Source organism: Xyrauchen texanus, chromosome 7 (genome assembly GCF_025860055.1).
Source record: "Xyrauchen texanus isolate HMW12.3.18 chromosome 7, RBS_HiC_50CHRs, whole genome shotgun sequence".
In the NCBI taxonomy this organism is placed as follows: Eukaryota; Metazoa; Chordata; class Actinopteri; order Cypriniformes; family Catostomidae; genus Xyrauchen; species Xyrauchen texanus.
The window spans coordinates 5,600,255-5,862,699 of NC_068282.1; the positions used below are offsets into that span (position 1 = coordinate 5,600,255).

At 37.6% G+C, this 262,445-nt stretch overlaps 6 protein-coding genes across 6 annotated transcripts; 4 read left to right on the top strand and 2 right to left on the bottom strand.

Annotated features, from left to right (window-relative positions):
* Positions 1 to 1,204: 1,204 nt before the first annotated feature.
* Positions 1,205 to 3,143, top strand: LOC127646547 (transmembrane protein 74B-like). Its single transcript, XM_052130301.1, has 2 exons — positions 1,205 to 1,340; positions 2,114 to 3,143. The coding sequence occupies exon 2, from the start codon at positions 2,163 to 2,165 to the stop codon at positions 2,868 to 2,870; it is 708 nt and encodes a 235-aa protein (XP_051986261.1). The 5' UTR covers positions 1,205 to 1,340; positions 2,114 to 2,162; the 3' UTR covers positions 2,871 to 3,143.
* Positions 3,144 to 9,477: 6,334 nt separating this feature from the next.
* LOC127646543 (proteasome inhibitor PI31 subunit-like) lies at positions 9,478 to 22,874 on the bottom strand. Its single transcript, XM_052130296.1, has 7 exons — positions 22,525 to 22,874; positions 20,649 to 20,801; positions 20,478 to 20,560; positions 18,468 to 18,656; positions 10,502 to 10,555; positions 10,218 to 10,376; positions 9,478 to 9,789 (listed from the first exon to the last, which is right to left on the bottom strand). The coding sequence occupies exons 1-7, from the start codon at positions 22,651 to 22,653 to the stop codon at positions 9,738 to 9,740; spliced, it is 819 nt and encodes a 272-aa protein (XP_051986256.1). The 5' UTR covers positions 22,654 to 22,874; the 3' UTR covers positions 9,478 to 9,737.
* Positions 22,875 to 34,384: 11,510 nt separating this feature from the next.
* LOC127646548 (R-spondin-2-like) lies at positions 34,385 to 61,735 on the top strand. Its single transcript, XM_052130302.1, has 5 exons — positions 34,385 to 34,487; positions 40,454 to 40,636; positions 42,822 to 42,959; positions 43,230 to 43,427; positions 61,548 to 61,735. The coding sequence occupies exons 1-5, from the start codon at positions 34,409 to 34,411 to the stop codon at positions 61,643 to 61,645; spliced, it is 696 nt and encodes a 231-aa protein (XP_051986262.1). The 5' UTR covers positions 34,385 to 34,408; the 3' UTR covers positions 61,646 to 61,735.
* A 30,957-nt stretch (positions 61,736 to 92,692) lies between these two features.
* On the top strand, positions 92,693 to 146,978 carry LOC127646539 (angiopoietin-4-like). Its single transcript, XM_052130292.1, has 9 exons — positions 92,693 to 94,160; positions 130,004 to 130,159; positions 131,642 to 131,763; positions 135,945 to 136,177; positions 138,703 to 138,815; positions 138,950 to 139,051; positions 140,924 to 141,090; positions 141,215 to 141,345; positions 144,971 to 146,978. Exons 1-9 carry the CDS (start codon positions 93,849 to 93,851, stop codon positions 145,129 to 145,131), a joined length of 1,497 nt encoding a protein of 498 aa, XP_051986252.1. The 5' UTR covers positions 92,693 to 93,848; the 3' UTR covers positions 145,132 to 146,978.
* A 16,661-nt stretch (positions 146,979 to 163,639) lies between these two features.
* On the top strand, positions 163,640 to 169,160 carry LOC127646541 (actin-binding Rho-activating protein-like). The gene is made up of 2 exons (XM_052130293.1): positions 163,640 to 164,431; positions 166,177 to 169,160. The coding sequence occupies exons 1-2, from the start codon at positions 163,829 to 163,831 to the stop codon at positions 166,612 to 166,614; spliced, it is 1,041 nt and encodes a 346-aa protein (XP_051986253.1). The 5' UTR covers positions 163,640 to 163,828; the 3' UTR covers positions 166,615 to 169,160.
* A 6,035-nt stretch (positions 169,161 to 175,195) lies between these two features.
* On the bottom strand, positions 175,196 to 231,367 carry LOC127646544 (regulating synaptic membrane exocytosis protein 4-like). The gene is made up of 6 exons (XM_052130298.1): positions 230,689 to 231,367; positions 189,265 to 189,403; positions 179,100 to 179,212; positions 176,936 to 177,037; positions 176,483 to 176,622; positions 175,196 to 176,171 (listed from the first exon to the last, which is right to left on the bottom strand). The coding sequence occupies exons 1-6, from the start codon at positions 230,783 to 230,785 to the stop codon at positions 175,953 to 175,955; spliced, it is 810 nt and encodes a 269-aa protein (XP_051986258.1). The 5' UTR covers positions 230,786 to 231,367; the 3' UTR covers positions 175,196 to 175,952.
* Positions 231,368 to 262,445: the final 31,078 nt, after the last annotated feature.

Sequence of the window (262,445 nt, forward strand, 5' to 3'; positions counted from 1 at the left end):
GATGGGTACATGGTGGCCATAAAGGGATGGACATGGTCAGAAACAATGCTCAGGTAGGCCGTGGCATTTAAACGATGCCCAATTGGCACTAAGGGGCCTAAAGTGTGCCATGAAAACATCCCCCACACCATTACACCACCACCAGCAGCCTGCACAGTGGTAACAAGGCATGATGGATCCATGTTCTCATTCTGTTTACGCCAAATTCTGACTCTACCATCTGAATGTCTCAACAGAAATCGAGACTCATCAGACCAGGCAACATTTTTCCAGTCTTCAACTGTCCAATTTTGGTGAGCTCTTGCAAATAGTAGCCTCTTTTTCCTATTTGTAGTGGAGATGAGTGGTACCCGGTGGGGTCTTCTGCTGTTGTAGCCCATCCGCCTCAAGGTTGTGCGTGTTGTGGCTTCACAAATGCTTTGCTGCATACCTTGGTTGTAACAAGTGGTTATTTCAGGCAAAGTTGCTCTTCTATCAACTTGAATCAGTCGGCCCATTCTCCTCTGACCTCTAGCATCAACAAGGCATTTTCAGCCCACAGGACTGCCGCATACTGGATGTTTTTCCTTTTCACACCATTCTTTGTAAACCCTAGAAATGGTTGTGTGTGAAAATCCCAGTAACTGAGCAGATTGTGAAATACTCAGACCGGCCCGTCTGGCACCAACAACCATGCCACACTCAAAATTGCTTAAATCACCTTTCTTTCCCATTCTGACATTCAGTTTGGAGTTCAGGAGATTGTCTTGACCAGGACCACACCCCTAAATGCATTGAAGCAACTGCCATGTGATTGGTTGATTAGATAATTGCATTAATGAGAAATTGAACAGGTGTTCCTAATAATCCTTTAGGTGAGTGTATATATATAATTAATACATATTTGTAATTACACACACAAATTACGTACAATTTGTATATGCATGCATTATATTGTATATATGCCGATATGCCATGCAATTGAAAAAATAATGAAGGTTAACCTGTTTTAATTTGTTTGAGGCTTTTAATAATCTGCACATTGATTGGAAAACTGACTGACATGTTGAATTAATATATATTAAACATAACCTCATCGAGGACAGACACCAGTGAAGCCGATACAGGAGAGGGACATAATAGGACGTAAGGTGCAACTATAAACAATAGCCTAGGCTATACATTGAATCGTATACCCGTATGGCGAATTTGTTCAACATGCAGCTTTTGTTTTTCCTCTGAAAACTGAACGCCTTTTTTTCCGCGCATGGCTAAATCTTCCCCCAAGATCTCCGTGGAAAAGGTCTTCCTCTCAGCATCTCACCGTCACCATGATATATGTGGAGCGATCGCGCCAGAAGGTAGGAAGGTACTATACAGTTACCAATAACACGGTATAACCGACACCGATGAAGCTATAAAGTGAGAATCGATTAAAGCGTTATCGCACACTAGATATGTTTTTAAACGTTGGTTATTTATATACCAGCCTATTCTAAGAAGAAGAAGAAGAGGAAGAAAAAAAAACGTTTGATGTGTTGCAAGGTCATTTCGAGAATAGCCTAATAAACAGGCATATTATAATGCATAGTATAAGCGTGCACGCGTAAATATAGCTTATTATCGATAATATAGTAGCGAAAGCGCACGAGACAATTGATTTTACGCGCACGCTTACAGCTGCCATGGTGTTTTGGTTTATTGACCATGTTCCCTTTCAGTTTGACGAGCAATTAGGCATTACGTTAGTCACATTTTACACGAATTTAATGCACAGCTGGTTGTATTTGACGTTGAGAAACTGTTAATTCATAATGCCAACGAACGTCAAGCGGGCTCATTTGATGAGTTGATGTTGCATTGGTGAATGGTGTTGAAACATTTCATATTTTACTTTAGGCTGTAGTATGTCTCCATGCTCTAAAACGTAAACAAAATACGATTTTTGTAAAAACTAGCCACTGATATTTAAATCAGCCAATTGGTGAAACCACTACATCGCCATTAGAAAAAAAAACGGCATATGCTGATAATATGATGGTGTGAATGTTGATTGGTGTTAAACCTCTCAGACACATTTATTTCACGCTTTTATGGCACAAAACATCTATTATTGCTATTTTGTTCTTTTCAGGTGAAACAAGAGGGATTTGATTCAACATGAGTGCAAGCGCTCGGTGTCGATGGAGTCTCTGAACGCACTGGAGCTCCGTGAACTGGGGAATGGGAGCAGGCGGGATCCTCATCAGGCCTCGTCAGGACCGCGGACAGCGGCCACCGGCATCGAAAACGCCTCGTTCGAAGATGAGGAATCGGGAACGAGAATTCGAATTACCTCCAGAACGTCTCGACCCGCATCGTTGCTTACTCATAGGGAAGTGCCGTCACCGCGTTCCGACGACGAACATGGGCTCGAGTATCACGACCATTCCGTGGATTACGGGTTCATATTCGCGCTGGTGTTCCTCGTGAGCGGAATCGTGTTAGTGGTAATCGCCTATACAATTCCCAGAGAGGCTAAAGTCAATCCGGACCAAGTGACAGCGCGCCAAATGGAGAAACTGGAGATGTACTATGCACAACTCGGTTCTCACCTCGACAAATGCATTATTGCCGGACTTGGTTTGCTTACTATGGGAGGAATGTTGTTATCTATTTTGTTAATGGTCTCTATATGCAAAGGTGAACTGTACCGACGGAGGACTTTCGCCAGAAGACCCATGAAATCGTATGGATCTATTAATATGAGAATGAAGCAGTTGGCTGAGGGGGAAGGGCGGGAAACGCTCGTGGAATGTGAACCAAACGTCACCGCGGACGCTGCCAACGGTAATCGAGTTCCTGCTGGAACGCAAAACACGAAGCAGAACCGAACCACAAATGTCAACTAAAGCTGCATTGCTATGGAGTTATACTTGTGCCACAATTCTGCACACACAAAATTATATTTTGACCGTACGAAATCTTTTCTGCGTGCACAAGATTATATTTTGAGCATGCAAAAAGGTATTTTGCACGCAGAGTGGGAAGGAGGAGAAAGCAAAATCTAAGAATCCTGAGCAAATTCACATTCAAATAAATTTTATTCAAGTGCAAAATTGCAAAAATACAATTTTGTTTGCTCAAAATGAATTCATCGTTGCAAGAAGATACATTGCTTTACAAACCTGAAGATACATTGCTTTACAAAACTGCAAAATAACTTTTTGTGTGCTCAAAATATAATTTAATGCAGAATTGTGGCACATATGTAACTCCATACATTTCATGAAGGAAACACCGGTGCTTGCAGGTAGTATAATGTTTTAAAGATCAGATTTGGAGTTGTGTGGATTTTAGCCAAGGCTACTCTTAAAAGTTAACAACATTGCTTTTCGCCGATATAAACATTTAAATTCGACAGTCTTTATCTTCCTGGAAAACTGACTAAAATATTGATGACATCATCTTGCACTCGTGGGCGTAGCCAAATTTCGTCCAATAAAGTAATCAGTATATTGAGAATCGACAACAGAAATAGGTTTGAATGGAGTCTTTATGTCTGGCTAAAAAAAAATCCTGCTCAATTAGTTGCAGAAAATTGTAGAGAAAAAAACACCCCCCAAAAAAACATTTCAGTCGGTTTTTAGGTGTGATACATTTACATCAAACCGAATTGAGTAATCTTTAACAAAATGTACATATTATGAATGAAGCATAAAGTTAAAGGTGTTGTAAGCAATTTATTCTTTGAAAGTTATGCAAAAAAATGTCCTACGCCCTGAGAGATTTTAATAAAATTAGTGTCCTGAGATATCTCACCGGTCTCTGTGACTGCTCTAGAGTCTGTAAACAACAAACAAAAATGTGTCCGAGGGCTGCAGTCTCTGATGCTTTCGACCTGTCAAACATTTAGCTCGTTCTCACAGTATTGGAGTTGCAACGAATTATTGAGTCTTACTGCCATTTTTATGGCATGTTACTCATAACAGTTGTCAGTTGAGGGCGCTGAGGGTGTTGTTTTTAACAACCGTTTCTGCATGATGTTAGCCTCCATAAAGCTAATTTGGTATCTTTGGAGTGCGGAGATTTGGAAAGAGGGGGCGTGGCTAATTCAACGGCAAAGTCTGGTGGAAATACAATGTCTAAAATTGCTTACTGCACCTTTAAGTTAATAAACTGAAATACTTCAAATTCATGCTTAATTTACTAAAATGCAGAATATTTAATCTATAATACAATTCAGTTTGATAGAAATTTGTCATACAAAAAAAAGGCATACATCTTAATAATAGACTGATGCCACATCCACACTAATACATTTTAATTCGAAAACTCAGTTTTCAGTTTACTAAGGCCATTGTTTTCCAGTCTGCGGTAATTGAGAGCGTTTTCGATGGCGCAAAATGCATTAAAACGTTTTAGTGTGGATGTAGCCTGAAATTGTTTTTTAAGTAAAATAAAAATAGAATATTTTAAGAATGTCAATACAGTGCTGCCTCACAAGTACTAATCGTCAAGCTGTTGGAAATTGCTCGAAACACAAAATGTGATAGTTGGTGCTGAAAGCCAATTGAACGCAGGCCTTTGTATGAAAGCACAATGGCCAACGGTCATAAAGGCATATTATAACTCAACATGCTGCAATATAAACCACCATCAGCTACTTTACATAACTTGAACTAAATGTCTTTATAATCTAACATCACTTAAAGGTACTATGAGTGTAATATATACAAGCAAGCTGTTATTATCCAAGGATGCAATATGCCTTAAAACGTTACAAATGTTCTTTGTATACCGTGAACACATTTAGGTCTGTTTGTATTTGTATGCTGTTAGTGTTTTGCGTAGGTCTTTGATGTTTATGTGGTCATACACTTGTCAAACACTCACTTTCATCACCTCACATTGCTGGAGTAGAGGACAATGTCTATTGCAACCAAGGGACAGACATATGAATGCTTAACATTTTAAACAAAATATCTATTTTACAATATCTGCCATATATGGTAATTTAGTAGATTTGTGCTGAATAATAAAAATGTGAACTTTTACTGTAATGGTGCAAAATGCCTAGATTTCAGTAGAAAATATATATATTGCCATATCAATGTTCAGGTTAAAAATGATCTTTGGTGGTTGTTTTCTCAATGGACAACTGATAAAACACCTATACTGTATGATTTATTAATATGCTGCTCACCCCTTTAAAGACAACGTTTTTGTAACATAAGCAGAGGACATCACGACCATATTTGACATTCATGTGTATTTGATTATAAAGCTGTCTGCACCTATAGCTTCATTTTCCAGCTGAGGTTGTCATTTTTTAAAGAATACTGTTAAAAATACAGCATGATTGTAATCAAACAAAGCGTAATCCTAAGAACGGCAGATGTGTTACCCATCTTAAATGTAAAGATTTACCTGAATGTTAGATTTACAGATATGTGGTATATATCAAAAATGTGTACAGTCACAGAATATTTCTCTGTGCAGTACAGCTTTATACGGGCAATTGATTAAACAAATACAAATGTGAACTAATAGAGTTTAAAGCCAAGCAATGATCAAAAGCATTTTCAAAAGTGCACTTGATTAAGTTCATGGAACATTATTTCAAGAATCAGTTAGCAAGAATTTGTATTTAAGCTCAGTGTAGAATTAAGGTGGTTATGATTTATTATTTTTTTTATTTATTTTTTTTGTGCGTGTGTGTGTGTGTTTGTAAACATTTTAAATAAATTATAATTTAGCTCAATCAACAGCATTTGTGCTGTGATGTTGATTACCACAAATATATATTTTTAGCTTGTCAATCCTTTTCTTCATTTTTATTTTATAATAATCGAGGTTTCAGTTTGGCACTTACAATGGAAGTGAATGGGGCCAATTTTTGGAGGGTTTAAAGACAGAAATGTGACGTTTATAATTTTATAAAAGCACTTACATTAATTCTCCTGTTAAAACTTGTCTATTATTTGAGCTGTAAAGATGTTGTGGTCATTTTTGTGGTCGTTTAAGTTATTTTAGGGTTTACAGCATTTCGTCACCATGGCGAAAAAGTTGTAAAATTGGAAATAACTTATCATAACAAAGGTTAGTATGCGATTTTATATAAACACACATATTAATATTAACACATATATTGTCTACGTTTTATGGCTATACTTTTGAAACAGTGAAAAAGCTATAGTTTTTAACGTTTACGGATTGGCCCCATTCACTTCCATTGTAAGTGCCTCACTGGAACCCAGATTTTTCAAAATAATTTTTTTGGGTAATCAACATAATACCACAAATGCTGTCGATTGAGCTTAAACTTGAACTTGTATTAAAACTGTTCCATTCCTTGAAACAAACAAGACAGGGTAACATTTTGAGAAAAGAAAAAACAATGTATTTGTCACTGTTAAACTGAAATGAAAGGCAGTTGGCATCCAGTGGTTGATGTGAGCACATAGTATCCAAAGCAGATCCCTCCAATAGCATTATGAATAAAATATCAACGGTTAAATCATTGTTCATTTACTTTCCATGAAAAAGTAAATGACATTCCAGGTTTTAAAAATGAGTCTTTACATAATACATTTACTATGACAATGAAAGTCTAATCATTGTTTGAAGATGACTATATATTGTCCTTTTGAAACATTTGGTGGTGTATAAAGTGTGATGCTAAACTCTGTTTAGAATATTATGTCAAAACCGACATTCATGTGCTGTGTTAAATGCTGATGAAAGTGTAATGGATTTGCTGTACTATTTTTTGATATCCAATCTTTTTTTTTTTCATTGCATCACAAAATTATAGTCAATATATTTCATTTATAAACTTTAAGATGTTGGTTGGTTATAGCATGATGTGAAAAGATACCTGGAGAGCGGGAAATGGTAAATTGCTTTTATTTCTTAAATTAAAATATAATCTTGTAAGCACAGGGGCATTAGTATTGAGCACACAAAGCATTTATCTGGCCATTACACCAAGTCTGTTGTACACAAACATACTGTTGGTCTTTTAACACAATCGCATTGCTCGTGCACAAGCCACTATATGAATGTTTTTTACTCACAGTTGAAGTGGCATTGTTTTACTGTCTCAACAGCTACAACCCCAAGGGTCAATTTATAGATGGGTGTTTTAAACTGAACATGAAATAGAAAGTCACATTGGCTATGTTGGGAATGGAAAACTAGCATACTGCACAGTATATACTATATACTTTGCTTACTTTAAAATATTTATTTTTTTCCATTCTAGGCACAATATATATACTACATACTGCAGAAACAGTAAGAGTAGTATGGTAGTATGCCATTACAATCATAGCCAGAGAACAAACTATAATACATCTGGGGCCCTGACAGCTTGTAGTTGTTTGGGATAATCTGATGCAGCTGCTCATCTTTTCTTACCAAATTAACATAATTGTAAACTCTGTGAAGATTAACAATGGCAGCAAGCGAAATAATTCCAAGAGAGCTCATACTGCAGAGGTTAAACAGTGTGTACAGTACTTGTGTGGGCCATATTGACTGTTATTTCTTTTTTAAATTGAATGCAGTGCCATGGTACTTTTGGGTCAATCACTCTTTTTCTCTGCCTTTGAATGTAGAAAGCAGGGGTATTTGAATTTGCATGTGTCAAGGCTGTACGTTTTCCTATATGTTAAAAGCAAATGTTTCATCTTTTTTATATTGTTACATATGTGAAATAAACCTTTTTGTTGCTATACCGTTCAATTGAATTGATTGATTTATTACTGTAGTGGTACAATGGTACAATAATGGTGTGAAATAGCACTTTCACCATGACACTAAATGATTACCATATTCCTAAACTATGGTACTAAAATAGGGATTATAGCATTACACAAATAATTTATTCTAGTGTCCAAAAACATCTCCAAACAAATAAAATATAATTGTACATACGAACTAAATAGACATGCAAATACAATAACTAAAAGTATGCTCTCTCTCTCTCTCTCTCTCTCTCTCTCTCTCTCTCTCTCTCCAAAACATGCAGGCATGAGTTCCAAGATCTCATTCAGTTCCATTCTGTGACATCTGAGCCATCATTGAGTCTGTGTTATGTACAAGGCGCAATCTCCTGGTGATTATATGTAATAAGAGTGAATGATCCTCTCTGCCCATATTTGGATGACTTCCACCTCTGGTTGCAGCAATCTTAATCCTATTATGATTGGTTTCCATGATGCTGAACAACCTATTACATCATTTCCGATGAAGTCATCTGATTCAGGAAATCTAACGTGCTTTTAGCCAGATAGCACATTATGTGCTGTCAGCACACTGTGCCATGTGTGGATTATCTAATGATCTATGCATCTGATTACATTGTCATCATTTTAAAAGATAATCGCCTCCTAATGTTATATGATATTTTATGTTCCGTTTATGTTTTGTGAACTTATAAGCAAAGTCGCTGCATATAAGCATCACCTGTTTACATGTAACACGTGTGTTAAAGACATACAGCCATTGCTTGCTATATTTTTTGTCTGTGAGTGAAACAAATAGGCTGGTTGTATTCTACTCTTTGAGAGCTTTCTAAAGACAAATGGACATGGCTATTTGATCAGTTTGATGTTTTTACAGATTACATTAAACTGTCCAGTGCAAAATTTCTGATTTGTCTGCTAATTTCAAAGCACTTGTTCAGTACTGGTCATAATGACTGCATGCACAAGTACAGCTTCAAAGCTTTAAAACAATACCTATTGTCATGTAAAAATGTTTAATATCATCTGATCATCCGAGCTTAAAGGGTTAATCAGTATGCCATAATTTGATGCTCTATAAACTTAAGTAAAAGTTAGAATGACTGTGATTATTGTATTTTTGTAATTAAGGCCCATACATCTCAGTTCAATGCAATTGCAGTAAATTTCTAACTTATCACATATTTTGTAATTAAATGTGAAGCTAAAGAAGATTGAGACAGAACTTTTTCTTTATCACGACTACCAGCTCTATCTTCCAAGTACACTAAACACAACTAAACCAATTGGCACTTTATTCTTATAGTGATATACAGTACTTTAGCCCAGTCATTGTTTAAGGACACTCAGTGCGTGAGTCACAGTGAGCCTGCCATGTCAATCCAACTGTCCTCTGTGACTCACAGTGGCCATTACAGACATTGATTTCTTCCACATCTGCTGCAGCTTTCACCATGTCCCTCTCACTTAAGTGACCATCTCCAGCAGCTACAGTTTCATCTATTGATAATGTGAAGTGGAAAGAGACTAGATAACAAGACAAACTGCGAATTTAACAAGTTATAATAAAGTTACAGGCACTTTTCTTTTATTATCTGTTTAAAATGTATGAGGCTTATCTGTGTCTTTTTCATTTAATCAATGACAACAACTATTACCGTTTCACTTAGCAGGTATGTGACCTACCTGTTTGTTTTATGTTGTTTTTTTTTTTTTATATATATATCTTTAATGAAAGATCTATCAGAACAAAGAAACAGTTTTGCTGGACAAAAAGCAGTTTATTTCACCATTTCACTATTAATAAAAGAACAAACAGGAAAAATGCAAATCAATTATTAAAAAAATAATAATTATCTGTACTTGCTTTGTCAAAACAATACAGATTTTGTGTTAATTTCATCACAACCTTTTTAAGTAGGCTTAATCAAATGTAAAGTGCATGTCCCTGTGGGGCAGGGAGTAGTCTGGAAAGTTATGGAAAAAGCTTTTTTCCCTACAACAGAAAAGTGGTGCATCTTCTTTATTCTACATGAACATGTCATCATAACCTGGCGGGGGCATGTGATCGGGGTCTGGCCTGAAACAAATGACATAAGAGATAAGTAAGTGATTTGATCACACTAATATCACATTAACATGTATAATGTATTAAATCTTGTGGCTATACTTTTGAAACAGTGAGTATTTTAATGTTTACAGATTGTCCCCATTCACTTCCATTGTAAGTGCCTCACTGTAACCCAGATTTGTGCTTTTTTTAAAGAAAATAAGGGACGAGTCGAAATTACTTTTCAAGGTAGTCAATATTATGCCACAAATGCTGTCGATTGAGCTTAACTTGTATTGAATCCGGAACATTCCTTTAAAGGTAAAGTGTGTAATTAAAATGTAAAAATTATTTGTCCCATCACAGGTTCATGTGCAGAGATAGCTATGAGTGAGCCATTCATAGGTTAATTAATTTCCCTGAAAAGTGTTAATACTTTGGCACTATCTGGCTCTTACCCAGGTCTGTGACGTCCAACTGGACCAAAGGGGTCAAAGCGGGCACCAGGGGGCACAGCGCCTGGCGGGAGGACTCCAGGAATCCCAGATGAGGGGTCAAACCCTGATCGAGGAAACCCGGCACGTAATGGGTCAACAATCATTCCTCCAGCCCTTCCTCTGGAAAGGATGAGGATGAGATATTTTTCATTTTTGGGTGAACTATTCATTTAAGAAACTTAAATCACATGTATGTACATGCGGATATACAGATGCTTGTATAGGCAAATGAATGAACTGCTCACCCAAAGGGGTCAAGGTCAGCACCTCCTGCAGCAAATGGAGCCATCGGGTCAGGCCTTAAACAAACAACACACAAAGAACAGAATTAAAAGTGTTCTGTTTTACTGTAGTGACAACAAAGTGTTTGATTTTAACAGATATTTTATTGTTTTAGCACTATGTAACTGTTGTGATGTTTATGTTTCATTGACTTTCATTCATCTTCCAAAGCAACCAATATGACAAGGTTAGCCTCTCTACTGCCCCAACCATGGGCTGGTCATGTGATCTTAATATGGCAGCCACCGTTAGGGGGCAACCCGCCTTGTCTTTTTCAAGACCACTGATATGTGTAAATTAGAGCTGGCGATTTAACGTGTTCAATCAGTGCAATGAATTACACTGGCGGCCAAAAGTTTGGAATAATATACAGATTTAGCTGTTTCAAAAGGAAATTGGTACTTTAATTCACCAAAGTGGCATTCAACTGATCACAAAGTATAGTCAGGACATTACTGCAAAAAACATCAACATCACTATTTGAAAAAAGTCATTTTTGATCAAATCTAAAGACAGGCCCATTTCCAGCAGCCATCACTGCAACACCTTATCCTTAAGTAATCATGCTAAATTGATCATTTGTTACTAGAAAATCACTCGCCATTATATCAAACAAAGTTGAAAGATATTTGGTTCATTAAATTAAGCTTATCATTGTCTTTGTGTTTGTTTTTGAGTTGCCACAGTATGCAATAGTGTGTCTTAAGGTCAATATTAGGTCAAAAATGGCAAAAAAGAAACAACTTTCTCTAGAAACTCATCATTCAATCATTGTTTGGAGGAATGAAGGACTATACAATGCTTGAAATTGACCAAAAAACTGAAGATTTCATACAAAGGTGTACACTACAGTCTTCAAAGACAAAGGACAACTGTCTCTAACAAGGACAGAAAGAGATGTGGAAGACCAGATGTACAACTAAACGAGGATAAGTACATCAGAGTCTCTAGTTTGAGAACTAGACGCCTCACATGTCCTCCGCTGACAGCTTCATTGAATTCTACCCGCTCAACACCAGTTTCATGTACAATAGTAAAGAGAAGACTCAGGGGTGCAGGACTTATGGGAAGAATTGCAAAGGAAAAGACACTTTTTCAATATGACAACGAAACACAGATAACGGACAACAGATCATTGGAAAAGAGTGTTATGGATTTTAAACCCATTGAGCTTTTGTGGGATCAGCTAGACTGTAAGGTGCTGACTCTAAGGTGAGAAGTACCCGATAAGACAGCCACATCTATGGCAAGTGCTACAGGAAGTGTGGGGTGAAATGTCACCTGAGTATCTGGACAAACTGACAGCTAGAATGCAAAGGATATCATTGCTGTCATTGCTGCACGTGGAGGATTTTTTGATGAGAAATCTTTGAAGTAGTTTAAGTTCTGATAAAAATATTTTTCAAATTATCATAGTTTTTCCACATTATTAATGTACTGACTATACATTGTGATCAGTTGAATGCCACTTTGGTGAATAAAAGTACAAATTACTTTCCATAAGAGCAAAATCTTTACATTATTCCAAACTTTTGGTCGCCAGTGTATATCAAAAATATTGCGTTAAAATTTATGCAATTAATCATGTCCCCAGACCTTAATAAGAAAGATTCCGGAGCAATTCAAGCTTGAGGAAATCGAAACTCCAGCTGTATAGGCAATGCGCATCTTATACAGTGAACAAACCACACACACATCGACAGCAGAGAGCACAACGTTCTTGTGTTTAAACACTTGATGGAGTGCAAATCCGAAGGCAGGGATCCCAAGATGTGTTTTTCTTAGTTTCAAACTAAGTTAAACTTGACATAGCGACCTCCAAAAAAGCAAAAGAGCATCCGTCTGACGCAGGTGTACATTGATGCATCCTTAGACAAGCCCTTATAATAAATCTCGGACTGATTGATGAATTCAATTGCAAAATGGATTGCTGTGAACTGTAGGCCATTGACTGGCTTATGTTCAATAATATGAAAATAAACAATACATTGGACTTTTTGTATTGACTTTTAGGTAACACTTTACAATAAGGTTCCATTCGTTAACATTAGTTAATTAATTAGGTATCATGAATAAACAAATAACAGTAGGTTTTTATAGCATTTATTCATCTTTGTTAATGTAAGTCAATAAAAATTAATTGTTCATTGTGTATTATTATTTTGTATAACATATATACATATTATGGAGTGGTGGTGGCGTAGTGGCTAAAGCACAGGGCTGTTAATCAGAAGGTTGCTGGTTCAAACCTCACGGCCACCACCATTGTGTCCTTGAGCAAGGCACTTAACTCCAGGTTGTTCCGGGGGGAATGTAATAAGTGCACTGTAAGTCGCTTTGGATAAAAGAGTCTGCCAAATGCGTAAATGTAAATATTATTTAAATATAACTATTTAATAACTATATATTGAATTATTGTTATTTGAGGGGCTTTTTCAGCAAATACTTATATATGCGATAAACTGTTATTAATCGTCAAACCATATAATTCATTTGATAAAATCTTTTAAATCGATTGACAGCCCCAGTGTGAATGTTAACCATTTCAAACATTATTGTTAAAAGCACTATTATTTGCTTTAGATGTAAAATGTTGACGGAAATTTCTGGGTTCAATCCAAGTTAAGCTCAATCAACAGCATTTATGGCATAATGTTGATGACCACAAAAAACATTTTGACTCTTCCCTCATTTATAAAAAAGAAAAAAGAATAACCAAAAAACCCAGTTACAGTAAGGCACTTACAATGGAAGTGAATGGGGTCAATCCATAAACACTGAAATACAGACTGTTTCAAAAGTATAGCCACAAGACATAAACAATATGATTTTAGTGTGATACAATTTGGGATTTACTGTTTTTTACCAGCATTATGTCACAATATTGGATATACCTTTACACAGAAAAGGTTAGTAAGCGATTTTATCACACTAAAATCATGTTAACACATACAGTACAATGTTTGTGTTGTGGCAATAATGTGAAACAATGTTTAATTTAATGTGAGTGCCTCAATGTAATGATTTTAGTTTTTTTTGCTCTTTTTAAAAAGAAATGTGGGATGAGTCGAAATTATTATTTGAGGCAATCAATATTATGCCACAAATGCCGTCAATAGAGTTTAACTTGTACTGAACCCGGAATATTCCTTTAAGTGAAAAAATGTACTTAATGTGCATTTAAATCAATAACTGAATAATTAATCAAAAACAACATATTTAACAAAAACAAGGTTTATCCTTACTTTTTGAAGTATGTACTATACATCCTTATTTGGATTATTAATTAGGAAGCTTATAGTTCTGACCTAATTTTTGAATCTCCATATATTATTTGTAGTGTCGCAACATAACCAAATTTCCCAGAGTGACTCAGCTAAATGTTTTTAAAGGCCACGGGGTCTTTCACTTTAAATTGAGACACTTTCTGTGTGGCTGGCAGCAGACTGAATTACCATCCTGCCCACAGCAACAGCCAAGTCAATAAATCACTGCCATCATAAAGAATCTGATAGGGGTCACCACGAACAAAGAAAGACAAACAACTAAATCCATCTCTGGGTTTCTGCCATGTCCTTAAAGGAACATTCTGGAATCAATACAAGTTACACTCACTCGGTAGCATTTGTTGCATAATGTTGATTACCACAAAAATTAGTTTCGACTCGTCCCTCCTTTTCGTTGAAAAAAGTACGAATCTGGGTTACAGTGAGACACTTACAATGGAAGTGAAAGGGGCCAATCTTTGTAAACGTTAAAATACTCACGGTTTACAAAGTATAGCCAAAAACGTAAACAATATGTGTTTACATGATTTTATTGTGTTAAAATCACTTACTAACCTTTTCTGTGCCATTATCACTGTAATCTGGTAGCAGTCCGTTACAAAACTGATATTTTAAACAACTTTACAGCTCAAATAATAGATGAGTTTGAACAGAAGAATTAATGTAAGAGCTTTTATAAAATAATAAGCTTAATATTTCTGCCTTTAAACCCTCCAAAAATTGGCCCCAATCACTTCCATTGTAAGTGTCTCACTGTGACCTTGAGTTTTGCATTTTTTAAAGAAAAGAAGGGACGAGTCAAAACAAATTTTTGTCGTAATCGATATTATGCCACAAATGCTGTCGATTAAGCTTATATTGGACCCAGAAAATGCCTTTAAGGACACAAATACGTGTCTCTCCTCTAATTTCTTGCTTTAAAATTTTCATTTTATTTTGCAGACATTTTTACTGAGAGACAATAGAGGCATCAGCTGAGGTTGAAATGTACGGGTGGATTTGAACTGTGAACTAATTCTCAGTGCATCTCCTATATTGGCTCACACTGCTTTGCTCTGTTCCACAGTTTGCCCTGCCAGACACACAACCCCCCACAACCCTCAGACTTAGTGCAGAAGTGAGTGCTCTCTCAGGACCCGTGCTTTAAATATTAAATAAGACAGAGGACATGAGCTGACACCAAGACAACCCACACTCACATAACTCGCTCTCAAAACACCCCATAATGACCTTCACACACATACATACCCAGTTCTGCCTTTATTTACGAATGGGCTTTAACTTACACATTCACACGACTTGAAAATACAACACAGTGTCATTTCCAGCACATCTCATATTCTGCATTGTGTTTAATAGAATTCTGTGTTTGAAATGACGCTTATATAAGTGACATTCTTTTAGGTTTTTGAAATAAAACGACTGAATCCTTTGTCTTGCTATGGCCAACTTCATAGCTAACATTTCATGTATCCTAAATACAAACAATTAAATCGTATTTTCACAGTATTTGCATAATGTCTTGCCCAAAAGTGATTATTATTTAGATTTTTCTTTGTTTTCTTTTCATATTTCATGCTCTACATTGACACTTTTGTCCACTTGGTTAACAAGTACACTAACCTTTGAAAACAAAATAATTTTCACACAAATATTGAACTGACTTACGTTTACAAACTCTTTGTTTATAGACATGTAATAATTAGTATTTTACAAATGGGTTTTTTAATTCTAAAAAGTCTGGGTCGGGACAAGGCTAAAACAATAAAATCTGTACATAAAAGGCATTTGAAAAGCATCATAAATAAATGATGAAGGCCTGGTAAAAGGTTAGTGGCCTTGATATAACAAAAGAAAAGTAGAATTTTGTTAGTTTTAATACAAATCAACCCATGGGACATGAAATTGCCTGATGTTGAGAAACACCCATGTTATGTTTTTCTGATTAAGCTTTAAGGGTGTTTATTTTAACCTTAACATTATTTGCATTTACAATTACATATACTATTAATTCACGAGTGTTAGACAGTTGTTAGACAGACTTGGAAGTAGGTATTAAGCCCATTCACACATGCAGCCACTATACAGCTTGAAGTCACTAGTCTCTTTACTGTAAAGTCACTAGTGAGTGTTCGTACTGATGTCACTCTAATGTTATTGGTGGAATCCAAGTATGGCCATGTCTTTTGAAAATATAAATCACAGCTGAGATATATTGCTGGTACAACAATATTCCATTCTAATTTGAAAGGAATTTGTTTTCTTGTCACAAAAAATGAACATTCTGCCGTGGAGTTTAATAGAAACTACAGCAGTGCAAAATCATTAACCAAATGCATTACCTCTAAATGTATAAAATCTACTAATCAATCTCACTCGACAAAACATCATTCTAATTCGACAAATAAACATAAGAGTTGATGGTGTGAGTCTACAGCACCCCTTTAACATGTGAAAATGCTCGTGAGGCATTTTGCGGTCACTGTACAATAATTTTTTTTCCACACTTACGGAGGTAAACTGGACCTGGCATATCACAATCAGACAGCTACGACACACTGCACCTTTTCATAATACAAGCGTTTAATTGTTATTTGTGTAATTCTGCTTAATTTTTAGGTTTGAACTGGTTAATAATTTGTGTTAAAATGTGTAGTTGACATGAAATTTCAAACAAAGTCAGGTTCGCATTATTTTGCATGCAAGTTCATAGCATTAAAGAAAATTATATTTGTACTTTTTCAAATTAATTTGTCATCCTACATTTTTTAGAGGCTTAAATGTGATTAAAATTGTTGTAAACGGAATATAAAATAAAACAGCCACTTTCACGGTGTGTGTGTGTGTGTGTGTGTATATATATATATATATATATATATAAATATAAATGTAGTGTCACCCCTCCCTCCATCCCTGTTTAATGGTCAAAAAATCTACTCACCTTAACTATAACACAATGAGTGAATGATATGAGAAGATGGCCAGAGGTGTCTTACAGAGATGTTTTTAAAGGGTTAGTTCACCCAAAAATTATCTCATAATTTACATCCTAGGTGTACATGACTTTCTTCGTTCAGCCAAACACAATCAGAGTTATATCAAAAATATCCTGGCTCTTCCAAGCTTCAAAAAAGTAATCCATACAGCTCCAGGGGGTTAATAAAGGCTTAAATGTGATTAAAATGGTTGTAAACGGAATATAAAATAAAACATCCACTTTCACATGTGTATGTTTGTCTATGTATGTATATATATATATATATATATATATATATATATATATATATATATATATATATATATATCCATCCATCCATCCATCCATCCATCATCAACCGCTATCCTGTGTACAGGGTCTGGGGCTGAGCCTATATATATATATATTATTTTTTTTTTATTTATTTTTTTTTTTAAAGTAATCCATACGGCTCCAGGGGGTTAATAAAGGCCTTCTGAAGCGAAGCAATGCGTTTTTGTAAGGAAAAATATCCACATTTATAACTTTAGAAACTATAATCACTGGCTTCCTCTATTCTCTGCACTTCCACATTCGTCACTTCTCACCGGAGCTTACACTACGCCTACGTTATACACCGGAACTCGACTCTCTCACGAAAGTGCAGACGGCTGTTACCGGATGCCAGTGATTATAGTTTATAAAGTTATAAATATGGATATTTTTCTTACAAAAGTCCAAGAGACAAGATTTTCAAGATGGCTGCGCACTAGTTTCTCTGGCGCATAAGGTGAAATAATAGTGAAATCGCTGTCTTGCCTGCACTCCATGCCATTATCACACAGGAGATGGATGACGTGAGCTCCACTGACACCGTCGTTACTCCTATTGGTTGTCAATGCCGAAAGTTACTCATTATTTGCATAAAGTTAAACTTTTCCCACATCTAGTCACCAGAGGTCACTCATGTCACCGGCTCTATTTGAAAATAAATGTTATCAGGTCGCTTTGCCATTAGAAGTCACTACGTGTGTGAACGGGAGAGACAACTAGAAGTAAGCCATTCGTGGTTTATTATTATAGCACTGCTCTTTTTGTTTGAGTGGTCTGGTACATCAAATTCTGGCTCAACCAATGGCGTAAGTTTAAGGCGGATCTATCTGATTGGAAACCATTATTTCTGCAATACAGTTTGGTAGCACAGAATGTTATATTTAAAGGAATCTTGTTGTAACCCACTGTCAGCTCATTGAAAAGTTATGGTGTAATAGGAATAATAGGATTGAACTTGTAATAACAACTTTAAATTATGGTCACTGGGATTCTGGAAGTCAAAATAGAAGGTTATGGCATAAGAATATACAGTACATATTACATGAATGTTTCAACTGTGTTTTAAAAAATAGCGTAGACAAGTTAAATTACAAGTTATTCAGTGTGTGCATTAACGCATATTGCCAAACAGATGCTCGTGAACACAACTGGGGCCCACTGGAGGCAGTAACCATAGCAACATGCTGCTAATGTACTTTCTGTTAGGATCAGTAATTTGGCTAAATATGCTACACCAAATCCATAAAATTAGCACCAGAAAATTAGAAAGAGATTTCTTTGAAAAACTGACCCCTTCGGAGTCATTGTGTAATTTTAATAAATTAAAGAATGAGAGAATTAATGCATGTTTACCAGTTTGGTGGATGTCTGGTCGGGGGAACTCTGGGCTGGATCAGGAGAGGATCGCTGTTTGAGTCTCTTGAATTTGCGGCTCTTTCACTCTCTCTCTTCTTCTCTATCTTTCTTTGACGCTCGTCCTTTTCAGTTGGCAACAGTGAGGACTTCAGCTTCTTGGTCAACTCATCTAGGTTCTTAAACACACTGAGAGAAAGACATTAAAAACCATAAATGGTTACATTATTTTTAAATGACTTCTTAAAGAAAAATATGAATTATGTGACCATTTAATCGCTCTCATATTGTTCCAAAAGCTTTCTTTCTTTTGTGGAACACAAATGATGTTAGACAGAATGTTAGCCTAGTCAGCATTCACTTTGGAAAAAAGCAAAAAGGACAGAAGGAAAAGGACAAGCTTGACAGAAAGAAGTACCCTGATGCCCATGGTTTCACAAAGCCATTTACCACGAAGGAGTTGGAAGCTAGAATAGCCAGTTTAACGCCAGGGAAAGCCATAGGTCTAGACAAGATTGCAAGAAATAAAACATCTTGGCCCAGAGGCAAAAAAAATGGCTTCTAGAACTGTTCAACCACTGCCTGTCAAAAATTATTTCCCTAAATTCTATCAGTGTGACTAACATCTCCATTTGTGTCCCATGGAAGTAAATGATGACACAATGTTCATTTTTGGGTGAACTATCCCTATTTGAATAGTTCAGGTTCAGATCAAAATCACTTTCTGTGACATACTGTACATTTAGACATCTTTAAGACACATTGTTTATAAAGTGGCTTTTTAATACAGAGTGAAATGGCATAGATTTAGTGTCTTAAAGTAATATTCTGGGTAAAATACCAGCATTTGTGGCATAACTTTGATTACCATTCAATTTGTTCATCCTTTAAATAAAAGCAAACATTTTTAGATAATTTTAACACAGAAATGTTGAAGAAAATGAAAATGGTAATGTCTGCACTTATAGAGCGCTTTTTAACCTTAGCGGTTTTCAAAGTGCTTTACACTGTGAACTCATTCACCCATTCACAGACACACTCACACACCAATGACGGCAGAGCTGCCATGCAAGGTGCTAGCCAACCATTGGGAGCAACTTGGGGTCCAGTGTCTTACCCAAGGACACTTCGGCATGCGGAGTCATGTGGGGAATCGAACCACCAATCCTGCGATTAGTGGACAATCTGCTCTTCCACCTTCATCCCAGATTTGTATGACTTTCCTTCTTCAGCAGAAATGAGCGAAGATTTTTATAAGCACATTTCAGCTCTTTTTTGTCCATACAATGGAACTATACAGGTGCCATCAGACTGCTGGCCATTTGACGGTCCAAAAGTCACATTAAGGCAGCACAAAAATAATCCAAGCGACTCCAGTCGATCAATTAATGTCTTCTGAAGAAAATCAATAGGTTTGTGTAACCCTTTATTAACTTTAATAAATCGCTTCCATCCAGCAGTCGATGCATCACTGACATAAGAGCAATGGCGCGTTCACGCAAAAAGTTGGAAGCGTGCACTTTGTATACAGCATCTAATAAATTATGCATTGCGTTTTCATCTCATCTTTAACTAATTCGTTTCAAAATCAAAAAGAGAAAAAAATCTATCCATGTTATAGTATAATTCTATTATAAGCAATTCCCAAAATCTCCAATTTCCAAAATCATTATCCCTCAGTCTTTCAGATTGTGGGAGTTCTTGTACAAGTTTTAGTGATCTGTTTTAAGGCTGCATTACAAATTAATCTACATGTGCAGTATATTGTTCTGTTTCGTTCCTTAAAGCCAAAGTGAGTCTATCCAAAATAAGGTTTTCTGAATGGACTTCAATTGTGCAGTTAAATATTAAGTTAATCTGTCTAATCATGTCATTCCAATATATTTTTTATATAGGGCACACATATAGAATATGACTATAATGAGCCTTATTATCCAAACAATTTCGCCAACAAGGCTCTTTTTGCCTTTTACTTTTAACCAGATAGGTTAATGTCAAATTTTCACCAACCTTTCAAAAGTCTGTAGATTAGCCTCATCTATGTAGTCGCTGACGTTAACTGTGAGATCTGTTACTTTTTCTGTTGTTGAGTCCTGCAATAACAAAATGAATAATTAACTGTGGAAAGCAATTCATCTAGCGTTACCCATGATGACATGCATTACAGTAATGACTGATTACCATTAAATTGAAGATGAGGGTTGAATCCACTGTGAAGGCTTTGAGCAGTATGCTTGACTTGTCATCTTTTGATCTGTATCTGAGTGTGTAGAGCTCCTTGCTCTCATTCCAGCCGGAGGGAAGCAGTTCAGATTTCTTTTCTCCATCTCGAGGCTGCGTGAAAGATTTGTGATTAATAAAGAAACAGGCAAATGTTTGTGCTAACTTGCAACAAAATTATTAACGTATTACTAGGTAACTTTCATTAGCCAAGGAGTGATTATTTAAAAATGTGCTTATGGCATTGCAAAGTTAATGTAACAATGTGGACTTATTTTACAAAGTAAGTATTTATTAAACAAAGAAGAGTGGCCCCAAAAATTATTCAGACACTAAAGATACTTAAATAAATGTAGTTGCAATATACAGTATAAAAAAAATGTCAAACCAAGTGGTATTTATTTTAAAGAATGATAGCAAAAGCACTCTTTTCAAGTATCAACTATCTCCATTTGTTTACAGATGTGGCTTGATTTAGTATGCAAATATAAGTGTGCCTTAAGAGTTGACATTTTTTGTGGGGTTACTGTATGTACACTGGCGGCCAAAGGTTTGGAATAATAAGATTTTGCTACTTTTATTCACCAAAGTGGCATTCAACAGATCACAATGTATAGTCAAGACATTAATACCTTGAAACATTACAATTACAATTTGACAAAATAATGTTCAGAACTTCTTAAAACTACTTCAAAAAATCCTCCATGTGCAGCAACGACAGCTTTGCAGATCCTTGGCATTTTAGCTGTCAGTTTGTCAAGATACTCAGGTGACATTTCACCCCACACTTCCTGTAGCACTTGCCATAGATGTGGCTGTCTTGTCGGGCACTTCTCACACACCGTACAGTCTAGCTGATCCCACAAAAGCTCAATGGGGTTAAAATCCATAACACTCTTTTCCAATTATCTTTTGTCTGATATCTGTGTTTCTTTGCCCACTCAAACCTTTTCTTTTTGTTTTTCTGTTTTAAAAGAGGGGTTTTCTTTGCAATTCTTCCCATAAGGCTGCACCCCTGAGTCTTCTCTTTACTGTTGTACATGAAACTGGTGTTGAGCGGGTAGAATTCAATGAAGCTGTCAGCTGAGGACATGTGAGGTTTCTTTTTCTCATACTAGATACTCTGATGTATTTATCTTTTTGTTTAGTTGTACATCTGGCCTTCCACATCTTTTAATGTCCTTGTTATAGCCGGTTACAGTCCTTGATGACTTTAGTGTACACCTTTGTATGAAATCTTCAGTTTTTGGCAATTTCAAGCATTGTATAGCAATGACTGACTGATGAGTTTCCAGAGAAAGAGAGTTTCTTTTTTTGTTGTTGCCATTTTTTACCTAATATTGACCTTAAGACATGCCAGTCGCATACTGTGACAACTCAAAAACAAACACAAAGACAATGTTAAGCTTCATCTAATGAACCAAATAGCTTGCAACAGTTATAATGGAACAGATATAATGGAAAGTAATTTTATAGTACCAAATGATCAATTTAGCATGATTACTCAAGGATAAGGTGTTGGAGTGATGGCTGCTGGAAATGGGGCCTGACAGGATTTGATCAAAAATATTTTTTTTCAAATAGTGATGGTGCAGTTTTTTTTTACATCAGTAATGTCCTGACTTTGTGATCAGTTGAATGCCACTTTGATGAACTAAAATACAAATTTCCTTCCGAAACACCAAAACCTGTACATTATTCCAAAACTTTTGGCCGTCCGTGTGTATAAAACGCTGTATGGTATTTCAGAAACGAAACTCACATCCCACATAGATAGATGACGGCTAGTTTTGTAACAGACTATCATAAACAAACCGTTAAATCATCATTCACTCACCTCATCTCCAGTCCCCAGACATTTATAGCCGTTTTTCACTATTTCCCAGTGTACAAAACAAATTAAAGCATCTTGAGAGGTGGTTATAGAGTTTGACACGCAGTTAAAGAGCAGCTCTAGTCCTGCCATCTTTAAAAACACACTTATGTTTACAAGAAATGAAACCTAAACAAACCAGCCGCGTGACACATAAAACGCGACCTTATTCTGTGTACATGGCATATGTATTCATGCAGCTGTGACACTGTTATTCAGTCTGAACTCAATTATGTTCTGAAAGAAATGTACGTTTATTAAAAGGTAAAATCCACAAATGTTCATTTCTAATTGTGTTGGTCATGCTGTAGAGGTCCGATGAGATAAAACGTCCGGAGTGAAACAACTGAGCGAATGTTCATTCTGCTGAAATAAATCATTTAAATGTTATTTAAAAAATAATATTTAAAATATTTAATATTTTACATGAATTTAGGAATAGTTTTTCGAAGTGTTTGTTAGACTAAAAAAATGCTGTTTTCTTTGTGGAGATCATACAGTGTGAAATGCTATAATTGTTTTGTTCACTTTTTAAAGACTTGATTCATATTGTATTATTAGAAGGCTTCTTTTATGATTTTATGTATAAAATATGTTCACGGGTGAAAATGAAATGACTGTAAATTAGTTTGTGTATATGATGGGGCATTGTTTGAAAATAAATATTAAAATGAATGTATTGTATTATTTTATAATATATTCATTACTGTTTTGTTGTATGTTTACAATATTATATTAAGAGAGTTATAAGACCAAAGAGTTACCTTATAGTTAGTTAGTTAGAGTTAGTACTTTTTATGAAAAGAAAATGAAGCATGTTTGTGTAAATGATGGGGCACTGATAGAAAATAAATTAATGTTTTAATTTAGAATAGAAAATTATTTTATTTAATTATATTATTTGTATTTTTTTATTTGATAATTTATATATTTCTATTTTGTTTTTGTTTTTACAGTTTGTAATTTTATTTTTAAATAAGAGAGATTATTAAAATCATGTAGTAAAGATGAAAGAGGTATAACTAATAACACTAGTTTATTATTAAGTGAATAAGATAAATATCGAAAAAAGAAAATTCTCCCCATAGTGAAAAGAATTAGTATATATATATATATATATATATATATATATATATATATATATATATATATATATATATATATATATATACTATATACTGTATGTGTGTGTGTGTGTGTGTGTGTATATATATACATATATGTTTGTGTGTGTGTGTCTGTGTGTGTGTTTGTACTGTATAATATGTATGATCATTGCACATTATATCAGCACAGAATATGTGCACTATGTACCTTACATATAGCTTTACATATATGCAACACATATTTTTTACAAATACACATCTATATTTACAAGAATTCCCACAAAGTCACATATGGATACTAGATTGTTTAATTGAAAAAACAAAAAACAAAAAAAACCAAACAAACACTTCATGTTTGCACATGCTTCGGAATATATGTCACAAACAGTCGAATTGGTAATATTTTTATATATATGCTCACGCACATTAACTATATTTGTACTGTACGTAAATTTCCAATTTCAGTACGGGCCTTTTTGTGCCCCAGAAATCATGGAAGAATGAAAGAAACCTTCACGTTTGTGGCTTTGCCTGACATTCTCAAGCTTTAGAGAAATGATAACATCAGCATCTGGTTTAACTCAGCGCATTGAAAACACATTGCACAGAAGCTTATGTCAGAGAGCAGGTCTACCATCTAACCAATACCCCATTGTTGCATATATTAATTTACAGCACTTACAAGATGCCTGTGAACATTTGCCTGCCACAATCTTGTGCACAACCTGTAACCCGTTTCTTCAAAGACTTCTTACAAACATAGAGAGCCTTTGAGTTACTCTTTGACATAAAAGCCACAGAGAACAAAACAGCACCGGATTACTGATTAAGTGTAATGAGATCATTGGTGAAAAGGGTCTGAAAACTTTTAAAAGAATCTGCAAATGTATTCAGGCTGTTGTCTCTAAACATTATCAGCAGGCCCACATGGAATCTATGCAATTTTTATATTCATTTATAACATTATTCGATGTGTTGTAATACACTGGCATAGATTTAAAAAACTAGTCAACACTGCTGTGATGGAGTTTCATACAGCTGCTGAAGAAACGACAGTAAAAAAAATCTCTCTTCTAACTGCTGTAATTTATCTATCCCTGCTTTTTTCCTCTTTTGGAAAGTCATGGAAAGTAATAGTGGATTTGATTTGTTTTACGTAAATAATTGCACATCAACATAGTGGGAAAATATTGTAATCCATCCAAAGTAACAAGTACAGATTATTTTCATACATAACTCTAGCAGACAAAACTATAGCAGAATATATAATTTTGCCTAATGGAAATCTTGTTTACTCCAAACATATGTCTTAAATTTCACGTTGTAACTCATCCCACAGCGTTTGTGCAATAAGAAAACAAATGATATATCAGATCATGCTGCTGGTTGATGAGAGATGTGATATTACTTTTCTAAGTAATCAGACTTACAATTTTCAAATGGTGTACAACACAAACAGGGAAAAAAAATAATCGATTTTTAAAGGAAGCATGATTAAATTGTGGACAGTGGTTCCACATGTTTGAAATTAGTTTTCTTAATTTAAAATTACTATGCAATCTAGTTAAATTAGGTAAACCTAACAAAATTAGTCATGTCGATGTAACTCAGATAAACTCTTTTAAATCATTATGTACTAACTAGTGAAAGTGAATGTTAGCATGTTAAATAACTGCAGGTTGAAAGCACCACACTGTAGTTTAGCAACAGCAATTGCTCAATGAATCGAGCAACACATTTAATGTGTGACATTTACCTGTCCTTTTCTTTAGATCAAACTCCACCCTTCACCATAATGGGAACCCCCAAAACTCCAGCATAACATAAACTCTTTTAAATCTCAACAATATAAAAACATTACACCCTAACCAGAATCCTATTTTATATTCATCTTGCACAAAAACACATAATTACATACATTTTAACATGTTCTCTCTTTAGCGAGTCCCATATTGAGCATGCTGGGAAATGGAGTTTCATCCCTTCTCATTCCTTAAGCATCCAATTTTTACGCTTATGTAGAAGGTAGTTCAGCGAGTATTGATGCTGACTACCACCCCTGGAGTCACGAGTTTAAATCCAGGGTGTGCTGAGTGACTCCAGCCAGGTCTCCTAAGCAACCAAATTGGCCCAGTTTCTAGGGAGGGTAGAGTCAAGTGGGGTAACCTCCTCGTGGTTGCTATAATGTGGTTCTCGCTCTTGGTGGGGCACATGGTAGGCTGTGGTGAGTGTGGATGCCGCAGAGAATAGCGTGAAGCCTGTGCATGCGCTGTGTCTCCATGGTAACGCACTCAACAAGCCACGTGATAAAATGCGTGGATTGACAGTCTCAGATGTGGAGGCAACTGAGATTCATTCTCCAGTCACTACTCCACCACGAGTACTCAGAGTGCATTGGGAATTGGGCATTCCAAATTGGGGAGATAAAGGGAGAAAAATTGACAAGTCATAACATGCAGATAAAGAACAGTCACGATCATTTATTTTTAAAAATGCACTATAATAATATTCAAAATTTACGATGCCATTGTATGAGTAGCAGAGTGAAACTGAAGGTTTTAATCTGTGAAAATATTCCCCCTCCATAAGTCATCCTGATTCTACCGGCACGTCTCATTCAAAAAATGAATACAACCGAACTTGAGCTAGTCACAACCGGTCACAAATTAAAATGGATAGAACGCCATGAATTCAGGTTATGACAAAATGTTCCAGAATTATGTTGCTTTAGGTCATTTTTATTAAGTAAACTGAATAAGCAGCAATATTATAATTTTTTTTTATTATGACTGACATCTCAGGACCATAATAAGGGGAGACTTGGGCTCTTTTGACTTGGGCTAGTAAGTAACCCCCTAGAAACCACCCACAATACGTTAGCAATAGTCAGTTGTATTTCCTCTAGCAAACAGACATACTGGAAAACCTGAAACAGGTGTTTGCATTTCCAGTTTCCATCATGATGAGACCATGGCACCCATATTAAAGACAGTAGATCTTCAGCTTGAAAGATGAGATTAATTCTGTTATGAAGGTCTTGCATATTTAACCTGATAGCAATGAAGATATCTAGAGCCAGCTGCCTTGAGAACATATGCTGACTTCAGATCACATACTGTACTCATACGGAACATAAGGTCTCATAATAGGTTTGTCCACACAGGTTCAGAATTCTCTGTGAATGGGGCCACCATGTGTGGAGGTTTTCAGATTGTTTCCTAATGAGGTCCAGTCATGATGTGTCATTATCGTGAAAATGAGCTATTCACTTGCACACCAAAGCCAGAACAACTTTTTACAACACAGTGTAGTAACAAGCAACTAAAAGCCACTGATCTGTCTTTAAAAATAATGAAAAGGTTGGATTTTTTTTTTGGTACAACAATTTATGCTTCACTTATACTGTATATATAGTTTTAGGCACTTGTGAAAATGTTGCTGTAAAGGGATCAATGGAAAGGAGGAGGCGAGAACCGGCTTGACAATATAAATAATAGTTTAATAATAAACTGAAACAAAGGACAAACACACACATGATGGACATGTCCGTAAACGATCTCTCTCTCCCGCACAATCCTCTGCAGTCGAACTTTATCCCTCTTGAAGGCTTGATTAGGATCAAGTGTAGGATCACGACCCGGCCCCGCCCCGCCCTCCGCCCTGCCACAGTTGCATAGTCAGAATTTCTTAAAAAAAAAAAACAACGCCATAAATAGATTTAATTGAGCAATTAACATCATAAAAAGTCCTATAAACATAAAAAAGCTAATCCAATATTTTGTCTTCAAAACACCACCAATCCTCTGGTACACCTGTACAATGTTATTCTTGGTTGTTAGCAGATAGGATTTTCCAAGCTTCTTGGAGAATTTGCCACCGTTTATCTATTTAGGCTGTCTCGTTTGCTTCTGTCTCTTCATGTCATTCCAGACTGACTCGATGTTTCTCGATGGGGCTCTGTAGGTGTCATTGCAACTGTTGCAGTGCTCCCTGTTCTTCTATTCTGCTTTATTCTATTTTAAAAAGGAATATGTGGGAATCTAAAATGTATATATGCTCTTGACACACTTAAGCTGAAGATATAATAACCATCTTAAGACAAATGCTTTTGTGAAACATCTTTTGCACAGTACTGTATATACACTACACTAATACTGGGTAGGGCCTCACTTTGCTCTCAAAACAGCATGGCATGGATTCTACAAGATGTTGGAAACATTCCTTTGAGATTCTGGTCCATGTTGACATGATTGCATCACGCAGTTTCTGCAAATTTGTCTGCTGCACAATCATACTGCAAATCTCCCGCTCTACCAAATCCCAAAGGTTTTCTATTGGATACAGATCTGGGAAGGATACCGAAGAACAGAGAACTCATTGTCATGTTCATGAAACCAGTTTAAGGTTACTTTTGCTTTGTGACATGGTGCATTATCATGCTGGAAGTGGCCATTAGAAGATTTGTAAATTGTGGCCATGAAGGGATGCACATGGTCAGCAACAATTCTCAAAAAGGCTATTGGTATTCAAGCTATGATTGAATGGTGATTACAGGCCCAAAGTGTGCCAAAAATACATTCCCCACACTGTTACACCACCATCACCAGCCTGGACTGTTGACACAAGGGATGTTGGGTCCATGGATTCATGCTGTTGGTGCCAAATTCTGAACCTACCATCTGTGTGCCTCAGCAGAAATTGAGATTCATCAGACCAGGCTATGTATTTCCAGTCTTCAACTGTCCAGTTTTGGTGAGCCAGTGCTCACTGCAGCCTCAGCTTTCTGTTCTTGGTTGACAGAAGTGGAACACGACGTGGTTTTCTTCTGTTGTTGTAGCCCATCCACCACAAGGTTCGACATGTTGTGCATTCTGAGATGCAATTCTGTTATCTACAACTGCATAGAGCATTTATCTGAATTTCTGTAGCCTTTCTGTCAGCTCGAAACAGTATGGCAATTCTCCATTGACCTCTCTCATCAACAAGGCGTTTCCATCCACAGAACTGTCCATTCTGAGTAAACTCTAGAGACTGTTGTGTGTGAAAATCCCAGAAGATCAGCAGTAACAGAAATACTCAAACCAGCTCGTCTTGCAATCATGCCACGGTCGAAATCACTGAGATTTGAAAATTAACTGAAGCTCCTGACCCTTATGTGCATGATTTTATTAATTGCACTGCTTCAATTGGATGATTCGATAATCACATGAATAAGTAGGTATATGGGTGTTCCTAATAAAGTGTTCAGTGAGAGTACACTGTATATATATTTCACTCATAAATTGCACCTATTTTTGTGATGAAACATGCCAAACAGCAAGTATGCTGTTTTCTTTTTTTTCCTACCACTTTGACATACATCTGCAGAAGTTTAGATACTGGTCACATACAAATAAGAAGTTGTGTTTATTGAGAAAGGTTTTCACTGCATGACAAATCTGTAATAACGGGGTTGCTAGTAGCATTGCAGGGAAATCAAATTTTACCAAGAATGCATGAAGTCTTTAAAGCAATGTCCTGCAATACACAGGCAACAAACCCACCAAATTCAACAATGCTTCCATAATTCTTAAAGACATGAAACTGAAAGGGATTCCAGCTCTTTTATTAAAGCTGATGTCTTTCCCATTGTAGACAGACAGACAGACAGACAGAGGGATAGATACTGGATTGCACAGATATTATTGAACTGCACACTATACAAAATGTATGATATTCCATAATAGAACTGTGAATAGGGCCAGGGACAGTGTGAGATGCCGGCTGACTCACTGGCTTGATGAGGTGATGCCTCTTTATTCTGATAGCGTGCTTCGGCTGCCCTTGTCCTGTTGAGCACATTACACATCACAGTACACATTCATACACAGCCCAGGTGCAGCATATGGTCCTCGTTTTAGGAAGCCCTGCTGCCTAATTTATTTCCGAGCTAAGGTCTGACTTAAACGCTTGAACTTCTTTAGTTTGCACCTGAGAGTAAGACTTTCTTCACTTCTTTTTTTTCTCTAAAATGTCAGCCTGATTGAAATGATTATTTTACTGTATGTTAAAAATCATTAGAGACAGATTGGTGAGTCATACAGACTTTTACATAGGACCTGAGAGACCATTATTTCAAACTGACTATTTAACTAACACAGCTGAAATATCCACCATACGTTTGAAAATGTCTGCTAGGAGTTTAAAATGACCCTTGCTTTTTTTATGAATCAAAACTATTAAGAGAAAATTGGAGTACATCAAAATAAATTCATGATTCTCTATGTGGAATCTTGAGCGAATTTCTGTTTCATTCCACATTCTACAAGAACTGATGACTTTAAATAGAGTGTCAATCAACAGGCTAGTTGTATGTTGTAAGGTAAAGTGATGAATGTGGTTCAGGTTAATGCGACTTACAGTGCACTTATTACAGGGACAATCCCCCGGATTTAAGTGTCTTGCTCAAGGACACAATGGTGGTGGCTGTGGGGATCGAACCAGCAACCTTCTGATTACAAGTTATGTGCTTTAGTCGACTACACCACCACCACTCCTTTGAAAACACAAAAAACACAAAAGGAGATGTTAACTAGAATGTTAGCCTTAGTCACTTTTCACTTACATTGCACCTTTTGGCTTCATGCAATGAAAGTGAATGGTGATTGAGATTGTCATTCTGCCTATCATCCCCTTTTTGGATCAACATGATTTGGTTTTTGGAACAACATGAGGGTGAGTAAATTATGGCAGAATTAAAATGGCTTTGGATAACCTATCAATTTAAAGTGTGTAGCGATTGTTTTTAAATTTAAAGTAGGACTATCAATCAATCAATTAAATATTGTAATTAAATTAATTACATGATATGTTTATTAATTAATTAAGCTAAACACAATTAATCATGTCAATATTTGCTGAGAAAGCCCCCAAAATAAAGATAAGTCATTATATAAAATTTTATATGTAATATAATGCATATAATAAATAGGCTTTGATTTATATAATTTAAAGACAGTACATTACTGTGGCAAACAAGTAAAGCATTTTTTACACAATAAAAAAGTCCCTTTAGAAGTAAATATATTGTTTGTTTTATTTCCATAATATTCCACATCACTGAACGACATAATTAAAGGGATAGTTCACCCAAAAATAAAAATTATCTCCCTCATGCCATTCTGGATGTGTATGACTTTCTTGGTTCTGCTGAACACAAACAAAGATTGTTCTAAAAATATCCCAGCTCTGTTGGTCCACACAGTGCAAATCAATGGTGGCCAAAAAGCATAAAAATGTAGCATCAAAGTAATCCAAACGGCTCCAGTGGATAAATCCATATCTTCCAAATCCAAAATAAATCATCCAAAATCATATTCAAGTCCTTTTTTTTTACTAGAAATTCTCCTTCCTGCCCAGTAGGTGGTGATATGCATGGAGAATGTGAATTGCCCAAAACAAAAGAAGAAGATTGTGAAAGTGGAGATTTAAAAGAGTTAAAATGTATTTAAATATTGATCTGTATCTGACCCACAAAATATCATATTGCTCCTGAAGACATGGATTTAAACTCTGGAGACATATGGCTACATTTGATGCTGCCTTTATATGCTTTTTGGACCTTCAACGTTCTGAGGGTGAGTAAATGATGAGGGAATTGTACATTTTCGGGTGAACTATCCCTTTAACTGTGCTTTAAAAAAACAAACAAATAATAATTTGCACTCAATTAACACAATAAGACAGCCTTGCTTCAAATATAAATTAAGTTATCATGAAAACTCCAGTAAACAAATCTGTTATCTCTCTGTTATCATTACCTCCAATTATGCCATAATTGGAGGTAATGCGTTTGGCCAAAACTACATGATATATCTGCTATCTATATGTTAAGTCTGTCTTTATCTTCTGTTGAGACTGAGTATCAAAAAAACAGTAGATGCAAGCTGCCCCTTTACATTCATAACATCCTCAAAGGAATCCAAAGAGAGACGATCCAACAAATGAGAACCAGCCAGGGAGGGGCTCCTTGACATCACCACAGACCTTGGGCTGAATCGAATGGAGTAACACTGATTGAAATAGAGTGTAACAGAGATGGGTAGTGTCGCTGGCTCATGGCGTGCCTCTGAATAGCCAGTATCTTACCCGGTGCATCTGGAACGCATTTAGCGGGATGTCATAAGCGCAGCGGCGCCTATCCCCCCTCCATGCACTTAAAGCCTGGTTTTCAGACACAGAGCCAATTCAAGAGTTCACAACCTTCCTCAAATCAGCTGTACACCTCATAGCAGTGTTTGTGATATAAAGCTGTTTGAGCAGTTGCTAGGCACGGTCACATTTACCTTTGCACTGTGAAATTCTGTGGGCAAAATCATGTCACTAGCCCCTTTCCCACAAAACATGGTACTGTTGACTCTCTTTCTCATTGGATAGTGTGTCATATGCGTAGAATATTCACAATGGCTGAGGAAATCAATGGAAATTGGACTCAGTTACCTTTGCACAGCAAAAAAATTGGTGGAGTGAAATGTACTGCCACGGGAAGTCCATTGGTTGAAATTCCTAAATGCGCGGATTCCCATAGAAATCACTATATTTCACAAACAACGTTTTGCCATGTAAAGATTAATGTGACCGTGCCTTAATAACTAATAACTTAATAACATTTGATGCAAACAAAATATACATCTTTACTTCTGGTTCAGGATTTATTCCTTGAGCTACTTCAGCATTTAATATCGGTGGACAAAACAGCTTTCTGTGTTTTAGCACCACCAATTGCGCTGGTAGGCAAAAGCTCCTGGCATGTGATCCAAAGGCATTTCATCGCTGGGCGAGAAAACTAAAATCAGACACACTCGCCATAAAAAAACTAAACTTTGCTTTGTGGGCAGAAGAATGTTTGCTCCCGGTGAGAAAGACTCCACAGGAATCAATTGTTTCCATTCAAAATGTTCATTGCGGCGAGAAATTGCAGCGAAAATTCACGTTTTGTATGAAAGGACCGTTAAGGAACTTTTTTTTCCTGATCAGATCATTAAAATGTACTTCCATTGGTTTTACTAATTGTTATCAAGTTGATAATATACGTCATTATTAGTGCTGATTATATTTTAATCGCAATGAATTGCATAATTTTTGCATTTAATCGCGATTAATCTCAGATTTTGAAAGTGTTGGAATATGACTCTAAATATACTTCTTTTCAAAATGCATTTATTTCCTTGTTAGGAAAGAAAACAAAACAATATGCAACAACATAATGCTTTATTAACATTTTCCAAACAAATCATTTCACAGTATAAAGATAGAAATACACAAAAATAGCACCAATTCAAGTAACATTAAACGTGTCCCAACGTCTAAGTGGGAGTTTGACAAATTAAAAGAACCAGTACCCATAGGTTGCATATTGATTGCAATATGCATTAAATCTCTTAAACTCTCATCCTCAACAATATTAATTTGCCGGTAGACTGTGGTTATTTGTTTTGTTTGCTCATGATTTACGTCAGGGTGTCAGCGCCACTTTAAACTCCTCATGATAAGTGCTGGCAGACAAAAACATCTCATTCTGCATTATGGTAATAGTTAAGACTAGTGTGTTAAGTAAGTGTGCAAGTGGTAATGTAGCATCAAATGTCTTAATAAGATCACTGACCATGGAGTGGTGGTGGTGTAGTGGTCTAAGCACATAACTGGTAATCTGGTAATCAGAAGGATGCTGGTTCAAGCCCCACAGTCACCACCGTTGTGTCCTTGAGCAAGGCACTTAACTCCAGGTTGCTCCGGGGGGGATTGTCCCTGTAACAAATGCACTGTGAGTCGCTTTGGATAAAAGCGTCTGCCAAATGCGTGTAAGATTGTTGTGTGCATTTGTGATGTGTGCATCAGTGTAATGACTCTGGGCAAACTCATGCTCAAGAGCTGACAATGTTTATTCTGCATTATACATTTATCTAAAGGAAGCTATTTTAAAAATTTTGAAAGCTCAAGTCATTATTAAATAATATTTTTGACTTAAAAAAAATTTATGTGAAGTACTTTCTACGACACTAGTGCAACAGAGCGGAATTGCAAAAGTAAACAATGTTTTCAAAACAGCTGACAAACCCATGAAAAAATACAGATGTGCAGATACCAGTTACAAGGTGTATTTTCATATGTGTAGTCGCTCTATTCCTCAGATCTTTAATGATACCCTAAACTTTATATGCTAAAATAAATAAACCTAACCTCAAAGCTCTGGATAACATACAAAAATTATGCACAATTTAGGGCACCGCAACCACAGCAAACACATCTCTAACTGCAATCTGCATTCCCAAAGTCCACTGTGTTTGAAAAATAAAATAAACATCGATTTAAAAAACATCTAAATAAAGATCGATGAAATAGTTCGGCTAACTATTATGGTCTGTTCAAAATGGTCAAAAGTTCAGATATGCAGTTGTGCCATATCAATGCAACCTCAAGTATGCAATGCATAAAAGGTGGAATATACACAAAATAACATTGTGAAAGCAGCACAATTACTCAACAGCTCAAAAGTGAACCGGACTGATGTTTCTAAAGATCAGGTGACATGGGCATTGTGAGCATCAAGTCGTTAACAGTGAGTTTCCATGAGGCGGAGGCAGTCTCTCTATCTCATCTCTCTCTCTCTCTCTCTCTCTCTCTCTCTCTCTCTCTCTCTCAGAGGCAGTCTTTGAGAGACTCTGTGAGGCAGACAGATGTCGCGCAACCTGTTGCTTGTCCAGATGCATTGGCAACTCTTGGCTCTCCTCTCCCTGTTTTGTCAGATGCTTATATTGACGTTAGATGCGAGAAAACAAAGTGGTAAGAACATTTTAATTAATTGACAGCAGTGTAAACTGCAATGGAAAAATTATTGGATTTTGTTTACTTAAAAAAATCTAGAAAACAATTTTCACACAGATCGCTAGTAAATTTGACAGGTCATATTTTTAAGTAAATGCACAATTCTTGGTGCTTTTAATTACAAATTCTAAAGTAAAGTTAATTTTGCATTACTCTTTTCCTAGCAAATTTGACTTACTCTTTGTTTGTACATTTTACTCATGTAATTTAGCACTGATTTATGCCTTGCTTTTAAAGATGAAATGTACTTGATGTACTTGGTTATGTACCACATGACACTCGGAAGCCTTCCACAGGTTACATCAGCTAACAATCATCAGATTTTTTTTTTTATCATGAAAAAGATGTGGAAGACCAGATATACAACTAAACAAGAGGATAAGTACATCAGAGTCTCTAGTTTGAGAAATAGATGCCTCACATGTCCTCCGCTGACAGCTTCATTGAATTCTACCCGCACAACACCAGTTTCATGTACAACAGTAAAGAGAAGACTCAGGGGTGCAGGACTAATGGGAAGAACTGCAAAGAAAAAGACACTTTTGAAACAGAAAATCAAAAAGAAAATGTTCGAGTGGGAAAAGAAACAGACATTGGACAACAGATAATTGGAAAAGAGTGTTACGGATCTTAAACCCGTTGAGCTTTTGTGGGATCAGCTAGAATGTAAGGTGCGTCAAAAGTGCCCGACAAGACAGCGACATCTATGGCAAGTGCTACAGGAAGTGTGGGGTGAAAGGTCACCTGAGTATCTGGACAAACTGACAGCTAGAATGTCAAGGATCTGCAAAGCTGTCATTGCTGCTTATGGAAGATTTTTTGATGAGAACTCTTTGAAGTAGTTTAAGTTAGTAGATTTTTTTCAAATTGTAATTGTAATTGTTCACATTACTAATGTCCTGACTATACATGGTGATCAGTTGAATGCCACTTTGGAGAATAAAAGTACCAATTTCTTTCCATAAGAGCAAAATATGTACATTATTCCAAACTTTTGGCCGCCAGTGTATTTTTGAGTAGAAAAATGAACGTCAGACTGCACAAAACAAGAAGTTACCAAATATAACGACAAAATTACATGCACACTGGGAACACTAGATTTGAAAAGTCAAGTAAAATGTACCTTTTTTATTTACCTATTAAATTTACTCAAATTAGCAAATTAATCTGACAAGGTTATCTACATTAGGATTAACACATGATGACACATTGTAAACATTTTAAACAATCATTAATTATATTTACTAATAAGCTAAAGCATACATATGATTGAATCGAGTACTAATGTAGAATTTACTTAATATTTTCAAGTTCATGCTTAAACTAAATTATTCAATGTAGAAAGTACTTAATCTTTTCTGCTATATTAATTTCGACACAAAATATAATTTTTTAGTGTAGAGTCAATTAATTAATTAAGTGTTATGTCGGGAATTTGTACTTTACTCGAGTACTATTGAAATTGAACACTTGTACTGTTAATCAACTGCATTTTGACATACTCGTTTTACTCCTTACTGTTACGTTTTGACCTTTAAAGTACAAAGTACACATTTTTCAGGACGTCATCACTTAATTTTGTTTTCTTGGTCCACCTTTAATTAAATTACTTTTAACAATGAATCCATTTTAATGTCAAATGTAATTTTCCACCATGTTATTGCTTTAGAAAAAGGTGCATCAAAGTTACTTTAATGAGAAACGCAAAAGCTAAAGGAAGAAAAAGGAAGAAATTAATTTAGACTTTTAAATGTGGAATTAAATGTGATTTATTTATTTCTTGTTTTTGACAAGATATTTGAGCATTTAATTGAGTAAACCTTTGTCACAGCACCCATGCTTTAACTTGAGTACAGTTTCTCTGCAATATTACACCTCTGTTAATTGATAAATCATGTTTTGTATATAATATGAAATATCTGTGTAGTATGCACAGGAGCACATAAGAGGGTAACAATTACAAAACCGATAGTTCTGACTCTCAGATCTGATTGAGGCTGCAAAAATGTTTAAATGGCAGATAACACACCTGTGACTGAACATCAATTCTATGTTAATATACCATGTTTCTATATTGCTTAAGAATCATAACCAGCCTACAGTTAGACTAATGAACTACCGTAAATTACTTGGCAACAGAACTGTTTATTCTTCTTTTTAAAATGAATCACAAACTTAGTTATTTATATAAAATAGGTGGCTTTTATCATGTTGCTGTTGTCTGTTTTATAAAAGCAATAAGCCACTGAAGGCTGTTTTACTGTGATTTTATTACAGCCACTTGTAGCTTTTTGCCTTAATATAGCTCTTTACTGTATATTTAAGGAGGTCTAGTAGTGTTAAGTTGCTTTGATTGCCTGTTGAAATAAGTAAATTATTAAAGTGTCAACATTTAGCCCGTCAAAGGACAAATAAGTACATTTTCATAAAAAAAGAAAAGAAAATCACTTTAAAGATACTTAAAAATTTTTATCAAATTACAAAAACGAAAATAATAATAATAAAAAGCTTTGTGAGCTTTATTCTCACAAAGCACGTGATATTGCATAATTTTAGCTTGTAAAGAAATGTTTGGCCTGTATATGATTTTGGAAGAAGAGTAACAATTAAATAATTAAATTTAAACAATTTTATTAGAGATGGCAAATATAGCGAGTAGGAAAGTAAACTAAACATAACAACATCGTTATAGATTTTCTTGCAATTATTTTAGAGGTTAAAGGAATATTCTGGGTTCAATACAAGTTAAGCTCAATGAAAAGCATTTGTGGCATAAAGTTGATCACACACACACACACACACACACACACACACACACACACACACACACACACACACACACACACACACACAGTTGTGTTTCCATGTTTTATGGGGACTTTCCACAGACATAATGGTTTTTATACTGTACAAACGTTATATTCTATCCCCTAAACCTAACCCTACCCCTAAACCTAACCCTCACAGAAAACATTCTGCATTTTTACATTTTCAAAAAACATAATTTAGTATGATTTATAAGCTGTTTTCCTCATGGGGACCGACAAAATGTCCCCACAAGGTCAAAAATTTCGGGTTTTACTATCCTTATGGGGACATTTGGTACCCACAAAGTGATAAATACACGCTCACACACACACACACACACACACACACACACACACACACACACACACACACACACACACACACAGACACACACACACACACACACACACAAGAAAAAATCTGTGTTCCAGTGAGGCACTTATAATGGAAGTGAATGGGGCCAATCCATAAACGTTAAAATACTGTTTCAAAATTATAGCCACAAAAGCCAAAAAGTAAACAATATGTGAGTTAACAAGATTTAAGAGCGATAAAAAGTTATAGCCAATTTTACAACTTCGTTGCCATGACGATGCAATGCCAACAGAACCCTAAACCCCCACAACGACAGTAAAAATGAAGATTTAAACAACTTTACAGCTCAAATTATACAAGAGAATTAATGTATTTCACATGCAAATGAGCTTTTGATTTGCCGCAAATGTTTGCCAGACATTTGCAGCTCTGCGCCAGTAGTGGTGAACCTCTGGCAAACCTTTGGCAACAATGGAAAGCAAAGCTCATTTGCATGTGAAAATTATCAGTGGTTTGTGGCAAATCTGCCCTGAACTCTAAATTTCTGTAAGGGTCATTCACTTCCATTGTAAGCTTTTTATAGAAAGAAAAGGAAGGATGAGTCAAAATTATTTTTTGTGGTAATCAACATTATGCCTCAAATGCTGTCGATTGAGCTTTACTTGTATTGAACCTGGAATATTCCTTTAATATCATATTTTTGTTATTATTTTGTAAACAGCAATTACTTCCAAGTAAAGTCCATGTCAAAATTTGTTAAGCTTTAAACCTGAGCTATAATAGGATCATATACAGTATGTACTCATATTTAAATCAGATCAGAGTCAGATAATGTTTTTATGCAGCAAAGATTACATAAAGACTATATATAGAACAAACACAGATGACGTTGTGACTGCTTTCTTATTTGTTCATGCACATATACCGTGATTGGTTTAGGAAGATTGTTACCTTTATGGGCAGGAAGGTCACATCAAGGCCAGATGTTCACAAAACCCAGCCAGATTAACTAATATGTGTTCTGTTCCATGTCAAAACAGAGGGTTTTTTGGTTGGTTGTTTAAGTTGTTTTTCCTGTGGTTTAAGTTTAGTTCTGTTATTTTGACCGCTTGTACAGGCCCAGAACTTGATTATGTATTTTGTATTATGTTATAATTTTTTGGGGGGATAAAATATAACCCTGTTTTCTCAAAACCTACCTGCATTCCCTCTTGCTTACCAGTTTGGTCCCTCACAGAGCGTATAGCAGACATTTATGTAAGTGCATATTTTCTGCAGGACTAGAATGAAATATAGACACCTGGTAATAAATCTTGGTGGATGTTGGCAAGATCAGTACATTTCTATACCACTGTCTTTCCAGAATAGTCACGAAGCATTAGCATGAATCTATGATTGCAGATTTCATCAAATAGTTTTACCTTTAAGTCAGTACACATTGCTTTAGAGACAGGCTTCAGATAACGCCTAATGTTGTTCCTCAAGACGTTTAAAGCTGATGATTGCATTGCAAAACACTTTCTTCTATTAGAGGTAAATATGCAGAGACAACTACAAGTAAACCTTTTGTTGGTTTATTCCCCCCAAAAAGTGTAACACTGTGCCTCTGTTGCATTATCAAAACATTGCTCTGCTTGTTTGAGCATCCTGATGAGCCAGCAACAATTGGAGTGAGTTTGGGGCAGGGCTATCTGCTTTTAAAACCAATTTAAGACAAGGACAGTGGTTGGGAAACCTATTTGAAAACAGGGATAATATATGCAATTCTGATTGGTGATGCCAGTTGTGCAGAAATTATTCACTTCACCTTTGAAGTGGCTAAAATCCTCATGTTTACTTCTTCAATCAAGTTAGAGACCACTCTGCTAAACTTGATTAATGGCCATTACTAGATAAAGATTTAAAGAGATAGTTTACCCAAAGGTGAAGATTCTATCATCACTGATTCACCCTTATATTGTTCCAAACCAGAAAACGCTACATCAAAGGGCACATTTACTCCACCATATACACATTGTAGAAGTGTCTGGTCCTCATTTCTTATATATCATTATTTTCCCCATATTTTCTGAATTTCATATGATTGGCATCCATGTCCAAATCTGAAGAATGTAATATTGAGAATGCCATGGCTTTATCTCCAATGGTCTTGTCAAGTAGACAGTGGTGTCTGTCTTTATTTCTGTAATGAAAGAAATGAAGATCAGAACCATGTGTCAGTTTCCTCATATCTCCCTCTGTAACCCCTCTGCAGAGGCAGACTGACAGAAGACAGGAAAAAAGGGTCTTCTTTGCCTGTCTTTGGCTTTGGCATCAGTCGGACATAAACAAGCATGAACTTTGTACATTAGGAACACATTTCAGGGAGTTTTTGGCATGCTTACAGGGGGCTTTATGGCACGTTTTGCTGTAAAGCTGCTTTGAAACGATATCTGTTGTAAAAAGTTCTATACAAATAAAACTGACTTGACATGACATTTTGCTGAAAGAGAGAGAGAGAGAGAGAGAGAGAGAGAGAGAGAGAGAGAGAGAGAGAGAGAGAGAGATGAACTCCTTCCTTGAATGCAGCTTTAATGGAAAATTGTAAATCCGATCACCTGGAAGTAATAGCTCACTTTTCCTTATTAAGTTGCATGATTTTGGCTATCAATCATGCCCACTGTGGTGTGGAACAAACAGAAGCAAGTTATATGCTGTAAATCCCTACACACAATCTTGAATAGAGTTCCCAGTGTTGCATGTACCTGCAATGCTGTATTCCCTGTTTTCCGCTAATCATTGTAAATCTTCAACCACCACAGAGAGCTGGCAACAGGACTGCAGGAGCTGTCTGGAGTGTTCGAAGGAAAACGGTTGTCTGCGCTGCACTGAACGGCTCTTCCTTTTCCTCAACAGAGATGGCATGAGTCACCATGGCTCTTGCCTTCACTCCTGTCCCTCTGGACACTTCGGCCTCCGAGGGAAAGACATCAGCCGCTGCATAAGTGAGTTCATCGTAGATGTTAATTACAGTAACATATTGTAAGAATGTTTCATATCAAATCAATTTATTATCATTTTAACCTCTTAAAGAGGTCCAAACCTCTTGCTAAATTTATAAATTAGATCTATAAAAGGATACTTGCGGTCTTAGATGCTCCAGGTCAACATAGTGCCATCCTAACATTCACAATATAGAAACATATTTGATGCAAAATACATGTTTAACTTGCTATTGTGTATATAACACAGCAAAACATTCATAAACGTGTCAATGATGTGACGTGCTTATATTTGGTCTGGATCGGTTTTTCAGAAATACATTAACTCAACACACTCAAAACAATGACATGAAAACAATTCTTTAATAATGAACATTTATTTGGGAATTTTATTATTTTTGGAATTTAATAAAAAGTTCAAAGATATTTTGACATTTTTCTGAGGGTTAAATTCTGGACTGTCCTAAATTCTGGACTGTCCTAAGACAGTAGAATAAATAAATAATTAAATAAAAATCAAATGAAAAGCTGAAAGTTTAGAAATTATTTTAGCATGAGTAGTGCATAGTAATATTTCTAAAGTATTTATTTAAAAAAATAAAAAGGGAAACAAATGTATTTAAAAATCGTATTATTTGTAAAAAATAAAAAATAAAAAAAAAATTGTCCACCAAATCAAAGTCAGGTGGTGTAACCAACATGCAGGAAGCCATTCTTTTTTTATGTGATGAAAACACACACACACACACACACACACACACACACACACACACACACACACACACACACACACACGGAATAATAAAAAAAAAAAATCCAATATTTAGATTTTTTTATAAAAAGGTAAAATGTCAAATTGAGTAACCCTGCTATTATTCCACTTCTTCATATACTCTAAAATGCATGATATATATAAAAAAATTTAATAAAATAACAACAAAAAAAAACATTAAAAATATGTTTGAAGCTTTTTCCACATTAATGATTAAGTTGTGCACACTCATGTGTATTCAAGGAGCGAGGAAAGTATTTTAATAAATTATACTTGATAGTTAAACCATTTTATATTCTTAAAGTCATTAAATACATTTATTTATTTTGTATCTAGAATTCTTTTTCAATATGAACATTTCTACTACATATGTTTAAAATTAGATTTTTAAAAGATTTCTCGATAACACTTTATACTGACTTTCATTAATAAATCATTAACAAACATTATATAATGCTTAACAGATCATAAGTTAATGTGTATTCAAAAAGTTAGAAGTACGAGATAATGTGCTTGTTAAAGTTTACTAATAAATTGAAATAACATTAACTAATGATCTGTTAAGCATTACATAATGTGAATTTAAATACTTACAAATGTTATTAAACTTTCATTCATATATGGCCTTGCACTCTTTAACATCTACAAATGATTTTTTCAAATTGTATATAATAATTAACAGATTATTACAATACATTTTATTGCTAAAATATGAATACACATTTTCATAAATGATTAATTAATGAGCTCATGCACTTTTTTACATTTACAAATGTTTTCAGAAATGATTAGTATTTTACTATTTGAATATACTGTACACTAACTAATGATCTGTTAAGCATTATGTAATGTTTGTTAATGATTTATTAATTATAGTTATTTTAAAGTGTTACCTGTTTCTCATTTAAGATAACATTATTTGTCAACAATGCAAACGACATCTATTTACTACAACCAAATTTCACAGATTCTATTCACATTTTCGGCACTGATTTTGAGGAAAAATTTGTGGAACAGATATGTGGGCTATAATGCCCTTCAGCTATGACTATATTAACAAATAAAGCATGATCTCTTGTAATTTATTGCAACTCATATTTCAGAGCCAATGTTGACATTTAAATAGTGTTAATAACTAAGCTCAAAAGAGTATCCCCACATTTTTTCTTTATTATTTGGAACATTATATTAGAGTTCGCTCTCATATTATTGCCTCCTTGAGATGTTTTGCCTATGCTATATTCCTCATTTGCAATGTAAGTGGCTTTGAATAAATAAAAAAGTCTGCTAAATTAATACATGTAAAATTCAAATATTTCTTTAGAATAGTCGCTGAAGTTCTTTTTTAGGGCCATATGTCTCTTTAGAACTTACCATATTTTATATACATTCTATCATGAGACATATTTCTTCCAGAATGCAAAGCTCCAGAGTGTGAGATGTGCTTCGACAAAGACTTTTGCACCAAGTGCAAAGAGGGCAATCTGCTCTTCAAAGGCAAATGCTTCAAAAGCTGCCCCGAAGGCACATTTCGCCAGTCCACAGACTGTGTTGGTGAGCACTTTATTTTTTTCGAGGCTTTCTTTATTGATAGATGTAATTAAACTCTCATTACCATGCTGAAAAAAGCTGTCATGTTGCCATTGGAGCAATTAAATCAAGAGGTTTCCTCAAGTGTGGCAATAAAGAGCAACAAGGTATGATCTTGAAAATTCCTGCTTACATTTATCAGGTTGTTTACATGACAGAATTCAACATGACAAATTGCAAATAAAAAGAACCAGCTAATATAAGAGTTTAGAAGTTTATCTCTCTGTACTTCAGAAGGATGTGTGTTCAGTCCCACTGGTTTCTGGGGTGAATGGAGCTCTTGTCAACACAATGGTCTGAGCTGTGGTGTCAGATGGGGTCAACAGATTAGGAACCGTGAGCTGTCCGGTAACATGCCGGAAGAGACAGAGAGGCTGTGTCCACCTCAGACTGAGAGCAGGAAGTGCCGTATGAGGAAGAGGTGCCTGAAAGGTGAGGATTGTTTTTAAAATGACAGTGAGTCAAGTCTATGCTTTCAACTTTCAAGTTAACCAGTGATGCTGACCAATGAGTTGTCACTTACAAAGTTTTGTGGCTGTACCATGGTAAATTGATGGTATCAGATGGTAATACCATCATATTTTTTTATGTATACCATGGTACTGAATGATTACCATATTTATATACCATGGTAGGTATGTCCCAAAAGCATGGTGTTGCAATAATAGAGGTCTATAAAAGCATGGTTTTACTATGGTACAAAATCCAAAAATCATGGTAGTATATGGCAATTTGACATGTGCTGTACTCCTCAATAATAACAATATTCATGTATCATGGTATTTACAAGGCACTGCAAGGTATTTTAAAGAATACAATTGTATTACCATGGTACATGGTATTACTGTTGTGAAATGTCCAAGAACAATAGTACTTCCAATGTACTTGTTATATATCAAAGGATATCATGGGATTACTATGGTACATGTCCAAAAATAATAGTAGTACTATAGTACTTAGTCATATATAAAAGAATAACATGGGATTACCATAGTACATTTTCAAAAACATGGTATTACTATTATGAAATATTGAAAAACCATAGTACTACCATGGTACTTGGTTTTCTATCAAAGGACAACATAGTATTACCATGGTTCATTTACAAACATGTGGTATTACTATTTTGTAATATCAAAAAGCAACAGTAGTACCTTTGTACTTGCTTGTAAATCAAAGAACAACATGGTATTACCATGGTAAATTTCCAAAAACATGGTATTATTACTATTGTGCAATATCCAAAAAAATATTATTACCATGGTACTTGGATATATATATCAAAGGATATCCTGTTATTACCATGGTACAATTCCAAAAACATGGTATTACTATTGTGCAATATCCAAAAACCATAGTGGTACTATGGTACTTGGTTGTATATGAAAAATAACAAAGTAAAACCATGATACATGTCCAAAAATATGATATTACTGTCGTGCAATATCCAAAAACCACAGCAGTACCATGGTACTTGATTTAATGTAATAGGATATCATGTTATTACCCTGGTACATGTCCAAAAACATGGTATTACTATTGTGCAATGTTCAAAAACTACAGTAGTGCAATGGCTCTTGGTTTTATGCAATAGGATATTATATTATTACCATGGTACATGTCCAAAAACATGGCATTACTATTGTGCAATGTTCAAAAACTACAGTAGTGCCATGGCACTTGGTTTTATGCAATAGGATATTATATTATTACCATGGTACATGTCCAAAAACATGGCATTACTATTGTGCAATGTTAAAAAAAACACAGGAGTACCATGGTACTTGCAAATATATCAAAGAATATCATGGCATTTCCATGGTAGATTTCCAAAAACATGGCATTACTATTGTGCAATGTTTAGAATCCACAATTGTACCTTGGTACTTGGTTATAAATCAAATAATAACTTGGTAAAACTATGGTGGATTTCAAAAACATGGTATTACTATTGCACAATGTCCAAAAACCAAAGTAGTACCATGGTACTTGGTTGTATTTCAAAGGATATCATGGGATTACCATAGTACATTTTCAAAAAACATGGTATTACAAGTGTGCAATGTCAAAATAACATAGTAGTACCATGGTACTTGGTTGTATATCAAAAAATAAAATGGTTAAACCATGGTACATTTCCAAAAACATGGTATTACTACAGTGCAATGTCCAAAAACCAAAGTAGTACCATGGTACTTTTCCAAAACCTTGGTATTTGTCTGGATTTCCTGTTGATCTGGTGGTGAGTCACTCTGGCGGAGGATTAATCTCAGTTGCCTCCGTGTCTGAGACTCAATCCGCGCATTTTATCACATGGCTTGTTGAGCACGTTACTGCGGAGACATAGCGCATGTTGTTCTCCACCAACCAGGTTCTCGAAGCTATGGCTCATCAACTGACCAAACTTACAGAGCAGATACGGCAGCTGCGGAGCATGGCCAAATCCATCTCTTCTGCTGCGTCCCCTCCATCTGCGCCTCCACCTCCTGCCATCCCCTTGTCTAACAAAGATCTGAACCACGACTCAACTTACCTCCTTCCTATGATGGCATTTTGGCTGTGATGTTTTTTTGGCACCCTCATTGGAGCCTCCTGAAGCTGAGCCTAGATTCAAATTAGTCTATCCGTGTAGGAGAGGTGACGTCAAAATACGCAAGGGCTCTGTCTGTACTGTGCTAAACCCAGACGCTTCCCCAATGCATATCTGATAAAAGCCACTGCTCATTAGTAAATGGGGGCATTCTGGTGAGCGCAATGTCTGTTGATTCTGCCCTTGTCCGTCACACTCTTCTCCCTGCCATGCTCCGCTGGAAGAAGGGCCAACATCACTGCTTGGTTCAGTCTTTTCACAACAGTCTCCTTCGGATGGTTTGACTCACCCCTGTGCTTTTTTCTCCCACCGTCTCTCGCAGGCTGAACGGAACTATGACTTCTGCAATAGGGAGCTCTTAGCTGTTAAGCTGGCCTTTGAGGAGTGGCGGCACTGGTTGGAAGGAGCCAAGGAGCTGTTTGTGGTCTTGACCAACCACAAAATCTTGGAATACATCCAATCGGTTAAGAGGCTGAATTCCTGGCTGGCCCGTTGGGCATTCTTCTTTGGGTGGTTTGACTTTACTATCGCATACCAACCGAGCTCCAAAAATACTAAGCCAGATACACTCTCTCGAGTGTTTCCTGGACCCGAGCCCCCGGTCTGTCCTGGCCCCATCGTCCCCTCCAGTCAGATGGTTGTGGTGGTCTCGTGGGAGATCAAGGCTCGGGTCAAGAGCGTACTCAGGATGGTACCCTCTCAGAGGGGGTGTCTAGGGGGCCGTCATTTTGTTCCCAAGTCAGTCCAGTTTCCTGTCTTCCAGTGGTGCCATGCTTTCAATGTTGTCTGTCATCCGGGAGTAAGGCGCACATTGGCGCTGGTGTGTCAAAGGTTCTGGTGGCCAACAATGTCTAGTGACGTCCGTCGATTCGTGGTGGTCTGTCTGGTCTGTGCTCAAAACAATACCTCCCACTGGCCATCTGCTGCCGTCCTCCAGCCCCTTCCCATTCCCTCCCAGCCTTCGTCCCATATTGCCCTGGACTTTGTTACTGGTCTTCCCCTGTCCCTGGGTAATACCTTGGTGTTAACGGTGGTGGACCATTTCTCCAAGGGTTCCCATTTCATTCCCCTCCCATAGCTTCCCCCTGCCCGGGAGATGGCGACCACTGTCATAGACCTCGTCTTCAGTATCCATGGCCTCCTGATTTATGTGGTCTCTGACAGAAGCCTGCAGTTTGTCTCCCATTTTTGGAGAGAGCTTTTCTGGCATTTAGGGGCCACTGTTAGTCTGTCATCAGTTTCCATCCTCAGACTAACGGCCAAACCGAGTGGGCCAACCAGGACTTGGAATGGATGCTCCATTGTCTGGCCTCCCAGAACCCTGCCTCTTGGAGTCGGCCAAATTGTGCAGTATACAACAAGAGTCCTATGCGTGGAATACTATATCCCCTAATGCAATGCACTTCACCTTCCATTTTTAGTGTAACGAATGAATTGGAAGTAATAGACTGTGATTTTTAACATCTCTTTTTTTAAACTAGGTATTTAACCACACTGACATTTTTGCACAAAAATTGGATCAATAATGAAAAATAACTTTTATTTCTGAAATAACTACTCAATTTGCTGAGTTTCTGTTACGAATGGAGGCAGCGAAGCAGACGAGGAGATGCGGATCCAATCGCAGTTCAACTTTATTAAGTAAATAAACAGGCAAAACACAAAACACGGGAACAAAGGAAAAACCCTCAATGGGGAAATAAAACATAAAACTAGAAAACACGGGCAGGGAACACATACCAGGCTAACAACAACATTCAACGAAAGACAAGGACTGAACCAAAAACCAGGATATAAATACACAAGGACAGGATGATTACAAATGATACACAGGGAGAACAATGAACAAAATGGCAGTGATGATGACAGGTGGATACTGGGAAGTGTAGTTCTTTTAAACAATAGACTAGTGAGACAGTGGAGCTAAACAAGGGACAAAAGTGAAAACTACGGAAAACAAAAGGGACAAAAATGGAAACCAAAGGGGTAACGGTAAAACAAGACAAGGTAACCCTAACATAGCCCCCCCTCTAAGGATCGGATCCCAGACGATCCTAAAAGAAAAAACACCAAAAGACAAAAAGGAACCCACAGAAAACAAAATGATGGCACCGGGGGCACAGAGGGCAGGCAGGAAATCCAATGGGGCACAGAGGGCAGGCAGGAAGTCCTAGGGGGCACAGAGGGCAGGCAGGAAGTCCAGGGGGCAACGAGGGGCAGACAGGCAGTCCAGGGGGGCACAGAGGGCAGGCAGGAAGTCCAATGGGGCACAGAGGGCAGGCAGGAAGTCCTGGGGGGCACAAAGGGCAGGCAGGAAGTCCAAGGGGGCACGGGAGGCGGAGCTGTAGGAGGCTCGGGAGGCTCAGCTGAGGGAGGCTCTGGAGGCGGAGCTGAGGGAGGCTCTGGAGGCTCAGAGGCCTCAGGGGGCGGAGCCATGGGAGGCTCAGGAGGCAGAGCCGAGGAAGGAGGAACCATGGAAAGCTCGGGAGGCTCAGGGGGCAGAGCCGTGGGAGGCTCAGGAGGCAGAGCAGAGGGAGGCTCGAGAGGCGGAGCCCTGGGAATCTCGGGAGGAGGAGCCCTGGCAGACTCGAGAGACTTGAGAGATGGAGCCCTGGGAGGCGGAGCCCTAGGAGGCTTGGGAGGAGGAGCCCTGGGTGGCTCGGGAGACTTGAGAGGCGGAGCCCTGGAAGGCTCGAGAGGCTTGAGAGGCGGAGCCCTGGGAGGCTCAAGAGACTTGAGGGGTGGAGCCCTGGGAGGCTCGAGAGGCTTGAGAGGCGGAGCACTGGGAGGTTTGAGAGGAGCCCTGGGAGGCTCGGGAGACTTGAGAGGCGGAGCCCTGGGAAGCTCGGGAGACTTGAGAGGCGGAGCCCTGGAAGGCTCAAGAGGAGCCCTGGAAGACTCGTGAGGCGGAGCCCTGGGAGGCTCGAGAGGCTTGAGAGGCAGAGCCCTGGGAGGCTCGAGAGGTGGAGCTCTGGAAAGCTCGGGAGGCGGAGCTCTGGAAAGCTCGGGAGGTGGAGCTCTGGAAAGCTCGGGAGGCGGAGCTCTGGAAATCTCGGGAGGCTCGGAAGGCGGAGCTCTAGGAAGCTCGGGAGGCGGAGCTCTGGAAAGCTCGGGAGGCGGAGCTCTGGAAAGCTCAGGAAGCTCAGAAGGCGGAGCTCTGGAAAGCTCAGGAAGCTCAGAAGGCGGAGCTCTGGAAAGCTCGGGGGCGGAGCTCTGGAAAGCTCGGGAGGCGGAGCTCTGGAAAGCTCGGGAGGCTTGGAAGGCGGAGCTCTGGAAAGCTCGGGAGGCTCGGAAGGCGGAGCTCTGGAAAGCTCGGGAGGTGGAGCTCTGGGAAGCTCGGGAGGCGGAGCTCTGGGAAGCTCGGGAGGCAGAGCTCTGGGAAGCTCGGGAGGCTCGAGGGGCGCAGGCTCTAGGACGGGCATGACCATTGGCGCTGGCTTTTGGTCAGTCCAGGCTATTGGCATTAGCCCGGGAACGGTCGAGGCTACAGGCGCTGGCTCAGGGACGGTCGAGCCTACAGGCGCTGGCTCAGGGATGGTCGAGGCTACAGGCGCTGGCTCAGGGACGGTCGAGGCTACAGGCGCTGGCTCAGGGACGGTCGAGCCTACAGGCGCTGGCTCAGGGACGGTCGAGGCTACAGGCGCTGGCTCAGGGACGGTCGAGGCTACAGGCGCTGGCTCAGGGACGGTCGAGGCTACAGGCGCTGGCTCAGGGACGGTCGAGGCTACAGGCACTGGCTCAGGGACGGTCGAGGCTACAGGCGCTGGCTCAAGGACGACCAAGGCGACAGGCACTGGCTCACTGACCTCTGAGGTGACAGGCACTGGCTCACTGACTGGTATGCGCTGGCTCACTGACTTCTGAGGTGACAGGTACTGGCTCACTGACTTCTGAGGCGACAGGTACTGGCTCACTGACTTCTGAGGTGACAGGTACTGGCTCACTGACCTCTGAGGTGACAGGTACTGGCTCACTGACCTCTGAGGTGACAGGTACTGGCTCACTGACCTCTGAGGCGACAGGTACTGGCTCACTGACCTCTGAGGCTACAGGTACTGGCTCACTGACCTCTGAGGCGACAGGCTCTGGCTGGGTGACTGTGGTATGCACTGGCTTGGGTTCGCTGACCGTGGCTGACGAGGGCTCTGGCTCGCAGACCGGGGCAGGCGAGGGTTCTGGCTCGCAGACCGGGGCAGGCGAGGGCTCTGGCTCGCAGACCGGGGCAGGCGAGGGCTCTGGCTCGCAGACCGGGGCAGGCGAGGGCTCTGGCTCACTGACTGGGGCAGGCGAGGGCTCTGGCTCGCTGACCGTAGCTGACGAGGGCTCTGGCTCGCAGACCGGGGCAGGCGTGGGCTCTGGCTCGCTGACCGTGGCAGGCGGAGACTGGGGAGCAGAAGCCTTTCCTCTTCTCCTCCTCCGCCGGGCGGACGAAGCTGGCAACGCTGGCTCGTTGGCCGTGGTAGGCGTGAATGGACGAACCACGGGAGAAGGGAGAGTTACCACTGTGGGAGGAGTGGCAGGGTTCTCCTCGATGACGCCCACAGTAAACGGTGAACCGCAGGCCAGCAGAGTCTCCTCCACGAACGCGTGGATCGTCCAGCCGCGCATTGCCTGTGGCAACCGCTCCTTGAGCGCACTGTTCAGGCTCGTCCGGAAAAACCCCACCAGGTCGGAGTCAGGGAATTCGGTGGCACTCGCAATCGCGAGGAAATCGCGGATGTGGTCCTCCACCGGACGATTTCCCTGACTAAGGCTGAGCAGCTGACAGCTCGCTTTTCGAACCGCTGGATCCATGTTTGGTCGTTCGTTCTGTTACGAATGGAGGCAGCGAAGCAGACGAGGAGATGCGGATCCAATCGCAGTTCAACTTTATTAAGTAAATAAACAGGCAAAACACAAAACACGGGAACAAAGGAAAAACCCTCAATGGGGAAATAAAACATAAAACTAGAAAACACGGGCAGGGAACACATACCAGGCTAACAACAACATTCAACGAAAGACAAGGACTGAACCAAAAACCAGGATATAAATACACAAGGACAGGATGATTACAAATGATACACAGGGAGAACAATGAACAAAATGGCAGTGATGATGACAGGTGGATACTGGGAAGTGTAGTTCTTTTAAACAATAGACTAGTGAGACAGTGGAACTAAACAAGGGACAAAAGTGAAAACTACGGAAAACAAAAGGGACAAAAATGGAAACCAAAGGGGCAACGGTAAAACAAGACAAGGTAACCCTTACAGTTTCACATATGCCTAGTTTTTTTTTTTTTTTAGACTTGTGTGTGAAGCCAATTTGTTCGCTTCATCATACTGTGCATCAATGTAAAGTGTGTGAGTGACATTCAGTTTAAAGATGCTTAAAACAAATGTTTATTTTTGGCAGTAGGTTAGCTTTCTGGCTTACATTAAAATATAAAAACCCAGAGACTCCTGCATATTAGACTTCACTTCTGCTCCAAATTTCTGCAAATTATCAAAAGATATATCATAGTCATATCACAGTCTGATTGCGCAAATAAGGCTATTTTCCTTGGCCTTAGTAAGTGAATGGAAAGGACCCTTTGTCAGTGTTTGTTGACAGATTTGTCCCAGATTATGAAAGTGTTTTGATAAGATTACAACTCAGATTAACTTCACTTTGATTTATTAATAGGTTAAAGACTTTATTCAAGTTTATTACTGTATGTAAATATATGCACACAGAACCAACCTATTATCTTTTGCTACCCTTTGCCTAATTTCTCAATGAAGATGTTCCATCAAGGATAGCAATGGAAGTATAGACCATAGGCAATAAAATGCATAATTTTAAGTTATGGAAACGTAATGAAGAAATAAACATTCATCTGCTGTAATTAAGCTTTAAACAAGTCGAGTGACCTTCCGAACTCACTGTCTTTTTCAGTGCATGACCAAAACATTTGATTCAGCAGAAATGCACGTGCATGTTTTTGGAGTTGATATTTATAGCGTGAATCTGCCCATGCTTTTTCGGTTGATATCATCTCCAACTCTTTGTTTAGCTAACGGATGCAAATTAATTTGTGATGGTTCACTTTTTCCATTAAAGAACAGCATAAAGGAATGCGAGACTGAAGCTGTCACAATAAATGTATGAACCTTAAATTTAAGTAATAATGAATATTAAGCTGATTAATTTAGCCAGATGCAAGTGCTGTGCACATACAGTATGCATGTATGCTATGCATACAGTCTGTGGTGTCCTGGTAGTGCTTCCAAATACTGTCTTACAACATACCAAAAAGTAGATACTTTCCAAACACCAGCATACAGTACAGTACATTTTAGAGCAGGGTTGGAAGGTTGACCTCCAGGAGAAGGAATGAGCAATCTTCCCATAAAGAAAATATACAAACGAACAGATGTGTGTCATCTCGGGTACTCATCTGAACTATCGTAGTAAAAATTTTTTAAAACATACACTAAAAAAATATTTTGTGGTGAAGTAAATATTGCAGAAAAGATTAAGTACTTTCTACATTGAATAAGTTAGTTTAAGTGTGAACTTGAACATATTAAGTAAATTCTACATTTGTTCTCAATATAAATAAAAAAAATCAATGCTCTAGCTTATAAATAAATATTATTCATGATTATTTGTTATCTTTACGATTGTGTTTCAATTCTGAAGTAGATAACCGTGCCATATTTATTTGCTAATTTGACTAATTTAATAAAAATAATTACATTTTACTTAACTTTTCAAAGCTGGTGTTCCTAGCATGCACTGGGCTTGAATAATTATTGAGCTTGCATGGTTTCATTGCATGCAAGTTTATTTATAAGTTTTGTATTGTTGATTTTGTTGTTACATTTGGTAACTTCTTGTTCCCCTTCTGTTTTTCGCTCGACGTTGTGTCGATGTAGTGACACTAGTGGTTGCTCTTGAGAGCCCCGAAGACCTCTATTCTTTTGAGAAAAGGCCAACGAGAATTGGCGACTGGAATTTGCATGCCACTCCCCTGAACATATGGGTATGAAAGGAGAAGGAATGCCCACTCTCTTTCTGATTTTTTCTTCGGCGTATTCAGCTCATCAGTGAGCTGAATGCTACTGCTGTTCCATTCACCTCTTAAGATGTGTATGTTGTTGGATATATGCTGCATTTCCAGCGGCTTTCTCTCCTTCTGCACAACAAGTGCAGATTTCACCCCTGGGCGCTTTGACAGTGCTAAAAGTGTATATTCCTGCTAGAGAGTATATTTTCTGTATTAGAGCACACACATTGACATTGAACGTCTTTTTAAAGAAGCTTCTTTATAAAGATGCCTGTCTGTCTTTGTGTGATTCCTGGATGCGGTCTTTATCTCTCCACCTCCGACAGCCACGGGCGCTGCCTCACATGTCTGGGCAGTGATCACACTGAGGCAGCATTTGTGGATGGTTCATGGCAATGTTGCGGTCGCGGCTTTCTTTTTTCCGATGCGGAAAAGCCACTCTAGCCACCCCCCCCCATTCGAGGTTCCCCTCAGCGCAACCACCTCAGGACGAAGCAACGCTCCTTGACATGGCGTCACCTGCTCCTCCCTGCCCCGAGGCCCCACCTCCAAGTATGTTAGATGCAATCGTCCCTTTAGTGCCCCTCGACCGGTGCTTGGACATGTAGCTAATGCTCTCAAACCCGTCACGGTGGCTGGCCAGGACCATCTGTCTCAGCTACGCGATTCAGTTCACCAGGCATCAAGATTGGTTCATGCCGGTAGACCCAAAGGATGCATACTTTCACGTCTCGGTTTTACCTCGAAACGGACCCTTCCTACGGTTTGCTTTGATGGCTGGGCGTATCAGTACAAGGTCATCCCCTTCAGCCACTCCCTGTCCCTTCACGTCTTCACAAATGTCGCAGAGGCAGCTCTTGCCCCGTCTTGGCGTCTGCATACTCAACTACATCGACGACTGGCTGATTCTAGCACACAATCGAGAGTAGCAGTGCGTGCGCATGGACCTGGTGCTCAGGCATCTCAGCCATGTAGGGCTTAGCGTCAACTGGGAAAAGAGCAACCTCTCCCCGGTTCAGAGCATCTCTTTTCTTGGGGTTGGCACATAAACTGCCTAGTTGCTGGCTATACTGCTTGCCCTGCAGAGGCTATTGCCGTTGATCCGGGACAAGCCTGTGCTGTTCCGTTCGGAAAACACAGCAGCAGTAGCAAACATAAATCACTAAGTTGGCGTAGACTTGCATGTCGCAACTCGCCTGCCATCTCCTCCTTTGGAGTCAACGGCGGGCCACTCAATGCTAAAGCGGATGCGCTGTCACTGCAGGTGACGCTCAGCAGAGAGTGGAGACTCCACCTCCAGGTGGGACCCATAGTGTCAATACATCGACACAACGTCGAGTGAGTGACAGAAGGGGAATGTCTTGGTTACTGTCATAACCTCCGTTTCCTGATGGAGGGAACGAGACGTTGTGTCCCTCTTGCCACAATGCTGTACTAGCTGCTGAAATGGCCAATAACCTGAATGAGAGTGGATATTCCTTCTCCTTTTATTCCTGTATGTCCGGGGGAGTGCTATGAAAATTCCACTCGCCAGTTATCATTGGCCTTTTCTCAAAAGAATAGAGGTGTTCGGGGCTCTCAAGATCAACCCCTTGTGTCACTACATGGACACAACGTCTCATTCCCGCCATCAGGGAATGGAGGTTACGACAGTAACCAATACGTTTTGTGAAGTCTAAAGTTAATTTTCTACTTAAAATTATCTGTTTATGTTAAAAGATTACCTTGTTACTGTCTATTGTTATTGTTACCATCGTGTTTGCATATCAAGTGTTGAGGTCTGCATGCACAGCTCTGTATCTTGTTTCTATTGTCAGTAAAGCAAGATGATATTGTCTAATAGACTATATAGCACCCATTAAGCTTCCCTGTGGAAGGTTTCAGTATATCATTTGGTAAATTATTTAACGTGTTTATCAGAAAAAGTTCAAAATGGGGAATGCTCCTATATAATGTTCATTTACATTTGACTAAATTTAAGTACCATGTACGATACATTTGTAAGTAAAAGTTACTGTATTAACTGAAATGTTTAAGTTTCAAAATGTAATCAATAATATATCATGAAGTTACAATGAAGTAGATATTTCTTAATTTTATACCATTCAAATAAAATGTGCAAAAACTTGCAAAACAAAAGTAAATCTTACAAGTAATTTTTTTAAGTTACTTTGAAGCTGACACCTCAAAGACTTATTTGAGTGGTAACCAATGGGGCACAAAACTTCAATGCATGAATCATACTTACCTGCTCAAATCATAAACCGCAAACATCTGATCTTAACATGATTTATATTGGTTAACAGAGTCTGATTTAAAACTAGATGATTTGTGGCAGTAAATATGGACTTTAAGTGCTTTGTGAAGTTTAAGAGCACGAGCATAATTGGCGAAGATGGAAGAAGTTAGTACGTTTTTAACATGACTGATAAAGGGGGGGAAACAAAAGAATGAAAATGACTTAGAGATGGTGAGCCAAAAATTATTGATTGATTTGTAACGATGAAATAGAATTTAAATTGACAACAGATATAAAGAGAGATTAAAAAATACCAGAGAGAATGCATCAGAGAAAAACAAGCAAATTGATGGAGAAAAAGCACATTCTAGCCAGGCCATGGTATTTTCCAGACCAAAGACCCAATTCCTTAGGTCATAATAACTGTTTACTCCAGTTTTATGACATCCTTATTATGCCCCTTTAAAAGACAAACACTGATTATGATTTGGTTTCAGGTCACAAAAAAATGAGAATAAATTCTCTGAAGTATCCACCTCTGCACAGTATTTGTTCCGCTTTAGCTCCAAAATATGTTTTTCCTAACCAAGATAGTACATACCACCCTAGAGCTCCTCTGTTGTTGATTTTGAAACTTAAATTCAAACCAGACATGAATGTTTGAAGAACTACAGGGAGCTCAGTGCACCATTATCAGGTTCTGAGCCGTCCAATGCGTGACAGCAAATAAATGACCACCACATACATAAAAACTTGCAATTTGATGTCAATTTTGTGCTGATGCATTAAAATTGTCGCTCAGCCAAGATTATAGATGTGAAAGATCTTGAAATAATCATTTCTAATACACTACCATTCAAAAGTTTAGATACACTTAACTGAATTTATGTTTCTCATGATATTATATCTTAAGGATAGTACACCCAAAAAGGAAATTCCGTCATTTACTTGTCCTTTACTCGTCATTCCATACTTGTGTGACCCATTTTAAATATATATATATATACAGTTGAATTCAGAAGTTTACATACAACTTAGGTTGAAGTCATAAAAAGTCATTTATTAACCACTCCACAGATTTAATTTTAGTAAACTATAGTTTTGGCAAGTCACTTAGGACATCTACTTTGTGCATAACACAAGTAATTCTTCCAACAATTGTTTACAGATAGATTGTTTACATTTTAATTGACTATATCACAATTCCAGTGGGTCAGAAGTTTAGAGACTCTAAGTTAACTGTGTCTTTAAGCAGCTTGGGAAATTCCAGAAAATGATGTCAAGATACCTTTAGACAATTAGACAATTAGCTTCTGATAGGAGGTGTACTGAATTGGAGGTGTACCTGTGGATGTATTTTAAGGCCTACCTTCAAACTCAGTGCCTCTTTGCTTGACATCATGGGAAAATCAAAAGAAATCAGCAAAGACCTCATAAACAAAATTGTGGACCTCCACAGTCTGGTTCATCCTTGGGAGCAAATTCCAAATGCTTGAAGGTGCCACGTTCATCTGTACAAACAATAGTATGCAAGTATAAACACCATGGGACCACACAGCCATCATACTGCTCAGGAAGGAGACACATTCTGTCTCCTAGAGATGAACGTAGTTTGGTGCGAAAAGTGAAAATCAATACCAAGACAACAGCAAAGGCCTTGTGAAGATACTGGAGGAAACAGGTAGACAAGTATCTATATCCACACTAACACGAGTTCTACATCAGCATAACCAGAAAAGCTGCTCAGCAAGGAAGAAGCCACTCCTCCAAAACCTCTATAAAAAAGCCAGACTACAGTTTGCAAGTGTACATGGGGACAAAGATCTTACTTTTTGGAAAAAGTTATCTGGTCTAATGAAACTAAAATTTAACCGTTAACTGCAATAATGACCATTGATATGTTTAGAGGAAAAAGAGTGAGGCTTGCAAGCTGAAGAACACCATCTCAACCATGAAGCATCAGCCAGGAAGTTAAAATTCAGTCGAAAATTGGTTTTCCACATGGACAATGACCCCAAGCATACCTCCAAAGTTGTGGCAAAATGGCTTAAGGACAATAAAGTCAAGGTATTGGAGTGGCCATCACAAAGCCCTGACCTCAATCTGAAATAGTGTGTGCAAGCAAGGAGGCCTACAAACCTGACACAGCTACACCAGTTCAGTTCAGTTGTGAGAAGCTTTTGAAAGGCTACACAACATTTTTGAATTTAAAGGCAATGTTACCAAATACTAACAAAGTGTATGTAAACTTCTGACCCAATGGAAATGTGATGAAAGAAATAAAAGCTGAAATAAATCCTTCTCTCTACTATTATTCTGACATTTCACATTCTTAAAATATAGTGATCCTAACTGACCTAAGGCAGTGACAGTTTTCTACGATTAAATGTCAGGAATTGTGAAAAACTGTATTTAAATGTATTTGGCTAAGGTGTATGCAAACTTCTGACTTCAAATGTGTGTATATACTATATACATATATATTGAACTACCGTTCAAAAGTTTGGCGTCACTTAGTAATTCTTTTTTTTTTTACTTTTTTTTTTTTCTTTCACATTTTAGAATAATAGTAAAGTCATCACAACTATGGAATAATAGAAATGGAAATATGGGAATTATGTTGTGAGTAAAAAAATCCAAACTAAATCAAAACTATGTTATATTTTAGCATCTTCAAAGTGGCCACAATTTGCCTAGAATTTGCAGAAATGTACTCTTGACATTTTCTCAACCAACTTCTTGAGGTATCACCCTGGGATGCTTTTTAAACAGTATTGAAGGATTTCTCATCTATGTTGAGCACTTAGTGGCTTCTTTTCTTAATTATTTGGTCCAACTCATCCATTAAAATTTTTTTTTTTTTTTTCGTAATTAAATGAATTAATATGTTGGCAGAATTATATTTTTGTCTACAAAACTAATTTCAAACATGTATGCATATGCCTTCAGATCAAAAGATTTTTAAGATCATGAGAAACATTTCAGTCAAGTGACCCCAAACTATACAGGGTAAGGAGGATTACTTTTTAAATGTATTCCACAACAGATTACAGAAAAATGCTGTAAAATGTAATTTGTAAAGTATTCCTGTTAGATTATTCAAGGTCTGTAACATATGCTAAATACTTTGGATTACTTCTTCAGCAGTGGTAGATTTTTTCACTTGTTTTGACTATAAAAACTCTGCCAGTACAGTAAGACAAAATACACATGTTAAAAATACATTCTCTGAAATACTTAAATATCTTATGCAGTGTTGTTTCTAAAACAAGACAAATCTAATTGATCTTGTTTTAAGGATTTTTAGATATTTTTACAGGAAAACAAATAAAATTTTTTTTATCAAAAATATGATTTTTGCCCTAATATCAAAGGTATTCCTAGAAAAGAAATTATGATCCAACATGAATGTTTTGGATAAAGAAATATGATCATGCCTGGTAACGTGCATTTAAAATGGCTAGAAATAGCATTTTAGCTTAAAGCTAACAATTTACACAAGGTTTATTTCTATTTCTTGTGCTCCAAACTTACTTCAAACTTAGTTCTCTGTCTGCTCTTATGAATGTAACACTACATAAGATAGTGTTTCATTGCTGTTCTAATGCACTTTGGTTCGCATCATTTATATGTATACATTTTTCCATCTAAATGGACTAAATATTTAATGAAACAAATGACAATAAATGCAAAGTAATCTCTTCAGTAATCAAAATACTTTTTGAATGTAACAGTATTATAAATAATAATTATTTAAATTGTAACTGTAGTGGAATACAGTTACTTATATTTTGTATTTTAAATACGTAATCCCGTTACATGTATTTCGTTACTCCCCATCCCTGTGTATATACAGTATATATATATATATACAAATATGTACACATATGTACAAATACAAATCTGTCATATACAGATAGAGGTAGGATATGTTAAATAAATATAATTGACTAAGCTGTGTATTGCACATAATTATTGCACAATGGGGCAGTTTTAACTGTTCATGAGATGGATAGCCTGAGGCAAAAAAAATCAGTTCTTGTGTCTGATGGTTCTGGTGCTCAGAGTTCTGTAGCGCCGACCAGAAGGCAACGATTCAAAAAGGTAGTGGGCAGGGTAGTGGGCAGCCCTTGTCCTCACTCTGGAAGTGTACAGTTCTTGAAGGGTGGGAAGGGGGCAACCAATAATCCACTCAGCAATCCGAACTATCCTTTGAAGTCTTCTGATGTCTGAACCAAACCAGGCAGTTATTGAAATGCAGAGGACCGACTCAATGACTGCTGAGTAGAACTGGATTAGCAGTGCCTGTGGCAGGTTGAACTTCCTCAACTGGTGAGGGAGGTACAACCTCTGCTGGGCCTTTTACACGATGGAGTCAATGTGAGTCTCCAACTTCAAGTACTGTGAGATGGCAGTGCCCAGGAACTTGAATGACTCCACTGCTGCCATAGTGCTGTTTAGAATGGTGAGTGGGGTCATTGTTGGTGTGTTCCTCCTAAAATCCTCAAACATATCCAATTGTGTTTTGAGCTTGTTGAGCTCCAGTTTGTGGTACAGTTTGACTGTACCAGTGAGCCAGCCGTTCAACCTCCCTTCTAAATGCAGATTCATCATCATCTTGGATGAGGCAAATCTGGTTTTTAAGTAGAAATCTGGTTATCTGCTGCCATATAGATGTGGGAACAGAGAGCTGGGATCCTTGCATTTGTTCCTGGTCCAGATGTTGCAAGATATGATCAGTCTCATGTTGACTGCATCATCCACAGATCAGTTTGTTCTACAAGCAAATTGAAGGGAATCCAGAAAGGGTCCAGTGATGTCCTTCAGGTGGGCCAACACCATTCAGTCAAATTTTTTCATGACCACAGACATCAGGTCTGACCACAGACGACAGGTCTTTGGTTTCATTGGAAAAGGGGTGATAGTGGAGCATTTGAAGTGGCAAGGAACTTCACACTGCTACAGTGATCTGTTGAAGATCTGTGTAAAGATGGGCGCCAACTGGAGTGAAGGAAACACCATCTGGGCCCTGTGCTTTCCTTGTCTTTTTGTTTCTGGAAGACCCATCACACATCCTTTTCACAGATCTTAAATGCAGCTTAAGTAGTTAGAGGAGAGGAAGGTGGTTGCAGGTGTCAGAGTGGGTGTGGGGTGTGAGACTGGGCTTTTCAAATCTACATTAAAACACAATCAGGTCATCAGCCAGCTGTTGATTCCCTACAGTATTGGGGGATGGTGTCGTGAAGTTAGAAATGTCTTTCAGGCATCTCTACAAAGACGCAGGGTCATTAGCTGAAAACTTGTTTATCAGCTTCTCAGAGTAGCTTCTTTTAGCCACTTTAATTTCCTGAGTCAGTGTTTTTTTGGTCTGAATACACATGATTTTATCCCTGCTTCTCTAAACATCCTCTATGGCATGACAAAGCTGTCTGAGTTTTGCTGTAAACCATGGTTTGCCATTGTTGAACGTTAAATAAGTCCTAGAGAGGGGGCCTGGGTAGCTTAGCAAGTACTGATGCTGACTACCACCCCTGGAGTCATGAGTTCGAATCTAGGGCGTGTTAAGTGACTCCAGCCAGGTCTCCTAAGCAACCAAAATGGCCCAGTTGCTAGGGAGGGTAGAGTCACATGGGGTAACCTCCTCATTGTTGCTAAAATGTGTAGTTCTTGCTCTCTGTGGGACGTGTGGTGAGTTGTGTGTGGATGCCTCAGAGAATAACGTGGGCCTTCAAACAAGCTATGTCTCCACCGTAACACACTCAACAAGCAACGTGATAAGATGCACTGATTGATGTCTCAGAAGCAGAGGCAACTGAGATTTGTTCTCCGCCACCTGGATTGAGGTGAGTCACTAAACCACCATGAGGACTTATTTTGCTGGGAATTCGACATTCCAAATTGGTGGGAAAAGGGGAGAAAAAAAAGTCCTAGTAGGAATGCACAGATCCTCACAGAAACTGATATATGATGTTAGGATATGTGATAACGTTCAACAACGACAAACCATGGTTTACAGTAAAACTCAGACGGCTTCGTCATGCCAAAGAGGATGCTATGAATGAATGAATGATATGATATGAATTTCATTACACAACTCAAATCTGAATTACACTTTTTAATGAATGAGTTGGATTGATAGTGAAGGAAAAGCAGCCAACATTTATCCAGCATGCATGGAAACTTCTTAAAGGAATAGTTCCAAAAATGAAAATTCTCTCATCATTTACTCACTTTCATGCCATCCCAGATGTGAATGACTTTCTTTCTTCTGCAGAACACAAACAAAGATTTTTAGAAGAATATCTCAGCTCTGTAGGTCCATACAATGCAAGTGAATTGTGATCATGTCCTGAAAATAATGTCACTGTGCCAAAAATCTTAATGGTTCTATTTTATGCAAAATATAAAGTCATATTTTTTGTATGCATTAAATTGCATTTAAATATGACCACAATATTTTCTTGACAATCACCCATCTTATTCCCATCCCTAAAAATAATCATATAATACATATTTCACACAGGCAAGAATATAGACGTGACAGACATGTTAAAGTGATCAAACTGAATTTTTTATGCAAAGATGTCATATAAATAATAAAATTAAGTATATGGTCCCACTGCATATATTAAAGTGGCTTGTAGGCGGTATAATTCACAGCCTCACATGGATATCATTCAATCTTGACAGATAAAAGGAAAAATGAAAGAAGAGAAAGAAGAAAGGCACAGAAAATGTTGAAGCTCTTCAGTAACAGAACCGTCACGGAACATACATGGGGAACGTAAGATTCTGGGAAGATTCAGCAGAATGAGGAGACAGTCGCACATGTTATGTTTTATTAATTGATAATACTGTATATGTAAACTATTTTTTTCATAAACAAGCTAATTTTTATATTTTATATAAATATATGTTAATTGTAACTTTCTACTTTAAATATCAGGATATGACCTGATCACATATCTGAAAGAGATCACATATCTGAAAATATTTGTTATGCATTAAGTTTTGTTTACATTACTATGGAACATCATAACCTGTATTTATGCATTCTTTTTGACAAGTTGGGGAGGGTTTCACCCAACACTACCATATGACTATCGAAACTTCATAATTTACTCATCCTGATGTTGTTCCAAAACCATAAGATTTTCTTTGTTTAGTGGAATACAAAAGGAGATGTTAAGCATTGTGTTACTCTAAATCACCATTCACTTTCATGACATATATATATTTTTTTTTTTACCATACAACTAAAGTGAACAGTCTAATGGGCTTTAGTGTTACATGAGTAAGTAGTAAATGATGACTTTTTGAAATTATGAATTTCAATTTTTGTGTGAATTATCCCTTTAAACCTACAGTACAGTGTGGTTTAACAAAGATATATTGCATGTTGGGCTATGACACTGTACATTTCTGTTTGATGGATAAGAGACAGACAGTGTCAATCACTGTCATGCTTTGGGCATCTTTGGGCATCTTTTGCTCCTCTGTGTTTGCCAGCCGCATACACTCCCTGTATTTGCACTATAATTCACTATAATTGCATTAGAGAAAAAAGACACAGAACAATTTGTGCTGTAAAAGGATGCCAAGGTCATGACCTTGCATTCCATTTATTCAATCTCCTTTCACAAGAGACTGTGGAATCGAGCCATGTGATTGGCTGTAGACCTGTCATGTGACCCAATGAGCACAGATTTGTTCCTTAATTTGTATAAAGAAAACAAACTATGATTATAAATTAATTTGTTTTGTCCTGTACATTTGTAAGTTAACTTACCACTATTGTGCATACTTAGTTTGTCGAGCTGAATTTCAAGAGTAATATTTCATTATTTTCTTATACCCTCGTGTGTACTCTTAAACCCAGGCTCATTGGATCACTCTTTTTTTTCAACTGATTATTGTCCCCTTGTGAAAACTGAAATATTCTTCAACATGTTGCTTTTGTTTTTAGATGGATGGGAATGTACTGATTTGGATGTGATTTATTTGCACTTTTCATGTGTTGATTTTCACATTACTCTCACAGGCTGTTGAATTGTGTTTACTGGAAAAAATCACAGTTTTTATGAGAAATGTTCCTCAAGTTATTAGCCCCAAATGGACAGTTTTGAAAGTGATTGAAAAGAGAAAGGGGTGTTTTGTGTTATGAAACAAAGAAATCAGGTGTTCAGAGAATAAACACGTTTTATAAAGGGTATATCAGTGTATGCATTAAATAATGGGTATAAAAGGGTATGCATTAAATAATGAAATATCATGCAAAAGGCATTAGAATTAAGGAAAGATAGCACAAGTATACTTTTCATACAAAACATTTTGCAATAAGAAGTCAAAGTTAGAAATGATAATATATCGAATATATGTACTGTATATGATCACAGGTTGCTGTAGTTTTGAGGAAAAAATACTTTTAATAATTGTCAGAGTTCGAGCTCAGTGGTTAATTTAAGCAAATAATGCAAAAATTGTAGGTTCAAATCAAATACAATAAGTCACTTTGGATAATTGAAGTCAAATGACAAATAACCAACATGACATCCTTTAAAATACAACAGAGTTCCTGTTATTTAATTAAAAAAACACATTACCTATACATTCTGAGCTTCTACTCAGAATTGAATTGTTCCATATTCAACCATAAGATGGCGGTATATATATACAGTATATTGAGTCAGCTTTCTTTTTGGAAATGAACCCAGACTCTTCAAATGAGCTGTTTCTACATCTCAGTAGAGGCACGAGGGTCACGAGCTCCCAGAGAAACTTCTCCACAAACATTAAACATCTCTGTGGAGTGTTTGGGAAAACATGCCAAAAACAATGTGAGATGACACATTATATGATGTGTTGTGCTGTGCAAACAGATCTAACCTGACACATATTTCCCAAAAAAATGCAACCCCCCCCCCCTTAGGTCTTATATTTTAGATCAACTTCTAGTTAGTTTGTTGTTATCTCAGACAGATCTCACAGTGAAATATGAATCAGAAGTTGACATTTCTTTGGTTAAAATCGGGTTGTGCTTACCTAAATTCGAAACACTGCCCCCTGTGGCCAATGAGATAAGTGTTGTTTGCCGTATGGGCACCTGTGAGCTCCATTTTCTAAGCGTAATGTCCACAGTGAGGCACCACAAGCGAGTTGTGAAGTGAGTTGTTTTCAGCTGTACAGGCTGTAATGCAGTAACCATGTTTACATGCACTTTTACAAGCATTTTATTCCTGGGTTTTTGCAGAAAGAGGCGTTCTAAAACATCATGTAAAAACGAACTGTGATTTTCTTACGCAGCTTAAGGGATTTGGAGAAAGCAGTTTAACACACATAGGTTTCTTCTTGAGTACGCAGCTTAATGTGGCCATGTAAACACATACGTGGCGTTCTGATGGGTGTTTGAAGAGTGTGCATGTGCGTGAAACGACCGAATAACAAATTCATAGGATGGAGTCTAACAACAAGTCAACACAGCGAAAAGATTTCAACATTTCTCAGAGTACAGTGAGAAAAGGGGAAAACATTCACTATAAACCATACTCATTTATACACACCAATGTAAAATATCAACGGTTCCCTTGTTCGTGTGTATGTGCTTGTACATTGGGGAATCCTTCAGTTTTATGTAAGAGGGAAACCACGTGCAATTCTGCTGCAGGTCTCCTTAAGTTTTCCTGCAAAGTTAAGGAAAAAAAACAAAACAGCGACACCTCCGGAATATCTGGAAATAAAGTTAAGCAACAGAGTATAAAATAGCAAAGCCTTCCTCGTATAACATGTTTTTTTATTTTGCTGGGAAATTACGTAGCTTTGGAAAAAGCTGTTTACTGACCGAGCAGCATGTTTATGGGAGTAAAGAGTACAACTCTACTTTCTCACAATAAGCCACTTTCTGGTGTCTATGTAGATGTAGTGAGTGAAAAGGCGTGGTAGGGTTAAGGTTAACGTTCCTCCAGATTCACAAACACAGCCTACACCTCAGATTTGTTCTTTAATTTATGTATGTTAATGAAAGAAAAAAAATTATGTATAATAATGGGACGTGTGCATGTTCAATTCACAATTATAATCCACGCTCATGAAAACACCATTTAAGGCTTCAGACTTGCTAGTAAATGTAATGTTTTATGAAACTAATCACATCTAAGAACTGAAGTGGAGTCACTTTCATTTGTCTGTAAGTTGCGTTTACACAGGTGTGTCCATGTGCTTTTTTTAAACTGATCAAATGCCTGTGACCCTTTAACCCTACAGCACACGTACACACTCTTGCACCACACACCATGTGTTAACTTTCAACAAACAGCGCTATTAATAGGTTAATTGGTTAATAAATATGGAGCTATTCTTTTCTCTTTGCTACGTAAGTGTGCAAGGAGTCCTCACAGATTTCCTTGATAATTAAATTAGCACTTCTTCAAGTATTAAAATCAATAATACATCTTGCGCAATGAGATTCAATTAATCTTTGTCGAATTGTAAGAGCGTAAATGTAAATCAAAATCTTAGCCTTGTCAATTTTTACATGAAATTTAAAAAGATAGGGAATTTTAAAAATAGAACATGTTGCTAAGAACATGATTAAAGTATCATAAAAGTAATTAATATGATGATATGTATATAGAAGTCTTCTGAAGTCACTCGACAGATTTGAATTGTTTGTTTACTGATAATTGTATTTTTGCTGCAACCTTTCTATTGAGTCAGTGAGTTGAACTTGAGAACAAATCATTCAGTGTGGTTTGTGAACTGTACAGATTAATTGAAATGGTTCACGAATCAGACAGCATTACTTCTGTCATTAATGCGCAAAGGAGAGCAGTAAAAATTACTTACATTTCCGCACCAAAGCCGTCATGTGGCTTCAGAAGACTTAATGCAAGCTGGAGCTTATGATCATTTTATGGTAGTTTTGCATCATTTTTAAACCTTGAAAGCTCCAAACTCTAGTTGATCCTTGAATTTCCTGTGAATTTTTAAGCCACCATGTGTTTTTTTTAAAAAGTGTGCAGTTCAACATGGCTTTAAAACTCATGTTTGAGGTATGAAAGTGAGTCATTTATGTTGTAAAACAAAAGAACCATGTTAATGTTTACCACATACCTTATATGACTCATAAGTTGAAAAACAACTTTATAAAAAGCCATTGGTTACAATTGGTGAGCAATCCTGTTGGTTTTGAGTGAGAACAGACCAAAGTTCTCAACAAACTCCTTTTTCCCTATAAATCTTGCCATTGAAGTTTCTAGTCACGATCATGATTTCATGCTCGATTACACTTCCTAGTTCTTGATGCATGCACATTCTGATGTTAAGATTTATAGTGGAAAAAGGAGTTCTTTTTTGTCTGTTCTTATCCAAAACCATCTGGATCGCTTCAGAAGATTTTGATAAACCACTGGAGTCTTATAGATTACTTTTATGCTGACTTTTCTCTTTTTTGGATCTTATGGAGTTCTGGTTACCATTCACTTGCATTGTGTGGTTTTACAAGGTTTTAACTAAACCTTTAATTAAAAATCAAAGTATTCATATTTTTTTTTTAATTTCAAAGCAGAAAATACATATTCTGTGGTGTGGTGGAGTTTTAGAAATTGCTATAATTTATCTGAACATGTATATTAATAGTAATAAATATGTAATAATTATATAAAAGTGTTTTATGTTTATGGGTTTAAATGAAAGGTGATTATTTTGCTCTTTCATATGTGGTAGTTATAGTTGTAAAACATTACAATTAAGACAATGAAGAGTCAAGGAGATTTAAATTTGCTCAGTTCCAAAGGTTAAGCTCAGTCTTACAGAGCATGCCCATAGAAATCCCACAGACCATTCATGGCAAGTACACTCACTGGCCAAAAAATAAAGTTGCATATTTTAATATTTAGTTGGACCGCCTTTAGCTTTGATTATGGCGCACATTCGTTGTGACACGTCAAAATATTTATTTACATTTCAAGTTGTATTAATTATTGGCTGAGACTTTTAATGAGGTTAAGGTCAGGACCAATTCATGTGTGAAAATGATTCATCATGCTGTCTGAACCACTCTTTCACAATTTGAGCCCGATGAATCTTGGCATTGTCGTCCAGGAATATTCCCATGCCATCAGGGAAGAAAAAATCCATTGATGGGATAACCTGGTCATTCAGTACATTCAGGTAGTCAGCTGACTTCATTTTATTGCTGCATAATGTTGCTGATCAATTGACCTGACCAATTGCCTCCAGAGGTTTGTTCAGTGGGCACTATGCATCACGGGTGCATAGCTTCATGCGCTTCCCTTCTTACCCTAATGCACCCATCTCTTTGGAATAGGGTAAATCTGGACTCATCAGACCACATGACCTTTTTCCATTGATCCACAGTCCAATCTTTATGCTCCCTAGCTAATTGAATTTGTGTTTTCCAATTAGCCTCACTAACAAGTGGCTTTCTTGTGGCCACACTGCTGTTTAGTCCCAATCCTGTAAGTTCTCATCACATTGTGCATGTGGAAATGCTCTTACTTTCACAATTAAACATAGCCGTGAGTTCTACTGTCAATTTTTATGATGTGACTTCACCAAGCGTTTTAGTGATGTCCGATTAAGATCATTCAAGATTTTTTTCCGACCACATTTCTTCCACGAAGCTGACGGTTCACCACTGTCCTTCCAGGTTTTAATAATGCGTTGAACAATTCTTTACCCAACTCCAGGGATTTCAGCAATCTCCTTTCATTGTTTTCTTTGCTTGATGCAGGCCAATAATTTGCCTCTTCTGAAACACAGTAACATCTTTTCAACGACCACAGGATATGTATTTCTACATGGATGTTTAAGAAATGAGAAGCTACACACTACATCAGTTAAGGTGAAAAGAATTGTTGCCAGCTGAAACATTACATCACTGCAACAATGAGCCAATCAAAGGCTCATAAGTATCCGCCTATTTAAATCCAAACGGCAACAATGGGTAACAAAGCTTTGTTTAAAAGTTACCAGGCAGCTACATTTGTTGGAAGAACTAGTCTAAAACTTTATTAGATTTGCCAAAGCTTGCAATGTTTATTGAACTTAAGAGTAGCTACTGTTTGAAGCAGATTATGTGGTTAAATGTGTCATGGAACGGGGTGTTTAAAGGAAGGACCCAATTGCAGATGCCATCAATTAACTTTTTATTTAAAATACAAAACAAACATAACATAAAAATCTCACAAAGGAGAAAATGACATATGAAGATCAAACAGAAATGGAAGAAAACCAACCAAAGAGTGAAGACAATCCAACGGAGGACAGCAAACACAAGTAGCTAATAAAGGGTGAGAAATCAAACAGGTTATAATGGGGAACAGGTGAAACCAATAAACTAATAATGAACAGAAAAGGAGGTGGGGTGTTAAGCAAGACTGAGAGACACGTGGAAATACAGAACAATTTTTTTTTTTAAAAGCCATGCGCTCAGCACACACACACAAAAAGACAAAGACAAAGATCCCCCATTTACCCTGAACAGACTGTAGGGGCAAGTGCTGTTAGCGAGCACCTATGAAGGCCGTAACAGTACACGAGGGGGCGGGTGGCCAGCACCACGCCCGACCGCCTTTGTCTCCCCAGTGGCAATGTTTACACACCGCACCAGGTACCCATTTTAGTCAACCTAGGGGAGGCCCGGGACCGGTTCAGATAATCATCACTGGTGATGGCCATGAGCGGGAATTGAACTCAGGTCACTCACACTACCGCTCCCCAGTGTGCGCATGCACACACTCACGCCACGCACGCACGCACGCACGCACACACACACACACACACACAAACAAACACTCATGTAGTGTTTCCATGTTTTATGGGGACTTTCCATAGACATAATGGTTTTTATACTGTACAAACTTTATATTCTATCCCCTAAACCTAACCCTACCCCTAAACCTAACGCTCACAGAAAACTTTCTGCATTTTTACATTTTCAAAAAACATAATTTAGTGTGATTTATAAGCTGTTTTCCTCATGGGGACCGACAAAATGTCCCCACAAGGTCAAATATTTCGGGTTTTACTATCCTTATGGGGACATTTGGTCCCCACAAAGTGATAAATACACGCTCACACACACACACACACACACACACACACACACACACACACACACACACACACACACACACACACACAAGGATGAGTCATTCACAATAAGTCCAGTAACATACATTGAGAATGTAATGTCTTGTATGTCGAATATGAAGTCACATCCACAATAATAAGTTGGAAACTTCTGTTTTCAAATTTAGTTATCCAAAGTATTTGGTTATGGAGAGCTTTTTCAAAACTCTCCATTTTCGGTGGAGGAAAATACTGTTCTAGTGTGAATGAGAGGAGTAAACATAGCTAAATAAATGCTGTTTCAAACGAGAACATATTTGTGTGGACAAAGAGTGATGTTCCAATTCTTTGAACACACACATATTCACATATTATGATTATTGCTCACACTTGTATTGCTTTTGGGGCAACTGTGGCATGGGGGGTGTGGTCATGTGTCGGTCTGCGGGACATTGAGAGTGGTAAGTCTCCTCACCTGGGTCGTAATTATCTCACAATGGAGTCTCCCACTTCAGGTTTCCCACTTCAGGTCCTGAAAGATGGTAGAGCTCAGGAACCTGAATGACTCTGCTGCTGCCACAGTGCTGTTCAGGATGGTGAGCGGGGGAGTGCGGGGGGGTTTTCTCCTGAAGTCCACTATCATCTCCACCGTTTTGAGCGTATTAAGCTCAAGGTTGTTGTGACAACACCAGACAGCCAGCTGATCAACCTCCCATATATATGCAGACTCGTCACCATCACAGATGAGGCCAATGGCCGTGGTGTCATCTGCAAACTTCAGGAGATTGACAGTGGGGAGACAAGAGCAGTGGAGTGAGAACACATCCCTGAGGAGCACCAGTGCTAATAGTGAGGGTCGCGGATGAGAGTTTCCCCAGTCTCACTAGCTGCTGCCTATCTGTCAGAAAGCTGGTGATCCATCGACAGACTGGGGTGGGCCCGGAGAGCTGGGTCAGTTTGGTTGAGAGAAGATCAGGCATGAGGGTATTGAAGGTTGAACTGAAGATCACAAATAGGATCCTTGCATAAGTCCCAGGTCTGTCAAGGTGTTGCAAGCGTTTGAAGCAGCAGGGAACTTCACACTGCTCCAGTGATCTATTGAAGATCTGTGTGAAGATGGGGGCCAGTAGGACAGCACAGACTTTCAGAGAGGCAGGTGAAACACATTCTGGGCCTGAAGATTGTCTAGTCTTTTGTTTCCGAATGACCCATTACACATCCTCCGCACAGATCATAAGGGGGGTCTAGGAGGTGCTGGTGTGTGAAGATCAGGGGGAGGGGTATGAGACTGGGCTTATGTGTGGGCTTGTGTGCATATGTGTGTGCATTCATGAAGCAATTGTGCTGTAGTCTGTAAATTACATCTCTCTAGGGAGCAGTGCTCTTAGCTGCAGGAAGTTTCTTACTCAAAGGAGGATTAATGAGGGAAGTTTGAACACTACACAAACCCCAGATCCTTAGAAACTCTGGCCTTAGTTAAACATGCCCCTTTAAACCTCTCATACTGATGTAGTTTCAGGTTGTATTTGGACAATAGGAAATCAAATAGGGGTTTTCGAGAAAACCTTTTTGATGGCTGTGAAATGTAACAACATCCATTTGGTTTAATGCTTGAAAAGTTGATTTGACACTGTTTTACATTTAAAAACCATCCCAAGTGAACAAAAGTAAACTAATCTAATATCAACTGGTACTGGGAATTACTTGTGAACCATATTTGAATTGTCATCACAGTCTGTTGTTGAATTGATAAGGCAGGGATCTTCATATGAACAAGGGAGTTTCAGACTTGTTCCAGTTTTATTAATTAAAATGAAACCAAATCTCTCACTATGAATACTGCATGAAAACAAGATCTTTAGACAGTAGTGTATGGAAGCCATTTATCAGTTGCTTCGACTGATATTTTTTGTGTGTGTCTGTCACGATTCCCCGTTGTCTGCTCAGTGTTTTTCCCCTGTCACCTGTCCCGAACTACACTTCCCATAATCCCCTGCCAGTGTCATTGTTCTCACCTGTTTGTAATTTAATCATCATCCCTGTGTATTTAAGCCCTGTTTTTTGTTCATTCGTTGTCGGTCGTTGAATGTTATGGATGTCCTTGACAGTGTTCCTGCTGTGCCCTTCGTCTATGTTTCTCATGTTTATATTTTGTTATCCCCTAATGGATGTTTTTTTTGTTCCATGTGTTGTTTAGTTATTTTTAGTTATCTTATTCACCTTTTGCTCCTTCATTAATAAATGCTGCATTTAGATCCTCACTCCTCGTCTGATTCATAACAGTGTTTCATTTCAAACCATGTTTTATATGATGGTGATACTGTTAGTATAGTATAATGTAAATAACACTATAATCATGAATTAGATTTGGAAAATGAAACTAATGCAGATGAGGTATTCTTTAAACGTCAAGATAAGCAGCTTTAAGGCGTCATATTTAAATTTGTTTTTAATGACCATTTTTGACTCTTCTTCTGACCTCTAGAAAATAAATGGTCTGTTTTGCTTCTGTAAAATCAACATGTAAATTACCTCTGTTAAATTTTCATTAGAGTTGTTGGACTGTGGAGGAAGTTGCAAAAGTTATGTTTTTACAGTACAATGAACTCTAAAAAATGTCTTACATAGTCTTATATTCTAACCCACTTTAGATATGTTAATCTCTTAGAATGCCAGATGATGATTTTGGTCAGAATTTTTTATTTACTCTCATATTCAAATGTAATCACCATCTGTGCTATATGTCATGGAAACCAATTGATAATTAGTTTAGACTAGAGTAAAGCTTTTTCAATTCATGTCTTATGTAAACACAAGATTAGATTTTAAATGTTTTCTATGATTCCTGTAAATGTTTAACTTAGACAGATGCTGATAATTATGATTTATTTTATAGCTCTAAGGAATACTTGATTTTGATGGGTCAATCGCATAATTCTTAAATCTAATGTCCATTTATTTATTTGTTAAGTAGCTGTGTAATAAGATAATGTATGGGGTCTTGCATTTCCCTGACAGTGTGACTGTACATTATCCCCTACTTAGTCATTGTTTTCAGATCAACAAAACACATGCAAGTGAATTTGTTTCACATATTAATTTATGGAATGATATATTAAACAACATATAATGGATAAAGCATCACTTTTGAATTGCTGATACTGCACTTCTCCAAATAGCTAAAGCACAATGCTAAGATTGATTGTTTTTTTCATTGAAATTGTTTATATTTTCTCTTTTGGTATATTTAGAAGGTCATTCCTTAAACCTTAAACAAATTTCTTGCTGGCTCAGTTTTTGAGATTGCAAATCTAGTTCACATTGCCAGCTACGAGCAATGGTCACTCCAAGGGAAACAAAGCTTGTAGAGAATGTGTTTACGAGTGGTTCTGATTTCGTAGAAACAGACTCCAATCTTGTAAGAAAAACAACGATAAGATAGGATTTACACAGACCTTAAACACAGCCAGAAATCCAAATGGCAACATTCTAATCGTTTTTAGAGCCCAGCCCTAAATTAAGGTGAACTGATTCAATCGCAACAGTAACGAGTTGATTGTTGACATTCAGAAGATAATTGCGATGCACAATTAAGTACCTACTGCTTGATAAAAAAAAAATAAAAAGCACCAGAGGCTAAGATAAACATTGAATAATCAAAAAAGCCTGAAGTTGGCATGGTAGTTAAATTTGAAATGGGTCATGTTGTCATGGGAACTAGAATGTTTATGTGATCGCTCTAAAATTGTCTACCATTTGCTCGTTTCATTTGTTGTCTTATTTTGTCTTTTCCTGCTATTGCCAGAAACCCAACTTAAATCCAGGTTACAGTTCATGGTCATTTCATCTATGTGTACTTTTATGGTAAACACTAGGGATGTGCAGCGAAGCCATTATTTGTGTCTTTATTTGTATTTGTTCATATAAGAAAACAATCTTTCTCTGTATTTGGAAAGGTCTGGTTGAGGGTGAGGCCAGAAATGCGTTTTTAATTTTTAAATGTTACTCTTACATTTACATTAATTAAATATGCCTTGTGTATGCCTTTTCATTATAATAGCCTAATACTACTTCTATACTACTACTACTAGTAATAATAATAATCATTATTATTATTATTAATATTTTACAATTATTATATAATTCAATTATAATTAAAAATAAATTTTCTTAGCAAATGAATGTGAATTTGTTGGCCACATTAACTGTGGAATATGCTGTTAACTTTGGATTCTCCTGGTATTTCTGATATTAATACATGCCTGAAACAGATTTTTCATTGGTCTATTCATGTAGAACAACATTATTCTGGAGGCAGGTGTCAAGCAAAATGTGAAATGTCAAGCACACATTTTGCATTGAATAATAAATAAAAATTGAAGCATTAAAATAAATACAATAAATCAACATAGCCTACTAACAAGTGAAAGTCCCGTAAGTCTATCAGGAATTTTTACGATAGGACAACATTATTTATTTAAATAATAATAATAATAATAACTATTACTATTATTATGTGGCTAGATAAGCTCCGACGTGAAATCATCACTTCCGGTCAGGAATTTAACATTGCGCTCAGGTTTAGGCTATAAATCAATACTTGTGAATCAAGTGTGAATTGTGTGATACATTAACATAGACATTTCAAGAAGAGGAAAGGGTACATGATGTTTTATGTTCGTTAATGTTACACTTGACATGCTCCAAACGTGAAAAATTTACAGAGACTGCAAATGGAGTTGAGACCACGGCCATCCGATCTGAAATCACACTATTTTCATTCATAAGGTTTACACTTTAGAAAAATTGGCTGCACAGATTAATACATTTGTTGTAATTTAGAATATGTTCATTTTTCAATGTCGCTTTATGCTTGTGTTTTTATGACTATCAGTCAAACTAATATTTTTTATCCTTATTTTTTGAAGTCATTATTTGTGCCTTTCCGAATAGGGTATTCGGCTTCGGGCACATCCCTAGTAAACACAATGAGTTAGAGTAACTAAAAGAGAGACAGACAATACAATAACTATAAAATAATTTATTGTACAGACAGTACAATATCTACAATAAAGTGACAATAAAAGCTTCAAAAACAGATGTTCACTTTCAAGTTGGTAACTTCGATGTTGCGTCAGTAGCTGACGTTGTGGGAGCTCCTCCTAGGGGCGGTGACCTTGAAACCCTAGATCATCACTTCAATTTGATTGGCTTGTGATGATTGCCGCTCTATGCATGCATCACTGCTGGCATATAAATCCCAAAGTATACTTCGGTTTTGACGTGAACATTCAGCGTCTGCATACAGTCATACCTGAGCCTGTCAAATTATTATTAATTTGACTGTGCGCATTCACAGGCAGTTGGTGTATGCACGCGATGACTGCCATGAGATGCTGGACTATTTATCTTTAAGAGTTAATACACATACAAATGTCTTAATATTCCTTCAGACTCAAGTTATACAAATGCCGGTACCTCCAGACCTCCTCACACATTTCAACGTTTAGCGCATCTTCATGACAGCAACTGCTCATCTGTCAGTGTTGCCACCTTGTGGACCTGATATGTAGTGCAAATCATTTCAACACTTCTCTGTTCTAATCTGCACCTGGTAAGCAAGTAGAACTCATTCTCCCTGTGTGCTCTAAAAAAAAGCAAATCGTATCCTTTGAACACTTCTGTGTCATTTTATTGTTTACATTGTGTGTATTTTTTCAGTGAAAAGAAACTAAAAGAGGCTTTTGCTTAGCTACATCTTTGTAAATGTTTCTACAAGCACATGAAAATTAGCAATATATCCCTCTGTTTGATAGGCATGAGTGCTGTTTTCTAAACAGTGCTCATTGAGACTAATTGTGTTCAGACTAGTTATGTTCACTATGAGCGCATGAAACTCATGACGCTTGACTTTCAGCTCGCTTTTGTTCTGAAGGCCAAAGCTGCTCCCCTCTCCTTTCACTAACGCTCCTCTGCGGTGCATGAGTGAGACGCTAGAGAATGGGATATAGAGCGCAGAGATTTTAAGAGGGTTTGTCACAGGCTTAAGCATTGCGTGCCTCCTTTTCTCCATATCAAGCAGCTCACCATTTCAGAACGAGTGCTGTATATAGCCTAGGCTGAGCCCTTGCTGACACAGTACTTTCCGAGATTGATTGTGTTCATTGCGTACACATGAAATGCACCTAACTGTGTATGAGCTGCTGGATTCACACATTCCCTTTGAAGCGTGCAGCACATTCAGACTGTACATTTAATTATATCTCACATTTTGTGGTTTATTCATCACACCAGGACATATCATTATTTTAATTTGATTAACTGAGCATTAATACATTCATTATATCCCAAATATGTAAAAATCCATGACATTCCATGTTACATAGTTAATTCCGTTTTTATGACTGGATTCCGTGATGCCGTCATAGGGAAATCAAAGGGCCCTAAATACTAAAACCAGCTTAATTGCAATCCGATTGTAATAAATACTGATGAATTCAGCCTGGACCAAAGGTATGACTTCAGTTTCACTTTCCGACAATATTCCGCTGGTTCGCAGAACAGTGCAGTGACTACTGTAGATCACATACAAGATTAGATGAGCGTTAAAAAAAATTATTGTTGTAGGACAGCTTTATTTGTAGCTCTCTGGTTGCAGTCGTCACATTGACCAATTTGGGCTTAGAGCTGAGGATAATGATTAAAAAGCAATCCTAAGTAATTAAGTGTACACTAAGCTGATTTGTCAAGATTTCATCATGACTAAATAATTGGGCCAAATAGCAGGCAGTACATTGAATATTCTGAGAAGTGAGATATGCATCAGGGTATTGAGTGAGTAAATGTTGGGGTTTCTGTTGGCAATGATATTAGTATGGGATAAATTCCATGCCACATATATTTGCAAAAATATAAAGTACTGCAAAATAAAATAAAGTTTTGCAAAAGAAAAAAAGTATTGAGCAAAAAAAAATTATTATTTTTTTAAACAAAAATTAAGTATCACAAATGTAAAATAAAGTATCGAGAGAAAAAAAAGAAAGTTTTGCAAACAAATATAAAGAATTGCAAAATATAAATAAAATATAGCAAAACCAAGATATAATTAATTGCAAAAATCAATGACTGTTGTAAAAGAAACTAAAGAACTTTTATCCTTTTTTATCTCTGCAAAAGATTTTTAGGCAGCAATGATTTTGCCACACATCTTTTTCTTTGCAATACCTACTAATTATTTTGCAACGCTCCTTTTAATCTGCATTTCCATCACGTGTGAGCTCATTATACCGTTTTGCCTTTGCGCTTCACTTTTCTGTGCATTTCACTTTATGGCACTGTTTTGACGTGGGGGTGGAGTCAGGGGATTGGGGCGTGTACAACGGGCTCAGTGATGCCTCCCTGGAAGTTACCTCATTAGCTTGAGACACAGATCAAACATGGCTGAGCACAGGCATGCAGGTGGATCTCAAGTATGTAAAGTTGATTGTTTCCTTTTATTTAATTAGCAATAATGTGCTTTAACAGAGTTTGCTTCAGATAAAGAAGTTAGAGATCAGTTAAAGCGGTGGATTTATTAGCCATACTCGCTAACATAGCCAGCATCTGCAGTTTTTTCTCTCTCAATTGATTGGACTATTGATTGATTCTTATGTTTACTTTATAGATTATAATTGTCTATACCATAGTATGTTGTCTTCTAAAAAAAATTAAACTCCATATTTAAAAATATATAAATAAATAGATGTTACATCATCATTGTTAAAGGAGACAATAAATAGATTACGAATAAAAAGTTAAACGATCGTAACAAATAAGCATCCCAGGAAACGATCTACAAACAACAAAAGAACATCACTTATAATGTTAATTGTGCAAAAGCAAAACAAATTTAATAGATTGATTCTTAAGAGTAGGTGCTGATAACCTGGTTATATCCTGCTGAGTATACTCGAGTCAGAGAAACAGCAGGAGAAAGCTGTTGTTGTTGCTGCTGACCCGCCTGAATATGACCGAAGCTTTGAGTCAGAACACTAATAAGATTCGTCACGACATCTGGATATTCTCTCTGCTAAATGTGACATGGCAAATCATTACACGAGATGACCTAGATACACGTACATTTACTGTGAACATTGTAAGAACTTAAGTAGCTTGTGAACAGTTTCGTTGAGCAATGGAGGAGTCAGGAGACAGCGAAGCAGGTTTGAAATCAGCACTTTAATTTCTTTCACGAACATACGACGGTCACCGCCGTAGAAACATAAACAAAACAATATCACACTCAGTCTGTGGAGCTTTCTGGATCCACTCTCACTCTCACTCTCACTCTCTCTCTCTCTCTCTCTCTCTCTCTCTCTCTCTCTCTCTCTCTCTCTCTCTCTCTCTCCCTCCCTCTCGACACTTGGCGTCCCTTTAAATGTCTCTCTTCGTATCACTACAACAAGACACAGGTGTTAGAGATAATTACAAACCAGGTGACAAGCCTTACCGCTCTCTCTCTCCCGCAGACCGACACACGACCACGCCCCCATGCCACATAGCTGTATAATGCAGGGTTAGAATATAGGGGATGTGAACATTTTATATTTCAAAACTTTATTTTTAAAGACAGAACACATGCACGTTTGTTACGATCGTTTAACTTTTTATTTGTAATTATTTATTGTCTCCTTTAACAGTGATAATGTTACATCTAAATATGGAGTTAACATTTTTTTTTTTAGAAGACAACATACTATGGTATAGACAATTATAAAATAAACATAAGAATCAATCAATAGTCCAATCAATTGAGAGAGAAAAAACTGCAGATGCTGGCTATGTTAGCGAGTATGGCTAATAAATCCACCACTTTAACTGATTTCTAACTTCTTTATCTGAAGCAAACGCTGTTAAAGCACATTTAATGTTAATTAAATAAAAGGAAACTGTCACGCACACACAAGACGAGTTAGTCACAATGTAGAATAAACAGCTTTATTGACAAAGCAGGCAAAAGTACAAAGGGCGAATCCAGAGAAGCGTGGTCAAGGGGAGCGTAAGGTCGAAGCCGGGAAATCAGTAAACAACAACGGGGCAAATCCAATGAAGCGTAGTCAAGGGGAGCGTTAGGTCGAAGCCGGGAAATCAGTATACACAGAGACGAAACCAGCGAGTAGTACAAACAGGGGAAGCTAGCGAAATACTAGAGCTGGCAAAGCGAAGGGGTAACAAAACAATAACCAACCAGAGTGGGGAGAAAGGGCAGAGTATATATAGAGGAAACGAACAGAGCAGGTGAAACTAATAATCTGGTGATTGGGAGCGAGTACAGGTGAAACTAATATTCTGGTGATTGTGAGCGAGCGCGAGAGCCAGAGGGGGCGGGTGCAGGTGAAACTAACAACAGAGAACACGAACGCTAACAAGGGGACTGTGGAGCTAAACAAGGGACAAAAGTGAAAACCACGGAATGCAAAAAGAGGCAAAGGTAAAACATGACAAGGTAAATGTTACAGAGCCCCCCTCAAGGGATCGGATACCAGACGATCCTAACGAATAAAACCCCAGGACAGAAGACCCACAAAAAACCAAAAACAAAATGAGGGCAACGAGGGGCAGACAGGCAGTCCAAGGGGGCAACGAGGGGCAACAAGACGGCCCAAGAGGGCACAAAGGGAAATGAAACAGTCCACAGGGCCAATAGGCAGTTCAAGGCAAGGTCAGGGGGAACATAGCAGAAAGGCGGGTGGCCGGGAGATCTGGGGGGCAGCCATAGAACAGGAATTGGGTCAGGAGGCCAGGGATGAGGCAACAGGACAGGAAGAGGGTCAGGAGGCCAGGGAAGAGGAATGGTTACCGGGGGAGCTGGCAGAACCATGTGAGGAAGGGTTTCCGGGGCGGAGCTGTGGGAGGCGGAGCCAAGGAGGACTCCGGGGGCGGAGCCGTGAAAGGCGGAGCCGTGGAGGACCTGGGAGACGGAGCCCTGGAAGGCGGAGCGTGGGAGACTCAGGAGGCAGAGCTGAGGGAGGCTCAGGGGGTGCTAGAAGCGGAGACCTAGATGGCTCGGGAGTCTCTGGGAGAAGAGCCGTAGAAGGCTCAGGAGGCGAAGCCGTAGGAGGCTCTGGAGTCTCTGGGGGCAGAGCCGTAGGAGGCTCGGGGGGCGGAGCCCTGGAAGGCTCGAGAGGCATGAGAGGCGGAGCCCGGGGATGCTCGAGAGGCTCAGGGGGCGGTGCCATAGGAGGCCCAGGAGACAGGGCAGAGGGAGGTGGTGCCGCAGGAGGCTGTAGAGGCGGAGGCCTGGAAGGCTCAGGAGATGGAGCCAATGAAGGTGGCGCCGTGGGAGGCTCTAGAGGCGGAGGCCTGGAAGGCTCTGGAGGTGGAGCCGAAGGAGGCTCGGGAGGCAGAGCCGTAGGAGGCTTGGGAGGCTCTGAGCGCGGAGCCATGGAAGGCTCGAGAGACTCTGAAGGCAGAGCCCTGGAAGGCTCAGGAGATGGAGCCAATGAAGGTGGCGCCGTGGGAGGCTCTAGAGGCGGAGGCCTGGAAGGCTCTGGAGGTGGAGCCGAAGGAGGCTCGGGAGGCAGAGCCGTAGGAGGCTTGGGAGGCTCTGAGCGCGGAGCCATGGAAGGCTCGAGAGACTCTGAAGGCAGAGTCCTGGGTGGCTCGAGAGACTGGAGGGGCGAAGCCCTAGAAGGCTCGAGTGATTTGAGGGGCGGAGCCCTGGGGGGCTCGAGAGGAGGAAGAGCCCTGGAAGACTCGAGAGACGGAGCCCTGAGAGGCTCGAGAGGAGGAGGAGCCCTGGAAGACTCGAGAGACGGAGCCCTGAGAGGCTCGAGAGGCTTGTGAGGTGGAGCCCTGGGAGGCTCGAGAGGAGGAGGAGCCCTAGGAGGCTCGAGAGGCGGAGCCCTGAGAGGCTCGAGAGGAGGAGGAGCCCTAGGAGGCTCGAGAGGCGGAGCCCTGAGAGGCTGGAGAGGCTCGAGAGGCGGAGCCCTGGGAGGCTCGAGAGGCGGAGCCCTGGGAGGCTCGAGAGGCAGAGCCCTGGGAGGCTCGAGAGGCGGAGCCCTGGGAGGCTCGAGAGACTTGAGAGGCGGAGCCCTGGGAGGCTCGAGAGGCGGAGCAGAGGTTAGCAGAGCCGTGGAAGACTCTGAGGGGCGAGCAGAGGCTGGCAGAGCCGTGGAAGACTCTGAGGGCTGAGCAGAGGCTGGCAGAACTGTGGAAGACTCAGAGGGCCGAGCAGAGGCCGGCAGAGCCGTGGAAGACTCTGAGGGTGAAGCAGAGGCCGGCAGAGCCGTGGAAGACTCTGAGGGCGGAGCAGAGGCCGGCAGAGCCGTGGAAGACTCTGAGGGCGGAGCAGAGGCCGGCAGAGCCGTGGAAGACTCAGAGGGCGGAGCAGAGGCCGGAAGAGCCGTGGAAGACTCTGAGGGAACCTCTGCGGTCTTGAGCACAAGACGAGACTGGGGAGAAGGTGCCCTCTTCCTTCTCTTTCTCCTTCGGCCAACAGGGAGCGTGGCCATGGGGACGGTCGAGGCTACAGGCGCTGGCTCTGGGACGGTCGAGGCTACAGACGCTGGCTCGCTGACCATGGCAGGCATGGGCGCTGGCTCGCTGGCCGTGGCAGGCATGGGCGCTGGCTCGCTAGCCGTGGCTGGCATGGGTGCTGGCTCGCTGGCCGTGGCAGGCATGGGCGCTGGCTCGCTAGCCGTGGCTGGCATGGGCGCTGGCTCGCTGGCCATGGCAGGCATGGGCGCCGGCTCGCTGGCCGTGGCATGCTTCGAGACTGGGGACGTGGCAGGCTTCGAGACTGGGGCCGTGGCAGGCTTCGAGACTGGGGCCGTGTTGTGGAACTCTGGTTCAGTGTCTGCCTCCCCCACAGTGAATGAGGAACCAGCGAACAGTAGGGCGAGGTCAATATATTGAGCCAGGTCGAGGGAGCAGCGACCACCAGGCATGGACGATGAGGTTGGCTCATTCAGCCCACATTGAAAAATGTCTTTCAGGGCCACCTCATCAAAGTTCACCTGGTTAGCCAGGGCACAAAAGTCCACCACATAAACCTCCAAGGGTTGACTTCCCTGACGCAGAACCAAGAGCTGGGCCGCTGGGTCCATAATGTTAAGGGCAATGTCTATCGTTCTAAAAACACTGCCCTGCATAAAAAACCCTTGGCAAGTGTCCAAAGAGCCATCAAACCTCTCGGGGGGTTGAAAGTTTACGGCGCTCGGGGATGCGTTGGGAGCATCAACGGGCTCAGGGACAGACACAGGTGGAACAGGGTGAAATGAATCAGAAATAGCATGTACCGTATGTAGTATCTCCTGTATCTGCTGCCCCTGGGCTGTGAGCGCTTGGTCATGTCTCCCAACCGTAGATCCTTGGGCAGAAAGTGCCGTGCAAATCCGCTCTAGTGAGTTGCGAATGTGTTCAGTGGAATCCATTGTGACTAAACGCTGTTGGGGTTGGTTATTCTGTCACGCACACACAAGACGAGTTAGTCACAATGTAGAATAAACAGCTTTATTGACAAAGCAGGCAAAAGTACAAAGGGCGAATCCAGAGAAGCGTGGTCAAGGGGAGCGTAAGGTCGAAGCCGGGAAATCAGTAAACAACAACGGGGCAAATCCAATGAAGCATAGTCAAGGGGAGCGTTAGGGCGAAGCCGGGAAATCAGTATACACAGAGACGAAACCAGCGAGTAGTACAAACAGGGGAAGCTAGCGAAATACTAGAGCTGGCAAAGCGAAGGGGTAACTAAACAATAACCAACCAGAGTGGGGAGAAAGGGCAGAGTATATATAGAGGAAACGAACAGAGCAGGTGAAACTAATAATCTGGTGATTGGGAGCGAGTGCAGGTGAAACTAATATTCTGGTGATTGTGAGGGAGCGCGAGAGCCAGAGGGGGCGGGTGCAGATGAAACTAACAACAGAGAACACGAACGCTAACAAGGGGACTGTGGAGCTAAACAAGGGACAAAAGTGAAAACCACGGAATGCAAAAAGAGGCAAAGGTAAAACAAGACAAGATAAATGTTACAGAAACAATCAACTTTACATACCTGAGATCCACCTGCATGCCTGTGCTCAGCCATGATGTTTGATCCGTGTCTCAAGCTAATGAGGTAACTTCCAGGGAGGCATCACTGAGCCCGTTGTACATGCCCCAATCCCCTGACTCCACCCCCACATCAAAACAGTGCCATAAAGTGAAACGCACAGAAAAGTGACGCGCAAAGGCAAAACGGTATCACGAGCTCACACGTGATGGAAATGCAGATTAAAAGGAGCGTTGCAAAATAATTAGTAGGCATTGCAAAGAAAAAGATGTGTGGCAAAATCATTGCTGCCTAAAAATCTGTTGCAGAGATAAAAAAGGATAAAAGTTCTTTAGTTTCTTTTACAACAGTCATTGATTTTTGCAATTAATTATATCTTGGTTTTGCTATATTTTATTTATATTTTGCAATTCTTTATTTTTGTTTGCAAAACTTTTTTTCTCTCGATACTTTATTTTACGTTTGTGATACTTAATTTTTGCAAATATATGTGGCATGAAATTTTTTTTGCTCAATAATTTTTCTTTTGCAAAACTTTATTTTAATTTGCAATACTTTATATTTTTGCAAATATATGTGGCATGGAATTGATCCCATATATTAGACTTTCAACATAATATGCTACCACAATTGTTTTACTTTTGGGACTCTTTTTACACAGTTAGTACATTTTTTTAAGTGTTACAGCTGTTTTATAAGCTCTAAGTGTTGTAAATCGTTAATGGCAGATGTTTACGGTTCATACATATCAAAGTACATGAAAACATGTTGCACCAAGTTTGATGTCATTGATGCCAAACTCATTGGCATGGGCCAGTTACCCCCTGGTGGTAAATACCGTAACTGCACCATACTGATCTCACTGTGAATTCAGCGAAAGTAGTTCGAAAGTTCGAACCAAAATTCAAACCACTGCCCTTCAGTGGCCGAAGCTGGAAGTGTTTTTGAAAGTATGGGAAAATGTCCACAAAGGGGCTCCAAAATGTTTGTTGCAATACTGTCAACAGGAATGCATTTGTTAATAACCCTATGGTCTAACCCAAACCCCAACCATAAAATGAACTGTCATTGGCGTAATCATGGAACTTTAAAGGGAAAATACAACCTCTGAATTGTTCTCGTCATTGTTTAAGTGCAAAATATGTTTACTTCCTGGTTTCCAGGGGACCAGAACCTATGTATCTGTGGCTGCTTGTGCTACACACTATCTGTCGCGGGACAGGAAAATGTAAACACATTTCAATTGATGTAAAAATGTCTGATGGGGGATGACGCTTGTCAGTAATTTGGCAGTATGGGGTTGATTTCAGAGTGCCGGGACATTAGGTGTCAACATATCGATTTCATGTGTGATTGTATTGACTTCTCTTGGAGTGACATGTATTTTTCTGATGAAATATTTGTTTTTGCAAGCAAGCAACTTGAGATACTGAATATTTAATTATATTATATAGCAGAAGTTTTTTACCATTTAACAATACATTTTGTGAGTAGGGCTCTTAAAATCAAGAAATGGAAATATATTTTTCTCTATGGGCTGCTTTTGATGGCATAGGCTCACAGCTCAGGAGGATTGCAAGTGAAGGGTTTGGTACTAGTGCGTTTTGTTTCCTGCGGCTCAAGAGTATTTTATCACATGCCACTTTACGGCTTGGGTGATTAGCTCAAAAAAAATCCTTGAAGCCTCAAAAGAGGTTTGGAATGATGTAAATGATGATTGTTCGGTGAACTATTCTTTTATTACTTGATACCAAGGAATAGACTGTAATTGAGCAGTGTAATTCTAGTCAAATAAAATCTCTAAAAGGATATTTTTAAAGTCTGCTCAAGGGTATATACTCACTTCCATCAACATAATGAAGAGTTTTATGCATTTTTATGGAGAACCATAAATGCTACTAAATCATTGCTGGGGAAGTAAATTAATCACCCTTATCATCACACTGAGACAGCTCAAACTGGGAAGATGTCATACTGATCTGATGGTTTTATTTTTGTTAGGCTTTAAATGTGTGTGTGCACCGTGTGGGTGTTTGTGTAGGTGGAGAACATTACTGAGCGAGTGAGGCACATCTTGACCTAATCTTTGAAAATGAGAAAGAACAAGTCAAACAAAAAAGAAAGCATGGATTGCACAAGACTTATAATTATGGTTTATACATCAGTATTATTTTCAGTTTTTATAATCTTTCAGACATGAATGCTGTCTAAATAAAAATCTCCACACTTGTTTGATCTCTCAAAGAGATCTCTAAGAAGTAAAAACTTATTTTGAATATGCTTTGTATTTGATGAAACAAAAGTAAGGCTTGCTTCCATTCGTAACACATAATGAAACTTTTCGCTAAGGGTTACTCAAACATTTAGCAGTATTTGTCAGAGGCCAATATCAGCACAAATAACACACATGATTGGATGACCTAATGTCAGATGTGCTTAAAAATCACTATTGTACTTCAACAAAGAACGCTTTGATTCAACGAGGCTTAAAAGTGAAATTAACCTTTAGAATCATTAGGATTCTGCTTATCGGCATCTGTTCTCTAAACATTGTCGTAAGTTGGAACCACAAACGCAAGCATGATAAATCAGCAGTTTTCTGATAAATTATGCAGTCGATTGCTTGTTGGAAGCTAGTGGTCCCTTTAGACATGATAAGAACTTTCACTTTGAGTACCAGCAGTGTTACTGTTGTGCCAGATGTCAGACCCCTAAAAACATAACATAACATAACATAACATAACATAACATAACATAACATAACATAACATAACATAACATTTCTCCCAACATTTACCTTGGGTTGCAGTAGTTATGGCACTCAGAGTCAGTGAACTACCTAATGGGACTAGATGAATCAAATATTTCAGCAGGGAAAACTGCATATTGTAGGCTTTGTTCAGACACTTTTCAAGCTAAACCAATATCGAGTCCAAATGGAGGATTTGTATACACTATTATATATGTTTTGTTACTGTGGGCTGATTGAGCAACCATCCAGCCAATCACATGTGAGTTTCATGAGCTGAAACAACCCTTATGTCAGTTAAACAATCTAATCAATGCAGCTCCGTTCATTTCTACAAAGTTACTTTCAACAATGCTAATATATCCATGATTTTTATCGGCATTGATGTTGATCTAAATTAATAATCTAGACACGAGGAACACACAAATAAGGGTTATTTATATGCATATTGTTCTTGATTGGGAGCATTACGTGAAATGCACTGCAGAAAAATACAACAAGGACAATCCTTCTTTTAAGCACACATTGTAAGTGGAGTTTATATCAGTGCATGAGTCCTCATTAAGTTATGCTTTTTCCATTATGTTTGTGAGGTAATCTTTTGATCAGTTGTTTTTGCCAATTCAAGCAGATTACTTGATCTGTGTTAAATATGAAAAGTAATTTTTAACATGAGCTCCTGTTTTTTACCTCTATGTTGGTGTGCAGTTGATAAACTGTAGGGAAAAAGATAGATCTACTGTGTTCTTAGAACACATGCATTTTACTGAAGTCAATAGGTATTTAGACACTTTTCATACATGAGAACATACAGACCTTATTGAAACTTAAAATTATTATAAGACTATTATTGTTGTCTTTTGATAAAAGTCATGCTGAGCAGCTCACAAACTGTAGGGAAATGATAGATTTGCTTTGTTCTTATAATGCTTAAAGCCTCTACTAAATTAATAAAGTAGTGTTGGGTTCGAGTCCACCTTAGTCGAGCCGAGTCAAGTCCGAGTCTTTAAACAATCGAGTCTGAGTCCATAACAGGCTGAGTCCGAGTCGAGTCCGAACTAATGAATGTTATGTGATGTTAATGAATCTGAATTAAAATTGTAACCATAAACTCAACATCAATATTTTAACCTTCACAAGAAAAACAATTTGTCAATATAAATGCATCAAAAACACCTCTGTTGCATTTCATATTTACATTTTGTTTTTGGAATTAAAGCATATTCTTTAGGTGTATGAAGACAAAACTGTCCTTCAACACACTTCTTATTGCATTCTGTTGACATTTCAATTATTTGTTGATTTTTCCCTTTCAATTGTTCCATTCAGTTTAGTTACATTTTGTATAAAATTATGTAATTACTTAAATACATTTAATGTGCTTAATACATTTAATAAATGGTAATATTTAAACATTTAATAATGCCCATAAAGTTAAATAGAAAATAAAAACAGAAAAAACGTTTTTGCCATTGAAATGCAAGTGCCAGCTTTACAGGTAACACACAGAGGTTGCACTACAAATATAGTCAATATTCAAGTCAAGTGATTTTTATTGTCATTCAACCATATTCAGTTAGTACAGTACACAATGAAACGAGACAACGTTCCTCCAGGACCATGGTGCTACATAAAACAACATAGGACAAACACAGAACCACATGAGACTACACAGACTAAATAACATACCTATATAAAGTGCATGTGTAAACGTGTGCAACAAGTACGGGACAGTACAATAAATTACTAAAAATTAACAGGACAATAGGCCCAGTAAGAGACATTGATAGAGTGCAGCGCAGACCAGTACACAGTAGTGCAGAAAGATGACCGTTTCTATAAATGCCAAATGTAAACATAACATACTATGAGATGGTGTTCTATGCACATAGCAGTTATTGAGGTAGCAGCCAGTTATAAAATGACAATAATTCAAGTGCAACTCAGGACATGTGTGTGTTTTAGTCCAGTCTCTGAGTATTGAGGAGTCTGATGGCTTGGGGGAAGAAGCTGTTACACAGTCTGGCCATGAGGGCCTGAATGCTTCAGTACCTCTTGCCAGACAGCAGGAGGGTGAAGAGTTTGTGTGAGGGGTCATCCACAATGCTGGTTGCTTTGCGGATGCAGTGTTTTGTGTAAATGTCTTTGATGGAGGGAAGAGAGACCCCAATGATCTTCTCAGCAGTCCTCTCTATCCTCTGCAGGGCTTTGCAGTCCGAAACAGTGCAAGTCCCAAACCAGGCAGTGATGCAGCTGCTCAGGATGCTCTCAATAGTCCCTCTATAGAATGTAGTGAGGATGGGGGGTGGGAGATGTGCTTTCCTCAGCCTTCGAATAAAGTAGAGATGCTGCTGGGCTTTCTTGGTAATAGAGCAGGTGTTGAGGGACCAGGTGATTTCTCCGCCAGGTGAACACCAAGAAATTTGGTGCTCTTGACGATCTCCAGAGGACTCGTCGATGTTCAGCGGAGAGCGGTCACTCTGTGCTCTCCTAAAGTCAACAAAAATGTCTTTTGTTTTGTCCACATTCAGAGACAGGTTGTTGGCTCTACACCAGTCCAATAGCCGCTGAACCTCCTCTCTGTATGCTGACTCATCGTTCTTGCTGATGAGACCCACCACGGTCGTGTCATCAGTGAACTTGATGATGTGGTTCGAGCTGTGCATTGTTGCACAGTCGTGAGTCAGCAGAGTGAACAGCAGTGGACTGAGCACACAGCCCTGGGGGGCCCAGTGCTCAGTGTGGTGGTGGTGGTGGAGATGCTGTTCCCGATCCGGACTGACTGAGGTCTCCCAGTCAGGAAGTCCAGGATCCAGTTGCAGAGGGAGGTGTCCAGGCCCAGTAGGTTCAGCTTTCTAATCAGGTGCTGAGGAATTATTGTGTTGAATGCTGAGCTGAAGTCTATGAACAGCATTCAAACATATGAGTCCTTTTTATCTAGCTGGGTGAGGGCCAGATGGAGGGTGGTGGCGATGGCGTCATCTGTTGAATGGTTGGGACGATACGCAAACTGCAGTGGGTCTAGTGAGGGGGGCAGCTGGGTCTCAATGTGCCTCATGCCAAGCCTCTCAAAGAACTTTATGATGATGGGTGTGAGTGCGATGGGACGGTAGTCATTGAGGCAGGACACTGAAGACTTCTTTGGCATGGGGACGATGGTGGTGGCCTTGAAGCACGTTGGAACTATGGTGCTGCTCAGAGAGATGTTGAAGATGTCGGTAAGAACATCTGCCAGCTGGTCTGCACATCCTCTGAGCACTCTGCCAGGAATGTTGTCTTGTCCAGCAGCCTTCTGTGGGTTGACTCTACATAGAGATTTCCTCATATCAGCCATGGTAAGACAGAGCACCTGGTCGTTGGGAGGAGGGGTTGTCTTCCTCGCCACCACGTCGTTCTGTGCTTCAAAACTAGCGTAGAATTCATTCAGCGCATCTGGAAGGGAGGCAACTGATGTTGATGTCCTGTAGTTGGCGATGACCTATATGCCCTGCCACATGCGCCGCGTGTCGTGTACACGCTTTGCCTCTCTGATCGCCCGTGATAGTTTGGCCCTCGCTGTTCTTAGGGCAGCCTTGTCGCCTGCTCTGAAGGCAGAGTCTCGGGTCCTCAGCAGCGCATGCACCTCCGCAGTCATCCACGGCTTCTGGTTGGAGCGTGTGGTGATGGTCTTGGAGAAGGTGACATCATCAATGCACTTGCTGATGTAGCTGGTCACTGATGCTGTGTATTCCTCCAAGTTGGTAGAGTCACCATATGTTGCAGCCTTCCTGAACATGTGCCAATCAGTACACTCAAAACAGTCCTGAAGAGCAGAGATGGCTCCTGCTGTCCAGGTTTTCACCTGCTTCTGAAGCGGTTTTGTGCGTCTGATGAGCAGTCTGTATGCTGGAATTAGCATAACAGAGATGTGGTCTGAATAGCCGAGGTGGGGGCAGAGCTCAGCATGGTACGCGCCCGGGATGTTTGTGTAAACAAGATCAAACGTGTTCGCCCCTCTCGTTGCAAAGTCCACATACTGATGTAATTTAGGGAGCACCGTCTTGAGATTCGCATGGTTGAAATCTCCAGCGACAATAAACAGTCCGCCAGGGTGAGCATTTTGCAGTTCACTAATAGCCCCATACAGTTCACCGAGCGCTTCCTTAGTGTTAGCGCTGGGGGGAATGTAAACTCTGGTTATAATAACAGTGGTGAATTCCTGTGGTAAATAAAAAGGTCTGCATCTAACAGTCACAAGCTCCACCAGCGATGAACAGCAACTAGAGACTAGCATAGAGTTATTGCACCATTCCATGTTGATGTAAACACACAAGCCACCACTGTGAGTTTTACCGCACAGAGCTGCATTTCTGGGGAGCCCGTCTAGCTGAATGGCGGCGTCCGGAACTCTGTTGCTGAGCCACGTCTCCATGAAAACAAAGACGCAGCAGTCTCTAAGCTCACGCTTCGTAGTCTGCTGGAGTCGGATGTAGTCCAGTTTATTGTCCAGGGAGCAAACATTTGAGAGCAGGATAGACGGGAGAGCCGGCCAGCTAGGGTTTGTTTTTAGCCTAGCATGGACCCCCGCCCTCTTGCCGCGCTTTCACTTCCTCACACACTGCTTACGACGTCCCCTCCCCGGCCACCGGCATCAGGCAATGCCGAGGACTGGAGCCCTCTTCAGTTTGCGTAGCTTCTCCCGCAGATCATCATGCAGCTTGGTTGTTGCATGAATCTTAAATTTTAGCAGTGTCTGGTGATGGTAGACACGAACACCGGATTCTCCGATGTTCATGTGCTGTAAAGGTTGGGCTAAGTGACAAAAATAGCACCATTTTGGATCCGGAGTGGCCGCTACGTGCTACCGCGCTGCCATCTTGGACCAAATATGCAATGGACTGAGTTGTACAATTTCCATCATGGTCAGTTTCATCCATCTTATTAGTTTAAATATCCCTAATACGTAGCATATTTGATTTGGTCTCGATACTTAGGAATGGCTTTACGTAGAAACGTGAGTCTGATAAAATATTTATTCTATTTAATAATATGCAGAGTAGGGGAACTTACTTTTAAAAATGTACTTCCGTTATTGATATTTCTGGATGAGAGTAGCAGAGCACGTGTGGCGATCTCTTTCTCGTATCTCGAATCTGATAAAAGTTGCAGTCTCAGAACGGTCAAATCAGATTAAAAAATTTAATCTGATTTTGTTACTCGAGACCTGATGAAACACATTTTCAGGTTTTATTGTTGTTACAATTTTAGGAAACAAAGAGTTTCAGGAGCATGTTCATTTCATCTGACCAATCTCATCACCAGAGTAAGCATATATAAACAGCTGCTTACCTCCATGTTGGCGACGACTCTTCCGGCATCCCTACCACCCCATCTCCTACATCCTCTCATCATTAACTCTACAAGTCCTGGGGGGGTATTCAAACTTGGGTCAAGTTTTGAGCCTTGAACAATCCTCCTCCCTCCTCGTTTACACTATCCTCGCTACAAGATTACATTAAATAGTCCCAAACCAAACTACTGATATGTCAAATTTTTAGACACATTTATCACCTCATTTTGCTGTGGGGTTAGACTTACATTAAATTCGTGACCTGTACATTAACCTTCTTAATTGACAATACATTTTCTGGGTAAATTCTCTATTATTCATGCACTGTAGTCTAATATAAGTGTTCAACAAATCTCAAACTATTTACACAATTAATGAAATTAAATCCTACAGTTTGAAGGATGACAAGGGGTCCATAAAAGGACAACGTTGGAACTGTCCAGACAGATTACCTTGAGTGAATTTTCAGGACCAATAATTTCTGACAGGGAGCTGTTATTCCCTGCCTGCTCAAGTCTGAACGGAATTAGACTCTTTCTATTGTTTTACAACAAAGATTTGATCTTCAGATTCTACATTAGATCACTACATTCAGTCTTATCCTTACAGACTCAGCAGACCTGATTGAATCAGGCCAGCAGAAATGCAGAAAGGCAATGGAGTCTAACGTGAACCGAGCGCATTCATTGACACATCAACTTTACTATTGTATTGTTGAATCTAACAATTCCTGTCTAACTAACTGAGTATGGTAATAAATAATAATAATAATAATAATAAATTAATACATGAATAAATAAATACATATTTCTGGCACAAATGGCTTAGTTTTAAGGAAAAAATTAATATAGATAAATTAAAACAAAATAGTCCTGTAGTTAGACAAATACATTTTCAAAAGTAAAGTAGAAGAAATATTTAATTTAGTCTCTTAGTTGCTGTAATATGAGGGGTTATGACCTTATATTACATCAACTAAGAGGCCACATGAAATATTTGTTCTATTTTACTTTTGAAAATGTAAACTGGCCTGCCTAATGATTATATTAGTATACCAAAATGTTATAGTTAATGTTATAAGTTATAGATGGAGTACAGCATGATACACTGCAGAACACTGCTGCTAATAAAATCTAACACATCCTTGAACTTGCATTAATTTGATCCTTTGCAATTACATAGTGTCATGATTATATAGATGCTATTTGGTCAGATTCTGGAAATGTTGCCAAAACTCTGATCGGTACAATAAAAGAGCAATGTCAATCCTGCCAAACACCTTACATAAAACTGAGACGGAGGCTCCATAAAACACAGCTACCCTTGAGTGAAGGAGAGCTATGCACAACGTGTGAAAATAAACACAGGATCAATCCACATTTGGTATTCCCAAAGGAAAGGTGAAATTTCACCTAGAGAAAAGGGCCCTAAAGTTTCAGTAATTGCAAGGAGTGTTCTGGCATTGCCTCTCTCTCTGTCCCATGTTTCCCATGAGAATGATTTCAGTCGGGGCAAAGAGTCACTCGGTTTGACCCCTATCCCCAAGAGCACAGCCTCACCACAAACTGAACCAAAATAAGAATTATGTAAAAATAAACAAGTGGGTAAGGGGCACAGTGCATTAAAAAGTCTCATGAAAACTAACATCAGTCTGCAGTCTGAAATAAGCCTTCAAAAAGCATTTATGTAATCTTCAAATGAATGTGAACTGTTGCAATTACTTTAAATTGCATTCGTGCCATTTCTGGTTCAGATGTGGCATCTTAAAGAGATAGTTCACTCAAAAACTGGAACTTCGGAAAACATGACAGGGGGTAAATGATGTACGGACTTTCATTTTTGACCGAACCATCCCTTTAAAATATGCAAAAACATAATGTGGTATTTTGAATGACTACATCATTTGTCATGCATCACTCATCTTCAAAGTTTTCTTGAGCAGTTGTTCAATATTTATATTAAATTCCTCAATTTAAGGATGTTTTGTGTGGTTGCCAGGGTGTTGCATTTAGGATGCTTAGGTGTTCTTAGTGGCCGCTAGTGCTTTACATTTGCTAGGGTATTCTGGGTGGCTGCTATGATGTTCTGGGCAGCCCACCCTAAGTCTCTACAATATTCATGACTCTCCTTCAAGTTTATAGGATTTATGTCCCCCACCAGATTAATCATCTGCCAGGTAAAAATCATATGTAGGATCACTTAGAAAAGCAATAGCACAAATCTCCCCAACAAGCCTCATGATTTGAGGTATCATTCTTGTTTGTAAGCAGTGTGGGACAAGTTATATTCCAAGGTTTAATACTTACTGTTAAGGATTTCTTCAAATCTATATAAACATTCATATTGATGCCTATTTTAGCAAGCTCTACTAATTATTACTTCAGTAAGCTTTTTCCATGTTTGTTAATGAACAAATTCTGACCCATAATCAGTTTGAGAACAGCACAGAACACAGAGAATGACTATCTATCTTCCATGCGGGGGGGGGGGGGCTTCAGAGGAGACGAGAGACAGAACGTGTGTTAATGGACCTCCCTCAGCCTCCCCTCTCCTCATCACCCCCAAACGCTCCCTTGCTCCCAGATAAGAGGGCAGAACTCTCTCACTCTGGTCATTTCACACACCGCTCCAGGATAGAAAGCAAAGTTCTCTTCTCTTGTTTACTTTTTTCTCATGTTAAGAGCTCACAGACTGGGAGACTAATTTGACTGTCTCATTTTCTTCTACATTTTTTCATTCCCTTCTTATCTATCTGCAAGAGTGTATTGTAGTTCAGGGGAGACTCTAGAAAAAGCAAGCACTTGTCCACAATCAAAGGAGCCTTAAGGCAAAAAACGCAATTCATCACCATCAGAGGTCCTGCAGCAAAACACACAACCCAACGCCATCAAAGATCCAGCAGCAAAGAACGCAACCCAAAGGCATCAGAGGTCTTGCAGCAACGAACGCAACCCAACGCCATCAAAGATCTGAAGCAAAGAACACAGCCCAATGCAATCAAAGGTGCTGCATCAGAGAACACAACCCAACAGTATCCAAGAGCCTGAAGAAAAGAATGCCACCTTTCGCCATCAAATGTTCTAAAGCAAAGAACGCCACCCAATGGTATCAAAGATCCTGAAGCAAAGAACACAAGCCAACACTATCAAAGGTCCTGCAGCAAAGATTGCAACCCATTTAAAGGTTCTGTAGCAGAGAACGCACCCTAACACCATCAAAAGTCCTGAAGCAAAAAATGCACCCCAACACCATCCAAGGTCCTGAAGTAAAGAGTGGCACCCAATGCCATTAAAGATCCTGAAGGGAAGAACGCCACCTGTCGGCATCAAAGATCCTGCAGCAAAGAACAAAACCTAACACCTTCAAAGGTCCTGTAGCAAAGATCGCAACCCAATCAAAGGTCTGGCAACAAAAAACAATCAATTGCAAAGAACGCAACCTAACGCAATCAAAGGTGTTGCAACAAAGAATTCAACACAACAGCATTAAAGGTCCTGCAGCAAAGAACGCAACCCAACACCATCATAGGTCCTGCAGCAAAGAACGTACTCCAACAGCATCAAAGAACCTGCAGCACAGAACGCAACCCAATGCCATCAAAGGACATGAAGCAAAGCACTCAACCCAATTAAAAGTCCTTGCAACGGAGAACGCAACCCAAAACAAAGTGAAAGAAGCTACATCTACATCTAGCCATGTGTTCTTCTATTGAAAGAGTCTGAACTGGTAAGTTGGCACCATCCGTTGACCACAGGTGGCCTTTCCAGAAACGTGAAATTTGCTCTTGCTGCAATGAGGCTTGCTAGAAGCGGCTGGCACTTGGCACTACTGTTGGCGACGACTGGCCTGGTTAGTTGCGGAAACGGTAACAGTCAGAGACGTGGGGGAAGCGAGAGGCGGAGGAAGCTTCACCGAATGCAGCATGGCCAGTGCAGCTATACCTTCATCTTGCCAGAGGTAGAAAGCTGTCAGGGTGGAGCGGACCAGATTAGTGGGACTAATATTGTGCAGCGGGACGCCCCGCCAGGGGACAGTGAGTGGTCATCTCAAAAGCTGCAAAATCTGGAGATGGCCATGGAGAACAACACACAGTGGATACATAAGGTGAGAATGACAATCTTAATGGGATACAGGTGCCTGTTAGCATTGTTAGTTTCTTGAATTCCTCGAACTCTTTTGTATTTTAGAGTAAGGGTGTAAGGATGCCTTCAAGTCATGTTGGAATGATTGTATTTACAAGATGGGTACACATGAACACCAAAACTTTGCAGTAACTATCAGTGTGAAACTCAGGATTTAAGCTTTACGCTCCATAAAAAACATTTTGAGAGCTGTTGAAGAAGTCTGGCGATAAAGCTTGGCAAAAAAGAACAATCTGATTTATCCGGCTTATGAGGCTACAGGCTTGTATGACATCATTCTCTATGGCAGCAGGAAAACGCTAAAATACAATGTCTTAAGCATAATAAAATTATGAAAATAATGAATATAAAATGTAAACATAAATATGAATCATGCCAAAATGAGCTAATCATCCAAATCTTGACCAAATTGCAGATTCCCTTATGTATTATATAATTTAGTAAATAATCGTAATCAAATCTAATCAGATATTGGTCAGACCAAATATGTACAGCCCTAATTGAGAGGTTATTACCTGAAAAAACCTGTAGCCCATTTATATTTCTATGGATGAATTGTAAGGCTGCAGATGGTGGCCAAAAAAACAGATGGCTGACAGGGTTTGAGAAACTGAGCGATGTAAGTGCATTTATGAAAGCTGAATAGGAGGAATAATCTGTTTGACCACTTAATACTGCATTAAATCCAAAAATACAACCTGTTGAAAGGCAACACAGTCGTTTAACAAATTCCATGATCTCTGATGCTTTTGGAGTTGTCATGTGCTATTTCTATTAAATGACAAATGCAATTTAATCTCCATTTTCAAGTGTAGTGATTAAGCAACATTTCAGACATCAATGTGAGCTTACAGAAACTCTTTTCAGCAGTAATCTGAGAATGTTTTCTCGTAATTAAAACAGGAGCGAGATGACAACACCAAAGAATGGTCTCCATAAGTGACTGCAGGGTGATTTATTGCTCCATTCAAATGTGATGAATGCAAGTCTTGATTGATTGATTGGTACTTCAATGGAATTTTGCTAGCTGACATTAATTGAGCTAATGAATGGATGAAGTGTTGGAGTGCCGAGTGAAAGTTTGCCATGTGTGCGTGCTTTGTCTATGTGTTCAGCGCACCACCCAAGTTAACAATCTATACTGCTCAAAGAGAGTCCGTTCGCACCTCCACAGAAAAGAGGCATGACCCTTGACTCTGGTTAAGAAGAGGTCAGATCATGATAAGAACCTTTTTATTTTAAATCATTTGTTGTTTTCATTGCCAAATATTTGGAATTCTTTTTTAAATTAAATTGGTGGTAAAAATAAACAAGTGTGTAATACTTAAAGGGATAGTTCACACAAAAAATAATATTCTGTCATAATGTTCTTGCCCTCATATTGTTCCAGACCGAGGGGGACAGAGGGGGATTTTTAGGTTGCCTTAGCCACTGTTCACTGTTATTGCGTTTAGTTTTCTATACAAAAAAGGGGAGTGTTTAAAATGTATTTGGGCATTTAAAGCATGCATAAAATGTCTGTTTCTGAATATGATTGCATTATTACCATATATCAAACTAATGGCATCTGCAAATAAATTATCCTAGAGCTTTTCTCAGAACTAACTTCATTTTGCAATTACTTTGAACCAACTAGAGTGAAAGGCAATTTTTAGTAGATGTATGAAGTCAGTTTTTCTCAGGTTCTGAATTCGGAGTAACCACAGGTGTAGCCCATTACCTTAACTATGGACATGTTACACTAAAGTTTGACAACCAGAAAGTGTCCAAATACTTTTAGTCTCATCTTGACTTTTTGTCTGTGCTTGTTCTCCTTCTTTATCCTCACTCGTTTGATTTATTTATTTTTGTCTGAAGCAATGACCTTCACATATTTAGCATAAGTGTAGCTAATCTGTCTGTGATTAGGAGGAGTGCGTGGAGGGAGAGAAAGAGAAACACAAGGATGCTTTGTGTGTGTTGATGTTGTCTAATTAAAGTCTTGATGAATGTGGATCCGGCTCCCACTTCCTCCTTTCCCAACTGAACACAGATCAATGTAACGGACCTCTGTTCGGTTGGGAAAGGAGGAAGCTGGCTCTTCCCTTATCTCCCTCCCACTGATTAGGCAACTCCATGCCGGGTGTGCATCCTCACTGCCCGGCCAATACATCCTCCTCATCAAACTGTCCAAATATGTTCTGGGGACACTGTATACACCGACTAATTGTTTTTGAAAATCTTTCATGGGTATACAATGCTAACTAGCAATGATTTAAACTGGCCCACAAAGTTCTGACTTGAATGTTTTAAAGTTTATTTAAATCCTTTGAGGGTCTGATAGATGTGTTGCCATGGCTGTATCATTGGGAAAAGTGTTTATAGAGGAGGAGTGTTTAGTTTACTGGCAAATGACTATAACTAAACGAATATGCTCCCTTAGATTGCTCCCGCAGCTCACCCCTTACCTGATAACTGCATTCACAAGCAATTGACGACATACCTTGTTTCTGACTCAGATAGTTGAAAGAGGAAAGAGGAGTGCAGGCGGTATATGGTAAATATAGGGGTATATGAATAGCATGAGGAGCCACTTTAAGTCCTTGCTTAGTTTTTGTCTAATGACCATGAAGCAAAAGCTCTCTGGAAAAGAGTTCTTCAAAGGCCAGGGGGATTAGGGATTGTACGTCCCATTTAAATCAAGAACTTTACAAACCTCAATTCACAACCTTTCAGCTTAATGCTCAGTTGAGGATAAAGAAGCAATTGATAATGTGAAGTTGATAACAAACATTTCGTAAGAAACTTTTTGCCAACTCTAAAATGATGTGAATTAGTTTAGGCGTCTTATTTGATGTTGATTAATTTAGCTTATCTTCCACCATGTGGGGTCGCACAATACAAGTATTATGGATTTTTACATTTATTGAAGAAAATGTGAATAGTGCTTGTTAGGGCAAAACATGATGCCAAGGTGTTCTGAGTAGTTTTTAGCACATTGCTAGGTGGTTGCTTGCTAGGGTGTTCTGGGTAGTTGCTTTCTGGCCTCAAAGTCTCAATTGCCACGTTTCCACAGTCGGGCCAAATGAGGGCGTGCAAAGGTGTGCCAGGGCCAGTTGCGATCCCGCTGTCACTTCCGGGCTGTCACTTCATCGTGCCGCCTCGGTGCTTTCTAGGGGATCATGGCCTTTGGCCCAGCCATCTTAACGGGTCCAAAAACGTGTGCCCAAACCCAAAGAGACCCGGAAATGTGCTATCCGGAACCGACCCAGACCCATATATAATTTGAAAGTTTGGACCCTGATCTGGCCGGGACAAACAAACCCGATTGAACCCGATCGGCACAGATCCCACAGCTAATTGCTATTAACAAGTTAATTTACAAGTTGTGAAAATAAACCTTTGTGTCTTACCTAATGTAATGTTAGTAGCCTTCTCTCCTGTACCTGATGCATACAATCCATCCTCCTTGCCAAGAAAGATGACATAATAACATCCATATTGTTCCTCTCTTGCTGATTGAAAGAGCACGTATAATCCACTCATTATTTCAGCATCAAAAGTCCAATTGCATTCAAGGTGGCGGATGACAAACATGACTTTGCATCTTTGCAGTTTTTTTGTATCTCGCATAATACGATAACTTCCACTGTTTGCCATTTTGAACTATAACAACGATTGCTCATTCAGTGCCACGGCCGCTGATCTTAGCATCCCTAATTTGCTGTCATCTGTGCTCTCTGAGACATGTTCATAGATTTTAGATATACAAAGCGAACAAACTCCAACCACAATATCTCAAAAATCGCGCCGATGCCAATAATGCACTTCGGTTTATGTCATCTGTCAAACACAGATATGACAGAATAAGCCCTGCCAATTGGTAAAGTCATCGCATCACTGCAGATGTTAAACAGACCTGGGACCCGAAGTACAAGAATGGGACCCGACCTGGACCTGGCTGACCATTTAAATATGGACCTGTACCATACTGGTCCAGTGTCTGGTCCCGGGTCCTCAGGTTTGGGTGGACCCGTGAAGACCTCTACACACCGATTACACTTGGGCCAAAGTAGGCCAACTGGGGAGTAAGGCGGGGTCAATATCAATGTTTCACCGAACTTGCCAGGTTGTGTATCCATCGTACAACATTATAGTAAAAATCTGTCAAAAGCGCACAATAGACAAAGCGGTGCCCAAAGAAAAAACTTTCCATGTTTCAAGATCATGGATGTGTGCTTGCACATTGTCCTGCTGTTAGTGGAGAGACCACTCGGGACACCAGGGAAGTTACAGTCTTCAAGTTGTCAATGCTAACTTTCTAACTTACCTTGCTAGCTAGCTAATGGTTAGAAATGGTAAAAACTCAATATTCTAGATAACTAGTGTGGCAGGGCGGAGGGTGGGCCGGGTCGTGATGCTGTATACCCGGCCGCAAATCAGGCTAATCAAGCCTCCGAGAGGGATAAGGGCCGACCGAAGATGGCGGGGGATTTACGGACAGCTGTCTGACACCTGTGTGTGTGTGTGTGTTTGTTTGTCTTTTTGGTTCAGTTTAAACTATTATTTATATTGTCAAGCGGGTTCTCGACTCCTCCTTTTCCTACAACCCCTTTACACTGGTGCCGAAACCCGGGAAAGAGTGGAGTTCTTGCCGCTACCATCCACCCGAAAGTAGCTGCCGACAGCAAGGGGAGGAGGGGCTCCCAACCAACCACCTGGAGCGGTTACCGCTGCCAGGGGTGAGGGAGACCCCTACGTCCACTAAAAACGTGGCGGGGCGTTCTGTCCGCCAGGGGCCGGAGGACTGCCTCCAATCCACCCGGGGAGGCACGGCTGTCATCCGCTAGAGGGTGGAGGAGTGGCCAGGGACCAAGCTACGGCGTATCAGAGAACCGGCAAGTTTTTGTCTTCTATCTCTCTCTCTCTCCTCTCTCTCTCCCGCTACGCTTTGGCCTTTCCCTATCTTTTAAATTTTACTTTGGTTTTTTACTTTGGTTTCAACAAGCCTCATGTTTCCATCCAGCTCCTGTAAGCGATTTCAGCTTAACACCCGCTAGAGTTCGCCTCAACTACACTCATTCTATCCCCACTCTCTAAAGATGTGTCAGCTAGCCATACATTTTGTGATTGGCCAAAAATATATGTGAGCCACTTTCGCTGACTCAGTGTTTAGTGCTCACAGAGACCAGTGATTTGTCAAGATACATTTTTGGGATATTTTAATTAAAATTTAAATTTCAGCATGTTTAATTATTAGGTTTAGGAGTTTTGTATGAATCCCTAACCGTTAATATGAGCAATAATAGTGATACTTGGCTTATCAAACACCTCAAATTATTGGCAATACAACAATAAGTCAGAAGGCCTCACAATTTAAAAAAGACTTCTAAGAGTTTACTTGGACAGTCTGAAAACAACATTTAGAGCTGAAACACTCTAAACAGTTTGAGAAAAGGTGACTTAGTTATTAAGCTACTCTGTAAAAGAGCCATTCACGAAAATGAAAGAGAATTATTATTTTTTTTTAAACATGCAGTAAAACTTCTCAGTGTGTGATTGGTTTTAATATGTGCTGTTCCTGCTAATGCAACATCACATTAACAAGCCTCCTGTGTCTCTGTTAATAGTTTTCTTTCTCTGGTCTATTACTCATTTGATTTCGCTATGGAGAATTGAGAGATCGAAGGAAGGATGGCTGGCGGAGAGGGTGGGGACATGGGAAGCCTGCTGAGTTTACAGTGTCTTGGTACTGTCTTTAATGACCCCGTAAAACACATGGTTGTGGGGCTTCCTTGGGAGTTGACTAAGAGCCGGACTGTTGATTAATCTCACTATCAATGTGCCGAATCAGAGCCGTGCACATCAAATACTCACTCGGCACATGTTCCTGAAAAGAATTTTCTCTTGGTGCTTAAAATAAAAGCCATACCCTTTCGGGAAACATACAAATATGTTGGGGAACCCATTGGAGAATTAGAGACTAGTCTGGTCCAAGTAATCAAAATTTGGAAATATGTTGTAACATGACAACATGACTGTTGTGACATAACTTTTGGTCTAGACAGAATTTAACATTTGTTTCAATTATTTGTACATGCAGTACACTTCAGTCTGCTGTTGAATTCTATTAACATTTTTGACACCAATGAACGATTGTTCAAGCCAAATGCTTGTTAGAGGTAGAAAGAGAAAATGGAAAACAAGAGGGAAAGTAGTTTACTGTCCTCTTTGAACTCAAAATGTTCTGGATCTCTGCAGGAGTCCAGTGGCACAGCAATACCTTTAGTATAAATATTAATACGCACAACAGGAGTGATTTAAAAAAAAAAGAGAGAAAAAGAAACGTGTGTTTGCATGTACACAGGGATCCAAAAGTCTGAGACCATTTTCACTTTTGCTGTAATTACAGCTTGCATTTGAGCTAGGATGGACAAGTTTGTGTAAAACCTGATGTCCCATGTTATCCCAGCATGCTTTGAAAATGTTCCAAAGAGCATTGAGTGTGCTTCAATGGAAATTTGTCCTTTTTTGCAAAATAATTAACATGGTCAATCTCACGAATTTGCTTGCATAGCTAAGAACCTTAAAATTTTCTCCAATTGATGTCACAGCTTTTCATTGATTGAGCTTAAAACTTTTTTAATTTACAGGTTTAAATGAAAATTAAATCCCAGAAAGACCCTAATGTACAGTATATATGTGAGTGATTGTCTCTTATTAAGTTTTAACTCTCTCCGTATGTTTCTATTTGTGTGACTACGTGTGTGCATATATTGAGTTTGGCTCAGATCACAGCAGAAGGCTTTGGCTTGTTAAACAAACATTTAGCCTGTGTTTATCATTCTTGGGGAAGTGTCTGAGACAAAAAGTTGTCGGGTTTGGGGAAGAATTGAGTGTGGGCTCAGTCGTGTTGCTTTCACTGACATCAGTCAATATTAGGATATCTCCACTGGAGCCAGAACTCTTACAGAATTACAACAGCCTCACTGATAGTGATGAGCTTTGTAGCTCTTTTGGCACCAGCACTGTATCAACTACACACTACTGAACAAATTCAGCTGACATTAAAATATTACTGAAATGCAGGTCCGCAACCACAAATGGAGATTTTACATTAAATGCTACACCACTTATTGTGTAGACAGTTTTGATCATTAGAATTGTGGGTGTCTAGTTTTATTTGCTGAACTTGCATTGGTCCAGTCACTGACAACTGACTATGCAATGTGAAAAGGGAGAGGTTTTGCGATTTTATTTGTCAGTAAATTAATATCCGTCACTTCCGGTTGAAAGTATGATGTGCGTGTTTGTCTGCCGCTTCTCAACGCTTCTCCTCTCAAACATTTCTACGTGATTTGCATCCTTTTATTCAGGCTGGATGTTTACTTTTGTGCATCTTTTGAATCAATCTGAACATCTACTGTTTATTCTTCTGTCACAGACTGCAGTTGCACTGGTGGTTTGATACTATTGCTTCTGGCGAAGTTACTACTACAATTAAGCTCTACACCCATTGTCATTGTTTTCCTGGATTTCTGGACTATTCCGAACTTTTCTGGATTATTCACCCAGTGGTCGATCGACACGAGTACTGCTAAGCATCTGCTACAAGCATCATTGTTTTCCTGGATTTCTGGACAACTGCAAACCTTTCTGAATTATACACCCACTGATTGATCTTTGCGAGTACTGCTAAGCACCTGCTACAAGCTACTTTTATCTTTTGTGTTCCTTGTATAACTGGTCTACGACAAACTACTCTGAGCTATCTCTCCCTGGTTTATGACTAAGTCTTTTTTAGCGACTGGACTCTTGAATTTGCTCGCTAGTGGGTTCTCAACTTAACCACTCTCTTCTCAGTTGGTGAGTGAGTCTCCACTCTCTTGCTAGTCTGATGCATTGGATGACTGACATTGGATGGTGGGTTATCATCCGTCCTCCACTGTCTGGTTGGGTTAGGTTTGGTGCCTCGCTAGTTGATGTTAGCGTCAGGGTTAACCTTGTAAAGTAGCGATTACACCCTGAACCCCTCTGCATACCTCCAGCACCGTCTGTTATGAATCTTACTATGAGTATAACTGGAACAAAATCATCTGCCACTTGACTAGCAAGAGCCTCATCTCTAGCCCATCTGTTCTGTTGCATCCTTGTTATGGCGCTTAGTTACTTATCGTTTCAACTTTGCTGCATGAACACTCGACTACAAGTTGATACTGCTACTATAGCATTTGCAGTGTGCTTGGAATTGCCCATCGCCCATGCTACATTCATCGCTCCACCCACCATTTTTTCTCCTCTCACTCTTCAACTGATTCTGCTATTCCACCCACTTGGTCCAATAGACTGAATACTCGGCTGCCTCCCCATGTGATGAACACTAACTGCTTAACAACCATAACCCGTATCTTGTCTAGCATACTGTATATAAATTAACTATCAAAAAAAATTTCAACGCTACAAACTGCCACTTTGACCATGCTCCGACTTCCCTGCTCAAACACTCTCTGTCTCTAATATCAACACCTATCTCTCACTTAATTAATAAGAGTTTCAGCACTGGTATGGTACCAGTCCTGTTAAAAACTGCTGCTGTCACCCCAGTCCTAAAAAAACCTGGTCTGGACCCATCTGAATTCAATATCTACCACCCTATCTCAAACCTACCCTATACTCTGCAAACTGCTGTAAAAAGCTGTTGCCTCACAGTTACACTCCCACCTTGCTACCGACAACATTTTTGAACTTTTCCAATCTGACTTCTGTCCTCTACATAAGACCAAGACTGCACAAATTAAAATAACTAGTGACCTGCAAATTGCTGCTGATTCTGGTCAACTCATAATGCTTGTCATGTTAGATCTTAGTGCAGCCTTTGACATTATCTCACATTGCATACTTCTCTCTCACCTCTCTGCTATTGGGGTTTCTGGAACTGTCCTAACCTGGTTTAACTCCTACCTCTCTTACCATCAGCACTATGTATCCATCAAGCAGTCAAAGTCCCCCACTCTTCCAGTTTCCCAAGGTGTTCCTCAGGGTTCTGTCCTTGGCCCTTTACTCTTCATTATTTACATGCTCCCACTTGGCCAAATTATTTGGAAGCATAGTCTTAACTTCCACTGCCATGTTGACGATACACAACTTTATGTCAGCTCCAAACCCATTGTCCCTCTACCCCTGCTTCCTACAAAAGCCTGCATTCTAGAAATCAGGGACTGGATGACTCATAATGTCCTAAAATTTAATTCTGATTAAACAGACATTCTAGTTATGGACCAACCCTCACACATAATCCACAATCTAGGTGTAATTTTTAATTTTTCACTCTTTCACTTCTCACATTTCCTCTATCACTAAAGTGAGACCCTTGTTCACACCTTTATCACCTCACGACTCAATTACTGTAATGTTCTCTTCTTTGGTCTTCTTTACTCAACAAACTTCAATATATTCAAAACTCAGCTGCCAGGGTTCTCACCTATTCTAAAAAGTTTTCTCACATCACTCCTGTTCTCCATAACATTCACTGGCTACCTGTTTCCTATCAGATTCAATATAAAATCCTCCTCATTACTTTCAAAGCCCTACATGGACTTGTTCCACAATACATCAATGACCTCCTTCAACCTTATTCTCCGGTTCATGCACTCAGGTCATCTGGATCTGGTTCTCTTGATACTCCCCGCTTTAAGCTGTCATCACTTGGCAGTAGGGCGATTAGTGTTGCAGCCCCAATTTTTGGAACTTGCGACCAAAAACTCTCAGTGATATCTCCACCATTTCTGATTTCAAGACCGAACTGAAAACCTACATTTTCATTAATTGTTTCCCTGATCTATAACTTTTAACTTTTCTTGGTTAATTGCTGATACCCTGTTTGATATACCATTATATCTATCCTTATATTGTGTTATTTTGTATTGTGTATTGTGTATTGTGTATTGAATTGATTGAATTGTAAAGGGACCATGAGTTGGCAGAAAGATGCTGTATAAAATAAACATATTATTATTAAATAGAAAAGAAATGTACATATTAGAAAAAGTAACAGATATTATGGTGTAAATACAAAATGTTTTTTTTTTATTTACTCATTACTTAAAAAAATAATCATATTACAAAACATGCTAATACGCTGATAGAGTGTTTGACAAAATGCATGTTGTTAAAGGTAATCAGATTACGAAGCAGTTAACATTTTGATTGTGTTTGACGGAATGCTTGTTTGTAAATAGTTATGCTGATATCTTATTAAATGGATGTTTGTTAGTTCCAAAAAGTGATCAGATTACGAAACACATTTACTGTTTGACGGAATGCTCGTTTGTTGCAAAAAGTAATCAGATTACAAAAGCAAATTAACATTCTAACAGCATGTTAAACTGAATATTTGTTGGTTCCAAAAAGTAATCAGATTATGAAACGTGTAAATTCTCAGATAGACTGTTTGACAGAATGCTTGCTCGTTCCAAAAAGTAATCAGATTACGAAACAAGTAAAAATACTAAGAGTATTAAATAATATTTTTGTTTTTTCTAAAAAGTAATCAGATTACGAAACAAATTAACATTGTGATAGAGAGTTTGACGGAATGGTTACTCATTTCAAAAAGTAATCCGATTACGAAACGTGTGTTAACACTCTCATAGAGTGTTTGACAGAATGCTCATTAGTTCCAAAAAGTAATCAGATGAAGAAACGCATTAACACTCAGAGTGTTTGACGGAATGCTTGTTACCTCTAATACATGTCTTGTTATGAATCACGTGGACAATCTGATCAATCTGTGTTTGATGAAATCATATCTGTTTTGAGGGTGTGGAATGCACTTTTCACAATACACATAATTTCAAAAGCAACTTTACAGAAAATAATGCTGTAATGTCTGTACTGTGACAGACATCTGCAGTGTTGTTAGAGTGTGTTTTATATTATGTTAACTGTGTATGTGGTATAAATTACTGTATAGTCACACAAGTGTGCATCTACCTATTCAAAATAGGGTTTTATGACAAATAATGAAATATGGAACACAATAGCGTTTGTGCAATGTAAAGAAGAAAATACTATCCTATCAGCTTGCCCTTCATCAGCCCTTCATCGAATGTTCTCTGGCTTTTATGGTTCCCTTTTGCACAGTGTCTACGTTTTAACCCAAAGAAACTTTCCACAAATGCAAAACTAATTTTCGAAACATTGGCATGCCATTCTGTTGTCAGAATATCAACTTAACTGATTATATACTGTTACCATTTTTTATCAAAGCTATGCAAGTGTTTCATTCTTTTCACTGAGCCGATACTGCACTTGTTTGATAAATGTAATATTGCATTGATTTTGCAAGATGTGAAGATTGACATTACTTGCAAATGTTTTCATGGCATTTAAGTACATAGTCATGCAGTAATATTATAATCTTAGGGCTTAATCATACTTGTAATCTGGAGTTTGTCTCAGTAATGGTGAGGGACCTAAGGTAAACATGGTTCAAGTAATCATGGGCTGTATTCAGAGTGGTTTAGAGACCTGGTTTTGCTTAAATGGCTTGTTCTCCATAACTGGCAAACTCTGCTCTTGGCTAACATCAGAAGTGTCCTGAAAAATGTGATTACGGCTGCTTGAGTCAGTACTTCTCATCCTCTGCTCTTGTGCATGCATTTACACTTAGCTTTTGGGTATTTGCAGATGGTGTATAATATATAAATAAGATCCAAAAGTCTGATACCTCATTGAAAATCATGGATCGCCCCCAACCCTCCACCCCCATTCAAACCTGGAAATCAGCCTTATGCTACAGTAAGACTTTACTTAAAAAAAAACAAAAAAAAAACAGATTCTATCCTACACCTGGAAATGCAGCAGAAACTGATTCCAGACCAGTAGCTCATTGGTCTTTTTTTGGTTGTGTTTTTCAGATTAGATATGAATGATTAGACTCTTGAAGTTTTCTGTTTGTTCTAATGAGGCGCAGCATTTGTTTTTTCTTTGTATGATCAAAGGCAGTTTTGTAGGTATACTCATTCTAACCAGTAGCAGCTATTTACTTTCACAATTACGCACATGCATTTCTTTTTTAAAACTGAGATGACTGTCTCCCTTGATTTCCTTTTAAAAAAGAAATGAGGCATTATAATAAGAAGAGCAGCACAACAAGATAATAAATGTTCATTCTGTTTTAGCAGAACTCAGACATTGCGTTCACATGGAAATAGATGCTTTCACCTTGTCCAGTCCCCACTTGAGAGCCCATTAGTGTTGATTCCCAGAACAAGTATTAAAAATGGGAAAAACAGTCAAGTACTGGACCATCTGTTGAACTTTTTCTTGTGCTAACTTACTGTGTCATATCTCCTCTGTTTGTTCTTGTGGATGTGAAGGGCTTTCATATAGAATTTCAGTTGGTAGTTTCTGCCAGAATTTTCAACAGCACATTACACAATTGCAATAATCTGTGAAGTGGAATAAAATTAATCTATCTATCTATCTATCTATCTATCTATCTATCTGTCTGTCTGTCTGTCTGTCTGTCTGTCTGTCTGTCTGTCTGTCAGTCTGTCTGTCTACAGTATCTATTTATCTGTCCGTCTCTCTCTCTCTGTCTGTCTGTCTGTCTACAGTATCTATTTATCTATCTATCTCTCTGTCTATTTTTAGGCTACTTTACAAAAAACATTACAGTGTATATACAGTATGTAGCTTGCTAGCTGTCGGTCGTTGCAAGCTTGTAAAACACAAAACTCTTTCTTCATCCTTTAATCTTAACCACTTACAAAAAAGCTAAAAGATTCTATGTGCCTTAAATATTACCCAATCAGCTTCCTGTCTTCCAGGGTGGATTGTCTCCAGCCTCGAGCATTAGCCCACAGTTAGTTTGTTTATGTTAGCTCAGAGAGCGAGAGAGGAATCACAGTTCTGGCTGTACAGCTGCACTCCCCACCCGCCACAGGGTCAACGGGCACTCTCTGATTGGTTGCAGCTCTTTCTGCATTGCAAAGAAAACATGGTTGTTATTCAGAGAAGCCGTAACTTTTGATAATTATAATTGATGGTAGAGTCTGGCTCAATCAAATATAGTCTTAACCCTTCCACCTTGGAGTAATAATAAGCCCAGGATTAGAAAAAACTAATTAAGTCACAGCCAAACAAAAAACATTTCGCAACAATCTCCCAAATGTGTTTCACAGCGAGATCTACTGACATAGATGTTGGATAATTGCTTGTTTGAATACAGTGGGGTTCAAGTCCACACAGAAAATCCATCTTTGAATCAAAGAAACATTTTGATGTAAAACGAATCAGAAATATTTTAGATTTCAACATAATACTCAGTGTTAAAACACGTTCTCTTGTGAACAAAAGTTTTCTCACAAAAAACTTCTGTTTGCATTCAGAAGACATGGAATACGACACACAATGACAACTTAATGATACTTTTTTGTTTTTTTTGTTTAGAAGTCTCAGACTTTTAACACTATGTATGTGTGTTCTTTGTGCTGAGGTAAGTGAGTCCATAATGATGCAGTCATATATATATATACGTATATATAAAAATTGCATAACAGCTGTTATAAACACAATCAAATAAAAAGAACAATGAACAAAGACTGGAGTGCATCATGGGAAATCAAGTACCTCTGTACTAATAAAATGCCAATTTACCATCAAATGGTTGTAAATTACTGATAGCATGTTGCGCAACCTCCGAGATGAGGTTCTGGTGCCATAAAACCAGAAAGTAATCTTGCTGGCAAAATGTTGAACACAATTTGGAGGATGCATTTTTGCTTCACTGACGGTTAAGTTTAGGTTTGGGGTTGTGTTAGGAAGTAGAGTTAATGAAATATGCATTCCTGTTTAATGTATTACATCATAAAAGTACAGATTTCTTTTGGCACCACCTTTTGGACATTTTACCTGGAAACTGGAGCTCGCACTTTAGAAAACATTCAACAACACTTCCAGCTTCAGCCACTGGGGGCAGTGATTTGAATTTCGTTAAAAACAGTCTGATTTCAGCAGGAAAACTTTTGTCCTACTGTTGGAGAATTTACCACATGATGGACGGGAATTACCAAATCTACACACATTTTCCACTACTTTTTTTGGTGTTTTCTGTTCACCTGTTCGTGCCCTGACTGTGACATTTGAAAGAGTTTTTCCATGCTTTTCTATTATTGATATATTTTATTTCAGATTAACGTGTCAGTACACCATACATAAAAACAAAACCTGTGATCTATTGCTTTTTCATTATGCTGATTGTCAAAAGTTCTAGCCGTTTTAATAGTCAAAAATGTACCTAATATGCTATAATTACAGCATATATACACATACTTATAAACACAAGTTATAGCCTATTCTGTCAAATACACTACACATTACCAGATTAATCTATTAAGAAATACAATCTTAAAAAATACATAAGGTGGAAACATCATTCAAAGATGCATGTTGAATTTCATTGTTTATGGCTGATACATTTTCAGCCTTTTTCTGATTGCATTACCAGAAATGGTGATTTACAATAAAAGAATAAAATATGACATGATATAATATCCATTATTTCCTTTGCTAGTGACTCTTTTATTCGTAGATATTTTGATGGATTGCTTTCTCCCTGAAGACATTATCAGGTTATATTAACATTGACTGACAAATCGTACATTTCACATCTTTTAACACAGCTTTGGATTTAAGATTTGTTTTTGTGTGCCTTCGTTTCTATAAATCTGTGTGCTCAGTCTTTGAAGCATCTCAAACTCTGTGGGCTTTTACAGATGATAAAGCTATAACCAAAAGACCTGAAATTGTAAATGTGGCCTACCGCATTAAGTTTGGCTCTCTCTCTTTGGCTATTTAATAAATTCTAGACTCAAGACAGAAGCTAATTCTGGTATTAAATGTAAAAGAGGACAAGTTACCTTCCTGTCGAAAAGGAATTCAGAAAAAAGGACAGTTGCATCACTTGCATAACAAAAAACATTTCTGTACAATAACAATGTCTAAGAATTTAAAGGAATATTTTGAGTTCAATACAAGTGAAGCTCAATTAACAGTATTTGTGGCATAATGTTGATTAGTACCACATTAATTTATTTCGACTTTCTTTAAAAAAATGCAACAATCAAGGTTACAATGAAGCACTTACATCCGGGCCGCGTCATCAGAGCGTGCAGCGAATCAACTGGCTGGTGTTTTTACGGACATTTTCAATCTGTCCCTCTCCCTGTCTGTAGTCCCCACATGCTTCAAAACATCAACCATTGTGCCTGTACCGAAGCAAGCTATAATCACTTGCTTAAATGACTGGCGTCCTGTTGCCTTGACCCCCATCATCAGCAAATGCTTCGAGAGGTTAATCAGAGATCACATCTGCTCTGTTCTGCCCCCCTCTTTGGACCCATTGCAGTTTGCCTACCGCAACAACCGCTCCACTGATGATGCCATTGCATCTACAATACACACTGCTCTCTCCCATCTGGAAAAAAGGAACACATATGTGAGAATGCTGTTTGTAGACTACAGCTCAGCATTCAACACCATAGTACCCTCTAAGCTTGATGAGAAACTCCGGGCTCTGGGCTTAAACAGCTCGCTGTGCAGCTGGATCCTGGATTTCCTGTCAGGCAGACGTCAGGTGGTTAGAATGGGCAGCAACACCTCCTCATCACTGACCCTCAACACTGGAGCCCCGCAGGGCTGTGTTCTCAGCCCACTCCTGTATTCCCTGTACACACATGACTGTGTGGCAACACATAGCTCCAATGCCATCATTAAGTTTGCTGACGATACGACGGTGGTAGGTCTGATCACTGACAATGATGAAAGAGCCTACAGAGAGGAGGCGCACATTCTGACACACTGGTGTCAAGAGCACAACCTCTCCATCAACGTCAGTAAAACCAAGGAGCTTGTTGTGGACTTCAGGAAGAAAGATGGAGAACACAGCCCCATCACCATTAATGGAGCACCGGTGGAGAGAGTCAGCAACTTCAAGTTCCTCGGTGTCCACATTACTGAGGAACTCACATGGTCAGTCCACACTGAGGCCGTTGTGAAGAAGGCTCACCAGCGCCTCTTCTTCCTGAGACGGCTGAGGAAGTTTGGAATGAACCACCACATCCTCACACGGTTCTACACCAGCACTGTAGAGAGCATCCTGACTGGCTGCATCACCGCCTGGTACGGCAATAGCACCGCGCACAACTGCAAAGCCCTGTAAAGGGTGGTGCGAACTGCCAGAAACATCATCGGAGGTGAGGGTCCCTCCCTCCAGGACATATATACCAGGCGGTGTGTGAAAAAAGCTCGGAGGATCATCAGAGACTCCAGCCACCCGAGTCATGGTCTGTTCTCACTGCTACCATCAGGCAGGCGGTATCGCAGCATCAGGACCCACACCAGCCGACTACATGATAGCTTTTTCCCCCAAGCAATCAGACTGTTGAACACTTGATCTATCAGGATCAATAATTAGCACTGCACTTTATTCAGCTATAATCTCACATTGGACTGTCAACATATTCTCCTCAATATACTACTTCATATATACACTCACCTAAAGGATTATTAGGAACACCGTACTAATATTGTGTTTGACCCCTTTCGCCTTCAGAACTGCCTTAATTCTACGTGGCATTGATTCAACAAGGTGCTGAAAGCATTCTTTAGAAATGTTGGCCCATATTGATAGGATAGCATCCTGCAGTTGATGGAGATTTGTGGGATGCACATCCAGGGCACGAAGCTCCCGTTCCACCACATCCCAAAGATGCTCTATTGGGTTGAGATCTGGTGACTGTGGGGGCCATTTTAGTACAGTGAACTCATTGTCATGTTCAAGAAACCAATTTGAAATGATTCGAGCTTTGTGACATGGTGCATTATCCTGCTGGAAGTAGCCATCAGAGGATGGGTACATGGTGGCCATAAAGGGATGGACATGGTCAGAAACAATGCTCAGGTAGGCCGTGGCATTTAAACGATGCCCAATTGGCACTAAGGGGCCTAAAGTGTGCCAAGAAAACATCCCCCACACCATTACACCACCACCACCAGCCTGCACAGTGGTAACAAGGCATGATGGATCCATGTTCTCATTCTGTTTACGCCAAATTCTGACTCTACCATCTGAATGTCTCAACAGAAATCGAGACTCATCAGACCAGGCAACATTTTTCCAGTCTTCAACTGTCCAATTTTGGTGAGCTCTTGCAAATTGTAGCCTCTTTTTCCTATTTGTAGTGGAGATGAGTGGTACCCGGTGGGGACTTCTGCTGTTGTAGCCCATCCGCCTCAAGGTTGTGCGTGTTGTGGCTTCACAAATGCTTTGCTGCATACCTCGGTTGTAACGAGTGGTTATTTCAGGCAAAGTTGCTCTTCTATCAGCTTGAATCAGTCGGCCCATTCTCCTCTGACCTCTAGCATCAACAAGGCATTTTCGCCCACAGGACTGCCACATACTGGATGTTTTTCCCTTTTCACACCATTCTTTGTAAACCCTAGAAATGGTTGTGTGTGAAAATCCCAGTAACTGAGCAGATTGTGAAATACTCAGACCGGCCCGTCTGGCACCAACAACCATGCCACCCTCAAAATTGCTTAAATCACCTTTCTTTCCCATTCTGACATTCAGTTTGGAGTTCAGGAGATTGTCTTGACCAGGACCACACCCCTAAATGCATTGAAGCAACTGCCATGTGATTGGTTGATTAGATAATTGCATTAATGAGAAATTGAACAGGTGTTCCTAATAATATTTTAGGTGAGTGTATATATATATATATATATTTCATATACTCCTTACTTATTGTATTGTATATTGTGTATTCTATATTGTGTGTATTGTATATAATTATCGTGTTGTGTAAGTATGTGTACATTTGATTTGTAAATTGTGTTGTGTAAGTATGTTGTTTATTGTAATTGGTATATGTCTCGTCACTGTCATGACTGCTATGTTGCTCGGAACTGCACACAAGAATTTCTGTTGCACTTGTGTACATGGTAGTGTGACAATAAAGTGATTTGATTTGATTTGATTTTGATTTGAAGTGAATGGGGAAAATTATTGCGAGTTTAAAGGCAGTAATGTGAAGCTTATAATTTTATAAAAGCACCTGTATTCATTTTTAGGTAATTGTTTTTAAGGTAATTTTACTGTTTTATGGTTTACAGTCTTACATCGTCATGGCATCGAAGCTGTAAAATTAGATATATCTTTACACAGAAAAGGTGAATAAGTGATTTTAGCACACTAAAAGCATGTTAACACTCATATTGTTTACGTCTTTTGGCTATAATTTTAAAACGGTGAGTATTTTAATGGTTACAGATTGGCCCCATTCACTTCCATTGTAAGTGTCTCACTGTAACCCAGATTTGTTTTTTTTATTTTTCCACAATTCATTTTTGTGGTAATCAAAATTATGCTACAAATGCTTTCAATTGAGCTTAACTTGTATTGAACCTGGAATATTCCTTTCAGTATATTGAGTGGGGTCCGAAAGTCTAAGACAAACTGATTTAAGAAAATCTGATAAAAAAACTTTTTTTAAATAAACAAAGTAAATGTATGAAGTCAAATTGAATTAGAAATGTTTACGATTCTACACAAATTTTTGGTGGCTAATTACCATAAATAAGCAAATCTGAGACATTGAGCATATAAGCTCTTTTGCACAAAAGGTCAGATTTCATCTAGTCCATTGAAGAACACAATGCTTTTTGGAACATACTCAAATCATGCAGGATAACATAGATAATAATGTATCGCACAAACTTGTGGAATCCATGCCAGCTCATGTGCATGCTGTCATTTAAGCAAAAGAGGGACATTAGAAAGTTTTTCAAATCAACTTCTCTTAAATGAGCCATGGTGTATACATACATGTGTCAATGAAAGCTATTTATGCAAACATCACTGTTATTGAAGTGAACAGTGTCTACGATAGTGGGGCAGCTCACGTGGCCATGCTGGTAAAGCAAAAGGATGTTCTCAGACTGAGAGCTATTTTTGGAGTGTTTAATACAAGAGAATAGAGGCTGGATCTTTGGGTTCTTTGAAAGTTTTTGTATGTGAGTATTATGCCACATGTGTGTTTGTGTGTGTGTGTGTGTGTGTGTGTGTGTGTGTGTGTGTGTGTGTGTGTGTGTGTGTGTGTGTGTGTGTGTGTGTGTGTGAGCATGTATTTATCACTTTGTGGGGACCAAATGTCCCCAGAAGGATAGTAAAACCCGAAATTTTTGACCTTGTGGGGACATTTTGTCGGTCCCCATGAGGAAAACAGCTTATAAATCATACTAAATTATGTTTTTTGAAAATGTAAAAATGCAGAAAGTTTTCTGTGAGGTTTAGGTTTAGGGGTAGGGTTAGGTTTAGGGGATAGAATATAAAGTTTGTACAGTATAAAAACCATTATGTCTATGGAAAGTCCCCATAAAACATGGAAACACTACGTGTGTGTGTGTGTGTGTGTGTGTGTGTGTGTGTGTGTGTGTGTGTGTGTGTGTGTGTGTGTGTGTGTGATGAGTGTGTAGATACTCAGTGACCCCATTCAGAATGTCTGAGCAACTGGGTTGTAGTGTATTCGTACGTACACATTCAACAGGGTTCTCTCTTTGAAATCAGTCCAAACATTTTAGCCATTAGGGGAACATAACATCCCTCTTTTTCTTCTTTTGATAGTATGTTTGTACAGATCACCAATTAATTGAGATGGACAAGCTGGAAATATATATGACCATTCTTTTTTCTTTGCAGCACATTCCTCCTTCTCTGTCAACAACATATTGTCTTTAAACAGCTCAACCAGCAACACAGTTGTTTTTATGCACTGTTATTTCCCCATTTACAGCACACTTACACTCTGAAGTCTTTTGGTAAGATCCCTGTAAAGTTTTGGGAAAGCATCAAAAAATCCTAAAACATTTTTTTATGGAATTTGGATCATAATTTGGAACCAATCCCAAAGGGTCCTAATGATAATATATTAAAGGATTCAAATCGAAAGAAAATGTAGATAAACTACATTTGTCTGTGGCGACATGTGGCAACATTTTTGCAAAACGAAATTACAGCAGATCTAAATTTAGCTAGTAAAATATCCACTGTGTGGTGCTAAAAGCGAGTTACATTTTCTCCCAAACAGAAGAGGGTTTGAAGGTTAGGCTCTATCGAGCATTAACACAATTTTAATTTAGTTAAATCAACAAAACCAACCTCCCTACCCTCAACCTAAACCTAACCGATTGTGTCATAAAAAGCAAACGTGACATGAAAAATAAAATTTTTGGTGCTTGTATGACACTTTTAGCTCATGTGTCGTCTAGTGTGATCTTCAGGACTCATACCCCAGTGCTTAGCATCGCAAGTGCCACGCTTTAAAAGTTGAGCTACTGCGCAATCAGATCGTGCTTGAACAAGCTTGTGCCACCCCCGGCAAGATACCACCCTGGGTGACTGCCCATGTCGCCCATGTCTAAATCTGCCCTTGGCGATATGTATAACCAACCACTTTAAATGTCCAATAACAACATATTCCCCATTGTTTAACATTATTCCTATAGGGTTCTGAGAAAGATAACACAATATCTAGTAGGACTCTAAGAAGGATTCCTATTTGATCCTATTATGATTATATGATTATTATGATACAAAACATGAGATGTTTATTATTATATGGTTTTATGATACTAATTATAATACTCTTAATGTTCCTTTAGAAAGCTTCTTTGGAAAATGAACAATTCTTTGAATTATATTTTCTGATACTTTTCTCGTAAAATGCCTTGTGGATTCTGATCTGGACTTCGTCTTTTGTTAATTTTATAAGTGTGTCGTTTCTGTGCCACTCGTAGCACCAAACAGAATTGCAAAAACAATGATTGTTTTCAAAGAGGTTTCCCGAACCCTACCCCTGTTTTCAAAAGGTTGACCAAACAGACCTGCACCAGACTCACCTGATTGGTTGCAATGTCAGGTTGGTCAGAAACAAATTACTTATACTTGTCTCTGCATTGTAAGCTGGGATAAAAGAAAGTATTTTATCATAAAAAAAATTTGCACTTCAGTTTTAAATGGTCAAACTGACATTTGTGACTCTATTTAGATTTTTTTTGTGTGAAAGAAGGTAGGGCAAAATGGACAGGCAGGTTGAAAAACCAACATGCCTCTTTGGAAAAGAAAATTACATTCTAAAAAAGGCTCACCAGAATAGCATTTGTCCATCTGCTTCTGATTTAAGACCAAGAGGTGTGAGATGATTGTTACTAGAATTATTCCCTGCAGGTCAGCCCCGGTTTGACTCTATCTGCCCCTACACAAGCTAAAATTTTGTACATTTGGTCCAAGTATTAACACAAACCTTCAAGTCCAGGAAGTTAAAAAATGTCTCTGAGACTAAAGTAGTCCTGTAGAGTTTAGCTCAAACCTAGTCTTGTTAATCATGTTAGTCATGTTATTAGTTATGCCTTGACATCCTGTCGAGTCACACGGTGTCAAGCCGAGCCATGAAAAGTCAAGTCATGTTTTGGAGCTCTGGGGCATGCTGAAGTCTTAAAGTGGAAAGGTAACAGAAGAAGACGGGTCTGTATAAATGTCTCGTCTATTGAGCCAAATTTCTCACACCTACAGATTTACGAAATCAAATCCTCAAAATGATGTTTAATATTATAAATGAAAGGAAATAAGCTTGTGGCTGTTGCAAGAATATTCTTAGTGTTATCCCTAATAAAAATATCAGGCTTTGTTTGCAGACATTAAACCTAAACAGTGGTTTAGCAAAAATGTTTATAAAAAAATTGTTTTTAGAATTAAGTAATATTTGGGGAGAACACATTACTCGGTAGAGCAGAAAGATAAACACTTCTTCTTGTAATGGGATGTTGTAAAATTGAGCAATGTTAAACAATGACTAATTTTAATACTTTGGACAATTTCATGATACTAAAGGCCGAAACATATGCTTCTAGCTACGCAAGATCTATTTTGTGCATTGTTGTGTTCCAAAATGTGTCAGACCGCAATTCATAATACAGCGCATGTCTTGGGCGCCTGTGCGTACCCTTAATCAGAATGTACACACAGAAATCTGCCTAGAGGTCTGCACGGGCCTTAAAATGAAACCCAATCCGAACCCGGGACTTTGTGGTATTGCCCGAACAATACAATCAGATTTAAAGCCTGAACCAAACCCAAAATTGGTTACTATCTCATTTCTTTTCCTAGTATCTTCTCCTAGTATAGCTGTACAGTACTGAAACAGTAGACATACACAGTTTTAACAAGGCACAGCAGCCCTACCATTTATTTTCTGAAACTTCACCTGGAGCAGAACAATCAGGAATAATATGAAACAATGCAACAATCCCCTCTATGCAGCCTGAACTTGAAATCCCCTCTATGCAGTGACAATTGTGCTAAAAACTATCTAGACACAGTGCATAGAATTAAACAGAGCACACGTGTCTCAACATGCATTTATGAAAATGTGAATTTCTTTTTACTTGAGATGGTGTTTAAACAGTACCGGTCCTGCGCGAGATGCTGAAGAAAAAGCAAGATGCGGTACAAATGTCAAAGACAGTTATCCAGCAAGTGAATAAACAATGGAAAAACATAACAGAAGTGTGCAAAAGCACATTTGGTGTGAACCAATCTGAAACCTGTCGGGTTCTCGGGTCCTGTCGGGCACGGGTCGGGTTGCAGACCTCTAAATCTACCTAATAAACCTTATACCTGGGGTTCAGGGGGCATGCTTCCCCATGAGTTCTGTTTGTACAAAAAACAACACCAAAGCATTCAAATCTAAAAATGCAGCGCTCCAGTGAGAGATGCTAAAAACACAGTGAAACGTGACAAAGTTGTCAAAAGACATCCATCTAGCGAATGTTTATATGGAAAAGGATTGAAAAAACAGTGCGAATGGATGCAAAAACACATTCAGTTTGAACAGCCCCTAGTTCACATGACACAGCAGAAGTTTCTCAAAGTTACCTCTCAAAAAGATTTTTGTTTCAGTTGACTGCAGGTAAATTTACACTGCATCCAGCACAGTATTCATAAATATCCCAATACTGTTTTAATGTGCGAGAAACCGCTCCAAATGATTCAGTGAGAGAGCGCTTTGAACTAATTATACTGAATCACAAATTGATTGCTTGTTTGGGCAATTCACTGAAAAGAACTGACTCAAAAGAATTGTTCATTCGCAAATTGGGCATTACTAGTTCTATTAAACAGCCAACAGAAATACCGGACACATTTCATGATTGGTGAAATATTCTGAGAGTTAATATTTTTCAGGTCAGTTGGAGCTCTCATGGTACACACACTGCGTACGGCCGTACAGCTGCAGGCACCACTGGCGCAAGTAGGGGTTGCATTCTCAATGTTAAAACAAGGGGACCAATAGTGAGATTAGTGTGATCTGTCCAAGTTTATTGCTGAGTTCGGAATGGCATACTTCCCATACTAATCTTACTGCTTTTGCCATGTGTGTCGATGGCAGAAATAGTATGAGAAGTATGGTAGTATGCAAATCTGAATGCAGCCTATCTGTCTGCATCTTGCAAGATAGTAGGACCACCCACTACACGACATGCCAACTCCAAGTAACACCACCCTTAGATCAAAAGTTAACTTTTTAAACAAATTTGCCACTGATTATTTTCACATGCACATGAGCTTTCTGCAAGCTTGCAGAAAATTGTCCATTGTTGCCAAAGGTTTGTTACAGCTTCACCACTAGCGGTGAAGAGCTGCAAACCTGTGGCAAAAATTTGCAGCAAACCACAAGCTAATTTGCCTGTGAAAAACATTAGTGGCAAATTTACAGCACAGAGGCGTGTTTGCCAGAAATATTTTTGTAAGGGCTATTAAAATCCTATGCAATCACTGTATGATTCATGTTGTCTTAACTGTGTTAATATATCAAAGAATAACTATTAAAATATATATGTTGTGACATATCATATTATTAAACCGGAGATATACATGTTGGAATTAAATATGTATATGTTCTCTATTCTCCAGTTAGCTCACAAGCTAACCATTTAGCCAATTAGCATAGCATACAGCTAGCTTCTTCTACTCTTCATATTCATGACATTTCTCCTCACTGTCGCCACCTAGTGATATAGATGATTCTAATTGATAGAGGTTTTGAGTTGTGGTATATTTAACAATTTCACACACTTCAAGCTTTGTGCTTAGGGTTAGTTTTAGGGGTAGGTTTGCTGCTGGACTCTAAATAAACAGAACGAACACATTGTATGAATGTGACATCCAACAGTTGCAAGACTTAAGCATTCGCTGTTTATTATGTATGTATGTACTGTTTATTGTGCATAGTATGCATATTTCTGCATGTATGGAACAGTATATATACTGCATACTGCATAATAGTACAAGTAGTATGGTAGTATTCTGTTTCTGTATACTGTAGCTATACAGTATATATGTTAAATGTCACAGCTTGACCACCTGTGCTTGAAGCTGATGCTTATTGGTTTGCAAAACAGACAGAATTTCAAGGGTGGAAAACCCTTCTTATGGAACACACAGATTTTATTAAAAAATTCCATAAGGACCCTTGACAGAATGAGCGCTTGTCTCGCACAAGCATGTCAGAAATGTTTCTATATATCGAATATCCTGCCTCAGCGCATACAAAAGATCAGTATCACTATTATTACATAAAACATGGAAATAATCAAGATATATGTTCCCATTCAAACACATAAAAAGACATTTCCCTCCACAGGTCATCTAAACTGCAAGACCTAATTGGATATGATTTGTTGTAAAATCTGGTGCGCTAACCCCTAAAAACACTACAATGAACTGTATGCACTAAACTGAAGGGTGAACTTTCTGACGAGTAATTTGTTAAAGCTGGCAACATGAATATAGGAAAAGACTTTTAAAACTTTTATGAATAATGCAAAACCATGACCCAATAATCTAAGAACACTCCTAAGAACACTCCTAAATAAAATGTTATATTTGACTTAGGCAAGCTTTACTATTACTATTGCATGAATGATATCTCAAACCGTGCAACCTCTTGAGGGGAGGTGAGCTACATACAGGTCATACGGGTATGGAACAGCATGTGGGTGAGTAAATGACTCAGTTTTGAGTGAACTATCCTTTTAAACATAATAATAATAATAATACATATTATAATATAATTTGTACAGATCTCAAGTGAGGAGCTCACATCGAGAACACAAGCCATGCTTTCCTGATCCTCTGATTGACACTTAGATCAGTGATATATGATGAATTCATGACTTCCTGAGTAAAAGACTGAACTGAAGCCAAAACCTCTGTCCACACATCAGTAACATATCTCAATAACTCTTTCACTATCTGTAATTCATTACAGAAAGGTGTCAAGGAAAGGTCCCTCAAGACATTGAATTAAAAACGATCTTGGGATTTCCGGGCCTTGCGGAGAATGTCCAAGCAAATCTTGACGGGAGGAAAATTAAAACTCGAGTTACAAATCCTCCTCTATTTCAAAGTCATACTGTATGTTGCAATCTACTTCTATTGACTGAAATCGAGCTGGATTTACTAACAAAATCCAGAAGGACATTAGCAATTTCAGACAGTGCCATACTGAAATCTGATATTCAAATATACTGAATATATTTCAAACATATAATATACTGTATATAATATTGAAGTTCAGGTTTTCATTGATATAAAATTAGATGCAGACTTTAAATATATATTTCAAAATAGTACAAAAATATTTTATTTTAAAAGCGGACACACTTTCTTTTTCTTTTTTTAATATAAAGGTCACTTTAAAACTGTATTGAAAACGTTTGACCAGGCTTTTATCATTTATTTTTTTGGTACTTTTTACATGCATTTTAATGAATAGTTAACCATTTCAATATTTATAGTGGGAAAAAAATTACAGTGTCATTTCCACCACACAAAAGTTGCTAGAGATGAAATATAACAAAGAAAAATCAAGATAAATTTCACTTGTGAGCAGAATATTTTAATTGGGGTAATTTCTAATCAAGCTGTAATTTGCCAAATTATATAAAAAAAGTGTGAACATATGATTCAATTGTGTGTATGTAGGATACATAAAATCTTAGCTATAAAATTAGCATTAGCAAGACAAAGGCTTCTGCCATTTTATTTAAAAAAGTAAAAAATGTAATTTCTGGGGGTCTGGGTGGCTCAGCAAATAAAGACGCTGACTACCACATCTGGAGTCGCAAGTTCGAATCCAGGGCGTGCTGAGTGCCTCCAGTCGGGCTTCCTAAACAACCAATTGGCCTGGTTGCTAGGGTTGTTAGATTCATGTTGGGGTAACCTCCTCGTAGTCGCCATGATGTGATTCTCGCTCTCAGTGTGTGCCTGGTGATTTGTGCGTGGATGCTGCGGAGAATAGTTTGAGTCTCCACACGCACTAGGTCTCCATGGTAACGTGCTCAACAAGATGGTCTCAGATGCGGAGGCAACTGAGATTCTTCCTCTGCCACCCGGATTGAGGCGACCCACGCCACCACCAAGACCTAGAGCACATTGGGAAATGGCATACCAAATTGGGGAGAAAAGGGGAGAAAATTCCCCCAAAATCAGCATCATTTCCATCACAGAATTCCATTATACACAATACAGAATTTGAGATGTGCTGGAAATGACGCCATGGTGGGAATTTTCATGACTTTTAAAAAAAAAAAAAACTCACTGTGCGACATTTTTAGTATATAGATCAAATTAATACATTTATCAATAATCTCCATTTACACTAAGAGTGAGCAACATGACAAAACTGGAGCACTCTTGTTTTAATTAATGAAATCAAATCACAAGATTGTTTGATGATTGAACAGATTATGATATTAACAGCAATTACAGTCTTGTACCTTTTGTCTTTTTGTCCAATTTTTAGATATTTATTTGCTTCGAACCAAAGTTTGTAAAGTTGTGGTTCACCTTAGAGCTGTTTGGTTTGATTAATGGCCTATGAAAAATATGAATGGGAAAAATACATCTGTAACCAAGATGGCTGGAAGAAGTGGGCAGGCACTGTTGCACTGCATTTTCAATTTCCTAAATAGATATTTGGTTAAGCATTAAAATAAACCAATAGCCTTCACAACTTAATTGACATCGGTCATTGAGTCGGTCATTACATTTCAATGAAAGATTACAAAATCAAAAATTGTATGTTTTGGAAGAAGGTGCACTGATGATCCGTATACAATAAGAACAGAAAAGTGTATTAAGAAAGATTAAATCTTAATGTAAATCTAGTTACATACAACCTTTTTTATCACAGAAACATTCAGCTACTCTATTTGGAAATGTAAAAATAATAAAAGATTAATGCAAATTAAAGCCAATTTCCTGCCTTTGAGCACATGTGTCTTTCGTACATGAACTACAGCAAAATGCTACGGTCCATTAGTTTTAAACCAAACAATTTTCATAGCATATTTCCCTCACTGTTTAGAGAAAGATTAGAGAAACCTCCCGTCTATTATGCTCAATAATCCTCATTAGGAAATGAATACCTTAGCTACGGGAAACCTTTTCAGTAACCCACTGCATTCCAGGACCCAGCTATAAACAAATTTTGCGGCTGTCATCCTGGGAGGGTTTACTATGTGTGTGTCTAGACAAACCCCTGGAGACTAACAAGAAGAGAGAGTGGATTAAAAACTAAAGGTTATGCTGGTCCTGTATTAGACAGAGTGCTGCTGGAAGTTGTTGATTGTTTTGCTGGTTGGAGAGCTCTCGGGGTGTGTGGTATATGTCGGATTTAAAGGACCGAGATGGCAGAGGGCCCCAGAGCCAGGATTAGATGGGATTTTGTCAGTATGGAGATGTAGATGACCAGCAGGGAGACAAAAGTACCTTCCAGCCCACCCGCTCAGCTATTTGCCTTCGAATAACTGATGTGTTATTTCTTCTAGTCGTTTAATACAAGGTTAATCAATCGGGGTCCTCTAGTAAAAAGCTAATAATTTTGTTTTTCAATATACAAATAGATTTTTAACGATTGCTTTTAAAGACAGACCTACCGTGAGCTCCAAGGTTGTTAATCAATGGTGTATCCAGAGAATTGCAGTAATCAAAATGTGCCAAAAGAGATCTGCAGCAAGTCTCTCTACACTCTCAAACTACTTATATTATTGCATATATCAGAATATTTTGCAAGAAAATTCAAGTATATTCAAATAAATAGTTTTATATTTTTCCATCGTTTTTAATTCAATGACATCATTGGCAGTGCTTTATGGGATTTTTGTTCTTCCCCTCATTAAAGACGTTAGCTAAACAGTCTTGAACCTTTTGTCTTTTTGTCCAAATTTGTCCAATTTTGTGATTTAAACCAAAATTTGTAAAGCTATGAGGTGATTCACCTCATAGCTGACTGGTTTCAGAACCAAGACAGCTGGAAATACTTCCGGAACCAAGACAGCTGGAAGAAGTGAGCAGGCACTGTTGCATTGTATTTCAACTTTACAAAGTGGTAACAAGTTTTAAAACATAAAATGACTCATTTTCATTGTGTGAGGCCATGCTGACATTTACTGTTGTTAATGGTGAAGCATTTACTGAGCAAAAGCAAAAAGCAAACCATACAATTATGTAATCTGTTCTCTCAATGTGGTTCTCTGGATCTTTAACCAAACAAGCTGACTCTTTCTTACCAAAGTTATGTCTTCTAAACATTTGTGGTTGAGGTGAATGATCAAAAGATGATGTCATGAATTCAAATGCGGTGACTCCATGCAGATCTCTATGACTCAACCGAGGCAGTATAAAGACCACAAGTAAATGGACCACTAGAAGAAGGATTTCAACCTCCCAAAGCGCTTGTCACAATATTACAGGGATTTTGATTCATCCCACTGATTCAAGTCTTTTTGAATCTGTTCACCAAAGAAATTGGTTCTCAGATGTGGTCTGTAACCATTTCTTTAGATCACATCTTTGAACCAGTGTAAAGTGTGTAACGTGTAGTGCGTGAGTTTTTGAATCCTTGATTCATCTGATTAATTAAAAAACATTCATTTGCATGTGAAAAAAATGGAAGTGAACATAAATTACTTATTCACTTTAAAGATTTGATCAACAACACAGTTTTGTTCACGAACAAAACACTAGAAAAAGTAAAGTGAAAAAGATTAGACAAAACGGCGAAAGGGTGACGAACATTACATAAAAAACATGCTTTCAAATGATTTCAAATTAATAAGATAAAACACCTGATGTTAAAAGAGAGTCTTATTCCACCAAGTCAGGGTTGGCAAACAAAAACCCTACCAGTAATAATGACCAGCAAAACCACAGTTAACAGTCATGTTTTCCAAACTCACTATATGGATTGATATTCTTGTCTTGAATTCTGTATGGAGAGTTTCAATCAAAATGAGATGTAACATCTGGTTTTGGTTTGCGCTTGTAACACTGATCCAACTGAATCCAGATCAGTGTTCCCAAGTTGTACTTGTCTTGTGTGATTTTAATCTAGGGCAGGAAGCTCGGGTCAATTGTGTCTTTGGGGAATCAACAACAACAGAAGAAATCCCCACCTTTTGGTTTCATGTTTATGTTAATAAATTATTCTAAACCAACCATCATATGCATTAATTGTTAATATCAAAAGCAGAAGGGATTCAGTGCCGGTGCACTGAATGGACTTAAGAGGTTTTAATATTAAAATACAGTGTTTGGGATCTAACTGAAAGTAGCATCACTACTTTAGACATGTAAAAATTAGAATAATGTTATTATTTTTACTATTTATTTTTGGATTTTCTCCCCTTTTCTCCCCAATTTGGAATGCCAAATTCATTTACATTTATGCATTTGGCAGACGCTTTTATCCAAAGCGACTTACAGTGCACTTATGACAGGGACAATCCCCCCCGGAGCAACCTGGAGTTAAGTGTCTTGCTCAAGGACACAATGGTGGTGGCCGTGGGGATAAAACCAGCGACCTTCTGATTAACAGTTATGTGCTTTAGCCCACTACGCCACCACCACTCCACCAATTCCTTTTGCGATCTAAGTCCTCGTGGTGGCGTAGTGGCTTGCCTCAATCCGGGTGGCGGAGGATGAATCTCAGTTGTGTCCAGGTCTGAGACCATCAATCCGTGCATCTTATCACGTGGGTTGTTCGGTGCGTTACCGCTTCACATTATTCTCCGCGGCATCCAATCACAACTCACCACCCGCCCCACCGAGAGCGAACCACATTATAGCGACCAAGAGGAGGTTTCCACATGTGGCCAATTTTGTTGCTTAGGAGACCTGCCTAGAGTCGCTCAGCTAGCCCTGGATTCGAACTCCTAACTCCAGGAGTGGTAGTTAGCATAATGTTATTATTTACTCACCGTCATTGTTCGAAACTCGAAATGACTTTCTTTCAGTAACAACATACTTTTTCCAACAAATAGCAATGTAGCACAACAAAACGGCACTTTGTATTGTGTAACACGTTTTAAAGCTTAGTGAACTGAGGAATTAATCGAAAAACACTCACCTAAATGCTCAACAATCAGTTTGTTTGAATGGTTCATGTAAATTAATGATAAAACACATTATTCACCAATTAACAGCCTCCTCACAGAAGTTCCTGTGAACCTGATCTCATGAAAATTTCAAGACCATTTCTAAATTTTTGCAAACCAAATTTACATGCTGTAGTACACGTTCTGCTGCTGCAGTTTCCCAGTCAAATGTCCAGCAGGTGGCACCAAAAGTGAAATTATGTCGCAATCAGACAAGATATTTAAAGTGAATTTTAGAAGATAATCGTAATTTCCTAACCTAAAACATAAGCCTAAACCTAACCGATAGTGTCTTAAAAGCAAATGAGAGGTGAACAAAATGGACAATCTTTACCCTAAACCAACACCTAAACCTAACAGATAGTGTTAAAAGCAAATGTGGCATGAAAAGCATAGTTTCTGAAGCAATCACGCCATTTCATGTCACTTTTATGACACATTCGTCTCACGTGTCAGCTTGCGTCCTTGATTGGTCTCAAACCACAGTCTTCTGTATCCAAACTCAAACACTCTACCAGGTGAGCTACCGCAAAAACTGATCTCATTAGAATAAGTGTGTAAATGTAGGTGGGTCTGTAATACAAGCGTTAAAATGTATAATTTTTCAAAAGATGCGTTAGAGTAAAAGTTTTTGATATCATAACATAGCAGTGTGTGAGTGAAAGACCAAAAAATAAATAGAGTTTATAAAGTCATAATCAGCTGTTATACTCCTGATTTGTGCGATAGTGAAAATAATTTCCAGTTGTTATAGCAAATGAAACTGTCAAATGTAGAACAAGGCATTTAAAAGTCAGTTTGCAAAAATGCAATTGTCGTAATGTTCATTCTAAGTTACTATGTTGCGGTAAGGGTGTATATTTCTAGTTTTAGTTGTATTTTGTGTAAATTAATATTTTCAAATTAAGTGCTGTTACATTAATGAGACGGTTAATTTGTTCAAAACCAGGAAATGAGGCTCTGATTAATGGATTACATGTAAAAAGTTGTTTCTCCTGACGTATATTTACTGTAGTTAGACACTTTTTGTTTATAAGTTGTAGTGTAGCTAACTACTTTATTCAAAAGAGAATATTGACTGTATTTTAACTACTTTCGAATATAAGTAGCTTGTAGCTTGTAGCTTAGAAAGTTACAGTTTCAAAGTAGCTTCCCCAAACACTGTTAAAATGGCACATTGACAAATCAGGCAGTGTCTCCATCAAACATATCTTTATTCTGCATCTAAATTCTGACTGACCACATAGCTCTCCCTCAGGGTTCAACCTGTTTATTTCCACTGGGATAAAATTATCCTTCATTAGTCCCTCTCTCAGGGTCGATGTGATTCTGGTAATGGCATATTTATTTTGTAGTCTGTTGGGACTAAGAGGGTTGCTATACAGCACCTTTGGTTGGCACTGGATCTTGTCCCTGAGGAATCAAAGCCCACTGACTAAGCAGCAACATGTTTGATCAAATTTTTGGCTCTTACTCAGTGTAATGAAGGACGCTGGGGGCTTTTATCAGGCATTGTTAATGTCAACAAAGATTTAGTTTAGGTTGTCGGAGCAGAACTGTTCACAGATCATTTGCTGTATTTGAGGATGACAGGTTAACAGCCAAAACTTTGGCCAAAATGGTTGATTACTGATTTTTGTTTGTGTGTGTGTGTGTGTGTGTGTGTGTGTGTGTGTGTGTGTGTGTGTGTGTGTGTGTGTGTGTGTGTGTGTGTGTGTGTGTGTGTGTGTGTGTGTGTGTGTGTAAATACAGAAGGAGATTTTTATCAGAATGGCCGAAGTAAACTGCAACCATACTTATGAATCTAGGACAAAATAGCTCCACAAACGTATTCCATATACAGTTGAAGTCAGACGTTAACATACACAAACATTAAAACTAATTTTTTAATCACTCCACAGATTTCATCTACTTTGTGCATGACACAAGTAAGATTTACAACAATTGTTTACAGATAGATTGTTTCACTTTTAATTGACTATATCACAATTTCAGTGGGTCAGAAGTTTACATACACTAAGTTAAATGTGCCTTTATGCAGCTTGGATAATTCCAGAAAATTATGTCAAGCCTTTAGACAATTAGATTCTGATAGGAGGTGTACTGAATTGGAGGTGTACCTTTGGATGTATTTTTAGGCATACCTTCAAACTCAATGCCTCTTTGCTTGACATCATGGGAAAATCAAAAGAAATCAGCCAAGACCTCAGAAAACAATTGTGGACCTCAACCAGACTGGTTCATACTTGGGAGCAATTTCCAAATGCCTGAAGGTACCATGAAGGTACCTTCATCTGTACAAAGAATAGTATGCAAGTACAACCCCAATTCCGAAGAAGTTGTGACAGTGTGAAAAACGCTAATAAAAACAAAAAGGAGTGATCTGGAAATTATATTCACCCTTTGCTATAAAAGCACTACAACTACACATAATATGATGTTTTTTTGAAAATGTAAAGTAAGTTTAAATCAAATGATTGCAACACGCACCAAAAAAGATGAGACAATGGCAATTTAAGACTAATAACAATTTGATGAGTTGAAATAACAAGGCAATGTGAAAAATGAGATGTTAAACAGGTGAGGCAATTGTGTCATAGTACTGTATACTGTACAAGGATTCTCCAAAAACAGTCTAGTCCTTCAAGAGCAAGGATCGTTCAAGACTTGTCAATTTGCCAACAGATGCTTCAGCAAATAATCCAGCACTTTGAGAACAATGTTCCTCAAAGATTAATTGGAAGAATTTTGGGCATTTCACCCTCTACAGTGCACAATATAGTTAAAAGATTCAAGAGTCTTAAAACTCATCATTCATCTGTAATGGATATCATGAATCATGGGCTTGGGATTTTTAGTAAACCTTTGTTAGTCAACACCATTCAGTGCTGCATCCACAGATGCAAGTTAAGACTTTACTATGTAAAGGAGAAGCCATACATCAACACTGTCCAGAAGCACTGCCGACTTCTCTGGGCTTGGTCTCATCTTAGATGGAAAGTAGAACAGTGGAACTGTTTTTGGTCTGAAGAGTCCACATTTCAAAAAGTTTTTTGAAAAACAACATTGTGTTCTCTGGGCCAAAAAGGAAAAGGACCATCCAAGCTGTTATTAGCGTCAGGTCCAAAATCCAGTGTCTGTATGGGCCAGTGGTGTGTCAGTGCCCATGGCATGGGTAACTCGCACATCTGTTAGAACATCATGAATGCAGACAGATATGTAAAAAAATTTGAGCAACATATACTGCCATCTAGCACAGTCTTTTATAGGGACGTCCTTGCATTTTCTATCAGGACAACATACTGCCCAGATATCAAGTGCACGACTGTGTAAGCAGAGAGTGCAGGTGCTAGATTGGCCTGCCAAAAGTCTTGACCTGTCTCCAATTGAGAATGTGTGGCGCATTATAAAGCATATTAGATGGCAACGAAGACCCCAGACAATTGTGCCGCTAAAGACCTACATAATGGATGAATGGGGAAAATTCCACTTTCTAAACTTATTAAGCCCAAATGCTTAATAAGTATTATTAGAAGAAATGGTGATGTTTCACAGTTGTAAACACTCGACTGTCCTAACTTTTTTGGACTGTGTTGCAATCATCTGATTTGAAATTACTGTACTTTTTTTTTAAATAATGAAATTCACATGGTAAAACATCATATAATGTGTAGTTTTAGAGCTTTCAATACAGCAAAGGTTGATTATAATTTACAAACCACACTTTTTTCTTTTTATTAGCATTTTTCATACTGTCCCAATTTTTTTGGAATTGGGGTTGTAAAAACACCATGGGACCATACAGCCATCATACCGCTCAGGAAGGAAACACATTTTGTTTCCTAGAGATGATCATAGTTTGGTGCAAATCAATCCTAGAACAACAGCAAAGGACCTTGTGAAGATGCTGGAGGAAACAGGTAGACAAGTATCTATATCCACACTAAAATGAGTCCTATATCGACATAACCTGAAAGGCTGCTCAGCAAGGAAGAAGACACTGCTCCAAAATCGCCATAAAAAAGCCAGACTACAGATTGCAAGTGCACATGGGGACAAAGATCTTACTTTTTGGAGAAATGTCCTCAGGGCTGATGAAACAAAAATTTAACAGTTTGGCCATGATGAGCATCGTTATGTTTGGAGGCTTGCAAGCTGAAGAAAACCATCCCAACCATGAAGCATGGGGGTGGCAGCATCATGTTGTGGGGGTGCTTTGCTGCAGGAGGGACTGGTGCACTTCAAAAAATAGATGACATCACGAGGAAGGAAAACTATATGGATATATTGATGCAACATCTCAAGACATCAGCCAGGAAGTTAAAGCTTGATCGCAAATGGGTCTTCCAAATGGACAATGACCCCAAGCATACCCCCAAAGTTGTGGCAAAATGGCTTAAGGACAACAAAGTCAAGGTATTGGAGTGGCCATTCCAAAGTCCTGACCTCAATCTGACAGACAATTTGTGGGCTGAACTTAAAAAGCATGTGCAAGCAAGGAGGCCTACAAACCTGACTCAGTTACACCAGTTCTGTCTGGAGGAATGGGCCAAAATTCCAGCAACTTATTGTGAGAAGCTTGTAGAAGTCTACCCAAAATGTTTGATCCAAGTTAAAGAATTTAAAGGCAATGCTAACAAATACTAACAAAGTGGATGTAAACTTCTAACCCACTGGGAATGTGATGAAAGAACAATTATTTTGACAGTCTAAAAATAAAGACAGGAATGCTTTCTACTATTAAATGTCAGGAATTGTGAAAAACTTTTAAATGTTTAAATGTATTTTGCTAAGGTGAATGTAAACTTCTGACGTCATCTGTAACTTGTGTACTAGAGGTCGACTGAGTGCATTTTGTTGATACCGATAACTAAGGTGGTGGAAAAGGAAGATAACAGTTTAATCGGCCGATCGTCATTAAAATCAATTTAAAGAACGTTAAAAAAATTAAAAAAGAAATGAAATCCCAGATGCAGTTTATTGTACAACCTAATCCCAATTATAACCAGAAACATTTAAGATTTAGTGCATAAGTCTGGACATGTGGTTCTGGTGTTACAATGTAAACTGTTTCTACAGCAAGATATAGTAATAATGCTGAAAATGACACAAATGTACTGTACATGTGCATTATGCATGCAAAGAAGGTCTTGTTTATCATGATTTGCTAATCAATCTATCACTTGGTTGCCAACATTTTCGCAAAGTGCAATTTAATTTGAATCACCATGTCTCTCTGTTTCTCATTTGTTTTGTCAACAGTTAGAAAAATATATTCAACAGAATGTAAAGACAGGCATTGTGCATATCCAAGCAGATGCAGTCCATAACCAGACAGCCACTATGCTGGAGATCGGCACCAACCTGCTCACACAGACTGCAGAGCAAACCAGGAAACTCAATGTAGTTGAAGCCAAGGTAATTCTATTTGACATCAGCAGTCACAAAATGTGGAAAAGCTGATTTATGAGGATCATAGAATCATAGCATCATGGCAATACTTAAGTCATATTAAATGATTTACTGTATGTTGACTATAACTGAGATTTGTATATATTAAATTAATTAGGGCTGTCAAGTTAATGTGTTGATTTAGTATGATTCATTGAATGAAAATTGAATGCAATTATCATGCTCCCAACCCAAATACAAATTTGATGTACCTCCTTGATGCAGTAGGGGCAATCAGCGCTCCAGATGTACAGGCAACATGCCTCCTCAAAACAACAAGCAAGGAACTTATCCGTCCACGCCTAGTGCCTGTCTTTGTTCCTGGCAGGCAGCAGATACCTTAGCCCCGCCCCATCCCTAATCTTAACCGTATGGAGCCTGCAAGGCTGAGTACTGTGCCAGGAACAACCTGAGGCACCTTTCTCACATCAAGTCCTTCTACTGACATGCTTTTGCACACAAAAAGACAGTTGGACTGAGCTGGAATCTCGAGACGCATTTGTAAAAGTTTCAGACTATAATTAACTTTGCACATCATCCTAAAAACAATGGGCTTGAAACTAGAGGATCTGCAAACTAGTGAGATGTGACACAATATATGTATATGATGTAATGTATTTGAATTGTCTGAATTATAATATTTATTCAATATTATTTTTATAATTAATTCAATTATTATATTCTAATTGACTTTTATTTGGGGGACTTCACTGTAAATACTGATATGTGATTAATGAAATTGAATAATCGGCACATCGTATGATTCATTGAATTTGATTACAAATTTTAATAGAGAGCCCTTATATTTCCAGACAGTATAAGACAGTATTCCTGATCTAAATTAATCTCATCTTCTTTTAGGAATAGTTCACCCAAAAATGAAAGTTCTCTCATCGTTTACTCACCCTCATGCCGTCCCAGATGTGTATGACTTTGCTGAACACAAATTACATTTTTAGAATATCTCAGCTCTGTAGGCCCATACAATGCAAGTCAACTGGGCCCAAAACTTTGATGCATAAAAAGCATATAAAGGCAGCATAAAAGTAATCCATATGACTCCAGTGGTTAAATATATATCTTTAGAAGTGACATGAAAGGTGTGGGTGAGAAACAGATCGATATTTAAATCCTTTTTAACTATAACATTTCCTCCAAGCCCAGTAGGTCACTTCTGAAGGAGTTTTAACCTGGATTTAACCACTGGAGTAGATTAAGTTTATTCTGCCTTTATGTGCTTTTTTGAACTTTTTGAACTTTCAAAGATTTGGACCCTTTTGACTTGCATTGTAAGGACCTACAGAGCTGAGATATTCTTCTAAAAACCTTAATTTGTGTTCAGCAGAAGAAAGAAAGTCATACGCATCTGGGATGGCATGAGGGTGAGTAAATGATGAGAGAATTTTCATTTTTGAGTGATGTAACCCTTTAATTCTTTGCTGTTTGAAGGTTATTAACCAGACATCAAGAATTGCAATCCAGTTATTGGAGAATTCATTATCAACAAACAAACTGGAGAAGGAGCTCTTGACACAGATTACGGAAATTTCAAAACTTCGAGAGAAGAACAGGTAAGGTTTTATCTTTTATCATTTTAAGATGTTATCTTTGAACTGTCTTTAATTAAGCCTACAAATGTATTTAATATTGCTAAATCAACCTTGCCAATTGTAAAGAAATATCACAAAAGAGATCTTTTTTTTGTCTTGATTGTTTCTACTAGACAGCAATGAGATTATATGGAGATCAAACGGAGACATCTCAGATATTTCTCCTAAGAAAATCTCACATACTTTATCTCCTACATAGAGTTTCAGAAGAGATCTCAACAATGTCTAAGACACTCATTTCTGAAAATGTGCCTGCACATCTCTTACTGTATGGAAACAATTGTCTCATTTGTGTCTAGTTTAAATTCTCTTAAATTACAGAGAACTCCATTATGAAATTGTACTCTACTATGATCTTTTCCCTGGGGACAACCAAGATTGGGTTTCACCAATAAAACATATTTTTAAAACAAACAAACAAACAAACAAACTCAAAGTTCACTTTTAACAATGTTGAGCAACTTGTGGCTGTCTGAGATCTTGTTGTGCTCAAAAATGGTATTTTCCCATACTCGTCCCGCTCTGAAGGAGTTGGAGAGCACGACGGGGGTGAAGCCTTTGTAAAGGGAAATAATCAGCCACTTAATTGATTGTTTATAATGTTTAATAACTCCGGAATAAGCACAGCACACAAAGCAGACCCCAGGCAAGTTTCCTTTGCACACTTACAAAGACGGACAAAGGGTTTTCCCAGAAAGCTTTGTACTTGGCTCTCGCTAGATTAAGCGGATAAGACTTGTTGTCATTCAACTTCGACGACCAGTTGAACTGTGTTGTAAGCAGTGTTTTGGTAGCTGTATGGGGGCATCAGATACAATTATAACGGACCACTACATTACAGACGAGCCAAAGCTATTCAGTATTTCATGTTTGCTTGTATTGAGTGAGAACAGAGAGTTGTCGACCTTTCCAAGCCAACGTACAACTGTGCGAGCGAAAAGTGTTCATAATTGCTTGCAGAACTGATGCAAGTTTAGCCAGGGTCAGCTTTATAACATAATAGACAACAAACAAACGTCCAGTAGATATACAGTACACCACTTAAACCATTGTGTACACATTATAATCTCTGGCGAAGAATTTCAATGGGGTTTGCCAATCGATTGCGTGAAAACGATCTGTGTAATCAATCATGAACGATCAGTTTTGTATAGTTGATAAACATAACCATTCATCAGCTGGCTACAAAAGCATCTTTAATGCGTGTCTACTGTAATTTAACAAAGCAAGCATTGGGTTACATGACTAGATGGATTTTTGATTTGGTTCCAGTTATTTTCAGATTCGACCCTGGGGTGGTGTTATTTTTGCAGGAACTGAGTTCCTCAGACCGTCATTTTTGTAGCATGGATCATTGTTGTGCTTTTATAAATTCTTTAGACAGCAAATGTGACTGATTTAGTCCCAAACTCTGATTGTGGACTTTATTAGCTCCAGGTGAACATGTGTTGTGCATATTGCAGAAGCTTTGCAAAGGCAAACCATTGCTTGACTTATTTTAAAATGTGACTTTTTTTAATCTGGCTCTCAATCTAAATGAGATTGGCACCCCTGCTGTATAAAAAGTAAAATATAGAGAAACACAAATGTGATACTACATATTTGCAGAATGGCTCATTTGTCCTTACTGTATGGGATGGGAAAGAGGATGTGCATATATTGAATATACTAATATATTATATATATATATATATATATATATATATATATATATATATATATATATATGTAGAGAGAGAAAGAGAAAGAGAGAGAGAGAATATACGGAGCAAGCATAGGTTAGGTTCGACGGAACATGTACATTCTGAGATGCTATTCTGCTCACTACAATTGTACAGAGCGTTTTTTTTATTACTGTTGCCTTCTCTCATCAACAAGGTGTTTCCGTCCACAGAACTGCCACTCACTCGATGTTTTTGTTTTTGTCACCATTCTGAGTAAATTCTAGAGAATGTTGTGCGTGAAAATCTCTGGAGATCAGCAGTTACAGAAATACTAAAACCATCAATAATCATGCCATGGTCGAAATCACTGAGATTAAAAAAAAATCCCCATTCTGATGGTTGATGTGAACATTAACAGAAGATCCTGACCCGTATCTGAATGATTTTATGCATTGCACTGCTACCACACAATTGGCTTAGAATAGATATTTGCATGAATAAGTAAGGTAAGGGGTTAGGGTAAGTGATAAAATTATGATTATATTTACTTTTAGTGTAAAATTGATCAAAAGCTATTTGTCAACTTAAGATGTGAAGCCATGCTTATTTTGTTAATTTAAATCATTTTTGGCCAAACCTTAAAAAAAAAAACAAACAAAAAAAAAAACTTGAATTGAATACCCTTTACTATTTTTATGTAAATATTTGCACAGTATCAACTGTGTTTTTTCATGTTAATTGAAATTTATTATACTAATATTGTAAAAAAAAAATGTCTGGCTCCCTCGAATTTTCCCCTGCATAACCTTGCCCTTAAAAGAAAATAGTTGAAGAGCCATGTATTTGTATTATTATTCTTGTTATTTTTATCAGTGTTTTTCCCTGATTTGGGTGAATTTGGGTGAATATCTTTCACATATTTCATTCTTTAAACTCTAATGACTGATGATTGTTTCATTTGATGTTTACAAATGAATCATAGTTGAAAGTTGTCCATCACAAGGAGGCCTAATGACAGCATTCATTTCTGCTTCATCTACATATTTCTATATGTAGATTCATCAACATCTATAGATTGTGACTAGGAATTCACAGATGTATTGGCTGCTGATATTTATTGGCCAATTATTCACCATATTAAAACCGGCATATCGGTTATAAGCATGAAAACACCGATGTGAAAAACCGATGGTTGATTTACAATGAATTAGTAACACACTTTGTAAAAACTCTGTAAATTCGAATGCACAATCCAGAAATGATAATAGCCACAAATGTATGTAGAAGGGTTGGCACACTTAAGAACATTTCATATTTAATTTTTATTCTTTCTCGTTCTTATGACAGTTGTGAAAACAGTACTTATCTATAGAGAAACCATCCAAAAAGCTTTGAAACCAGCAGACTTTCACTTCTGAGACATCGGTGTGATATATATTAATCCTGCATGATTGATTGAAGAAAGATTGAAATCACAATATGGCCTTGCTTGATTACTAAACCTTAAAAGGCTTTTCTGCATTCAGAACTTCAGTCAGTTAATAAACAAAACATTTTTAGAAGTTTAAAATAACCTTTTCTCATATCAATCATCTAATTTTTATATTTAGTTTCAATGTGACTCTTTTATTTTATCCTCTTTTTCTCCCAATTTGGAATGCCCAATTCCCACTACTTAGTAGGTCCTCATGGTGATGCAGTTAATCACCTCAATCCAGGTGGCAGAGGACAAGTCTCAGTTGCCGCTTCTGAGACAGTCAATTCGCACATCGTATCACGTGGCTCACTCTGCATGACACCGCTGAGACCCACAGCATGTGGAGGCTCATGCTACTCTCCGTGATCCACACACAACTTACCATGTGCCCCTTTGAGAGCAAGAACCACTAATCGCGACCACAAGGAGGTTACCCCATGGGACTGTTCCCTCCCTAGCAACCGGGCCAATTTGGATGAGTCATTCAGCACACCCCGGATTTGAACTCGCGACTCCAGGGGTGGTAGTCAGCATCAATCCTCGCTGAGCTACTCAGACCCCCTCATTGTGACTATCTTTAAAAAAGAAATGAGCCTTTTTATGTGTCCAATAGATCCAATCCATGTTCAATGGAAATAATCTATTGTTAGAACAGTGGAAAAAACTTGTGTACCTCTTTGTACATATTTAAAGCCGAATTCCAAACCATCTGATGACAAAATATGATAAGTGGCTAAATACATTATCAGCCTATGGTTTTTTGCTAAAATAGGTATTGGCTTAGGCCGAAAATGTTCTTATCATTGCAGCCCTAATTGTTACCTCACAATATGCCAAAAAAGCCAAAGGCCCTCTTATAAAGCTTCTCTATGATCTTCAGCTCAAACCATTGATAAAAGGTTTTTCTGAATCACATTACCAGACTAAGTTGAACAAACTGCTACAAGAACCATGGCCCTTCAGTCATTTGTGAATGTCTTGTATGTTGTGTTTTCTCTCAGTCATTTAGAGAGTAAAGTCTTAGTACTGGAGTCACAGCAGAGGATGGAGCTGGAGGACATGAGGGAAGAGAAACAGAGACTGCAGGACCTGGTGAAGAGACAGACAGCTGATATAACGTCTCTGGAGAGAGAGCTGAGAGCAGCCAGCAGTAATAACTCAGTCCTGCAGAGACAACATCAACAGCTCATGAAGTCTGTCCACACACTCATTGGCCTGGTGTCTGCAGGGACAGGTTACAATACTCACACATTTTTGGGTCAACTATCCCTTTAATTGGATCTTTGATGTACTGTATTGTTTGCATTTTATTGTCATTTCAAATTGTATGAAATGTAAGCATGTGAAATGATTCACATAGGTCTAATATGTCTAATATGACAGAGCTCAAGATAAAATGTCAGATTTTCTTTTATGAAATTTTTTTTCTGTTAGATTTACAGTTTTGGGCATTATGTGAGGTCATCGCCGTAAACCCTAAAACCCTAAAATGTAACATAAAAACAAGAACTTTACAGCTCAAATAATACTCACGTTTTAAGAGAAGTATAAATGTAAATGTATAAATTTATATGTGAAATAATCAGCTTCGCATTTCTGCCTTTAAACCCTCCAAAAATGGCTCCATTCACTTCCATTTTAAGTGCCTCACTGAAACTCAGATTGCTTTTTTTTTTTAAGAAATGTTATTTAATTTTTGTTGTAATCAACATTATGCCACTAAAGCTATCGATTGAGCTTAACTTGTAATAAACCTCGAATATTCCTTTAATAAACTAACCCACTGGAACTATTAAAATCTACTTTGTATTTAAAATGTACTATTAACAATCATAGTAACATAGGTTGTAAACGAAATGCCACATGATGACAATAAACATGTAAAGAAACTACACACATTACACACAGGGACGGATTATGACTTGCAAAGGCCCCGGGGCCAATTATCTCCAAGGGCCCCCCTCCAAAAGTTGTTGACTGCCACCGGGCAGTCAAGGGCCCCTGGTAGTCAAGAGCCCTTGGGCACTGGCCCCATTGGTCTGGTTGGTAATCCATCCCTGGTTGCATATGCCAAGACACAACACCATGGGGATAAAACATGTCACTAAAATATTGCATTAAACATTGCTAAAAGAGCATGTGGCAGGGCGGAGGGCGGGGCCGGGTCGTGATCCTACACACCCGGTCCCTTATTAGGCTAATCAAGCCTCCTAGAGGGATAAAGGTCGACTGCAGAGGATCGTGCGTGAGAGAGAGAGTTTACGGACATGTCCATCATGTGTGTGTGTTTGTGTGTCTGTTTAAGTTTACTATTAAAATATTATTTACACCATCAAGCCAGTTCTCGCCTCCTCCTTTCCATTGATCCCTTTACAGAGCATTAAATGTAATATAAATCACCACAATGTACACAGAATAATTGATATAAATAAGACAAAACATAAATATTTTACCATGGTTTTACCAATAGTTTACCATAAAAGAAAAAAAAGGACTTGTTAAACATAATGTACATTTTCACCTTTAACTATAAGGTAATTCATACTTTTTACTGTCTTTTTAAAGTCAATTACATGTTGTCTTTTTTATATATATACTTATATGGTAAGGTAATCATATACATTACCACCAGTTAACTAATTTACTTTTTATTTTCTGTAGCATTTTTACATTCTTTTCCGTCAAAATTATGTAGAAAATTAAAATTTTGTCACACAGTGTAGTTACAAAAAGACCAAGTCATTAATTTTGAATTAAAGTTGTCGATTTCGGATAGATAAGCAGACAGACAGCTATATAATCCATATATCAGAACGAAGACATGTTTTAATCAGGTAGTTACAATAGGCTTTAAATCTGGTGGCAAATTCTTATATGACCTCAAATTTCTGGTTAATTAAAACTGACACTAATGATAAATCGAGCTGCTATGATTCATAAAGAGTGAGAGAGAGAGAGAGAAAGAGAGAGGATAAGCTGATGGTGTCTTTGGCAGTGTGCTCTCGAGTCTTGGATGAAGTTCACATGGGTCATAACAGCACTCACTGATAAGCTCTGCTAAATCAAGACTATTTATACAGACCGAATGCATGTCAGTTTAGAAATGCTCATTTGGAGGTTCACTCTAAGAACCAAATGTACAGAATTATTTTAAATAAGCTCTCAGAAGCTTAATGAACAAACACAGTCTGTTGAAACAAATATTTTTAAATGTCTCATTTCAAATCAGAGCGACTAGGACTTTATATTTTAAAAGTTAAGAACACGTAATTAATATAAATCGTATTTTTTCTATTTGCCATATGCGGTTAGCATATAACTATTTGTGCCTGCTTTAAAGAGATATTTGTGAAAATTTTTCATTGATCACAGCAGTAGTAATTTATCAAATGGTGATCAAAAGCGTAACGATTAAACATATATCCAGATGCGCAGTGTAGTCGAGCACACTTTTGGCATTCTGATTCAGGTGTCTGGATCACATTGGTGTGCATGCAAAGAAACAATGCTATATGCGGACACATTAAATTCGGAAAGAATTTCCCCTCTTCATTTAAGTGTCTTTATGGGAAAAGTATTGGGAGTGATGACGCTGTCTGGATTCAAATCAGCATCCATCTGGAGCCCATGCACGAACCACTACGCTTCGGCTCAAAGACATATTTGACTGTTTTTTATATTTTTGTTGGCTGATTCTCTTGCTTATCTTGCATTTATATAAATGTTGAACCCCAATGTCTCTATATCTCTCCCTTGCAGAGTTCTTGCCAAATGAGCAGCAGTTCCGAGACTGTGCAGAGGCCTATAAATCTGGTCACAACACCAGTGGAATCTACCACATTTACATTGGAGACATGATGGAGCCAACCAAGGTGTGGGATGCGTTCTTTCTCAAGTATGGGAAATAAGAGTTTAATCTTGGGTGTGATGTACAGAGTGTAAAGGATTTGAGAGCGAATGAAAGGGGAAGAGAGAGACTCTGAGATGTATGATATTGTTCTGATAGGTCTTCTGTGATATGGAGACAAGTGGAGGAGGCTGGACGTTATTCCAACGTAGAGTCAATGGCAGCATGAACTTTCAGAGAGGCTGGAAAGACTATAAACTGGTAAGTGATGAAAGCCAATAATAGGCCTATTTTCAATGATATGGAAATAAAACAAACAATACCTTTGACTTCGAAGTCACTTTTTGTATTGTCTAGATCCCTCTCTGTGCTGGCGAGTTGTGCGATTGCTTTTTATTCTTGCGCCTGTACCCAACACAAGTCTACTAATATTAAGCTATATATATCATTAGGTTGAAGTGTGTTGATGGGGTGAGCTTAGTGTATAAGTGCCTTTCTCACTGAAGGTAAGGCATTTATTTGGGCTTTAGTGGGGTGGTTTATAAGGGTTCCAATTTTATGTTTTTAAGTGTATTCATAATAAATTTGCCATTGTACTGTGTAATGCATAGCTGCTGTTTCTTCATACCTGTTTCTTTACATCTGTTCCAGCATGCTGTTCCATCAGAGTCACTTCATTGTTTGTTTTGCCAAACTTGTTGCACTACATTTGTCTCATTTCTGCATTGCACAGTGCAAAACATTGAATTAAAGACAGTGGGGAAACATACCTCATGTTCTTTACAACAAGTGTGTACTGTATATTGTTCTAGAAATGAAAACCCAACAGATGTACATACAAAAAATATTTTAGAATGAATGCTTTCCAAATAAGATAGCAAGTTGGGATCAGGTGCATTCAATAAGGCAGAATATCAGATCCAGATCTCGTGATAATAATGTGGGAAATTGCGCTATAAAAGTAACTTAACTTACACTTACATTTACACCAGCACATATAATCCATATTAAGTAGAACTGAAACTGGAGCTGGCACGTCCAAACATCCTCTCAGTGGGATTGAAAATGAGAATACCAATCTTACCATTCTACCACTCCAATTTAGGGGGGCCACTGGGGGGTCAGGCCTATTGACACAGGGGCAGTGCATATTATTATGCAGTCATAATTAATTTGTTTTGTTTAAATATAATTTGTTTGGTCTATTTATTATGTTGTGGGGTCACTGAACTCTCAGTGGGATGGAAAATGAGAATACCATTCTTACCATTCTACCACTCCAATTTAGGGGGGCTACTAGGTGGGCCAGGCCTATTGACACGGGGGCACTGCATATTATTATGCAGTCATAATGTGTTGATATTTTGTTTAAATATAATTAGTTTTTGAACTACATTAATTAAGCATTAATTGAATATAACAAGGTTCACGTGTTATTGCGGAGCTCAAATAAGGAGACACGTGTAAGCTGAGCTTTAGGGACATTCACCAATCAAAGGGAGATCTGCTCTTTACTCTTAAAAGTTTTACTTCTCTCTCTGATTTGAATTTTTACAGTTCTCTGCAACAATCATGCCACCACTTTGTTGTTACCAACTAGTCTACAAATAACTTTATTTGTTTACTTATTAGTTTATCTGTTCTTCCATTGTTGACCAACCATTTTCTACATTTATTATTGTTATTATTTTTAGCCTAGTCTGTTAATAATAATAATAATAATAATAAATACATTTATTTATACTGATATTAAATGTGTAAAAGTGTAGCTATAGGTATTTAAATTGTATCAGGTGTAATTTCACGATTGTCCTGCAGGTGTCTGCATAAGTCTGTGTCCTAACTATGTGCTTAGCGCTGTACGTTTACTCCAGAGCACTCGTAAATCTATGAGAATTTTCAAGTACTACTTAAGTTACGATGCTTTTGGGAAATGGGACGCAAAACTAAGATGAATCGTAAGATGGATTCTATGATTTATTTAGGCTTGCGATGCTTTTTGGAAATGCAGCCCTGATCTAGATAATTTACTTGCCTCCTGCACCAATAGATGTTTATGATGTAATGTATTTGAATATAATAATTTTATTAAAAACTGTGATCGATTGACAGCCCTAGTTTCTATCCATGCAGGGATTTGGTGATCCGAGTGGAGAGCATTGGTTGGGTAATGAGGCTGTTCACCTGATCACCAGTCAAGCCCAGTACTCCCTCCGAGTGGACCTAAAGGACTGGGAATATAATGGCGCTTATGCACTGTATGACAAATTCCAGCTGGCCAGTGAAAAACAGCAGTACAGGTATCATTTTGACAATCTGCTTTCAACATAAAAGATAGATTTCACTTTGTTAAATTGTTTGAGATACTTTTTTCTAACTAACTAAAACCAATTGCTGTGAACTTTGTGTTTTCTCATTCTTCAGACTCTCATCAGGGGGCTATAGTGGAACAGCCGGACAGCTAAGTAGCTTAGCATCAAACGGCACAGGCTTCAGCACTCGCGACGCTGACAACGATAAGTGTGTTTGCAAGTGTGCCCTCATGATGACCGGAGGTGAGCTATGTAGACTTTTACATTTTAACGTTTCTGAAAACACAAAAGTTTTAGTTACTCTGATGTGTTCTTAGGGCAGCTACTGTATGAAAGTTTTAAATAGTTCACCTAAAAAAATGAATGAACCATTTACTCACCTTCATGTCATTCCAAACCTGTATGACTTTCTTCTGTGGAACACAAAAGGTGTTTTTTTGCAGAATGTCCAAATCTTAGTCACACTTATGTAAATTAAAATATGGCACGTTAAGATGCGCCAAATGTCGGCCAATGACATCGAGCATGTTTTGTGTGTGTGTGTGTGTGTGTGTGTGTGTGTGTGTGTGTGTGTGTGTGTGTGTGTTTGTTTTTCATATCACGTGAACGATTATCATTAGCAATATTTGCATTTTTGGGTGTACTGTTCCTTTAAAATAGATGATCATTTCCTTTCAGACTAAGAACATGTTTGACATGTTTAAAACCCCCATTGCTTTTATTCAGAGTGCTCTCTGAAAATCGCTAAATTAAATTAAATTAAATTAAAGAAGATTCTGTAGTTATATATATGAGAATAGAATTATAGAAAAATAGGTTTTGATTTTAAAAATATGAACATATAGCTCACGCAGCTCAAGCGGGAAATTCCCAACATACTTTGGGAACATACTTTAACTTCTTCCTAGATTTTTCTTTCTTTAAAATAAACGAATGACTAAAAACTGTGTACTGTAAGTGCACTGTTAATATCTTGCAATGTCATTTTTTTCTCATCATATATTCATCAATATTATATTATATATAAAACCATTTGATTATTGTCATGATGCGTCCTATTCAACTCATCTTCATGTAAACAAAATAAAATACGTCTCTAATGTAGGCCTATTCTTTTCAATGACTGACGAAAATGTTCATTGACGAGATTAACACTGAATATAATACGATTACATTACTTTAGCAGAATAATGATTTTCATCTTGGAGTATAAATTGTCCTGCCACATCAGTTGGATCAATTGACATACAATACATGTTACGAGAACACTTATCTGATTCTAGATGCTCTCAGTCACATTTCTTCGCTTTTTCTGAATCTGAAAACGACGCCATCATCCAAAATCCCAATCCGTCTGATCCTCTGCTGATTGAAAAATCTAAACTTCATTGCACAATTATGTAAAACACATCCAGAGTTCAACACCCTTTATACAAACAATTTACTTGAAGGCTGCACAGCGGATCCCACACCTCTGGGGTCCAAGATAAACAGCTTTTTAATAGCGTGCATTACAATTCATTATGAAAGTTGTTGGAGTTAATTATCATCGCAATGGCTGCAGACCTTTGAGTGCCCTTTATGTTTGCATTTAAAATCGTAATCAGAAAATCCAAAGACGAATGCATCGCTGTGCACTTTCCAAACTAAACATGCATTGAGTGAGGTGATAGTGATTTAGGCTTAATCAGGGTTAGATCGACAAGTGTCCTCTCAGAAGAGGGAAAGCCTGGTTTCTATTGAAGAATCACAGTTTGCTTTGACAAGTCTTGCCGAGACGCCCTGCGCACATTGGGAATACATGCCTTTTCAAACACTTACATACTATAGACAGAAAAAGAATACCCAGTGAAGTAGAGAGATGAGAAAATGCACATTATTAAGACAGATGGGTAAAGAGGTTGGATTGTTTTGCAGATGTATGTTTCAGTTCAGTTGACCTCCACATTATTTATCCTAATACTGTTGGAACAGATCACAAAGAATGAAAATTCTGTCATTATTTACTAACCCTCATGTTGTTTCAAAACTGTATGACTCAGCATTGGCTCTCATATGTCTTACCAAGGGCTGGGTAAAATGTAAATTTTCTGGTAAATAGCAATCTTCATTTGAGCAATCTCAATATCGGTTCTTAAAATTCCAAGATTGTCCTTTTACTCTATGCGTAGTCTTTTATCCTGAGAGTAAATACTCGCATATGCCACCAAATTTCACGCTATGTGACTAGATATGTCTGTGATTAACTACTGTTTGAGTATTATAGTGGTGAAGAAGTTCCACGCCAAGATCCTTTCACTGTGTGTTGAGAGCAGGGGCGTGTTCAAATGGGTGGCCTGGGGTGGTCCTGACCACCCATAGAATTTTATAGACCACCCCAGGTGCCACCCCAAATTCTAAACTGTGATAGATCGTTTCCTAAGTCGGAGGCGTGCCTTCAATAAAATCAGGTAGAACCTCATTGGTTTAAATCGGGCCGGGAATCATTGTCAAGAACTGACGGTTAATCGCGTGGACTCGGGAGAAACACTGTGTAGATTAAGAAATATCTACAATATCTTCTTTATTGTCTCAGAATAAAACAATAGCCTACTTGATAGTATTACGTCATATCACGGTAGCTTCATCTTCATCCAAAAACTCCACAAAACTGCACAGAACTATCATGTGTTCAATGTTAAGTGCTGCACTGTTACTGTATTATAGGGACAGTAACTATATTAGCAGTGTCCTTAGTTAGTTTCGTTTATGCAGTTTTAAGAGATACTACATATATAAACATTATACTGAAAAAAATATTACATGTAAAAAATACATGCTATTTGGGGTCTTCTGTGTTTTTCAGTACTAACTTTTAATTGCGATTAATCTTATTAACTAATTGACATTCGGCAATGGAAATTCCCGAAAATGTAAATATATTTTTTTTATCATTAAAATTATTCATGATACTAAAATACTTCATGCCAGCCTTGAATGAGTCTATGCCACATATGGGCAACCTCAGTCAAAAAAGTCTGGACATGCCACTGGTTGAGAGTAAAAGTTTTATTTGACTTATTTTGTGTAATGTGTGCCCTAGGACAATATCCACGCAATCTATTTGTCAATGAATAATGTCTCTTTTAACATCCATTCTGTTCTGTACAGTCAGTTGTTGAAAAAATCTGTTTTTATATTATTCGCACATAGAACAGATGTGGTCTTGGACTTAAACTGACACCTAGTGGCTTGGATGCAGCATCATTTAAAGTCAATAGGTTTCAGTTTCAGTTTTTTGTAGAAATGTATTATTCACAGACAGCCATGATTATTTTAATCAATGAGTGAATGTGTCAAATAACAGGATGATTACTGATATTAAGTAATTAGTATTTGACTGGTCATGTGATTCTAACATGGCAGCCCCCATGTGCGGACCCTCTCCATGTAAAATAAAACAGCTTTTATAAGGTTACTGATATGACTGGAGTCTTCATTTTAATGTGAGTTACAATTATTTTCCTAATGTACAAATTTAGAAGGTCCCCTGTATAATTACCAAATTACAAAGTAATTAATGATATTATTAAAATGTTTGCGTAAACTATTCCTTTAAAAGTGAAGTGTGTAATTTCTACGATAGTAGCGACATCAAACAGAATTGCAGGTAATCCAGTCCCAAACTCACGCCACTAATTGAGCCTGAATTTTAAATCAGAAAAAGATTAAACAGTTGACCTTTAAATGGAAATTCTTAATAGTAAAAACGTGGACCTCAATACCACACTGTAATTCAGAAGCATATAGTTATTATTTTATATATTTTCATTTATATTTCAATATATTGTTTTAATAAAGTCTCGTTATATATTTTTCATGCATTAAGGCTGGTGGTTCGATGCGTGCGGCCTTTCCAACCTCAATGGAATCTACTACACAGTTGGTCACAACATCCGCAAACTCAACGGTATAAAGTGGCATCACTTCCGAGGACCCAGCTATTCACTCCAGTCCACTTCCATGATGATCCGACCAGCGGATTTCTGACATGGAGAAATCACATTGAATGTTGTCACATTGAAACTCATCACACTGAATGACAGGACTTCAGATGGGGTTGCTTTAGGAAACCCTGTTGGAGGCAGACAGAGTACATTTTGATAAACTATCTGTCATTTGATGGACGATTGGTGATGTTTTACTGCAAATCAGAGAGTTGGAGATGACAATGGATGATCTTGGATGATCAGACTAAAAACTTGACATCTTTGTACGTCACAATTTCTCTTTCACATGCACAAACACTTACACGCTTCCCAGCTACTCTTTTTGTCTGGATTAATCCAGGCAACTCACAACCTAAAACAATTTTAACAATGGTCTTGGGGTCTGGGTAGCTCAGCAAGTAAAGACGCTGACTACCACACCTGGAGTCGAAAGACTGAATCCAGGTCATGCTGAGTGATTCCAGCCAGGCTTCCTAAGCAACCAATTGGCCCGGTTGCTAGGGTGGGTAGAGTCACATTGGGTTAACCTCCTCGTGGTTTCCATAATATGGTTCTCACTCTCGGTTTGGCGCGTGGAGAGTTGTGTGTGGATGTCGAGGAGAATATCGTGAGTCCTCCGCCACCGAGGCAAGTCAATATGCCACTATGAGGACTTAGAGCGCATTGGGAATTGGGGAGAAAAGGGGAGAAAATCCAAAAAGAAAAAAAATCAAGAATAAAAAAACAATGGTCTTGGCGATTTCATTGGACAACTTCCACATGCTGTCAAGAGTCCATTGTTGTGGCATAAAATAATTCCCATGCCCAGGAGAACTTTTCGAACTAAAGAAATGAGATACCCAACCTGGGAATTTCTAAACTTATTTGGATGGTTACATGCCAAGAATTTAGACAAAGATGCCCAGATGATGACCATGTGCACCATCATATTTTTAGTTTATACAACATTTTCTGAACTTACGAGTGGATAGATAGATAGATAGATAGATAGATAGATAGATAGATAGATAGATAGATAGATAGATAGATAGATAGATAGATAGATAGATAGATAGATAGATAGATAGATAGATAGATAAATAGATAGATAGATATTCATTCATTCTTTTGAAGCGCTATTGCCTAATTTTGTCTGTATTTTCAATAATTGGATATTTTTATATTGTGCATATCTTTCAATTGTTTGTCCATCTTAGACCTGAAACATACTCTATATATGTACAAAAATCCATTTGCTTAGCATTCTTGTCTGTGCTGGCCTTACATGTGATTTGTGTTCGTATTGTGTGTTTGTATGTGTGAGAGAGAAAGATATTGTATTTTGTTCACTGATGTCTTCAAATTCTTTGCATTTGTTATGTGACCTGTTGTTCCCATTACAAAAATGTCATACATTTTAAAATGATACACTTTGACTGTTTCTAACATTGTGTTATGAATGCATTATGCATTATTAATGATGCTGTTAGTAGCTACTGTGGTATATACCTTATTACTTTTAGAGCATGAACCTTTCAACACATATTAGCTACTTTATGACCATAAATATTTTGTTACGTTTCATTACTTTCTAATAATAAACCCTGCAACAAGTGTAGATCAGCTTTACAGTCAAGCATAATAGCTTTCAACTCCTCCCAAGTTTATTTTACTATCCTGAACAAAAGTTGAAGATGCCAAAGGCCTTTCTGTCTTTTTGTGGTCCGAGCTTCCGAGTTCATATGTTTTTAGTGATTTTTTATTTAACTAAATTCCATTTTACTGCCAAGAACAGCAAAAGCAAGAGCATATGAAACACATTCCCGCTTTATTCTCTCTGCAAATTGCCAATTTTTCATGTAAGATATGCATTTTGTTTTGTTTTAAGAGGTGTACATGAGCAATAAAGTGCCTATTACATAGATGTTGGGTGCATTCTGTTGTCACCATCTTCATCAGTTTCATACTACATTACAATGCTAACATCTCACATACGTCAAGCTCAGCCCACTGGCTGCAGGTTCAAACCTGTGAAAATTAATGCCAGGGTTATATAACACAAAGAATGATGCTATACATTTACAATAATTAATAATAAATAAAAAAAAATCTAAATATGAAAAAGTTTGAATTACACTGCAAAATTAAGGCGAAGATACACCATTGCATTCTTCGAAAAGAGTCCATTAATACATGAAACACTATTTGCACGATGTGTTCCATATTTTTGTACACAGTGTCTTACCAATAGGGAAAATAACATTGAATAAAACAGTAAATAAAACTAAATCAATCCAATTGGTTTTGGGTGAGAACAGACCAAAATGTCACTGTTTGTCAATGTACATTTTGCCATTCTATCTAGGCTCTAGGCACAATCATGATTTCAAGCTTGATTACACTTCCTAGTTGTTGTAGCATGCGCAGAGCATTAGATGGCGCTATAGGAAGTGTAACTGAGCTTGAAATTATGATCGGTATGGAGACCGCTGTCAAGATTTATAATGAAAAGCGAGTTATATTTTGGTCTGTTCTCACCCAAAGCCACTTCAGAAGACATTGATTCGCTGTGGCCTTTATGTACTATTTGGAGCTTCAAAGTATTGGTCACCATTCACTTGCATTGTATGGACCTACAGAGCTGAGATATTCTTGTAAAAATCTTCACTGGTGTTCTGCAGAATAAAGAAAGTCATACACTTCTAGGATGGCATGAGGGTGAGTATTGATGAGATCTTTTTATTTTTGGGTGAACTATTCCTTTAAAATGACAACAACATGCAGACTAAATAGCTAACTTTACATTTCTCTGACAATATTTCAGCAACTAAGTCGTGTATATAAAATCAGCTTTTCAAAATCAGAATTAGTCGAACCCGATTCGAAACTTAATCACTCATTTGAACTGGTTCTTTTTGAGGAATTGACCAAACGGTTCGTGATTCAGTTCGAATCACTCGAAAAGTTCCCTAACGCACTGAACACAGAGAGCAAAAATACTGCATGATTAAGTGGATATTTACCTGCAATCTATTGAAACAAAACCTGCAACTGCATCCTGTTTGCCAGCGATGAAGAAGGTCCTAATGTTCTTCATGTGCACTGCAGCAATTGTAAACAACTCAGTAGGCCTACTGCAGGTAAAGTCATTTTTTCGAAGCGGAAAAAAATTCATTGTGTTAATACATAATTACAGAATATGCAATTGCACATGAATTACACTTATGCAAAGCATTAAAATATTGGTAATATTTTTTACAAAACATTCTGTGCGCATGGAATTTATTTTGACGCTTGCAATTTGATTGACTTTTTCACAAATCTTACTCATCATCCAGGAAATCATTTAGGCACTATTTTAACCTTCATAGTACTTGACGTTCAGAAATGTTTAACCCAAAGTGGGTCCTCACAATCCGCCAGAACCGTTTTCAGCACAGGCGCTCCAATGTATGAACGTGCTTATTCTTCATAAATTTCAATGAACTTAAAAACAAATGTAGCCTACTTCATTTTAAAAAAAAAATTTTTAAAACAGAATGGCCCGTCATGACCAGGAACTAGTTAACCTTGGTGACACCATTCAAACATAATGTCTTTATAACTCTTTATTTTAAGGTTCCCACAATAATGCACTAGTTAACCATGAATAGTAATTAATTAACTAAATGTAGAGTAAGGTTATCTTAGCCATAATTTAAAATTTATTGAATGTCTTATTTTTGTGTAAAGAAATGTAGTTAATGCTATATTTAAAAGATCAAATTTAAAAAGTTTACTAAACAATATTAAGCCAGTAATTAAGGCTAATTAGTATTGGCCTTTCAAATCTGTTGCTAATAAATTATTCAAATCTTCAAATAAATTTGTATGCATGTTTCAATTAAAATAAATAATTTTACCTTAAATTCTGTAAATAAATGTAATAAATGTCAAACAAGTTATTAACAAATAAATCAAATTGTCTTTAGCATATTTTAAAATAATTTTCATTGAATGAAATTTGTTAATTTGTAGTAGTCATTGGTAACAATTTAGTAAAACCAGAACCAATAATTACTTATGTCTTAATACAGTTCAGTAAACTTAAAAAAGTGTAAAACAATCCAGTAACTTGAGTATGTAAAAATGTAACAATTACATGATTTGTAAAGTCAACACTAATAAGCCATAATTACTGGCTGAATTTGTTTGTGAAATTGATTTATGATGGATCTTTGAAATTGAGCATTAATTGCATTACTTTCAACATGTTTAATAAGTTGAAAATGATGGCTAAAATATCTTTAATCTACAGTCAGTTAATTATTAATTAATTTCCTTTTCATGATTAACTCGTGCATTGTTGTGGACCCTAAAGTAACGTGTTGCGATAATGTGTAATGTTTTTATGAGCAGTTATTCTCTAGCGCCATCTGGTGACCAGTCCAGTTACTACACCTGATATAAATTGTTGCGGGTTCAATACAAGTTAAGCTCAACCAACAGCATTTGTTGCATAATGTTGATTACCACAAAAATATTTTAGACTCGTTCCTCCTTTAAAAAATTATAAAACAAGTTTTAACAGAAGAATTAATGCAAGGGCTTTTATAAAATTATAGGCTTCACATTTCTGTTAAATCCTCCAAACATTGGCCACGTTCACTTCTATAGTAAGTGCCTCACTGTAACCACGATTCATGCCAATAATGCCAAAAAAAAGGAGGAACGAGTCTAAATACATTTTTGTGATAATCAACATTATGCCACAAATGCTGTCGATTTAGCTTAACTTGTATTGAACATTCCTTTAAATCAGCTACTTCAAATCCATGATGCTCTCCTTCCTTTCAGACATTCTCTCTTGTTCATTTGTTCTCTCCTTCTAACCCTCCCCTCTTCCTCCGACCTCGATTCCGTCTTCTTCTTTTTTTTCTGCCCCTCCAGCACTTGTTCCTCTGAAGAAGCTTGAGGGAAATCTAGGTTATGTTGTCTCAACTAAAAAGCTAAAACTTTTCTTAGGTTCTCGCCCCCTGATTTCTCCCTTCTAGGTGCTCAAACATCATTCCATGGCTTATTTATCTTTGTCTATGAATCATTGTTTAATTCGTAGATTTAGCAAGATGCCCTCTGCATTGTAATAAACTGTAATGATGTTATTTACAGGAAGGTTGTCAGACTTCACCAGTTTGGGGCAGTTAATGATAGTGATCTATTAGTAGAGATGGTGAAAATAAGCTACCATTTGTTAACATTAGTAAATGCATTAGGTATCACAAACTAATGATAATCTTTGATAATGTTGATAAAAATATTGGCATATAATTGGGGGGGGTGATTTGTCCCCCCAATCATGCATCTGTCCTTGTTTATATATTTTTTATCAACGCTAAAAACTATTTAGTATGAGATACCTTGCAATTGTGTGACTGTGAGGCTGTAATAATCAGACGGAAAATCCCCCCATCCCCCTCTAGCATAGCCGGCGGAGTCATGTGGTACTTGTTACTTTTCTCAGCGCTGGCCAGGATGGGCCAATCACCATTTCATTATCACCCGATGAGTATTTTAAAAAATTATTTTATAAAGCAGAGGAGGATTCACTGGTATGAATTCAGCAATTATCAGTTTTTATTAAAAATTATTATCCAGTGTAAAATGTCTCCAATGAGATATGAAACATTCTTAGATTTAAATGCAGATACATGGAGGATTCGGTTTTCTGAGCATCGAGCGCCCCCTGAAGGAATAAAATATTCTCACAAAAGCGTCAGTGGCTGACAACATGTGCAATTTCGGTCAGCAGGTTTGTTACTCACACAAAACTTTCGTATGGATTTAGAAAACATCAAATATTTCACATGAGTCATATGGGAAGTCAGTGGAGATGTTAATGGCGTCCATAGAAATGATCATACGTTTTTTACAGGGTGAAATTTGGTTCAAAGTCTGGATTTGGGACAAAATGACTAAATCTATACATAAAGGACATTTTAAAAGTACCAGAAATAAATGATGTTGAACTGGTTAAAACTTTCTAATTCCGTTTTAATAACACCCTCGTATACCAAAAAGGAAGAAAAAAGCTGTTTGTTTTGATGGAAATCAACACCTGGAACATTAAATAGCACAAAGTTGAAGAACCACCCATGTCCAATTTCAGTCCTTGTTTTAAATATTATATGAGATGATTTTCCTTAGGGACAAAAAAGGCACTTCATACACAGAATGACCCAGCATACATAGTCTTTTACATTTAGAGAACACAAAAATATCCTATATGATTATAATAATAGGAACTTCTGCCTCACCTAAGCCATTGAAAATGGTAATGGCACATGTAACATGTAACGCACCAATAAAAAGCATCAAACACTTTGTCCTTTTTTAATCTAAATGATCAGGTAGCAACTTGTAAGATAATGTAAGCACAATTCACTCTGGCACCCAGTCATCGATGTGACCCATGACCATATTCCTTTGATATGGAAAATTGCCCACAATGTTGGCATGTTAAACACTTTTCCAAAACAGTGGTTGGTGATTCAGCTGTTCGGGCATGTCATTCTTAATTCTCTGTACATACACTCTGCATTAGCTATTCTAGAGTGACCGTAAACATTCTAGAGAGAATTCCAGAACACTCGCCTAATTTGATTCTATATTTGTTTGGCTTGACGTAAAACAGCTGCTCTGATGATTGTCTATTTGTTGTCATACTTACTTAAGCATAATTATAGGTGAACTGTCTGCTTGTGTGACTGGATGGTATTTATTTAGCATATGATGGTGTACTGTAGGCTATATATTGATGTATTTATTTGGCTTGTATTGTTATTTTGGGCTCATAGAATTAAAAAACAACATTTGAAAATGTCTCAAATTACAAGTTTAAAAAAAGTGCCATACCTTACCATGATTTATTTGTATTTTTTAAATTACATGATACCATGGTAATATAATAGTGTCCTTTGAAATACACAGGAGTACAAGGTGGAAATCCTGGTGATCATTCAGCACCATGGTGTATCACAGTTTTGAAATTGCATTGCTTTAAAAAATATTTCAAACCATGCAATGCAGATATTTTTTTTTGTTTACGTTTATCTTCTCTATTAAAGAGAAAGGACATTTTATGTGTGAAAAAATTATTTTAAATAATGCCAATTATAAACTTATTTGTAAGGGGGTTAAGATGGGCAAGGAGGAGGCGAGAACCGGCTTGTCAATATAAATCATATTTAATTAAACTCAAAACCAAAACACACGAACATAAACACACACATGACGGACATGCCCGTAATTCTCTCTCTCTCGAACCATCGTCACCGGCCGCCTTTATCCCTCGCGTGCCCCATCAGGCCGATTGGGGACTGGGTGTGCGACATTCTAGCCTGGCCCCGCCCCCCTCCGCTCCACATTATTGTTTCCTAAATAATTAACTAAATTTCATTATTGTTATTAGCCTATTTACCATCCAGCTGCAGATAAGCATCCGAGAGTAAACTTTCGTTTACGCTGTCAACTACATCATTCAGTGGGTTATAGCACATGGATCGATCTGTTCTATTTAAGCGCAACACAGTCTATGAAACCCATATAGAAATCAATAATAAATTATGAATGATGTTATCATCGTGAAACCGATATTCAGGGAGCCACAAGAATCTGGAAATTCCCAGTAAAATTTAGTTTCCCAATCCAACCCCGATCTCCCACTATTACTTTGTTATTTTTGTCTGTCTCTTAAAGTAACACTTAAAAGTTACTGATCTTATCTGAACTAAACAAGAAAATCATGCAAATAACTATGTTTGCATTACATAACCAACTACATTTACAAGCTTGCTCAAGTGCTAATTGAGTGGTATTTCAGCTTAGCGATGCAAAGGACCAGGAAATGAGTCCTTAAGGAAAGTCTTTTTGTAAAGATGTAACTTTTATGTAACTTCTTTTAACTTAAAACTTGATTTTGATCATTAAGTCTCCTCACATTCATTCTCTTTCTGTCACATTCCTCATTGATAGGCCCAGGGGAGGGGTCTTTTGTGTCCTCAGGTGTGAAGTACATCAATATTCATGATCGTTCATGCCTCCTCACATATGAGCTTTCGACACTAAATGTGTCTTACAAAAGTTAAATGAAAATATTGTTTTGTGTGAATAAGTGATCAGGATGTTTTTCACATCATTTTATAGCAAAAACTCTAGGCTACAAGATCCAGTTCTCAAAAGTATTGTGGACAAATGTTTAGAATGTGTTATATGGCCTTATTTCAATGACTTAAAAATTGCGTTTTTCAAAAAACATGCATAAACGTCATTTTCTCAAAAATACAAACATGTACACACATGTTGCTCACATATTATTGTAGCCCGGTTTGTGCTGAATACAGTGTTATCAGAGGGTTAAGAGCATGTGAGTTGAGTCGAAAGTGTCATAGAAGCATCACAAGACTTGGTTGCTTAAACAATTGTGTTTTTCATCTCACGTTTGCTTTTTCTGACACTATCGGTTAAGTTTAGGTTTAAGGTTTAGGTTAGGGAGGTCGGCTTTGTTGATTTAATACTCAATAGAGCATTAACCGTAAAAACATAATCTGTTTGGGAGAACATTTCACTCGCTTTATGCCCCACACTGTTGACATATGTCCTTGAAACTGCCCCGATACATGCTATGAACCATGTTATATAATTTTGCAAAAATGTCACCAAAGTCATGTAATTTTCATGAGATCAGGCTGATTGAAGCCTAGTGACAGTGACAAAAAGATCTTTACATTACAGAGAACCATTTGTGCACTATATTTGCAGTTGTCGACACTGATTATAATGGGTAAAAAAAACTGGTATTTCATTAATTTATCACACATTGTATTCTGTTTAATAATGAAAAAGCACAGTAAGCAGACACATATAATCAAACATGAGAATTGTGTACAACTACAGTATATATGTTTTGGAAGCCTGTTATGTTGTTTCATTAAATCATGCTGTGCTGTTTTTGTCTGGTAGTGTCTGCACATCCCATGCGCTAACAATACACATGCATGACATGTTTTTTAATTTAGCATTTGTCTCCCTCACCTTTCATTACATGTTTCCAATCTGCCGTCCAAGCGGTTATAAAGTAAATATATGCCAAGTCTATAATAAGAAGATCGATAAACCATTTAACCAGTGCAGGTTCCTGTCTTGGGGGTAGCATGGCTTTATGATCTTGCATACAGACAAACACACAAACGAACAAATAACACAAAAACAAACATTATGGAGTCTCTCTTTTGATCGGTAAAACAGACATAAAAATTCTGTTGCATCATCTTGTGCTGCACTACTATCAGTTTTGTTTACTGCATACAGGCCACACAGGGATGTTTTAACTATGCACTTGCACTACACGTTCATGTCCCCATCATGTGTGCTTAAACACATTTTTAAGAGGGAAATCAAATTAGTTATTAGTTTCCTTTCAACACAATATTACATACAAGTAAACCTAGGGTGAATTCTAAATAATTTCACTACTTTGAGTAGATACTGTCATTTCTTTCTATGTCCCTGGATGTTATGCACTGGCTTTAAAACAGAAAAAACGTGCAATATATTATTAAATATTCCAGGTGTTTCTATGTTGTTTTAACAGAAATCTTAAAATAAAAAAATAAGACGTAAGTCTCAACTCGTAATAATTTGTACAAGATGGCTAAATCGTGAGACACTGTAAATTCAATGCAATTCACAATACAACACAATTATGTGTTGCATTCTCAACTCTGCCACCAGGGGCGCTATAGTGAAATTAGCATTTTAAACATGTTCAAATGGAACACGCATTTGCGTACATGTACAGTACTTGCGTTTCCGGCTTAAGTCGTACAATATCTTATGATTTTGCTCCATCCTGACTGTTAATTTTCTTGCAAATTGTGTAAATAATCAAGTTATACTTAATAAAATTACAAAGTGCATGAGCTTGAGCTTTACCAAATCATTTGTCTGAAAGTTTGGTACACACTTTTAAAGAAGTACTTTCTTAAATTACAAAAAGTGCTGCATGAAACAGGAATAAACAGGTCACACAAGTTCAAGAGAGGCGAAAATGTTCCTCAACCCCTTTCCTGCTCTTTCACTTTCTTGAAAACTAATTTGAACAAAAGCTGCAGATTTAAAGGGAAATAAAATATTCAGTTATGCACGGGAAGGAATGGTTGCGAAAAGCTGAAATTTGTATGCAAAAGAAATCTTGTACATGATAATCTGTCAATTCCTATCAGATGCGCAACAAAGCACAATCAGTGACTTCCGTCTGCATGCGGTCGGGGGTCGCAACACGCGCCCGATTCAGTACTGATTGCATCTATTGATATGAGAAAGAACCAGAGAAAGAACGCAGAAAAGCGAAATGGAATCAGGAATCAAAAAGAGAAGGAGAAAGATAGGGAGGTGAGAAGGGAAAATGGAGAGCGTGAAACTGAAGCAAGTGCTGTGGCGTGCTGAGCGTCTGAGGACAGTTTGAGGATCTGATCTGAGTCACACAGAAATGACTCACTAACTACACCAGCCTTTTCAACATACACACACACACACACAGAGAGAGAGAGAGAGAGAGAGAGAGAGAGAGAGAGAGAGAGAGAGAGAGAGGTCTGAGTGTCTTTTACACCTTTCGCAATACCTGGTGATAGTCTCTTATGTAAGCTTTGTATTTCTGGTTTAAGTCAAACTCTTTAGATGGCTAAATTAAGTGGTCATGATTAGATATCACACACACACAGAGTGGGCTTCTCATTGTGGTAAAATACCATCTCTTTCTTGAGAGCTTGGAGAATACTTCCACACAACCATGGTAATATCATAGTACTTTTTATTTTTTATTTATTTATTATTTAGTAGTGAATGAGTACTATATTCATTCTATACCATAGTACTTCAAAGAACATATCCAAAAACACGGGATTATCATTGTAAAATTAAAGAGAACCTGGCATTGTCATGGTTCATGTCCAAAAACATGGTAATATCAAGGTATTTTTGGGTACTTTTTTGTTAGTAAAGGATTACATATTCATATACCACTGTACTGACATGGTTCTTTAAAGAATACCACGGTAATATCATAGTACATGTAAAAATACATACCATGTAGCAGGTCCAAAAGTGAATTAACATACCATGTTATTTATGTGGTACTTCAGAGTTTACCATAGTTGTAGTATGGTATATACAGTATTTAAAGAATATGGTATTACCATGGTACAATTTACAAAAAACATTGAATATCATGGTACCATGTTAGAAAAACCAGGTTAATGTCATGGTACTTTTTAGGGTTATTTCTTTATTTCTTTATTTGAATGAGTATAACGTTCATATACCATAGTATTTACATGGTATTTCAAATAATATCATGGTATTACCATGGTACATAACCCAAAACATAGTATTATCATGGTGTATGTCCAAAATACATCATGGTACATGTCTCAAAAACATGATAATATCATTTTTGGTACTTTTTTGTTATTCAAGGAGTATCGTATTCATATACCACCATAGTTTATATTAAAAAACATGGTATTACAATGGTAACATTTTAAAAAGCATGGAATAACATGGTGCCGTTTTAGAAAAACATGGTAATATCATAATACTAGTGAATGAGTACCATATTCATTTTACACCATAGTATTAACATGGTAACATATCCAAAAACATCCTATTATAATGATATACTGTATGTAAAAAAAATGGCAGAGTCATTTTGGGTCCTTTTTTTGTTAATAAAGGATTACTTATTCATATACCACTGTACTTATGTGGTATTTCAGAGATTACCATGTTATATTTTCATAATTGTAATATGATACATATCCAATGAACATGGCATTACCATGGTATCATTTTCAAAAACTATGGAACATTATAGTACTTTTAAGTATTTTTGATATATTTATTTTTGTTAATGAGTGTGTACTATATTCATATGCATTTGTATTTACATGGTACTTCAAAGATTAACATGGTACTATCATGGTACAAAGCCAAAAACATAGTATTATCATAGTATTATTATGTGGTGTAATTATGTGGAATGGCATCAAGGCACTGACGGGCTACAAATAAAACATCTGCTGCCAAATGATGATGCCACCCTGCCTGACGTCCTGAATGATGAAACAGCCTACAGGCTAGAGGTGGATCATCTGGCTGAGTGGTGTAAGGACAACGGCCTAGTCCTTAAAGCCTCAAAGACAAAAGAGATGATCATTGACTTCAGGAGAACAAAGGACAAAGCACACTTTACTTACCATATACATGGTGAAGATATGGAGAATGTGGAATGCCTAATATTCCTTGGTGTCAAAACAGCTGGTACATATTTGTTAGTGAAGGATTACCATATCCATATGCATAGTTCTTCAATTAATACTATGGTATTACCATAGTACATGTACAAAACCATGGTATTACCATGTATCAGGTCCAAACGTGAATGATTACTATATCCATATACCATAATATTTACGGTCACTTCAAAGATTACTGTATTTTATTATGGTACTTTTACCATGGTAACTTTTCATACTTTTTTGTTATGAATCTGGCTTATAAATTGATACATTCAATACTCCTGTGTGTGTCATCTGCAAAAAAAAATAGTTGGTGAGAGAGAGAGAGAGAGAGAGAGAGAGAGAGGAGAAAATGAAAGGAAACAATGTAGCTATTATGGTGACAGCACAACAAGCATACCAAAGCTACTGACAAAGCAAGGTAAAATAATGTGCTGTGAATATATAATTCAAGGGTGCACTTTGTAGGTCAGACTGTCCATTAATAGAACAGACACAGATACTGAGGGACTTCAACTAGCTGATGTCATTCTAAAATGTTCAATAAGGTTAATATGTTTAAGTCATAGTAAGCCAATATTAATACATTTGTACATTTGTTATGTTTGGAAAAACAAGAAAATATAGTCCTGCATTTACACCGTAGAAACATTTACACAGTGTTCCTGGCACAGCAGTGATGTTACATGAGATAAATAAACTATTGCTTATGACAAGAAAACAAACTATAAAAATTGTAGCAGTACCATGGAACAATTATGATATCACATTTTAGCGTGAATCTCTCGAAAACATGTCATCTTTTACCCCAAAATCAAAAGAAAAAATGTCATTCTATAATTTTTTGACAAAAATCATTATATAACAATCTACTTATAGAAAAGTATATATTTAGCCTCTTCAACTCTGCGGACCCGGTGGCTGGTCCAAAAGGGGCGCAATGTCGCGAAAACATTTTACGCTGAAAATGCAACCATGTACATAATTCAGGCATATGTGGTATCGTTTGAACACATAGAATCTGAACTTTTCATAGATTACCATCACTTCTGCATTTATGTTACATAAAATCACAAAACAAGGACTGAAAAAATCTGTAATTAAATTATGTTTTCCATTTAAAAAAGTAAAGGGATTATTTTTAATTTTCCAGTAATTTAATTACAGTTACTTCTGATGTAATTGTGTGAAATTCTTTATAGAATGTACAGTAGAACTATTCTATATAAAACAATAGTGTAAATACTAAATTTAACTTCTAATGTGAAAATATATGTTTTGTAATTTAACGCTGCTCCCATTCAATTCTTTGGCCAGTTCATGAATAATTTATTTGATTTTACATTATTTATTTGAAAGAATTAAATGAACAGTTTCATGTCTATCCTTGTACATTTCATCTGGTCGAGGTTGATCAGGGTTTTTGAAAGTAATTAGTAATAAGTAATGCAATTACTTTTCAGACAGAGTAATTAGTACAGTAATCCAATTACACTGTAGAAGACGTAATTACTAGTTAGTCATTAATCACTTTTTTAGCATAATTTACCCAACACTGCGTACTACACACCCGCATCTCGACGAAATGCGAGTTGAAGATTTCTGTTTGAATTTCCAATTTAGAAGTCCAACATAAATCCTGAAGGAAGAACAGACAGACGCGCGTTGTGCACATTCTTTCATTGAGTTGGGCAGCGAATCTGCACATAATGAAAAAATATGAAGCATTATATTTTGATTATGCAATCTTTTGTACATTTTGTAACAGATTATTTTATAACAGCCTATAATAATGAATAGAGGGCACATTGGAACAACAAGATGCAATGCAGCAGCCAAACACATTTATTAGACATGTTATTATATATACAGATATTTACATGTCATTGCCCCTCGATGAGTACTTGAGAAATTATTCTGAGTAATCGAGTAGACAAAATGGCCAATATTCATCCTTATTCAACAGACAAACCTTATGTCAAATGAAAGCTCTCATTCTCAGGAATGCGTCTTTATTTTAATTTGTTTGCCCTACTACCACAGTTCACAAAGTGAAATAGGATTTCTGTGCCAATAACTGATGATGTAAGCCTCATATAGCTAAAAACTTTATTTGTCTAGAACAAAATATGCAGTCTAGTAGGAAAAGCTTGCTAAACAAATCTTCTGAAGTATATGTTATTGACTATTGATGATAAGGAAATTATCTCAGCTTTCTAATGACATGTTGATTGAGCTTCTAGTCAACTCAGAGGCCGAGATATTTGATGAAACAATGGGGGTGGTGCATGAACTGAAATTAGACTGAATGTTATGGACGAGCTCATCTGTGAGCGCCACCAACATTTCATATATGTAATTATTTTTTTATTTTTATTTATCATAAGATTGTAAACATATAGAATATTATTTATGAACAATTGGAGTCTTTTTTTTATTTTGGGTGTTTTCTGAAAAATTAGACACATTTTTGCCAATTAGTCCACAGTATGTGTAAATAATGAGCACTGTGTTAAAATAAACTACATTGAAAACATAAAAACCCCACTGTCCTACACATGTTTTCACCAGTTAGCATTAACAGAGGCAATTAGCAATACAGCTGTATGCTAATTCTGAACTAAAATGCAGGGTTGGCTTGTTTACGAAGACCAAACGGAGTGTAAGGACACTAATTGTCGTATCCAAGTTGGTTTGTAATGATACCCAAGCTGCCAGACCACCACTGCTCTGTGTGTTTAAGCTAGTTTGCTGAGACATGTAGTGCTGTCAAAGAGACGACTCACTACTGTGCTGTGCTAGCATCACAGTGTAGCACAGAGTTGATTAGCCATTACTCACTGCCAGTTAATGAGATGCCACCATGAAAGGAGACAACATGATGTATGCAGCTATGGTACAATCTCTAATGCTAAAGCCAGAGTTAGATTAAAGATGCAATCAAATTATTAGCCATTGGAAATTACAAGGATTGCTGACTGTCTGCTCATACCATTTATTACAAAACACATATCTATGTGTTTTGCCTATTGAGAAATATTATATGTATTTTCAGTGCTAACAGCATCAAAGGAATATTCCGGGTTCAACACAAGCTTAGCTCAAACGACAGTATGTGTGTTATAATGTTGACGTCCTTCCTTTTATTAAAAAAGAAAAAGCAAAAATCTGGATTACAGTGAGGCACTTACATTGAAAGTGAATTGGCCAATCTGTAAATTTCAAAACGTCTTCAAACAGTTTTACAGTTTTAAAAGTATAGCCACAAGATGTAAACAATATGCATGTTTAAATGATTTTGTGTGATAAAATCACTTACTATCCTTTTCTGCGTAAAGTTAAATAAAATTGTACAACTTCCTTGCCATGACAATGTATGAATGAAAATCCTAAACCCTTAAGATTTAAACAACTTTACAGCTTAAATACACAAGTTTTATCTGAAGAATTAATGTTAGTGCTTTTATCACATCATAAGTTTCTTTGGTAATGAACATATGCCACAAATGCTGTCAATTGAGCTTCATTTATTTTGAACCCGGAATATTCCTTTATCGTTTTGTGTTGTTTACACCTAACTCAGAAGACAGTTTGATTGCTCAAATGTTGCTCTTTCATAGCTCACAAATAATGTTCTCAGTTTTGCTTAATTTCAGTGTCAACTTTGTTTCAGAAATAGAAACATAAGAGGCACAAAGAGCTCTTTATGTTGTAGTCCTAAAACTCTCAGATGTGAATTAGCCTAGCATTTTCGCGTCTTGGATTCCCTTAAACTTTCCAGTTGATTTTTAGAATAGCCTACCAAGTTTTTGAGTGAAATAAGGTTAATTGTTCTTACACAAGACTTTCACATTTTTTTATAATGTAAATTTGATAAAATCACATGTTTATTTTAAATGTTATTTGCTAACAAGTTGCTATATTAGCCTGTTGATTAGCGCTCAAGTCTAGGAGAAAGAATTAAGATAATAAAGAGATCTCTCTTGTCTTTTTTGTTTAGTTTAGTTTTTTGTTTTTTCCTGTGGGAAGCCACTTACATCTCAGGATGATTTAAACATGAATTGTCTACACAGGTTGATATATTTCACTTTTACAGGCACATTATCGAGAAGCTACATTGGCCAGCCAGTGAAGCTTTTAAAAAGCACTTAAGTGAGTGCATTGAAGCAGCATTGTGAACTGGTGGTGTTATCGCTGATATAAGTGATGGTTTCTTTCTTCGGTACACTCCTCCATATGTGAGTCACCAAAAGCCAGAGGAAGCAAAGAGATGACAACAACATCCAGAATGACAGTCCTTTTATTTTTGTCCCCAAAGCTTCAAGGATCTGTGTGGGAGCTAAAACAAGCGAAGACATTTATGAGACGGAAATATATTTATTGCCTAAAGATGTTTTATAATCTTTTAGGAATTAAGGTATGGTATGACCTTAATTGAGTAATTTAGGGCAACTTTCTCCAAAACACGTTAGCATGTTGTATAAGGCAGTGAACACTGGGTCTGGTTTTGGGCTCATTTTAAGGTATCCAGTTTATGCTTTTGAGCCAGTGACTTAAAATTTCCTTAATGAGAAGCTATCATCCCTTAATGAGAAGCAAACTTGCTTCAAGGATCTATAAGTTCTGCCATGACATTTTTTGTTTAGTATTTGACATTTTAGGTAAAAATGAATGAGATTGTTTACATATCACATCATCTTTTGATATGGCTTTTATACATCTTTAAAATTATCTAGAAATCAAAATGCGAGACCGTTAATGCAACTTCATAGACTCTATAATGTTAATTGTGGGTTATCCTTAACATTACAAATACATTTGACTTAAGAAAACAACTTTGTGCTTGAGATAGTCATGGTTTCATTGTTCAATCAGAGTCCCTATTCCCAAAATCTAAAAAGAGAGTCTGGTACAGGAAGTAAAAATTCCATTCATTTTCTCCAAAGGGAAGTCCATTTTTAACATGACCTTAAAACAGACTTAAATGAAAGTTCTCCCATCATTTACTCACCCACATGACGCTCTGTAGGTCCATACAAGGGAATGGTATAAATATTTTGAAGCTCCAAAAAGCACATAATCGCAGCATAAAAGTAATACATAAGACTCCAGTATTTTAATCCATATCTTCTGAAGCGATCAAATCGATTTTGGGTGAGAACAGACCAAACTACAGCTCCTTTTTCACTATAAACCTTGACATCTGTAGTCTCCTTGGCTATCATGATTTCAAGCTGGATTACACTTCCTAGAGCCATCTAGTGCTCTACGCATACGCCAAGCACTCATGATTGTGCCTAGAGACTGCAATGGCAAGATGTACAGTGAAAAACAGTTGTATTTTGGTCTGTTTTGACCCAAAACCGATTGGGTTATTTCAGAAGACAAAGAAGAAAAAAATATTAAACCACTGGAGTCTTATGGATTAATTTTATTCTGCCTTTATGTGCTTTTTGGAGCTTCAAATTTATGGTCACCATTCACTTGCATTGTATGGACCTACATAGCTGAGATATTCTTCTAAAAATATCAGTTTGTGTTCTGTGTGTGTTTTTTTGGGGTGAACTATTGCTGAAAGTACACAGTCTTGAACCTTTGTCTTTTTATCCAATTTTCAAATACTATATGCTTTAAATTAAAGTTTTTAATGGTGGTTTGGTGGTTGGTTTTTTTCATGGCTTAGAAATATGAAATACTGCAAAAAGTAATTAAAACCCTCAAGGATACTTTGCATATTCAACTCTCCCAACTATGTGCAACTCAGCAGTTTTAGTGGTTTAATGGTTAAACTTATAAAATTATTTAACAGATTTATACAATAAAAATAAATCCTAATGTCATTTTATCAGCGGCATAAAATAAACTATGTGCAAATCTCAGGCTCATCGCAAGTTTTCGCTCTGCAGGACTCATGCTTAAAATAGCCTGGCTTGCAGTTTAAGAACAGGCCTGTGTATCAATCAACAGAAGCCAGCACATGCACAACCAGTACCCAGTCTGCAAAAATAGACCATCACACATAATGCTGGCATGCTGTTCAATAATATGAAACACCATTACAGAGTCGGCTTCTAAAGTACAGTCTGAGATCATAAGTGCATCTAAAACAAGGGATACAGTCAGGTGTGATGTTACGAATGTTATGTTTTTTCTGGTTGCAAAAGTTTGACAGAGTGTTATTGGTTGAGCATAACTGGCCACCTGTTGTAGCCGTTACTCTAGTGGGGAAATTCTATTTGCATGTTTGGAGTCATGATGGACATCATGTGCATCAAAAGGGATGTCACAACACCCATTTCAGAGGGCACTTCCTCTTCCCATTCTTATAAAAGCCCACTTTGACCACCAGTAGCTTACAAACAGATTATCGAACCTAAGACGTGGAAATCTCCACCCTACCAAAGAAGCAAGAACACAAGAAGAACCATGAGTATGGCTGCCGTCCAGCAAAATCGGCCTTTCAACAGAGCCATCAGAAAGATCAAGGTCGCTTCGATGGTGACCAGCCTTGCCAAAAGCTGGCAAAGCTGGGCAAATGACCACACCGGCAAGCAAGACACAATCCCAAGTGGTTGGATGCCTGACACCATCATTGAGGATGAGAAAGAAAAACAGAAGGAGATGAGCGAGATGAAACTCTTGGTCACACCTCGTGTGATATCTGTGAATGGCGAAAATAGTTCAGACAACAAGATCAAGACAGGAACCGTGACTAAGGCCATCATACCGAAAAGTACAGAGTGTGGGAAAGACACTGTGAGCACCATCAAGGAGAAGATCAACACCAATCAGTTGGTATCAGAGGACACAAAAAACTTTTTGGGCAATGAGTCTCCTACTAGGAGACGCATCTCTGGTGGGAAAGCTGGAGCGTTGGCAAAGGTGCTTGGACAAAAAGATAAAAAGAAAATGGGATCCCGAAGTAGCAGTGTAGATACAGAGGACAGTGGACTTGGGGAGGAAGCGTCGTTGAGTGACAATAGCGACCAGAATGAGAATGAACCGAAGAAACATGTCAGCAGGACCAAGGTATGTTTATCTATGTTGACAACATTCGTTAACCCTTTATTAACATGCCTTTAAGGCTTTAGTCAAACCAGATGAAGAAAGGGAACTGCAAAGAATGTTCTGGGTTCAATACATGTTAAGCTCAATCAAGAGCATTTGTTGTATATAAACAACCATCACGTTTACAGCGAGGCACTTAGAGTGGGAGTGAATGGGGCCAGTTCGCCAACATTAACATACACAGTTTCAAAATTATAGCCACAAGACGTAAACATTATACATGTTAACATGATTTTAGTGTGATAAAATCACTTACTAATCATTTCTGTGCAAAGTTATATCCAGTATTAGAACTTTGTTGCCATGACGATGAAATTCTTTAAACATTATAAGTGATTTTATTACACTTAAATCATGTAGAACAGACATTGTTTCACACTATAGTCATGTTAACACATATTCTGGTTATGTATTGTGGCTGTAGTTTTGAAACAGTGTGTATTTTAATGTTTATAGACTGGCCCCATTCATTTCCATTATAAGTGCCTTACTCCAACCGGGATTTTAAAATAATTGAGGCATGAGTCAAAAATATTTTCTGTGGTAAATCAACAATACTGTATGCTACAAATGCTGTTGATTGAGCTTAACTTGGAATATTTCATTAAGACTATATACCAACATTATTTTGAATGTAATTTCTATAATCACTCTTGCAATGGCAGCTTGATGTTCCATCATATTCTCAAACATGTTTTGCTGCAATGGAATATATGTATGTATAAATAAACGCAGTGATGGATCATTTCCATCTGACCTTCTAAATGCAGCATGTATCTCAACTTGATGAGTGAGATCCATCACAGCTGTGTCACCATGGTATTTGATGCAGTCTCCAGACTGTTGGCTTCACCATCTCAAGTTATGCAAGATGCATTTACACCAGATCAAATGGCACCGTTGTGAAATTATTGTCCCTTGAAGTTATCTTGGGAAATACTGAGAAGAGCTCTGAGGCATGGTGACAAGCTGGGTTGTCTACACCTTTAAGAAGACCTGAATAATATGCTATTCCAATTAAGCAAGCAACCATGATTTGAAGTCAACACGATATCAAAATTGACGCTATTTACTTACTATTTACAAATGTTCTGTGTCTTATTGTGCATGATTCATCAGTACACATCATTCCAAAGCAAAACAATGTTTGTGTTCATTATCTTTCCTCATAATGTAATAACTTGCTCCCCTTTTTTAGGGGGTTTCAAACTAGGGGCCATAAGGGGGTGCTATGGGGTCTGCAGAAATTTCAGGGGAATTGTTTTTCCAAATTTGACATTTTTACTGTGTCATTCTGTTTACTAATCACTACTTCATCTGCCAATGAAGCAATCTCCTTTTTTATTTTGTGGCACCTTCAATTATTGCTTACAATTCTGACTTGAAAATGTAAAGTGTGTAAGTAATGCGACAGCATGCAAAATTTAAAATTTTGAAATCTGCCATTATTTAGGCAAATAGAACTCTGGCCATCAGATTTTCAAACAAATAGAACAATATTTAAAAACATATGTCACATAGTGTTTAACTTGACAATTTTCAGAGGAATCAATGTACAAATGGTTTACTTATGGTAGTCAATGCATATTAAGCTTGAATACAAGAAAGTATTTTTTGCAGAAAAAATGATGCTGGATCCATACGGTCAAAGTGAGACAAAGTGCTCCATAATAACAAATAAACCTTGTTATTTCTGATATTTTCAGATTAAGGTAACCACAATGGGTGACCTGAGGAGCAAGTGGCAACAGTTTGCTGAAAACCACATTGAAGGTCAGAAGGTAAACCCTTTCAGTGATGACTTCGACTACGAGCATGCAATGGCTGTTCGACTTCTGAAGGGCGACGCAGGATACGGTCGCCCCAAAGAGGGATCGAAAACCGCCCAACGAGCCGATCGAGCCCAGAAACACATCTACCGAGAGATGGAGGAGTTGTGTTTTATCATACGTGACATGGGTCAACAGGACAAGCAGGGATGCATCTATGTAACCTTTGGCCGTCTGTTTGACCGTTATGTTAAAATTTCTGATAAAGTTGTGGGAATTCTGTTGCGTTGTCGCAAACACAAAATGGTGGACTTTGAGGGTGAGATGCTCTGGAAGGGCCAGGATGATGATGTCATAATCACGCTATTGGTTTAATGCACTGGAAAATCAAGTGATCTAAAACATAAGCAACTTACGCCAAAGTATGCCTAGCATACTTTGGGGAGTACCTAACTAAAAGTAGCGATGCTGCTAACAAAGCTACGTTTCTTAGCAGTGTCATAGTAGCTTTTCCAATAATTAGCGACTTTTTCCAACAATTAGCAGTGTAGCGTGACAAAACACTACACTGGCGTTTTTAAGACTTTATATTGCATGTGCAACTTGATAGCCGTGTAAACGGAGTCAATAATCAAACTGTGTTGCACTACAACATCTGATTTATTTTAGGTCATGTCCACACTAATACATTTTTATTTGAGAATGCATTGATTTTGCTACATTACGTCTCTAATTCACATTAGAATGCCGTTTTCCTCCACAAAACGCAGAGACTTTTGAAAATCCTCTCAGTAAATGCAGTGGAAAACGAGTGACATTAGCAAACTTAAAACTGAGTTCGATTTCAGAGAACATGTGAACGTTGTAGTAAGAACTTAATCCATGCTAAAACAAACAAACTTTGAGTTTAATTATTGGTTAAATTACTCCATTTTGCAGTTGTAGGGTCAAATAGCCCTGATATTTTTCCAAAAATATTGCCCCAGAAGAGAGCTTTATTTCCAATCTATTTTAGCAAGTAGTTGTTAGCTAGTTTGAATTAGTTACATGTAGTGTAGCTAACTACTTCAAAAAGCTTAGCTTTAAAAGTTACTTTAAATTCTGAGTAGCTTGTAGCTTGCAAGCTACAGTTTCGAAGTAGCTTCCCCAACACTGAAAGAATGTCTCTGATTATTCTATTTATAAATTCTTTGGAAGTATGAAATCGTAAAACCTTGAGAACGTTCCAGAAAAGATGTTAACATTTGATCTTATGCATCCACTTTGGTGCATGACGTGTTTTGAAAGTGAGGTCAAGATTTAGTTTTAGTAGAGAGGAGCTTTGCATATGAGATATTAGAATGGTGACGCCTTGCACACAGTTTACACAAGGGATTGAATGCCTCTCGTATTTGTAGAGCGTCAAGCATCCTCTGAATGCAAACCATACAAGACCTGATGCCCAGACAGCTTTTGCAAATGCAAATGTTCTCATGTTATTTGTAATTCTTTCATCTGTATCACATTTCAAGTCGAAACAGTTTTGCATTTGAAGAATATTGCTAGTTGATTATCTTTAAAGTCAACATGAAAAGGTTTAAAGTCCATTTGACTTGAAACAGTATATTGTATGCAATGAGAATGGATTTTGAAAGTGAATGTTAAACACCAGAATGGAATATAAGAAGGAATTGGTGATGTCAATGAAAAATGAAAGTATTTTCAGAGGTGGGGCAAGTTGTTAGAAATGTGTATTGGGAAAGTAAATAGTGTTCATTTTAATTTCATGTTGACTTTCAATGCTTTTGTCACTAGTGCAAATATTTTGTCTATTTTCATGTAAATTTATGTTGTTTTATTGTCCAGTACTTGTTGCTCTTTCAAAATGAAAGCATGATAGTCTTCTTACAGAAGGATGTGTTGTAAATATTTAAATATTTGATTATGTGTAGTGTATGAAACTAATTTATTGTTATAATCTTGAATTATTCTACCATTGTTGTGTTACAGAAATACAACATTGACCTTATGAGAGAGGATGTCTTGCATTTTTTCATACTTAAACATAGTTATTTGTTTAAATCTGAATATAATATTTGCATAATCCATGTGGGTTTTATTTAGCTAAATTGTGGACAAATTTGTCCCAAGTTGTTAACTAAATTTAACCCAAACTCCTCCTTTACATCATAGATAAAAATTACTTAGAAGTCATGAGTCTGTTTTATTATTAAATAACATTGTTGTTTTTTTAGTTTAATATGCATAAAGTTTTGTAGGGGGACGGTTTAGGGTTTGTCTGTATTATTATAATTCGTTTTATATAAAACAATAGAAGTCTATGATATGTCCTTATTTAGATAATTAAGTAAATGTGTGTGCATGATGGTATGTGTATAAAAGTGACCTAAATTCTTCTCCTGAGACCCCACGTCCACATGCATGGACATTGGGTTTTGGCTTCGCTGTAGGCTATGCATCATTTAATTTCATAGACATTAAAACCTGTTTGAGTCAAAAGATTTTAGTCTGTAGTTTCATCTGATATGCCATTTTAAATATTTCATTATATTTCATATATAGATTATATTATTGCGAAACAGCACGCTGTTAAACACAAATGACCACGTATGTGGACAATGTGCATTTTCACATTGAAAATCAATGGATGCATCCAAATGCTTAAAGATGTTTCTTTCAGAGGCTGTATATGGAGTTAGAATGAAAATAAGGTGCATTTCAAAGTGAAGTGAAGACCAGCACACTGGTTGTTAAGTCATCCACTAAATACTGAGCAAGGGAGCATCCTATAGATCTCTATGCAGCTAAGTGTCCTAAAATCCGGCCAAGAGTTCAGTTTCAGGCTCACTTTCTAAAGCTTGGCATTAAAATTTCACAATTTAGTCCTGCTGACTATATATATATATATATATATATATATATATATATATATATATATATATACTAACGGTCAAAAGTTTTGAAAAACGTACTCATTCTTTATTATAATCATTTTTTTCTTTCTTCACATTTTAGAATAATAATAAAGTCATCAAAACTATGGAATAACTTTATGTAACTATGGGAATTATGTAGTGATTAAACAACATCCAAAATAAATCAAAAATGTGTTATATTGTAGCATCTTCAAAGTAGTAACCATTTATCTAGAATTTGCAGAAATGTACTCTTGCTGCTATTCTACAAGGTTTGCTCCTTTTAAAAGAACTGTTTACAATTCTAACGTTTAATACTGTGAGGGTGTTCTCTTCTCTCTTTCTCTCAGTTTTAAACACACTGGTCACTTTAACATCTTCGCTGATACCCAGGCTCACCAAGGAAACTCATACTGTATGTTTACGCCTCTATACATTTCCTGTGTATGTTAAGTATTAACGTCCTCATGCCCTTAATGTCCTGTACTGTTTGCCCTGAATGTTATCTATGCATTGTTTTCTGTACTTTTGCACTACGTGAGTTAATTGTCTGTAAAGTATATGTTGCAAGGATATGTAAAGTATATGTATGGTATATAAGTTAGATAGGTCTATGTTTAATGTTTACATATGTAGCACCGTGGTCCTGCATGGCACAACATTTCATTCCCTTGTATGTTTCTACATATAGAGGAATGACAATAAAGCTCACTTTATTTGACTTGACATTTTCTCAACCAACTTCTGGAGGTATCACCCTGGGATGCTTTTAAAATAGTATTGAAGGAGTTCCCTTCAATGTTGGGCACTTATTGACTGCTTTTCTTTATTATTTGGTCCAAGTCATACATTTTTAAAACTCTTTTTTTAATTACATTTTAGTTTTGTAATTAAATAAATTAATTTGGTGGCACAATTATATTTTTGTCTACAAAACTAATTTCAAACATTTAAGCATACGCCTTCAGATCAAAAATTTTTAAGATCATAAGAAACATGTCAGTCAAGTGTTTCAAAACTTTTCACCGGTAGTATGCGTGTATATATATATATGCACCAATCAGCCACAACATTTATAACACCTGCCTAATATTGTGTAGGTCCCCCTCTTGCCACCAAAACAGCGCCAACCTGCATCTTAGAATTCTAGAGACTGTTGTGCATAAAAATCCCAGGAGATCAGCAGTTACAGAAATATATATATACATACGGACGGACGGACGGACGGATGGACGGACGGACGGGCGGGCAGGCAGACAGGCAGGCAGGCAGACAGACAGACAGACAGACAGGCAGATAGATAGAGAGGCAGGCAGGCAGGCAGGCAGGCAGACAGACAGACAGACAGACAGACAGACAGACAGATAGATAGATAGATAGATAGATAGATAGATAGATAGATAGATAGATAGATAGATAGATAGATAGATAGATAGATAGATAGATAGATAGATAGATAGGCAGGCAGACAGACAGACAGGCAGACAGACAGGCAGATAGATAGAGAGGCAGGCAGACAGACAGACAGACGGACGGACAGACAGACAGACAGACAGACAGACAGACAGACAGACAGACAGACAGACAGACAGACAGACAGATAGATAGATAGATAGATAGATAGATAGATAGATAGATAGATAGATAGATAGAGAGAGAGGCAGGCAGGCAGGCAGACAGACAGACAGACAGACAGACAGGCAGATAGATAGAGAGGCAGGCAGGCAGGCAGGCAGGCAGGCAGGCAGGCAGGCAGGCAGACAGACAGACAGACAGACAGACAGACAGACAGACAGACAGACAGACAGATAGATAGATAGATAGATAGATAGATAGATAGATAGATAGATAGATAGATAGATAGATAGATAGAGAGGCAGGCAGACAGACAGACAGACAGACAGACAGACAGGCAGATAGATAGAGAGGCAGGCAGGCAGGCAGGCAGGCAGACAGACAGACAGACAGACAGGCAGATAGATAGAGAGGCAGGCAGGCAGGCAGGCAGGCAGGCAGGCAGGCAGACAGACAGACAGACAGACAGACAGATAGATAGATAGATAGATAGATAGATAGATAGATAGATAGATAGATAGATAGATAGATAGATAGATAGATAGATAGATAGATAGATAGATAGATAGATAGAGATATTGCATGTTTCTTAGAGGCTGCTAGTTTCAATTAAAAAATGAATGGAAAATGCACACAGCAGTCACGCTCGGGTCTCAGGAAAATAATTACATCACACAGGGAAAAAAATCAGTCCCATATTTAATCACAAAACAACGGCTACACACACACACACCGACATACAAAAATGAATCCCCCAAATACCAGCATCCAGCTTCATTCTCATCAAGAGAGCTTGATCTAATTTTCTTTGATCTAACTCTTAGAAAGGCTTTATCATCCCCAGACAAAGACCTAAGAGAAGCAGACAGACTGGATAACTATTACATTCACGCTGTCAGAAATATCCAATTCCATCTGATGTACACAGTAAGAACTGTCCAGATCACCTTTTTTTCTTTGGTGAAATGTCCACAGCGGGACGCCAAAAGTGAGTTGTACAGCCAATTGGTTTTAGATTTGAATGATGTAATACAGTAAAAAGGAATGCATATTTTATTATCTCTACCCCAAACCCAAACCCAAACCCCAACCCTAAACCTAACTGTCAGTGGAGTAAAACATGTATTCTTAGAGGGAAAATGAACCCTCCGAATCGTGTTCGTCACTGTTTATACGAACGCTATTACTTCCTGGTTCGTGGGACGAGAACCCGGGTCTCCCACTCTTGACACAACACGCTATTAGTATTCGCCACAGCAAAATAAATATACTTGATTAGATGCTAAATTTGTCTGATGGGAGGAACTCGGCAGAATGCGGTCGATGTAGGGCACTGGAACATTTTGTAGCAACATGCTGACAAGCCTCAGGGAGCTGTGAGCAATTATCAGTGAGCAATTATATTCTTTACAACCATTTTCAACAGAGTAACAATACATTAAACTGTGCTATTAATCAACAGTGACATAATTGATTTTATGAATACAAATGTACATATAATGAATAGAAATAAGGAATAAAACAAGTATCTCCACAAAGAAAAATATCACAGCATTCAATTTAAGAATGTGTCGATTATATTGCCCTATCATCCTCAACAATTAGTCTACAGTTGATATGGTTAATGGTTAATTTGTTACAAAATTTGTTAAAAAATAAAGACAGGCAGACATTAAGGTTGAGAAAATAAAAAAATACAATACATTTAAAAATGGAATGACATTCTCTGCATCGTTAAGACCTCTGGTTTACAAGTTATTAAGGCTTTACAAAAACAATTCCTATATTTTAACACATTGTTGAATGGACACATTTCATTTTAAACTCTTTTATAACATCCGAAGTGTAAAATGTATTATATATGAAGTTGAATCATACTGACATTGAAGGAATAAATGTATCCGATCCAGATTATGCTGTATCAACAATAACTTTTTTGCCAATATATATTTCAACATTTCAGCCTTTCATTTGTGTTACCTAGCCAAAGTATTAAAACCTAAAAATGAAATATTAATATCTGACATTGCAAATGGAGCCTTCATTTATGTAATCATTAACTAGCATTGATTTTGCCCACTATATCCATGAAGTCTTGTTTACAATAAACAGACCAATAAAATGGAACAGGAATCATAATAAAAGTTTGTGACTTGTAAGTGAACACACAGATTGACCAGTGAAATAATTCTGTACTAAACAGAAGTATACTTATGTACACTGTTTATATGAATATACAATGCATGGTTTGTTTCTGAGTATTTCATTAAGCTCATTCATTTGTATATAAGCCCCAAACACCTATGAAATGCACATTTTTGGCACTAAATTCTCAAGAATCCCAAACATTCAACAATTATATTGAGAACTGATTTGTCTCAAACCAAGTATCTAATGTACTGCTACATGGATGCACAAGTTTCTAATGCAATAGAGAGACAAATTCTGGCTTTACTCCCTGTAACACATAAAGTGAGCAAGTTCTGCTTCTTGAGACAATAAACATTTAACTTAAAAAAAAATAAGGAATGCGGCAGTGATTCATACATATGTTCTTAACAACTTGATTATATCAAGGGCTTTAAAAGTCAACTGAGGTACACTTTTCTGTATCGACTGAAATATACACTCTGGATATTTCATAGTGGAATAAATCTTTAAAAAAATTGTCTAGTGGTAAAAAGTAAATTTTCTTCACAAATTGTCAGAATGCCATTGTCTTCACCTTGGATTTGTGTACTCTTGAGTATAAATGTCTTTCTTTACATAATTTCAGGACACATGATAACAAATTGTATGCAATTCATATGTCTATTCATATTTATTAAGACCTGACGTCACACAGTAAATCACTGTGCAGTGCAACAGCATTTGATCGTAAGCTGCTACATGTTCGCTCTACTGCCAGTAAAACATTTTATCATTCCATGCAACATCTCATAAAATGCCTTCCATGCGTATGCTACTATCTAATGCTACACCCTTATCATTGCTACTTAAGATTCTGCTTCCCAAATGTCAAAAATAGTCATTTTAATAAGAAAAACAATGTTGGCCCATGCCAAACTAGCAGTCGCTTATTAGAAAGACATGTAAGACTATAAAGTGCAAAACTAAATTATCATGCCATAATTTGTGGTAGATCGATATATTGGCCAAGGCGATTAATCGTACAATATTTGACCATTTTTAAATAATTGTACCCGATTGGCTGATTAACAGAAGCGGTCAATCGCCCTAGTGTCATTTCCAAAATGTACCAACAGCCTGTTGTGCATTTTCTGTTTTTAAATCGTTTTTAGAGAATTATGAATAAATATTGTGTAAAATGTGTTCATTTAAATTCAGCAAATTGTTCTACATATTTTTTCTACAAATAAATAATGTAATTGGGCTGTCGATTAAACGTATTCATTTGGTGCGATTAATTGTATAAAATTAAACATTAAAAAAATGTACGCAATTAATCTTTCCCCTGACCTGTACGTAATAATAAATGTTTCTAACATCAGAGCAATTTAAGCTTGATGTACCACCTCGATGCAGTAGCTAGAAGTCAGCGCTCCATCTGCACAGTCAGGCTTCACGCCGCATCTGCTCAAAAAGCACATTGGCCAACAATTCAAAATAGAGCAGAGCAAAGTAGGTCAGTTATAGGGTTATGTTCAATGATATGAAAATGAAAGAAACAAAAACGATATGCTAAATTTTAAAGCTGCTTTTGGTATTGTCAAAATACCTTATCACAATATTATGTAATGTATTTGAATAATCTGAGTTAAAATATTTATTAGGCTTAGATATTTTATTTATAATGATTTTAATGATTCTAAATGACCATTATTTGGAGCCCTTTCTCAGTAAAAAATTGGTATGTGATTAATTGTGATTAATTGAATAATTTAATCATGATTAATTTGATTTTTTTATCACAATAAATTGTGATTAATTTGGTTATTTATTTATGATTAATGTCATTATTTAATCACAATTAATTATGATTAATTTAATCATTTAAATTTGAATTGTGATTGATTTGGTCATTTAATTGCGATTAATTGTATTATTTAATCATGATTAATTGTGATTAATTTAATGATTTAATCGTGATTAATTTGATTTTTTGATTACAATAAATTGTGATTAATTTGGTTATTTATTTGCGATGAATGTAATTATTTAATCACAATTAATTGTGATTAATTTAATAATTTAATTGTGATTAATTTGAATTGTGATTGATTTGGTTATTTAATTGCGATTAATTGTAATATTTAATCATGATTAATTGTGATTAATTCAATTAAATCGGCACATCATGCAATTCATAAGATTACTTTTAATAGTTTGACAGCCCTAATATAAGATAAATTTGAATAAATATTTAGTAAAATAGATGTTTATTTAAATTCAGCAAAATTGATGTACATATATTTGCTGTTAATTATGTAATGGGGGATCACAATGACATTGTGACAAATTCACTGGTAGGGCACTGTTACTTCAGAAAAGATTGTGGAAAATCAGCTTCTGTCTTTACACATTTGAGTCTGCCTAAATTATTGGTTAATAAAGTCTCATATAGACACTAACCACGAAGTAAAGCCACTTGCTGGTAGCATTGGCACTGTTTAATAATGAGAAAGACAAAACCAAAATAAAAAGTTCGGAGACGATTGCATAAAAAAAAGCATAAAATCACAAACATTGACTCTTTGAACTATACATATTGAATCTTTGTAAGACATATATCGATTCCTTTATTGTTAATTACGCATAATAAATGCAAACCCCCACTTTTAAACAAATACATTCTTCTCTCATATTGCACAAAACCCTTCCGTTTTATCTAATAACAATAAACATGTGGGATCACTCAAACGTTTGCCTTTTGTGTGGAATTCAATTTTAAACAGAGGATTTTTTCCTTTGAAAAACAAACAGACCAGCACAATCTAATGTGTCGAAAGCTAAAATAAAGCCCAACGGTTTGATCTGCATTCTTTGCCTTTCCTGATGTCTTTGCTTCTGAGGTTGAAAAGGAACTTTCCTCTGAACCTCTGTGGTAAATTCTGGAATATCCCAGAAGTTGTTTTGTTCTGAAGATGTCTTGGAAATTCTAGAACATTCCAGAGGGTTCCAGTGCCGCAGTCATACACAGACAGCACTTGTAGGATAGAGGGCCTCGAGAGCCCTTGCAGAGAGAAATAGAACTAGTTAGTCTTAGGAACGTTCACAGCATGGTCCAACTGTGCTCTCCAAGGAGAGCTGTGACGAATGTCGAATCAGCGGTGCCATTGTGGGATCTACCATTGAAGAGGTCGGGAAAAGCTTGTACCAGGCAATCACCATGTTTGTCAAATCCAGCTCCTCCAATAGGATGCGTGCCACGCCCATAAAGCATTTGCGATCCATCCGGCCATAGTTTCCCCAAACAATGACCTGTTAAGGAGAGATTGAAAAACTATTTTAAGAAGTGGAACTGTGAAAAGTAACAAAAAGCTTATTTACATGCACACCAATACGCTGTATATAAATGAGTTTTTTCAGGGTCATGGGTCAAATAATGTATATAAATAGCTCCTTATAAGTTACTAGACTGAACATTTCACTTTTAACAGAGTATGAAAACAATAAGAATATTTACATTTTATTTCTTAGAACTTGGTCTGTGTATTTAAAACTAGAAATCATCTGGTCATAAACTACATTAAGAAATCCCAACATGTTTGTTTTTGCAATTTATAATTTACCTGTACAACTTTTCCCTGCGGACTCTCCGAGAACACAAGGGCCTGATTGTAAAGAGGATCTAGAGATTTACGCACTGACTTTGTCTTCTTTTTGGCGATACACATGCCATTTTCCAGAAGATACACTTTAATGTATGCCGCTGAAAAGCAAGAAAGAAACAATAATATAACATCAATTCAAACTTGTACTAGAAGTCCACAAGATATTGAAAATCCACATTAATTACATTGAAGAAAAGACTTCTGAGGCATCTTTCAAACACACACATACTCGCTTTCCAATAATGGATCCACAAATAAAAAGAGAAGAACAATCACAAAGAGGGCTTAAGGTCCAAGAGAAACCTGTGTATTTGAGAAGTAAGGACTTTCAATCATTTTTGTCCTCTGGTTAAACTGATCTAATTTGAGTCATGGATCGGTATATCAGAGAACAGCTTGATGAAGAATCACCTGGAGGGCCCTTAGATCCAGGCTTCATGATGAGACCTCGAGCCTGAATGATCTCCACTTCCAACTGTCCATTTCTCTCCATCAGACCAATCTCCACGTCTCCTGAAATACATAACATACACAGTAAGATGAATCGCATTTAAAAACAATACAAATACCAAAGTTTGATGACATTCTGAATCTTATTTAACAAGTTTGACATTCTCCAACATCATGCAATTTCCAAACTTTTGGAAAACATTTAAAATAATAGCAACAAAAAAATAATAATAATAACAACAAAATATGTCAACACTTATTTTGCATAATTTTACCAAGCACGTGAGCATTAGATAGCATCTCAATGGCAATTGTCTTCTCATATCACAATCAAAAAAATATTTTAGCCTATTTTTTAAGATTTATGCATTTTAATTTCATAACACATTGATCTGAGTAATCTTTTACAAATGATATATAATGGTTATTTATATAAAATTATATATATTTATATATTTAAGTATATTATTTATTAAACTTTACTGTGTATATATATATATATATATATATATATATATGATCTACTTGATCTAACCTTTAAAAATGGTTTTGTTGGTGTAACCTAATGTATTTAAAATAATATATCAATAAATAATATTTAATTATATTATAATTTATATATATATATATATATATATATATATATATATATATATATATATATATATATATATACACACAGTAAAGTTTAATAAATAATAAACTTAAATATATAAATATATATAATACAAATTATTAATTACTAAAAAGTATAGAATTATTACATGTAAAAATGTATGTAATAATAATTAACCATTATTATTAATTAATTAGATATTATATATTTTATTTATATATATAATAAAAATAATATTTCTGATTAATTTAAAGATGTTACTCTAGCGTCTTGTGGAAGGGCTCTTTGTGAAAAATACAAATAATTGTCTTACTTTAGTTTGGAACGACCCATCAAGTGGGGAAAATCTTTTTTTTTATCTAAAGAAAGATAAAAAGCAAAGGTCCACTGCCTGAAAGATCTATGCACATTGTATAGTATATTTCACAGCAGGGACATTTGTAGGCTTTCATCATTACTGGGGAGTCTGGGGCCCATCAAGTACACAATCTATTGTACCATGATGTTGTAAGGGAGTCTGGGGACATTCTCTACTGGGAGATTATATTTATGTATTTATTTATTTGCAAAATCAGCACCAAAGCATTCATTTCTGGTTATATTAGGAGCATCATTGACACATTAGCCTACATAGCCTACATACTATATATTGTGTAGCATTAATGAAACTATAGAGCAAAAACATATTTCGGACACAGCTTCCCCACTCGATGGGTCGTTCCAAACTAAAGTAAGACAATTATTTGTATTTTTCACAAAGAGCCCTTCCACAAGACGCTAGAGTAACATCTTTAAATGAATCAGAAATATAATTTTTATTATATATATGTGGAGCGGAGGGGGGCGGGCGGGCGGGGCCGGGTCGGAATATCATGCGCCCGGTCCCCAATCGGCCTGATGAGGCGCGCGAGGGATAAAGGTGGCCGGTGACGATGGTTCGAGAGAGAGAGAGAATTACGGGCATGTCCGTCATGTGTGTGTGTGTTTATGTTTGTGTGTTTTGGTTTAACGTCGCGAGGGACTGGAGGACCTCCGCTAAGCTAGGAGGACTCTATGGGGCCACCTTTCTCCATGCTTGGAACTTTTTAATTCCCGGGTTTCGGCACCAATGTAACACGGTTAAGGATGGGCAAGGAGGAGGCGAGAACCGGCTTGTCAAAATAAATAATATTTAATGAAACTCAAAACCAAAACACACAAACATAAACACACACACACGACGGACATGCCCGTAATTCTCTCTCTCTCGAACCATCGTCACCGGCCGCCTTTATCCCTCGCGCGCCTCATCAGGCCGATTGGGGACCGGGCGCGTGATATTCCGACCCGGCCCCGCCGCCCCCCTCCGCTCCACATATATATAAATAAAATATATAATATCTAATTAATTAATAATAATGGTTAATTATTATTACATACATTTCACATATTTAGCCTATCTTCATCTACATTTAAGAAAGCATAGGCAGCTTCATGTGCCAGATGTTTTCAACATACAAAGGCACTTACCCATTGAAGTGGTAGCTAGTGTCTGTCGGCCCACAAACTGAGCTGGCCCCATCCCATCCAGAAAATCACTGAACTGGGCATCCGATGCCAAGCACATACCACTGTAGTTCAGACTTAAGGATAGAGAGAACAGGGCTGTGTTAATGTGTTGATAAAAAATATATTTTTTTATCAAATGTAATGGAGTATTTTTTTATGTCACATCTTAAGAATACAGTACATTTGGCTCATCCAGGATTTAAACCGTGGATCTCTTGCACCCGAAGTGAGAATCATACCCCTAGACCAACGAGCCACATATTATGTCATGATGGGCTGGAAAATACCAGCCAATTAAAATCCAGAATATATTTCTGTTTGACAGTATAAAATTTTGTCATCAGCAGAGTGTTGGGCACTGTCTGTGTGTGTGTGTGTGTGTGTGTGTGTGTGTGTGTGTGTGTGTGTGTGTGTGTGTGTGTGTGTGTGTGTGTGTGTGAGCGTGTATTTATCACTTTGTGGGGACCAAATGTCCCCATAAGGATAGTAAAACCTGAAATGTTTGACCTTGTGGGGACATTTTGTCGGTCCCCATAAGGAAAACAGCTTATAAATCATACTAAATTATGTTTTTTGAAAATGTAAAAATGCAGAATGTTTTCTGTGAGGGTTAGGTTTAGGGGTTGGGATAGGTTTAGGGGATAGAATATAAAGTTTGTACAGTATAAAAACCATTATGTCTATGGAAAGTCCCCATAAAACATGGAAACACATATACTAACTGTATATGGTTGAAACGACAATAAAAACCACTTGACTTGATTTAGTTTCAGACATGAACATACTGCAGCATGAAAATAAGATTATGTTAAGTGAAAAATAAATTCACTTCATAAATTCAGGAGGGCAGTGCAGAACTGTCAGATGGTATATTCTGTTATAGAAGAGTATATTCTGATGGGATATATTTCAAGTAATTAAAAAAATATATTTCAGTGGTTTGGTAAGTGGCCTCATGGGAATCACTCTAAGTGTATGTCATTATTTCCTGGTATTTGTCAAGGTTAAAGCTGTGTAATTAAAGGGTGTAATTTTGTCTGTGTTCAAATATTTTCTCCTATCCCAACTTAATATGCAGAGACAACTATTATGATAGACAGATTATGACAGGACTGGATCGATGAATAGAAGACCCATCTCTTTTATCTAATGAAGACGGACAGCCTTTCAGCCTGACAGTGAAGCTTTGCTTTCATGATGTGGACTGTACCACTGGAATTATGGCAACACATGCCAGCCCAGCCGCACACACACACACACACACTTTTAACCTTGCTCCTAGGCAGATTTGAGAGGCATGTTGCCAAAAATGACATATGCAATAATTTCACTGTTGTGTGAAATAGCACAGTGTGTGTGTGTGTGTGTGTGTGTGTGTGTGTGTGTGTGTGTGTGTGTGTGTGTGTGTGTGTGTGTGTGTGAGCGTGTATTTATCACTTTGTGGGGACCAAATGTCCCCATAAGGATAGTAAAACCCGAAATTTTTGACCTTGTGGGGACATTTTGTCGGTCCCCATGAGGAAAACAGCTTATAAATCATACTAAATTATGTTTTTTGAAAATGTAAAAATGCAGAATGTTTTCTGTGAGGGTTAGGTTTAGGGGTACGGTTAGGTTTAGGGGATAGAATATAAAGTTTGTACAGTATAAAAACCATTATGTCTATGGAAAGTCCCCATAAAACATGGAAACACAACATGTGTGTGTGTGTGTGTGTGTGTGTGTGTGTGTGTGTGTGAGCGTGTATTTATCACTTTGTGGGTACCAAATGTCCCCAGAAGGATAGTAAAACCCGAAATTTTTGACCTTGTGGGGACATTTTGTCGGTCCCCATGAGGAAAACAGCTTATAAATCATACTAAATTATGTTTTTTGAAAATGTAAAAATGCAGAATGTTTTCTGTGAGGGTTAGGTTTAGGGGTAGGGTTAGGTTTAGGGGATAGAATATAAAGTTTGTACAGTATAAAAACCATTATGTCTATGGAAAGTCCCCATAAAACATGGAAACACAACATGTGTGTGTGTGTGTGTGTGTGTGTGTGTGTGTGTGTGTGCTGTGAAGGCCTAAATATTTATTAGATTTTTATTAATATATTTAGGTCATGGTTTATTTTTCAATTATTATTATTAGGTTTATATTTACAATGGTATTTATGATCATTTGAATTTATAAATAATTTAGGTTTTATTTTTTCGATTTCAATAAATTAATAAACTTTTTCAAAATCCAAATTCCCTGAGTGTGTGCCGATTCAATCACTGTTTATGCTAGCCATGATTTGTGTGTCAGCAGATGAAAATGAATAACAATGCTTAAATCAAATCGTGATGAGAGCCATAAAAGGAGCGTGTCAGTGTCATAGAAATATGCCTGACATTCAACAGGGATGCACTTAATGCACAAAAGTATGTAGGTCCATATATCTATTCTTCTAATTCATTGCATACAGACCATCTACACTACCAACTTCCTATGAACGTGCTGTCTTTGTTTATATTGCTGATGCTTGACAGGGAATGGACTATATAATAGGATGCATCCGGTGCCTCCGGTGAATCTCAAAATTAAATTGCACTTAATCCAGCCCATTAGCGTTATGCGCATGCAATTTCGCCAAACCCACTTGCGCCTAAACTTAGCGCATGCTTGCAAAACTTTCTAGGCATGCCGATTTTCTTTGCTTGTATGACTTATGGCTTAGCGTTAGCGCTCTTAAAGGTGCACTCAGTAATTTGTTCCTCATTAAAAAAGTTTAAATAAGGATATTTTGCAATATATAAAATCATGAACACTCACATTAAAATGAAGACTCCAGTCATATCAGTAACCTTATAAAAGCTGTTTAAATCTACATGGAGAGGGTCCGCACATGGGGGCTGCCATGTTAGAATCACATGACCAGCCAAATACTACTCACATAATCTCAGTAACCATCCTGTTATTTGACACTTTCACTCTATGATTAAAGTAATCATGGCTGTCTGTGAATAATACATTTCTACAATGGTATCTGAAACTGAAAACTATTAATTTAAAAATATGCTGCATCCAAGCCACTAGGTGTCAGTGTCCAAGTCCAAGATGGCACAAAGACAAAGGTTGCACCTTTAAAATAGGTTGCTATATCACAACATTTTGAGAAATAAATTCACAATTGCAATTTTTTATTTATCGTACTTATACGAGACACAAACTCGCAATTGCCATTTAATTTCTCGTAACTGCAACTTTATTTCTCACAACTGTTTTCTTGCCAATAAAGCCGTAAGTACGAGATATACGGTCGAAATTGTGACAGTATATCTTACTTATTAGCACTAACGACTTTATTTGTCCTAATTGTTACTTAATTTCTGGTAATTATAAGTTTATATCTAAAGTCGCCATTCCGAGTTTGCATCTCCTAATTGCAACTTTATATTTCACATTAGTGTCTTTATTTGTCGTAAATACAAATGTATCTCACATTTTTTGGTTTATATCTCGTAATTGTGACTTTATATCTTGTGATTTTGAATTTATATATTGCAATTGCAATTTTATTTCTCACAATTGCAAGATAAAAATGAGCAGTTATGAGAAAAAGTCACAATTGTGAGATAAAAAGTCATAATAATTGTTTTAATGCTATATCCCGATGCATATCCAGCTTCCATTGTCACTCACTTGAGCTCAGATGATTATTAAATCTCACATGAGATTTATTAGATACATTTTTACCAAAAGATCCTAAATGTAGAAACATATGCCTTTTTTTCTCCTGCAAGCCAAAAAGGACATTTGTGCCAAAGGGGCCAAAGATTGTCACCTCATTTATATTTTCCTTTTACTGTATGAAAAAATAAGATGTAATAAAAGGTATATTGTGGTTGAGGTTGTCAATCACTACCATTCTGCCTAAAATCTCCCTTTGTGTTCCACGGAAGAAAGTAAGTCACAAGTAAGTAGGTTTGGTCTAACACTTGGTGAGTAAATGATAACCAAATTTAAATTTTTGCATGAACAAACCCTTTAAAAGTGCATTTTCAAAAGCAGCATATGGGCATGGCCCTTGACAGTCCTCCATCTTCATCCATTCTCCTTCAAACCCCCTTCCAAACCCATCCCTCTCTCCTTTTCCACCTCCATTCCTCCATCCCCAGCTCCCCATTCCCATCTCTCTGTTCCTAATATGCTCCTCGCTAAAGCAGACGGTTTCATAATTAATTTTCTTTCTGCGGTTTGGCCTCGATTCTCTCCATCGCCCCTCCACCCATTCCCAATTCTGTCTCTTTCGCTTGTCGTCTCCACACAGGTCTATTTTTAAAATGCTTTTGGGAGGGTCCAGACAAACTCGATACCTAATACTCAGACTGAGCCTCCCAGGAGATGTTATCTACGTTGCCTTCTCTTTCTCTCACTCGTTTTTCATGCCACGCTGTCTCTCGCTCCCTCGTCACTACCCAGTTCATAATTTACTCTTTCTCGTATCTCTCCATCCATTTGTCTTGCTCACCTTAAAGGGATAGTTCAACCGAAATTGAAAATTCTACCATCATTTACTCGCCTTCACGTCATTGTGTTTTCATATAACACAAAAGAAGATTTTTTGAAGAATCCTTATATAGTCACTCTGTCAAGCTCCAAAAGTAAATACCATAAAAGTAAATAAAAAGTAGTCCATATGACTTGTGCAACATATTTGAAGTTTTATGAAGCCATATTATAGCTTAGAGCCTAGCTTAGCTGGGATATGTGAAAAAAATTATTTCACTGTATATATGCAGAAATGTATGTATAAAGTGTGACAATTGATCAATTATTATTATATATATTATATATTAGAGTGAGAAACAAACTAATTTAAGAAAAACCTCTGCTGAAGCTCTGACTACAAAAGTCATATGGACTACAAAAATGGTGTACTGAAGACAAACGTCATTGGTTCTCATGTGTCATTGATATCGATTTTTGATTTAGAGCGGAGGAAAGATTTTCAGTGAATGAGGACTTATATTTTGGTCGGTTTCTCACACAATATTACTTCAGAAGTCTTGGAATATAATACATGAATCATAAGTACTATTTTTAAAAATTATACAGTATGTACTATGGTGTAAAATAGCGGTAAGGATATTTGTGTTTGAAAATTAACTTTTTCTATTCTAAGGTATAAAGAAGTTCGGGTACAGAACGACATGAGTGTGAGTAAATAATTACAAATTTCCATTTTTGGGTGAACTATTCCTTTAAATTTCAGTATGTTCCTCACAAGTTGTATGGAAAAAATTTATGCAGCTTTTATGGTGTTTTTTGCTTTGATTTTGCTTTCACTAAGAACTGTATCATGTACAACAACATGAAGGTGAGTAAATAATGAGTCTCTAATGCAACACATCTTTTCTCATGAGTCATTATCACTCACTGTATTTTGCATGCACTGTCGTCAGCAGCAGCCATAAACACACATGCATAACTACAAACGCTTCTGAGCATGACAAATACACCCATTACTGCTGCACATATTACACGCTGCATTCTTGATGTCACTTGAATAAATATTTGTCTGCATTATGTCTCTATGCTATTTGTGTGGAACTGGTATTCATCGTTTGCAAAAATTTTTAAACAGATGCTGATTCATGCATGTGCATACAGAGTTCATCTTTGCTGAAAGAAGTTGAAAGATATGTAGAGTTCGTTCTGAGCTCTAGCATTTTGTTTTTGTCAAAAAACTTAAAGACAATTTTTCAAAAATAGATTCAGTCTAGGAAGCCTAAAATGAATGAGGGATTACAGGCAAACAATTTCAAGATAAGGATTTTGTGATTGTCATTTTCTTGAATCCTTGAAGCAGCCACACTCTACAGCCTCAATTCATTAGACTTTATAAGAGCCATTTTGATCCATGCACCATGAGCAGTTCTGCTTTTAGATTTATAATTAGTGCATTAGTTTGCAGCTTTCTAGGGCATTTTGAAAGGTCTATTATATAAATGTCAGTGATGTGACCTTTCAAACTTTTTTCTCCCCAAATAAGATGACTTTACAGAGAAAAGTTTATTTTCTGCGGGTCAGATATGCAATGCATTAACATATTCTAATTAGACATGCATGCATTTAATAACATCCTAGCAACTGCGTAGCAACATGACAAAAAGCATTAAGAAAGTCTAAGCAACCACATAGCAACACCCCAGCATTGGGCCACAAGTTTAGCATGGGCAAGCACCACTCACGTTTTCTTCAGAAAATGTAAATATGTTGTTTTTGTAAATGTAAAAAAGTGGATCAGTCATCAAATGTAGATTGTGTTTAATATTGCAGGAGAAAAAAGAGAAACAAATACAGTAACAACTAGTCCTTCAACATCTGTCTACTGTAACAACTGCTTACAGATGTTGTTTCCTCCATTTAAAACTATTTCTTGATCTTAGTAAAAAACTATTGTGCTTTAGGTTTAAAATACAAAAAGTGAGGTTCCTTTGCTTACTTTTTAATTCTAAATAACTGGGATGCACTTTATTTTGTTATAAATTTAATTGCAAAAACAGGAACAGAAGCGTTTCACTAAATATTGTGTTTTAAAAAAACTGCAAATGTCACGAAGGAATCGCATTGTGAATACATTTTTTCATCAGTCCAGATGAATCGATTCACTATAATGATTCTTTTGCAGCACTATATGAGTGCCAGGATTGTTTAGTATGAACCGATTCACTAGAATGAATCAGACTGTGCAGCACTACATAGGATAGAAAGGACTGTTTAGGATGAACTGATTCACTAGAATGAATCAGACTGTGCAGCACTACATAGGATAGAAAGGACTGTTTAGGATGAACTGATTCACTAGAATGAATCGGACTTTGCACTGCTAAATATGAGAGAAAGGATAGTTTAGGACGAATTGATTCACTATAATGAATTGGACTGTGCGGCACTACACAGGAGATAAAGGACTGTGTTCACAAATGTTACCCAACCAAAATCTTTCTTAGGAGATATAAATCAGACATTGAAGTGAATTGCTGTTTCTGTCACGCTCCTGAGGAAGATGTCATTCACTTGTTTTGGCAATGTACACATACAGAGACATTTTGGTCAGATTTGTTAATGTTTATCCAATCTTATTTTGTAAGTGACTTTTCTTTCTGCTTTAAAAATTTTTTCTGTGGTTTGTTTGACTACTCAAAAGAGAAAACAGGACAATATTACATAATTAATTTGTGTTTCCATCTAGCTAAATTTCACATACATAAGCAACAATTGACTGGCTCTAAACCTCTCTTTTCTCTATTTAAAAATGATCTAGACAATTACATGGAAACTATCCAAAGCTCTGTTAATCCCAAAGCATTGAAAACTGTATCTCTATATTCATCCTTTTTGTCCTCTTAAAATGCATTGCATTGTTCCTGATTTTTGTTTTTTTTCCTTACCCTGGCAAATTAGTTGTATTCGTGTATCTTTGTATTTTTTGTTTTGTTTTTTCCATGTTTATCTGTATTGCTTTTATGCTTTGCGATATTTAATAAAAATAAAAAAAAAGATAAATGACTGTTCAGCACGAACCGATTCACCAGAATGATTCAGACTTTGCAGCACAATATGAGTTTCAGAACCGTTTAGAACTAACCAATTCACTAGAATGAATCGGCCTTTGCAGCACTACATAGGAGAGAAAGGACAGTTTAGGATGAACTGATTCACTAGAATTAATCGGACATTGCAGCGCTACATAGGACAGAAAGGACCATTTAGAACAAACCGATTCTCCATAATGAATAGGACTTTGCAGCACTACATATGAGAGAAATATGTGACTTTCGAATCTAGATAGTGTATAAGAGGGAGGGCAGATTCTGACTAGCCAAACCACTGTATGCTTTCATGAGCAACTGAAGACAGTCATACGGATTTGAAACAACATGAAGGTAAGTCGAATCAGACCGCCACACAAGCAATTTCACGTAGGCCTCATAGTTTAAGGTAGTCTAAAATCGAAGTTACAAACAATATCTGAGAGAAGCTGATAAAAGATACTAAAGACACCCCCATGTAAAATATATCCTGTCCGAAAATGCCACTGACTGAATCAAAACCGTCATAACTCTGTAACTTTCCATCACGTTGTTCATCAGCGCCTTTAGCTACAGTGAGTGTTTATGTAAAAGATGTGTTTTACTCAGTTAGGTATTTATGATATGTATAAGATGCAATGTAATATGGTGAAATATCCTCAGTGGTGGCAGCCAAAACTTAAAGGGGTCATGACATGGTTTTTTTTATTGTGTTATTATGTTCCCTTAGGTGCAATTATAGTATTAATATATTTTTTTTTAAGAAAAACTTTTAAAATCTAGTGATTTATGACCTTTTCCCACCCTGTTTCTCATCCTCTGATTCAAACAGTCTGTTTTGGGGGCGTTTTCCATTTAAGACTTCAGTGTTAACGCCCACTGTTATGATTGGCTAACGTCAGTGCCTATGTATCAATTATTGACGCCTCCAGCCAGAACAATATGCAAGTAAACTAAGTAAAAACACTGTGATTATTCATAATGAATGAAATTGCGCTTTAAAAAGTAGTTTAAAGTTTAAAATAGATTACTTACAGTTTGCGTCGTCGTTGTTCCCAGAATAGTCGGCACGGACTTATCTTTGAGCAACAGTTTTCTGGCAAAGCCAGCATCATATTGAGATTTGTTCTCAAAACAGTCATCCTTAAAATGTACAGAACAAACGCTTAAGTTAACACTGCCGTGACTGGGACGTCCGCAAAAAATAAACTGCATCCATTTTTCCCTGACGTCTGGATCTTTCGGCAGCTTATTCAGAGGTTTTGTTTGACCACAGCCAGGAACAGCACATCTGTGTGGCATCGTAATTTTCCTGTGCACAAGTAGTCTCTGTCAGAGCTCGCTGTCCATCGACTGAACACTTGTGAGGCGCACGCCGATACTGAAATGAGCGTAGTTGTCTTGCGCTTAAAGCGTAGTTATCTTGTGCTGGAGGCGGTCATATGCAAACGCTGGTACGTCACTTCTAACCGTCACGTCACTTCTAACCATGAATCCAGAACGAGCTGTATTTTGAGCTTGATTAAATAAATGATTCGTTTAGAATGGGGAGGACGTCTTAAAATATTAAACTTGCAGGACGTTTTAATGATACAAAGACCTCTTATATACCAAAAGATCAAGGCAAATTTGGTTTCTCATGTCATGACCCCTTTAAATCCCCATGCTCCATAAACTACGTAGTAGTCCATCTGAATTGGGCTGGATATTACTCCCATGATAGAGTTGCACAGGAAGAGCATCCAACTGAATTACTCAAGGTTTGTGAAGATTTTTTCACTGTCTGTGAATTTCTAATGAAGCTCTGGGTATTGGACAAAGGGTTTGAGGGGAAATTTATGCAGAATAGATAAACAGTCGCACACAACATATTGCTATAATTATGTAACGGAGCATATTCTTTTGAAAGGAAGCAAATATTGAACGGCGAATGCTTTTGAAAAGTTTTTGTGGTTGTAAATGAATGGTTCATATTTTGATTGTTCTGCATGAAAAATATTTTATTTGACATTTCTAGCCATATGTTCCACAAAATGACACATGTTTATCCAACCTCAGCCACAATTTCAAATCATTCATATCTATGCACAAACCAGTAAATATCTTCTATATTTATCCATACTTGTGCAAAGTCTTTTGGCACATGGAAACATATGTTAAAATAGTCTTCTTACAAGGAGTTGAAGAAAAACAGCTTTTGCACCTTTCAAAACCTGCAGCTAAAGTTAGCTTTGATGTGACACACCAGATATTATCCAGCCCATACAAGATTTGACATAAGTTTACAAAAATTCGATATAGATGTTTTGAACTTTGTATATCCTTCAGGAGCAACCGGCCAACAGAGGAAAAGGTTATTGCAGAGCTTACAAGATTTATTGTTGGTTATGTAACTTAGGGGAATACCTAAAACACTTTATTTATTGCTACATGTTCCAAAAAATATTACCATAATCACCTGACAGTGAAGGTACTTTTAATGCTTTCCTTGTGCTGTTGGATGCAATAACACTTAAAAATGTTTCCCAAAACAATGCAGTGGGATTCATGTATAATACTAACTTGCCCTCTGAGCCATAGCTGTTCATGCTGTCCTCCATGGACTCATGGCTTGCCTGCCGAACTGTGCGACTAGGCATCTCTACAGCCAGTCCTGTCTCTGTACTTCTCTGAATACCTTTTAACCTGCGGCCCTCTGGGTCTAAAAGAAAGAAAAGAGAGAAAGAAAGAGGTTTAGTATAGCTCATTAAACCAAGACTAATCAACTACACTTTTACACATGTGAGTGGCGCTTGCCCGTGCAAACTCACCACCATGATGCATTGCTATGGTGAAATAAGAGGGGATTAGCAACGTCAGTCAAAAAGGCAAGTCATTTCAGAAGTAGAGGAAGTTATCATATTTAGCTTATTTTTGTTATTCTTTTGGACTACCACGTACTGCTGAATTGTGCGCAGGAATGTGTATTAAGGTAGCTAATAGGGTCAATTTAGCTTATTAGCTAAAATCCCATATATTTTATGGGATCTCATATACTGTAAAAAAAAAAAAAAAGAAAATTATATTTAGTTGTATTCACAAACCTTACCAAGGATGGTTTTAAAATAAAGTAACTTCAAAAACGATGCTTTTATTTTGGGGGAATGTTTTTTAATTAACAATATGCATTAATGAAAAAAAAAAAGATTTAAATCTGAAGTATGTAACTTTGTCTTTGTAAATAAATATTTTCTTCTATCCCAGCTTAATATGCAGAGACAACTGTAAGTAAGCCATTCAGAGGTAAATTTTGTGTGTCTCTGTGGTGCTATGTAAATTCCTCTTTTTGTTTTGAGCGACCCACTTAGACCCGCCCCAACAATGTTACTCAACCAATGGTGTGTGTTGGGGGTTGGTCTATCTATTTGTTTGACCAACGGCAAGTGGGGGGCATATTCAGAAAGCTGATTGGAAATGTTTTTTTAATTTTGCAATTCCATTCGATGACATTAGTGTCGTAGGAATACATTAGATTTAAAAGTAAACAAAATTGTACTCAACCGGAACGTAAAAACATAGAAACCAATGCTTAAAGCATTAGATTAATGCACATAGTGTATATAAACTCTACAAAAAGGCCATCACATCTTTATAATTTCACATGTTATTCAGAAAAACAAGTGGTAAAAGTTGGCTTTCATAAAATTTGCTCTGCCTCTGTTAAGACATTTAACGCACATACACACATACTGGTCTAATAAGCTTCAGAGTTTCTCGTACCGCTTCACAGTTTTTCCACCATAAAAGCAGAATCTCGTCCGTTGGTTTGCATGACCCCAATAAGAACTGAATATCAATATAGTATTCATTAAGAATCAATATATTACAAGTATTGCTAGTGCTGAACAAGGCTTTGCTTTTAAAAACACCTTGACGAAACACATCCACAGCGCCCCCAGTGGACTCAATTGTAACAGCAAGAATTGATGAGAGATTCAGAGGAAAGTACAATAAAGCAATTGTGCAAAGAAAATTAATTTGTGTTATTCAAGTGGTGTGTTTAACTCTTTCCCCGCCAAACACGGAATTTTCCGGGTATCCGTGTTTTAGGTGGTATATGGTAAGGAAGACCCGCACGCATGTTTTGAAAGAGTACGCAACTCTTTGATCAAAGAAACAGACTGCGATCGTCTCAAACGTGAAGTGGAACACCATACTAATACTAAAGCACTTGTTTGATAAAAATGCCTTTTTCTCAGCTTTTTGTCCGAAATGTTGTTTTTGACAAAACCTACCTCTGTTCAAGTGGCAATAAAAAAAGAACAAATGAAGATAAAATAAAATTGTTTTTTTGCCTAAAAGCAGAGGCTCAGATCTGTATTTTGATATATAGCATCTTCATATATTCATGGAAGAAAATATTCTGTGGGCCATTAAAATTTAGCGAAAATCGTCAAAAACCCTGGCGGTGGCTGGCAACTTTTTTTAAAAACGCTGGCGGGGAAAGAGTTAATAGTCGACTAGCTGGTGCAGAAGGAATACTTGATTGGTTGATTAATCGTGCACATCCTTACATTACCCATGATCCTAAAGGCAAATGATCCACCAATCAGAGACTCACGGAGAACAAAGCACACCAACCGATCCCTGTAGTGACCGCCCACTAGCATGACACGCTGCAAATGATGTAACTAAGTCAGCCTCCCTACACTCACAAACTACTTATATATATTATATATATATGTGTAAATATTGGAATATTTTGCAATAAAAGTCAAATGTTGTTTCTCTACTTTTAATTAACAAATTTCAAGAAGTATTTTTATATTTTTCCATAATTTTCATTTGCAATGCTTAATAGGATTCTGGCTCATGCATTCATAAAAGAGGTTAAGTTCTTAGACTTGCACTTTTTGTCTTTTTATCCAATATTTATTTTTCAAATCCGATTTTCATATTTGCTTTTTTGCTTTATATCAAAGTTATGTTGTGATTCACCTTTAGTTTGGTTTATGTCTTAGAACACTTTTATGAAGGATTTTATTAAATACCTATGGAAGAAGTGAATGGGGAAAATACTTACTGTACTAACATGTCTGAAAAAGTGGGCAGACACAGTCACACTCTTATGATATCATGTTGAAAGGTTACTGGACTTCGATTCCTTCAAATTCATCATTGAAAATAGGAAGGTAGCCACAGAAATGCATTGTATCTGCATAAAAGCAGAGCACTCGGTGCAGAAATGGGAATACAGCCATTTTCGCAGCTTTTTCCTGGGCTCAAAGCACATGACCTAGTTAGGCCTGTCCTAAAAATATAGCTTCTTTTGTCCCAGCATTTCTGGTACGGTCGGCACATGCTAACTAGCATCTCACATAACCTTTCAAAATAGAACACTGCTAGAAATGCCAGGGTTGCTATGGGAGACAAGACCACTGTGTAAACAGATACCTCTCTCTCTAATTTGTATAATATGCTTGCAAGAGTGATAGCTTTCATCTTTTCACAAAGATGCCCTGTTAAACTAGATCAAGCATAATCTCAGCAGGTGTGCGGATAATAACAAGATATTTACATTTTCTGAAGAAAATGTGAGTGGTGCCGTGCAAAACTTGCCACCTAAATGCTAGGAAAATGATTTTCTGGGTGGTTGCCAGCTTGTTTCAGTTGCTAAGATGTATTAAGTGGTTATTAGCATGTTGCAGCATGGTTGCTAGAGGGTTTTGGGTGGTTACTAGGAAGTTGCTTACTGGCCCAAGTCAAAAGTCTCTGATATTCTAGTGTTTAAATATGGTTTGGGTCCCTTCAAATAAACAAGATCACTCAGGAAATAAATGTAGCTACTGAATGTTCCAGTACCCTGATATCAACCCCATTCTGTCGAGCTACTTGCATGCAACATTTTTGCAGTTATGATGCATCATGAAATCTGAAATGTGGTCACACTCGTTTCAGTATGATTTGATTTGATTATTTTAGATTGATTCACAACATAATAATTTGATGCAAACTAGGCATGCACAGATATGAACAAAAACTATCGGCCGATACCGATGCTGATACCGATATTTTGCTACTTACCTTATTTTGTAATCCGATTACTCATTTGCTCAGGATTTGTGTTTTAAAATCTACAAATGTACAAAGATCTACAAAAGTATATTCTCTGTTCTAACAATAAATAATTTACATTGAACATGGATTGGATCTGTTTAACACATGACAGGTCAACATTTTGACAAGAGAGCCACAATGAAAGATGACATTTTCTTTTTTTCAGTTCAAAACAATAAAACTCCCATTTTACATGTTTGTACTGTATAAAATATATCATCACAAATTCATATCATGCATATGTTGGGCAATTTCACATAAATGTCAACCACATCATGGAAAAATAAAAAGTTACCAAAGGAACAAAACACCCTTTTAAAGGTTTGTTATGGTGTAACGGATAATGAAAAATGCCGTGTAGACCGCTAGAGGGTGCCACTTGCTTACACAATGCTGAATAAAGCGCTGATTGCAGTCTGTTTTTAAACACAGCCTTTCAAGCTTTCATAATTCATAAAAGTCTGTATTGCGATTTCATTCTTAACTCAATCTGTCGGGCTAATTTAAAGTTTGCTGCCAGTTTGAATAGATGGTTTGTTCTCATCATGTATAGGCAAGTGCTCCTTTCAAAACATTCACGTCTGTAACGACGGTTTTTCCACAATGTGAAAATGATAATGATTATAAATTAAATATTACATGGTTTTAGGAGTGTCAACCCTTCTACATTCTGTTGCTATCATTATTTCTGGATTGTAGTTTTTACAAAGAGTTTTAATTAATTATACAGTAAATTAATTAAAAACTATAGATTTTTCATATATGCGTTTTCATGCTTAAAATTAATTTGCTGATGGGTTATATTTGGTAAATAATTGGCCTATAAATATCGGCGGCCAATACATTCGGTGCATCCCTAATGCAAACAGAGTATGTAAGCCGTGGAATAAACTTTGTAGATTTGCATATCATGAACATAATATAACATAATTGGAAAAGAAAGCAAGGTCAATTTACTTACTTGGTCAAATGGACGCAAGCAGTTATGAATAACACAGAAAGCCGAACACGGCAGTATCCACCCATCCATTCAATTACCCACTCATCATATGTAGGGTCGCTGTTAATTTATTTTAATTTTTTTCCCTTCAATCTTGCTTGTGTTTGAATCACATTGTTATTAAAAGGGTCATGTCATGAGGAATCAAATTTTCCTTGATATTAATATCAAGGAAAGATCAGGTTAGAAGTTTGAATCAGATTCACTTTCTCAGCGAATCAGCTGTCAGTAAGCTCACAACTGGGAGCGCAGACTTTTCAGAATAAGAGTCCCATGTGTATTTTGGGCTTCTTTATAATTAAAATTCCCATATTGTGTACCACTTTTTTTTCTTCTGGTAATTATTGATTGGGATTGGAGTAGCAGAATAAACTGCATCTGGGATTTCATTCAATTTCCACTCTTGTTGTCTCTGTGTCTGGGCCATCCGGTAACATTAAAGAAAGACTAAGGGAATATCTTTAAACAATTTAAATTATAAGTACTGTGTGTGTATATATATATATATATATATATATATATATATACACACACACAGTACTTATAATTTAAATTGTTTAAAGATATTCCCTTAGTCTTTCTTATACTAATATACTTATATACTTATATACTGTGTATATATATATACACAGTATATATAAAATCAAGCTTTTGCCACGAGGTGTAAACATTCATTGATGCTCAAGAAGACAACACACTGCTGTTTATTAAACCTTTAAATAATGGGTCTTCAGATTTCTATCTTGTTTCTGTGCAGCAATCTAAATCAAGCAATTCTGTGATTTGGCGAAAACTAAAAACTGCTACTAAAAACAGCCATTTGGCTCCTTAATGTTTCAGTTTAGGAGCCGATGTCAAGTTTCAACTCTGAAGAGAAGATGAGGTTTCATCAGCTGCTGCCACTTGTTGCTTTGTTGCTTAAACTGCTCAACAAAATTGTATTTCGCCCATCAGCGCTATTTTTAATTCTTGGTGTATGTAAACACACACTAGATGGACATCTTTGACTGTTTTGATTTGTTTCTGGCGATGTCCACATCAATGGAGGATGTTACTGGAAACTGGATGTGTGCATCTTGTGAAGTAGCCATAAAACAAGTCAAGATTTGCCAAGGAATTGTCACTGAACGATATGGGGCAGTTAAAAACACTATTGGACCCAATCAAAAAACTTAAGTAAACAGTTCCATTAATTAATATTTCAAATGTCATGGTTGTTTAATTGTTTATGGTGCTGACATACTGTCTAAACTGGGCGCATCCTTTGATGTGACACAACGCAACTGCTTGAGGCTGTCTAAACCAGCCGTGTCGACACAAACATTAAAATGGAATGGTACACCTGTTTACAGTTGCCGTGATGTGCCTCAACAGACGCTTCCATGGTAGACAGCATCATTGGTTATAATGGGTTCTTCTACTGATTTTAACGTGATGCACTTCTCGCATCCGGTGCAGACTGGGTGTGAGTGTTAACAGTTGTGTTTGAGATGCATAGTTTAATATATTCGCATGCAATGTGTTGGATGTGTGTCACGTGTAAACCCTGACATTTAGTTTTATAATGTTGTCGAGCTGATTCATTCTCTTCTGACTGAGTTTCAAATAAGGCTGTATTTGAGGGACTGCACGATGTTAGCCAATCAGAACAGTGGGTGTTTTTGTTTAAGTTTTAAGGAACAGCTTATGCCAAAACTGAGTGTTTCAGACAGAGGGCCAGAGACAGGGTGCAAAATGATCATATATTACTAAATTATGATTGTTCTAATGCAACAACAACAACAACAAAAAACCTTTATTAACATTATCAGTGGACCTTAGGGAAGATTATAAAACTATATATTTAAAAAAAGAGCATTTCATGACCCCTTTAATATGGTAATGATAATTGATTCTTAAATTCATCAATGCATTTTTCACTTCTAGTGTTTACCTATTCCTGTGGCATTACTGATAGCACAATGCACGAGACATGAGTTATCATCAAATGGGGCCAAAAATATGCATTCACGTAAATACGTTAAGTGCAATTTGAAGGTTTAATTGTTTCCTCTAAGATTACATTTGTACTCCACTGATGGTTAGGTTGAGGCCACGTCCACACTAAAAAGTTTCCGGTTGAAAAAGCTTTCATTTCACTAAGTTTTGGCCTTCTGTCCACACTGAGACAGCGTTTTTGTCCAGCGAAAATTGAGCTTTTTGGATTTGTACATGTGGTAAATAAAATATGCATTCCGTTTGACTGTATTACATCATTTAAAACTAAAAACAACTTGCTTTTGATGCCACAACTAGAGCTCTTCCAGCTTCGGCCACTGGGGGCAGTGGTTCTTCTTTCGGTAAGCACAGACAATTTCAGCTGAAGAACTTTTGACTTACTGTTGCTGAATTCACAATGAGATTAATCTGCTTCAATGCAAGTCTAGACTATAAGCTATTTTTTGCCTGTTTTATCATCTGCCACGTGAAAATCTCATCACTCAGAAAAGTAATTGCAGACCACTCTACTCAGTAAGTAGCAGTATTTATGTTATCATGTCCACAGCACAAATGGTGTGAGAGAAAAGAGAAATAGAAGACTTTTCTAACAAGCCCTTAGTTGTTATCTTTTGCATGATAAGTTGCTTGGTTTATTTTTACCCATGCTTGTCATCTGTCAGGCTGTTTAGACGTATTTTGTATACATTTGGATAAAAAAGGAAAGACAAGCCTAGATTAACCTAATTTTAGGTTTTATACTCTAAATATTGAGTAAACGCATCTAGTTAAATCTCAATAGTCTCTTTGATATTCTTGTCTGTTGATATGACTCATATCCCTCCTTCAATGTAAGTCTAAGGGATTTTTTGTCTACAATTCGAAAACCATACAGTAAGTTTTCATATCACATGCCATGTCACAGTTTAATGTTCAGGGTTAGGAGTTTGTTCAAATAATTAACTCTAATTATGAGCAATAGTAATATTGATGTTTACCTCCGTAAACACCAGTAATGAATGGGTGCATCGCTCACTTATTTAGAAGTGCCATGTGCTGACGTGCCACTTATGGACTCCCAAGTTCAAATAAACAAGAAACGGGTGCCGTTAACTTCTGTCTGATTTAAACATTGCCTGCTGAAGATCATTAGGGCAGTCATTGATTGTCATCCAAATGAGGATGTCCGTTTTCTGGTTTGTCAAAGCTATCGATCATGCCATTACCTCTCATTACAACAGCCTGCTTAAATGACCTATTAACTCTTTGATAAATCAGTAGCACTGTAGGTCTATTGATCTATAGTGATGTTGATGGATGCTAGGTTGGAGGCTATAACCTCTGTGCTCTTCAATCAGACGCATAATCTAACAGTAGTACTGTTTTTGACATAAAGTAAATATGGTAGAAAGATTAATCTAGTCCAGAATCAATCTTTCTTTCTTTCTTTCAACCACCCACCCATCCATCCTTCCCCTTCTTCCATCCTTTCTTTCTTTCTTTCTTTCTTTCATTCTTTCTTTCAACCACCCATCCTTCCTTCCATCTTTCCCCTTCTTCCATTCTTCTTGCTTTTTTCTTTCTTTCTTTCAACCACCCACCCATCCTACTTTTCATCCATCCTTCTTCCCCTTCTTCCATCCTTTCTTTCTTTCAACCACCTACCCATCCTTCTTTCCACCCATTCTCACCTTCTTCCATCCTTTCTTTCAACCACCCACCCATCCTTCCTTTCTTTCTTTCTTTCTTTCTTTCAAACACCCACCCATCCTTCTTTCCATCCATCCTTCCCCATCTTCCTTCCTTTCTTTCTTTCTTTCTTTCTATCTTTCAACCACCCACCCATCCTTCTTTCCATCCATTCTTCCCCTTCTTCCATCTTTTCTTTCTCTTCCTTTTTCCTTCATTCCTTTCTTCATCAATCTTTCCCCTTCATCATCCATTCTTTCTTTCTTTTTTCTTTCAACCACCCACCCATTCTCCCTTCCATCCATCTTTCCCCTTCTTCTATCCTTTCTTTCTCTTTCAACCACCCACCCATCCTTCCTTCCATCCATCCTTCCACTTATTTCATCCTTTCTTTCTTTTAACCACCAACACATCCTTCTTTCCATCCATCCTTCCCCTTCTTCCATCCATTCTTTCTTTAAATCACGCTCACCCATCCTTCTTTTCATCCATCCTTCCCCTTCTTCAATCCTTTCTTTTTCCTTTCAACCACCCACCCATCCTTCCTTCCATCCATCCTTCCACTTATTTCATCCTTTCTTTCTTTTAACCACCAACATATCCTTCTTTCCATCCATCCTTCCCCTTCTTCCATCCATTCTTTCTTTCAATCACGCTCACCCATCCTTCTTTCCATCCATCCTTCCCCTTCTTCCATCCATTCTTTCTTTCAATCACGCTCACCCATCCTTCTTTTCATCCATCCTTCCCCTTATTTCATCCTTTCATTCTTTCTTTCTTTCTTTCTTTCAACCGCCTACCCATCCATCTTTTCATCCATCCTTTCTTTCTTTTTCCTTCTTTCCTTCTTCCACCCTTTCTTTCTTTCTTTTTCTTTCCTTCCTTCTTTCCTTACATAAATCCTTCCCCAAACAACCACCAATTCTTCTTTCCATCCATCCTTCCCCTTCTTCCATCCTCTCTCACTTTCTCATCCTGCTCACCTGCAAAAGTCAAGATATGATATGTTCCACCATTTTTTTTGTCCTGGAATTAGCAAGGTGCGGTAAATTTGTCAGTGGTTTCAAGACGATTTCTCTGGGTCCTATACACCCATCTTTGAACACATTAAGTCTTTCAGCAGACAAGTATTACTTGTTGATGCGTACAAGTATGTATGCAACAACCGGAGGCTTAAAGTGTTTTGAATGTGGCGATATAGCCAAAAAAGTCTTGCATGCCCACATAAGGAGCATGGAACAGAATGTGTGGAGAATGGTGTGCAGGAGGAGAAAGTGGGTCCCTTTGAGGTGAGTGCTCGTGATGCAGTGCCGACCACGAGTTCTGAGCCAGTGCATGATGCATAGATACAGTCTGTTGAAAATGAAAACACAGATAATATTAAGGATGAAATTCACCATAATGAGGACACTGTGAACAATGTACAGAGTGTCAAGGCTAATGAACAGTTGCAAAGTGAACAGTTGTATTGTGACAATATGGAGAACGTTGTGCCTTGTTCTAGTAGATGTAAGTAAATGCCTTGTAAAAACTGTTATTGAAGAGACTATTTTTTACTTTATAAATGTTTATCCACCAATCATGGGGCATTAGCAGATACATTTGTTCAGTATTTTAAGTGCTGCTTTGAAACAGGATTTTAATGATGGAAACATTATTATTGGAGGAGATTGGAACTGCACAGAAGTTTTTACTGTAGATCATATCATTGAAGAACCTCATATGCTCTCTTCAAGTTATCTGTCAAGATTAGTGAGAGAAACTGAATTATTGGATATTTGGAGGGTTAAAAAGCCAACAGAGAGAGAGTACAGTTGGGTTAAAATATCTGATAATATAATCAATGCTACCTGGCTAGACAGAATTTATGTTTCATAGGATTACAGTAATAGGCTCATTGATTGTCGTATTTCTCCTGTGGGTTTTTCTGATCATCATTTAGTTTTCATTACAGCAAATATGTTGAAGTTTCCAAGAAAGTATTCATACTAGCATTTTAATGGCAAAGACACTTTCTTCTGTGATTACTTTGTAGCTTTCTGGAATCATTGGAAGAAATACTAATTTTGAAAATGTAAAACAATGGTGGGAAATTGGAAAAACAGAAAACATTTGCTGCCAGCAGTACACAGCTTATTCTACATCTAGTACAAGAGAAACTATTCAAGCTATTGAAAGAGACATAGATGCTATAGATTAAGAAGTGTGTAGAAGACATGATCTTGAAGCTTTTGATCATGTTGATCACAAATGTCTTTTTAATTTACTTGCTGCTTTTGGGTTTGGCAAAGGATTTATAAAAAGGATACAGCTGTTATACACTGATGAGCCAAAACATTATGACCAGACACAGGTGACGTGAATAACGTTGATCATCTTCTAACGAGGCTACATGTCAAGGTCTGGGTAGACTAGATGGTGAGTGAACAATCAGTTCCCTTCAGTAGTCAACATGCTGAATGCAGGAGAAATGGGCTGGAGTAAAGACCTGAACAACATTGACAAGGGCCAAATTGTTATGGGCAGATGACTGGGTCAAAGCATCCCTGAAACGGCAAGGGTTGTGGGATGCTCCTGATCAGCAGTGGTGGGTACCTACCGACAGTGGTCTGACGAGGGACAAACCACAAACCGGTGACAGATTGTTGGGCACCCAAGGCTCATCAATGCACGAGGGCAACAAATGCTATTCCGTCTGGTCTGAACCAACAAAAGGACTACTGTGGCACAAGTCACAGAAACTTTTAATGATGATTACTGTAGAAACGTGTCACAACACACAGTGCATCGCACCCTGCTCCTTTTGGGTTGCGTAGCCGCAGACTGGTCAGAGTGCCCATAATGACCCCTGTCTACCATCGAAAACGCCTACAGTGGGCACACAAGAGTCGAAACTGGACCTCAGAGCAGTGGAAGAAGGTCGCCTGGTCCGGTGAGTCCCATATTCTTATGTGAAAATAATATTTTTTGTGCTCTCCCATTAACCGCTGTCAAAGTTTACCCTGCAATCATTTACTTCCGTGTCCCAAAACCTGTCTTCCTTTTCTTTGACTTTCAATCTTGTTTCTGAACAGCAATCTAATTCGAGCAATTCTGTGATTTGTCAACTAAAAACAGTCATTTGGCTCCTTTTAGTTTAGGGGCCAATGTCTCCCAAGTCATTTTTTTAGTCTGGAGCCCTGCTGTGGGAAGATGGCAAGCAAGGAGGGAGTGTGATGCTCTGGGCAATGTCCTGCTGGGAAACCCTGGGTCCGGCCATTCATGTGGATGTCAATTTGACATGTGCCACCTACCTTATTATTGTTGCTGACCAGGTACACCTCTTCATTGCAATGGTATTCCATGATGGCAGTGGCCTCTTTCAACAGAAAAATGCACCCTGCAACACTGCACACATTGTTCTGGAATGGTTTGAGGAACATGATGAAGAGTTCAAGGTGTTGCGATGGCCTCCAAATATCCCAGATCTCAATACAATTGAGCATCTGTGAGATGTGCTGAACCAAAAAATCCTATCCATGGTGGCTCCCCCTAACATGTTACAGGACTTCAAGGATCTGCTGCTAGTGTCTTTGTGCCAGATACCACAGGACACCTTAAGAGGTGTTGTAGAATCCATGCCTCAGCAGGTTGGTTCTGTTTTGGTGGCACACGGAGGAACAACAGCATATTAAACAGGTGGCCATAATGTTTTGGCTCATCAGTATATATTGGAGTTTCATGTATGGTTAAGGTGGGGGAGGTCTGAGCAGACCAATTTCAGTTGCAAGGGGCATTAGGCAAGGCTGTCCTTTATCAGGGCAATTATAGAGCCTTGCTATTGAACCTTTACTTTTTAACATACAGAAGAATTTAACTGGTTTATTTATACCCACAATATCTCAAAACCCAAGGGTTACACTCACTGCTTATGCTGATGATGTCACAATATTTGTCAATGATAGGAATGATATAAAAGCTCTGTCTACCTTCAAGACAATCATGTTCTACAAATCTGTCTGCACGGTCACTGGCTGCTGGGTGTACAAACTTAGGCCACCTCCTGATCACCAGCTTAGATGTCCTGGGTGAGGCTGGGATAAGGTCTATTTGGTTTCTGAAACAGCTATTTAATGAATTGAGTGGGGAACTGAATCTTAACCATCGACTTTTTGTGGACATACCTGATCGAATATAGAAATGGACAGCGGGGTTTGATTACAATTTCCCATCCTTGGAGATGACTGCTGATGTGAGGGAATGGCCGGAGGAGGAGAGTCTTATATTGTCCTTCAAAATTCCACAACTGGATGATTTTGAGTCTGCTGGGAGGAAAGCTTTGTATGTGACCTGTGTTAAAGTGACCAATGCACAATTTTTGACTGGAGTACTTTCATCTAGATGTACTGAATTTTTGGGTTTGAATCTCTCCACTAAAGGCTGTTGGCGGACACGGGTTTGATTGAAAAACGGACAGGTGAACTCCAGTGGAGGATTGCACATGGTGCGATGGCTATGAAAAGAGGTATTGCATTTCAATCCAAGTGTATGGGTGGGTTGTCCTTTTTGTTCTGGAATTTAATGTGTTTTTCATCTTTTTGTGCAATGTGCACAGTTGGGAGATCTGTTTTCTTTGTTAACCCAATGGTTTTCATCTTTAGGTGAAGATTTTTCTCAACAGCTTTTTATTTTTGGTCCACAATATTCAGTTAATCGCAAAAATGTTTTGACTTTGCTTAATTACTTGTCTGGTACTGCTAAATTGGCTATATGGAAAATGAGGAAAAAGAAGTTGCTTGGTAATGGTGCATTAAATAAATTTTTTATGTTTATGGGGTTGGTTGCATCAAGGCTTAGAGTAGAATATGTTGGTGGTATGTTTACCAATGCTTGTGAATACTTGGGGTATAAATGAAGTGTTATGTAGATAATGAAAATTGTGATTTGTGTTTGACTTTTTGATTCTCTTTTTTCTACACAAGAGAGGATTTGATTGATATTTGTTAATGTTTTGCAGTTGTGAACATCACTTGGTTTTGCTTAATTGTTGTAAATAAAGGTGACTCAAATCTCTCTCTCTCTCTCTCTCTCTCTCTATCTCTCTCTGTGCATGCTGGGTGCGTTTGGGTGCGCATAATGGTGCTCACGGGGAGAGGGAGATTGTTTTAGATCTTTAATTGTTTTGTTTTTCCCTTTCTTTCTTTTCTGTTTAATTGAGAAACTGGAAAGTTTGAAAAACAAAGTAAAAGTTTGGGAAAGTTGTATTGGTAGATTGCGGGGTAGTTTACAGATGAACTGAGATGGCGTCCCTCCCGGAAAGGGGGAACACGTGATGATGTCTTTCCAAAGACAGGTACTTACTTATGTTTCTGAATGAACCTGAGTTGAATGTGTCAGTTTTGCATGAAGGGAAGGCATATATGATTTATGAAAGCACAGGTAATATGAAGTGTTTTGAGTGGGGAAATATCAGACATAAATGTCCACATAAGACTGGTACAATTGGATATAATGTTAAGCTGAACTCTAGTGCTGATTCTGAGGGCAACAACGATGCACAGAGGACATGCGTTCACATGCGGCAGATGAGAGGGAGGTGAATGGGGCTGAATCAGGAAATACTGCAGAGGAAAATAATAACACTACTGTGGAAGAAGTGCAATCATACTCTGGCGCTGGGGATGCTCATTCCTCGAGCGCGCACTCTTGCTGCAGCTAGATTATAACATGATGGCTCACGACTTATTGAATCATAATATATGTAACTGTGCATTTCTTATCGTGAAGAAAATTGGCAATATGCAGCTTTATTAATAAGAGAGGTTTTTTTTGTTAAAGATGGATTGAAATGAACAGAAAGTGAGAGAGGAAGTCTTTGCCCCACTATTATTTAGACTTGCTTTTAGAGAATAGATCTTGAAAATAAGTATATTTTGTCTTTACTGCACTGGTACACCAAAAATACACTTATATACAAAATACCCTTTTTTAGATACTGTACATTCTCTTATAGCAAGTCTAAATATCTTATATGTTGCTTCTCAAGTAAATGGATCTTATTTTAAGGATTTTTAGACCATTTTAAATGGAAAACAAGACAAAAACACGTGATAATATTTTTTTTGCAGTTAATTTCTTAACTGAATTAAACTTAGTATTTTTTCCCTTTAAGAAATTAATTTTTTCCCTTTAATTCACTGAATGTCATTTAGAGGTATTTTTAAAAGATTATTTTGTCCTCTTCATTGTTAGTAAGCACGTTTAATACAACCTTTTATGTCAGGCACAAGCTGAATAATCGGTTAAGAGCTAATGATTAATCATTGCAGTAATTGCTGAATAGTCAAATAATTGTTCTAATAATCATTAGACTAATCGATTATCAAAATAATCTTTAGGTACAACCCTAAATGACAATGAAAGTGAATGGGACTTATGGTGGAAAGGACAATGGGCTTTTATACATGTAACAAATGCTAGTGCAGGAGTATCATTTTTATTTTGGAAAAAGTTTACAGGTTAATGTTTTATCTGTTGAAGAGAATGTTAAAAGTTTGTTTTATTAACAAAAATAGAGCTTGGGATTCATGTGTTCATTTACATTCATACATATATGCTCCAAATATTGGGTCAAAAAGAGAGGAAACGTTTGGGAAGCTGGAAAAAGCTCTTTAAGGGCTTGATGAAAATGTTTATATAGTATTAGGAGGGGATTGGATTTGAAAAAAACAACTTTGTTATTGATAGGAATGGAGAGGAGCTTCTTTCTCATTCTGGTGTAGTACTTAAAAATATAATGCAAATATTTAGTGTATGTTTGGAGGAAGAGGAATATAGGGGTGAGGCAGTACACTGGACCAAATGTATCAGAAAATGAAGTAAATGGGGCTAGATTAGACAGATTTTATTTAGGTAAGACATCGGAAAATAGGGTGATGGACGCTTTGATTATGCCTTATGGGTTTTCTGATCATCATATGGTGGTTTTGATTTTATTATCAAACAAATGTTAAAACCCAAGTATTATTGGAATTTTAATAGAAAAGAGTTACTAGATGTAGTTTTCTGTGATAGTTTTAATTTGTTTTGGGAAAACTGGAAAGAGAAAAAAATCTGTTTGAGAATCTTAATGAATTGTGGGATGTTGGTAAAGCACAGATCAAATTTTTCTCTCATAGTACAGCAAAGGTGAAGATAATTGTACAAAGCTTGCAAAAATAGATTAAGTGTTTGGAAACAGACATATGAATAATTCATAAGAAGACGGAACACAGTGATCTTTTGAATAAGAAAAAAAAGACCTTTTTACAAGAGAAAGTGAAAGGGACACTAATAAGGGCTAGGATTTGCACAATTAAAGACATGGATGCTCCTACTTAAAAAAGACTGTTCAGCAAAAGCAGATGCATCACCTTCGCCTTCCAAATGGAAAAGTAACTGCTGATCCAGTTGAAATGTGGGAGCTGGCCATGGACTTTTATTCTTAATTATGTAGTGCTGAGAACTGTGATTCTGAGAGTGCTAAAGACTTGCATCATGATTTACCAAAGTTGGAGTCTGTGCAGCAAAAAGCCCTGAACAAAGAATTTACATTCCAAGAGTTAACAGTTGTCGACTGGATGTTCTCAAGGAATAGACGGACTAACGTCTGAGTTCTATCAGCACTTTTGGGAAATATTGGGAGAAGAATTCCATGAAGTTTTATCAGAATGTTTTAAGTGTAAATAACTTTTTATTAGTTGTCGACATGCTGTTCTCTCCCTGTTACCAAAAAATGGGATTTAGGACTCATAAACAACTGGAGACCTATTTATTTACTTTGTGTGGATTACAAGATATTCTCAAAATGTTTTACAAACAAGCTTAAATGATGTTTGGGTTCATTGATCCAGAATTATCAGACATGTTGTGATCCTGATCAATCAATCATGGATAATTAATTTTTATTAAGGGATGTGATTTGATTTAACTTATCTAACTGAATCCAATTTAGCTATACTGTCTGTAGATAAAAAAGCATTTGACTGAGTAGACATGAATATCTTTTTAATGTCGTAAAGAGTTTTGGAATCGGGGACCAATTTATTTCTTATATTCAATTGTTGTACCATGATGCATCTGTTATGAATAAGATTGGTGGGGAAAGAAGTGTTCCAGTACCTTTTCTAAGAGGCATTAGATAGGGTTGTCCTGTTTCTGGACAGTTATATAGTCTTGTTATCGAGACCTTTTTGTGTAGGCCCATGAGAGATCTAAATGGATTTTTAATTACAAATGAAGGGAAACATTTTAAACAATATCTATTAGCTTATGCTGATGACTTAACTGTTTTAATTTCTGGGCAGAAGCACATTAAAACTCTTAATGCAAGTATAAAGTTATATGAGAGATCTTCCACAGCCGAAGTGAATTGGGAGAAATGTGAGGGACTTACTATTGGGCAGTGGGGAAACACTGGACCTCCAAAACTTCCAGGAGGATTGAAATGGGCAAAGGATGGCATAAAAGTGCAAGGTTTTTGCCTAAACTAAAAATAACAGGAATTCCCTAAACTAAAAATTCCTCCTGCCAATCTGGAAAATAAGGAAGAATAAGTGGTTGCAGCTTGTTTCAATAGATGCTGAACAAGTGTTAAAGAGTTTGGTGGCTGGAAGGATAAAAGTAGAATTTTCATATTTCAAGCTTGCGAATAATTTACAATGTTGTATAGACATGTGGTACATTTAAAGGAGTTTTATTTATGATAATCACCCACCCACCCATCATTCCTTCCTTCCTCCTTTTGTCCTTTTTTTCCTGTCTTTCTTTCTTTCTTTAAACCACCCACCCGCCCATCTTTCCTTCCATTCTTCCATCCATCTGTCCCCTTCTTTTATTATTTGAATTAAAAATGGATGGATGGCTGGATCATTATGGTAATAAGAATTGGGGAGGGAAATGTGTTTAATTACCATTAAAAAATTATGTCATAATTCAAAACATGTTAACTGGCCTATTATAGGCTTAATTCTCTTTTTGCAAAATACAATTTGGGGTTAAATGTGAAATGGACATACTTTCGCGCAGTAAGATTCACATTTTGACGTTTGATGCTAGATTCACAGTCAGTTCCACATATTATATGTGTTCAAATCCTTTTTTAAAGCCGCTGATAAAGATGTATTTATGATGTGCTGGTTTTTAGATGAGAGCCTATCAGTTTAATAACAGTAGAAGATCTGATCATACACAGATGTGTCCTGCTGGGCAGAGAATCATGGCAAATATTTACTCTCATGCCATTATAATGTGACTCCGGCATTTTGAGAACAAACTAAATGAGAGCTAAGGTTCAGGAAGAGACAGTGAAGGTAGGAGCTTTGATCTGAGTTATAATTGGTTGCAAGAGGTGGAAAAACGACCTCAGAAGGTAATTTGTCAGAAGCAAATATATGAGAGTTATATTAATACACCTGAGATATTTCTGGGGCTTCGGTTACGAAGTATAGACACTCCACTCTCTACCTTTCATAGCCTCCTTTGATATATGGAAATTGTTAAGAGATGTACATATACATTCGTCTAGTGTTGTCAAAATATTCGGTACTTCGGTACCAAGTCGGTACAAAAAAAAAAAAAACGTCTCGGTACCAAGTACCAGTGGTACCGAGTACCCGGTCAAAGTTTGCGCATGCACGCACGAAGCGCGTGAAGTTGCGTTCTCCTCATGAAAGCGCTGAGACATGGCGACCGCCGGCACTGCTGTGGTGACTGCTCTTGTTGATAAGAAAGGAGGAAAGAACCATGTGTGGAAATATTTCGGATTTGCGGCTGATGACGAGGGGAACATCATAGATCATCAAAAACCAATTTGCAAACGATGTCATCGAAGTTTTCTCTCAAAAGCAGGAAACACATCAAACTTGATAAAACACCTTAAAGACCGACACCCGGGTCTAATGAAAGAGTTCAAGCAGGTAAGTTTCAAATTAATTTCAAATTTAGAGGTTCTGTTTTGAGTTATATACCATATTTTAATTTGAATGTCGGATTGAAATAAACACAATGTTAGCCGTGTAGTAAATCATTAGCATAACGTTACGTGGTGCAGCTAACGCAAATATAATGAGTGTTAGAATTAAGCTTCTTTATTAACTATTTAATGCTACTATACATTTTATTAGGGTTAAAAAAAAAAAAACAGGAGGACATGAAGGTTTTTTTAAATGACACACCAGAGGTTTTTTAAATGACCTTTTAATTTATAAAAATGTTTAAGTTTATAAATATAACACTGAGTGTTTATTCAGTCATGGCTTATTGTTGTGTTTTTTAGGTGTGTAATTTATTTTCATTTATTAGTTGTGGAAAAACTTGAAACACAATTTTAAATAAGTATAAAGAATGGCATTGTTTACCTTTATTAATAAAAATAGTGTGTTGTTCAATTAGCATCTTTTTGTGTTTTGCTTTGGTACCGAGAACCATGGATTTTTTTCTTGTAAATTTAGTCTAAATTAAACTTTGGTTTGGTACCGAAATTGGTACCGAGAACCGTGGATTTTCACTGGTATCGGTACCGAATACTGAAATTTTGGTACCGTGACAACACTACATTCGTCATAGCATCTATTACTTTTGTAGCTGAAAGTCTTTTTGTCAGATATATTTTTAAATAACTTTCAGAATAATGTTAAAAATGAAACTGTAAATGCTACTGCTTTGCCTGTAATAAGACGAGAGTCTACCCGGCAAGGTTTTTCTCTAGGAGAGAGACGCTATGGGCATGCAGGAATATTTCAAACTGTCAAATTTGACCTGATTGAATGATTGAAATGGTTTGATGAACAAAATTTTCCAACCTGATCACACAGAATCACATGACTACCTATATTTTGTGCAAAATTATTTTAATCTTATGTGGCTCCTTTTATGTAATGCAGCAGTTTCCTGGCAAAATGAACACTAGAGGCTTTAAAACAACAAGTTTTATACACTTTCACACATATCACATTACACACAGTAAAATAACATATGATCACTTACCTTTCACCCTGTTCCTCACACAGTGCTATCTAATAACATCTAAACACTTTTACTGTAGCGCACAACTTCTATGACACTTCAGCTTACGCGTTAACTTGCGCGTTGGTCAGGACTCGTATCGCTGTCCTGTGCAGCGCAAGTGCAACACTCAGTCAGTTGAGCTACCACGCAATTTATTTGTATTTGAATAAGTTACCAACATGTAGTAAGTTATATAATTCAAATTTTAAAAAACTTAATGTGGTAAAAGAGTTTAGATGTTATAAGATGGCAGTGTATAAAGAAGTGTTTTTTAACTAATAATCTGCTGTTTTATTTGTGTGAAAGGGAATGAAAGTAATTGTTTTTGTAACGCCTCTATTGTTCATCATTCGATACCTACAACGAGCCACGTAATTTGCCAAATTGTAGGCATAGCAATGCGTTTCTATGAGACCAGGTTGCATATTTCTATTTCATGGGGTCTTGAAGGTATTGTCAATGTATGCTATTAAAATGATTTTTTTCAGTTTTGTTTGTGGCCTTTTTCCACTTTCATAGCCAGAGGACAGGAAATGCGTCGTTGCATGAGCGCCAATGAACAATGTGTCAAAGGACATGGACTGACCACTAATACACAGCTCCATCATAATTGCCTTTGTTAATGAAAAGAACATAATTTTCATTCAAAATATGCTTCTGTTTCAGATACTTCACTTACAATAAAGTGTGTGTAGGTGGCAGTAATTCAGTAAGTGTGTCGTCATTGTGTGCAGAGCCTCAAAAAAACCCATCCTGCAAATCTGATCAGAGGTTTTTATAAATGCCACAAAACAAATTCACACCCCTTGCTGGCCCTCGCCTACCTATTCAAGTGTATTTACTACACAGGTCAATTGCTACTTAAACTACTGTGCCAGGTGCATATTAAAAGCAAATCCATGTTTGGTTGGGAGCATTTTCAAATACGATCTTCATTTGTAATGTTTGGTGATTAATATTAGTGCACAACTGTTTCCATCATTGTAAGTAATAATTACCATTATAGTACAGTAAGTTCTTACAATTAATTACTCTTCTAAATTATGGTATTAATTAATTACAAAACCTCACAGTGATTGCATTACATGAATACAACTGTTCTTCAGTGTTTCGTCTATAATTGTAAATCTTATGAAAACTTCAAGAACATGTCCGTGTCTTATTTCAACCCAAAATCAAAAGAAAGAAATAAGAAATTATATTTCTCCAAGGAAATGAAGCATATTTTAGACCATTTAGATGTTTTGTCTTATGCCTCATTCTCGCTTCTGAAATACGAGAAACAATTATCTATTACATAAAGGGGTAATTTCATGCTTTTTTTTTTACTTTTATTTTTTTCCTCGAGGTTTACTTATAATGTTAGTAATCATTTTGCACACAACAAAAATAGAAATTAAATGACCTTTTTCCACTCTGTCTCTGGCCCTCAGTTTTCTGTGCTGTCCCTTTAAGACTTTAATATACACATTCCCTTTGTTATGACTGGCTAACATCTTTAGTTTTTTCCAAGAGTAAAAGAATGAAAACGTGCAAGAGATTTACAAAATCCCCCATAAACACTCAGTCCAGGCAATTATTAATATGTCCAAATTTCCATCAGTTATTTGACTGAAATAACAATTGAAAACTGAACAAAGTCAGTAAACTGTTTCTCCCGTATACTTATATTATTAGGCATACAATATATGGTGATACAATAATGCTATAAAAAACTGAGAACCGTTAAAATAATCCAGATTTACACAAGTGCAAATGTGATGGATTAATAAATCAGTTTCCAGCTGTAATAAATGGTCAACCCGGGTGTTCGCTTCATATGTAATGGGGAATACGGGACGTTCGCTGGGTGGGGAGTCGCACCCCGGATTGTTTCACCGGTCGACCGGCTTAAATACGGGATATTGCGTGTCCTGACACTAGGGCTGCACGATTATGGCCAAAATGATAATCACGATTATTTTGATCAAAATTGAGATCACGATTAATTATCACGATTATTTGTTGATTAACCAAAACAAATTTTATTGTCTAATTATAACTGCATTCACATCCATTTTGTGCTACATTCCTGCTACTGAACAAATATGTGCATCAAAATAAAATAGGTCTTCTTATTTACCAAAATTCAGTGCATCTCCTTAAAGAATAAATAAAAACAAAATAAAACCATAAAGAAAATGTAAAAAAAAAAAACTTCAACAGGGCACTATTTTCCATTGTGTAAATATACAGTATTTAAGGAAGCAAAATATAAACTTGCATTGTACCTGCAATGGATGTGAATAAAACACAAAATATACAGTCAATAAAAAACAAATATAACATAACAGAACGTAAACAAATGAGAACATTTTACGGCAGAACTATGAAGAAAAGACTAGTTTACAGGTTTTTGGAAAGAAACACTAGCCTATCGACATTTTCTGGCTTGAGGGATGAGCTGAAGGCAGGTCACCACATTCCCCTGTGCTGAACACCCTCTCAGAGGGAGAACTTGTAGCCGGGATGCCCAAGTACTTCTTCGCCAGTTTTGAGAGACGTGGGAAGAGTCTCTGATGTTCCCTCCACCAGTCAAGCGGGTCCTCCTCACTGTCTAGGTTACCTGATTGTAGGTACGACTGAAGCTCAGAAGATATAGCTTGTTGTTCTTGGAGAGGACTGAGTCTTTGTGTGGCTCCCTCAGCAGCAGCAGTCTTAAAGAAACTCCCCAAAGTCTTTTTCTTTTTTGTTGTGGGTGCATTGGCATCCTCCTCAGCAGTCTCACCATGAGGATCAGTTGGGCCCATCTCCTTGAAGAGTGTAGTAAATAAGATATGAATAATGAATAGCCCTAATAATCTAAATCTATTCAACACTCATTTCCAGAGAGCACATTACACCACTGGATTTCATATCATTTTAATCCACTTAAAAAAATCATTAATTTATCATACATTCTGTGTATCTAAAATCAATATTATTACTTACAGCCATGGTTGCAGGTGCAGTCCTCGCCATTTCAGAAGTCAGTCTGGCATGAATTTGTGCAACATTGTCCTCACTGACGTAGCTCAGCTTGAACCGTGGATCAAGCGCAGAAGCCAGATCAAGCAGTTCTTGTGTCAGAGGGTCATTGTATTTTTCATCCAGATAGCTCAGGATTTTTGTCTTGATGGTGCAGGTTAGGTCTGTCTCATCATCGTTCACTTTCAAGATGGAGGATCTGAAAAGGTGGAGGACTGGCTTCACAAAGGAAACGCTGACATACTTCTCACTGGAAAGCGCATCAGTAAATTCTGACAGAGGGCTGAGGGATTTATTGATGGCCTCAAGGACTTCTATGTCCTGCCAAGTGGGGATGAGGTGTCGGGCTTTTCTGTCATCGGACAAGACCTGAGATATTGCCCTCTGCTGCTCCAGGACTCGTGCAATCATAGCCTGCCTTGATCCCCACCTTGTGGGACACTCGGTCTTCAGTGTATGCTCTGGAAGCTTCAGTTCTATTTGTGCCTTTGTTAGCTGCTTTTTACGTCGCCAGCTGTAAGAGAAACTGCTTACCAGCTTTTTGCAGAGACCCACTGCTCGGTCAATCCGAGGATCTCTCATTGCATACTCTAAGAAAGAACATGAACAAATAATATGCAAAATTAAACCAAATATTTGGTAAACAACCACAATCATATTATTCAAGATTTAAGTTAGTTCAATCCTATGTCAGACAACATGAGTAAAACTGTTTGGTTTCTCAACACTAGCAGAAATAACATTTGTTATATTAGGCTATATTGTTATTATCAGTAACATATTCACACACATTAACATAATAGGTACTGATTAACTAAAATTAATTATCACAAATATAGCATAAATGGTTAATTAATTATATATTTTTAATTAATATAAAATTATTTTAATTCATTTTGCTCCTCGAAATGAAACCAAAACCAACACTTCTGAGGTAAACTTCTCCAGGATTATTATTACTATTAGGCTATTGTTATTACTCAAAGCATAAAGTACATGAATCTGATGGATCACCTCAGATCATTTTGCGTTTGAATAGCGCAGCTCTCCGTGGGCGTTTTCACATTAGACTGACATCTCTCTTTTCATACAGATTACATAAACAGAGAATATTTGTTTTCACTTTTAATTAGAGAATTTAAAAGAAGACAATTACATGTTTATAACGATATATTGATCATGCATGTTTGCAATTTTACAAAAGCACAATGTTTTGTTTTGATTGTAAGTAGATACATACAAAAGTAGACATCTTACAGATTATTTTTTCATATTTATTTTATTCTGTATGACCATAAATTACGGAGTAATTTAAGTATATTTTGCTAAGAATATATTGGAAAAAATATAAATTTATATTTTAAATTTATATATTTAATGTAATAAATATTTAAATTTATATTTAAACTTAAATTTATATTTTAAATATTACTTTTTATTTATATAAATATAAATAATAAAATATATTTATTTGGGGAAAAACAGCAAAACGCGCTGGCTCGTTTTTAGACCCCTAAGGGTTAATATAACTTTTACTCACCCATTGCTAGATGTAGTCTGTGGCCAAAGCACTGTAGCCTAGTCCAGTTATTTAGAGAAGCTGCCTTCACCACATTAGCTCCGTTGTCTGTTGTAATGCAGACAAGCCTCTCCTCCTGCAAGCTCCAAGAGGCCATCGCCTCCCTCAGACCCTGGGCAATTGACTCTCCCGTGTGATCTTGCGGGAAAAAAGACGTTTGCAAGCATCGACTCTGCATTGCAAAGTCCTCATCGATGTAATGAACTGTCAAACTCATGTACGGTTCCATTGTCCTGCTTGACCAAAGATCCGTTGTAGTTGCAAAGTACTGTACATTGGCAAGATCACTCTCTATTTCCCCTCTGCGTTTTTTGTACATCGCAGGTAGAGCCACCTTGGAAAAATAATTGCGCGAGGGGATCACGTATCGTTTATCCAGAGTGTTGACCAAGAATTTGAAGCCTTCGTTTGTCACCGTGTTTATTGGGCACATGTCTTTGGCCAAATAAAATGCGACTGCATTCGTTATTTCACTGTGTCTTTGGGAGATGGATGGGTATGGCGATGCGCTAAAAAGGCTTGCTTCAATGGATGTCTGAGTTGATGTGGGATGATTAGTCTTTGCAATGCATTTCTTGTTCCTTATACATTCATCGTATTGAACTTTATGGGGTTTTTTTTAAGTGGTTAAAGAGGTTCGTTGTGTTGCTTTGTGGCGCCAACACAACTTTACGGCACTCCTTGCATATAACCTGTTGTTGTTTTGTGTCACTTGCCTTGAACCCAAAATGCTTCCACACAATGGATGACGATCCGATTCTCGGTACAAGCTCCTCAGCCTCGCCCTCTGCTACGTTAGACATTTTTTTGTTTTCTTTGTTTATAGCCTTATGACCCGCTATCTGTTATACATTACTCTGTTCTCTGTGATTGTCAACCAAGCTGTGCGCGGTGCATGGAATCACGTGATCAGACAGTGGTTTACAGAGCCTAGATTCGCTTATAAAAGCTTTGATACGGAACGCAATGACGCATTTTAAATATCGCTCGATCACGCGAATTTGATCGTGGGAAGCCAAAATCGTGATCGTGATTAAAATTCGATTAACCGTGCAGCCCTACCTGACACGTTTATTCCGGCCAAAGTAAGGGACATCCTGGCTAACACAAGACAGATAAGATAGCATCCACTAGCATGCGCTATGCATTCTTCTTACATAATTAAGTAATAATATCTCACATCCAGGGTTGGGGAGTAACAGAATACATGTAACGGGATTACGTATTTAAAATACAAAATATTAGTAACTGTATTCCACTACAGTTACAATTTACAGTAGAAATAAACCTTGTGTCATTTGTCAGCTTTATGCTAAGCTAAAATGCTATTTCCAGCCATTATACATGCACATGTTACCAGACACGATCGATATTTTTTTATCAAGAAAATTCAAGTTGGATCATAATTTCTTTTTTCTAGTAAGACCTTTGATATTAGGGCAAAAATCATATTCTTGATAGTCATTTTTGTATTGTTTTCCTGTAAAAATATATTAAAAATATCTATAAATAACAACTAAAGCAATGGTCCCTCTGGCTATATAGCAGTAGCTGTACCTGTCTAGCTCTCATCATTCACTCTGACTCTGCATTAATGGGTGGACCAAAGAGACAATGATGTAAAAGGAGATGTTGATCTCTTGCTGTAGAGGCAGTCATGCATTAATTAAGGCCCCCAAGAGTTGTAGGGAAGTCACGGAAGTAGGAAACGAGACGTTTTTGCAGCTTGGTGTCCAGAGGGGGAAGTTTTGAGTTCTGAAACTTACTGTATGAGCAATTCTAGCATTAGGGCCCTATGAACTCGGTTTTATTTCTTTCCAAATTCTGTGTTTTCCCTTTTATTTTCTCTGAATTCCAGATTTTAAAGTTTATTTACATTTTATTATCAAAAAACTAACCAAATAAATTAATTATCTAATGAAAACATATTTCAAATTACCTTTGAATATACCATTGCATTATTATTTATTTTTATAAAGGAACAGCGCCTATAATGATCCTAACAGCACAACCCAAAACTCAAAATTTTATTTTTTTATTTTTTTATTGATATATTATTATCATTATTATTACTACTACGACTACTACTACTACATTTAATATTACATTTTACAATACAGAAGTAATAGATTTCACTCATCTAGTTAAATTAAGCTTTTATATTGCAGTTTTGCAAAAAACTGGATGTATTTAATGGCTTCACTTCTTACCTCCGGAAAAGCAGTTCACTGTATGGGTACTCGAACTCTTATATGCCAAATCACAAGGAAAATTGATTATTGTTTTATGAAAATGTCACAATGCAACAACAACAACAACAACAAAAAAGTAATGGTCCTAAAAAATAGGGGTGAAATGTTTATTTTTGTCTGATTCACCCACATCCAAACATAACGTCATCATTATTGATGATGAAATAAATGTCTTATCTGTTATTTTAATGTCCAGGCTGTAGTAAAGCACATGACAGCAGGTAAATGTGGACATTTGTGTCCAGCCATCTGTTCATGCACACACGCATCACTGTATCACTGCTTTCCAACTGCATATGCCAGCACAGAGGGTGCACACCAAATGTACCTGCACGCTACACAGTCAGAGTTAACTCTATGCACACTGGAGAAAGAATAGAGATCATTTAATGTGGCATTTGCAATGCCTGTGTGTGCATAAAGTCTTTTTTTATTTTTTATTATTTAAACAAAACAAAAAACTAAACATTCTTAAGATATAATATAAATTCAGCTATTATCATAAAATAATGTTAATTAAACCATGTTTTAAAATAAATTATTTAGAGATAATGGCCGGTTGACTGTATTAGATGGCTACTAACCTAGTAAGTAAATAAATGGACATGAATTATTGATTTAAGTTTAAATTATTGTACAGATTACAGAGTGATATGAGAGAATGTTTACCTGGGACAATGGGTAAATATTGGTTAGTAATCAGTAAACAAAAATGTTGGACCACAGAATGCTACAATTGACCAATTAGAATCAAGTTTTGCAGAGAGCAGTTTAAAATAACAAGAAAAAATTACCCGAGAAGCAAAACTGCATAATATTGTGTGTATTACAAATATTTTATTTATATAATATATTAATGCATTTCTAAATGTATTTTTTTTTTATTCAGACATGTTTAAAATTGATTTAATTATTTAAATTGTCTTTACAAATATCATAATTTTGACAAGAATATATAAAAAAAAAAATTCTCAGGATTTCTCCAATTGATTATGTCACATGGCAACAAAATGGCTACCTATATGTTGGTTACACCACATGGCATTCAATGTTTTTCAAATATTAATTATATTTTAAAATCAAATCGTTTCACTGCTTAATTTTTGTAATAAAGTCACTACTCATGCCAACATTACTTTTTTTTATTATTATTTGTCGGTTCCACCAAATGACATTATAAAGTCACTAAAAATGATCAAAATGACATTTAACTTAGTGATTGAAAACATGGGTATCGTAAAAAAAGGTCTTTTCAGGTAATGGTTTTGTGTGAATTGCATTTGATATGTATTTTTGAATAATTTAATAGATCTGGACCAAAAATTAAATCACATAACTGATCCATACATAGTTTATTTACAAGTAAAATAAAACACATTCAAATAAATAGGTTCACAATTCACTCTGCAGTATTAGAACAAAGAATTTGGCATACAAACTTTTATGAAATATGGCAAGTGAAGAGATGCATATTAATGTAAAAATGAGTCAGAATATAGTGTATTCAGACCTCTTAATTTTTTCACATTTTGTTATGTTGCACAGCCTTATGTTGAAATGCTTTGTTATTTATTTTTCATATCAATCTACACTCTATACCCCATAATAGCAAAGCAAAAACCAGATGTTTGATAACTTTGCAAATACAATAAAAAATTTAAAAAAGCGATTACAGCCTCAAGTCTTTTGGGGTATGATGCGACAAGCTTTGCACACCTGGATTTGGGGATTTTCTGCCATTCTTCTCTACAGATCCTCTCAAGCTCTGTCAGGTTGGATGGGGACCGTTGGTGGATAGGCATTTTCAGGTCTCTCCAGAGATGTTTGATTAGGTTAAAGTCTGGGCTCTGGCTGGGCCACTCAAGGACATTCACGAGTTGTCCCTAAGACACTCTTGCATTGTCTTGGCTGTGTGCTTAGGTTCACTGTCCTGTTGAATGGTGAACCTTCATCCCAGTCTGAGCGCTCTGGACCAGGTTTTCATTAAGGATATCTGTGTATTTTTCATTTTCAGCTGTAATACCTTAAATAGACAGGTGTGTGCCTTTCCAAATCATGTCCAATTAATTGAATTTGCCACAGCTGGACTCCAGTAAAAGTGCAGAAACATCTCAAAGATAATTCAGAGAAATTGGATGCACCTGAGCTAAATTTCAAGTGTCATTGCAAAGGGATTGAATACTTATTTCAATGTGATATTTCTTTTTTTTATTTTTAATACATTTGCAAAGTCATAGAAATATGGTTTTTGATTTGTCATTATGGGGTATAGAGTGTAGACTGATGTGAATTTTTATAGATATTTTTTATTTTAGCATAAAACTGCAACATAAAATGTGAAAAAATGAAGTGTTCTGAATATTTGCTGAAAGCACTGTATGTATCTGTACGAAAAAGTAAAATTCATTATCACACCATGTGCTCAATTTCTCATGCTGGCTGACTCCTTCTACCACTCGGGAGGGGGGGGTCATTATACCCGTGCATAATAGCTGGGAATCTAACAGCACTTCACCAGGCCATCGATTGAAGCTCACTGCACAAACACACAATCAAGACACCTCATATAGGCAGGTGTGAATCGACCACTGCTAACCGTAACTTATCACACTGACATTTTCTAAGTAATTGAACTTGCACTGTGGACACAGACATGCAGTCTGTATGATAAAAAATGGTTTCGTGACATTTTCAAAAGAGCGCAACATTTGATAAAGTGATCAAGAACCAAGACTCCACTTTAGATTGCTCATGATATCCTTCAATCTTTTATATGTCTTCATAAAATATATTTGTCTGTGTCCTGGTTGAGTCTGATGTCATTACTGCAAAGAATGGCTGTTAGAAAGTAAGAAATACAGTACTACTGTACATTTACTGAGCTTTATGCTCAAGCAAATACTCAGATCTACTCTTTAAAATAATAGATGGATCGTTTAACAGTTTTAACTTAAAGGAATATTCCAGGTTCAATACCCGTCAAGCTCAATTAAAAGCATTTGTGGCATAGTGTTGATTTCCACAAAAAAATGGTTAAAGGGTTAATTAATAAAGCCAACGTCATACGCCGGAACTCGACTCTCTTGTGAACGCGCGACGGCCGTTACCGGATGCCCGTGATTTTAGTTTATAAAGTTAAAAAGATGAAAATTTTTCTTACAAAAATGCATCGCTTTGCTTCAGAAGGCCTTTATTAACCCCCTGGAACCGTATGGATTCCTTTTTTGATGGATGGATGTGCTTTTTTGGGCTTCAAAATCTAAGGTACCATTCACTCCCATTATAAAGCTTGGAAGAGCCAGGGTACTTTATAATATAACTCCGATTGTGTTTGGCTGAAAGAATAAAGTCATATACACCTAAGATGGCTTGAGGGTGAGTAAATTATGGGATAATTTTTAGATGAACTAACTCTTTAAGCATCTACCAAATGCATAAATGTCATGTAATGGAAAACAACACAAAGATACTGATTAATCCCTGATTTTTATATATAAAAATTAATACCCATTCACCTGCTTTTCAACACAATTCTTGTCTAATGGTTTAAAGTGAAACTCTAGGGTAGAACATAAGAACAGGATGATAAACAATGAGTGTGTTTACATGATAACTACCAAAAATCAGCTTATTTAAAAAATACGCCAACCCAAGAAAACCACGTATACATGAGTATAAAGGGATCAATGGAAAGGAGGAGGCGGGAACCGGCTTTTCAATATAAATAATAGTTTAATAGTAAACTTAAAAGAAGACACAAACACACACATGACGGACATGTCGCTAACGATCTCTCTCTTCCGCACGATACTCTGCAGTCGGCCTTTAAACCTCAGAGGCTTGATTAGCCTAATACGGGACCGGGTGCGTAGGATCACGACCTGGGGGAGGGCGTGCTTTACGTCTAGTCTGCCGGCAGGTCATCCCCATCTACCTGGACGAGGGAGGGGACAAGGGGAGGGAAACAGAAATTATTAAAATGGGGGGTACTTCCTGTAACAGTGTAGTACCCCCCAAAAACTGTAAAATTTAAAAGAGGGAAAAGGCCAACGCAGAACGACAGTGAGAGAAAGAGAGAGAGAGGAAAAAAAAAATTATAATCTTACTCACCAGTTCTCCGATACGCCGCAGCTTGTTCCTCGGCCACTCCTCCACCCTCTGTCGGATGACAGCCGCGCCAATCCGGGCGGATCCGAGGCAGTACTCCAACTCCTGGTGGACAGAACACCCCGCCGCGTTCTCGGGGAACAGAAGGGGTCTCCCCCACCCTTGGCAGTGGTCCTCTCGCTCCAGGCGGTCGCCAGTGAGCCCCTCCCCGCTTGCGGTCGGCGGTCTTAAACCCCGCCGCGTTTCAGCGGCCGGTAGGCGACTCCTGCGCCCCTGGTAGCGGCCCTGAACGCTCCAGGCGGTCGGCTAGGAGCCCCTTCTCCCCTCGTGGTCGGCGGCCATCATCCTCGTTCAGGTGGCTGGGCTCCTTTAAACCTCAGAGGCTTGATTAGCCTAATACGGGACCGGGTGCGTAGGATCACGACCCGGCCCCGCCCTCCGCCCTGCCACAATGAGATTTGACATCACTGCACACCTTGGATAATCCGGTAAGAACTGCCGTAAAGGTGTCTACATGCAACGTGAAATCAAGGTAATGGCCAAAAATGTACACGGCCGACAGTTTTTTACTTAAACTGTTTATGACCTTACCCCAATAAAGGAAAGCCATTGAAGGCATTTCCAAGACAACAAACATTGTCGGCTTAGTAAGCATAACCGGTGCAAGATTGTGCATGTAAACATGCTCATTGTCATATTTATATCTCATGCACGAACACACTTTACAGCTAGATATAGAGAAGGATGCTTCAAGTATCAATAATTTTGACCTCCTTCTATCTTCTCTCTCTCTGTCCCTGATTCACTACGCTCTTATGCAACACAGAATGTGCGCTTGCCAGCATGTGACATCTCACTGATGGCGTGTGTGTTTGTTTGCATCAATGCAGGACCTGTCAGCGTAGGAGGGTTAATAAGCCCCGAGACTTCAGAGCGTTCACCTATCTTCAGTACAGATTTGTTCCTGTGCTGGCAGCAGGGAGGACGGAGCTCAGACATGTTGTGCTCTGGGATTCTTAGTACACATCGCATCAAACAGCGCTAACAGCAAACAGGATATGAAAGATAAAGTCTGAATATGCCAAGACATGCAGTGGGTGGCAAAGTTGGGTCTGATGCATGTTACAAAGGCTCTGGGCCCTTCTTGTCAACACGGTTGCTGAGTGAGTGTGTTAAATAGGTGTTGAACCACTTTGCGGTGCTGTTAGAGTAACGCTTAACACAGAATGAAGACAATTTTGTTAAAATACTCAGAACTTTGAAAAGTTGATTTATGTTAGAGAGATTGCGAACCAAAAACTTATTTGGAAATGAAATGCAGTGGAATAAGTCTGTTGTCAATTATCTCTGTGCTCAGAGCATTGACTACAGTATATCTGGTGAAAAGAGTAAAGTCTATTTCGTTTTTTCAGTACAGGTTATTCATGAAACAATCATTCCAAAAAAATCATGCCAGTTAAAGCTGAAGTGTTTTTTTCTCTGCCACTGAAAAGATAAACACTTAAATATTTATTTGCGGTTAATCGCATGATTTTTCATAGTTAATTGCGATTAATCACAGATTTCGAAAGTGCTTTAATTGACTGTATATACTTCTTGTCTTGTCAAAATGCATTTAATTTCTTAGGTAAAAAAGAAAGCAATATGTAACAATTAGGGGTGTGCAGCGCAGCCATTATCTGTATTTTCGGATATTTTTGGCTTAAACCGGAACTGTGACAAAATTAAATGGAACACCCATTTTTAAAAAGTAACTATTACATGTATAGTTGCTAAAAATAAAATATGCCTTGTATATGCTTATTCATAATAATAGCCTAATAAATAATAATACTAATTATTATTATTACTGTATTATTATTATTGTTGTGCTATTATTATTTCATTATATTGTTATTTCATAATTTTTTCTTACCAGATGAAGCTAAATATGTAGGCTCACGAGGTGTCAAGCAATTTTGAAATGCCAAGCACACATTATGCAGCGAACATTAAAACAAACGTAGAATAAATCAATATAGCCTACAAATAGTTGAAAGTCCCATAAATATATAAGGAATTTATACACTCAAGACTGATTTGTGCACACATATTTTAACTAGGGCTGTTAAACGATAAAAAAATGTAATAGAATTAATTACATGGTGTCCCGATTAATTAATCGTGATTAATCACATTTAATCACATATTCAAATATTTGCTGAGAAAGGCCCTCATATAACAATAATTCAATATATAATGATGAAATAATTATACATAGTTATCTTTAAATATTACAAAATGATATATATATATATATATATATATATATATATATATATATATATATATATATATATATATATATATATATAATAACAATATTCAGATAATTAAAATGCATTACATGCATTACATAAAATGTTTAGGTCACTATGTCAAGTTAAATATAGTTTAATACTCAATCTTTAAACACATCTTGAGATCCCTTAGTACGCATTTGCGCTCCTTCAAGTGTTTTGAACGAATGACGGTAACGCATGTTTGTGTTGTTCTGCCTACAGAAGTGTTTTCTTCACTGTATAAACTGTGTGTTGCTCATACAGCTGAAATTTCAATTACTGTCCTCTGGAGTAAACAGATGGTACTACAAGCTTGCATTTCTCAGGAATCTTCCTTATTACGGTCCGGGGACATGCAATTAATTGCGTTAAGTTTTTTAACGCGTTATTTTTTGTAAAATCAATTGCACTGAATTAGCATTTCAGCTTATCGTGGCCCATTCGGCCCCGTATTGCGGTCGGCCCACCGGGAAAAGTCCCGGTTCTCCCGATGCCCAGCCCCTGAGCTCCTCTGTGAAATCTTCACTTCAGGTCAGGAATTTAACATTGCGCTCAGGTTGGTTTATAAATGAATACATGGAAATCATTATTTGGGAATCATGTGATAAAATGAATATAGACATTTTAAGGAATGGAAAATGTAGCCTATATGATGCAGTAGGCACACAATTAATGGTGACCGCAAACTCCCAAACTCCCCGAGACCACGGCCATCTGATCTGAAATCACACCGTGCACATTTTCATAGCTTACAAGTTTTACACTTTAGTAGGCTACTAATATTGACTTCAAGGACTCATCATTTCTTTGTAATATTGGATATGTTAATTTAAAATGTTGCTTTATCCTTATGCTTCCTTAGTCAAACAAATATTGTTTCTAATATTCGGGTGAATTTTGAAGTCATTATTTGTGCCTTTCCGAATAAGGTATTTGGCTTCGGGCACATCCCTAGTAACAATGATTTATCAACATTTTCCAAACAAATTCCACTGTATAAAGATTAAAATGCACCAAAATAGCACCAATTTAATTAACATTAAACTTTTCCCAAAGTCTAAGTTGGAGGTTGACTAATTAAAAGAACTAGTCCCCAAAGTTTGAGTATTATTGCAATGGACGTTGAATGTCTTAAACCCTCATTCTCTACGATATTTATTATGGCTATCCACTTCACAGTAATCTGAAATTACCTTCACGTTATTCGCGCCATTTTAAACTCCACATGAAAAGCGCTTGCAGAGAACGTCTTGTTTTGCTTTTAGCACTGATACTGAGCATGTAAATAATACTTCATCAGAATTGTCCAGTGAGGCAGAAGTGCAACGGTTCCACCATATTTCAACCAGTTTTCAGAACTAGGTGCTGATTAAAATGTCAGAATCAAATGTAAAATTTGTAAATGCGTTAATCGTGTTAAAAAAATGTAAACATTAACATTATAAATTAATCGCATCATTAATGTGTTAATTTCAAAAGCTCTAAAACTTTTTAGAGTGCATAAGAGACAGTGTTTATAGTGTTCGAGAAAATTAAATGTGCAATATGTAACAATTTTCATGTAATATTCACCCTTTTTTTGCCAATGTGTGGACAGCTTGTAACTCAACTTAAAAAATGAGCCCTTCCCTGACTTCCTAGGTTGCCATAAAGCCTGTAGAATGATTTTCATGTGAAGGGAGCAGGTCGCTTTTGCCGGGAAAATCCAAAGGATGTGATGTTTATGCACGCTCCTGAGAGCCTTGCCTCAGTGCTTCTCTTCCACTGTTCAACTGCGACAACAAACTGCAACACTAGGTAACGTTATCTTGATGGAATCCAGCAAATGGCCAGCTCCCAGCAAAACACCAAATCCTACTCAAACACAGCCAAAAAACAAAACATTAATCTACTGAATCCCGTCTGGCTGGAGCCGGAACGTGATCGAATGTGAATTGGTGTTCTTGTTATTGGAAAGGCAAGCTTACATAACTGCAAAGCATGTGAAACTTAGCATGTGTTACTTCAATAACACATTAAATTAATGCTAGACAATGTTCAAGATGATGCAAAAAGACCCATTCATTAATGTAACGTAACTTGGTTATACAGAAAATATATATATTCTATTATTATAAAACAATAGCGCATTGATATATCAAAATGCCAGTTGTGATCACATCAATAATGAATTGTGTATAATATAGAGTCTATTTTATAGATAAATCTATATACTGTAATCATCCACCAAATTTAGCTAACATCTATTGATAAAGCTGGCTAGCTAGCTAAAGTATAAATCAGTCAATGTATCTGTGGCATGGTGGAGGGCGGGGCCGGGTTGTGATCATACACACCCTGTCCCGTATTAGGCTAATCAAGCCTCTGAGGTTTAAAGGTCGACTGCAGGGTGTCGTGCGGGAGAGAGAGATCGTTAGCGGACATGTCCATCATGTTTGTGTTTATGTGGTCTTTTGAGTTTATCAATAAAACTATTATTTATATTGAAAAGCCGGTTCTCGCCTCCTCCTTACCATGAATAACGTTACACTGGTGCCGAAGCCCGGGAAGGAGTAGGGATATGCCGTAGTAGAGTTCTCGCCACTACCGTCCACCCCAACGGAGCAGCCGCGACCATCTGCCGGGGACGAGGAGCCCAGCCGCCTGAACGAGGTCGATGGCCGCCGACCACGAGGGGAGAAGGGGCTCCTAGCCGACCGCCTGGAGCGGTCAGGGCCGCTGCCAGGGGCGCAGGAGTCGCCTACCGGCCGCTGGAACGTGGCGGGGTTTAAGACCGCCGACCGCGAGCAGGGAGGGGCTCAATGGCGACTGCCTGGAGCGAGAGGACCGCTGCCAGGGGCGGGGGAGACCCCTTCTGTTCCCCGAGAACGCGGCGGGGCCAGGGGCTGGAGGACTGCCTCGGATCCGCCCAGAGAGGCGCGGCTGTCGTCCGATAAAGGGTGGAGGAGTGGCCGAGGAACAAGCTGCAGCGTATCGGAGAACTGGCGAGTAAGAGTTTTCTTTTTTTTTCATCTCTCTCTCCTCTCTCTCTCACTGTCGCTCTGCGTTGGCCTTTATCCTCTTTTAAATTTTACAGTTTTTTGGGGGGTACTACACTGTTACAGGAAGTACCCCCCATTTTAATTATTTCTGTTTCCCTCCCCGTGTCCCCTCCCTCGTCCAGGTAGATGGGGATGAGCTGCCAGCAGTCATCGCAGAAGGCGCACCCTCCCCCAGGGAAAGAGGGGGTAGGGGTGTACGTCAGGCCGGGGGCTCTCCAGCCTGAGAGAACGAGGGAGGAATGTGGCAGGGCGGAGGGCGGGTCGTGATCATACACACCCGGTCCCGTATTAGGCTAATCAAGCCTCTGAGGTTTAAAGGTCGACTGCAGGGTGTCGTGCGGGAGAGAGAGATCGTTAGCGGACATGTCCGTCATGTTTGTGTTTATGTGGTCTTTTGAGTTTATCATTAAAACTAATATTTATATTGAAAAGCCGGTTCTCGCCTCCTCCTTTCCATGAATAACGTTACAGTATCATGCAAAGAAAAGTGATTACTTCAAACTACAGTCTTGCATAATCATACCTATAGCCACACTTTGTTTTAGCCCTGTTCCAGCACTTGAGAGTCAAATATAATATACAGTGTCAAAGTTTGTAGTAAAACAATCATAACTCTGTCATTTTAATTATGCTACCTCATCTGGCAGCATGATGCCGGTGAATCACGTTCAGCCTCTTTGTATGTTACTTCATTGTTTTGGCAGATCCTCGCTCGTACACATCCCTATGGAGTATCTGCACGAACACGAGCAACAAGTAGCTGGCTGCAGATCACTTAATGGCCACAGGTTTCATTAATAACAACGGTTTCTGAATCTTACATACTGCACCTTTAATGTAAATATGGCTTACTATTACCTCCTGAGACCCAAGCTTGACTGCTGTATATTTTCAATTTCCCTTTTTGATTTGAAACTAGTAGCACCTAATAAAAATGGCAAAAAAAAATAATAAATGAATTTTGTAAAAAATTTGCTTAAGTACACATTAGTGTACATTGTGTTTAGCAGCGTGGCGTTTCGGGATAAATTGCTAAAAAATTTTAAATGCCATATCAGATGAAACTAGAGACACTAATCTTTTGACTCAAACAGGTTTTTATGTAAAAACGTAAATAATTTTTCTTACCAGATGTAGTTTTGTTGCCGTTTCTCCCAAAGACATCTCTGCTGTGGTCAGTGCCATGTTGTTTTGTCACATGAGTCTGTACGTCAAAAGTTTAACCCTTTACTGACAGTGCAGAGTCTCCTGAACTGAGATAAGTCAGTTTAAATAATTAATAATTATGCGTTGCATATAGCGAAGCCAAAATACAATGTCCACGTATGTGTACACCACGTCGCACAAGGTTATAGTTGTCTCTGCATAGTAAGCTGGGAAAGTATTTTAATACTGAAAAAGTTTGAATCTTTAACCTCAACTTTCCTGGTTAAAAAGCTAACAAAAATTCAAATGGATTAAACCACTTGAGTTGTATGTGTAACCTTTATGTTGCCTTTATGTCCTTTTTAGAGCTTGAACATTTTGGGCCCAATTGACTTGCATTGTATGTACAAACAGACATAATATATCCTTGAGAAAGAGAAAGAAAGTCATAGGAGTTTGAGACACAATAAGAGTGAGTAAATAATAAGAGAATTATCATTTTTGGGTGAACAATTTCTTTAAAACAGTGCTCAAGAACACCTCCTATTTGGCCACGATACACGTTATATGCCATAAGCTTAATTTGCAAAGCCGGTCACAATGCATCACATTGTTTGGCTTTCAGTGTGAAACTTGCCATGCCGCACTTGTTTATAACATGGCGCAAGTCTAGTTATGCATTGTGGCAGAACAGTAATGAGAACACAGCTGTCTGTTACGTTGTGAATCATAGTAATTAAGACTCATTATTTAAAAGATCTGACAGGCTGCAGTTGCATGCTTCACCGATAGCATCACCGTTATACATCTGCTTCAGTAGGTTCCTGTTGAGAAAACATCATGTTGATGTGAAACATAGAAATTATCCATTAATCTTTAATGAATTTAAACATCAGGTCAGTAGCAGATAATTTTGTTTTTCTATATTTGTGGTCTGAATTGTGCTGGGGTTTGAGCAGTAAGTAATGGCTGTTATTACAAAATCAGTGAGACTGTGGCAAGTTTATTTATCACCGCGTAATAGAGGTGAATTTGTTCAGCATTTACTTCGCAAGGAAAAGTCTTTTTTTTAAGCTATTTCTTCATAAATGTCCCTGCAACAAGTTTACAAGCTTAGCGATTACAGCTTAAATGTTATAAGCAAACCCAAATTCAACATCAGATATGTAAAAAAAAAACTGAAATCAAACCATAATTTGCACCATTAACTGTTTTGAGTATTATTGCAATTGAGAATAAATTGCCTTTGCCTAGACAGACATTTGTAGCCATGTGTCATTCAGCAACAGGTGTTAAACTAATGCTCTCATTAGCATTTTAATTAGTGCAATTTGCATTGATTAAGTTGATTTATTCAAGTATGTATCAGCAAAGAGAAGATGTAGGGAGCTGATAAACAATATGACATAGACTAGTTAAAGTGCTTTGTTCATACAAATGACATGATCAGCATAACAATTTGAGTTAACCCTTTAAGGTGCCCTGTGTGGGACTGTAAGGGGGTTAAAGGGAAAGGAGGAGGCGAGAACCGGCTTGACAGTATAAATAATGTTTAATGATAAACTTAACCAAAAACACACAAACATAAACACATACAGGGCAGCTGCCTGTAATTTTCTTACTCTGAAACTGTCATCACCGGCCGCCTTTATCCCTTGAGGACACCTTCAGGCTGATTGGGGACCGGGCGTGCATCTTTCTAGCCTGGCCCCGCCCCGCCCTCCTCCGCTCTACAGACATATACTTAACTATTACAAATATGTTGGTTGTATTCTACTTTTGAGAGCTTTACAACAATATATGACACAGCTATTTGATGAGATTGATGTTTTTACTGATTGCAATAATATGTATAGTGCAATTTTTATTTTTGTATCAAAATGTATTGGAAAATAGAGCTTTTAAACTTTCAAATGATACCTATGTTTTGTTGGTCAAGACTGTAGTTATTAATATATTGACGATTCTTTTTTTTTCTCGTGGGCCCGCCAGCGGTTGATCATTTGAATTCAGATTGTATTTGTGTGCTTCAATGTTAACAAGGAAATCTGACCTTTTTACGAAGTTAACATGGTCAGTGTCACTTTTTGGTTACATCTGATTAGTAACCTGGAATTACTGCAGAATCTCAAATATTTCCTATTCATTTTACGCCATGCCGTTTTACCTTTTTGTAAAAATACTTCAACTTCCTCTTCGTTTCCAGGTTTAAATTAGATTTTGAATGCCAGATTTTCAATGTGATGTCAGACATTTGGAACCCAGTGTAACACAAAAACAATAGCACAGATTAGAAGTTGATAAATCTGTAAACAGGAACACAGCAAAGCATACTCATTCAGAATCAGAATGAGCTTTATTGCCAAGTATGCTTACACATACAAGGAATTTGTCTTGGTGACAGAAGCTTCCAGTGCATAAACATTATTCCATCTTGCATGAGATACAGTCTTTCTGACGCCTAATATTTTAAAGCTAAAATTGCTGACCCAAATTAGGACCTTTTGCACATCATTTGATGCAAACCAGAAATTTCCATAACCTAGATGTCAGGTTGAATCAATTCCATGTGTATCGTTACAATGGTGTGAGCGTGTGTGCACATGTATGCTTCTATATTCATGCGTGATACACACTTTTTCTTCTCAAAACTCATCTTTCTCCAGCAGAGTAGTCTGTAATCAGGCCAAGGGTAGAGAAAGTGTGTGTGTGTGTGTGTGTGTGTGTGTGTGTGTGTGTGTGTGTGTGTGTGTGTGTGTGTGTGTGTGTGTGTGTGTGTGTGTGTTAACGTCTCGGATAGACGGTGGCTGTGTAAAAGGTTTTTTGAGTAGACGACACAAAAAAGAAAAAAAGGAATGAGGGCGAACAAGATAGAAAGAGAGCACGTAGAGACAGTTCCATGCCTGGACTAAAAGCACTAGGGAAATTATTTGAAATTGCTGCTCAAACACTTAGCAAGCACACGCAGCAGTCAGAATATTTCTAAGGAGCGCTATATTATTAACATCATGGTGTCTGCTGATGGACTTGATCCAGACATTAACCTGCAATCAGACGATGTTTGAAACGAGAGCTGCCGTCTTACCTGGAGAAAATCACAGCTATATTACTATTTCTGTGTCAACTCTTTGATTCAGTGTCTTCATTAACAAAAGAACATATGTCTGATTAGACTACCAGCTAAATGAAAAGTTTTGTGTACGTGCTTGCATATTAATTGAGGATGAAATGACAGGAAATGAGCTCCATCAAAAGGATCAATTGTTTGTTGCATCCAAAAAGTGCATGTGGGCAATTTGTTCAGTTTTTTGCTTCATTCACTCCCATTCAAACGCATCCAAATGTGGGAGACCAGAAGCGAAGACATTTTGCATGCCACTGCCTACAAAAGTTCAAGTTTGGTAAACTCTGACTTATGAATATGAATAACAAGATGACGTGTGAACAATAGAAGATTGAAACATCACACCGACCTCTTGGCTCAGTTCAAAGAATACATATTTCAAAACTAAGTGTTTTTATTTGTGCAGAAAAGGGGTAGATGGTTTATTTTTAACATTTAAAATGTTAAAACAGTCTAAATGTTGTATAGTCGAACTAATCAAGACTAGTTGCCTAAACTGTCAACTTCACATTGGCCATTTTAAAGCAGGAAAACCAAAGATGTTATTAAAATCTTGAATAAATTATACGTAAAAACTAGCAATTTACTTGTCTGAGAATGGTTACAATGCTCAGCTGCTGCAAAACATATGTTCAATAGAAAATATAAGAAATAGTCCAGGTTCAGTACAAGTTAAGCATTTGTGGCATAATATTGATTACCACAAACATTTATTTTGTGGGTAGTGCTTTGATAGAATTATAAGATTCTAATTTCTGCCTTTTAAAATTTTAAATGGTCCCCATTGACTTCCATTGTAAGTGCCTTAATGTAACCCAGATTTTTCCCTTTTTTAAAGAAAAATAGGGATGATTATTTTTTGTGGTAATCAACATTATCTCACAAATGCTGTCAACTGAACTTAACTTGTATTGAACATTTTGATGCAACACAAGTAGACCTATTTTGACTGCTATAATTAACACTTCATGATTTGTTAATTGTGGCAGCTTTAATTGTAATCTGAATTATTTACATGAATAATTGTGCAGCCATACATGCCCTTGAACTATTGAAATGCATCAACACCAATTCAGCTGAACCCTGTGAACGAGTCTCAAAAGCACAAGATAGCTATTGCAATCTAGGATAACTATCTGGGTCAACGTGTCTGTAAGAGGTAAGAGATAGGCATGGAGGAGGCGGGAACCGGCAGAACAGTCAACTTAAACTTTAATGACATAAACTCAACTTAAAACAACATAAAACACATAGACACGCACAAACCGGCCACGTGTGTGTGTCTCTCTCTCTCTCGAACTGGCGTCTCTGGCTCCCATTTATCTCTCTCTCTCTCCCGCTGATTAGTTGACTCAGTGCCGGCCATGCACCCTCACGGCACAGCCACGCCCTCCTCCTCCTCGTCACAGTGACTTTTAGCAGACACTTTTATCCAAAGCAACTTTCTGTAATCTTGGGCCAACGCTGGACCAACTTGGACTTTAGTATCTTGCTCAAGGCCACAATGGTGACCCTTTCGGGGTTCAAATCCCATGATCATCCCCAAAAATTTAAAACCTACATTTTAAACACTTGGCCTTATACCCAATCTCCAACCCTACTCACACATATACTTCCACTCACCGCCATCATCTTCGTCAAAGGAGTTCATGCAGGGGAAGTAGATTGCCAGGGCCTCAAAGGATGCGGACAGGCTGATGCGACTCTGCGAACGCTCCATGTAAAGACCTGCCGTTGGTGCCGGCGCCGTGTCTGCCGGCTTGGGCAGGCGAGCCTGGGCATTCTTCACGCGAAGCACTGCACGCGGCGTCTTGGCTAACTTTCACCGGCCCCTTCGCCAGCAAGGAATAAACGAGAAAAAACGAAACGTCAAAACCCCCAACAAGTCTGTCTCCTCTACGTCCCAGTGGACCTGGTTTAGCTTCAAGAATCCTTTCAAGTTCCTCTGACAAGATGATGTCCAGACTTCTCAGAGAGTGGTTACTTCAAGTCCTTATTTTCTTTTTCTCCAGGTCTTCAAGACTAGAAAGAAGGTGAATTAGGATAGAAAGAGTCTGTTGTGAGCTGTATCTGGTTCAGAAAACATGATCTGTTTCTTTTCCCTCTCTGGCTGTGCCCTCATTCGGCTGAGCATTGGATGGGTGGATGAATGAATGGATGGATGTTTGGATACCGTATAATGTGGCGTCGAGGAGAGGAGAGATGGAGAGAGAGAGAGAGAAGGGAGATAGGAGTGAAGAGACAGAGAGAGAGAGACAGAGAGAGAGAGGGAGAAAGGTTCTCACTATTCTAGCTGTCTGAGGCTGATTCACTTCATTCAGCGTTGAGCTCTTTGTGGAGAAAAAAAGGGGGAGGCGACACCTAAGAGCTGTTGCTGGGATTCAGGATATTATCCACTCAGAGGGAGGATGTCAGGATGTGGGTGTGGCCACAGTCTACAGGCACAATAGCTGTAAGAAAACATCTATCATGCCTTCACCGACAATGAGCATCTCTCATGGTCAAGTGGAAATCTTGTAAACCTTTGCAATATGATACATTTCAGACATTTTTTTTTTCCATTTCTTTCCCTTCAATCTGATTTCTTTTAAAGGTAATGTGGGTCATTTTTATGTTAAAATAGTTTCTCCTATCCTTGCTTAATAGCAGGCAACTGTAAGTAAACAACATTGTCTCAACCACTGGTGTGAGTTTGCTGGCAGGGCTTTCTGTTTGTCCAACAAATGGAAGATTGGTTGAGTGTTGGAGAAACCTGTAAGAATAGGTTTGTGCATTTGATTTGTTTTTAATTTATTTCATTTGGTGACACTAGCTACCCAGAAATTACAGATAAGTGTGAAGCAGCCCCTTTGTAATCAAAAAAAATGATGCGGCTAGCTGAAAAAAAAGGACGTTTCTGTTAAAGATGCACTTTGGCTTCTGTGGATGTGTTTGTCTGAGAGGGCTGAAAATGTCACCTGTGCCACCTCAATGAACAATCACAACTCTACTGCAAATAGCAAATGCACATGCTTCACTCATATTTATGAATGCCTCATAACCAATGCTGACAATCTCTGCCACTCTCAAAGTGCATGTCTTGTTTTTGTATACATTCAGACTTTGTATATGGTTTTGCCTCAGATTGTATGCTAACCGAAATTATTTGCATTAAAACAAATATTATTTAGTAATATATGATCATTTTTCACCCTGTCTCTGGCCCTCTGTCTGAAACACTCGGTTTTGCAGCCCCTCAAATTCAGTCATTTTTAAAACTCAATCTGAAGAGAATGAAACAGCTCCACAACATTATAAAACTACATTTCAGGAGTTACACATAATGCACATCTACCACATTAATATGAATATATTAAACTGTTCATCTCAAGCACAGCTGTTAACACTCACACCCTGCCTACACGAGAGTCGTGTCACGTTAAATAATCAATGATGCTGTCTACCCTGCTTTTTCAGTTTGCACTGCACGCGCTGTCGCTACTACTGCCAACAACCGGCTGGATATGTAGCTGCTATCGCAGCCCACCACGACGCAGTAGATGGCAAGTCCCTAGGTAAGCACGACTTGATTATCAGGTTCCTGAAATGCGCCCGGAGACCGAACCCTCCCCGGCCTAGCCTATTCCCCTCTTTGGATCTCTCTGTGGTCCTCTCGGGCCTTCAGAGAGATTCATGAAGATGGCCCTCCTGATCGTGTTAGCCTTCATCAAGAGGGTTGGGTACCTGCGAGGTGTCAGCGACACCTACCTAGAGTTTGGTCCGGCACATTCTTACTCCTGCCACAGCACTAGACCTACCAGTGTAAACGGCCGTACCTTATTTTCGGCTCAGTGCAAAATCCTGACTGTCACTCGCTTCCCCGCGTCCCTTTATACCCGTATGTCCGGGGCGGGGCATGCTAATTCTGTCTGCCAACTTGACATTGGCATTTTCTCAGGTTCAGAGGTACATTTGGCGTCACAGTTGCTAGGGTGTGTGTGTGTGTGTGTGTGAGCGTGTATTTATCACTTTGTGGGGACCAAATGTCCCCATAAGGATAGTAAAACCTTTTGACCTTGTGGGGACATTTTGTCGGTCCCCATGAGGAAAACAGCTTATAAATCATACTAAATTATGTTTTTTGAAAAGATAAAAATGCAAAAGTTTTCTGTGAGGGTTAGGTTTAGGGGTAGGGTTAGGTTTAGGGGATATAAAGTTTGTACAGTATAAAAACCATTATGTCTGTGGAAAGTCCCCATAAAACATGGAAACACAACATGTGTGTGTGTGTGTGTGTGTGTGTGTGTGTGTGTGTGTGTGTGTGAGCGTGTATTTATCACTTTGTGGGGACCAAATGTCCCCATAAGGATAGTAAAACCCGAAATTTTTGACCTTGTGGGGACATTTTGTCGGTCCCCATGAGGAAAACAGCTTATAAGTCATACTAAATTATGTTTTTTGAAAATGTAAAAATGCAGAAAGTTTTCTGTGAGGGTTAGGTTTAGGGGTAGGGTTAGGTTTAGGGAATAGAATATAAAGTTTGTACAGTATAAAAACCATTATGTCTATGGAAAGTCCCCATAAAACATGGAAACACAACATGTGTGTGTGTGTGTGTGTGTGTGTGTGTGTGTGTGTGTGTGTGTGTGTGTGTGTGTGTGTGTGTGTGTGTGTGTGTGTGTGTGTGTGTGTGTGTGTGTGTGTGTTTTGAAGTGTCCAAACTAAAATAGTGTGTAGAGGTTTGGACATACTTGTGCCAAATATTTTGACGTGCCCACACTAAAATAGTAAAAGATGACAGAAACTGACTTATTAGGACATTTTCAGTAGTCCTTATTAGTTAAAGGATTGGTTCACCCAAAAATTTTAATTCATGTTTTACTCATCCCTGTGTTGTTGTAACCCTACTTTAAAAACATTTTGCTTAGTTATGTCATAAAATGGTTTATGGTGACTACCACTTCAAGCTTCAGCAGAACAACAGAACACAACTCAGCTGAACAAAAACCAGAGAACAGAACTTGCTAAACATATTTGTATTTAATTTTGTAGTCAAAGAATTTATGCATTTCTATGCCCAGCCATATTTTTCGGAGTACTCGGAAATCAAACAGAAACATGGAGGCAACAGGTCTTCTGTAGGTATATTTTCTATGGCAATCAGAGTTTTTGTCCTAAACAGTAGTGACGAGTGACTACATTTTATCGATCGCTTGTTTTCTATTTTCGGCATTGCGCAGGTAACTCCGTCCACTGTGAACTGGCACTGGTCCAAACAAATAAGGCAGGCCATAGAAATGCATAAATTCTTCGAATACAAACTCTTCAGACATGTTTAGTAAGTTCTGTTTTGTGTGCAGTTGTGTTGTGTAATGTTGTCGCAATCGCTGTGGAGGACCTGTTTTTTGATAAACAAGGAGTTTTCGCTTGAATGGCCCAATGTAGCGAGGGCGACGCGTGAACTGTTGCTCTCGTGCTCTATCATTAACGTGCACAGGAGATCAACGGTCAATTGAACATTTTCACTGAATAATACATTAGATTTATTTTTGTTTCACACCAAACCATATCATATGCTTTCATAACAATTGTGAGTATTTGCTGCTCTTCACCGGTAGTGGTGAACTGCTGGCAAACCTTTGGCAACAATGGACAATTTGCCGCAAGTTGGCTGCAAAGCCAATTTGCATGTGAAAATTATCAAATTTGCGGCAAATTTGCCATGAACCGTTGATTTTCGTAAGGGCAGTTATAACAACTAAGGGGTGAGTAAACAATTACTGAATTTTCATTTTGGGTGAGCTATCCTTTTAAATTGGCTCATAAATGTGAATCTTGTTCACTGCATGATAGCTAGTGGCGTTTGCACTGGTTCTCATTATTTGCTGACCCTCATGTCTTTTTTTATGTGTCTGCAGTCAAAGCATTAAAATATGAACATTTCTTTTCAAATTCTAAAGAGTAAAACTTACTCTTAGGTCAACAATTGTCTCATTTCTGTCTATTTGTATTACTCTTCAGGGAGCATCTGAGACAAAGTTGATACCAGAGTGGCCAGACAGAAGCCACTCCTTAGTAAAAGGCACATGACAGCCCATCTGGAGTTTGACAAAAGGCACCTGAACGTCTCTCAGACTATGAGAAACAAAATTCTCTGGTCTGATGAAACAAACATTGAACACTTTGGCCTGAATGGCAAGCGTTATGTCTGGAGGAAACCAGGCACCGCTCATCACCTGGACAATACCATCCCTACAGTGAAGCATGGTGGTGGCAGCATCATGCTGTGGGGATGTTTTTCAGCGGCAGGAACTGGGAGACTAGTCAGGATCGAGGGAAAAATGAATGCAGCAATGTACAGAAACTTCCTTGATGAAAACCTGCTCCAGAGCACTCTGAACCTCAGACTGGGGGAAGGTTCATCTTCCAACAGGACATCGACCCTAAGCACACAGCCAAGATATCAAAGGAGTGGCTACGGGACAACTCTGTGAATGTCCTTGAGTGGCCCATCCAGAGCCCAGACTTGAACCTGATTGAACATCTCTGGAGAGATCTGAAAATGGCTGTGTACCGACGCTCTCCATGCAACCTGATGAAGCTTGAGAGGTCCTGCAAAGATGAATGGGAGAAACTGCCCAAAAATGGTTGTGCCAAGCTTGTAGCATCATACACAAAAAACTTGAGGCTGTTATTGGTGCCAAAGGTGCTTCAACAAAGTATTGAGCAAAGGCTGACAAATCTATCACCGCTTTTAACAAGAGAAGACATGCCTAATTTCTTTAGTGCATCCATGTGTGGTTAGAATCAAACGTTTCTTTTTTATTTATTTTTTTGCTTTTAAATCAACAACTGACTGTAAAAAAACAGAAAGGGTATTATAAGATAAATTATTCAATGACATATGGATCCGTGGATCTTGTCTTTGGACACACAGAATGAGAAAACCAAACTTTTTCTCTCAACACAGTAAAAGGACCTCTGTGTTAATAACATCTCCTCCACTATATTACTTAAGGGTGTGTAAAATCTGAACATTTATAGCCAGTGACTAATCATGGACATTTTTAGTCTTATAGAGCAAGATTTGGTTGCACATTTACTTGAATTAGAGAGGGTTGCCACATAGAGTGAAAGATCGATCTTGGAATTTAAGAATCGATATGAAGATCGTTCAAACGAAGATCAGAAAATTTATACAATGCAGCCCCACTGCATTGTATCAATTTTAAATTATGTTTTTTGAATGGTTGGTCTCCTATTTGTATGCACCAAGTTGTACAATATCTTACAATTTCGCCATCTACTACCAATCATTATGAGTTGGTGGTGTTGGAATGAACCAAATTAAAGGAGGAAAAGGAAAAAGAATCTGGAAGGAAAGGATCCAAACAATCAACATAATTTTCCGTTTGGTGCATTGCCCTGGATTCTACACTCACAGCAGTAACTTTGATATCAGACTGCAGTCAGGATAACATTTAAGGTGGCTGCGTTGCATTGCATCTGGAAGATGTTTAAACACATGCCTGCCTGAGACAGAGACACACGTGTGAAGAATGTGTTGCTCCACGCTCAGTAGCATCAGTGAAATTCAGGGTAACATGATTAAAGACCGGAGGGCAACCCATAAAAAAAATATTTCACGAATGTCTTTAATATCTCATTTGTTTCTTCAAGACAGCAATTAGATTGCATGGAAAGCAAACTGAGAACGTGGATCTATGAGACCAGGCTGAAAACGGCACATTTCACCTTAAACACATTGTCTAATTCTAACAGTGACTTGTAAAAGTGGAGCACAACTGACTACACATCCAGGTCATGCTGATGTAAGCCATATAACACATTTTCAAACTTGAAAACTCATTCTCAGCCAACAGTGTCTCAGTCCAGAGCGGCAGCCTATAGTTTGCAAAAATTGTTAATACTTGAATTACTTAAGAGTGCTTCGCAGTACGATCACAGTAATGCAAAATCCACTTACATTGTATTCACAAAGTGCTGCATCCACGGGTCAATCCCTCCAACAGCTTTTAATATCAGCGAAATTATTTATCATTCTCTGTACCTCTTCTACTATCTTAATCTAAGCAAACTACCCCATGAACCCTTTGTTTTACATGCCATTACACGGGTTGGATTAATTAAAATGTTCCATCATTTACCGATTTTATAAATTTTTTTTAATACTGAAGTATAATTCCAAATGCTGTCCACCTTTTCGACAGCCAAAAAAGAAACAAGAAAATTATTTTAACCTTGTGCATCACTTTTGACTTCACTCTCTCCCGTTATGTTTGTGTGCCCTGTTAATGGCACCATTGCCATTTACACCTAATAATATGTGTCTCTTTTGACTAATTGTGTTTGGATTTTAAGGAAAGGATCTCTGATTTCATGACTGCATACATCAGTGTTTTGTCAGTGTGTTACTACATGCTAATAATGTGTCAAATATACTTGCATTTAATTTAAAGGTGCAGTAAGTGATTTTTTTTTTATGAAAAGGTATGCAAAAAGTTTTACTTCTCCCTGAAAGATATTAATAAAATAAGTGTCTCACCGGTCTCTGTGACGGCTTTATATTCTATAAACAGCCAACAATAGTGTGTCCGCGAGCCACGGACAATGACGCTTTGTGCCTGTCAATCATTTTGCACATTTGCACAATATTGTAGTTGCAGCGAATTATTGAGGCTTAATGCCATTTTTATGCCATGTTGCTCATAACAGTTGTCAGTGGAGGGCACTGCTTTGCTGCTGTTGTTTTTGACAACCGTTTCTGCATGTGTTGGTCTCAATAAAGCTCATTTGTTATCTTTCGAGTGCAGGGTTTCAGTAAAAGGTGCCATGGCTAATCCAACGGCTCAGCTTGACAGCTAGTAGAAATGGCTAAAATTGCTTACAGCATCTTGAAGTGCAAACATTGAGTTTAGAGCATAATTGGCAGTTCTTTTAGAGTACCTGTATTAACTGAGTTTCAAAGATGTGTGCTTCTCATGTTGATGTTTCGTGAACTTGTGCATGTATGAGTTTTTTTGTTTTCTTTTGTTTTTTTGGATTGGATTGTGATCTGACACATTTCAGAATGCAGTGATGCATGAACAGAGCTTGCATTGCAAGATGTGTCTGCGTTCACGAATTTGCATAGAGCATGTTCCGGCACAAAGTTTAAAATATATAGTGCAGCGGTTGATTGACAACTCCTTGGTTTCACCAGACTTGTGCATGGTGAGTCAAAAACCTTATCATAAAGGCCCTTCCACTGTAATGTATATGCCATAATAATGGATGCTATGGCCCTAAATGTAGCCCTAGTTTATATAAATAAAATAAAATAAAATAAAAGAATATGATGGATAAAATTAGATAATTATGTAAACTGTACAATCTAGAGCAACCATTGAACACAATTTATGCCATGCACAAACATCCCTAATAATTTCATATCAGCACAAAACATCACTATAACGTACACATCCATGTCAAAAAGCTTAAGTGACCTTGAAAGCAAAGCAGATATAGGCAAATTGTAAAAGGCTGTGCAAATTATCTCACTAACTTCATGAACAGCATAACAAAAAAATGTAAGTTAATCTAATACAAACCAATGCATCAACAACACCTCAAAGCAATGGCATTCAATTAATTAAAATGATGAGCGGTGCACTTTAAGCCAACCAGCAACACATTAGAATAAAAAATAGCTAAACTTACCAATTAGGTCTGCACTCAAGAGCGGTAACTCCTGAGGACCATGTTAGCTGGAGATACATATAATCAAAGCTTTTGCTTGGACCAGCGGCAAAGGCAAACCTACCCCTCGGGCTAGTCCCAGCCTTAGACGGACCATGGGCGATTCTTGGCTAATCTAATCTAACCTGCTATGTCATTTTAGTCAAAGGTCTGGCTATGCAAGACTACCCTCAGGCTATCATTAAACACTTGTTGTGCATGATGTTTACCAAATCTCCCTTGGTTAACACAGAGGATGATGGGCTAGCCCCCACGCATAACATATGAGAACAATTAAATGGCTTTAATGCAACAGACCTTAATAGTTATTCTCAAAAGAATGGTATAATGGACATAAAACAAGTTTAAGATGCGGAAATTATGTTTTTTCTTAAAATAAATGTTGATTATGCAAATTTGACAAAACACCGCCACATCTGGTGGTGCGCAGCCCCACCTGCCCCTAATGTTGAGATGCCACTGTTGTAATGATATTTTATGGGTCGCCACAACATTTCGGATTTGCACATGCAGAGAGGTAAACTCTGGTATTAATCCAACAGATTTATGCAATTCCCTGGTGAGCTACATTTGTTTTGCTGTTTTGATGTATTAATATGCTGAACATACAACAGTATGAAAATATATCATCTTGATTTTTAGCCTAATATTTGTGAGCAATTCTTTCATGAGTCAAATCTACCTTAATATCTTGTAGCCAGACCTTTTACTTGCTGCATACATTTTGATCTAGATTGTAGCTACGGCAGGGCGGAGGGCGGGGCCGGGCCGTGATGCTGAACACCCCTAATCAGGCTGATCAAACACCTTTATCTCTCTCGGGCATGATCAGCCTGATTAGGGGCTGGGTGTGCAGCATCACAGCCCAGCCCGCCCTCCGCCTTGCCACAGTAGCTTATTCTGGTCAAGAACCGCCCACTTCTGACCGACATGTAAAGCAAACAACCACATTTTGTTTAGTTTCAATGGGCCATTTATGTGAAACTTTGAGATTTAAGTACTTATTGTTTATTATATATGTTGTCTGCCATGCAGAGAGAAAATAAATCACTGTATGCTTGCCAGATATATTTGTAACACCCTGAGGGATGGTATCTGGTTACAAAGAGGACCAATCACAGCTTTTGTGGTCTGCATCACTGCAGCGCTTTATAACATTTTTGGAGAGGTGCACGTCAGGCTATGGTGTTTCAAAGTTTTGATGCTACTAACCTTTTTTACTTCAAAAAAGCTCTTCAGAGCAACTCAGTAACTTGTAAACACATCAAACCTTTGTGCACAACAAACCTAGAGCTCGCCAGATCGAGAAAGTTCTAGTTTTGTGTGCAATATGCATCAGACATTCAGTGAACGGATTGTGGGTGTGCCATGTGAGGCTGAGCCTGTTGATTTCATAGACATAATCCCACAATCACAACCACTGTTGACTGATGTCCATAAACATAGGACAGACTTACACAAGATGCAATAGGCCAACCTCCTTAGACGGTTTCAGGCTGTGTGGCATTTCAAGCGGTTAAGTTCAATGAGTCACATGTAATTTCAGGTGTTTAAAGTATATATGAACTCAGCAGGAGGTGTGATATTACAGACCATTTCAAGAACTAATTCTTGATTCGTGGTTTCTCCATTTTTCAGAGGTGGAGTTAGCTCAGTGGTAAAGAAGCTGTCTACCACCCCTTGAGATCGCTAGTTTGAATCCCACGGCATGCTGAGTGACTCCAGCCAGATCTCCTAAGCAACCAAATTGGCCCTGTTGCTAGGGAGGGTAGAGTCACATGGGGTAACCTCCTCGTGGTCCCTATATTGTGGTTCGTTCTCGCTGGGGCGTGTGGTGAGTTGGGCGTGGATGCTGCGGTGGATGGCGTGAAGCCTCCACACGCACTATGTCTCCGTGGCAACCTGCTCAACAAGCCACGTGATAAGATGCGTGGGTTGACATCTCAGACATGGAGGCAGCTGGGATTCGTCCTCCGCCTCCTGAATTGAGGCGAATTACTACGTGACCACAAGGACTTTAAAGCACATTGGGAATTGGGAATTCCTAATTGGGGAAAAAATTTTACATTTCACCCAAGGCATTCACTCTTAATGCTTGATATTTTGTAAATTCCTCAAATCTCTATGCAACACGTTTAATGCATTTCAACAACTTTCAGTGTAACTACTACTTTTTTTGTAAATGGACTGCCATTGAAAATCGTCTTTGTGCTGTCAGCAGCTCCTGTGTCTTAATAGCTACAAACCCTTTCAGGCTGTCAGTAATAAAGACTAATTAGTTCAGTCTCAGTATATTATCTAATAGCTCTAAATTGGGGTGGCTAGGGCTAGTTGTCACACTTTTTACTGCAATGAATATTTTTAAGGCTAAGTTTATTTTTGAAAGTCAATTTTTGCTCAGGCACACAGCCTAAAGTCTTGGCTACAAAAAAACAATTGAAAATTTCCACCGTTACTACCCAGAAAAATGTTAAGCCCTGTGGTGGGGCATGTTGTCACACTATTTGGGGTAAGATACCACAATGGGGACTTGAGTTGAGAATAATAAAGTGAATTTGACAGTTAGAATGCTGCCATAGAAGACAGCTGCCTATGTAGGCAGAAGGCAGCACACTAAGTTTGGAACAGACCAGTATGTTGGCTTTGTGTTTTGAACTGTGTGTTTAAAACCAACATAGATAACCAGTGCTACAGAAAATACACATTTGTGGAAGTGGACTTTTGACTAATTTCTTTATAATTACAGAGTTATGGTTACGTTTGACAATTTCCTTGAGTGAAAACAAGCCGCAGTCTCCTCTGTAGCAAAAAGCCTGAAATGCATTATGATTTCCCTTGCTCTTTATATGCGAGTTATGTGTGTCTATCCTTATTTCTTAGTCCATTCAATCATTTTTTTTTACATTTTTCTAATATTTTTATATATATATATATATATATATATATATATATATATATATATATATATACACACACTCGCCCACCACTTTATTAGATACTCTAACCAGCCTGTCATTCATAACATGGTCGAAATCACAGAGTCAAATTTTCTCCCCATTCTGAAGGGTAATGTGAACATTAACTGAATATCCTAACCTGCATGATTTGATGCATTGCACTGCTGATTAGTTAATCACATTAATATGTACAGGTGTACCTAATAAAGTGGTCAGTGAGTGTATTTATTATATATGTAGTATATATGCACAGACATGTTGTGGTAAAATGTGTAGATTGTGGGGTCATAGCATTTTGACATATTCTGCCACAATGCTGAGCAAAACCAGCCTATATCAAGCTCCAATTCAACCGCTCCAAAAATGGGCACAGACCACCTGTCTGTTTACATGTGAAATCAGTTTCATGCAGAGATGCTCTGCTCAACATGACACTAGCAAGCTATTCACATCCTGTGGATAACAAATTTGTGAACCCAAGTGAAAAAAATGACAGCATTCTTCCCCCTTTCATCAGATTTCTGATCTGTTGAATCGCTTTTCAATCATATTAAGATGGTGTTTTGGAAATGCATATCACCCACAATGCTATAACAGCATATTAAGAGTGTCATTGTACATTTATTCATTAAGACAGACACTATAATCCAGAGTAATCTGTGGCGCATTCACTGTAAACATTTCAGCAATTGGGAAAAGAACATTTAACCTTGGTGTTGTTAGCTAACCAGCCGAACTATAAGAACAGTGCAACAATGCACTACACCAAACTTACACCGTGCATATGTGCAAACGCTTATGAGTACATACAACGTTTGTCGCTGTGCAAAGTTCCTTTCATGCGAGCTTGCTATGTCAGAACATAATTCAGAATACAGTGCATCGTTAGTGGTGCTATAGCATTAGTGTAAATTCTCTTTTCTCTTTCAGATCAACTACTGTCATGGCGGATTAACAGTTTGAAGAGGATCTTGCTAAGCATGTTTGTTAAAGTTAGTAAAACTTTCGACATAAACTTCAGACTATTTGCTAATATGGTAAGAAAGATTAATTTAATTCCAATCCAAGGGGAAAAGGTAAGTGTAAACCTAACAAAAAAAATATTTTACAGTAATGTATTACTGGAATTACTGGAAAACAAGACAAAAATACTAATACTAATGCTGATTTCTAATTTAATGCCAGGATAAAACAATGCAAAATATTTCATAATAAAAGTCCATTGAATATTTGTTATATTCGAAATGAATATATATTATTACAATCTTAATCAAATTTAATTTGATTAATCACAATTAATCACAAATCAATATGTTCTTGGAATATCTAAAATAATTATAAATATACAATAAATATTATAATTCAGACAATTCAATTACTTTTTATCATATACATATATTGTGGCAACAGACAAGTACATACAAAAAGTAGCTTTTATTTCCATATCATTGAACATAATCCTATTATTGGCCTACTACTGTCTGCTCTATTTTTAATTGTTGGTCTATGTGCTTATGCATCGGACAGACTCTTTTGGAATGTCTTACTTTGGTCATGTCGTGTCTCACTTGTTTTCAGCATTTCTAGTCACAAGTGCTGTGTTTTTAGAACATAAAGTTTAATGTAGTTTTACACTTTGAAAAACATGTCACAAGATCGCTGCACACGTGTATAATTTTACTCTCTGCTAAATTAAATGCATCACAAATGCGTCATCACAGTCTGTAAAAAGGGTTTATTGAGGGAAGTGCAGTATCTATTTTCCCTCCATCTTTGCCATTACCTTCCACATTCAAAGAGGTCATCACCTCGTAATCAGGTAGTTTGTATGTGTGCGTGTTTCTTATCATGCAACGCAAAGCAATTAAACAGGTCAACCCAAGAGACGCAATTATTTGGCAGTACGAAATGAGCATGTCTTTGTCGATTTTGTCCCTGTGACATCTGATGTGGAATGGTGGAGGAGAGTAAAAGAGAATCAGAGAGAATTTGGGGGCGTCAGGCTGGTGAACAGTTGCTGATGTTGTGGGATTTGGGAGAGAGACTAACATAAATCATTCCAGTGTAATTTGCACCAACACTCACTGTCTACAGTAAAGTTCGAGCTCTCTCTCTCTCTCTCTCTCTCTCTCTCTCATCTCTCTCTCTCTCTCTCTCTCTCCTTTATGGTGTTCTTTTAACTTCAAGTAAACACCTAGAAACCATCCAGAACACCCTTAAAAACCACCTAGTCCCCTGGGAATCACAAATAACCCTATATCATTGTGTTCATTTTTTATATATTTACTGTGGAAGTAGAATGCAGTACAACACATGAGCTTTGTGAGAGAGTTTTATTCGCTATTTGCAGGGCCAAATTAACCATATGGTTAACTGGGCTCACGCCCAGATGCACCACATCCAGTGGGGCACCACGTGATGGCATTTCTAAAAAAAAAATGTATTTCAGTTTTTCAGAATAGTTATTCGGGTGTAAAGTATTGTCCAAAGGTCCGGACCGTAAACGAAGCACTGCATAAATTGAGCTGTCACGTGGTTCCAGTTCCAGATTTTCTCAGCAATGGCCTTGTTGGGCAAATCATAATTTATTATTACTGGATGACTATTTAAAGTTAAATTGTTCCTCTACCCATGTTGTGTATTTGATTCGTTGCCCTTGTGGTCTTGGATATGTGGGGAAAACGTGACGTCAGATAAAACAACGAATTATTGAATATAAGTGTTTGATCAGGAGGAAAGATCTAAATTATCCTGTCGCAGCTCATTTTGTTGAGTTTAATCACGATGCCTCCTCTTTGCGTTTTTGTGGCATCAAGAGTGTTAAGATGCCACCAAGAGGAGGCAATGTTGAATTGAGTAGCATAGGGTATGTAGCATCACAACCCGTCCCCGCCCTCCACCCTGCCACATTCCTCCCTCGTTCTCTCAGCCATGACGTACATCTCCCCCCCACCCCTCTTTCCCTGGCTCTCAGACCACGGCGTATTTCAGTGGCTGGTAGGGGTCTCTTCCGCCCCTGGCAGCGGCACTGTCCACTAGAGGCGGTCGGTTAGGAGCCCCTCCTCCCCTGGCAGCCGGTGGCCGTTCCTCAACTCTCAAGTGTCTGGGCTCCTCTATCCCCCGGTGAATGGCCACGGCTGCTCCGTTGGTGTGGATGTAGTGGCGAGGACTCTACCATGGCGCATCTCTCCTCCTTCCCGGGTTTCGGCACCAGTGTAAAGGGATTAATGGAGGAGGCGTGAACCGGCTTGATAATATAAATCATATTTAATGAAGAATTGAACCAAAAAGACAAACGCACACAAGTGTCGAGCAGCTGCCTGTAAATCTCTCTCTCTGTTGCACTGCCATCTCCGGTTGGCCCTTATCTCTCTCAGAGGCCTGATTAGCCTGATTGGGACCGGGGGCGTAGCATCACATAGCATTCTCTTATCTGTATTTATAGGTGTTTCCTAGATGTTCTCTTTTTTATTGATTGTCATTGGTTGTGATGTCATGGTCATCAGATGTGTTGATATTTTAAATTTAGTGCTGTTGCACTCTGTTTGTAAATGCCTGACGAAGGTCAAAAGTGACCGAATTGTTGCTTAATGCATTTTGAAACTTTTTTGCGAGCCGGGATAGTGTGCTGGATTTTTTCCATGTGGTTGACTTGACTATTTAAAGTACAATGCTTTCGATGAGGTGGATTTCTATTCACACTTATAAATACTTTCAATTATCAGTTTTTATGAAACAATTACCATCCAGTGTCAAAATGTCTCCAATAAGATCTAAAACTTTTGTCTCCAATAAGATACATTTGGTTTTCTGAGCTGTCAAGCCTGCAGGAAGAAAACTCATTTGCAATTTCGGTCTGTTCCTCAAACTATTTGGTCTATTCATCAACCATCAAAATGAGGACAAAAGTGATCGCTGTGATTTCTACCATGGCATGATTGTTGGTGCCAGACAGGCTGGTTTGAGTATTTCTGTAACTGCTGATCTCCTGAGATTTTCAAGCACAACAGTCTCAAGGGATTATTTAGAATGGTGCCAAAAACAAAAACATCCAGTGAGCAGCAGTTCCTGGGCACAGGCTCACCAAAACTGGACAGTTAAAGACTGGAATAACATAGCATGGTCTGATAAATCCCAATTTCTTCTGAGGCACACAGACTTCTGCTGTTGTATCCCATCCGTCTCAAGGTTTGACGTGTTGTGCATTCTGAGATGCTATTCTGCTAACTAATAAAAAATTGTTTATAAAATTCCTTGATATTGTGTGGTCCTGTTTGCATTACTCCATGGCCCCATTTACACCTTGCATGAATGTGTTTTCGTTGATTAGATCATTATCGGATAACCCTTGACCACATTAAATGACAGGTGTAAAGGCACCAAAAACGCATTGTGATCAGATCGTAATTGGATCATTAAAACCACATTCGGAGGTGGTCAGGGATGGATTCTGACCACATTCAAAGAAAAGAGTGAATGCAAATTGGTTTCCTTATCTGGATACAACTACATAAGTAATTAGTTATATGACAAGGTTATGTTACAGTCAAAGTGCCGTCTTGCTGTTTGTATGTATATATATATATATATGTTTATGTATTCATGCCCATGGGCACTAATTAATCTTTTCCGGCCCTTGCTGTCATTCCGCTGATCATTTATAGTGTATCTATAGTTTGTTTAGATGCAAAGAAAATATAGTCTTTTACTAATGACCACGTTCACAATGACTGAATTGAAACACAGGCTTTCACACATATACTGTACACAGCACATCTCCACAGAATCATGCATCAGACTGACCTAGAAAACTAGAAAGCCCTCGACTGCCTCTACAAAGAGCGCACACATATGTAGCAGCTTCCTGCCCTTGACATAAGCAAAGCACATTAGGATTATAAACTTCCATTAGTTCTGTCACTCCATTATGAATCTACACTTTACCTCATATGCTTCTTTATACCCCAGGTTTGATTGACCTCTTTCATTGTAGATATGACAGCTGGAATAATTTATTGTATTTCACATTAGGGCAATATAAATGAAATATTTTTTGAAACCATTAAGACTAAGAATAAACTAAAGCACTCATTCTGACAGTTTGTTTGAAAGCCATGTGACATCATAGAAGTTGGTATACATTATTCAAAGACAGAATTAATATTACTTTTTAGCTGGTTGTTATTTTCAAATATTTACTAGACTTACGCTATGTTCAGAATGGAATACTATCTTAGTATACACTATATTCTAGTGATGGGACGACATGGTTATCTCACGATTCAGTTTGATATGTGATATGAGATTCACGGATCGAATCTCGAATCAATGTAATAACACAAAATATTACAGAAAATGTTCTGGAAAACTGTTTGAGCAAAACACACATTATAATTTCTCATCAAAATAAAGTTCTTAAATACACAATTTAAATGCACAAAGTTTAAATAATAAGAGTTATTTCTCTATAAGAAAAGATCACAAACAAATACGTTTTCAAAAATAGTGGGTTACATTCAGTCTGATCAGGTGCAGAACAAGCAATAGAACTCAACAGAACCTGTCATGAAAAAAGTTAATATTTAAAAACTTTTTGGTAACACTTTATTTTACGTAGTCCTTGAAAAGGAGTAATTACTTAGTTAATTACTTAGTAATAAACGTTGTAATTACATGTACCAAAATGTAATTAACATGTAACTAAGTTATGGTACAGCCTGTACTTACAGATTGTAATTCCACACATGTAATAGGCAGCTACTGTTACACATATGTAACAAGCCGAGTGTGTTACATACGTGTTACAAACTTGGTACACTGTAATTATGTAAGAAAGTACTTAGTACCACACAATGTAACAAGAAGTACTTAAATATATTAGGCTACTAAGGTCTGCAGTTACACATGGCAAATGTGTACGTTTTGTAGCATTACATGTATGTAACATAAAATAAAGTGTATCAAGATTGTACTTGAGTGCAATTCATGTGTATCTACATACCTTATCCATCTTAAATAACCCACTAGTTCACCGCTAAAATACATGCATTAGCTTCTTTATTACATTAAAATTACAGAAAATTACACGGGTATAAGCCACGTAAAATAAAGTGTATCAAGACTGTACTTAAGTGGACTTGATGTGTATCTACATACCTTGTCCATATGTACCTTAGTTTGAATTAACTCTCTAGTTCACAGCTTAAATACATGCATTAGCTTCCTAATTACATTTTAACTACAGAATATTACACAGGTATAAGCTACGTAAAATAAAGTGTATCAAGACTGTACTTAAGTGGACTTCATTTCTATCTTACCTTATTCATATGTGCCTTAGTTTGGGTAAACTCACTAGTTCACAGCATAAATACATGCATTAGCTTCTTAATTACATTGCAACTACAGAATATTACACAGGTATAAGCTACGTAAAATAAAGTGTATCAAGACTGTACTTAAGTGGACTTCATGTGTATCTACATACCTTGTCCATATGTACCTTAGTTTGGGTAAACTCACTAGTTCACAGCATAAATACAAGCAGTAGCTTCCCAACTACATTTCAATTACAGAATACTGTATTTTAACTCAATAGTTTAGAGTTGAATTGATGTGGTTACCCTTTCCATCCACCTGCCTGCACACAAAAGGTGACATTATCAAAATGACAAGTCAAATTGTAAATTTATTTTCCCCCTTCAAATACAACATATAATTAGCAATGTAATTAGGAAGCTAATGCATGTATTTAAGCTGTGAACTAGAGAGTTAATTCAAACTAAGGTACATATGGACAAGGTATGTAGATACACATCAAGTCCACTTAAGTACAGTCTTGATACACTTTATTTTACGTGGCTTATACCCGTGTAATTTTCTGTAATTTTAATGTAATAAAGAAGCTAATGCATGTATTTTAGCGGTGAACTAGTGGGTTATTTAAGATGGATAAGGTATGTAGATACACATGAATTGCACTCAAGTACAATCTTGATACACTTTATTTTAAGTTACATACATGTAATGCTACAAAACGTACACATTTGTACCTAGTAGCCTAATATATTTAAGTACTTCTTGTTACATTGTGTGGTACTAAGTACTTTCTTACATAATTACAGTGTACCAAGTTTGTAACACGTATGTAACAGACTCGGCTTGTTACATATGTGTAACAGTAGCTGCCTATTACATGTGTCTAATTACAATCTGTAAGTACAGGCTGTACCATAACTTAGTTACATGTTAATTACATTTTGGTACATGTAATTACAACGTTTATTACTAAGTAATTAACTAAGTAATTACTCTGTATCAAGGACTACGTAAAATAAAGTGTTACCAACTTGGTAAATTATTTGTTTGTCATCATTACTACAATCACATTTTGACTTTGTAAAAAATACAAAAATTCTACATTCTATTAATATTATATCATGAAATGGTATATATAATAATGATGATAATGATATAATAATGCCATGCCCATCAGATGTTATTGCATCATCTCAACCATGGCCACCTTTCACGAGATCCTATGTTTAGGATTGGGGTATGGGTTAGGCCAAACAGTTAATAAAATATGCATTACTATTGACTGTATTACATAATTTACAACTAGAAAATACAACTCACTTTTAGCACCACTCTGTGGACATTGGAAACTGAACCTTACATGCGCCCATCCGTGCAACAACACTTCCTGCTTCAGCCATTGGGGACAATGATTTGAAATTCAATAAGCACAGACTGGTTTCAGTTATCAAGTAATTTTGCCTGTTTTTTTAAAAAAAATGACATATATTACAAAGAGACAGGAATAAAACTAGAAGAAAGAATGAGAGATGGAGAAGAAAATGCTTTGTGGAACAAGCTCTCACTTGTGTGTGTGTTATTCACAGCAGATGCTACATGTTTCACAAACACCTGCTAAGGCCACCCTGCCTTGTTCCTGTGGTAACCTCATTTGTTGGTGCCTTCTCACCTACTGGGTCATTTTTGTGTGCATCCAAGGACACCGATGCATGCAGGCTGTCTCTATTTATCTATGACAACCCGTGCGAGAGAAGCAAATAACGAAGCCTGCTGTTTACCCCAAGGGCCCGCTACCTGGTGTAGTGTGGATTAATATTACCAGGACATGCTGAGTAAGAAAGCAATTTACAGATGGCTTCCCACTACAATATATATATATATATATCTCCAGTTGGCATTTCTATGGGATAAGCATTAACGATTTAGACCAAAGATGGATATGAGCAAATCAATTCTCAATATTGCATTTGGGAACTGCTGAATATTTCATTTATTTTATCTAATAATCATTTCACTGCAATATCAAAATTGTGGTTTTATTATCCAATGATTCTGAAGTAGTGTTTTAGATTTGTATGTGATACTGTTTTATTATCCTTATGTTTAATTTAGTTTTATCAAGTTCGATGGAAAGCCAACCTCCATTAAAAGTATGTGATAGGGCTAGCTACCATATTTATTGATGCCAGTCAGTGAGTTGTATTCAAAACTACAAAATGTAAAAAATGCAACAAAATCTAAGCTGCCCAACAATCAGAACCACAGAACAGCCTGATCTCATGAAAATTACAAAATGTTTGCAAAAGGACATTACGTTGTTGATTGTATTGCGGCAGTTGGAAGGTGAAATGTACACTGTGTGGTGCTAAAAGCAAGTTACATTTTCTCCCGAACAGATGAGGTTTTTAAGGTTAACTCTGATCAAGTTTTAAATCAACAAAACCTACCTTTCTTCCCTAAAACTTAAACCTAACAGTGTCATTAAAGCAAATGTGAGATATAAAACCAACCACATCATTTTGTGGTGCTTCTATGACAATTTTGGCTAATGTGTCAACTTGCGTGCTCTTTGCTACTTGTACTTCAGTCCATTGCGTTACACTTGCTACTTGAGTTGCACTTGAATAAGCTTGTAAATGTAGTTGGTTATGTAATACAAACCCTAAAATGTGTCCTTAAAGTCATGCATATAGTAAAGTGTTTAGATAACTTTTAAAGATGGCATTCGAACAGAGCGAATATTCAGTCTTTTTACTTGTGATTTGTGTGAAAGTGAATAAAAGTCATTGTTGTTGTAGTGTCTCTAGTGTTCATTCTACCAGGAAAGTGCACGATACATACAACGAGCCACATGCAAATAATTTAACAAAAATGTAGGTATAGTAACGTAATTCTAAGAGATTGGATTGCAAGCATGAAAGGGGTTTAGTAATGCTGCAACCAGTATAAATACATTAATTAAGGACAAAATGTGAGTAGGCCTATTACAAAACATGAGGCCATTTTTATTTGTAAAAATGTTTAAACATTCAGTTTAAAATCCTTTGCACTGACACATTATTTAGCTTTTATCCTTATTTGTATTGAGGAGTATTTTAAGATGCTGCTTAATGCTAAAATCCAATTCATACATCTGACATTTATAAGCCCACCACTCTCCTTCCGCGTCTCCGCGCAGCAGTGCAGCACACATCGGCACATCAGACACACAGACAGGCAGGCAGCAGCCCTTCCCTGCTCCTATCCCAGTTTTGTTTTTCTTGGCTTGTGTGGAGGTGAGTGTGGCAGCTGGGGCATTGTCAAGTGCCTGTCCGGAGAGAGAGAAAGCAGTAAGGGCACTTACACCTGAGCTAAATTATGCCTAACACCTGTCTCTAATTCCAGTGAGCACGGGGAGAGCTGCATAAAAGCACCCACGCCACCAGCAGAACGGGGTGCCAAGAACTCGTTCTTGGCACATGCAGGAAGAAAGTGTTTCTGCACAAGTCATTGCAGAATAAGTGTGGTGGGCTTATAAATGTCAGATGTATGAATTGGATTTTAGCATTAAGCAGCATCTTAAAATACTCCTCAATACAAATAAGGATAAAAGCTAAATAATGTGTCAGTGCAAAGGATTTTAAACTGAATGTTTAAACATTTTTACAAATAAAAATGGCCTCATGTTTTGTAATAGGCCTACTCACATTTTGTCCTTAATTAATGTATTTATACTGGTTGCAGTATAGGACCGGAAAAGCTGGTAATACTGTTCTGGGCTACGTCCCACCCGCTGCAGGATAGCATTTTTCAGGTCATCATAGACCAGGAGATTAGCTGCCGGCAACTGTTGGGCAGAAAGCTGGGCTTCCCCGGATATAATGGGAGGCCACTGATCATGCGGCCAGCCCCAGATCTCCACGGTTCTCTCAAACAAGTCTAGCAGAGCATCGGCATCGTCTTCCGCCCCCATCTTCGGGAGGCAGTGGGCTGCAGTTGTCTGGGGTCGCAGCTGGGCTCTCTCCTGGCCAAGGAGGCTCCAGATCACGTGCCGGTCCTCTGCTTGAGCCCGCAGGATCTCAAAGAACCGACGATCCTGGTCTTGGCATAGCTCATGCAGAGATTGTTGGTTGGTCTGATGCAAGCTGGCAAGGGTCTGGAGGATCTCGGCCAACTGGGAGGACTCCATGGGGCGTACTGCTCCAGTACCACCAGGTTGATCACTTTTCCGACGTTAATTCCAGCCAAATGACACACTTTCATATCTCTATTTCACTATTATAAATGAGCTGTTGTATAGAGTGACGCAGGATGCTCAAACAAAAGAAGATACAACCCAGCTCTTAATACCGTGGAGCTGCCGGGAAATGGTGTTTGGGGCCCCGGCTACGTTTCAGCGTCTCATGGACCATATCCTCTGACCACATGCAGCTTACCCTGCTGGTTATTTAGATGACATTATCATTTACAGTAATGATTGGCAGCGGCACATGCAGCATCTGCATTTCTGCGTCAGCATCTTGAACGGGAGTCTGTGCAAGGCCCAGTTCAGAACTCGCAGGTCCAAGATTGGCCGCAGCATACCGCCTTTCTTCAGTACGATAAAGTGAGGGCTGTAGAATTCTTTCCTCATCTCGGCTGGAGGGATAGGCTCTATCGCGCCCTTGATCATTTGTGATGATCGACACAAAGTTGAGTGAGTGACAGAAGGGGAACTTCCCCAGTTAATGGCTAACATCAAGAGTCTTTTCCCCTGAAATTTTATGTTTATATATGCAGCTTAGCTTGTTTTGGATCTACAGATACAAACAGACGGAGGGCAGTAGGCTTAAAACAAACACCATCTAAATGTGTATTTTGGAAGTTTTCTTTCCATTAGAGTAAAAGAAGACATGGAAGAAAAATAGACCAAAATCTAAATATTTTGCAGAAATCTATTGAGTGTGAAACAATTGCAGGAGTGTGAGGGACTTCAATTAAATTTGCAAGGAGTTGTGTTAATATGTTTAACATTTTGTTTAAAAAATATATATAATAATAATGATAAAAAATATATAAAAATAAGTGCCCTTTATTTCCACTTGAGCCCCTGCCCCCCAAAATGTCTGTTCATGTCCCTGTCCTCCAGTAGGCCTACATATCAACCTAGATTACTGAAAATGGAGCAGCCACCTGCCAGTTATTATTTAAATTAGGGCTTTGAGGATGTTTTATATCTAAGATCCTCTGCTAATCATGAAACACACTGAATGAAGAAGGACAGGCTACAGCTAAGTGTGTCAAACATCAGTTTACGACATAAGACAGTGACTAGAAACACAGAGGCAGGAACAATGCAAGTGTTGGGGAGTAACTAACTAAAAGTAGTGACACTAATTGTGCTTTTCGAAAACACTCTCCCATATGGAAAAATGGTGTCTTCATGTTGTAGTGTAGACTGGGAAAATGGAGATATTTGAAAACAATGACATCTTTGTTGTCATGTGACGCAGTCATGTAATCACTCAACCCAAAATAATGAAGATGGTAGCCCATGATGTAGCAGCATTGTTATGCCTGTTATCCTCTTTGATGGTGTTCTTAAAGGTGCTGTATGTAAGATTCAGAAACCGTTGTTATTAATGACACCTGTGGCCGTTAAGTGAACTGCAGCCAGCTACTTGTTGCTCGTGCTCGTGCACATACTCCATAGGGACGTGAATGACCGAGGATCTTCCAAAACAATGATGTAACATACAAAGAGGCTGAACGTGATTCACCGGCATCATGCTGACAAATGAGGTAGCATAATTCAAATTACACAGTTATGATTTTTTGACAACAAACTTTGAGACTAAACTAAAACTACTTATCAGCATACTGATACACACATACAGCTATGAACTACCGAACTAGTCCAGACAGTTTACTGTTGCCCTGCACTGTTATGTTGTACAATTGTAGGTTTTGTATGTCATATGTAATACTATGATCAAGAAACCAGCATATTTGCTTAAATTTATCCTGTATACCTGACTTTTATTATATAGAGAAGATCATTGAAGTGACTTGAAAGTTACGAAGCAAGAGAGCTTGCAGCTATATTTCACATGCTTTGCAGTTATGTAAGCTGACCTGTCCAATAAGAAGAACGCCAATTCAGGGTCAGTTTTGAGCCCTAAAAACGAACGAAGGTCCCTCCAGGAATCAAATACCCTGCCGATGTTCACTCTAGTTTTTGCTTGACCACGATCATGTTCCCATTTAACCAGACGGGATTCAGTAGATAAATGTTTTTTTTTTTTTTTTGCTTAATCTGAGTTTGTGTAGGAGTTGGTGTTGTGCTGGACTCCATCTCTAAGATAACATTACCTAGTGTTGCAGACTGTCTGTTGACGCTGTAGAATAGTGGAAGAGAAGCTATTACTGAGGCAAGGTAGGACTCATTTACGGTGTTGCGGTTCAACTGGTTTTTTGTAAACTGGTGACCTTCTTCTGTTTTACACTGGATGTGAACTACCGGCCGCAGATACGTCGATTCCAAAAATCATGCTTCTGACTCAATATTTTGCTCTCTATTAAATGTAAAATTACTACATGATGCTTGTATCATTGTGCAGATTAAAATAAGTGATATTATTAGATCAAATAGCAGAAGAACGCAAGATTTAAAAATAAAATAAATAACCAATGTAGGAGATTTGCACTCGGCCATCAATAATATGACCAGCACAACACTATAGCACTATTCATTTCAGCTACTAGACAGTAACAGTTTAAGGGGGCATCTTTGTGTTTATATGAGTGTGTGTTTGGTGTGAAATGGTGCATATAATCCAGCAGTGTGTGTCCATGTAAACTTGTGCCTCAGTTTACAAGCATATGGTCTTGTCCGATTATGGCATTGTATGAAATATGAATTTTCTTGTCTAAACGCTTCTATTATGCGATATCATAAAATCAGTCAGTAATTGAGACCGTATTCTCAAGCTTGCAAAAATTGCATCGATTAATTAAAATAAGTGTTTAGCATTAAAATACATTGTGAAAAAAAATTTATATTATCTAATAAAAACAAAAATAAATTGGGTTTTTTTTCCCTTTGGCTTTTAGGATTCAACAATTAAATTAAACTAAATAAATTGTAATGATTAATAGTTTATATATGTAATTATATTAATGTAATGACTATTATGACTGCTCTGTGTACACTCTCTCCAATGTTAAAAACGCAGAGTGTTGTTATCTCTGTAATTCACTTTATACAGATTACATATTTATTTAACTAAATAGCAGCCATTTGCAGTTTAATAATCACTTTGAGTCATGTCGATTTTCCAGAGGTGAAAACTTACAAAAACACACAGAAACAGAAAGGGCTTCAAAATAAAAGCTCAATTTAAATGGAAAAACTGAATATATCACTACTGCATAGTTAAGTTATATTCACTGCAATACTAATTATAATAATAATAAAGCAATAGAAATGTTATAATATTCAAGCAATATCTCACACCTGTTATGGAGAACTTTATTTGACAAAAATAACTTTTTTATTGTTTTATTTTGGATAAAGCTTTGAGGTTCTGAATAAAAGCACTTATATGATAAAAAAATAATACAATATTATGTTAATTAATTGTTCAGTTTGATTAATTAAATTTAAATTTTATTAATTACATTTTTATTTGATTTAATTTAATTTAAATTTTAATTGATTAAAGTTTTAATTTATTCATTTTTTAGGACACCGTTTTGATAATAAAACTTTAAAAACTGAGAAGGATATCTGAAAAAATAAAATAAACAAAAAACAGGTATCCATATCAGCAAGTACTGAAAAGGACGTTTCGATACACATTTACAAAAAAAAAAAAAAATTAAATGGTATCGGGACATCCATGGATAGCAGCAAATCTATGAGCTGGCATTAGTGAATCAGAAAGACTCATGAATCAGTTGAATATCTCCAAATAAACCAAGAACTCTTACTGTATAATGTGTACTTATGAGATTCATAAGTACGGCAACATGTAGGTTAAAATACAAATTTAGTTTTGTTGTAAGTGAATAATCTGAACAATAATTCTAAGACTTTCTGGCTATTAAATATTTCATGAATAATAAAACAATACAGTTCTTTAAAAAAGTAGTTCACTTTTAAACATGCATAGGCCTACAGTATTGTTTATTTGTCTCTCATGTCTGTAGAATCCACTTGTCAAATGCAATAAAATAAATAAATAAATAAAAAGTGGTGGTGGTGTAGTGGTCTAAGCACATAACTGGTAATCTGGTAATCAGGAGGACGCTGGTTCGAGCCCCACAGCCACCACCATTGTGTCCTTGAGCAAGGCACTTAACTCCAGGTTGCTCCAGGGGGATTGTCCCTGTAATAAGGGCTCTGTAAGTCGCTTTGGATAAAAGCGTCTGCCAAATGCATAAATGTAAATGTAAAAATGGCCGGTAAGAAATCTGACTGGCTGGTAAATCTTTTTCATCTGCCAGCCACCTTGGCTGGTGGGCTTAAAAGTAAATTTCGGACCCTGGTCTGAATACTTTCTGAATGCACTGTAGCTGCTAGCGGAGCTCCAATGAGGGGCAGGATAGATATAGCAGAGATATAGGGAGCCCCTCACCTAACCCTTTCCCTAAACCTAACAGTCTGTGGAAGTGACGCCCCCTTTTGGAGTTGGTGCAACACCCTTTTGGAGAAACCCCGCCCCTTCTGGTGTAACCACACCCTGTTTTGGAGATTCCGCCCCCATTTGGATATCTCCAGCTTGCAGTTATACCTACTTGGGGGAAATGGAGCTCACACATGCCCATACGCCCAACAACAGGCAATGCTTTGGCCACTGGGGGCTGTGTTTTGCATTTCGGTAAGCACAGACCGATTAAACTGTGAGATCAGTCTGAATTCAAAGTGCCTCAAACAAAACTAAAAAAAATGTATACAATATACCTTGATACCTATGGTAAATCCAGTAATTAGAATGTCCTCAAAAGTGCTTGTTGTAGCAACGTGGTACAGTTTCTCATTCATATGTCATGCAGATATGTATTACATGATGCAGTGATTTGATTCTTCCTTTAATTGTTTGATTGTCAGTCATTTATGTACATTTCTATTCCATAAATGATTAGGAGATAAAGATGACATGCTAGCATAAAGACCATATCTTGTCATAGTATTGTTCAGTCCCTTCTCTCAAAGCACAGTAAATCATTTCTGCCCCTCTCTATTATGTTGTTCCCTATTGTCCAACTCAAAAAGCAAAACAATTATGTTAGCACTCCAATATTAAACAAGAATGTGTCTTGTGAAGCTATGCCTTTTCTTAAATAACAAATGTATTTAATAGCGCTTGGCTGTTATTCAGTATGTCATTATGAATTAAATAAAAAATATAAAAGCAGCTATTTCATATATCTTTTGTGCAGGGCTTACATTAATAAAAGCAACAACAACAACATGCACCTTATGTCCTTTTTATATATAGTTTATATATACAGAGGCAGTGACCATGTCTTCATCAACACATGCTTCAATCGCTAAACAAATAAATCTGCTTGAACATGCCTTTAAGCAAGTCTGTATAGATTTCCCTGGAGACTGACAGCTACAGAAATCATTCTTAAGTCCCTTTAGGGAGCATAGACCTGTCATGGTACAGCAGGCAGTCTTTCTTTAAAGGAACAGTTATGCCAAAAAACAAAAACAAAAAAGAAATATGTCATCATTTACTTAACCTTGTGTTGTTCCAAAGCCATATGACTTACTTTCTTCAGTGAAACAAAAAAGGAGCTGCAAGGCAGAATGTTAGGGACTGACCGCCTCAGTCACCATTCACTTCCATTGTATGGAAAATAGAGGTTTGGAACGACATGTGAGTAAATGAGTGAGTAAAGGATGACAGAATTTACAGTTTTGGATGATCTTCCCCTTTAAACTTGATTATTTTGAGAGTATATTTCATGACATTTCTATAAGGAACTTAAAAACACTATATTTTTCCTCATTTATTATATCAACAGTTTGCTTTTTCTTTGTTTTTCTTTTTTTATTAATATGAGACATTAGGCTTCAGATTGTTTTCAGCTGGGCTCATGAAAATAAAATCATGTGTATATGAATTATAAGCATTGACTATTGATTATTCATAAAAACAAATAGTTATTCAAAAAAAAAAACATGTTCAGTTCGTCCACGCTGTCTTTTTTCAGTCATATGGGTTCCTGTGCCCAGCCTCATTTTATTCTGAGTCATACATGACATTGCTTTACTGAAAAAGCCATTAATTGGTCTCAGAAACATCCTCTCAGGTTTTAATATCCACTTAATTGAACAATTTCCTGAATGTACCTTTGCAATGGGATAAAATACATCTGGTTATTCATGCACTAAATTTGTTTCCTGGATTGTTGTAGATGCGAGCAGATGAGTAAAATGGGATACTGAGCCTGTGTCTTATGCTTTTTCATATGCAAACATTACTTGTGTATTTGCAATCCCTTGATTTATCTCCTGGAAGAATGTTTTGAAGACTTTAAAGGTTAAGAAGGTCACCCTGATCATTTTAAGTATCGAAGTGGCTGTTAATGAATTACCTGATTGAAAATTGTCTTTTGTGTATCAGATAATAATTAGTCATTGGAATTGTATATTGATTTAAGCTTCTTTTAAGTCAAGGTCTTACATCTGCACGGGTGCTTTAAAACAATAGAGTTTTACTTTGCAATTTAAAAAATAAATAAATAAGATTTGTTCGCACTAAATGGAAAGTTCTGTCTAACCTGTATGCTTTATTTTTTCAGTTGAATATAAAAGGATATATTTTGAAGAATCTTCACGCAATGACCATTCATAGTGACCATAAAAGCATGATAAAAGTAGTTGATGCAATTTGTGATTTATATTTACATTTTACTGATGCCATTCAATCTGCGATGGATTGGCGACCTGTCCAGGGTGTCCCCCGCCTTTCGCCCAATGTTAGCTGGGATAGGCTCCAGCTCCCCGCGACCCTGTACACAGGATAAGCGGTTGACGATGGATGGATGGATGGATGATGCCATTCAATAGCTTTGTGTGAGGAACAGACTGAAATTGTATTCATTATTAACTGAAAGTCTTCCCCTCCTCAGAAGCTCTTACATCTTATGTGTGGATGAGTTTAGATTCATATGGGCTACTTTTATGGTGTATTTATAGTGTTTTGTGTAGCTTGAGAGCCGTGGTGACTATTTATGAACTGTCATTGTATGGGAAAAACCTGGATGTGCAATAGCATGGAAAAGGCTATGAGTGCTGTAGAAAAAAACAGCATAAGAGCTTGGAATGACGGTAAGTAAATTATCATTGATTTGTATTTTTTGGGTGAATTAATCCTAAAGTGAGAAGGTACTTGAACAAGATCAATCCATTCTGATGTTCCTCCTATTTTGGGCTAAACCTGCTAACTCTATACTTATGGAGGACAGAATGTGATGATTTTAAAAATAGATAAATAAATAAATATATTTGCAAAGAAATGTAAAAAATGTATAAAGTGTGCTTAGAAATAAAATAAAAAATTAAATCCATAAATCGTATTTATACATTTATATCCTTATTTATGCATTATTGTATTTATTTATTTCATCATTTATTTCATCATCAGGCTGATTGGGGTCCGGGGCGTGCGCCATTCCGGCCTGGCCCCGCCCTCCTCCGCGCTACAATGTGGAAATAAATAAATGTAGAAATATACAAATGTAGAAATACATAAATATGGAAATAAAAACATGTATACATAAATAAATGTAGAAATAAATGAGGAAATAAATATAAAAATACTAATTTATATAAATACTAATTTGTGTATAATTTAAAGTTTTATTTATTTATTTATTTGTAAGTACACTTTTTTTTATTTCTTTGCAAATATGTTTATTTATTTATTTATTTATTTTGATATTGTCACATTCGGTCCTCCATATATACTGTCTATGAACGTTTTGAGTTATTTTAGGAAGTTGGGTTTGTTTGCTATCGTCTATGACTGACTTGTTAGTGTAACTCTCCACTACACCCTACTGGTGACTTCTGTGTATCACAAGTGTTGACAAGCTTGTTTAAACCTGTCCTGTCAACAGAATACATATAAAACATCAACTAACTTGCCATTAAAATGTGTTATAATGTGTTATAATGTGTTGACTCTATTCTATAAATAGAGTCAACATGAGATCAGTAAAAGTATGTTTCAACCACTTATTGATGATAGAAAGGAATATGTATGCAGTAGATCAGCAAGAGACGAACTCTCTAAGTTCCGGATCGATGGATATTTCAGTCCAGACCGAGCTCTTAATCTTTGTGCTAGTTATCTGACACTTGGCTAAGTGATTGTGTAAGCTATATGTTCACGACAATTACTTGCTTCTGTCACACATAACGGCTTCCTATCATGTTTACACACTCTACTGATCGGTTAGGGTTAGATATGGTGTTTGGGTAAGGGCATAATATTCATAAGCATGTCCTTAATGCCTTGTTTGCGAAATTTGCGCTTACTTCCGCATTTGACATCCGGGAATTTGCACGTGATAAAATCGTACAGGTGTATACGAACGAACTTGTACGAAATAATATGAAATTAGCCAACTAGTAAAATATGTAAGAATTTTCATGAGACTGGGTTGCTGGAGCGGTAATAAAGCATCTTCAGCGCTAAAGAGAAATATTTTTCTCTGGAGCGGGAATAAAGTGTGTTCAGCACTGCACGCTTTATTCCCGCTCAGTACGCATTGCCTCTTTCCCTGCTGTAGAAATGAGGCACAGCATAAAGCATAATTTACTGTACATATAAGTTGCAGGTGTGGTTATTTTAACGTCACAAACATTAATATCAACAACATTAACATAAAAAGTTATTGTGGTGCCCCATCTAAATGTAGTTTTATTAATCAGCATGTTATGAGCTTTACATAATAAACAAACAGGTTTTTCATCATCAAAAAAATTATGGCAAGGAAAGCCTATTTATACTTACTATGCAAACAGTATTTTAATGCTTCACTGTTGATATGTAATTTTTTGTTTGTTGTTAATAGATCCTCACTTTAAGGAAAATATAAAAATGGTCCATTCAGACTTTTTACATTTGTATAAATGTCCTCTCAGTGAGAACATGTTCCCTCTTTAGTGATTAAAGTCAACAGGGAATGGTGCACCCTTTTCTAAAGTTATTTTCAATAAGCATATTCATTTGTTACTCAAAAAGCATCTAGCTGTCTCAAAAGCTTTTGCATTTAAGGTTCAGAACAAACTTTTTGTATTATTTATTTTCACGCAAATCATGCTGTTGCATAAATATTCAATAATTATTATTTTTTTCAATCTTGATACACTTTGCGACCAGAAAAAAAGCATATTTTCCTTATTGGGCAACTTTAACCCAGATTTAACCTATTGTCAATAGAATATGTTTTTTTGCGAGAGAAAACAAATATTAAAATATAATCTGGAAAATATTTTGCAATATTTGTTTGCAGAATAAATGATTTGATTTTATACTGTCATTGTACTAAAGGAAAAAATGTTAACTGGAAAATTATTTACCACATATTTTTTTTCTACCCACTATCAGAATACTGTGAAGAAGAAAATAATTAACTTAAAACATAATGAACATTAATAATGTCAAATTTAGTAAATACGTTTAGTAAACTATAACTACTTCAGAAAAGGGTGCACAATTTCCTGTTAATTTCAAACACATTTGGCATTTTATAACATCTGAAGTATTCTATAAACAAATTAATCTTCATAGTTCATAGCGACAAACAGACTGTGGTAGTTTTTGTTGCCATTTAGTGTTTTGGGAGAAAATGAAATCAAAGGTGCATTTTACCCCATTATACCCTCTTTGTGTTTTTAATGCTATCACTTTCTTAATTTCAAAATCACATTCTGACTTGTGAAGCACTTGGGCTGCATTTGATATGTCAAATCCTATACAAAAACAAAGTATTATTATTATTACTATTAAAAGATCCAAGAAACAGATCTTCACATTTTCCATGCAAATTTTAGTGGCAAAAAACTTTTTTATGAGTAATTTATACTTTTTCTTTGTCATACAAAATCAAATTACTTTTTTCAATAGAGAAGATGTTTTAGTTTATTTCTTATTACTTGTCAATGCATACACTGAGTCGTAAAACATTTCTATTATCTACAAGTCTATACAAAATAACTTAAATCAGGGCTTAATAGACATTGCCTTAGCTTTATGCAAATTACATTTCCCAAGAAGAGTTATTAATTTTAGAGTGTTATCAGTTATGGGAGAGCCAGTGTTACAGTCGATGCTGTCCTCTATTGCAACTATTTAACGAATTGCATCGAATATTAGCATAGAT

Coding starts and splice junctions, on each gene's coding strand:
- LOC127646543 (XM_052130296.1), bottom strand. CDS start 22,653: ATGGCAGGACTAGAGCTGCTCTTTAACTGCGTGTCAAACTCTATAACC. Junction 20,561..20,648: donor CCCTCATCTTCAATTTAATG/GTAATCAGTCAT, acceptor TTGTTATTGCAG/GACTCAACAACAGAAAAAGT. Junction 10,556..18,467: donor ACCAGACATCCACCAAACTG/GTAAACATGCAT, acceptor TGTTTGTTTAAG/GCCTGACCCGATGGCTCCAT.
- LOC127646548 (XM_052130302.1), top strand. CDS start 34,409: ATGCATTGGCAACTCTTGGCTCTCCTCTCCCTGTTTTGTCAGATGCTT. Junction 40,637..42,821: donor AGACATCAGCCGCTGCATAA/GTGAGTTCATCG, acceptor TATTTCTTCCAG/AATGCAAAGCTCCAGAGTGT. Junction 43,428..61,547: donor GAGGAAGAGGTGCCTGAAAG/GTGAGGATTGTT, acceptor CAATCTTGACAG/ATAAAAGGAAAAATGAAAGA.
- LOC127646547 (XM_052130301.1), top strand. CDS start 2,163: ATGGAGTCTCTGAACGCACTGGAGCTCCGTGAACTGGGGAATGGGAGC.
- LOC127646541 (XM_052130293.1), top strand. CDS start 163,829: ATGAGTATGGCTGCCGTCCAGCAAAATCGGCCTTTCAACAGAGCCATC. Junction 164,432..166,176: donor AACATGTCAGCAGGACCAAG/GTATGTTTATCT, acceptor TGATATTTTCAG/ATTAAGGTAACCACAATGGG.
- LOC127646544 (XM_052130298.1), bottom strand. CDS start 230,785: ATGGAGCGTTCGCAGAGTCGCATCAGCCTGTCCGCATCCTTTGAGGCC. Junction 177,038..179,099: donor ACTAGCTACCACTTCAATGG/GTAAGTGCCTTT, acceptor TATGTATTTCAG/GAGACGTGGAGATTGGTCTG. Junction 176,172..176,482: donor CGCAGGGAAAAGTTGTACAG/GTAAATTATAAA, acceptor TCTCCTTAACAG/GTCATTGTTTGGGGAAACTA.
- LOC127646539 (XM_052130292.1), top strand. CDS start 93,849: ATGAGGCTTGCTAGAAGCGGCTGGCACTTGGCACTACTGTTGGCGACG. Junction 138,816..138,949: donor ACATGATGGAGCCAACCAAG/GTGTGGGATGCG, acceptor TTGTTCTGATAG/GTCTTCTGTGATATGGAGAC. Junction 139,052..140,923: donor GCTGGAAAGACTATAAACTG/GTAAGTGATGAA, acceptor CTATCCATGCAG/GGATTTGGTGATCCGAGTGG.